This window comes from Salvelinus alpinus, chromosome 14, assembly GCF_045679555.1.
Source record: "Salvelinus alpinus chromosome 14, SLU_Salpinus.1, whole genome shotgun sequence".
NCBI lineage: Eukaryota > Metazoa > Chordata > Actinopteri > Salmoniformes > Salmonidae > Salvelinus > Salvelinus alpinus.
This window is the reverse complement of record NC_092099.1, coordinates 29,234,452-29,490,657: the sequence shown is the minus strand read 5'-3', so window position 1 is coordinate 29,490,657 and position 256,206 is coordinate 29,234,452. Positions and strand designations below refer to the sequence as shown.

Genomic DNA, 256,206 nt, shown 5'->3' with positions numbered 1-256,206 from the left:
ATATTTCCGTTAATTCCCATATTCCTATTCATTCGCACAGAAAGTTTCCACCTCTGAATATTCCCCAAAATATGCAACCCTAGACATGACTCCAACAGGGTCACTAGGAAGGATAAGCCAAAGAAGTTGGAAGTCCCACCCAGTTGACTACACTAAAATGGTGGAAGTCCTCAATGCACCACATTGAGCCCATGCTAAATACACTTTTGGCCACTAGAGGGGTCTATCATTCTCCATGGTGTGTCTACTGTGTGCGTGTGTCTGTGTGGGGGGATGTGTGTGTCTAATGAAATTATTTGGATTGGGAAGCGTTCAGCTTTGACATGCAGGGAATAAAGTCAATTAGCAACGCGTCAGTCTTTTCTCCCCTAGAGGAAATGTCGCCTGGGTGTCCCGTTGCCATGTTGTGTCTCCATGGTGATGTGGTGTAGGTCTGTCTGTCTCTCTTATTGTAATTCTCTTTCTCTCATTCTGATTCTCTTTTTGACATTCTTTTTGGATGTGCTTAATGTGCTGCCAAGGACATTATGGTGTTGGGATAGGTGTGTGATCGTGCATGCATGCATGCATGTGTGATTGAGCCAGCTTTGTAGATGTCAGGCCTCTGATATATGTCTTACAGTAATACATGCCCTTGATTATGGTCACCCTAATCATGCTCTCCCTATCTCTCTCTATCCCCCTCTCTCTCTCATGTTAATGAATGAATGTGTGCTACAGTCTCAGACTCCTTTGGCATGTTCACCAGCACACACACCTAGAGGAGAGTTCCAGCTACATTAAACACAGAGTAGAGCAGGATGGCGAGCAAACCTGGCCCTGCCTGGCCTAGCGTGTCCTCCCTCTGTATGGAAGGCTGGAGTACGGGTTAAATGCTGAATATACATTTTGGTTGAATTAATTCAGTTGTGCAACTGATTAGGCATCCCCTTTCCCACACACACACTCATTTACAAATAGGACTCCATACTACTTTAAAGTTCTGTGATCACTGAGAACATAGATATGAGTACACACACAAACAAAACCTGCTGTGAGTCCCATTTGGTGTTGGTGTTGGTGTGAGCCTGTGGTGCAGACCCAGACCGACTGCTCTGCTCAGTTTCTTTATCTCTGAATCTGCCTCTCACTCCTCTAATGGAGACCTGCAAAGAAAAAAGAGATTAAACAAAACATTGATCATAGAGAACAACACGGCAATTACATAACATGACATAAGTTATATTGATATGTGTGTGTATGGCGATAGGATGTGGAGTGTGTGTCAGCCTGACGGAACCACCCCTTTTGAACAAACTGTATAAAATGATGGGTTAAGAATTAACATACCAGACCAGAGAGACGTAGAGCTGCAGCTTTACGTTTAAAGTGGTTTGACCTCTGAATCTCAACACGAGGTAGAGATGATAAACTCACCTCCTATAAACTCACCTCCTGAACAATCACTGGTACGGCTGATTAGCTGTCCTAAGTATCTAGAAAAGTGAATTGAAGTAGGACCATTCTACTACCCTGCTCAAACCATCGTATTACGCTACTCTCATCACACTACTGGGAACCATTGACACGGCTGGCTAGCATATCTTCAAAGAGGCAGCTTCAGGAGCAAATGGAAGGAAAATCAACTCTGTAGTTCTGTTCAGGACTACACAAGTCAAGGGATACCAGACAACTACAGAAAAGAACAACAGTAGAAGACTTGTTGGAACCATTTTGGGACAATTAGAGCCTTACAAGCGTTCCCGCAAAAAGCCCCAACCCCCTTTCCAAGGCCCTGTCCACTGAGAGAAACCAAGGCATTTCACGTAAATACATTCATTATTTCTTACTTCAAGTGTGTGGCGATTCATGTGCAAAGTATAAGAGTACTATAAGTGAGAGTAGTTTCTATATGTGCCAACGTTAATTGTCTCTATCCCTCTCTCTCTGGCCATCTCCATGTCTTTTGTAACAAGCAGCCGTTTTGTTGTCAGTCCGCTAGGGACTGTGTATGTTTATCCTGTGTTACCATTTAATTAGCAAGTAAATAAATAATTAAACCAATTTGTGTTATACTGAATCATAAATAAGGCTCGGGTTTTTGCAGATGCAAGTAGGTTACGACTGTTCAGAATGATGATATGATACGAGGTTATGATAAATAAATTGACTGTTTATAGATGTGATAGAGTTAATTCGGGAGATGGTAACTCTTTAAAGAACCGCTCTCGTGGTGCCCCAGATCCCAATGAGTTAATTGTTACATGATTCATTTAAATCAGGTAACAACTAAACATATTTAGGTAATTAAATAAATACATCTTCAGATTAATGTTAAAGTCAAGTCATGACAAAAGGTCAGAGTGTGTAGGATGAATCATTAAGTTTCCGGAGCTACGACATAAGGGTCAGCCGATTTAAAGAAATTTGAGAAGATATATTCGTTTGGCTGAAGCAAAGTATTATCTCTCTTGCGCGCTTCAGGAGCATGAGTAGACACGGCGAGTATTTATTTATGTTAAGGTGTATTCCTGTAACATTATAGCAAGAAACACCCATACACCCATACTCCACCACTAAGAACATATCTACAGGACTAAATCCAAGTGTATGTATAGTGCGTATGTTATAGTGTGTGTGTGCGTGTGTATGCATGTGTCTGTGCCAATGTTTATGTTGCTTCGCAGTCCCCGCTGTTCCATAAGGTGTTTTTAAATCTGTTTTTTTTAATCTAATTTTACTGCTTGCGTCAGTTACTTGATGTGGAATAGAGTTCCATGTAGTCATGGCTCTATGTAAAAGAAACGTCCTTTTTTCAGGACCCTATCTTTCAAAGAAAATTCGTAAAAATCCAAATAACTTCAACAGATCTTCATTGTAAAGGGTTTAAACACTGTTTCCCATGCTTGTTCGATGAGCCGTAAACAATTAATGAACATGCACCTGCGGAACGGTCGTTAAGGTAAACAAATATTGATGCAGTAGTAGCTAAGATGGGGAGAAGTCTGTCTATAATAAAGCGATGCTCTGCCGTCTAAACAACACTATCAACTAGGCAGGTCCTACAGGCCCTAGTTTTGTCGCACCTTGACTACTGTTCAGTCGTGTGGTCAGGTGCCACTAGAAAGGACTTAGGAAAATTGCAATTGGCTTAGAACAGGGCAGCACGGCTGGCCCTTGGATGTACACAGAGAGCTAATATTAATAATATGCATGTCAATCTCTCCTGGCTGAAAGTGGAGAGATTGACTTCATCACTACTTTTATTTATGAGAGGTAGCTGTCTGTCTCAACTACTGGCACACAGCTCGGATACACATGCATACTCCACAAGACATGCCACAAGAGGTCTCTGCACAGTCCCCAAGTCCAGAAAAGACTATGGGAGGCACACAGTACTAAACTCAGCAAAAAAAAGAAACGTCCTCTCACTGTCAACTGCGTTTATTTTCAGCAAACTTAACAAGTGAAAATATTTGGATGACCATAACAAGATTCAACAATTGAGACATAAACTGAACAAGTTCCACAGACATGTGACTAACAGAAATTGAATAATGTGTCCCTGAACAAAAGGGGTGTCAAAATCACAAGTAACAGTCAGTATTTGGTGTGGCCACCAGCTGCATTAAGTACTGCAGTGTATCTCCTCCTCGTGGACTGCACCAGATTTGCCAGTTCTTGCTGTGAGATGTTACCCCACTCTTCCACCAAGGCTCCTGCAAGTTCCCGGACAATTCTGGAGGGGATGGCCTTAGCCCTCACCCTCCGATCCAACAGGTCCCAGACGTGCTCAATGGGATTGAGATCCGGGCTCTTCGCTGGCCATGGCAGAACACTGACATTCCTGTCTTGCAGCAAATCCTGCACAGAACGAGCAGTATTGTCATGCTGGAGGGTCATGTCAGGATGAGCACCAGGGTACCACATGAGGGAGGAGGATCTCTTCCCTGTAATGCACAGCATTGAGATTGCCTGCAATGACAACAAGCTCAGTCCAATGATGCTGTGACACACCGCCCCAGACCATGACGGACCCTCCACCTCCAAATCGATCCCGCTCCAGAGTACAGGCCTCGGTGTAACACTCATTCCTTCGACGATAAACGCAGATCCGACCATCACCCCTGGTGAGACAAAACCGCGACTCATCAGTGAAGAGCACTTTTTGCCAGTCCTGTCTGGTCCAGCGACAGTGGGTTTGTGCCCATAGGCGACGTTGTTGCCAGTGATGTCTGGTGAGGACCTGCCTTACAACAGGCCTACAAGCCCTCAGTCCAGCCTCTCTCAGCCTATTGCGGACAGTCTGAGCACTGATGGAGGGATTGTGCGTTCCTGGTGTAACTCGGGCAGTTGTTTTTGCCATCCTGTACCTGTCCCGCAGGTGTGATGTTCGGATGTACCGATCCTGTGCAGTTGTTGTTACACGTGGTCTGCCACTGCGAGGACGATCATCTGTCCGACCTGTCTCCCTGTAGCGCTGTCTTAGGCGTCTCACTGTATGGACATTGCAATTTATTGCCCTCACCACATCTGCAGTCCTCATGCCTCCTTGTAGCATGCCTAAGGCATGTTCACGCAGATGAGCAGGGACCCTGGGCATCTTTCCCTTGGTGTTTTTCCAGAGTCAGTAGAAAGGCCTGCATAGTGTCTTAAGTTTTCATAACTGTAACCTTATTTGCCTACCGTCTGTAAGCTGTTAGTGTCTTAAAAACTTCTTATGGATACGTGGGACGGTAGCGTCCCACCTGGCCAACATCCGGTGAAATGGCAGAGCGCCAAATTCAAATAAAATTTCTATAAATATTAAACTTTCATGAAATCACAAGTACAATACATCAAAATAAAGCTTAACTTGTTGTTAATCCAGCCAAGGTTTCAGATTTCAAAAAGGCTTTACGGCGAAAGCAAACCATACGATTATCTGAGGACGGCGTCCAACACACAAATGCATAACAAATCATTTTCAACCAGGGAGTTGCGACACGAAAGTCAGAAATAGCGATATAATATATGCCTTACCTTTGAAGATCTTCTTCTGTTGGCAGTCCAAAATGTCCCAGTTACATTACAAATGGTCCTTTTGTTCGATAAATTCCTTCTTTTTATCCATAAAAGCTCAGTTTAGCTGGCGCGCTTCAGTCAATAATCCACTCGGTTTCCCTCCTTCAAAATGCATACAAAATGAATCCCAAACGTTACCAATAAACTTATCCAAACAAGTCAATAAACGTTTATAATCAAACCTTAGCTACCCTAATATGCAAATAAACAATAACATTTAAGACGGAGAATCGTTATTGTCTTTACCGGAGATAAACAAAAAGAACGTGCTCTCTCGGCCATGCGCTTGGAAACACTACAGCCAAAATGGGAGCCACTTAGAAAAACTACAACTTCTCCCTCATTTATCCAAAAACCAGCCTGAAACTCTTTCTAAAGACTGTTGACATCTAGTGGAAGCCATAGGAACTCCAATCGGGGACGATTTCACCCTATTATAAAAGTGCCAGGCATTAAAATCAGTGGTATGCTGAATTTTCTTTCTTTTAATGGTTTGTCCTTCGGGGTTTCGCCTGCCAATTCAGTTCTGTTATACTCACAGACATTATTTTAACAGTTTTAGAAACTTTAGAGTGTTTTCTATCCAAATCTACCAATCATATGCATATCCTAGCTTCTGGGCCTGGGTAGCAGGCAGTTTACTTTGGGCATGCTTTTCATCCGGACATCAAAATACCGCCCCCTATCCCAAAGAAGATAACGGTTTACAATCTAGTGTTACTCCAAGCAGTTTAGTCATCTCAACTTGCTTAATTTCCATATAATTTATTACAATATTTAATTGAGGTTTAGGGTTTAGTGAGTGTTTTGCTACAAATACAGTGCTTTAATTTTAGAAATATTTAGGGCTAACATTCCTTGCCACACACTCTGAAATTGAATGCAGCTCTTTGTTGAGTGTTGCAGTCATTTCAGTCTGTCACATTCGTTGTATGGAGGAAGAGAGGAGGACCAAGGCGCAGCGTGATACGAATACATTCTTCTATTTATTTAACACGAAACGAAGAACACTTAAACAAACTAATCAAAACAACAAAACGAACGTGAAGCTACATATATAGAGTGCAGACACAAGCAACCAATACATAGACAATAACCCACGAAATACCCAACGGAATATGGCTGCCTAAATATGGTTCCCAATCAGAGACAACGATAAACAGCTGCCTCTAAATGAGAACCAATCTAGGCAACCATAGACATTCAAACACCTAGACTAGTAAACACCCCATAAACATACAAAACCCCTAGAGAAGACGAAACACATACATCCCCCATGTCACACCCTGACCTAACCAAAATAATAAAGAAAACAAAGATAACTAAGGCCAGGGCGTGACAGTACCCCCCCCCCCCCAAAGGTGCGGACTCCGGCCGCAAAACCTAACACAGAAGGGGAGGGTCCGGGTGGACCTTCTTACGGCGGTGGCTCGGGTGCGGGACGTGGACCCTCGCAGCAGGTCCCGGACTGAAGACCATCGTAGAGAGCGCCACTGGACGGAGGGGCGCCTCTGGACTGAGGGGCAGCTCCAGACTAAGGGGCAGCTCCGGACTGAGGGGCAGCTCCGGACTGAGGGGCAGCTCCGGACTGAGGGGCAACTCCGGACTGAGGGGTAGCTCCGGACTGAGGGGCAGCTCCGGACTGAGGGGTAGCTCCGGACTGAGGGGCAGCTCAGGACTGAGGGGCAGCTCCGGACTGACGGGCAGCTCCGGACTGGCGGGCGGCTCTGGCGGCTCCTGACTGGCGGGCGGCTCTGGCGGCTCCTGACTGGCGGGCGGCTCTGGCGGCTCCTGACTGGCGGGCGGCTCTGGCGGCTCCTGACCGGGGGGCGGCTCTGGCGGCTCCTGACTGACGGACGGCTCTAGCGGCTCAGGACAGACGGGTGGCTCTGACGGCTCAGGACAGACGGGCGGCTCAGGCGGCGCTGGACAGATGGGCAGCTCAGGCGGCGCTGGACAGACGGGCAGCTCAAGCGGCGCTGGACAGACAGGCAGCTCAGGCTTGCCGAGGTGCCGGAACTGGTGGTACCGGGCTGGAGACACGCACCTCAAGGCGAGTGCGGGGAGAAGGAACAGGGCATACTGGACTGCCGAGGCGCACTATAAGCCTGGTGCATGGTGCCGGCACTGCTGGTACCGGGCTGGGGGCACGCACCTCAGGGCGAGTGTGAGGAGCAGTAACAGGGAGTACTGGACCCTGGAGACGCACAGTAGGCCTGGTACGTGGTGCCGGAACTGGTGGTACCGGGCTGGGGACACGCACCTCACGGCTAGTGCGGGGAGCAGGAACAGGGCATACTGGACCCTGGAGGCGCACAGGAAGCCTGGTGCGTGGTGCCGGAACTGGTGGTACCGGGCTGGGAACACGCACCTCAGGGCTAGTGCGGGGAGGAGGAACAGGGCGTACAGGACTCTGGAGACGCACAGGAAGCCTGGTGCGTGGTGTTGGCACTGGTGGTACTGGGCTGGGGACACGTACCTCAAGGCGAGTGCGGGGTGCTGGACCTGGAGGCCTGGTTCGTGGCGCCGGCACCGGAGCACTGGTCAGAGGGGCTGCCACAGGAGAGCTGGTGCGTGGGGCTGCCACAGGAGAGCTAGTACGTGGGGCTGCCACAGGAGGTGCAGGACTAGGGAGGCGCACAGGAGGCCTGGTGCGTAGAACTGGCACTGTCATTACCAGACGGTTAGCACGCACCTCAGGACGAGTATGTAGAGCTGACTCAGGCAACAGCAAATCCCGGACACGTTCCGTCGGGCGGATGTCGTGTCTCATGCACCAACACAGCAACTCCCTCATTTCACTCTCCTCCAATTTCCCCATTAATTCCTTCACAGTCTCTGTTTCACTCCCCTTGCTCACCTCCAATTCCACCCCGACTGGCTCTGGTTCCATCTTCGGCTCCTCACGGTAAGCACGGAAGTTGGCGCAGGTCTCCTACCTGAACTCCCCGTGTTCCCCCCCAAGACATTTTTGGGGCTGCCTCTCAGGCTTCCAGCCGCGCTGCCGAGCTAGCTCCTCATAATGCCGCCTCTCGGGTTTCGCTGCCTCCAGCTCTGCCTTGGGGCGGCGATATTCACCCGGCTGTTCCCATGGTCCCTTGCCGTCTAATATTTCCTCCCAAGTCCATTTCTCCACAAAGCGCTATTCCTTCCTTTTCATAAGGAAAATACAGACAGAATAACACCTACACGAACCACTAAGACACCAACAATCACAGACAGAACAGAAAGGTATGCCAGAGGGTTAAATAAGGAACATGATATGGGAATTGAAACCAGGTGTGTGTAATACAGACAAAACTAAACTAAAATGAAACATGGATCGGTGGTGACTAGAAAGCCGGTGACGTCGACCGCCGAACACCACCCGAACAAGGAGAGGGGCCGACTTCAGCGGAAGTCGTGACACAGGGGGTGTAAAGCCATAACACATACGTTTTTCCCGCAGCAGACTGTGATCAATAATGTCAAAAGCTGCACTGAAGTCTAACAAGACAACCCCCACAATAATTTTATCATCAGTTTCTCTCAGCCAATCATCAGTCATTTATTTGTGTAAGTGCTGTGCTTGTTGAGTGTCCTTCCCTATAAGCATGCTGAAATTCTGTGTCAATTTGTTTACTGTAAAATAGCATTGTATCTGGTCAAACACAATTTTTTCCAGAAGTTTACTAAGGGTTGATAACAGGCTGATTGGTCGGCTATTTGAGCCAGTAAAGGAGGCTTTACTATTCTTGGGTAGCGGAATGACTTTAACTTCCCTCCAGGCTTGAGGGCACACGCTCTCTAGTAGGCTTAAATTGAAGATGTGGCAAATAGGAATGGCAATATTGTCTGCTATTATCCTCAGTAATTTTCCATCTAGATTGTCAGACCCTGGTTGCTTGTCATTGTTGATAGACAACAATAATTTTTTCACCTCTTCCACACTGACTTTACGGAATTCAAAAGTACAATTCTTGTCTTTCATAATTTGGTCCGATATACTTGGATGTGTAGAGTCAGCTTTTGTTGCTGGCATGTCATCCCTAAGTTTGCTTATCTTGCCAATGAAAAAGTCATTAAAGTAGTTTGCAATATCAGTGGGCTTCGTGATGAATGAGCCATCTGATTCAATAAATGAAGGAGCCGAGTTGGCTTTATGTAATTTATCTTTGTTTCATAGTGTAGTTTATTTTTATTTTTATTTATTTTAATTTTTAATTTAGTTTAGTCACATGATTTCTTAATTTGAAGTACGTTTGCCAATCATTTGGGCTGCCAGACTTAATTGCCTTACCTTTTGCCTCATCCCTCTCAACCATACAATTTCCAATTCCTCATCAATTTAACAGTTTTTACAGTCATTTTCTTAATGGGTGCGTGCTTATTAGTAACTGGAATAAGTAGTTTCATAAATGCGTCAAGTGCAGCGGCTGGTTGCTCCTCATTACACACCACAGACCAGCAAATATTCTTTACATCATCAACGTATAAATCACAACAAAACTTATTGTATGACCTCTTATACACTATATTAGGCCCAGTCTTTGGAACTTTGGTTTTCCTAGATATGGCTATTATATTGTGATCACTACATCCTATGGATTTGGATACTGCTTTAAAGCAAATATCTGCAGCATTAGTAAAAATGTGCTCAATACATGTTGATAATTTAATTCCTGTGCTGTTTGTAACTACCCTGGTAGGTTGACTGACATCCTGATCCAGGTTGCAGGCACTGGTTACAGTTTGAAGTATTTTCCTGAGTGGGCAGAATGATGATAGCCAGTCAATATTTAAATCACCAAGAAAATATACTTCTCTGTTAGTATCACATACATTATCAAGCATTTCACACACATTATCCAGATACTGACTCTTAGCACTTGGTGGTCTATAGCAGCTTCCCACAAGAATGGGCTTTAGGTGAGGCAGATGAACCTGTAGCCATATTACTTCAACAGTATTTAACATTAGATCATCTCTAAGCTTTACAGGAATGTGGTTCTGAAAATAGAGCGCAACACCGCCTTCGTTGGCATTTCTGTCTTTTCGGGAGATGCTATAACCATGTATTGCTACCACTGTATCATCAAAGGTGTTATCTAAGTGAGTTTCAGAGATTTCAGAATGAGTGTCATCTGTTACTAGCAAGTTATTGACTTCATGGACCTTGTTTCTTAGGCTCCATATGTTAATATGTGCTTTTTTTAGCACTTTTCTGGGTTGCTTGATTGTTTTTAATGCTTTACTGGGAAGCGTATCAGAGGTAGACTTGCTCATGTTATTTACATTGGAGCTAATAGTGCAGGGTGAGCAGCATAAAGTGGTCTTCTTACTATTGCACACCGCCTCAGTGCTAACAGTGCAACTCCGGTTTATAGGCTCATGATTACTGCTTACAATAGCTGTAGGATAAACAAACGTATTCCGTGCATTTAGGGGTACATAAATTAATGACTTACATTGTGTTTGCCGATGTCCCTAAGCTCATGTACATTTGATGCAGCATTATGACGACTCATTGTCACAATGGTAGGGATTAACTGAGCTGGTCTTGGATCATTTACCAGTCATTGTTTCAACGCAGCCTTGAAGTGTGTGGACAGAGTCCAGGAGCCAAGATGATTTGGATGGATTCCGTCATTCCTGTAGAGTATCTTCTGTTTCCAGAAGGTGTCAAAGTTATCAATAAAAGTGACTCCAGCAGAGCTAGAGTAGTCTTTTAGCCAGATATGCAATGCCAGCAGTCTTTCACACCCGCGGCCCAACGCAGGTACTGGACCTGAAATTATTGGCTGTTTTTTGGAGTCTTTTAATGCTAAATGCTTCTTTAAAATCAATTTTCAAATGTTCCGAGCTAGCCCTCCTGATGTCGTTGACCCCACATGGACTAAGACAGTGTCAGTTCCCGGCATCTTTGGTAGATCAGTCGGAAGCAGACTTGTTATGTCCTCTACTTATGCTCCTGGGTAGCACAGGGTTTTTGCCTTGGGGACTGAGATGTTTCTCACCATAGAGCTGCCTATGATGACAGCTGGTGATGTTGAATGGGACGGTCTTTCAGGCAGCCTCACAGTCTGGTTAGGCTGGGAGCTCTAAGGATCTGAACCCGAGGTAGAAGCCACCAGAGAGGGAGACAGAGACGAGGACGAAGATGCAGGTACCTCCGGATACGATCTTGATTGGGAAGCCACTACGGACGAAGACGCCGGAACCTTTGGATCCAAGGCGGCAAAGCTGTTTCTGGTCTGTCAGATCTGGGCTCAACATCTCCATGGAGACCCCCATTGCCAGAGAACGCCTTCTTCGACTTCCACGGCGAGTGACGTACCTCCATGGCTGTTTGGTTGGGTCGAGATCAGCTCCGTTCTCCTGGGAAGGGGGAGACCCCTTCAGGGATGGAACCCTGCCTAGCACCGGCCAGTCGGCTGTGGAGAGCCGACACGGCGGTGAAACTTCCACCAGACCAGAGCGCCGTCCGGCTACTGGGGTGGAAGAAAAATAAAAAGTAGGTGGGTGTCTGTTCCCCAGTAGCTTATGTAGGTTTGCTACTTGCTTGCTAAGAGTAGCTACTTCGCTCCTGTACTCCCCCGCAAGCAAGCAGTTGCTACATTGAAAGTCAACGCGGTCCACATTGTCCCGGAACAAAGCAAAGTTAACACAGCTCCTGCAACGTTGGAAACGTTCAATAGTGGCCTCCAATTGAGGCCGCTGAGCCAGCTAGGCTAGTTGGTCTTTCGCGTCTCTCCCCCTATATTTGGAATCTGGCAGGATCCCGGGACAGATGACAGCGCTTACAGCAATTTAGCCCAACAGAGCCACAGGATTCAAAATAAAATAAAAGTATATAAAACACTGTCAGCTTTTAAACCGAGGTCTTTAGTCTGGGTTTCAGCGTTCGACAGGTTTCAGTTTCGGCGTTCGACAGCGTTCAACAACAACAAACATACGTTGCGCTCTAATGACGTCGAAATCGCTGTTTCAACTTTCAGGGGTAAGTGACCCCTTGTGGCGAAGAATCACCCCTGAAATGTTTTTGAAAAACATCATGTCCAATGTGAGGGCAAAACGACTTCTCACATCTGTAACAACTGGTTACACTTATAATATCCTACCAATCTCATCTGATTGGATATCTTTAATCGTTCGATTTAACAAGGACGTTAAATTGCCAAACAAACATCTTTACCAGGTTGATAATTCAGATAAGGACCAAATTAATTTGTTCCAACCAATGAGACATTTTAAACTTTTCCATGCAGCGACGCTTTCAGGTTATTTGAAGTTTAATTCCCAGATAGCCTACATAGTTATGATTAATCATTAACATTGCTAAATCAATTAAATTTGCTTTTGCAAGTTCATTGAAGTCCAACTCCCACATTATTGATCCAGTATTGATGATTCATTAACGCCTATATATTTATTAAAATCTTTTTTCAGCTCCTAACGAGTCAAAATCCAAGCTTAAATAATAAATATAATAATGAGCAAGCTATCAGAGGGGGTGGCCCCCATTCCCCCGCTAATAAGTGAACCCTCACCGACAGACAGATTGATCGTTGACCTCAGCAGCGATATAAACGCAAACCATGCCAAAGGGCTGAGAATGTTAGATCACAATGCCATAAGCGAAAGAACTGCAGAAATGGTGAAAAACACCCTCCAAAATAAACCATCAGGCCCAGGCATTGTAAAGGTTCTCTTCAGTTTAGCACAGAAGTATGGCCGCCAGCAAAGATTGGTCCAGTACCGCAGTGCCCAGCTGAAGCACGATCAAGAAAAGGAAACGGAGGAAATCACGAACAAGAAACGGAGGAAATCTCATTACTGAATCTCTCGCTCCGCACTCAAGACCTCTACCTGCAAACCATGACAGATAAGTATGAGGCCAAACGGAGCAAGTGCCACACTCACGTGTCTAAAATAAGTACTCTAAGCGCCCAAGTGGACTGTGCTATGCAGCAGAATACCACCCTTAGGTACCATCTGGAGGAACTCCAGAAAAGTCACGAGCCACAGCGTGACTACCCAACAAAGCAACCAAGCTCACAACCGGAGCTCGGTACACAAAGGAGTGAAGATGACAAAAGGTTTCAGACGTTGCCTCTCTCAGGTGTCCCTCAGTCTTTTCCTCTTGGCCATTCAGCACAGAGTAATATGGCCGCTCCTCGCCACCAATGCTTGGCTTCTCCTCTTTGCATTTCGGCCCAAAATTCCCCACAGGATGAAGCCAACCTTCTCCGCGCACTTGGCACAGAACGCCTTGACAAAATCATCAAGAATTTCCGCACATTTGACCCCAATCCAGGGAAGCCATACGACACTGAGACGTTCTTAGCAGACATCGAGGACACCTTGGATGGCTACCTGACCGCTACGGGTACTGACAGGCTTTACCTGTTGAAGCGAACATCGAATAGACTCGTGACAAGGTTCATCCGTCTACAACAGCAACACGTGCAAAACAACTACGCAAAACTCTCCACGGCTTTGAAAATAGAATTCAGTGGTTCTGCATCTCACAAACACAACAGCTCGCTGGCTAACACTGTCAAACAAGCACAGAATGAACACCCACAAGCATACTTTTATAGGCATCGTTTAGCTTACTTTGGCCTACTCACTGAAACAGGAATGGAATTACCATTCAAACAAATGTTTCTTTCAAACATGTATCCCAACTTCATTATCTACTTGGGCCCTACAGCCCATGTTGGTTTGCCAATCTCAGAACTCAGAGAGCTTGCGAGCACAGCTTTTGAGGCATCAAGAGTGAGCCGCGCAAAGAGCCCTGACATCTCGGTTTTCAATACTTAACAGGAGCACTCACTCCAGTTAGAGGGTACATAATCAGAGATAGAGAGATGAGAGATGATGCTCAACAGCGGCATCTACCACAAAACCACGATACCAATAACCACCGCGGTCAAAATAACTGTAAAGAACGTTGCCAGCGAAACGACTACCGCTTACAATCAATCTGATCGCTACGTTCCTGCACCCAACCCACACAAAGGGTCAGGGCACAAGAGTGACAAAGGGTTCAATGACGACCGAAGCATAGACTGATGCTCTCTAGAAGTTCAGCTGAGAGAAGTACAAACGTGCCATATATTTGACAACGAGAAAAAAGACGAGTCGCCATGACTAGGCGTGGATTTTCCGGAGAACATGTCCGCCGAAATGAATACCATTAGCGAGGACGTAAACATTCAAATTACCCCCACTCTCACTCAAAACCCTATCCTGGCCTGCTCGATCAAGAAACAAGCCCACAGGCTTAGACTATAGACTCAGATACAAATGTTGTGAGGCGGAAGGTAAACCACATCACAATAGCCAATTCCACTCAAACTCCGACAAAGTCGATCTGTTTTCACCATGAACACAAATGACTATCACATTATTGCGAACAACCACTCCACTTTGTGGGGAATATGGACCACAAAACGCAAAGTCGCTATCTGGAAACAATCCTGGAGGACTGCTTAAACCGTGATGCACTAATTGATTCAGGCTCGACAATATCGCTCATCTCTCAAACATTGTTTAATGATCTCAAAAGGGTTGTGAACCCAGCTAAACATTGGCTAAAAACAGAACGATGCAAGACTAAACTTTGAGATTTCACTCAGACTACCTCGCCTCTCATATTGAGACTCATGCTGAAACTACACTTCCAAAATGTTGTCCAAAATGCTGTCTCCACCGACCACACTGACTTCTCCTAACACTGGCTGCAACACAGTCATCCACAAGGCGTATCTGTCGACAGGGCCCCTTGGGATAAACACTTTTCGATACCTCTTCGTGCAGAATCTGACTCAAGCCGATATTACGATATCTCGGCACATACAATCAACAAACGTGGTAGACTATTCTTTTCATGATTTTGAGTCCACAGTCTCTGTGAGTGAGCAACTTCCTCCTCCTTGGAGTCATGCAATACTGTAGCTAAGGTTAACTTATCTTGTCCTTCAGACACTTCCACTAGCACCGCGGCCATATCACGAAACAAAGCATCAACTCTCAGAGTGGACTCTGCCTCTGATGATACATTTTCCGCTTTAAGGGGGACTGAAACACCTTGAAATAAAACTAATGGAGTCAGTCCCGCCACTGACCCGGTGACTCCAACTGGTGAAACACTGTGCGATATCGCCGAAAGATATCCTCGTCTCAGTTTGCAAGTACAGGAACGGTTGCCACACGCGCACGCTGTGGTGAATGGCAGGCGTTTTGAAGCACGTACAACTTTAGATTTGTTTGAAAGGTTACAACCAATCTACAGACAACACGGCTGCTGACAACTCGTACAAAGGGCACAATCTTTTAGTTTGTGCCTCGGACACCAACATCAACCACGCTGGGAGGGGGGTCCCGAGACACAAAGGTGGGTAATACTAGCCGAGACCCATGATTAGCTTCGTCGAGGCCAGTGCGGGGGTCGAGGCTACGTGCAACACTGTATGAGGCCGCCCGATCAGGAAACAAATCAAATTGTAAACCTCCCCACGAGAACAGAGAGGAGCGGACGAGCCCCTCGATGGGGATAACCTTAGAATACATCTTGAGGTGTCCCACACTGGTCGTAAAAGATGTCCAGTGGACTTTCCACCTACCCCCCCAAAAATAGTAACAATAATTATTATGTGTAGTCTCAAATACACTACAACTAGTAAAATGCTCTAATCATGTGTTCCAGTAGGATAACATTTCGGCATAAATTGGTAGGGTAGCTGGTCCCCTTGGGTAAACAGTACCAATGCCAGCAACTGTCAGTCCAGCGACAGTCAGCAAGAAGGTTAGAGACCTAACAAGTCAAATTGCCATTGATAACAGCGACAGAGGAAATAGTAGTCACTCAGATTGCAACACGTGGAAGGGAATCTCCAAAACACTCTTCTGATGGTTAACACACATGCCACTAATAAATAGAACCCTCCATTCAGGAGTAAAGTTATTAGAAGTCATGAACCATGATCATACCGCATACGACTGGTTCAGTGCTTATAGAGTACTTCCGTCGTGAGGTTAGCTCCTCCGTGGATAACATAGCTATGAAATAGACTTCTTCATACCTATTGCCACTACAATGGTACTAAAACCACTACAGGTCCCCTTGGCATATGGCTTGAGGTCAGCACCCATTCTTCCTGACACACGGTCATTGACATGGAAGTTATCTGATGACGTCAGACTCATTCTGCCCAGGTTGCAGCCTACCAGGATACTTGATTTTCTTGCCCTTGGCATGTACGCTGTGCAAGCATAAACGCACATGCACAATGAAACATTTAATGAGGATTTATACTAGGATCAGTGCAAAATACAAAGTGTCAGAGCAAAATACCAGTCTTGGTAAAGTTGAAAATAAACCCAGAAGCCCCTTTGACTCTACAGCTACATTAATCACCAGTTTCTCCCAAGAGGTCCATAGGTCATCCCTGTAGACTGTTCAAAGCCTTACAGCTGTAGACTCATCATGTAGTTATCAACTTAGAACCTAAGCAACACACCGCTACAACCACCAGTTAGGGCCACAATGCCGTTAATTTGAGGAAGAAATGTAATTATGTATTGCATGAGTGTTGTGCGTTATTAACGTCTGTCTAAGTTACTGCCTAGATCCACCAGCCTGGACAACCGGACGACGGGTCTGGATTGACGATCCACAACCATGTCCATTCTTGTGGGGGTCTGCAGCTTGCAGAAATACTACCAGGTTTACCATCAGAGGGGGACTGCCATAATGATTCACAAACCAGGACACCCTGTGGTCATTCACGTGGTGGGTTGCAACTTGCAGAATCCTTTCAAGATTGAAACCACCAGAGGGGGACTGTCGTGAGTGTCCTGTGAGGACCCAAATAGGTCAGATCAGATTTGCAATGAATGACTTCAACCAGACCCCCTCTCACCTGCAGAGGGGGGAGGAGGGAACTGGTGGGGGTTAATAACTCACACCCTGTTGTAAATGAAGGACAGAACATTCAGCTCTCCCTTTCCAAACTCACCCAACGAATGTGCTTTGTTTCAAGAATACTTTTTTCCGAGGGGTTCACGTGACCCCTGAACAAGTAGTTTCCCATTCCTAATCTTACCTCCACTTCAAGTTTAAACTCCTTTAGCTTTAGTCAAAAAGTCATGGCGGCTACAAAAGGCGACACTACAGGTGACATTTTTAACCGGACTCGAGCAATAGCGATGGAAAAAGCCTCCGAGAAGCAGCTAGCTTCAGAAAAAGCTAGCGCCATTAGCCAGGAGCAAGAGGACCCATTTCCCCCCGAGGCCCAACGAATGCCAACCTCGCACTCTGTCGAAGACATCCTTTCTGAGTTGAGATCCCAATGTACAGAACTCAACATTAAACTAGATGCCATTAACTCTCAGCTCAGTGTGATAGGGGGCAAGGTGACAATCCTGGAAAATGCTTTGCCTGACATCAACAACAAGATAACCATAAACGCGGGGCGCCTGGACGAGGCAGAGGGGCGAATCCTATCCACGGAAAACTTATTGACAGATGCCATGGAAACAATAGCATATGCTAAAAAAAAATAGAGCCGCTGGAAGAGAAAACAGAGGACCTGGAAAACAGGGGGCGAAAGAATAATTGTGTTCTATTAAATCTGGGAAAAAAAGAAGAGGGAAACATGCCACTGATCCGCTACCTGCAAGACAAACTTCCCGAGTGGCTCCACCTGTCCACCGACAGGCCCATAGAAGAGAGAGAGCTCACCGAGCACTGAGGCCCCCACCAGCAGCCAGACAACCACCGCGCCCAATCACCATACGTTTCCTGAGATTCACCGACAAGGAACGAGTCCTACAGGCGGCGAAAACCAACACCATTACAGTGGGAAACGCCAAACTCACCTTACACCAGGACCTGTCAGCTGGAATACGCCGAAAGCGCTGAGAGTTTGAAGAGGTGAAGAAATACTCCATTGACCGAGGCATCTTTAGGGGATTCAAATACCCAACCGAGCTCAGGATTCTTCACCAAGGAGCCCTGCGACACTTCAAAAACTCCCGAAGAGGCAAAACGTTTTTTGAAAGACAATCCCGGTCAATGAGAAATGGACCAATGACTAAATGCGATTACTGTTATTACTAAAGGAGGTAAGACAACATATAGCCGATATCCAAAGACCCACCCGCCCCTCTAAATGTCATTATAGCCATCTAATCTATATTTATGTTCCTTTGGCTGAGAGGGATAGGCCTACTATATGTAGGCTGGGCTATTGATTTTATTTTCTCCCTCTTTTAAAACTTCTTCGGGATAGGGGGCAGCATTTTCACTTTTGAATAAATAGCGTGCCCAATTTCAACTTCCTTCTACTCATCCCCAGAATATAAGATATGCATATTATTAGTAGATTTGGATAGAAAACACTCTGAAGTGTCTAAAACTGTTTGAATCATGTCTGTGAGTATAACAGAACTTATGTAGCAGGCAAAACCCCGAGGACTAACCATTCAGATTTTTTTTTTTGAGGTCACTGTCTGTTCAATGAGGTTTCATTGGGATACTAGATTTCTAAGGGACTTGTTTGCAGTTCTTACCGCTTCCACTGGATGTCACCAGTCTTTGGAAATTGGTTGAGGTTATTCCTTTGTGAAATAAAGAAGTACGGCCATCTTGAATCAGAGTAACGTTATGTGTACTGTTTGAGAGTTGCGCAAGACTAGAAAAGTAGCATTAGTTTGTTGTCCTCCTGTATTGAAAACAGATAGACCCGTTTTCAATTTGATCGATTATTAACGTTTAAAAATACCTAAAGTTGTATTACAAAAGTAGTTTGAAATGTTTTGGGAAAGTTTACAGGTAATTTTTGAGATATTTTGTAGTGCCGTTGCGCAAATTGGAAGCTGTTTTTTTCTGGATCGAACGCGCCAAATAAATGGACATTTTGGATATATATGGACTTAATTAATCGAACAAAAGGACCATTTGTGATGTTTATCGAACATATTGGAGTGCCAACAAAAGAAGCTCGTCAAAGGTAAGGCATGATTTATATTTTATTTCTGCGTTTTGTGTTGCGCCTGCAGGGTTGAAATATGCTACACTCTCTTTGTTTACTGTTGTGCTATCATCAGATAATAGCATCTTATGCTTTCGCCGAAAAGCCTTTTTGAAATCTGACATGTTGGCTGGATTCACAATGAGTGTAGCTTTAATTTGGTATCTTACATGTGTGATTTAATGAAAGTTAGATTTTTATATAAGCGTCCCACATATCCCAGGGAAGTTAATGTGGTCTGGACGGGGGCTACGTTGCCATTTACTCAATGCGGGGCGGAGAGGATGAGGCATTTCTTTGGTGTGGAGGGGGAGACGTTGTGCGTTGCTAACTGTTCCCGTTTTTTTTTTGGAACACAGAATTGTGACTGAGCGGGGAGGGGTAATAGATCCAACGGGATATGTCGAGTTGTTTGGGAACTCGGCTGGGGTGTTCAGAGATTGTTATTTTATGTAAACCATTTATTTTCCTTTTATGTGAACGCAGCTGTAACTACTATCCACCTTTACCCAGAGATGACTTGCACTAAAGTTACTAAAGTTATTACTGTTCGATGACGATGACTAGTACCTTAAATCTATTGACATGGAACTGCCATGGTCTAGGTCATGCAATAAAACGGAAAAGGATACTATGTGCTCTAAAAAAGGAAAAAGCAGACATCGCGCTATTCCAAGAGACCCCTCTGTGATGCCGAACATGCCAAACTCCGCAGAGCTTGGGTGGGACAGGTGTATTTCTCATCTTTCAAATCCAACCGTAGAGGTACAGCCATACTTATCCAAAAGAATGTTCCATTCATAATTGACAAAAACATATCTGATCCAGAGGGGAGATTTATTTTGATAACTGGGTCACTGTATGGACAACCAATTACTATCTTAAACATATACGCCCCTAACACAGATACTCCTGCTTTCATGTCGAAAATGATAACCCTGTTCAATGAGCATTGTGTTTCCTTTGGAGTGCTGGCTGGAGATTTCAATTGTACCCTTAACCCAACCCTAGACAAATCACCTCAAGTCCCCACCACAAATCCTAGATCTGCAAAGATGTTGAACTCTCTTACTAAAGAGATGGGACTGATAGATATCTGGAGAGAGACCAAAAGCTCATCTATAGACTATACATACTACTCTAATGTCCATAACAGCTACTCCCGTATAGATTACATTTTTATCCCAAAGAGTTTCATAAATTCAGCAACGTGTACAATCGGACCCATAGCACTTTCAGATCACGCCTTTGTCCACCTCCACTTTGACCTCTGCAAAACCATCCCGAGGTCAAAGAGCTGGAAATTCAACACCTCCATGTTATCAAACGAAGCGTTCCATACATTGGTAACTACATGGATAGACAACTACACACAAGACAACAAAGAATCTCCTGTTTCTCCGGCCACAATGTGGGACGCTGCCAAAGCCACACTAAGAGGTCATCTAATTGCATATGCTTCCTCTAAGAAAAAAGCAATGGAAGCACACAGGCTATATCTTGAGAGGGAGCTGGAACGCTGTGAAAAAGAACATAAACAATCCCCAGACAGCACCTCCTGGAGTCAACTTAAAGCAGCCAAAGCCAAACTGAATTTGGACTATACTCGGGAGATTTAAAAAATAAAGTTTTCTTTACTAAACAGAAATACCATGAGTATAGCAATAGGCCTAGTAGATTGCTTGCTTATCAATTAAAAAAAGAGCAGTCAGAGCGTACAATTATGGCTATCCGAACAGCAGAGGACGAGGTCACATATGACCCAAAAAATATAAATTTAACTTTTCATGATTTTTATGATTTTTACTGCAAACTATATACCTCTGAGAGAAAACACATGGAATCTCGCTACCTAAACTATCAGAGACCGACCAAGAAGATCTCAACTCCCCCTTCACTCCTGAGGAGATCCTGGAGGCAATTACCTTCATGCCACCTAACAAGTCCCCAGGCCCAGATGGATTCCCCAGAGAGTTCTACAAAGCTTTTTGGCCCCAGCTTAGCCCTATTTTCATGCCAATACTGGAGGATTTTTGCAAAAACTGAGTTCTCCCAGACTCAATGCACACAGCTCGCATTACAGTGTTGCTCAAAAAAGACAAGGACCCTCTATCCTGCTCGTCCTTCCGGCCCATAAGCTTGTTGGATTTCGACTACAAAATAATTACCAAATTGCTCACCAAAAGACTAAACACTCTTCTTCCCAAAATAATAAAAGCGGACCAAACTGGATTTATTAGAGACAGATACTCTTCTGATAACATTCGCCGTCTTTTAGATATTATTGATCAAGTAAACGCACAGAAGACCCCCGTCCTCCTGGCTTCACTGGATGCTGAGAAGGCGTTCGACAGGATGGAGTGGAGCTTTCTCTTCTCAATCTTAGAAAAGTTCAATATGGGCCCAAACTTTATTAAATGGATCAAATCACTATACTCTCATCCAAATGCCATGGTCTACTAACGGACTGAACTCTGACAGATTCCCTTTGGGACGGGGCACAAGACAAGGGTGCTCGCTGTCCCCCCTGCTCTACTTGTTGGGGGCGGAGCCTCTGGCAGAGTTGATAAGGAGCAATCCAAGTATTATAGGTTTTTCTGCAGGCGGCCTGCAGCACAAGATTTCGCTTTACGTGGATGATGTCTTGCTCTACATATCCAACCCTGAGAAATCCCTTCCTCCCATTTTAGACACAATTGCTCAGTATGGCACGTTTTCAGGTTATAAGATCAATTTTAACAAATCCACTGTCTGCCCTCTCAATATTACCCTCACCAGCTCTATGAAGACACTATGTCCATTCCAATGGAAGACACAGGGGTTTCAATACCTTGGGATATTCATAACACCAGATCTGAATAGCCTTTTCAAGGAGAATTATCTTCCACTCCTGGATCGAATCAAGAACAATCTCCAAACCTGGATCTACCTCCCAATTAACTTAGTAGGAAGAATTAATGTAATCCGTATGAACATCCTCCCTAGACTGAACTATTTATTTCAGATGCTCCCATGCTATCTCCCAGCTTCCTTTTTCAAAATAACTAACCAAAGCATCACCAAATTTATATGGGGCAAAACCTATAATCAAGTTCTCCACTCTATCAAAACCTGAATCTAAGGCGGGTCTTGGCCTTCCCTCCCTTCAATTGTACTACTGGTCTGCCCAAATCCGCAACATGTTAACATGGATCAAAAACAGAAAAGAGTCAATGTGGATTCAGATAGAAGCCCAATCCTGTGGTTCATTGCCACTAAGCTCAATTATATTCATTAATAACTTTAGTGAAGTGGGCAACATAGTCAAAACCTTTGTGATTTACAGCACCCTACTAGCGTGGAGGGACTGTAAGAAATACCTGGGCATTTCCTCCCAAATATGTTCTCACTCGCCTATAGTAGGCAACCCAGACTTGCCAAAAGCCCTGAGGGATGCCAACTTTAATCTTTGGCATACTCTAGGAATCAGGACCTTTTCAGACCTATTTCATCAGAAGACCACTACACTGAAATCCTTTCAAGAGCTCTGCAGTGAATTCAATGTGCCAAGATCCCATTTTTTAAAAAATATCTTCAAATTAGACATGTCATTTCCTCATTTACTTCCAAGAGGAGGTTTAGAACTCAGTTGAATGAAGTTGAAACCCTTCTTGTCACAGCACAATCCATTAAAGGCAAAATATCTTATATCTATAGACTCCTTTCTGAGAAAGGAGGCTCCTCCTTTACTCCTTTGAAAATAATCTGGGAAAAGAACCTTGGTCTGACTATCAGTGATAAGTTATGGGCGGAGGTTTGCGACAGGGTATACTGCTTCTCTACTAATGTAAAAATGAAAGAATCTAATTACACATTTTTTTACAAATTTTATTACACTCCCTTGAGACTCCATAGAATGAAAACAGACATTTCTCCTTAACTGTAAAAGATGTACCTCTGAAAGTGGAACCTATATGCATGTATTTTGGAGCTGTAGAGAGATTGACAGATTTTGGCAATCTATACATACTGCTGCACAGAAAATACTAGATATACAGTTTGATATGACCCCGTGTATCTATCTTCTTAATGCCCAGCAGGACTTTGTTCTTGATCCTGACAGAGAAAATTTGCTTATGACCATTACATACTTTGCTAAGAAATGTATTGTTCTATTGTGGGCCTCTAATACTTCTCCTACATTTAAAATGTGGATTGACCAGATTGTTGACTTTCTCCCTCTTGAAAAGCTCACTTATGACCTCCGCAAGAGACAGCCCAAGTTTGATAGACTCTGGTCTCCACTACTCAACTATATTTCAAATTGGACAGAGTGAATGGGGTGATTAGGGAGATAAGGTGCTGTAAAATCTAAAAACGAATTATTTGCTCGTTGTCTCAGCTAAGGCTGGAAATAGCTAATAAGAACCTTGATAGTGCTGCTGCAAGTTCTATATTTTAAATTGTGTAATAATTATTCTTTCTGTGTATGTATATATATATATATATAAAAAATATTTAAAAAAATTGTATTATTATTATATATTTTTTTTAAGTCTGTCATATCTGTGAATGTGGAATGTGTTTTGTTGGTTGATTGAAAAACAAGAAAACGTAATAAAACTTTAAATTGAAAAAAAATAATACTTTTTCCCTCTGAAACTCTAACACTTTCAAAAGCAACTACTGGAACAATATTTCTAACATAGAATGTGTGGAATGGTCAGAGGTGATCTATAGAACACTAATCTCATGTTGTGTGTTATTTTGTTATGTCATGAAAGAGTTAATTGTTACATGATTAATTTAATCGGGTAACAATTTAAAATATTTAGGTAATTAGATAAATAACAGTCTTCAGATTAATGTTAAAGTCAACAATGATCCAAATTGATATTCTTTCATGATGATACCATCTATCTTTCCATATTTGTGCAAATCTTTCTAAAACAGAAAATAGATACAATTCAATGGATATCAATCAACAAAGAGGTAAGAATATGTAGGCTAAGAATGTGTTGAAAGCTTGGGTGCAGAAGACTGAGCTGCTCACGTGTGTGTCTGTGTCTGCCGATATACAGACAAGGAGGCATTCAAAGGTATGTCAGTTGGTATTGGTGTGCAGATCACATTTACCATCCTCTATCCTTGTCAATGAATATCCCATAGGCCTCTACATTATGGACAAGGTATGTGTATGAAAACCATTATCAACATTTTTTATATTTCTCAATCACCACAAAAACCAAGGTATGAATACTGGCATGTGCATGTTTTGTTAATCATATGTATAATAACATTCACAGACCTCACCTTCCCTACACCTGATGAATATAACAGGAAACCTGTTCAATCACCATCACTGCAAAATCATTCTGGCTGTGGATACGGAGAACATCAACACATTAACATCAACACACTAGAGGATATACCCAATGGACTTGGGGTTCTGCTGGGAGTTTACCTCATATTTACATTTTTGTATTCTGCTTTGCCACTAAAACCATAATAAACACAAAGAACTAAAATATAGTGTTATTGTTGTTATTGTTATGCATATTAGTATCATTAATATTAAAAACAGGATAGGGGGGTAGTTAAATGTTCCACAAAAGGTTATTCTGAAGGTTATTTGAGGATCCATTAAAAGGGGTTATTTGAAGAACCCTTTCGTTGAAGAACTTATAGGGTTCCCCCACAGTTTCAATTTGAAGAACCCCTAAATGATACTCTAGGAACCTTTTTAGAGTGTAGATATAAGACCGACACTTCAAAACCTTTTTCCTTGTGATTTATTATTTTACTTTTTTTTTTTTTTTCTTTGGGCCATTTATGAATTGTACAAAAGGCCAAATTCAATATTTTATCAAATTATATATTTTTTAGATATATTTATTTTATACCTAAAGGGGTCCTAAAATTAAAAATCAAACAGCTAAATGATCCATTGTTTGACCATCTTAAAACAGTTCCATATGTCAGCCTAGACACCCCAACGACTTCGACTTACAAGGGTAGTTTAAATGGACACTAAAATATTGTCAAGCACCAATGGGGAGAACATTGGATTATTGGTACTTTCATTCCCACAAGGTAGGTTACATTCTCTATAATTCCAGATGCAGATTGGAGCCCGGGTTGTGTTGCAGCCAGCCGCGACCAGGAGACCCATGAGGCGGTGCACAATTGGCCCAGCGTCGTACGGGTTAGGGGAGGGTTTGGCCAGCTGGGATGTTTTTGTCCCATTTTGCTCTAGCGACTGTTTACCCTCCTTAGTTTCACTCCAGTGTTTTGCAGACAGTGCTCATATTAAATTCACAGTGACACTCCAAGGGCCGTCTCCAGGCATAAGAAACATAAGCGGTCGCTTAGAGCCCCCGGCCGCTAGGTTGGCCCCAACCAAAAATAAATAATAATAATAATATATTTTTAGGAACTCAGTCAGAGTCTCAACTTACTGTTGAGTGTTAGAATAGTGCTTCCCGAGTGGCGCAGAGCTCTAAGGCACTGCATCGCAGTGGGGAGAAAAAGGGGAGAGTAAAAAAAAGAATAGTGGGGAGAAAAAAATAAAGAATAGTAGAATAAGTTTTAAATTTGGTTGTGCATTAGCAGTTGTTCTCTTGTTTTGTCAGTCACTGACAGTCACTCAATTAGCCATGTCAGCCAACAATTTTTAGATTGGTAGTTATTAGTCTAGGCAGTTATCTAAACTTGTAGTAATCATGGCCGAATACCGATCGGGCACATACCCACATGCCCAGGGGTCCAGACCTCCAGGGGGCCCCCATTGATTTTGTTAGTCACTCTCGCTCAGATACAGTATCATAAAAATGGCATAAGTCATGGCCAAATGTGTAGAATTGCAGTAAATTGGCTTTAAAATGGCAAAAATGTATCTCTGTCCAATGGCAGAAAGAGTAGAATCGCATGTAATTTGTTATAAAATTGCACATTTTTCACTCTACCCCATTGCAAAATGTGTAGAACTGCAGAAAACAACCTTTAAAACTGCATGCTCAAAATACACACACGGTATGCAAAAAGAATGAGCAAGCCTTTCCCTGGTTGTGCTGTTACTTTATATCCTCTAGTGTGCATGCATGCATGTGTGTAATTCAATGTTGCTCAGATCATGGCATGTCTATGGTCCTGTCGGACACTGATGGTTGTTTGTGAATATTTGAGATGTTTTCCTAGTGAACCACTGGCTCAACACAACACCACACAGAGGAAAGTAATACCGCTGCTGCTCTCCTCTACAATCTGAACACTGCATGGGGAGCTCCCAGGAATAATAAAAGCGATAAAAGCGTCTGCAAAAGGAACTAAATATAAATGCAAATGTACAAATTAACAATTGCAAAGTATGCTGAGTATTATTCTAATGAGCTCCACCCCGAAACAATACCCAGTGTGCAGTTAATTTTGGCATGTTAATTTTCAAATATTCATTTACATTTTGGTAATTTAGCAGACACACTTATCCAGAGTGACTTGCTTAACTAAGGAAGTTAAATAACAACATATCACACTCAATTAAATACATTACAAAATACACGTTTTTTGTCGTTTATTTTGATACATTGATCTTTATGGTATTTTGTATCTGTATTTTGTCATTCTAGTTTGTCATTTTTGCCCATCCCTGCCTGATGTGTGGTTTTCAATCAATATAAGAAAAGATTGCTTTACATTGACAGCTTGGAGATAAACAGTATTCCACATGTTCACATATATCAAGCCAAGCAGAGAGTCTTTATGTAGCACGAACCTCAAAGAGAGAATACACACAGATCTGATAACGTATCTTGCTCCTGTTAGCATGTATTTTCATGCTTGAATAGAATGTGGTGTAAATTAGTTAACACACAACACATAAAGTACGTAAACATAATATCATATTTTCTCATTAGAGACATGTTTCTTATTTCTCTCCAGTATAGACCGTAACAGGCAGCAATCCTGTATATACAGTTGAAGTTGGAAGTTTACATACACTTAGGTTGGAGTCATTAAAACTTGTTTTTCAACCACTCCACAAAGTTCTTGTTAACAAACTATAGTTTTGGCAAGTCGGTTAGGACATCTACTTCGTGCATAACATAAGTCATTTTTCAAACAATTGTTTACAGACAGATTTTTTCACTTATAATTCACTGTATGACAATTCCACTGGGTCCGAAGTTTACATACACTAAGTTGACTGTGCCTTTAAACAGCTTGGACAATTCCAGAAAATGATGTCATGGCTTTAGAAGCTTCTGATAGGCTAATTGACATCATTTGAGTCAATTGGAGGTGTACCTGTGCATTTATTTCAAGGCCTACCTTCAAATTCAGTGCCTCTTTGCTTGACATCATGGGAAAATCAAAAGAAATCAGCCAAGACATCAGAGAAAAAATTGTAGACCTCCACAAGTCTGGTTCATCCTTGGGAGCAATTTCCAAATGCCTGAAGGTACCACGTTCATCTGTACAAACAATAGTACGCAAGTATATATACCATGGGACCACGCAGCCATCATACCGCTCAGGAAGGAGACACATTCTGTCTCCTAGAGATGAATGTACTTTGGTGCAAAAAGTGCAGTAAAGGGTCCAGGCCAATTGGCAAAAGAGGTATTGTAGCCCAAGAAACCAATCCCAGAACAACAGCAAAGGAAGACGTGAAGATGCTGGAGGAAACAGGTACAAAAGTATTTATATCCACAGTAAAACGAGTCCTATATTGACATAACCTGAAAGGCCACTCAGCAAGGAAGAAGCCACTGCCCCAAAACCACCATAAAACAGCCAGACTACAGTTTGCAACTGCACATGGGGACAAAGATCATACCTTTTGGAGAAATGTCCTCTGGTCTGATGAAACAAAAATAGAACTGTTTGGCCATAATGACCATTGTTATGTTTGGAGGAAAAAGGGGGAGGCTTGTAACCGGAATAACACCATCCCAACCATGAAGCACGGGGGTGGCAACATCATGTTGTGGGGGTGCTTTCCTGCAGGAAGGACTGGTGCGCTTAACAAAATAGATGGCATCATGAAGATGGAAAATTATGTGGATATATTGAAGCAACATCTCAAGACATCAGTCAGGAAGTTAAAGCTTGGTCAAAAATGGGTCTTCCAAATGGACAATGACACCAAGCATACTTCCAAAGTTGTGGCAAAATGACTTAAGGACAGCAAGGTCAAGGTATTGGTATGGCCATCACAAAGCCCTGACCTCAATCCTATCGCAAATTGGTGGGCAGAATTGAAAAGCGTGTGCGAGCAAGGAGGCCTATACACCTGACTCAGTTACACCAGCTCTGTCAGGAGGAATGGGCCAAAATTCACCCAACTTATTGTGGGAAGCTTGTGGGGGGCTACCTGAAACATTTGACCCAAGTTAAATAATTTAAAGGCAATGCTACCAAATACTAATTGAGTGTATGTAAACTTCTGACCCACTGGGAATGTGATGAAATAAATAAATGCTGAAATAAATAATTCTCTCTACTATTATTCTGACATTTCACATTCTTGAAAAAGAAAGTGGTGATCCTAACTGACCTAAGTCAGGGAATTTTTACTATGATTAAATGTCAGGAATTGTGAAAAACTGAGTTTAAATGTATTTGGCTAAGGTGTATGTCAACTTCCGACTTCAACTGTATGTAGCATCACCCTTTTGCAGGAGAACTTTCCTGCAATGTTTGACATTTTAAACTTTGTATTTGAGGTTTAAAAAGGCTTCTGAAGTTTGCAATTTCCACTTAGAAATTTCAGACTTCATTTTCCCAAGTGAAAAATGTTTCACGCCCTACAAAAATGTCCATTAATTATAATCTACATAGTAATTTACATTTCCTTTTGCTGCAGGATTGTTTTCCTACTGTAGCAAACTGTCTCAAATTAAGATCCTACATCTGTAAATGTAATCAGATATTCTCTGCTGCCACTGTCAACCTGGCAGGTTATATCTGCCAGACTGTCACCCACTCTGACAGAGCAGATCGGAAAGGTGTTGATGATGATTCTGTATCATATCAGCTTTTTATTGATATGGTCTTCTTACACACACCTCACAGGAGAAAAGCAGACACCCTGTCAAACAAGCTCTCTTCCTCTCGTCTCCCCACCTTTCTTCTCTCTCTCTCTCTCTCTCTCTCTCTCTCTCTCTCTCTCTCTCTCTCTCTCTCTCTCTCTCTCTCTCTCTCTCTCTCTCTCTCTCTCTCTCTCTCTCTCTCTCTCTCTCTCTCTCTCTCTCTCTCTCTCACAAGCACACATACACACACACTCTCTCGCTTTTGCTCCCTCTCACTCTGTCTATCTTTCTTTCTTCATTTATCAATGGAATAAAAACATACAAACAGGCATGCTTGTTTAACATTTCTGTCCCTGGTTGTTAGGTGAGTGGAACTGCAGGTACTGTTTAAACAATGATGAAGGGGAATGAGAACTTCTGCCCATCTGTCCTGCTCCTCTACCCCAGGTCCCTCACCTCATACTGGGTAGAGAGAGGACCAAATCCCCTTATGGTGAATACAAATGTAGGTTACCTTTTCTGTGTGTAAGGGAGTGAGTGTGTGTGTGTGTGTGGGGCCGGCTCAAGTCTTTTGGAGGCTCTAAGTGAGATTTGGTTGGGGGGGGTCCCCTACCTCGCAGCAAAACATTCTATTGCACAGCAAAATGGCCAGTGTTGATTTTTCAGTGTTGCATTTCCAGTGTTGATTCAGGAGTTAAATTCACCCTGTAAGAATGAAATGAACACTCAGTGGTGTAAAATAACCAGTCCCATCAAACAGTCCCATCAAAACCATGCCTATCATTATCATATTTCCCAGCTCTACTGAAGGTGAATTTGTTAGGATTGTTATTAAAATCTGTGTTTTTGCATTTGTCATGGTGCTGGAATGTTGCATGATAACTGTTACTTTTTCTTACATTTGCTGTGGACTGTGTGCATGATCACTTAATTTTGGCATGAAGACATTATGATTTGCAGTGGAATTGAAAGACTGACCTTCTTAAAGAGTATTTATTCCTTACATTTGTTTTAGACAATTTTAGTATTCTATCACGTTTGTATTTTTGCATGCTTCTTTTGTTGGGATACTCCCATGCAGATGACGACCTCTGAATTTATTACCTGGGCTTCCCACTGGATTATCGACTCTGATGAACTAGACCCTGCGTGAATCTGAACTGTGGGTGCTGCCCGCGTGTTTCCCACAGGATACAGTGCATTCGGAAAGTATTCCAGGTTACATTCTTATTCTAAAATGTATTAAATATTTTTTTTACCCACATCAATCTATACACTATAACCCATAATGACAAAGAAAAAACAGGTTTTTAAATTTTTTGTACATTTATTCAGACCCTTTACTCAGTAATTTACTCATTTATTATCCTTATCACTGCTACACATTATGGTGTAGCAGTCGGACGTGTGGTTTGTCGTGTCCTGTAATGTCCCGTTTAAATATAGTTTTCCTCGTTTTTTTTTGTGTATATATTTTGTATGTATTTTAATCTCACTTTCCATCTACGGACTGAATATACTCTCCTGCAACCCGCCTCACCCAATGTGGTACGGATCTGCTATTTTTATACTTTAGAAACGGATCCCCCATCAGAAGCTAGCCAGCTAACTAGCTACTAGCTAGTAGTCAGTTAGCCACTGCTAGCGGTCTTCACCGTTAACTCGGACACCAGCCAGCCTCAGCTCGGTCAATACCTGCCAGTCTACACAGCGCAATATCAACCCAGAGCATATCGGACTGCTTTTTCTCTGCCACATCTCCAGATTTCTTCCGCAAGCTCTGAACCTTTACACCGGATCATCATAGCTAGCTAGCTGCAATCCGAGTGGCTACTCCTGGCTAACGTCTCTGGCCCGAAGCAAGCATCAGTTAGCCTTGAGCTAGCCTCGACCTAGGCCCATCTCCCGGCTAGCCGAAGAGGTCCACCAGCTAATTTCTTGGGCTACAATACCTCTTTTGCCAATTGGCCTGGACCCTTTACTGCTGATTCGGAGCCCCTCCGATCCATCACGACTGATCTGCCGACGTAATTGTCCGAGGTGGTTTCAACAGGCTTTTCCGTTGCGACGTCGCCGAAGGCCCATCTGCTGGCCCCGGCCCACTAGCTGTCTGAATCGCTGTGTATCCAGCTTGCCTAGCATAGTAGAAACTACTGAATCGGCTCCCTGACTCACCTATTGCTACTCATTGGACCCTATGATCACTCGGCTACACATGCATCTCCCTAATGTCAATATGCCTTGTCTATTGCGGTTTTGGTGATTTATTGTTTTATTTCACTGTAGAGGCCCCAGCCCTGCCCAATATACCTTAGATAGCCCTTTTGTCCTACCTCCCACACATGCGGTGACTTCACCTAGCTTAACTGGTGCCTCTAGAGACAAAACATCTCTCATCGTCACTCAATGCCTAGGTTTACCTCCACTGTACTCACATCCTACCATACCCTTTTCTGTACATTATGCCCTGAATCTATTCTTCCACGCCCAGAAATCTGCTCCTTTTACTCTCTGTTCCGAACGCACTAGACGACCAGTTCTTATAGCCTTTGGCCGTACCCTTATTCTTCTCCTCCTCTGTTTTTTTGGTGATGTAGAGTTTAACCCAGGCCCTGCAGCTCCCAGCACCACTCCTATTCCCCAGGCGCTCTCATTTGTTGACTTCTGCAACTGTAAAAGCCTTGGTTTCATGCATGTTAACATTAGAAGCCTCCTTCCTAAGTTTGTTTTATTCACTGCTATAGCACACTCCGCCAACCCTGATGTCCTAGCCGTGTCTGAATCCTGGCTTAGGAAGGCTACCAAAAATCATGACATTTCCATCCACAACTACATTATTTTCCGACAAGATAGAACTGCCAAAGGGGGCGGAGTTGCAATCTACTGCAGCGATAGCCTGCAGAGTTATGTCATACTATCCAGGTCTGTGCCCAAACAATTCAAGCTTCTACTTTTAAAAATCCACCTTTCCAGAAACAAGTCTCCCACCGTTGCCGCTTTTTATAGATCCCCCTCAGCCCCCAGCTGTGCCCTGGACACCATATGTGAATTGTTGCCCCCCAGCTATCTTCACAGTTTGTACTGTTAGGTGACCTAAACTGGGATATGCTTAACACCCCGGCCGTCCTACAATCTAAGCTGGATGCCCTCAATCTCACTCACTCAAATGATCAATGAACCTACCAGACAACACTAAATCCATAACCATGGGCACCCTCTTAAATATCATCCTGACCAACTTGCCCTCTAAATACACCTCTGCTGTCTTCAACCAGGATCTGCGTGATCACTGCCTCATTGCCTGCATCCGTAATGGGTCCGCGGTCAAATGACCACCCCTCATCACTGTCAAACGCTCCCTAAAACACTTCAGCGATCAGGCCTTTCTAATCAATCTGGCCTGGGTATCCTGGAAGGATATTGACCTCATCCTGTTAGTAGAGGATGCCTGGTTGCTCTTTAAAAGTGCTTTCTTCACCATCTTAAATAAGCATGTAGAACTAAGAACAGGTATAGCCCTTGGTTCACCCCAGACTTGACTGCCCTTGACCAGCACAAAGACATCCTGTGGCGTTCTGCATTATCATCGAATAGCCCCCATGATATGCAACTTTTCAGGGAAGTCAGGAACCAATATACACAGTCAGTTAGGAAAGCTAAGGATAGCTTTTTCAAACAGATATTTGCATCCTGTAGCACTAATTCCAAAAAGTTTTGGGACACTGTAAAGTCCATGGAGAATAAGAGCACCTCCTCCCAGTTGCCCACTGCACTGAGGCTAGGAAACACTGTTACCACCGATAAATCTACACTAATCGATAATTTCAATAAGCATTTTTCTACGGCTTGCCATGCTTTCCACCTGGCTACCCCTACCCCGGCCAACAACTCTGCACCCCCTGCAGCAAGCCCCCCCCCCCCTTGCACAAGCCCCCCCGCTTCTCCTTCACCCAAATCCAGACAGTTGATGTTCTGAAAATGCTGCAAAATCTGGATCCCTACAAATCAGTTGGGCTAGACAATCTGTACCCTCTCTTTCTAAAATTATCAGCCAAAATTGTTGCAATCCCTATTACTAGCCTGTTCAACCTCTCTTTCTTATCGTCTGAGATCCCCAAAGATTGGAAAGCTGCCGTGGTCAAGCTCCTCTTCAAAGTGGGAGACCCTCTAGACCCAAACTGTTATAGACCTATATCCATCCTGCCCTGCCTTTCTAAAATCTTTCAAAGCCAAGTTAATAAACAGATCACCGACCATTTTGAATCCCACCGTACCTTCTCCACTGTGCAATCTGGTTTCTGAGCTGGTCATGGGTGCACCTCAGCCACGCTCAAGGTCCTAAACGATAAAAGACAGTACTGTGCAGCCGTCTTCATCGACCTGGCCAAGGCTTTCGACTCTGTCATCCACCGCATTCTTATCGGCAGACTCAATAGCCTTGGTTTCTCAAATGACTGCCTCGCCTGGTTCATCAACTACTTTTCAGATAGAGTTCAGTGTGTCAAATCGGAGGGTCTGTTGTTCGGATCTATGGCTGTCTCCATGGGGTTGCCACAGGGTTCAATTCTCGGCCAACTCTTTTCTCTGTATATATAAATGATATCGCTCTTGCTGCTGGTGATTCTCTGAGCCACCTCTACGCAGACGACACCATTCTGTATACATCTGGCCCTTCTTTGGAGACTGTGTTAACAAACTTCCAAACGAGCTTCAATGCCATACAACACTCCTTCCGTGGCCTCCAACTGCTTTTAAATGCTAGTAAAACTAAATGCATGCTCTTCAACCGATTGCTGCCCGCACCCTCCCGCCCGACTAGCATCACTACTCTGGACGGTTCTGACTTAGAATATGTGGACAACTACAAATCCCTAGGTGTCTGGTTAGACTGTAAACTCTCCTTCCAGACTCACAATAAGCATCTATTTCGCAACAAAGACTCCTTCACTCATGCTGCCAAACATACCCTTCTAAAACTGACTATCCTACCGATCCTTGACTTCGGCGATGTCATTTACAAAATAGCCTCCAACAGTCTACTCAGCAAATTGGATGCAGTCTATCACAGTGCCATCCGTTTTGTTACCAAAGCCCCATATACTACCCACCACTGTGAACTGTAAGCTCTCGTTGGCTGGCCCTCGCTACATATTCGTCGCCAAACCCACTGGCTCCAGGTCATCTATAAGTCTTTGCTAGGTAAAGCCCTGTCTGAAACACAAGCTTCTAGCGAGGGCAATTTTGGGGCTTCACCATGTTTCATTGAAATGTACAGCTGTTTGTCATCCGCATAACAGTGAAAGTTAACATTATGTTTTCGAATGACATCCCCAAGAAGTAAAATGGATGGCTGCAAACGTTCTACTTTTAAACTCGGACAAAACAGAGATGCTTGTTCTTTCTAGGTCGCAAGAAACAAAGAGATCTTCTGTTGAATCTGACAATTAATCTTGATGGTTGTACAGTCGTCTCAAATAAAACTGTAAAGGACCTCGGCGTTACTCTGGACCCTGATCTCTCTTTTGACGAACATATCAAGACTGTTTCAGGGACAGCTTTTTTCCAACGTAACATTGCAAAATTCAGGAACTTTCTGTCCCAAAATTTTGGCTTTTGTTACCTCTAGGTTAGACAACTGCAATGCTCTACTTTCCGGCTACCCGGATAAAGCACTAAATAAACTTCAATTAGTGCTAAATACGGCTGCAAGAATCCTGACTAGAACCCCAAGATTTGATCATATTACTCCAGTGCTAGCCTCCCTACACTGGCTTCCTGTTAAGGCAAGGGCTGATTTCAAGGTTTTACTGCTAACCTACAAAGCATTACATGGGCTTGCTCCTACCCATCTTTACGATTTGGTCCTCCCGTACATACCTACACGTACGCTACGGTCACAAGACGCAGGCCTCCTAATTGTCCCTAGAATTTCTAAGCAAACAGCTGGAGGCAGGGCTTTCTCCTATAGAGCTCCATTTTTATGGAATGGTCTGCCTACCCATGTGAGAGACGCAGACTCAGTCTCAACCTTTAAGTCTTTACTGAAGACTCATCTCTTCAGTAGGTCATATGATTGAGTGTAGTCTGGCCCAGGAGTGTGAAGGTGAACGGAAAGGTTCTGGAGCAACGAACCGCCCTTGCTGCCTCTGCCTGGCCGGTTCCCCTCTCTCCACTGGGATTCTCTGTCTCTAACCCTATTACAGGGGCTGAGTCACTGGCTTACTGGTGCTCTTCCATGCCGTCCCTAGGAGGGGTGTGTCACTTGAGTGGGTTGAGTCACTGACGTGATCTTCCTGTCTGGGTTGGCACCGTGGGTGCCGTGGCGGAGATCTTTGTGGGCTATACTCGGCCTTGTCTCAGGATGGTAAGTTGGTGGTTGAAGATATCCCTCTAGTGGTGTGGGGGCTGTGCTTTGGCAAAGGGGGTGGGGTTATATCCTGCCTGTTTGGCCCTGTCCAGGGGTATCATCGGATGGGGCCACAGTGTCTCCTGACCCCTCCTGTCTCAGCCTCCAGTATTTATGCTGCAGTAGTTTATGTGTCGGGGGGCTAGGGTCAGTCTGTTATATCTGGAGTACTTCTCCTGTCTTATCCGGTGTCCTGTGTGAATTTAAGTATGCTCTCTCTAATTCTCTCTTTCTCTCTTTCTCTCTCGAAGGACTTGAGCCCTAGGACCATGCCTCAGGACTACCTGGCATGATGACTCCTTGCTGTCCCCAGTCCACCTGGCCGTGCTGCTACTCCAGTTTCAACTGTTCTGCCTGCGGCTATGGAACCCTGACCTGTTCACCGGACGCGCTACCTGTCCCAGACCTGCTGTTTTCAACTCTCTAGAGACAGCAGGAGCGGTAGAGATACTCGGCTATGAAAAGCCAACTGACATTTACTCCTGAGGTGCTGACTTGTTGCACCCTCGACAACTACTGTGATTATTATTATTTGACCATGCTGGTCATTTATGAACATTTGAACATCTTGGCCATGTTCAGTTATAATCTCCACCCGGCACAGCCAGAAGAGGACTGGCCACCCCTCATAGCCTGGTTCCTCTCTAGGTTTGTTCCTAGGTTTTGGCCTTTCTAGGGAGTTTTTCCTAGCCACCGTGCTTCTACACCTGCTTTGCTTGCTGTTTGGGGCTTTAGGCTGGGTTTCTGTACAGCACTTTGAGATATCAGCTGATGTAAGAAGGGCTATATAAATAAATGTGATTTGATTTGTTTGTATGGTGGAGGTCCACATGAGGCCGGCTGTGGGTCTATGTGGACTACTTACTCGGTGGCAAGTTAGAGACACACAAAGAGTTATGTGGAGTGTTTTGTTTAGCATTGTTTGCACAGTTATCCTTTTCAACATTTGTGATTATTTTTAGTCCAGTTGTAGTTTTAAAACACGGCCAAGCTATACGATAGAGAGAATGTTTTCTGAGTGTATGTTTGGAGTGCTGTGCGGAACGAGGCACTGACTCTATATTCTCTTGTGTTTAGATCGCTAATCCGGCTCTGTGAATTTGGACTCGACTGTGCCGCCATCTGGTGGAGTAAAACTCTTTTGAAAGTTACTATTTTTCTTGTGGAATTGTTTTTCACATTTTTCTATATTCTTTTCTGTAGACAGTGTTTTTAAGGGCACGTAATTTTTTTTAAATAAAAGTTATAATTCTGTACTCTACTTCAGCCTCTGCCTCCTGGGTAATTTTTCCACTGCCCCATCCCAAACCAATAACCTGTTATTCTATAGTTATTCCATTGAGAATAACTATATAAAAAAAGATACATTTCTCAGATATAGGACAGACACTTTAACACAAACTTCCTTTTGATACATTTTTTTAGAATCTGTTTTTCCATGTATGAATCTCTTATTCAATGCGTTTCTTTGGGCTAATAGCTGTCACTTATGCTCCCTCTCTGTCACGAACGTCATGGGAAGAAGTGGACCAAAGCGCAGCGTAGTACATGTTCTTTCTATTTATTTATTAACTGAACACCGACAACAACAAAACAAAATACGAACGTGACTTTCTGCAGGGCAAAATAACAACCAGTGCAAACTTAAGAACCCACAAATGAAAGAGGGAAAAAGGACTGCTTAAGTATGATTCCCAATCAGAGACAACGATAGACAGCTGCCTCTGATTGGTAACCACACTCGGCCAAAAACAAAGAAATAGAAAACATAGAAATAAAGAAACTAGAATGCCCACCCTAGTCACACCCTGGCCTAACCAAAATAAAGAATAAAAACCTCTCTATGGCCAGGGTGTGACACTCTCTGTCGCTCAAGTTCATCAGGCTGCTCATTATTACGCACACCCCTCATCATTGTTACGCACATCAGCACCTCATCAGACTCACCTGGACTCAATCACCTGCCTGATTACCTTCCCTATATATGTCATTCCCTTTGGTTGTTTCGCTAGGTGTTATTGACTCGGTTTGTGTTCCATGTCTGTATGCTACCTGTGTTTCTTGTTTTGTTCTATGTTTATTTATTTATTCTACACATTTTGCCATGACTTAAGCCATCTTCATATAATATCTGAGTGAGAATGACTAACAAAATCAATGTGGGCCCCTTGGAGGTCAGGGCCCCTGGGCACGTGCCATACGTGCCCGGTCGGTATACGGCCATGATTAATTTAAGTTTAGATAGCTGGCTAGACTAACTACCAATCTAAAAATGTACATGGCTAATTGTCAGCTAATTGAGTGACTGACATAACAAGGGAAAAACTGATGATGCACAACAAAATTTCTAAATTGCACCTGGTATGTTCTACTATTCCTACTCTCAATAGTAAGTCAAATAAAATGTTACCCGACCGCTTATGTCGCTTATGCCTGGAGATGGCCATGTGTGTATGTGTGTGCATATTTACTGTTCTCTTCCCCACTGTAGCTGGAGGGAGGTCCTCACCTTGTGGCAGGCTCAGTGGAGTGGAGCATTAATTAATTGCTGAATTGCATGCTGGATCTGTTCCGTTTGCCTACATTTTACAGTTGTTCCTTTTCAAGCTGCTCATTAAAATTATATCTCACCACCAGCCCCTGGTGAGTAAAAGGCTTAAAGTAAGGGAAAATCAATGTTTGTGACTACAAGCCAGCCATCTCTCAGTCATTAGACCTATCCAACAAAACAAGCATTGTTGTGTACTAGCTAGCAGGGTACATTGTTGATTCATTTCACAGTTGCATTTTCCAATGGTTTGTCACTGTTTGTGTATCCCTCCTGGATACCAAGACATTCTAAGCCGTTATGTGCTGTAAGTCTACATCTGATTCTAATCTCACATCCATTTGGATGGAAAAGCTCTCCCTTGTTTTGATTTCATATCCCTGCAAGCCAGTGAAAGGTCACTCTCTGAGTACAGGAGATGGGGGGAAAATGAAAAACAAATACACACATCCCGTTGGGGGAGTGCGATTTAGTAACGGTGAAAAATGGAAATGGTACTAAGAAAAGGTGAAAATGATTTGATTTTGTCTGATAATACGGTGCTTGTGGTCATGAAGATGTGCAAGAGGGGCTTCTTTGCACTTCAATGAGTAGATAGATCCATGGGGGTTGGCACTGTATGGTCTTTGCATCTATTTAAACAGGTATAGCTATCCGTAGAGAGATAGGATCGTCTATAATGTATAACATACACTGGAAAGATGAATCCTTCATCTAATTTAAATTCAGATTTTAAGGGTGTGTAATCTTTTGTTGCTAAGCCAGGCAGAGAAGACCATCCTTTCTTATCACTATTTAACCCAATGAGTACCATTGGTAGCAGGTGCGAATTGGACAGCTAACCCCCTTTAAACACCCCTTTGAAACATTGACTTCTGGCTTGTACCATTGGATTTGTCTATTTCTTCTGCATCCGTAGATACCATACATTAGTCTGTGTGATTAACGGGGGCAGAGCTAGAGCGGTCTTTGTGAGACAAAGTGTCACGACCGTTTAAAGGAGTGGACCATGGTGCAGCGCGATTGGAATACATATTTTAATTCAACAAAGAACACTTAACAAACTAACAAAATAACGAAACGTGAAGCCAACGTAGTGCTCACAGGCAACTAAACATGGACAACTACCCACAAAACCAACTTGGAAAATGGCAACCTAAATAGGCTCCCCAATCAGAGACAACGATAAACAGCTGTCTCTGATTGGGAACCCATCCAGGCCACCATCAACCTAATTACCCCTAGACAATACAAAATCCCCATAGATAACAAAAACCCTAGACAAGGCAAAAACCCATAGACAATACAAAAACAAAAAAAAACACCCTTGTCACACCCTGACCTAACCAAATAATAAAGAAACCAAATATAACTAAACTCAGGGCGTGACAGTACCCCCCCCAAAGGTGTGGACTCCCGGCCGCAAACCTAAACCTATATGGGAGGGTCTGGGTGGGCATCTCCCAGCGGTGGCGGCTCTGGTGAGGGACGCAGACCCTCGCCGCGGGCCCCACGCAGGAGGGAGACTCTGGCAGCTCCGGGCAGGAGGGAGACTCTGGCGGCTCCGGGCAGGAGGGAGACTCTGGCGGCTCCGGGCAGGAGGGAGACTCTGGCGGCTCCGGGCAGGAGGGAGACTCTGGCGGCTCCGGGCAGGAGGGAGACTCTGGCGGCTCCGGGCAGGAGGGAGACTCTGGCGGCTCCGGGCAGGAAGGAGACTGGCAGCTCCGGGCTGGCGGGCGGCTCTGGCAGCTCCGGGCTGGCGGGCGGCTCTGGCAGCTCCTGACTGGCGGGCGGCTCTGGCAGCTCCTGACAGACGGGCGGCTCTTGCAGCTCAGGACAGACGGGCGGCTCAGGAAAACCACCCTTGTCACACCCTGACCTAACCAAATAATAAAGAAACCAAATATAACTAAAGTCAGGGCGTGACACAAAGACGGATCCCAAAATGTCTTTTTACAAAAATGTGACAGACCACCTAGATTCGGTCTTATGTAGCAACATTTGAATTATTATTATTTTTTTTACATTGGATAAAAGCAGAGACACAGAGCGACAAAATAGTATATCACTTTTGAGAAAATGGCCTTTGAATGTTTTGGTACCTACTGAAGAGCTCTTCTTTGTCGACACCCATTCAGCATCGTTCACACACTCTTAAGCTTTAGCCCCACCCATTTCTTTAAGGTTTGTTCCAAACATTCTGCCCTAACAACTGCAGTCAAGCACCCAAGCTAACTGGCTAACGTTGTCTAGCTTGCTAGCTACTTCCAGACACAAATGAGAGAACAGCTCACTGACCATTTTACTCGCCCTAGCAGAGCTGGTTAGGCTGTTTTAATGTTATCCAGAGCGTTGGTGACTGCAACTGTGCTGCTGGCAACAATTTACGTTTTTTTGGCAAATTTTACTGACACTTGACATATTCAACAGGTGTTGAGTGTTCGTAAATTCGTCAGTTATTCTGTGCTCTGGCACACTCAGACGAGAGTGTTCTGAAGTCGGAGTAGATAGCCAGAGCGAATTTACCAGCTACGTCTATCAACAGTTGTCGCAGTGACATTCTATTGAAATGGATACTACCATAGTGGAGTCTTTTGTTAAGACATGTAGCTAGCTAGCTAAACAATGAACCATAATCCTAACTCATGACATTACTACCCTGCATGAATCTGCAGGTAGCTAACCAACCTGGTTCAATGTTAGCTAGATAACATTAGGCTATAACTAGCAAAGCAAATGGCTCTGAGATACGAATAATAAGATTGTTATTACGGCACATGAAAGTTCACATGTTCCAGAAGGCATTTCTGCCCCAAAACTAATTTTGATTAAAATTGCTCTCCTGTGAAGTAGTGACCCGCGACATACGCCTAGTTTCCTGAAACAAGTCACAAATGTCTGTAGTCTGAATGGTTTGAGCTATTTATGAAAAGCTGAGACTCTCACGAACATATACCTGTTTTGCTCTATGATGCCCACAAGCTACACAAGAGTTGTTAGAACGTAAGGAGTTCTTCTACATAGATCATAGGAAATCCTATGATACTGTAACAGTTGTCACTGACTAGTTTGAAATTAATTTCCCAGTGAGCAAACCATTTCTGTACGTCCAGCATTCATATATATTCATTTTTAACATTTGTCAATTAAAACTCATGAATACAACTATTTATGTCAAGTTGTCGGTTCTACTTTTAGCCCTGGTTGTCCTGAAAAGAAAATGGTGAAACACTTAATTGGGAACCTAAATATAAGGGCTTGACATGCAGATGAATGAAAGTCAGATAAATGAAAAGCCAATTATTGCTGGGGTATCGGGACTGATAGGGTTAATTAGTTTAAGCATGTGGGACACATTGAGGCTTAGTTATCTTGGAATATTTGAAAAACATGTGGGCTAACTAGCTAGCTCTCGACTCTAACTAGCTAATGTTAGCTAGCTAACTTGAATAGCTAATTCTGTGAGACACAATAATAGCTAGCTACATCCAAATCAAATAACATTTTTGTCACGTGATTGATACAACAGACTTTACTGTGATATGCTTACTTATGAGCACTTACCCAACAATGCAGAGTTAAAAACTAAGAAAAATTTGCTAAAAATAAAAAAGGAAAGTTTAACACAAAATAACAATAACGAGACTATATATATACTGAAAAAAATATAAACGCAACAATTTTACTGAGTTACGGTTCATATATGGAAATCAGTCAATTGAAATACATTCATTAGGCCCTAATCTATGGATTTCACATGACTGGGCAGGGGCACAGTCATGGGGGAGCCTGGGAGGGCACCCATGGGAGACTGGCCCACCCACTGGGGAGCAAAGCCCAGCCCAAAATAATTAGTTTTTCCCCACAAAAGGGCTTTATTACACACAGAAATACTCCTCAGCTTAAAACTTCTTTGGGATAGGTGGTACGGTAGCGTCCCACCTGGCCAACATCCGGTGAAATGGCAGAGCGCCAAATTCAAATAAAATTTCTATAAATATTAAACTTTCATGAAATTACAAGTACAATATATCAAAATAAAGCTTAACTTGTTCTTAATCCAGCCACGGTGTCAGATTTCAAAAAGGCTTTATGGTGAAAGCAAACCATGCGATTATCTGAGGACAGCGTCCAGCACACAAATGCATAACAAATAATTTTCAACCAGGGAGTTGCGACACGAAAGTCAGAAATAGCGATATAATATATGCCTTACCTTTGAAGATCTTCTTCTGTTGGCACTCCAAAAGGTCCCAGTTACATTACAAATGGTCCTTTTGTTCGATAATGTTATTCTTTATATCCATAAAAACTCAGTTTAGCTGGCGCGCTTCAGTCAATAATCCACTCGTTTTCCCTCCGTCAAAATGCATACAAAATGAATCCCAAACGTTCCCAACAAACTTATTCAAACAAGTCAATCACTGTTTAGAATCAAACCTTAGGTACCCTAATACGCAAATAAACAATACAATTTAAGACGGAGAATCGTTATTGTCTTTACCGGAAATAAACAAAAAGAAGGCACTCTCGGCCATGCACTTGGAAACACTACAGCAAAAATGGGAGCCCTTAGAAAAATGACTTCTTCCCCCTCATTTATCCAAAAACCAGCCTGAAACTCTTTCTAAAGACTGTTGACATCTAGTGGAAACCCTAGGAACTGCAATTGGGGACGATTTCGCCCTATTATAAAATTGCCAGCCATTGAAATCAGTGGTATGCTGAATTACATATATTGGTTGATGGTTTGTCCTCGGGTTTTCGCCTGCCATTTCAGTTATGTTATACTCACAGACATCATTATAACAGTTTTAGAAACTTCAGAGAGTTTTCTATCCAAACCTACCAATTATATGCATATCCTAGGCCTGAGTAGCAAGCAGTTTACTTTGGGCACACTTTTCATCCGGACGTCAAAATACCGCCCCCTATCCCAAAGAAGTTATTAATCAGCTGTCCGTGTGGCTGGTCTCAGAGGATCCCACAGGTGAAGAAGCTGGATGTGGAGGTCCTGGGCTGGCGTGGTTACACGTGGTCTGCGGTTGTGAGGGCGGTTGGACGTACTGCCAAATTCTCTAAAATGACATTGGAGGTGGCTTATGGTAGAGAAATTAACATTACATTTTCTGGCAACAGCTCTGGTGGACATTCCTGCAGTCCGCATGCCAATTGCAACTCAAAACTTGAGACATCTGTGTGTCACGACTTCCACTGAAGTCGGTCCCTCTCCTTGTTCGGGTGGCGTTCGGCGGTCGACGTCCCCGGTCTTCTAGCCATCGCCGCTCCACCTTACATTTTCCATTTGTTTTGTCTTGTTTTCCCGCACACCTGGTTCACATTCCTTCATCAGACTAAATTTATTTTACCCTCTGTTTCCCCCATGTCTGTGTGTGGAATTGTTCTTTGTGTAGGGTGTTACACTACAGGCTGGCTTGCGCTAGGTTTGTTTCAAACCTAGGTTTGTTTGTTTTGTTTAATCCGGTTCATGTTACCGTGGTTGTGCTTTGTGCTGCCTAAGCTGTGCTTTTGGGCCAGGGTGTATTAAAGTTCTCCTGTTATCACCCATCCCTGCTCTCCTGCGCCTGACTTCCCGACAACCAGTCACTCACCCCGTTACACTGTGGCATTGTGTTGTGTGACAAAACTGCACATTTTAGAGGGGATTTTTATTGTCCCCAGCACAAGGTGCACCTGTGTAATGATCATGCTGTTTAATCAGCTTCTTGATATGCCACATCTGGATGCATTCTCTTGGCAAAGGAGAAACGCTCACTAACAAGGATATAAACAAATTTGTGCACAACATTTGAGAGAAATTTGCTTTTTGTGCGTATCTTTTATTTCAGCTCCTGAAACATGGGAACAACAAGTTACATGTAGACCAACACTTTACATGTTGCGTTTATGTTTTTGTTCAGTATACAAGGAGTGCCAGTAACGAGTCAATGTGCAGGGGTACGAGGTAATTGAGGTAATATGTACATGTAGGTAGGGGTAAAAGTGACTAGGCAATCAGGATAGATAATAAATAGAGTATCAGCAACATGTGTGTGTGTGTGTGTGTGTGTGTGTGTGTGTGTGTGTGCGTGTGTGTGTGCGTGTGTGCGTGCGTGCGTGCGTGCGTGCGTGCGTGCGTGCGTGCGTGTGCGTGTGTGTGTGTGTGTGTGTGTGTGTGTGTGTGTGGGGCATCAATTTGTGTGTGTGTGTGAGCATATGTATTGTGTGTGTTGGAGTGTCAGTGTAGTATGTGTGAGTGTGTGGGTAGTATCCAGTGAATGTGCATAGAAACGGTGCAAGAGAGTCAGAGCTAATAAAAAAGGGGTCAATGCAAATAACCAGGGTAGACATTTGATTAACTTTTCAGTAGTCTTATGGTTTGTGGGTAGAAGCTGTTCAAGAGCCTTTTGGTTCCAGAGTTGGCGCCTTGCCGTGCGGTAGCAGAGAGAACAGTCTATGACGTGGGTGGCTGGAGTCTTTTAACATTTTTAGGGCCTTCCTCTGACCCCACTTGGTATAGAGGCCCTAGGTGTCAGGGAGCTTTGCCCCAGTGATGTACTGGACCATACACACTACTTTCTGCCGCGTCTTACGGTCGCATGCCAAGCAATTGCCGTACCAAGCGGTTATGCAGCCAGTCAAGATGCTCTCAATGGTGTAGCTGTAGAACCTTTTGAGGATCTGAGGGCCAATGCAAAATGTTTTCAGGCTCCTGAGGGGGAAGAGGAGTTGCAGTGCCCTCTTCATGACAGCCCTGTCGATGTGAATGGGGGCGTAATCGACCTTCTGTTTCCTGTAGTCCATGATCAGCTCCTTTGTCTGCTGACATTGAGGGAGAAGTTGTTAGCATGGCACCACACTGCCAGGCCTCTGACCTCCCTATAGGCTGTCTCAAAGCCATGTTATAACCTATGTGTTATGATAATTGCGTTGTTTGCGATATAACCTGTTAGTTCATATGCCTTGACACTGTGATATACTGTATAGGCCTAAGGTCGAGACAATAAGAAGACACAGTGGCAGAATAAATTCAACCACACCTTTGTTTCATCACCAAAGAGCAACCTCGGTGAAGTCCACAAAACATATTGGATGTAACAAACAGTTACATGACCTACAGCATGGTCTATCTAGCAAGTTAATGTTTCCGAAATGTTTTGGACTACTAAACAACTATTGATGTAGAGCCACCGAGAGTTACCACAAGTTGCAAAGAAAACAGGTGCTGCCTCCACTATTCCAGCACCATTTAAACTTCCAGCACCATTTAAACTTCAACATAATCTAATACTAATCACCTATGCTTAGTCTAATATAGTGACAGCTAAAAGAGAAACACCAATGGCAGCTTTCTCTTTCATGTTGTCTAAACGGTCTATGATTTTGTCATGATACAATACGTGCTTTTAGTTTTTGTTGTCCTAGGCTAATTGGCTAAAATTAACATTAGCCTACTACATCTAGCCTAATCTTGAACGTCCATACTTTCAGGCCAGGGGCACAATGTATGAATTTATGGTTGGATCAGAATCACTGTTCTAATCATTGGCCAGTACGGAGAATTACTTAAAACCGCAAGTCCAAATCCCTATCTCCATCCATGGCTAATAAAGGAAAGGGCCCAATAATCAAAGTGAAATGTGTCCCATGAACATTGTGCTGATATATTAAAACAAATGCCTGTGCAGGGAAGTCTAATGTATTATCCTTTTTTTCCAGACAATAAAGCTCAATGGCAGACATATTTTTCCTGAAGTATACTACATGCGGAGCCAGCTTGTGTTGTAAGGGCTGTCTATCCCTCTCTCAATGCACAATATGCTGTATAAAGACGTTGATGACTCCAAAGAGGAATTTCACATTTACTGAAATATCATATTTACAGTACCAGTCAAAGGTTTGGACACACCTACTCAGTCAAGAGTTTTTCTTTATTTTTACTATTTTCTACATTGTAGAATAATAGTGAAGGCATGAAAACGATGAAATAACACATATGGAATCATGTAGTAACCAAAAAAGTGTTAAACAAGTCAAACTATATTTTATGGTTTAGATTCTTCAAAGTAGCCACCCGTTGCCTTGATATGTTCTTGTTTTTATACCTTAGTTTAGTGAACTGACTGTACGTCACTCAGGATAAGATTGTCTGCTAAATAACCAACATGTAAATGTAAAAATTAACACTTGCAAAGCACACTGCTGGGTATTATTCTAATGAGCTCCACCCCCAAACAAGACCAAATTTGATCAAAATATGAATTGTTTTTGAAGGTGGATCTCATTAGAATAATAGTCGGTAGTGTGCTTTGCAAGTGTTCATTTTTACATTTACATTTTGGTAATTTACCATACGCTTTTGACCAGAGTGATGTACAGTCAGTGCATTAAACTAAGGTTGATGAAAAGAAACACCACAGTCATATCAGGTAAAACGTTTCTGTAACTGTTCCTGAGCATGTTGTTGTAGTTAAAGAAACACTGATCTTCAAGGTATATTGTATTTGTTAGAAGACACTTTTTGATGTATCTATGCCCATCTCTGGTTTGTTCCAAGTACATTACTGTAATATTCAGTAACTTGCTACCAGTTTCCTGTAAGTTACTGTAATATCAGAGCAATGATACAGCACAATACTGTAAAATGTACCTACTATACTGTGAGAAAGTAAATGCTACTGTCATTTAAATATTGGCATTTCACTGTACGTACATGTGATTGGTGCAAGCAGGTTGGCTGCTAGTTATTTGTATGTTGCAGTACTACAAATATTGTATTTGGTGTTTATTTAATGTAGTAAATATAGTCACAATAAAGGCACACCTCTAAATATATTAATGAGCCAGCGATTATTTCCCAGCCCAGCCCACAACAAAGGCTTCTCAACTGGCAGTGGCTAAAGGGCAAAACAGTTCAAAAGGACATGGTTGAACACTCAACCATTAAAGGTTTGAGACTAGCTGCCACTCTGATCAGTCCCCTAAACACATTCAATTGTTTGGGAACTACTTCCATATTTCAGTTACGGATGCAACAAATATAACCTCTTACAAGGCATGCCTCAAAATATATAAATGAGACAGAAACAACACTACCATGGACCCATTAGTGTTCAAAAGTTTTTTGGCACTCCAAAAAAACCAGTATGTTACTGTATTCTGTGGGGTTGGAATGGAATTCCAGTGAAGTACTGGCAGCACAGTAGCTAGTAAATTACTGTAGATTTACAGGAAAATGTTTTTAGATTCCAAAAATACAGTATGTTATTGCATTACAGTAAATTACTGGCTGCACAGTAGTCAGTAAGTTACTTTAGTTTTACAGGACAAGGTTTTTAGATTCCAAACTTACGGTATGATGCTATTTTCTTTGGGGTACAGCATTCTCACTAACGGGTGCAACAAATATAGCCTCTTACACGGCACGCCTCAAAATGTGTTAATGAGCTACAGATTTGTTCCTCGCCCATTTCCCACAATGCAACATTTCCCACAATGCAATCATATTATGCTGCCATAAATATACAGCAAAACAGGTAATACAATGTCTTATTGTAAAATTACATAGTGAAATTACAGAAATTGCAATTTTACAGCATTGTAGAGGAATTGTAGCGGAATACCATTTAGCCCTGATAATGCATTCCTCTTCACAGTACTGTACGATAATATAGAATTATAAGAGCAAAGGTAAGTGTTTTGCTGTAAATGTACAGCAATTTGTTTCAGTGTGGGTACAGTAAGCCATGAGACCATAACCTGCTTTGGTGCGCTCTGCCAGCTGTTGTTTGTCAAGTGTGCTAAGCTGTATCATACAAACCCTGCTAAAAAATAACATTACTCCAATTTGTATAATGATTATATATATTTACGTCTATTAATTGAGTAGCATTTAGATAACTGTTCAGTAACAACTAGATATCAGCCGAAATAAGACAGGGGAAATAAAAATCATGTAAAATACATCTTAATCTGCTTGTGATCTGGTTATAAGAAGTCCCGACCATATTTCAACCAATAAATACGTCTTCGTCACGTTGTATGTCCACTGGGTACAACCATTTAGCAAGTAGGACATTTCTGAGTTTCGTAGTTCCGACTAATACATGAACGCTCCATAACGTTCCTGCGCTCCGGAGATTTTCATTGGTCACGCCATATCGGGGGCAAGACTCTAGACCAGGAATTCCTCAGCGCTCCTCAAATTTCCTGAAATCACAGACCTCTCGTTCGCCTCGGTTACCGATACATTCTGCGCCCACCTCCTCCTCGCTACAGACGTCTGAACAGAGCCGCTTTTCAAAATGGTAATTTTGTAATATTGCTCTTTATTTCTTTGACAATTTTACTTGACATTAACCAATAACATGCGTTTTTAAACTTTCGTATATTTTCATATTTTTCTCTTCCTTGCCTCTGTCTTCCCAGATGTTGCAAAGTGTCCCCTTCCTCCTATTGCTGGCCATAGCGCTCTGTCAAACCGAGGTAAGTTGGACTTCAGATTGTTTTGTTAAATGGTAATCAATGCAAAACCAAACAACATATTATGATTGACATAGGTTACTTCTATATTAAACGTGAAAGGCTCTGCTCCCTTTGCTGGCTTTATGGTTTTATATGGTGCATTTAGGCAGGGCCAGATTATTGCCGGGGTTTACAGGGGCTGAAGCCCCAGGGCCTAAGCCCGTAAGGGGGCCCTTGAGGCAGAGAAAACATTTTCACAGTTAAATTACGTGTTTAATATTAGGCTCATCAAAAAATATCTAAGCCCCTTTAAAATACCTATGATTTTTTAATCCAGCCCTGCTTCTCGTGGCACAGCTGGAGCGATTAGAATGTAGACTAGTCTAGTTATATTTGTGACAAACATAGGGCCTAATAATTAAAAGCCTGGATTTATTCTAGATTTTTATTTTTCATGATGGACGGAAAGTTTTATTTTCAAGGGTGAAACGATTAACATGGCATTATCCAAGGGACATTGCGCACTAGACTTCATTATGGAGACAATTAGAAAATTGCATTTTAATTGGAAGATCTTCTTCCAAATCCGTTTGTAGATTATGATGGGCACACAGCATATTATTTTATAATCATGGTTTGTAGGACTATCCTAGAAAAGCACAGATATTTATCTTTGATAATTTAGTTTAGCTATGTTCACAGGATGTGAATGTGTCCTCTATATCTCTGATGGAAATAGGGCAAGGATTGATATTTTTGACAGTGTTTTGGACCACACAGATGGAACAGAAAAACACTCAAACACACACACACAAACACACACACTATCCTGTGAATTTCCTCTTTCAGTGTTTGTTAAGGATACTCTTTATTATCTTTGCCTCCATGGGTATCAAACAGAGTTAACTCCTTACACTCGTGGGAATTGGCCTATATGGATAGGGCTAAATTTAAATGTATTTTGCAGAAGAAATATGGAAATGCATAACAATGGTAGCAATTACACTTAACAAAAATATAAACGCAACATGCAACAATTTCAAAGATTTTACTGAGTTATAGTTCATATAAGGAAATCAGTCAATTGAAATAAATTCATTAGACCCTAATCTATGGATTTCACATGACTGGGAATACAGATATGCATCTGTTTGTCACAGATACCTTAAAAAACGGTAGGGGGCGTCGATCATCTGGATGTGGAGGTCCTGGGCTGGCGTGGTTACATGTGGTCTGCGATTGTAAGGCCAGTTGGACGTACTGCCAAATTCTCTAAAACAACGTTGGAGGTGGCTTATGGTAGAGAAATTAACATTCAATTCTCTGGCAACAGCTTTGGTGGACAGTCCTGGAGTCTGCATGCCAAATGCACGCTCCTCAAAACATCTGTGGCATTGTGTTGTGTGACAATACTGCACATTTTAGAGTGGCCCAGCACTCAAGGTGCACCTGTGTAATGATCATGCTGTTTAATCAGCTTCTTGATGTGCCACACCTGTCAGGTGGATGGATTATCTTTTCAAAAGAGAAATGCTTACTAACAGGGATGTAAACAAATGTGTCCATAGAATATGAGAGAAATATGCTTTTTGTGAATATGGAACACTTCTGGGATCTTTTATTTCAGATCATGAAACATGGGACCAACAATTTACATGTCGTGTTTATATTTTTATTCAGTGTAAAGGGGAACAGTTTGGAGTAATGTTATGTGCATTTACATTGACTATACATTCAGTAACATGATATGAATATTCACAAGGCAATTCGGAGAAGCAGATGGTAATTTTGGTACGCATAGAATGGAGTCATGAGTGCATTCAGATGCGTGGTCCGTGGCAAATTTTCTTCACAATACAGGACAACCCAGCGTATGACGTCATGTCGTCTTGTAACTGAGTGATCATAAACGTTGACACTGTATATTACATGAGTTTTATGATATGGAAATGTGAAGTGCACTTTTGGACTCACGAGTGTTTGACTTGCTTGTATGACATCAAAGCGGTATTTATTATAATCCTCAATGTCTCATCTTTCAAAATACATCTAGTCCTCATAATTTACAGCAATTCCCTCACTCAGAAAACCAAAAAGTTGCACAATTATCGGGAGGGATGGTGCAACTTCTTGTCGCGTGAGGGGCTCAAGTTCAGAATGTCTATCAGTCAAAACTCATACAGACCAGTGAAGCGGAGACCCTGAGCTCTGTCGTCATTTTTAGCATGTTACTATACAGCCACTGCATTCCAATTTAGGCACTTATCAGTGTCCAAATCTGCAACTTTCAACCCGTATATGGGTATGAGTGTAAAGGGTTAATAGACAGCTGAGCTAACTATACAGGGATCAGGAAGACATTTTGCTGTGCTGGGGTTGTGTTTGGGTGGTCAGTGTGTGTGTGTGTGTGTGTGTGTGTGTGTGTGTGTGTGTGTGTGTGTGTGTGTGTGTGTGTGTGTGTGTGTGTGTGTGTGTGTGTGTGTGTGTGTGTGTGTGTGTGTGTGTGTGTGTGTGTGTGTGTGTGTGTGTGTGTGTGTGTGTGTGTGTGTGTCTCACACACTGTGGTGCTAAGTAATGCCTGAGTAAACACTGAACCTAAAGCGGTTGGAGATGAGGTCTCTTGAAACCACACACGGTTAGAACTGTCACACACACATACACACAGGTTGTCTATTTTCAATGACATCTCAATAAACTGAAAATATATTTATTTATGTAAAAAAGAAAGAAAAAAATCCTGAGTTGACACCAATTAGAATTGTCACCAACCCTGACACACACTTGTAGGCTTCGGGGTTAGATTGTGGAAAACACTTTGGAATTTCCAAATATGTTCAGGATTTACTGTGGAATTCCAAGGATTTTCAGGAATTAGGCTACTTAGGCTACAGGATTACCCTCATTTCTGGATTAAGATTATAGGTCAAGGTTTGGGAGAGGTTAGTTTTTGGGTTGAGGTTTAGCATGGTTGTAGTTCTGTCTCTAGACTTGCGGGAGATTGCAGGGTGAACTAAGTCAGCCTCTACTCATTGTCATTACATGTCCAGACAGTCATCACTATCAGTACCAACAGTACTACCTCCAGGCCCTCTGCTGACCTCTGAGTGCTGCCCCTGTCATTGCCTGCTGAAAAAAGGCCCTTTGTGTGGGTCTTTATTGGATCTGTGACCTCTCTCATTGGTGACATCTGGCACTGAGAAGACTGAGTACAGGCCAGAGTTTGTGGAATGTGGCTGTGGAATATGTGGGAGAGGCATTATAAAGACATATATAATTTAAGGGTAATTACCCTGCTAATATACAGCCTATTGACAGACCCAGTAGGAACGTTAAAGTGGCCTGCTAGTACACCGTCTTAAGGCGGTCTTGGGGATTGTTTAGTTATACAATGTGTTGGTATACAGTTTAAAGTTTACGACAGGCCAATTTATGCTTGATCCGAAAATGTGATCGGAGGCTCTGTATAGAGGGTGAGACACAATTGAGGCGCCTCCGGAGGCATGCAGAGGCCAAATTGAGCTCCGTACCGCATTGCCTTGCGCCTCCCAAATGTTTTAACAATGCAGAGGGCTCCGTATAGCTCCGCATTGACATGATTGGTTGTTGGTAGGTGGGGGCGGTTTGTATAAACACAAATTCATTTCCTTGACAACTTCCTTCACAACAGCTGTACGCTGCTCCGTGAAGCTCAATTAGTATGAATGCAGATGTCAGATTGACCATGCAGCGCCTTTAAGGCAGACTAAAATGTTGCACTGCATGGCGGTCTTCAGTGATTATTTCAAGTCTCAATCACTATTGTTTAGTTAGTTTAGCTGCGGATACTGTACCTCAGGTGTATGTGTTTTGTGTGTGTGTTGCTGTTTGATGGCTCTTTATATTGCTGACATATGAATGTTAAGTTATTAAAATGTGAAAGCTGGCTCCAGATTTATTATGAAGGAGAGGATGCCTGGGTACTTCCTGAGGCAAGACATTGCTGTGTTTGCAGGCAGTAGGGCTGGGCTCACGGCTATTCTGTCTGGCTGTGTGAAGACTGAGGAGAGAGATGCATCTGGTGAATAAGATGTGGACGTTTCCCACTTTTCGCTCACACTTTTCTGTTCTCCAGGCATCCTGTGTTATTGCATTACCCATGGTGGCCGGTGTAATAACACAGTAGATCATTCAGTTATTAGAACCACGGCTGGATCTGGCTTTGAAAATACAGGAAAGAAACCGAACAATGGCCCTCAACGCCACGCACAGTATACAACCTCTCTACTCACACACAGTGGATATACTACCTCCCTATACACACACAGTGGATAGACAACCTCCCTATACACACACAGTGGATAGACAACCTCCCTATACACACACACACAGTGGATATACTACCTCCCTATACACACAGTGGATAGACAACCTCCCTATACACACACAGTGGATAGACAACCTCCATATACACACACAGTGGATAGACAACCTCTCTACTCACACACAGTGGATATACTACCTCCCTATACACACAGTGGATAGACAACCTCCCTATACACACACAGTGGATAGACAACCTCCCTATACACACACAGTGGATAGACAACCTCTCTACTCACACACAGTGGATATACTACCTCCCTATACACACAGTGGATAGACAACCTCCCTATACACACACAGTGGATAGACAACCTCCCTATACACACACAGTGGATAGACAACCTCTCTACTCACACACAGTGGATAGACAACCTCTGTACTCACACACAGTCGATATACAGTGCATTCGCAAAAGTATTCAGACCCCTTGACTTTTTCCACATTACAGCCTTTTTCTAAAATGTATGAAATAAAGTTTTCCTCATCAATCCACACACAATAACCCATAATGACAAAGCGAAAACAAGTGTTTAGAAATGTTTGTAAATTTACTTAAAAAAACAAACAGATATAACTTATTTCCATACGTATTCAAACCCTTTGCTATAAGACTCGAAATTGAGCTCAAGTGCATCCTGTTTCCATTGATCATCCTTGAGATGTTTCGATAACTTGATTGGAGTCCACCTGTGGTAAATTCAATTGATTGGAAATGATTTGGAAAGGCACACACCTGTCTATATAAGGTCTCTGTCACGCCCTGACCTTAGTTATCTCTGTTTTCTTTATTATTTTGGTTAGGTCAGGGTGTGACGAGGGTGGGTATGCTTGTTTTGTATTGTCTAGGGTTTTTGTAAGTCTAGGGGTTTAGTAGGTCTAGGTATTTGTATGTCTATGGTGGCCTTATTATGGTTCCCAATCAGAGGCAGCTGTTTATCGTTGTCTCTGATTGGGGACCATATTTAGATTGCCATTTTCCCTTGGGTATTGGTGGGTTTTTGTCTATGTGTAGTTGCCTGTTCAGCACTCATTTGTATAGCTTCACGGTTAGTTTTGTTATCTTCTTATGGCTGCAGGGGCAGTATTGAGTAGCTTGGATGAAAGGTGCCCAGAGGTGCCCATAGTAAACTGCCTGCTCCTCAGTCGCAGTTGCTAATATATGCATATTATTATTAGTATTAGAAAACACTCTGAAGATTCTAAAACTGTTTGAATGATGTCTGTGAGTATAACAGAACTCATATGGCAGGCAAAAACCTGAGAAGAAATCCAAACAGGAAGTGGGAAATCTGAGGTTGGTCGATTTTCAACCCAGGCCCTATTGAATACACAGTGGGATATGGATCTGTTTGCACTTCCTACGGCTTCCACTAGATGGCAACAGTCTGTAGAACCTTGTCTGATGCCTCTACTGTGAAGTGGGGCCGAAGGAGACAGAAATTAGTCAGGTCTGCCATGAGGTGACCATGCTCTGACCAAGCGCGTTCACATGAGAGGGAGCTCTGTTCCATCCCACATCTGAAGTCAATGGTATTCTCCGGTTGAAACGTTATTCAAGATTTATGTTAAAAACATTTTAAAGATTGATTCAGTACATCATTTGACATGTTTCTACTAAATGTTACTAAACTTTTTGACATTTCGTCTGCTTTTAGTGAACGCGCTTCCTGACTTTGGATTTGTTTACCAAACACGCTAACAAAAATATCTATTTGGACATAAATGATGGACATTACCAAACAAAACAAACATTTCTTGTGGGAGTCCTGGGAGTGCATTCTGACGAAGATCATCAAAGGTAAGTGAAGATTTATAATACTATTTATGAGTTTTGTTGACTGCACAATTTGGCGGGTAAGTGTAGAGAGATCCTTGATGAAAACCTGCTCCAGAGTGCTCAGAACCTCAGACTGGGGCGAAGCTTCACCTTCCAACAGGACAATGACCCTAAGCACACAGACAAGACAACGCAGGAGTGGCTTCGGGACAAGTTTCTGAATGTCCTTGAGTGGCCCAGCCAGAGTCCGGACTTGAACCTGATCGAACATCTCTGTAGAGACCTGAAAACAGTTGTGCAACAATGCTCCCCATCCAACCTGACAGAGCTTGAAAGGATCTGCAGAGAAGATTGGAAGAAACTCCCCAGATACTGGTGTGCCAAGCTTGTAGTGTTATCCTCTACCACTTCTCTCTCCCGGATCCGGGATCCTCCTCATCAAAAAGCTGACTAGCATAGCCTAGCCTAACGGGACAGGGATATCATATAATATAATTTCATGAAATCACAAGTCCAATACAGCAAATGAAAGATAAACATCTTGTGAATCCAGCCACAATTTCCGATTTTTAAAATGTTTTACAGCGAAAACACAATATGTATTTCTATTAGCTAACCACAATAGCCAAAGACTCAACCGCATATTTTCACCATGTTTCTACCGCATAGGTAGCTATCACAAAACCGACCAAATAGAGATATAATTAGTCACTAACCAAGAAACAACTTCATCAGATGACAGTCTTATAACATGTTATACAATACATTTATGTTTTGTTCGAAAAATGTGCATATTTGAGGTATAAATCATAGTTTTACATTGCAGCTACCATCACAAATAGCACCAAAGCAGCCAGAATAATTACAGAGAGCAACGTGAAATACATAAATACTCATCATAAAACATTTATGAAAAATACATGGTGTACAGCAAATGAAAGATAAAGATAAAGATCCAGCCAATATTTCCGATTTTTTTAAGTGTTTTACAGCGAAAACACAATATATATTTCTATTAGCTCACTACAGTAGCCAAACACACAACGCAATTTACTCCCCGCCAAAATAGCTTGCACAAAACCGACAGAATAGAGATAAAATTAATCACTAACCTTGAACAACTTCATCAGATGACAGTCTTATAACATCAGGTTATACAATACACTTATGTTTTGTTCGAAAATGTGCATATTTAGAGCTACAAATCCTGATTATACATTGTGAATACGTAGCATCGATTCACCAGAATCTCCAGAGATATTTTGGACACTCACCTAATCTGACCAAAGAACTCATCATAAACTTTACATAAAAATACTTGTTGTATGGCAAATGAAAGAGACACTGGTTCTTAATGCAACCGCCGTGTTAGATTTTTAAAAATAACTTTACCATAAACCCCAAAATACTCGAGGCTGTAATCGCTGCCAAAGGTGCTCCAACTGAGGAAAGGGTCTGAATACTTATGTAACTGTGATATTTCAGTTTTTTTCTTTATATACATTTGCAAACATTTCAAAAAAGTTTTTGCTTTGTCATTATGGGGTATTGTGTTTAGATTGAGGGGGGAAAACAATTTCATCCATTTTTAGATTAAGGTTGTAATGTAACAAAGTGGAAAAAGTCAAGGGATCTGAATACTTTCCGAATGCACTGAATATTCACAAAAAACAAATGGTTCTGTATAATGCCAAATAAGGGCTATTTGACTTGTAACCACAGTGAATCCCTTTTTGGTGCTATATATATATAACATGTTTTTGAAGGTTCTATAAAGAACCATGCTCATAAGGTTCTAAATGGAACAGGTATGGTGCTATAAAGAACCATTAAAAAAGGTTCTAAACTCAGCAAGAAAATGAAACGTCCTCTCACTGTCAACTGAGTTTATTTTCAGCAAACTTAGCATGTGTAAATATTTGTATGAACATAACAAGATTCAACAACTGAGACATAAACTGAACAAGTTCCACAGACATGTGACTAACAGAAATGGAATAATGTGTTCCTGAACAAATGGGGGGTCAAAATCAAAAGTAACAGTCAGTATCTGGTGTGGCCACCAGCTGCATTAAGTACTGCAGTGCATCTCCTCCTCATGGACTGCGCCAGATTTGCCATTTCTTGCTGTGAGATGTTACCCCACTCTTCCACCAAGGCACCTGCAAGTTCCCGGACATTTCTGAATGGCCCTAGCCCTCACCCTCCGATTCAACAGGTCCCAGACGTGCTCAATGGGATTGAGATCCGGGCTCTTCGCTGGCCATGGCAGAACACTGACATTCTTGTCTTGCAGTAAATCACGCACAGAACGAGCAGTATGGCTGGTGGCATTGTCATGCTGGAGGGTCATGTCAGGATGAGCCTGCAGGAAGGGTACCACATGAGGGAGGAGGATGTCTTCTCTGTAACGCACAGCATTGAGATTGCCTGCAATGACGACAAGCTCAGTCCGATGATGCTGTGACGCACCTCCCCAGACCATGATGGGCCCTCCCGCTCCAGAGTACAGGCCTCGGTGTAACGCTCATTCCTTCGACGATAAACGCGAATCCGACCATCACCCCTGGTGAGACAAAACTGCGACTCGTCAGTGAAGAGCACTTTTTGCCAATCCTGTCTGGTCCAGTGACGGTGTGTTTTTGCCGGTGATGTCTGGTGAGGACCTGCCTTACAACAGGCCTACAAGCCCTCATTCCAGCCTCTCTCAGCCTATTGTGGACAGTCTGAGCACTGATGGAGGGATTGTGCTTTCCTGGTGTAACTCGGGCAGTTGTTGTTGCCATCCTGTACCTGTCCCGCAGGTGTGATGTTCGGATGTACCGATCCTGTGCAGGTGTTGTTACACGTGGTCTGCCACTGCGAGGATGATCAGCTGTCCGTCCTGTCTCCCTTTAGCGCCTAAGGCACATTCACGCAGATGATCAGGTACCCTGGGCATCTTTCTTTTGGTGTTTTTCAGAGTCAGTAGAAAGGCCTCTTTAGTGTCCTAAGTGTTCATAACTGTGACCGTAATTGCCTACCGTTTGTAAGCTGTTAGTGTCTTAACGACCGTTCCACAGGTGCATGTTCATTAATTGTTTATGGTTCATTGAACAAGCATGGAAAACAGTGTTTAAACCCTTTACAATGAAGAGCTGTGAAGTTATTTGGATTTTTACGAATTATCTTTGAAAGACAGGGTCCTGAAAAAGGGTGAGTGTTGCTGAGTTTATATAGCACCAATAAGGGTTCCGCCTTTTAGGGTTCTTTAGCAAGAAAAGTTCTTTATAGAACCATTCTCAATACCAAAGGTTCTTTATAGATCCTTTTGAAGATCCCACATTTTTTTGGTCTGGTTATCCATATTATGTTGTCAAAATTCCATAGGTATTGTTATGTCAATGTACAAGTTCAATCAGGTGTGCTAAATCTTGAACTGCTGGAGATCCCCAAGGAGATAATTGAGAACCATTGATATTGTCAACCATTCTCAATTAACACAAGGCCATACATGAGTATTACCCAAGACACCATCACTATATATTGTCATATATAACATGCAATCACATAACATAACAGATTAGTTCAACTGGAATGATACTCGCAATTACGGTTGCACAAAAAGCTTTTTTAGCTTTGTGCTAAACACGGCTCAAATTATTCTAATGAGCAGCCGTCCCTATATTTTAATTATCACTAAAAGAGCAAAGAACCCTTTTGTGAACTGCAAAGAACCATTGAAGGGCTGAAATTCCCAAAGAACCCTTGAGGAATCCTCTTTTCTTAGTGTGTACTCTCAAAGCTGAAGGACATGATGTAGGACATAGGATCAAAATGTTAGAATACTGATTGTTTGCAATGAGTTTTTCACTTGATCTACTGTATAAACAAATACATGTTCTTGTGTTTATTGGTCATAGAATCACATAACTAATGTTAGCGACTAGCAATGCACAAAACTACATTTAGCAGGCTACTTTAGAGTTGTAGTAGAGGAACTACCTCCCAAGCTGATGTGTAATATCCTAACTAGAGCTGACAGTGACAGAGTCGCTGCCTCCAAGTCACCATGCTGTGTAGCTGTTGATGACTGTTCTCTCATTGGAAGGTGCTGCCTGGGCTATAAATACCATGCCAAGGAGGAGTGAACAGAGCTGGAACATGGGGTACAGTACAGCCTGTCCTCTGTCATTTTTACTCAGGAATGCTCTAATTGTTCTAGTTCTACATTCACACGCGCACACACACACACACACACACACACACACACACACACACACACACACACACACACACACACACACACACACACACACACACACACACACACACACACACACACACACACACACACACACACACACACACACACACACACACACACACACGCAGGCAGGCAGGCAGGCACGCAAAGACACACACATGGAGAGAGAGAGCTGCACTTCCTAACCTCCTGCCAAATCAAATCAAATGTATTGGTCACATACACATGTTTAGCAGATGTTATTGCGGGTGTAGCGAAATGCTTGTGCTTCAAGCTCCGACAGTGCAGTAATATCTAACAAGTAATATCTAACAGTTTCACAACATATACCCAAAATACACGTAAATCTAAGTAAGGAATGGATTAAGAATATATACATATGGCAGAGCGGCATTGGACTAAGATACAGGGGCATAGTATAGAGTACAGTATATTCAGTTGAAGTCAGAAGTTTACATACACCTTAGCCAAATTCATTTAAACTCAGTTTTTCACAATTCCTGACATTTAATCCTGGTAAAAATTCCCTGTCTTAGGTCAGTTAGGATCACCACTTTATTTTAAGCATGTGAAATGTCAGAATAATAGTAGAGAATTATTTATTTCAGCTTTTGTTTCTTTCATCACATTCCCAGTGGTTCAGAAGTTTACATACACTCAATTAGTATTTGGTATCATTTGGAAGTATGCTTGAGGTCATTGTCCATTTGGAAGACCCATTTGCGACCAAGCTTTAACTTCCTGACTGATGTCTTGAGATGTTTCTTCAATATATCCACATAATTTCCCCTCATTATGCCATCTATTTTGTGAAGTGCACCAGTCCCTCCTGCAGCAAAGCACCCCCCACAACATGATGCTGCCACCCCCGTGCTTCACGGTTGGGATGGTGTTCTTCAGCTTGCAAGCGTCCCCCTTTTTCCTCCAAACAAAACGATGGTCAATATGGCCAAACAGTTATATTTTTCTATTTTGTCATCAGACCAGAGGACATTTCTCCAAAAAGTACGATCTTTGTCCCCATGTGCTGTTACAAACCGAAGTCTGGCTTTTTTATGGTGGTTTTGGAGCAGTGGCTTCTTTCTTGCTTAGCGGCCTTTCAGGTTATGTCGATATAGGACTCGTTTTACTGTGGATATAGATACTTTTGTACCTGTTTCCTCCAGCATCTTCACACGGTCCTTTGCTGTTGTTCTGGGATTGATTTGCACCAAAGTACATTCATCTCTAGGAGACAGAACGCATCTTCTTCCTGAGCGGTATGACGGCTGCGTGGTCTCATAGTGTTTATACTTGCATACTATTGTTTGTACAGATGAATGTGGTACCTTCAGGCGTTTGGAAATTGATCCCAAGGATGAACCAGACTTGTGGAGGTCTACAATTTTTGTTGATAGAATTTCAGGAGCCTTTTCCTCCAATTTGCTTTGTTTAAATCCCCAGGTACAATAAATGCAGCCTCAGGATATGTGGTTTCCAATTTGCAAAAAGTCCAGTGAAGATCTTTGAGGGCCGTTGTGGTATTGGCTTGAGGGGAGATATAGACCACTGTGGCTATTTTTGACAAATTTAGGCTGTTACGGTATGTTATCCAGAGCGTTGGTACCTGCAACTGTGCTGTCAGATTGTCCGTTCGTAAATTCAGAGCGTTTCGCGTTCAGAGCGCACGCTGGACGCTCTGGCCAATAAGTAGGGTTGTTCCGAAAGCTCTGACCTCACAACCACAGTCAAGGACCCAAGCTAACTGGCTAACATTGGCTAGCTACTTCCAGACACATAATGAGAGAACACCCCACTCTGACCATTTTACTCACCCTAGCAGAGCTGGTTAAGCAGTTTGGTGACTGCTTAAGAGCATTGGTGACTGTAACAGTGCTGCTGGCAACAATTGAATTATGCTTTGTTGCCGACGTTTACTGACACCGGACATATTCAACGGGTGTTGAGAGTTCAAAAATGCATGGAGTCTTTTGTTAAGACATGTAGCTAGCTAGCTAAACAATGGACCATAATCTCAACTCATGACGTTACTACCCTACCTGAATCTGCAGGTAGGTTCTATGGCTATAACTAGTCAAGCAAATGTGTCTGAGATACGAAGAATAAGATCATACACAGCGTTACCTAGCGACCCAGCCAGCTAACGTTAGCTAGCTAACAGTACACTTGAAATGAAACCACGTTCTGTCAAAATTAGAAATGTGTAATATCTGAAACTAAACAAACTAGGCTCGTAGTTTAACAATTGTATTTGTATTTACAGATGGAATACAAGTTTGATATTAAGGCACATGAACTTCACATGTTCGAGAAGGCATTTCTGCCAAGAAACACATTTTGATAAAAATAAATGTTTTACGTTCAAACAGTCGTGACTTGCGACATACGCCTAGTTTCCTGAATCGTGTCACATTAGCACATCGTTACAACACTGTATATAGACATAATATGACATTTGAAATGTCTCTATTCCTTTGAAACTTTTGTGAGTGTAATGTTTACTGTTCATTTTTTATTGTTTATTTCCCTTTTGTTTGTTATCTATTTCACTTGCTTTGGCAATGTAAACGTATGTTTCCCATGCCAATAAAGCCCTTTGAATTGAGACAGACAGAGTGTGTGCCAGTGTTTTATGGCCATGTTGTGTGATCTCCTCACTCTTGTCTAGTCATGAAAGGAATCCTCATTAACCAGCTGTACTGCTCTCTTATCCTCATCAGAGACACAGAGACACGGAAACACACGCACACGCGGACACACAGTACAAAGACGTCATGCCTCACTGCCTTCTATGGTTGCTTTATAACACCATCCTCTCTCTCTCTAGCCTCTCTTTTCTGTAGGTAGCTCCATCTCTCTTCATCTCGTGTGTGTGTGTGTGTGTGTGTCATGGGATAGGACCAGGCACAAAGATAGCACTTGGCAGCATGCCCAAACATCGGGTCCAAATTGGCGGGCAATTAATACCAAGCAGAGCCTTGGGAGACACACAAAATACACACACACACACAGCCTAATTTCAGTGCAGCTTCAATATGAAATGGTTTATGACACAATACTTCAATGTAGAAAATGGACACGGACCTATCCGACTCGGCGGAACACTTGAATTGACACAGTGTATTGAACTTTGATGATAACAGTGGTCTCCAACATGCATCTGAACATTCCAGTCCACAAAATGTCTGTCCATTCTACATATCCCATCCTATACTGTAGAGGTCTGCAAACAGGCCCACTTCCTTTGCCAAACACACTTTCAGCCATTAGCCCTGACTATGGCCCCATGGAGGGAGTAGTGTCTGGGGCAGGGAAACTACCAATTCCTCTGGTCTGGGCCTGGGTCTGAGCCCTCCCACCCAGACAGACTGGAGGGCTGCCAAGAACAGGCAGGGAGAGAAGTGGGGTGGAGAGAGAGGGAGAGAGAGAGAGGGATTGAGAAGGTAGGATAAGGGAGAGAGGGGCAGGGTGGTGAGCTGGGAAGGAGAGAAAGGATCATTTACAACAGAAAGAAGAGATTTTCACATAAAGAGGGATACAGGAAAGAAGGAAAGGTGAGGGTATGGATAATGAAAGTGGAACACAAAATCAGCACGAGAGAGATGGACAGAGAAAGAAAGAGAAGCCTTCTCCTTGGATTTAGCAATGGAAATGGAGGCAACAGGACAGAGGTGTCATTGTCCTGAGTGTGTCATGTGCCAACTGGGTTAGGTAGGGCGGTGGTGGCACTCTGGTTTTGTTTTTCTGCCCAATTTCGTGGTATCCAATTGGTAGTTACAGTCTTGTCTCATCGCTGCAACTCCTGTACGGACTCGGGAGAGGTGAAGTTCGAGAGCCTTGCATCCTCCGAAACACAACCCAACCAAGCCACACTGCTTCTTGACACAATGCCCACTTAACCCGGAAGCCAGCCGCACCAATGTGTCGAAGGAAACGCTGTACAGCTGGCAACCGTGTCAGCATGCACTGCGCCTGGCCTGCCACAGGAGTCGCTAGTGCGAGATGGGACAAGAACATCCCTGCCGGCCAAACCCTCCCCTAACCAGGACGACGCTGGGCCAATTGGTGGCACTCTGTTTTAGGGACTTTATTTTCTTGGTGACATTGTAACAGCCAGCAGATGTGCCTATAAGCTCAGGCCATGACAACTTCCTGACTAACACTCTTCTCACTATTTCCTTTGCTATTTCTTTTTCTCTATCCCTTTCTACAGCTCTCTCCCCCTGCTTTTATCTCTCTCGCATTCTCTCTCCCTCCCTCTTTCTCTCGCTCTCTCACCCTACCTCTCTCTCTCTCTCCCTACCCCTTTCTCACCCTTTCTCTCTTTCACCCTTGCTCTCTTTCTCTCTTTCCCCCTTCTCACCCTCTCTCTCCATTTGTCTTTGTTTTCCGTTCCTTTTTGACATGATCTTGAATCTCATGGACTTACGGGATATGGAATGTGCAGCTTTATAATGACATCACAAAGGATTCCATTCCAGATACGTATATAAGAAAACGACATCTCCAAGAAATAAATACAGATCAATACAAGATGGTATTTTCTCTCCCTCCGTTTGGCTAGTGTCACGTTCCTGACCTGTTTTCCTTTGTTTTGTATTCATTTTAGTTGGTCAGGGAGTGAGTTGGGTGGGTTTGTCTATGTTTGTATTTCTATGTTGGGAGTTTGTGTTCGGCCTGGTATGATTCTCAATCAGAGACAGCTGTCAATCGTTGTCCCTGATTGAGAGTCATACTTAGGCAGCCTGGGTTTCACCTGTGTTTTGTGGGTGTTTGTTTCCTGTGTCAGTGTTTGGACCACACAGGACTGTTTAAGGTTAGTCACGTTTGTTATTTTGTAGGTTTAAGTGTTTTCTTGTTGTTTCATTAAATCATGAACACTTACCTCTCCGCATCTTGGTCTGATCCATGCTCCTCCTCGTCTGAGGAGGAGAACGACATTGACAGCCTTAACAGCTAGAGAACCAGACTCAAACACCGGTCTGTGGCCTTGTCCGAAGTCTGTCTTGCCTACTACTTCCTAAAATGACATACTATGTACTAATCGTACTACATACTATTTAGAACGTATTGTTTAGTAAAAATGAATGCAGTAAGCAAAACAATTCAACATACTGTCTCATACATACTGAGATGTGTAGTCTAATGTGCAATTGCGTTGATTCCCGGCATTCTGTTTAAAAAAGGAAAAATTACAGCTTGTCACCTCTGATAATCAGCTGTTGTCAAACATGTGGGTCTGGAAAGACAATTATTTTCCTCAATAATGTCCAGTGAATTCTACTAGCTGAAAAGCCTAAATGAGTATGACATCCTGGTATTTAAAGCATATTGTAATGAAGACGCTAAGAGTCGAGAAGCAGGTGGCACATTTAATAAACCAACAAACATGGACCAAAACAACATAGTAGTGGCGTCTTAACCTAGACACAGACACAATACTGAATGGGGAAAGAACATAAGGGTGTGCCAGATATAGGGAAGGTAATAAGTGAGGTAATGGAGTCCAGGTGTGCCTCATGATGACGTGCAGGTGCGCGTAATGATGGATGCCAGTACTGATGGTTAGTATACCGGCGACATCTACTGCCAGCGGGGAGGAGCGGGAGTAGACGTGACACATACTGAAAAAAATATATTTCATTTAAAATGTTTTATTTCATATACCCAAAATGCCTACTATTTAGAACGCAAGTACAAATATTCGGACACGGCCAATGTGTATGGAACAAAGACTACCAGAGAGCCTGTGTGTATGGATGTCGTTTTTCTCTGTAACTGTTCCTTATATCATCCTGTTTCCTCATCACAGCTACATACTGGTCACTCCTCTCTCACTCCAATATAAATGCATGGAATAGGAACCAGGCGTTTAATCTCAGAGGAGGATGAGAAATTCCTGTCATGCTGTAGTGTGGTGTCTAATACACTGCAGGTCATTTCAGTTCACTACTGGTTGCTCAGCAGGGGTTCCCTCCATAACTCCCATAACTCCTTTAAATTGAACTCAGTGGAGTAAAGGGATGATGGAAGCCTGATTAGTTGGAACTTAGGCTGAAAAGTGTGAAGATCCATATGCAGTCTTTGTAGGATACAGGTCTGTTTCAGGATAATTAAAAGTAGACATTTAGAAATTAAGGAGCTGGCATTGGAAAAAAAATATTCCTCCAAATTATTATAAAACGTTCTAATTAAAACTGCTGTAAAGTATTTTTTCCTCTGGGCTATCCTCCAATGTGTCCCTTAGCCGAGGAGAGAGGTGCTCTGCTCTCTTCTCTCTCTCTTTCTCTCTGGCCTGGTTTGGACTGGCCTTTGGACTGTGTCTGAGTTGTGTGCATAGGCTAGGACAACCCTGGGGAGGCTGGGAGTTGTGTAGAGAAGCAGGGAGGGGAGGGATATAGGAAACGGGGATAGAGGAGGGAGTTTGGGGGAACGTCCCTCTTACCCAGATACCCTCTTACCCAGATATTTATGAGATTTTGGCTCCGGAGAAACCCCAGTAGACCTTGACAGAGGCACAGTTGAGCACCCAACCAATCTCTACTTGTTATCTCTTCCCCTATTGGTCTGACTCTTTTCCTCCCTCCCTTCCTCTTTCTCCCTCTCTCTTCAGATTATTTTGTCACGCTCCCTTTTATTCATATTCTTACCCTCTCTTGTTCCCTACAGTATGTACAGTACCTTTCCTTCATGCTCTTTTTTCCCTCGCTCTCCTTTTTCCACCCCTTCCCTGTTGGAGTTTAATAAGAAACATGTGTCTGAGAGCTATGAATGTTTCATTGGGAGGGGTGTATAGGCATGATGTCATCCATGGTGAGTTGCAGAGAGTCTGTGAGCCATTACGTTTAAACTCCCCTTACACATTTCTGTAAAGGGGTGTATGTGTATGGGCATTGGTTTGTTAATTCAAATTATAAACTGGGTGGTTCGAGCACTGAATGCTGATTTGGCTGACATCCGTGGTATATCAGACCGTATACCACGGGTATGACAAAACATTTATTTTTACTGCTCTAATTACGATGGTAACCAGTTTATAATAGCAATAAGGCACCTTGGGGGTTTGTGGTATATGGCCAATATACAGTACCACGACTAACGGCTGTATCCAGGCACTCCGCGTTGCATTGTTCGTAAGAACAGCCTTTAGCCCTGGTATATTGGCCATATATACCACACCCCGTCATGCCTTATTGCTTAAGTATAGCATTGATTATTAACACTAATCTCACTGACCTTTTACTGTGGTTGCTGTTAGCAATACTGTTGTTTAAAAGGTAGTTACAGATTCTGTTGCAGGTGAAAAGAGAGGGAGCAGAGAAGGAGTCGGGGGATGGGTTTTATCCTTGCTTTAAACTGGCTATCAATGTTCTGTATGCTAATGAGTGCAGTGGTGCATCCTGGGATGGGACTAATGGAGGTTGTAAAGTGACCCCACAACAGGAAGCATCAATCCAACTGCTGACTCAGTGGATCATTACACACAAATACGCACACGTGGACGCACATGCATCTTTACACGCAACGAGAAAGTAAACCAGTCGCAGAAGTAATCCCATTTTATGAAATTAAACCCCCACTTTGAAGTGTGGGTGTACACTGGTTTCTTCTTACTACGTCACCTCCCATTCCATATGCAGTGCTTTTATGGTGCTACATTATATCATACTTCCTGCTCTAATGATCTGGGTTTGCATGCGCGCAGGCTACCAGGGTTTCCGTTAGCCGGCAATTGCTGATTTTAGAGATTTTTTTTTTAAGCCGATAAATAAAACTGTTGCCGGCCAAAAAATGACCGGGTGAAAAATAAATCCCATTGCAAAATAATGCTTTTTATTCATTGTTGTAAATACCAGTCGATGTAAATACATTTGACCATCATGCTTATCGATCTATAGGTCAATTTGCATAATTTAGTGGAATAAAATTGGCCTGTGTGTATTTTCATCATGTATCATTTATCCAACACAACTATCACACAGGTGCAGCATACAGAGCCTATTTTGAGCTGGATTTCTCCTGCAGCTCCTCAGCTTGTTGCTGCTGGAATAGAACATGTGCTTTTAGTGCTTCACCCACCACTTTACAATGTGAGCTTGAGGCAAAATGCATTTTGAAAACACACTTAATTGTTTGAAATCTGAATGGTTGTTTTTTTCATATTATTTTTAAATAGCTTACTGTGAGGAACTTTAATTATAATATATTATAATTCGCAATGGATGTTAAAAAAACACTTTGCTACATTTCCGAGCAGTTGGCCAGGTACTGCTATGCGTGCTAAGGAGCGCGCTCCCTCAACATTATCAGGACAGAGAAACCAGACACATGCTCAGGAGCGCGCTCCCTCAACATTATCAGGACAGAGAAACCAGACACATGCTCAGGAGCACGCTCCCTCAACATTATCAGGACAGAGAAACCAGACACATGCTCAGGAGTGCGCTCTCTCAACATTATCAGGACAGAGAAACCAGACACATGCTCAGGAGCGCGCTCCCTCAACATTATCAGGACAGAGAAACCAGACAGTCTCATTGCTCACACTGAGCACTCCAAATATAAGACAATGAAAAAATGATGGTTATTTATTAAATAAACCAAAACTTGTTTCTCACAAGTGTAGTAGGTTGTGAACTATGCAAAAAAAGAAAGGAAATCCACTCCTGGAGTGAGAACGGTAAATGTTCATATTAATCATTAATTCATACTTGCATTAACATTACTACAGAGATCACCTCTTCACACATCACGTTTCGTCAATGAACATTATTATGAAGACTGATGCCCCACAAAGCGTGGCTCCTTTGAAGAATCTCAAATATAAAATATATTTAGATTTGTTTAACATTTTTTGGGTTACTACATGATTCCATATGTGTTATTTCATAGTTTTGATGTATTCACTATTATTCTACAATGTAGAAAATAGTAAAAATAAAGAAAAACTCTGGAATGAGTAGGTGTTTCCAAACTTTGACTGGTACTGTATGTATATTACTTATATATTTTATATGGGCATACGGTGCCTTCAGAAAGTATTCATACCCCTCGACTTATTCCACATTTTATTACATGACAACCTGAATTCAAAATGTATTCAATCTTTTTTTTCTCACACATCTACACACAATAACCCATAATGACGAAGTGAAAACATGTTTTTAGACATTTCTGCAATTGTATTGAAAATTAAATACAGCAATATCTAATTTACATAAGTATTCACACCCCTGAGTCCTTACATGTTAGAATCCCCTTTGGCAGTGAATACAGCTGTGAGTCTTTCTGGATAAGTCTCTAAGAGCTTTCCACACCTGTATTGTACAATATTTGCATATTATTATTTTTAAGATTCTTCAAGATCTGTCAAGTTGATTGTTGATCATTGCTAGACAGCCATTTTCAAGTCTTGCATTGGGTTTCAGTATAAGTCCAAACTGTAACTAGGCCACTTAGGAACATTCAATGTCGTCTTGGTAAGCAACTCCAGTGTATATTTAGCCTTGTGTTTTAAGTTATTGTTTTTGTCCTGCTGAAAGGTGAATTTGTCTCCCAATGTCTGTTGAAAAGCCGACTGTACCAGGTTTTCCTCTAGGATTTTACCTGTGCTTAGCTCTATTCTGTATATTTTTATCCTAAAAAACTCCCCATTCCTTGCCGATGACAAGCATGGGGTGGCAGGTAGCCTAGTGGTTAGAGTGTTGGACTAGTAACCCAAAGGTTGCAAGATCAAATCCCTGAGTTGACAAGGTAAAAATCTGTCATTCTGCCCCTGAACAAGGCAGTTAACCCACTGTTCCTAGGCTGTCATTGAAAATAAGAATTTATTCTTAACAGACTTGCCTAGTTAAATTTTAAAAAGATCCATAATATGATGCAGCCACCACCATGCTTGAAAATATGAAGAGTGGTACTCTGTGACATGTTGTATTGGATTTCCCCCAAACATAACTCTTTGTGTTCAGGACATAAAGTAAAGTTCAGACCTCTCACCCATCCCTACTTTTTCTTCCAGTTTCTGACTCTTTTTCTGCTGCTCAATTCCTATCACTTCTCCCTCTCTGTCCCCTCCTCCCATCACTCTTTTTCTTCCTATGAAGAGTGGCACTCAGTGATGTGTTGTGTTGGATTTGTCCTAAACATAACACTTTGTATTTTGTATTCAAGACATAAAGTACATTTCTTTGCCACATTGTTTTATAGTTTTACTTTGGTGTTTATTGCAAACAGGATGCATGTTTTGGAATATTCTTATTCTGTACAGGTGTCATTTTTTTCACTCTGTCAATTAGGTTAGTATTGTGAAGTAACTACAATGTTGTTGATCCATCCTCAGTTTTCTCCTATCACAGGCATTATATTTTTAAGTCACCATTGGCCTCATGGTGAAATCCCTGAGAGGTATTCTTCCTCTCCAGCAACTGAGTTAGGAAGGATGCCTGTATCTTTGTAGTGACTGGGTGTATTGGTACACCATGCAAGGTGTAATTAATAACTTCAACATGTTCAAAGGAATATTCAATGTCTGATTTATTTTTTATTTTTACCCATCTACCACTAGGTGCCCTTCTTTGCGAGGCATTGGAAAACCTCCAGGGTCTTCGTGGTTGAAACTGTGTCCGATCCCGGGCAGTGTCACAATCGGTCATGACCGAGAGTCCCATAGGGCGGCACACAATTGGCCCAGCGCCGTCCGGGTTAGGGTTTGGCTGTGGGGACTTTACTTGGCTCATCGCGCTCTAGCGACTCCTTGTGGCGGGCCGGCGCCTGCAGGCTGATATCGGTCGTCAGTTGAACAGTGTTTCCTCCGACACATTGGTGCGGCTGGCTTCCGGGTTAAGCGAGCGGGTGTTAAAAAGAGCGGTTTGGTGTTTTGAGGGATGCTTGACTCGACCTTCGCCTCTCCTGAGCCCATTGGGGAGTTGCAGCAATGAGACAAGATCGTAATTGGATATCACGAAATTGGGGAGAAAAATATTTAAAAATCCACTGCTCGACTGAGGGACCTTACACATAAATGTACATGTTGGGTACAAAGATGAGATAGTCATTCAAAAATCAGGATAGGTAGGTGTGAGTTATTATTTGACTTGTTAAGCAAATATTTAGTCCTGAATTTATTTAGGCTTGCCATAACAAAGGGGTTGAATACTTACTGACTCCAGACATTTCATCTTTTCATTTTTAATAAAAATGTATTACATGGCTCATAGAGTGACAGAGAATGGTAGAGAAGAGCTGTGATGTCTGAATACACTTCCCTCACCTGGAGATAGAGAGAGATATGAAGGAAGGGATTAGTGAGATTGTAGTGCCTCAAAATGTTTAAAGGCTGATCAATACACATTCATAAGCAAATCATTAATCACACTCAGACAGCTCTGGTTTCCGATTGGCTCAGTTGGGGTTTAATATTGGCCAATCATTAATCCCACCCAGACAGCTCTTGGCTGCTATTGGCTCAGATTGGACAGATTATGTTTTACGTTATCAGTTCAAATAAACAAAGGCCATTACTTAACCCAATATTTTAAGAGCCTCAGTGTGTGTGTGCATGCTTGCATGTGTATGCTAGTTGTGTACATGAATGTATATCTTTCTGGTATGACTGTAATCCTAGGTGATGCTTGACCTTCTCCCTGTCAATAGTACAGTAAGACATGCGTCTCTCTGAACCTCGCATCCCCAGTCACCATAGAAACTCCCCATTCAGAGCTGGTAGAACAAAAACTGTTCTCTCTTAGCTAAAATGAAAGGTGGTCCTGCAGGTGATATTTGGAGAGGTGTAGCTGGAGCTAGATTAAACTAAGCAACAGCAGCACATCCATTACTCTGCTAGGGTTATCAGAGAGAGAGACTGCAGGTTTCAACAGGCTCCTCTCTCTGGTCTCTGGCCATCTGTAGCTAACTGTTTGAATGGACCACTACTCCACCAACCCTCAGGGAGGCATTTTAAGAAGTATTATAGTATGACCTCAGCTGTGGTTTGTGTGGAAGGGGGATGTGTGAGTGTGTTTTAACTTTTACACCAAACAGGGGGGTGTGTGTGTGTGTGTGTGTGTGTGTGTGCCTTTCCACCAAACGAACAGACTGGTTGTCTCTCAGGTAAGGGTCAGTAGTTGGTACACTACAATAGGCTGTTTAGCCCCCTCTCTCTCTCAGGTAAGGGTCAGTAGTTGGTACACTACAATAGGCTGTTTAGCCCCCTCCTCTCTCTCTCAGGTAAGGGTCAGTAGTTGGTACACTACAATAGGCTGTTTAGCCCCCTCCTCTCTCTCTCAGGTAAGGGTCAGTAGTTGGTACACTACAATAGGCTGTTTAGCCCCCTCCTCTCTCTCTCAGGTAAGGGTCAGTAGTTGGTACACTACAATAGGCTGTTTAGCCCCCTCTCTCTCTCAGGTAAGGGTCAGTAGTTGGTACACTACAATAGGCTGTTTAGCCCCCTCCTCTCTCTCTCAGGTAAGGGTCAGTAGTTGGTACACTACAACAGGCTGTATTGCCCCCATATGACCTCCATGTTAGCCTGTCATTAGCTTCCTGAAAGCTGATTGGAGAGATGGCAGGTCACAGGAGCCTTCAGGGATTTCTCCCACATTCCATGACTCACTCACACACACGCGCTAACACAACACACAGGGGAGGGAGGAGAGCGAAGAACAGGGGACCCGAGGAAGGGGTGGGGTAAGAATTACATAGACCATGGGAACGGGCCCAAAGGAAAACACAGCTCAGACTCCAGATGTGGATACACCCTGTTTTAAACACACACACACACTCACACACACACAGTGAAAATGAGGAGGGAGGGGGTAGTTGGGAGGGCTGTAAAGCTACTCCCAGAGCTGTGCTTGGCAGCTGGTGATTGGCTGGCCTGTTGCTCATGTGAACTGGACTTGGCAAGTATACTGCCGTTGTTTCAGGAGAGACAAAGGCACAGAAATAGAGAAACAACGGAAAGAAAGAGCAAGAGAAACATTTAAAAGTATAAAGAGAATGAACAAAACCAAAGACTGTTAGTGTGTGTTCTGTATGAGGTCATATCTTTTCCACAGAATACATATACAGTTAGTATTTTCCTACTATTCACACACACACACACAGCTCTTCTATCCTTGTGGTGACCTAGAATGTATTTACATTAAGGATCATATTGTCCCTAACCCCTAACCCTTAACTTAACCCTAACTGTAACCCAAACCTAACCACTAACCCCTTACCCGTATGTTATTTCTAACCCTAATTGTAAACCTAAGCCTAACCCATCAGCTTAAAATTGCCTTTGTCCTCATGGGGATGTGGGAAATGTCCCCACAAGGGAGACATTTTCCTTGTTTAACTATCCATGTGGGGACTTTTGGAGATTTTCGGTCCCCACAGGGATAGAAGAACCACACACACTCAAGTTTCCGAGTAGCGCAGCGGTCTAAGGCACTGCATCTCAGTGTTAGAGGTGTCACTACAGACACCCTGGTTCAAATCCAGGATGTATCACAACCGGCTGTGATTGGGAGTCCCATAGGGTGGCACACAATTGGTCCAGGTTTGGCTGTTGTAGGCTGTCATTGTAAATAAGAATTTGTTCTTAACTGACTTATTACTAATATAAGAATTGTCCCTATCGCCACATTGTGTTGGCTAAGGTTTTTACAGCAGGCCACTTCCTGTTTACACTATGTCGTTTCTTGAGGTGAGCATGACGTAGTTGACATGGTAACTAACAGCTGCCACAAACACGAATAATGTGAGAGACTTTCACTCAGGTAGAGTTGGAGAGAACCTGTCTGTGCTCTGTTGGAAGGGAACTGCCTTGGCCCCATTTAAGGACAATTACCCGTTGTCATGGCAATGAGATAGCCACCGTGTCTTCTGGGAGTTTGTAACAAAAACTGTGCCCCTCTAGTAAGGCAGTCATCAGCATGCATGTTTGTATATTTGTTTGCCCCTATTAGGCCAGTAATACCACATATCAGTTAAATTAGTACAGTATTCTCACTAACAGGTGCAACAAATATAGCCCCTTACAAGGCACGGCTCTATATATGTTAAGGAGCCAGCGATTCTTTCCCTTCCCACAACATTTTACCATAATGCACCATAATTCACAGTATGTTGCTGTGAATATACAGCAGAACAGGTAATACAGTGCTTTACTGTAAAATTGTACAGCAGTGTCGTGGAATGCCGTTGAGCCCCCATAATGCGTTGCTCTTTACAGTACTGTACGTTAATATATAATTCCAGTAGATGGCTGTACATTTTTAGCTATAAATTCACAAGCAATTTGTTACAGTGTGTGTGTGTGTGTGTGTGTGCTGAATGTTTTGTTGTGGTTCCTGAGGGGTTCTGAGTTATGCTGTCTCTTTCATGTGATTGCGTCAGCGAAACTGATAGTATCCTGATAGGGAGTGTGATAGGAGCCCACTGAACCTCACCCTACATGTGAAACCACTAATTCTATTCTGAAGAACACTGGCTCTTCTGAGAATGGGGCAACAGTGGCGCCTTGTGTCTGAGACATGTAAATGCTGCATTTTGTCCTGTGTGTGCATATATTACAAAATACAACTGCAAATGACCCTAAAGACCAATGTATCAAAATAAAATATAATATACTTTTGCAAAGTATTGTACTTAATTACTATACATGTATTTTGTAGAACAGCAACAACATTCTCATTAACGGTTTCAGAAACTTCTTACTTTCTATGACTGTGATAGGTTGTTGTTTATATACCTTGGTTGAATGAGTTTTCACTCTGGATAAGAGCATCTGCTAAATTACCAAAATGTATATGTGAAAATGAACAACTACAAAGCACACTGGGTATTGTCATTGGCCTTGTTTCGAGGTGGAGATCGTTCGAGTAATACACAGCATTCTTTGAAATTATACATTTTTACATTTATACATTTATATTTAGTTAGCTATAAAGAAATAGGATACAAATTACAGCTTTCCAAGGTATCTTCTTACAAAATACATTGGAATGTAGTTCAGCCCAGTGCAATACAACATACAGAATACTCAGAAGTAATTATAATACCTTTTTAAATACATGTAACAGAAATACTACCCATCTGTGTGTGTGTTTGTGCTGACAGTGTGCTCATGTGCCAAAGCTGTGTGTTTGTTTTCAGCACTAACAATGTGTGTTTTCTCTTTCCTCAGGAGGTGCAGAGTAAGAGTAAAGTGTGTGCCAATGTGTTTTGTGGAGCAGGAAGAGAGTGTGTCGTCACTGAGAAGGGAGAGCCCAGCTGCTTGTGTATAGAGGTGAGGCGTGTGTGTGTGTGTTCATTATCAGGACCACAAGTCACCAGAATGTCCTGACAAGGTCGGAAACCAAGAACATTTTTGAAAAGTCAGGACCTTTTTCATGTGACTCGCATCAACAGTGGCGCTCAGCTCAGCATTTTTTTAAAAGGGTTAGATCAGCTTTAATATTGCAGATAGATTGTGGCTTCTATCAGTGTAATTGTCTGCATATTTTCCAATCCCCCATATATTATGTTAAATATAAACAGTACCAGTGGGGCCTCCCGGGTGGCGCAGTGGTCTAGGGTTCGCGCCCAGGCTCTGTCGCAGCCGGCCGCGACCGGGAGGTCCGTGGGGCGACGCACAATTGGCATAGCGTCGTCCGGGTTAGGGAGGGTTTGGCCGGTAGGGATATCCTTGTCTCATCGCGCTCCAGCGACTCCTGTGGCGGGCCGGGCGCAGTGCGCGCTAACCAAGGGGGCCAGGTACACGGTGTTTCCTCCGACACATTGGTGCGGCTGGCTACCGGGTTGGAGGCGCGCTGTGTTAAAGAAGCAGTGCGGCTTGGTTGGGTTGTGCTTCGGAGGACGCATAGCTTTCGACCTTCGTCTCTCCCGAGCCCGTACGGGAGTTGTAGCGATGAGACAAGATAGTAATTACTAGCGATTGGATACCACGAAAATTGGGGAGAAAATGGGATAAAATTTTAAAAAATTAAATAAAAAAATAAACAGTACCAGTAAAAAGTTTGGACACACCTACTCATTCAAGGGTTTTTCTTTATTTTACTATTTTCTACATTGTATCATAATAGTGAAGACATCAAAACTATGAAATAACACATATGGAATCATGTAGTAACCAAAAAAGTGTTAAACAAATCAAACTATATTTTATATTTGAGATTCTTCAAAGTAGCCACCCTTTGCCTTGATGACAGCTTTGCACACTCTTGGCATTCTCTCAACCAGTTTCATGTGGTATTCACCTGGAATGCATTTCAATTAACAGTAATTAACAGCCTTCTTAAAAGTTAATTTGTGGAATTTTTTTCTTTCTTAATGCGTTTGAGCCAATCAGTTGTGTTGTGACAAGGTAGGGATGGTATACAGAAGATAGCCCTATTATGGCAAGAACAGCTCAAATAAGCAAAGAGAAACGACAGTCCATCATTATTTTAAGACATGAAGGTCAGTCAATCCAGAAAATTTCAAGAACTTTTAAAGTTTCTACAAGTGCAGTGGCAAATACCATCAAGCGCTGTTATGAAACTGGCTCTCATGAGGACCGCCACAGGAAAGGAAGACCCAGAGTTACCTCTGCTTCAGAGGATAAGTTCATTAGAGTTACCAGCCTCAGAAATTGCAGCCCAAATAAATGCTTCACAGAGTTCAAGTAACAGACACATCTCAACATCAACTGTTCAGAGGAGACTGCGTGAATCAGGCCTTATTACTGAAAAGAAACAAAAGGCAAGATGGCGGTGACAGAGAGGGCCTCCTCACTTCTAATCGTTCGGAAACTTTGCAGTATTTTTTTTTTTTTATGTATTATTTCTTACATTGTTAGCCCATAAAATCTTAAGTGTTATTACATATAGCCGGGAAGAACTATTGGATATCAAAGCGATGCCAACTTACCAGCACTACGACCAGGAATACGACATTCCCGAAGCGGATCCTTTGTCCGAACCACCCAGGGCATTTGAACTGATTCCAGAGGCTGACCCAAAACAACGTCGCCGCAGAAGAGGAAAATGGAGTGGCCTTCTTTGTTTATTTATTTTTTATTTCCCCTTTATTTTACCAGGTAGACTAGTTGAGAACAAGTTCTCATTTGCAACTGCGACCTGGCCAAGATAAAGCAAAGCAGTTCGACACATACAACAACACAGAGTTACACATGGAATAAACAAACATACAATCAATAATACAGTAGAAAAGTCTATATACAGCATGTGCAAATGAGGTAGGATAAGAGAGGTAAGGCAATAAATAGGCTATGGTGGCAAATTAATTACAATATAGCAATTAAACACTGGAATGGTAGGATGTGCAGAAGATGAATGTGCAAGTTGAGATACTGGGGTGCAAAGGAACAAGATAAATAAATAAATACAGTATGGGGATGAGGTAGATTGGATGGGCTGTTTACAGATGAGCTATGTACAGGTGCAGTGATCTTCTGGTCAGACTTCGGAGGCGCGCACACCACCCACTGCTTAGGAGTATATTACTCGCTAATGTCCAGTCTCTAGATAACAAGGTAAACGAAATTAGGGCAAGGGTTGCTTTCCAGAGAGACATCAGGGATTTTAACATACTCTGTTTCACGTAAACATGGCTCTCTCGGGATATGCTGTCGGAGTCAGTACAGACCTGTGATTTTTTGTGCGTCTCGCCGACAGAAATAAACATATCTCCGGGAAGAAGAAGGGCGGAGATGTATGTTTCATGATTAACTCATGGTGTAATTGTAACAACAAAAAAGGAACTCTAAGTTTTTTTGTTCACCTGACCTAGAATTCCTCACAATCAAATGCCGACCGTATTATCTCGAGAATTCTCGTTGGTTATTGTCACAGCCGTGTATATCCCACCTCAAGCCGATACCACAATGGCCCTCAAGGAATTTCACTGCACTTTATGCAAACTGGAAACCATATATCCTGAGGCTGCATTTATTGTAGCTGGGGATTTTAACAAAGCAAATTTGAGAACAAGGCTACCTAAATTCTATCAGCATATTGATTGGAGCACTCGCGCTGGCAAAACACTGGATCACTGCTACTCTGCTACTTCCACGATGCATACAAGGCCCTCCCTTGCTCTCCTTTCAGCAAATCTGACCACGACTCCATTTTGCTTCTCCCTTCCTATTGGCAGAAACTTAAACAGGATGTACCCATGATGAGGACTATTCAACGCTGGTCTGACCAATCGGAATCCACGCTTCAAGATTATTTTGATCACGCAGACTGGGACATGTTCCGAGTAACCTCAGAGAATAATATTGATTTATACGCTGATTCGGTGAGTGAGTTTATAAGGAAGTTCATAGGAGATGTACCGACTGTGACTATTAAAACCTGCCCTAACCAGAAACTGTGGAAAGATGGCGGCATTCGAGCAAAACTGAAATTGCGAACCACCGCATTTAACCATGGAAAGGTGACTGGGAATATGACCGAATACAAACAGTGTAGTTATTCCCTCCGCAAGGCAATCAAAAAAGCAAAATGTCAGTATAGAGACAAAGTGGAGTCGCAATTCAACGGCTCAGACACAAGACATATGTGGTAGAGTCTACAGACAATCACGGACTACAAAAAGAAAACCAGCCATGTCACGGACACCGACGTCTTGCTTCCAGACAAACTAAACACCTTCTTTGCCCTCTTTAAGGATAATACAGTGCCACCGACGCGGCCCGCTACCAAGGACTGTGGGCTCTCCTTCTCCGTGGCCGACGTGAGTAAGACGCTTAAACGTGTTAACCCTCGCAAGGCTGCCGGCCCAGACGGCATTCCTAGCCGCGTCCTCAGAGCATGTGCAGACCAGCTGGCTGGTGTGTTTACAGACGTATTCAATCTCTCCCTATCCCAGTCTGCTGTCCCCACATGCTTCATGATTGCCACCATTGTTGCTGTACCCAAGAAGGCAAAGGTAACTGAACTAAATGACTATCGCCCCATAGCACTCACTTCTGTCATCATGAAGTACTTTGAGAGACTAGTCAAGGATCATATCACCTCCACCTTACCTGTCACCCTAAACCCACTTCAATTTGCATACCGCCCCAATGGGTCCACAGATCATGCAATCGCCTTCACAATGCACACTGCCCTATCCCATCTGGACAAGAGAAATACTTATGTAAGAATGCTGTTCATTGACGACAGATCAGCATTCAACACCATAGTACCCTCTAAGCTCATCATTATGCTTGAGGCCCTGGGTCTCAACCTCGACCTGTGCAATTGGGTCCTGGACTTCCTGACGGGCCGCCCCAAGGTGGTGAAGGTAGGAAACAACATCTCCACTTTGCTGAACCTCAACACAGGGGCCCCACAAGGGTGCGTTCTCAGCCCCCTCCTGTACTCCCTGTTCACCCATGCTGCGTGGCCAACTCGATCATCAAGTTTGCAGACAACACAACAGTAGTATGCTTCATTACCAACAACGATGAGACAGCCTACAGGGAGGAGGTGAGGGCTCTGGGAGTGTGGTGCAGGAAATAACCTCTCACTCAAAGTCAACAAAACTAAGGCGATGATCGTGGACTTCAGGAAACAGCAGAGGGAGCACCCCCTATCCACATTGATGGGACCGCAGTGGAGGTGGAAAGTGTTAAGTTCCTCTGCGTACACATCACGGGACAAACTGAAATGGTCCAACCACTCAGACAGCGTTGTGAAGAAAACGCAAAAGTGCTCTTCAACCTCAAAATGCAGAAGAAATGTGGCTTGTCACCTAAAACCCTCACAAACTTTTACAGATGCACAATTGAGAGCATCCTGTCAGGATGTATCACTGCCTGGAACGGCAACTGCACCACCCACAACCACAGGGCTCTCCAGAGGGTGGTGCGGTCTGCACAACGCATCACCGGGGGCAAACTACCTGCCACTCCTTTGTTGTCTCCACAGAGGAACTCTAGAGCCCTGTCTGAGTCTTGGTGGTTCCAAACTTATTCCATTTAAGACTGATGGAAGCCACTGTGTTCTTGGGGACCATCAATGCTGCAGAAGTGTTTTGGTACCCCTCCCCAGATCTGTGCCTCGACACAATCCTGTATCAGAGCTCCACGGACAATTTCTTCGACCTCATGGCTTGGTTTTTGCTCTGACATGCACTGTCAACTGTGGAACCTTATATACAGTTGAAGTCGGAAGTTTACATACACTTAGGTTGGAGTCATTAAAACTAGTTTTTCAACCACTCCACAAATGCCTTGTTAATTTGGCAAGTTTGTTAGGACATCTACTTTGTGCATGACACACGTAATTTTTCCAACAATTGTTTACAGACAGATTATTTAACTTACAATTCACTGTATCACAATTCCAGTTGGTCAGAGGTTTAGATACAATAAATTGACTGTGCCTTTAATCAACTTGGACAATTCCAGAAAATGATGTCATGGCTTTAGAAGCTTCTGTTAGGCTAATTTACATCATTTGAGTACATTGGAGGTGTACCTGGGGATGTATTTCAAGGCCTACCTTCAAACTCAGTGCCTCTTTGCTTGACATCATGGGAAAATCAGCCAAGACCTCAGAAAAAAAAGTAGACTTCCACAAGTCTGGTTCATCCTTGGGAGCAATTTCCAAATGCCTGAAGATACCATGTTCATCTGTACAAACAATAGTACACAAGTATAAACACCATGTGACCACGCAGCCGTCAACCACACCGCAAGGAGATGCGTTTTGTCTCCTAGAGATGAACGTACTTTGGTGCGAAAAGTGCAAATCAATCCCAGAACAACAGCAAAGGACCCTGTGAAGATGCTGGGGGAAACAGGTACAAAAGTATCTATATCCACAGTAAAACGAGTCCTATATCAACATAACCTGAAAGGCCGCTCAGCAAGGAAGAAGCTACTGCTCCAAAATCGCCATAAAAAAAGCAAGACTAGGGTTTGCAACTGCACATGGGGAAAATATTGTACTTTTTGGAGAAATGTCCCCTGGTCTGATGAAACAAAAATAGAACTGTTTGGCCATAATGACCATCGTTATGTTTGGAGGAAAAAAGGGGGAGGGAGGCTTGCAAGCTGAAGAACACCGTCCCAACCGTTAAGCACGAGGGTGACAGCATCATGTTGTGGGGGTGTTTTGCTGCAGGAGGGACTGGTGCACTTCACAAAATAGATGGCCTCATGAGGCTGGAAAATTATGTGGCTATATTGAAGCAACATCTCAAGACATCAGTCAGGAAGTTAAAAAATGGGTCTTCCAAATGGACAATGACCCCAAGCATACTTCCAAAGTTGTGGCAGAATGGCTTAAGGACAACCAAGTCAAGGTATTGGAGTGGCCATCACAAATCCCTGACCTCAGTCCTATAGAAAATGTGTGGGCAGAACTGAAAAAGCGTGTACGAGTAAGGAGGCCTACAAACCTGACTCATTTACACCAGCTCTGTCAGGAGGAATGGGCCAAAATTCACCCAACTTATTGAGGGAAGCTTGTGGAAGGCTACCCGAAACGTTTGACCCAAGTTAAACAATTTAAAGGCAATGCTACCAAATACTAATTGAGTGAATGTAAACATCTGACCCACTGGGAATGTGATGAAAGAAATAAAAGCTGAAATAAATCGTTCTCTTTACTATTATTCTGATATTTTATATTCCTAAAATATAGTGGTGATCCTAACTGACCTAAGACAGGGATTTTTAACTATGATTAAATGTCCGGAATTGTGAATAACTGAGTTTAAATGTATTTGGCTAAGGTGTATGTCAACTTCCGACTTCAACTGTAGACAGGTGTGTGCCTTTCCAAGTCATGTCCAATCAATTGAATTTAGTTTCAATCAAGTTGTAGAAACATCTCAAGGATGATCAATGGAAACAGGATGCACCTGAGATCAATTTCGAGTCTCATAGCAAAGGGTCTGAATACTTATGTAAATAAGGTATTTCTGTTTTTTATTTCTAATAAATTGGCAAACATTTATAAAAACCTGTTTTCGCTTTGTCATTATGGGGTAGATTGCTGAGGATTATTTTGTTTTTTAAATCCATTTCAGAATAAGGCTGTAAGGTAGCAAAATGTGGAAAAAGTCAAGGGGTCTGAATACTTTCCAAACACACTGTTCATATGGGCGGTACCAAAACAAGTGATCTAATGAATGTCTCTTTGCAGCAAAATCTGCAGAGCTGGGATGGCTGTATCCTCTACATACAGTATATAACATTCTATTTTGCGAAACGCACACCTCACAAGACCTCAACTGGCAGCTTCATTAAATAGTACCCGCAAAACAACAGTCTCAATGTCAACAGTGAAGAGGCAACTCCGGGATGCTGACCTTCTAGGCAGAGTTCCTCTGTCCAGTGTCTGTGTTCTTTTACCCATCTTAATATTTTATTTTTATTGGCCAGTCTGAGACATGGCTTTTTCTTTGCAGCCCTGCCTAAAAGGACAGCATCCCGTAGTCGCCTCTTCACAGTTGTCGTGTCTTTGGCATCATTAAATTGAAGACTGTTATTTTATCAAATCAATTCTCTGTAATTATTATTACGTGATTAAACTAACCATGTAAATGTAATTAACTAGGATGTCGGGGCACCAAGGAAAATCTTCAGATTACAAAGTTATAATGTTCCTAATATAACTCTTCAGATATTTTAATATCTGATCAATTAGTATTCTAATTAATGAATTATTCTTTACCTCACGTTAGTCTCATTCCAAACGTCGTAAGTTGTTGGTTATTTGCACGAACCCAGCCTTCACTATCAATCATCCATACCCATTGATTCTTGAAGAATACAATTTATGCCTCATGAGCTTATTTCAATTGCCATACCTAATCGAAACCCAAAATATAAGTTTGTTTTACTCCAATGTTTGTAAACAAAGTAAATGTAAACAAACACTATATAGCCTCAAACATGGTTAAAATTATAATTTTTATATCATGGATGCTCAGTCCTTGCATCCATAGCTCTGTCTATGAATTTTAGAGTGGTACTTCTCCAGCCCCAACACTCAGATTTTTACAGAACAAGGGCGGGGAAAGTACTTTGTTATTGTTTCTATTGCTGATTGCTGCTTTAAGAGAGTCAAGATCATATATTTATGTAGCTATAACATCTCTCCCTCTCCTTTTCCAGAGCTGTAAGCCCCACAAGCGTTCAGTGTGTGGCAGTAACAGTAAGACGTACCGCAACCACTGTGAGCTCCACCGAGATGCCTGTCTCACCGGCCTCAAGATCCAGGTGGCTCATGATGGACACTGCCAGGGTGTGGAAAACACACACACACACGTTCTTGTTTACATTTACATTTTTTGTTTACTTTGTGTGTGTATAGCAGACCTGGGCAGAAAATAGTTGTATTTTGTCGTTTATTTGAAAATACCAACTTTTCAAATACTCAAGGTAGTCGAATATAGAGAATACAGTAAAGGAAACTATTGGCAACTACACTGAACAAAAATATAAAAGCAACATGTAAAGTGTTTTCCATACACACGAAAAGCTTGTTTCTCAAATGTTGTGAACGAATCTGTTTACATCCCTGTTAGTGAGCATTTCACCTTTGCCAAGATAATCCATCCACCTGACAGGTGTGGCATATGAAGAAGTTGATTAAACAGCATGATCATTACACAGGTTCACCTTGTAATGAGAACAATAAAAGGCCACTCTAAAATGTGAAGATTTGTCATACAAGGCCACATATGTCTCAAGTTTTTAGGGAGCGTGCAATTGGCATACTGACTGCAGGAATGTCCACCAGAGCTGTTGCCAGATAATTGAATGTTCATTTCTCTACCATAAGCCGCCTCAACGTCGTTTTAGAGAATTTGGCAGTATGTCCAACCAGCCTCACAACCGCAGACCACGTGTAACTACGCCAGCCCAGGTCCTCCACATCCGGCTTCTTCACCTCGTCTGAGACCACACATCCAGACAGCTGACAACCGAAGAATTTCTGCACAAACTGCTAGAAACTGTCTCAGGGAAGCTCATCTGCGTGCTTGTCGTCCTCACCAGGGTCTAGACCTGACTGCAGTTTGGCATCGTAACCCACTTCAGCGACAAATGATCACCTTGCTTATGTCAACGTTGTGAATAAAGTGCTCCATGATGGCAGTGGGGTTATGATATGGGAAGGCATAAGCTACAGACAATGAACACAATTGCATTTTATCGATTGCAATTTGAATGCACAGAGATACCGTGACGAGATCCTGAGGCCGATTGTCGTGCCATTCATCCGCCGCCATCACCTCATGTTTCAGCATGATAATGCACGGCTCATGTCGCAAGGATCTGTACACAATTCCTGGAGGCTGAAAATGTCCCAGTTCTTCCATGGCCTGCATACTCACCAGACATGTCACCCATTGAGCATGTTTGGGATGCTCTGGATCGACGTGTACAACGGCGTGTTCTAGTTCCCGCCAATATCCAGCAAATTTGCACAGCCATTGAAGGGGAGTGGGACAACATTCCACAGGCCACAATCAACAGCCTGATCAACTCTATGCAAAGGAGATATGTCAGGCTGCATGAGGCAAATGGTGGTCACACCAAATACTGACTGGTTTTCTGATCCAATCCCCTAACTTTTTTTAAAGGTGTCTGCTACTAACAGATTCATATCTGTATTCCCAATCATGTGAAATCCATAAATTAGGGCCTAATTTATTTATTTTAATTGACTGATTTCCTTATATGAACAGTAACTCAGGAAAACTTTGAAATTCTTGCATACTGTGTTTATATTTTTGTTCAGTGTATTTCTTTTAATATTCAAATACAGGTCTCAGAAAAACTAATAATATTTTAAATTTATTTTGAATACCTCTCAGAAAAACAAATAATATTTGAAGCTATTTGAATATATGCAAGTTATTTGAAACCAAAAAAATATATTTATTTGATGGCTGCCAAATATTTCATGGGCCTTATGAAATACTGCATGTCTGGTATTTTGTTAATAATTTAAAAAAAGAATGATAAAATATTTGCTTAGGATCTCACTTGGTGAAGTCCATTGGACCAAAAATGGATGAATGCAACAGCCATTCCTCTGTCCTTAACAAATACAGTCATTGGTGGTAACTCTACAATATACTCGAAAGGCACTCTCTAAAATATTGGAATAAGGCTTTACACTAAGCAGTGTGTTAATGTAACACTATTCCAGTGTTTATATGGGTCCACAGACTCAACACTGTCAGTGTTAATAATTGTTTTTAAATTACACTGGAGACTATGCTGTGCAGTATGTTGTCACAACGTATTTATACTTATCTGTACACAATATCATTGGTTGATTGGTTTGACTTGATTATCTACACCTGGGACCTGTTCAGGAGAATGGACATTTACAGAATGTTCAGATAGAAGTGTATTGTGTAGATCAAATGTGACTGTCAGATAGATTGGAATAGTATAAGACATAATGTGTGCTTTATTCATCACATTTCTATCTGCAACATGCTGTTCCAGATACAGGCCTGCCGATAGTTGAAGGCAGCAAATCCAATAGTTTCTGAAATGTAGTCACTTCCTGAGATCTATATTCAAATATGTTTTTAATGTAGTCGCTTTCTGAGATCTGTATTCAAATATGTCTTTTTTTAAGTAGTAGCTTTTCAGATCTGTATTCAAATAGTTGTAGTCACCTCCAACGTAACTATTTGCTACTTTCCAAAAAGCATATTTCAAACTATAGTTAACCCAGGTCTGGTGTATAGCACACGACTGACCTCTATTTCTATCTGATGCCTATATACTCTGGTTGGCATGACAGTAAGTCTATGTGCGAACCGACAGGCGACACATATGGTCCCATACTCATCTTTAATTTACCTGACTGATTATCTCCTAGTGTTGAACTTTGAACCTGTACACCCAATGACCTCTTTGTGTCTGTCTGTTGGCTTGGACATTGATCAGGTTGATGATAAATCGGTTACTCCTCTGTTGTTGTACGAGTGTCACAGAAAGGCCATCATGTCACGGTGTCCATGGGCATTAATGGTTATTGTGGCAATGTGACAATGACGGTGAAAAACACTAGATAGGGAGAAACGCTAGATACTGAAAAGCACAATGAATTAAAGTTGCTCTCTCTCTTTGTCATCTGCAGAGAAGAAAGCAGAGCAAGCAGCTGCCAGCCCAGGTGAGTGATTGTGACACAGTGAATCTGTGGGCTTTGGTCCAATCAGAGCTCTGTATCTCTCCGCTCTTATCTCCTCTAGTCCTAATGGGGCTTTATCAGACAGAGTACACCTCTCGTAGTGCCCTATCAGTGCTCTACTGATCTCTCAGTGCTCTAGTAACAAGCACACTTATTTAATGGTGCCTGTCCACTCCCTATCACTAGACTTAACTGAAAGGGAGTGCCAGGTGTTAGGTGTTAGGACAGTACATTTGACCTCATACTGAGCGGGGAGGTACTGGTGTGCTCTGGGCAGAACAGGGATTATGTGGATTCTCTTGATCATCCTAGAGATTGTCAGAAAGGCTAGAGTACCTGCTAGATTGTGGGTTTTGACTGTGTCACATTCTCTCTCTCGCTCTCCCTCTCTGTCTCGCTCACTCACACCCACTGTCTCTCTCACTCATTCCTCTCTCCAGTGGTGTGTTACGTAGCAGACCGTAATGAGTTGAGGCATCGTGTGATCCAGTGGCTGCAGACTGAGGTGGTCCCAGACGGCTGGTTTGTCAAGGGCTCCAACTTTACCGACATCCTGCTCAAATACTTCAAGGTGTGTCTGTGTGTGTCTCTGTGTGTGTGTATGTTCCAGTTGCGATATTGGTTCTATGAAGTCCAAAACTATGGACCACATGTAAAAAAAAAAAATTAAGCAGTTTTTACCCCTCACATACAGTGCATTCAGAAAGTACCCCTTGACTTTTTCCACATTTTGTTACGTTACAGCCTTATTCTGAAATTGATTAAATAAAAACAATTTCCTCATCAATCTACACACAATACACCATAATACACCATAAAACAGAAATACCTAATTTACATAAGTATTCAGACCCTTTGCTATGAGACTCGAATATGAGCTCAGGTGAGTCCTGTTTCCATTGATCATCCTTGAGATGTTTCTACAACTTGATTGGAGTCCACCTGTGGTAAATTAAATTGATTGAACATGATTTGGAAAGGCACACCTGTCTATATAAGGTTCCACAGTTTGACAGTGCATGTCAAAGCAAAAACCAAGCCATGAGGTCGAAGGAATTGTCCGTAGAGTGCTGAGACAGGATTGTGTTGAGGCACAGATCTGGGGAAGGGTACCAAAACATTTCTGCTGCATTGAATGTTCCCAAGAACACAGTGGCCTCCATCATTCTTAAATGGAAGAAGTTTGGAACAACCAAGACTCTTCCTAGCGCTGGCCGCCCGGCCAAACTAAGCAATTGAGGGAGAAGGGTCTTAGTCAGGGAGGTGACCAAGAACTCGATGGTCACTCTGACAGAGCTCCAGAGTTCCTCTGTGGAGATGGGAGAACCTTCCAGAAGGACAACCATCTCTACAGCACTCCACCAATCAGGCCTTTATGGTAGAGTAACCAGACGGAAGCCACTCCTCAGTAAAAGGCACATGACAGCCCGCTTGGAGTTTGCCAAAAGGCACCTAAAGGACTCTCAGACCATGAGAAACGAGATTCTCTGGTCTGATGAAACCAAGGTTGAATCCTTTGGCCTAAATGCCAAGCGTCACGTCAGGAGGAAACCTGGCACCATCCCTACGGTGAAGCATGGTGGTGGCAGCATCATGCTGTAGAGATGTTTTTCAGCGACAGGGACTGAGCGTTGTATGGAGGACTTTACGGCCCAGAAGTCTGTTTTAGCATGGGCAACGCCATTGAGGACTTTTTCTTAAAGTAGTCAACTTGATGGGACTTTCTATGGGTTAAGGAAGGATCACATAGGAGGAATTAGCCAATTAATTATACTCATGAGTAAACATTCCACAACTCCACGTGGCAGTAAATCACCAACCTTGGCTTTATACCTGTTCAAACAACACACTCCAGGTGGCAGTATGTACCCTTACAATTTGTTTACCAACCAGAAGTAGTAGAATAAGAATATGGAGATGGCCTCAATGGCGCTGTCCGTGCTCTCACAAACGCCATAATGGGACAGATTAAACGTTGCAATCTCTATATAACTCTGTGATTTTATCCCCATTGGTTACAGTTTCTTCCACACACATGAAAACATGAGAGAGATTCATTTGAAATCAAAAGACCATTGTTCTCATGTCTCTTCCAGTCTCCTCTATGTGCCTTGTGTCTGAGAGTTTCATTATTAACTCTCCACAGAGACAGAGCACAGTGATATAATGGAGGCTTTAGTATAGTCCCACATACCACCACATCTACGCACTAAAGATATAATGGAGAATTTAAGTATCCCTCCACCCCAATATAGAGGTTCACACTGGGGGCCCCCGTGGGGGAAGGGATTAAAGACCATATCTATTTCCAAGGCAATAGGTCCCTGCATCCAAACCCCTCAATCCCCTTATCTGGCAGGGCCATCGCACCCATCCCCCCTCTCTTTCTGGAGACTGTCTCACTTTCTCTCCCTATTCCCCATGTCTGTCTGTCAATCTCTCTCTTTATAGAATAGAACTCTATGGCTGTTATAGAGTTCCATTTCCATTTGTCCCCCCCCTCTCTGGATTAGCAAACTAGAAGCAGGTGTATTATCAGTTAATGGGAGATATTGTTAGAAAGTGATTGATAGAGAAACTCTTCTCTACTCCTACTAACTCTGTGTGTGTGTGTGTGTGTGTGTGTGTGTGTGTGTGTGTGTGTGTGTGTGTGTGTGTGTGTGTGTGTGTGTGTGTGTGTGTGTGTGTGTGTGTGTGTGTGTGTGTGTGTGTGTGTGTGTGTGCGCGTGTGTACACAGAACTACGACAATGGTGACTCCACGCTGGACTCCTCAGAGCTCCTCAAGTTCATCCAACATAATGACTCCAACGTGGACATGCAGTCATATGCAGACCAGGAGAGCAACAAGCTGCTCAGGTCAGTGTGCGTGTGTGAGTGCGTGCTTGTGTGCTATTTCATCTTTAAAAAGCTTATCTATTTCTGGTGTAGTGTTTATGAATACCTCTACAGTATATATATCTTATCCTCAGCTGTACAGTAGCGGGCTTCTGAGGAGCTGGTGCTATATTAAGCCCTACTTTCCCTCTCTCTGAGCCTTAAACCCTGTGTGACCCAGTCTAAACTGCACCGGGGGCCTCCTGTGGCTATTACCCTCACAGACATCTGTTCTGTGCATTATCAGAGCCTGGTGTTCAACTGTGCTGCTCACTGGAGCAGTGCTGCAATGCTTCTTCAGGTTTGGAGAAAATAAACTGATTAAATCAGCCGCTTATATTGCCCACACATGAGTAGGGCCCTGAGTAATTCCTGGCCATGTGACTTGACCAGGGAAACTCTTGGCCCTGCAAATGAAGGATGGATACACTGTAAAAACAAATGTATTTGTTTCAACTAATTATTGTTAAGTAACTGGTGTCACAGACTTTTTTTAGTTTACTCAACTTTTTTGGTCCAAATGCTACCTGGAAGAAAAATAATAGTTGGCCCAAACTTAGCTCCAACTTGAGAAAACGTAGGCAAAATTCTGTCAATTTAAAATTATGTGTTTGTTCAAGTTGTCTCATATGTTCATTCAACTATAAATTATTATTTTTCTAACTAAAAAAGTTTGTGCAACTGGTTACACACACAAACAATGCTTTTAACTTACGTATTTGACATTCGTAATTACATTGTGCATTGATACAGTCATTATTATTCAACATGTCTTTACATGGGATTTGAATTCGCAACATCTTGGTTCATGGCATTCTGATCTTCCTGCTATGTCTCCACGTCTGGGTCATTTATAAGTTCATCTGACTATTCTCTCATCATTGGTTTGATTGACTTATTTCAGCAATATTAAAGTTTTCTGTCTAGTTGTCTAATGTTGGTGGGGCATATTATTCTGTTTTAATGTTACTCCTGAATCACTATGATAAATATAATAGTTTTTATTGAGTGTATTTTTAACAAAGCTGAGATTTACTTTGAAGTGCAAAGTGTAGGACTACAAGTGAAAACAGTTATTGACACAGACATGGTGGCCTACCAGGAAGATTGGAATTCCATGAAACCAAGAGGTTGTGAGTTCAAATCTCAGGTGAGGACATGTTGAATCGTAATTACTGTATAAGAGAATATGCACAATGTATGTTATTGTGTGTCAAATATTGTATGTTAAAAGCATTGTGTGTGTGATCAGTTGCACAGCCTTTTTTAGTTAAGATGCCCAAATAATAATTTATAGTTGAATGAACATAAATTATGAGACCATTTCTGAGCAAACACATCATTTTAAGTCGATTTTTTTTATTTTAAGTTGGAGCTAAATTTGAGGCCACTTTCTGAGCGGGTTCAGGGAACACTTGGACTGAAAATTTGAGTAAACCCCCAAAAAAGTTGTGGAATCAGTTAATTAATAATAATTAGTTGAAACAACAGATTGGTTTTACAGTGTAGGAAGATTCTCTATGCAAAATCATCCACTAACTTTTTTATCAGTCAGAAACTATGCCCAATAACCATCTCAACAGCTATACATAACTATGAGTACAGGCAGTGAATGTGAACTTGTGTGTGTGTTTCTTTGTCCTGTTCCCAGAAGCCTGTGTGTGGACGCCCTGATCGAGCTGTCAGATGAGAACGCTGACTGGAAGCTTAGCTTCGATGAGTTCCTCAACTGCCTGAAGCCCGGCTTCAACCCACCTGAGAAGAGTGAGCTCACAGACACATGACCCTTGACCCCATGACTCTATGATGACAACATTGCACACTACTGCTGACATCACACGTTTTTTTCTCAGTTCATTACACAAATACCTCTATATCAACCTCTCCGATACATGCAGTAAACTGCAGTATGTGTTTAAAGTGCATTGAATTTACATTATGTTAATCAAAATATTAAACTTATTCACCACAACCACAAGCATATCTACTGTAACTCACCCTAACATACTTGAAATTCATTGAAGCAAAAACAGCTAAATATGATTTATTTACAGACAATAGTTTTTTTCCTCAGTCTGTTGTACTGTACTGAGTTGAGCAGAGGCCGTGCAACCTGTTATAACACCCTGTCCCGCAGGGACAATCAAATATAATTTTTCATAATTTTCATAAATATTTTAGCTAGCTAGCTATAGCTACTAGAAAGGAAGCTAGCATAACCCATAATAGCGACCTGCACACTGTTCACCAAAAGTAATGTAAATGTTTTTTATTATTCATCCAATCATGAACATATTTGGTGGTGTTGGGCCTCCCTGACACTTTGTTGATCTATTGACGAACGAGAAAGAATAGCTCGGTTTGAAATTAATTTGGATGTCTATGAAGGAAACATTAATTTTGCCTTGCAATTATATATTTCCTTTTTTCTATGTATAAATTGTACATTATTTTGTGTGTAGGATGGACCTAAGAAAGTTTGAAAGACATATTTAATCTAACATGTACAGTGCATTTGGAAAGTATTCAGACCCTTTGACTTATTCCACATTTTGTTACGTTAAAGCCTTAAAAAATGTATTTAAAAAAATCTCATCAATCTACAAACAATATCCCTTAATGACATTTTGGCAAATTGATAAAAAATATATAACAGAAATAACTTATTTATGTAAGTATTCAGAGCCTTTGCTATAAGACTCGAAATTGAGCTCAGGTGCATCCTGTTTCCATTGATCATCCTTGAGATGTTTCTACAACTTGATTGGACTCCACCTGTGGTAAATTAAATTGATTGGACATGATTTGGAAAGGCACACACCTGTCTATGTAAGGTTCCACAGTTGACAGTGCATGTCAGAGCAAAAACCAAGCCATGAGGTTGAAGGAATTGTCCGTAGAGCGAGACAGGATTGTGTCGAGGCACAGATCTGGGGAAGGGTACCAAAACATTTCTGCAGCATTGAAGGTCCCCAAGAACACAGTGGCCTCCATAATTCTTAAATGGAAGAAGTTTGGAACCACCAAGACTCTTCCTAGAGCTGGCCGCTCGGCCAAAATGAGCATTCAGGGGAGAAGGGCCTTGGTCAGGGAGGTGACCAAGAACCCGATGGTCAATCTGACAGAGCTCCAGAGTTCCTCTGTGGAGATGGGAGAACCTTCCAGAAGGACAACCATCTTTACAGCACTCCACCAATCAGGCCTTTATGGTAGAGTGGCCAGACGGAAGCCATTCTTCAGTAAAAGGCACACAACAGTCCGCTTGGAACTTGACAAAAGGCACCTAAAGACTCTCAGACCATGAGAAATAATATTCTCTGGTCTGGTGAAACCAAGATTGAACTCTTTGGCCTGAATGCCAAGCGTTATGTCTGGAGGAAACCTGGCACCATCCCTACGGTGAAGCATGGTGGTGGCAGCATCATGCCTTGGGGATGTTTTTCAGCGGCAGGGACTGGGAGACTAGTCAGGATCGAGGGAAAGATGAACGGAGCAAAGTACAGAGATCCTTGATGAAACCTGCTCCAGAGCGCTCAGGACCTCAGACTGGGACGAAGGTTCACCTTCCAACAGGACAACGACCCTGAGCACACAAGACAACGCAGGAGTGGCTTCGGGACAAGTCTCTGAATGTTCTTGAGTGGCCCAGCCAGAGCCCGGACTTGAACCCGATCTAACCTCTCTGGAGAGACCTGAAAATAGCTGTGCAGCGACGCTCTCCATCCAACCTGACCGCTTGAGAGGATCTGCAGAGAAGAATGGAAGAAACTCCTCAAATACAGGTGTGCCAAGCTTGTAGCGTCATAACCAAGGAGACTCGAGGCTTTACTGAGTAAAGGGTGTCTGAATACTTATGTAAATCTGATATTTCCATTTTTATTTTTAATACATTTGCAAAAAAATCTAAAAAACGTTTTTTTCTTTGTCATTATTGGGTATGGTGAGTAGATTGATGAGGGGGGGAAACTATTTTATCAATTTTAGAAAAGGCTGTAACGTAACATAATGTCGAAAAAGTTAAGGGGTCTGAATACTTTCCAAATCCACTGTATGCTATTTCAAATGGCCCAGTACAGTGTTTTAACAGAGGGCATCACCCCTTTGTCCACTCACAATGTTTGTATTTGGTGTAAAAAAAATATTTCTGTACAAAATTCATTACAAAAATTATGAATATTACACTAAGCGGAATTGCCCGGAATTACCCGAAATGCTGGGGTTATAACAGGTTAATGATGTAGGGGAAAGTTCAGTATGTGACCTCACCAGAGCCAGGGACACAGATACTGTAGTAGAGTGCTCTAACATACTATGCAAACACACTCACACTATCTATGGATCTGTTGCTCTTTCTGCTGCGGACTATGCATAAACTCATCACTACTCAACTGCATTGACAATGTTTTATTTAGACAGAATAAATTGATTTAACTTAAAAACACAGAATTGTATATCTCTTTGTTAGATGTGGGGTGTATGAGAGGCACCATAACTGCTGTACTCAATCTATTTTTAATCTGAATTCTATGTGCCCCCCCTGCAGAGTGTGCCCTGGAGGATGAGACCTATGAAGATGGGGCCGAGACACAGGTGGAGTGTAACCGCTGTGTGTGTGCCTGTGGTAACTGGGTCTGCACCGCCATGACCTGCACTGGTGAGGAAAGACACACCAGCACACCTGCATAGACACACTGACTCATCTACAAGTCAACTGAACCACATATAGCACAACAGATAAGGACTCAACAACTGTCCTTCTCTCTCTCCAATTGTTCCTGTAATTCTTTCATCCTTTGCACCTCTTTCTCAGACAAGACAGCGGTTGTCAAGGAGACCGGGGAGGCGGGGCAGGAGATGACAGAGGAGGAATGGAGTCTCCGTGTGACCGAGCTTAACAAGCACCAGGTCAGCCTGTCACCAAAGGAAACAGTTGGTCAAAGTTCAACGGACAGACCAGGCCGCTCTCCAATCTCCCCAGACAGATGGGTAGCTCTGGAATTTGTCTAGACAGAGTTATCAACTAGCTGCAATATTATTGAAAGTTTAGAACAAATTAGTTTATTACACCCGTTTCACCCCTTGAAAGATGTGTACTACAGCCCATGAGTAATTATTCTGCATATCTCACAACATTAAGGGTGGTTTGAACAGTCATGACTATGCAAATAGTGTACCTAGACCAGGGCTCTCCAAACCTGTTCTTGGAGAGCTACCCTCCAGTAGGTTTTTGCTCCATTTTCAGTTGTAACTAATCTAATTTAGCTTATCAACCAGTTAATTATTAGAATCAGGTGCGCTAGATTAGGGTTGGAACCCTGACCTAGACCATCAGGAGTGGGAGATATGCTTTGTCATGCCAATACAGCATGTTTAGTTGTCCTGAGAAAGAAACAGTGGTAGAGTTGTTCTTTATTGATGACTAACCTTGTACAGACCATACGACCCATTATCGGCTGCCAAGGCAGCAACTACTTTTCCTGGGGTCCAGCAACATTAAGGCAGTTATAGAATTTAAAAAACATTACAGTATATTTAACAATAGATTTCACAGCACATTAAGTGTGTGCCCTCAGGCCACTACTCTACTACCACATATCTACAACACTGGGTAGAAGAATTTTGGGTATTGAGTCTGTTACTATTTATTTAATCAGAGCTACATGGCATACAGTATATTGCTCTTCTCATGACAATATATAACATTCTCCTCTCACACCATCTCTCTCTCTCCCTCTACCCCCCTCCCTCTTTCAAATACAGGAAACAGTGGAGAAGATGAAGGCCAGCACAAAGGAGGCCTAAGAGGCCCAAAGAAGAAGGGCTTGAGAGAGAGAGTCACTCTTCCTCTATACTTGATGTACCTTGAGGCCCTGTGCTGTTGCTGAATTTACTCATATGTTAATTATAATAGCTTTTTTACTGTCTTTTTGTTGATGTTTGTTAGATGCAGGGGCAGTCTAGAGTATTATTTTAGGAGTTCCTTGTGTTAAGTACTGTCTTTATTTGTGATTGTATTACTGCACCCTGCACTAGGAATGGGGCCATTTTTTACTGTTACATTTTTCTTCTTCTTCCTATGTATACAATATAGATACAGTATTCATTGGTATGGCTCTTGTTAGTAAAATAGCAAGCAGTAATTGTTTGGAATGAGAAAGATGAGAGATATTAGGAGTGAGCTGTCGGGACACCTTTCTTCATCAAGGAAACAAAATCATCTTGAAAGTCCTTCAAAATGTGTTAGAGAAGTGTAGAGCAATTCCTATTGTAGGGGAGGGTAGTGGGATGTCATACACTTGACTTTAAGCTTATTTGCTTACAGAACTGCCATGATACTACTTGACCAATGCACTTCCCCCTCCGTGACTAGCAGCGTAGTTTCAGGCCTTAGTGAGTCATCCCATTTAGTTAGTATGCCCTGCTTTTTGACAAATACACTTGCTCCTATGTACAATTTCTTATATGCTTGAGTTGGAGATCATATGTGGTCACAATGGCTCCTGTGCTGTATTCAATCAGCGCTCTCTGGTGCTTGTTTCAGAAACATCGAAGCAATAGTCATCTAGATGTGAAACCCCAAGTAGAATGAAAGCAACAAGCACCAAGCACAGAGCTGAACTGAGTACAGCAGGGAGAGAACTGAAACCAAAGCCTGATGATGACTATGATGATGAAATGATGTACGAACCCCTCCAGGTAAAGCATTACTCTGGACCCAGCAACAACACTATACCTGTGCTTATCAAAGATCAGTTATAAGGATTAGCCTTGCTGTCAGCTAACATAACTTAGATGCATCTCTAACTCAGAGTGAATGCGTCTGTCAGATAATGTGTGTGTGTGTGTGATTAGGGAGTGTTTTTTGAGAGAGTGTGAGGCGGTGAGTGTCATATTTGTTTTATGTTTTATTTGTCAAAATCCCACTCATCCTGAGAATTATTTGTGGTTAAATCAGTGCCTTTAACACCCAAACATAGGCCTGCAGACACACTGTCGAGGTCTTGTGTCCAGCAAGCTTTAAACCACAATTGGATTGGGCAAGACTATAATTGGCAGAATTTTTATAGTAACCTTAGAGCTATGTGGTTTAGTTCTTGTTAAATGTTTGTGTAAAAGTTCCATAACTAGTTTGGTTAATAACTTTTTATTCTCAAAGGAATGCAGAGTGTATAAGGAGTATATATGCCAATAAAAGACAACCCATACAGTACTACAAATGTCTCAACCTGTGTGTTTGTGTGTTTATCTTTTATGTTCAAACAGTAATAAATAAAAATCTTAAGACACAAAAAATATAAAATAATCACATTTTTGCATCAGAGCTGTCTATCTGAGAAATGTTGCTGGTGTGGTTTTCTACAGAAAATCTAGCCTACATTCCATTTGTATTGGTCCAAGAGGCAGTGTTCCAATGCCATCTGGTTCATATTGTGGCTGTAATATGATAATCCTTTTTAAAAGTCACTAAACATTGCAAACAGTGTGTTTTTTTTATTCTGCTATGAGGCATTGTGGTTTAAGTAGGATGTGGGTGAATTGATGTTGCTTTTTAAACCTACATCAGGTTATACACGTTTTGTATATATATAATTCTATTCTCTCGTATGATGTCTTACATAATGTAGGCTACTAGTGGATGAATGCATAATATCCAGGGGTTCATCACCACCTTCAACTTTCTCCCAGTTTTAGTTTATTATTGACTCATTAGAAATTGAAGCACGACAAACCTGTTTTACCAGCGAACGGGAGACAAAAACGTCGTGATGTTACTCTAACAGATCAGATCCAACTGATATAAATGCATGTAGGCCAATGAACGGCTTCAACGGTTAGGGCGGAGCTACTGGAACAAGCCAACCCCGAAACATGTACTACAAATACTCACTGCTGAATAGTTGCTTTGTCTGTACCAGCCAGGTTCTGGCAATTTACAGTGATCTCTCTCTATTCTACACAATAATCTTGCCAAATGTAAATGACCGACCCATATTACTTTCCTTAAAATACAGTGTGTCGTGTTGCAACCTGGTCTCAGAGCATTTCGTCAACTGCAACTTTGCATGAACAACATTAGCTTGAGTGCGTGAGCAACAATAGTGGACTCGACGTTTCCCCTTCAAAATAAAGGTCTCAATTGAAACTGATGCGAACAGATAAAAGCTCTAATATTTGTGTGAACTCTACAGTGGTGTTCTGTGGGTCTCACCGAGTAGGCTGATACGCCATTTCAAGGGTGCACAATCCATAGGTTTGGCTGTAGAGTGCAATTATAAGGTCTAATACATCCACAGTTTGTATTTTTGTAAAATTAACTAACACTTGTCTTTATATAACATTACAACCTTGTTTGGCATGATCTAGTGTAATTGTGGCGTGATTCCACTTTTTTCCTCCGTTTGAATCAGTTTCAATTGGGACTTTTATTTTGAAGGCAATTCCACTATTGCTGCTCACCGTAATGTTGTTCATGACACCCACATGCAACTCGGGCCATTGGCATTGGACTCCTCTCTTTATTTGGAGAACCACAAAGAGTGCAATCACCAGTTTGTCCAGAATATTGAAGAGTAGCCTACGCTGCGAAATGGATTTGCATGAAGGAGCCGCACACGGACATGGTGAGGGTGTTTTAGACTTGTCGCGTCTGAATTTGAACACTTTGAGCTTAGTCAACATCAGCGAGGAGCGAAAGATGGGCACCAAGCAGTTGTATCTAAGCTTCAACCGACTGCCCTCGCTTCCCGGATCGGTTTGCATGTTCTCCAACCTCGAGTTTCTTGACATTAGCAACAACGGACTATCGGTCATCTGTGAAGGCATTACTTGGTTAACGAAGCTCAGAACACTAATAGCCAAGAACAACCGTCTGGACGAATTCTCGCTTCCCAAGGAGTTCGGGTCTTTGCCGTTGGAGGTGTTGAATCTAAGTGGCAATAGGTTTGAGGAAATTCCAGCGCAGTTCCTGAAGTTGCAGCGACTACAATCACTTTCCCTGGGGGGAAACATACTCCAAAGTATTCCTGCAGAAATTGAGAATTTAACCAGGTATGTAGAATACATAACTATGCCCGCGGCCTCACCAGCTGCTAACCACAGTAACTAGCTTGTTGCAGTCACCAGTGATTACATCACAAACGTTCACATAATTTGCAACAAACGGCCTGTCACAATGACTAGTTTAGGCCAACTGTAGTCAGTTTCCTGGGCGAACAGCGAGTTCAGCCAATAGCATTTAACTGCAGCCTGCAATTCTGGGTGTTCCAGCATGTGGGCATTCCAATTGGAACGTCCCCTCCATCCCATCCCAATGGTTCCTTTATGACCCCCCCCTCTCGCATTACATTGGTTCCTACATGAACGCCGCCTCCCCCCGAACATGACATCTTAATGCTTGTGACACTTTTGAATGGTGGTCAAAGGGAAATCAAAATATTATCTGAGTTTTTTTTATGCCCCTGCCTCATGGAGTCGTTCTTGCTAGCTAGCGGGAGCAACACCGGTAGACGGTGTCCCTCACTCCCGCTTGCTGAACACCTGCCTCACCGTCATTGCCGAAAAACAGTGCCTGACGGGTGGGGCGAAGGACGCTGTCTACCGGTCGTCCCGGCCTCCCGCTAGCACAACAGGCGGGAGGCTGGGACGACACCATGTACTAGCTTACTATCTACAGTAGCTTGTTAGTGACACTGCATGCTAGCTTGCTAGTTAGCTTGCACACTATGTCGCTCCCCTGTGCCGGAGAAAACCGTGCCCGACAGGCAGGGGCTAGGGACACTCCCCAGCTAGAAATGAGGAATCTGCCCGGAAGTGGCCCTCCGGGGGGGCGGAACTGATTGAATCGGCCCGGTGTCGTACTCAGCCCGGAATCAAAATGAATGATTGCCCATAATCGGCCCAAGTACATCAGGCCGTTTCCGTCTACCCCGATGCAAATCTAAATAAATGTATACAAAATTACTCAATTTAGTAATTTTAAATATTACTATTATACATACAAATTATACTCATCTGACACGAGATGTTTTTTTGTGGAGGAAACCCCATACACCTGGTGACCATGTCAGCGTGCATGCCCCTGGCCTGCCACAGGAGTCGCTACAGTGAGATGGGACAAGGACATCCCGGCACTGGTCTTGAATCAGCTTCTGTAGCAATGCAGTTTGCACTGCGGTGCAGTGTCTTAGACCGCTGCGCCACTCGGGAGGCTCCACCCATAACGCTTTTAAATCGTATAAATTGCCTTGCACAAAGTATCAAAATACTACACAGGACTCTTTAAAGAATTTCAAACAATGAGAAAATATGGAAAAATAAATCATGAAATGTTAATTCCATAAAGCAGCCAGTATAATCTTCTGCCAGAGAGTAGCCCCAATCGGCCCGAGCCCCAAGTAATACATTTGGGCCAGATAACTCCCCCGGAATCGGCCCGAGCTCAATCCCCGCATCCTAGCCATAAGTAATACCGCCAAAGACGGCCCAGACTCAGGCCACATGACGTCGGCCGAGTGCCCCGACTCTCAGCCGGAATCAGCCCAAATCCACTGTGGTAGCTGGGTCTACCGGTCACCCCCTCCTCCCGCTAGAACAGCAGGCGGGAGGCTGGGGAAACACCATGTGTTGGCTAGCATGCGAGTTAGGATGCTAGCTAGCAAACATTTCCGCCCCCGTCTCCAAACTGCTGTGTACCGGACTAGCTGGCTAAGCTAGCACACTGTGTCCTTAACTCCCGCCTGCCAAACACCTGCCCTCGCCATCGTTAACAGAACTGCAGGAAAACAGTGCCCGACAGGCAGGGATGGACACTGTCTACCGGTGTGAGACTAGCTAGCTACCATTGTCACACCTGCCCCTTCTTCTGTGGGGTTTATCGGTGGCTGGCATCCAATGTTATTGTGTGTTAATGCCTTCTATTGTACTGGAGTACACCTACTGTACTGGAATCCCGCCTGCCCTAGCTTAAATTGACCAACAGAAGTATAAAGAGATGCAGGAATGCCCCGACTTGCAGGCCGCAATTGCACCTTTCTCAGTTCAGCGGGTACAGAATAGTTCAACTGCCAATGCTGCTTAGGGTTGTAAAGGATGAACTGATGCCCTTACATCAGTGACTTGTCAGGCAGAGATGAGGGAGCAAGCTATACAACTACAACTACTGTGATTATTATTATTATTATTATTATTATTTGACCCTGCTGGTCATCTATGAACGTTTGAACATCTTGGCCATGGACTGTTTTAATCTCCAGCCGGCACAGCCAGAAGAGGACTGGCCACCGCTCAGAGCCTGGTTCCTCTCTAGGTTCCTGCCTTTCTAGGGAGTTTTTCCTAGCCACCGTGCTTCTACGTCTGCATTGCTTGCTGTTTGGGGTTTTAGGCTGGGTTTCTGTATAGCACGTTGTGACATCGGCTGATTGTAAAATGGGCTTTATAAATACATTTGATTGATACTATGCTGTCTTGTAGCCCACTACCATGGTAGCTTGCCTTTACAAACATAATGCACTTATTTGATTGCCAGGACTATGGTTAAATGGATTTCAACAGATCCTCACTCCCTGAGCCTAAACTAAAGCAGACTTTATATCGAAACCTAACCTGTGTTTTTCAGGAAATTAAAACTTTATACTATCACAACATCCAGCTAATCAGGCCTTTAGCAACCCTGACTGGTGTGTGAGATATCCAGGAATCTTATATGTTCTTGGGCAGGTGCATGACAGACTGCCATTGCCACACTCAGAGCAGAAAATGTGTGGTTCATATGGTGGGGTACACACTGCGCAGTATACATGTAAACAACCTTTGGGATGACTAACTAGTATTCATAAATGACACACACAAACACTCACTTGCACATGGTCAAGACACACACGTACGCATACACACTTGTACATAGTCATCACACACACACACGAGCACATAGAGAAATTCAAGCCTCTTGTGGTCAATATGTGAAGGATGCCAAGTTTGTATAAAGTGCAGGGACAGTGTGTTCCGATGGTACTAAAAAACAAGGTCATCTTGATTTTTTATTTATTTCTCTCCTTATATCATGTTTACACTGTGCCAGTGGTAGGTTAATATCAGTGGGAACAGTTTAGGATCCTCCTCAGGGTAGGTTCCTCAGTGAATTTCAAAAATAGTGAAACAAAGTTATTCTTTTTAGATAAAACTGTACTAAATATATTCAAATGTCCCCAAATAATTGATTAAAATGCACTGTTCTGAAATTAAGATCTACAGTAGCCTCAGCAGCACTCTGTAGGATAGCACCATGGTGTAGCCGGAGGACAGCTAGCTTCTGTCCTCCTTTGGGTACATTGACTTCAAGACAACCTAGGAGGCTCATGGTTCTCACCCCCTTCAATAGACTTACACAGTAATTATGACAACCTCCGGAGGACGTCCACCAGCCTATCAGAGGCTATCACCCAATCAAAGGATCAGATAATGAATCTAGTACTGAAAGCATAAGCTACAGCTATCTGGCACTGCATTGCATCAAATGTGGTGAGTAGGTGACTCAAAGGGAGAGAAAGACAATAGTTTACTTTCCACTTAGCTAGTTTAGCCTACTCAAACACCTGGCTCAAACAGAAAATAATGCAATTTTAGCTAGCTGGCTATGGCTATCCAACACTGGAACTCTTCCAAGTCAAGGTAAGCTTTTGGTTTTATTGACGTATTAGTTCTAGTAGCTATATTAACTATGAGGTGACAACGATGTAGGCTATGTGTAGCGGTTAGTGTTCATGAAATGAAGGTTCGCCTGGTCATAGACCGCTGATGTGTTGTGCACTGAAGTCCACAAGCGAAGGGAAAAGGTGTGAGACTGAGAGCGTGTAGATTCAGTTGAAGTCGGAAGTTTACATACACCTTAGGCAAATACATTTAAACTCAGTTTTTCACAATTCCTGACATTTAATCATAGTAAAAGATCCCTGTCTTAGGTCAGTTTAGGATCACCACTTTATTTTAGGAATGGGAAATGTCAGAATAATAGTAGAGAATAATTTATTTCAGCTTTTATTTCTTTCATCACATTCCCAGTGGGTCAGAAGTTTACATACACTCAATTGGTATTTGGTAGCATTGCCTTTAAATTGTTTAACTTGGTCAAACGTTTCGGGTAGCCTTCCACAAGCTTCCCACAATACGTTTGGTGAATTTTGGCCCATTCCTCCTGACAGAGCTGGTGTAACTGAGTCAGGTTTGTAGGCCTCCTTGCTCGCACACGCTTTTTCAGTTCTGTCCAAAAATGTTCTATAGGATTGAGGTCAGGGCTTTGTGATGGCCACTCCAATACCTTGACTTTGTTGTCCTTAAGCCATTTTGACTCACCACTTTGGAAGTATGCTTAGGGTCATTGTCCATTTGGAAGACCCATTTGCGATCAAGCTTTAACTTACTAACTGATGTCTTGATGTTGCTTCAATATATCCACATAATTTTCCATCCTCATGATGCCATCTATTTTGTGAAGTGCACCAGACCCTCCTGCAGCAAAGTACCCCCACAACATGATGCTGCCACTCCCTTTCTTCACGGTTGGGATGGAGTTCTTTGGCTTGCAAGCCCTTTTTCTCCAAACATAACAATGGTCACTATGGCAAACAGATCTATTTTTGTTTCATCAGACCAGAGGACATTTCTCCAAAAAGTGCAATCTTTGGCCCCATGTACAGTTGCAAACCGTAGTCTGGCTTTTTTATGGAGGTTTTGGAGCAGTGGCTTCTTCCTTGCTTAGCGGTCTTTCAGGTTATGTCGATTATAGGACTCGTTTTACTGTGGATATAGATACTTTTGTACCTTTTTCCTCCAGCATCTTCACAAGGTCCTTTGCTGTTCTGGGATTGATTTGAACTTTTCGCACCAAAGTAAGTTCATCTCTAGGAGACAGAACACATCTCCTTCCTGAGCGGTATGACGGCTGCGTGGTCCCATGGTGTTTATACTTGCATACTATTGTTTGTACAGATGAACGTGGTACCTTCAGGCATTTGGAAATTGCTCCCAAGGATGAACCAGAATTTTTTTTCCTGGGGTCTTGGCTAATTTATTTTGATTTTCCCATGATGTCAAGCAAAGAGGCACTGAGTTTGAAGGTAGGCCTTGAAATACATCCACAGGTACACCTCCAATTGACTCAAATGATGTAAATTAGCCTAACAGAAGCTTCTAAAGCCATGACATAATTTTCCAAGCTGTTTAAATGCACTTAGTGTATGTAAACATCTGACCCACTGGAATTGTGATTAAGTGAAATCTGTCTGTAAACAATTGTTGTAAAAATTACTTGTCATGCACAAAGTAGATGTCCTAACTGACTTGCCAAAACTATAGTTTGTTAACAATAAATTTGTGGTGGTTGAAAAACGAGTTTTAATGACTCCAACCTAAGTGTATGTAAACTTCCGACTTCAACTGTAGTTGCAAAAAGGAATTATTTATATATACACAGCGAGCAAAGTGATCATGCTGTTTTTATGTGGCTGCTATGAAAGTAAACTGTGTTTACGTGCGATCAGGGGTATATTCCGCTGATTCTTTCCTTAAACGGAAACAAATGGAATGAAACGGGGATTAACATACATGAATTGGTATGTAGAAACTCTTAATTTGCAACTGCACTAATGATTAAACCCTAGATGCAGGCTCCCGAAGGGCGCAGCGGTCTAAGGCACTGCTATAGGCATCACTACAGACACCCTGGTTCGAATCCAGGCTGTATCACAACAGGCCGTGATTGCGAGTCCCATTAGGCTGCGCACAATTGGCCCAGCGTCGTCCGGGTTTGGCCGGTGTAGGCCGTCATTTTCAATAAGAATTTGTTCTTAATTGAATTGCCTAGTTAAATAAGGGTTATATATTTATATTTTTTATATCAGCTAGATGCAGGCAAGTGTGTGCAAGCAGTATTGAATGTATCACTGTCTGTCACCTTGATTACAAAAAATTTGCTTGACGTGTGCACCTACATTATAAACTTTCATTCATAGGCTAAATTGTAGCAACCTCATGAAGGGTACAGGGAAAATTTGAGTGTTGTGTAGTAGCCTAAACTATTCAATGTTACATTGAGCTGGGTGAAATGGAATATGAATGACAGTCATCCAACATGCTGTAATAGAAATACCTTAAGGTCATGCTCCATCTTAAACGGCACCGACCGCCACTGATCTGACTATATAGTTAACATCATAAAAGAGAGAACTCATAAAGTCACAGAGATCAGTGCGTGCAACTGGGATGTGGGTCATGTCATGAGGTTAAACAGTAGCCCATTTATATGCTTACCAAAGATAAGTGTGTAAATACTTTTAACTTCATCAGGAAGAGACCCACATTGGCTTTAATAGTTGTTGTTCCACCCATTCTGTGCCATTTGAGGTGAGTAACTTGGTGGGGGGGATACATTTTTTTTGATTTCACCTAATTTTAACATTCTCTCATATGTGAAGTTTAAGTAACAGGGTTGATCGTAACAGGGGACATTTTTAATGCAAGCTTCATTTAATTATATATATATATTTAAATAATTGTTAACATTTCTATGGGTAACAGGGTTGACGTTATGCTCGTTTTCCACCACAAAACAGCAAAAAGGAGTAGAACCAGCTCACCTGCGTTTACACTATGATTTGACTATTAGATGTTCAATGTTTCTTTAAAAAAAAAATCATAGTTTAGCCATGTTAAAGTGAGAATTCCTTTTTCTTTTCTCACATGAAATAAATATTCTTCAGAAATTACTTTGGGGAAATTCCAAGTTAAGTGACACAGACTCAGGTTTTTCACTTAAATGTATTTCAAACAAAAACCAATGATTGCAAAGGTGAACAGACCATATAACTATGTACAATGACTACTTTTTAACAATTTCCACAAACATTTTATAGAAAAGCATGGTAACAGAATTATGGTTTGTGTTTGTTCCGTCATTCTGTTACCAAACTTTGCATCTGCACTGTTCTTCAACAAAATAACTAGGGATTATTATTATTATAACTAGGGATCCTCTAGGATTTTGCCCGTGTTTAGCTCCATTCTATTTATTTAAAAAAAATCCTAAACTCCCCAGTCCTTAACGATTACAAGCATACCCATAACATGATGCCCCTATTCTTGAAAATATGGACAGTGGTACTCAGTAATGTTTGGGGCAAATCCAATGCAACACAACACTTTGTATTCAGGACAAAAAGATAAATGCTTTGCTACATTCTTTGCAGTATTACTTTAGTGCCCTGTTGCAAACAGGATGCATGATTTGGAATATTTGTATTCTGTACAGGCTTCCTTTTCCTCTGTCAATTAGGTTAGTATTGTGGAGTAATTATAATGTTGTTAAAGACCTCTTAAGGATCGGACCCTTTTTCCAATTTTCGCCTAAAATGAAAAATAAATCTGACTGCCTGTAGCTCAGGACTTGAAGCAAGGATATGCATATTCTTGATACTATTTGAAAGGAAACACTTTAAAGTTTGTGTTAATGTGAAATGAATGTATATAGATATAGATATTTATAGATATATATCTATATATTTATATATATATATATATTTATATATATATTATTGCCTTTGACAATCAACCGTTCTCTGTCGTGGGTGATGTTGGCTTTCGCAACTGGTCGAGCACCGGTACACACTAACGTTACCAAGTGCGCTATTCTTCAGATGTTGCCCTGCCGGAGTTACAATAATAGCGTCACTGCTATTAGCTTCACGACATACTATGGAACTCAGTTTGGGTCTTTGCGTGTCAAAAAAGGTGCACGTCAAATAGTACTATTTGACCGTCAAATTACACAGTTCTATTATATAATGTTGTGTGTTCTGAATTTGCTCGTGCAAGCCAAGCGTCACCACTACTATCAGTAGCACTGTCAAAGCTGTACAAAAAAGTCTGCAAATACCAGCCACTAACGATGTGTTTACAATACCGCGTTGGTAATAAAGCATGATTTGTACGACCGCAACTTCTAGGGTAGCTAGCTTTAGCTTGGTACTTAGCTAGCACCAGAAGAAACTGCAGTCATTTTCACTATTCTTAGCAATGATTTCGGAATCCTTGTGAATAAGTGTTAGCCAGCTACTTAACCCTGTTGCCCAAAGCTAACGTTTTAAGCAGCCAGCTAGCTTCATCTGGCTAGTGAGACTCGACTTGACCGGGTTATGTGTTGTGAAGCTAGCCACAAAAAGGATTTGGCACAATAGTGGAGTTTGTGGTTTCCCTTCAAAATACAAGTACCTCTTTGAAGGTGATGTAGAAGGTTACAATTGGTGGAATCATGCCATATTTAGACTAGATAATGTTAAACAAGAGTGGAATGTGAAGCAATGAAGTTGCCTATCAGTCTAATCGGTGACACCCACAGAACACAACTGTGAAGAGTTTACGCAAATATTAGCGTTGTAGCTCTTATCGTGGACTGTGACTGTGTGAAATCACCTCTCCAGTCAGCCTATTGTGTTTGTTGACATTCATATTGCAATGTACAGCTTTACCCAAGGATTCGGGATCAATGAAATAGGGTAATAGTCTACTCAATACCCAATATATTTTCCCCCCAATGTCCTCCTCAGTTATCAGACTCCAAAACATCCACACAGTATTGTTTTTCCTCGGGAATAGTGTTCAATACACATAGGCTGACGATAAATGTGGCTCAATTCAGTTGTTTGAGTCCCACAATAAGAGCTACGATGCTAATGTTTTCTGAGTGTCACTGAGTAGACTGATACCCCATGTCATTGAGCCACAATCCGTAGGTAAGGCTGTACAGTAAAACAATTATGTCCCCAATGCAATTCTAAGGTATAATACATCCAGTGTGATTTAAACAGATTTTTGTCAAATTAACAAATTGTCTTTTGTTGATTTGATATAACAACATTCCAACCTCGTTTAGCAGGATCTATTCAATTATGGCATAATTATACTATTTGTATTCATTTGCATCACTGTCAATGACATCATTTTATTTTGAAAGCTAACTGCAAAGTCAACTATTGTGGCTAATCCTTATTCTGGCTAGCTTCACAGATGGTTCCGACCACCATTAATCAAATAAGAACTTATAAATTAGGGTTATTTTAGATGACACCTAGCTATATCAATTCGGCATAAAAAGAAACGTCCTCTCACTGTCAACTGCGTTTATTTTCAGCAAACTTAACATGTGTAAATATTTGTATGAACATAACAAGATTCAACAACTGAGACATAAACTGAAAGTTCCGCAGACATGTGACTAACAGAAATGGAATAATGTGTCCCTGAACAAAGGGCATGTCAAAATCTAAAATAACTGGTGTGGCCACCAGCTGCATTAAGTACTGCAGTGCATCTCCTCATGGACTGCATCAGATTTGCCAGTTCTTGCTGTGAGCTGTTATAAAAAAAAATGTAACCTTTATTTAACTAGGTAATTCAGTTAAGACCAAACCCGGACCAAACCCGGACGATGCTGGGCCAATTGTGCGCCGCCCTACGAGACTCCCAATCACGGCCGGATGTGATACAGCCTGGATTCAAACCAGAGACTGTAGTGACGCCTCTTGCACTGAGATGTAGTGCCTTAGACCGCTGCGTCCATGTGTGTGTGTTAACTATTTTACTGTACTAGAATGCTTAAGAACGCACAAATGTTCAATATCGGTATCGGGTTTTTTGGCAAGGAAAATATTGGATATCGGTATCGGCCAAAACTATATATCACACATTTAGATCTGGTAAAATAAAAATGCGTTTTCTATTTATTTTTTTGTTCCATCATCTTTGAAATGCAAGCGAAAGACCGTAAAGTAATTTTGCAGTTTAGGCACAATTTATATTTTGGCCGCTAGGTAATAGCAGTAAGTTTCAGATTGATCCAGTGAAGCATTGCAGTACTGGACAATATTTTGTATCAAATCTGCCCAAATGTGCCAAATTGGTCAATTGATACATTTTCAAGTACATAACTATAGAGAACATACAATAAGTATATGGTAATACAAAATGTAAGTTTACACACTCCCAGGAATATAATGCATGATGGATCATTAGCTTATACACTAACTTTCACACATCTGCGAGGTGGAAGATCGCGGGTGTTCAAACTGTAGAACCCAGTTCCTACATTTGAATATAAACGTTTATTTTATATAACAAAACTATGCTACATTTTATGTCTGGGACCCTAGGACAGGGTCCCAGAGACAAATCAGGACAAATCAGGACAGGGTCCCCTAGGACAAATCAGAGCAAGTTTACTGAATGTAAGTACATTGTTTACCTTCAGAGGTGAATGTATCAAACCAGTTGCTGTGATTTTTAAATGTTTTTGTTGTTGTGTACTCTCCTCAAACAATAGCATGATATTTTTTCATTCTAATAGCTACTGTAAATTGGACAGTTAACAATGAGCTAGCTAGTTTTATATGGGATTTAACAACAATAGTGCAGTTAGATTAACAATAATTTAACATTTATGCCCATATAAGACATGTTTATGTCCTGGAAAGTTTGCTGTTACTTACGTCATACTAATCACATTAGCACAAGTTAGCTCAACCGTCCCAATAACGCAAAGCCAGCGTAAAATTCAAAGATAGGGTTACAGTCACTCACTCACTGTAACCTTGTCTTGTAAACATACTAACCAACACAAACTACATGTAAAGAGAGCCTCTCACTGACAACTTCAGAGCAGCTGAACATATACATTATCTCAGATCTACAGTTATGAATGATGGAGGTTGTATGGGACTAGGCCTCTGTGTGTTAGTGGTGTAACTGTAGAGTGAGTTGTTGAGATGGCCCTGAATGGCTTCTTTAGACCCTCGGGGACAGAGGCGCTGGCTCAGGGCTCATGCCCCAAGGACACATAATGACCTCTCCCAGTCGCTGCTGTGTCATCAGTTCCACAGGCAGACCAGATCATGGGGCAGATGGGCTGACTGCTCACTTTTAGTGTCAGGCCATTACATCTCCCTTTCTCTCCCTGTCTCTCTGTCCCTGCTGCTCCCTCTGTTCTTCTCTCTTTCTCTCCATTTCCCCAGTGTTCCTGTCTTTTCACTTTTTCATCTGTTCAGAGGGATTGGGATTAAGCAGAATGCTTGTGTATGCGTACATTTCCATTGGCGATTTGTGGACATTGGACAATAGTAATCTTTTTCTCTCTGCCTCAGTCAGTTTTGTAAATTGAACAAAAATATAAACGCAACATGTAAAGTGTTGTTCCAATGTTTCATGATCTGAAATAAAAGATCACGTGTAACCACGCCAGCCGAGGACCTCCACATCCGGCTTCTTCACCTGCAGGAACGTCCGAGACCAGCCACCCGGACAGCCGATGAAACTGTGGGTTTGCACAACCAAAGAATTTCTGCACAAACTGTCAAACCATTTCCGAGACGCTCATCTGCATGCTCTTTGTCCTCACCAGGATCTCGACCTAACTGCAGTTTGGCGTCGTAACCAAATTCAGTGGGAAAATGTGCACCTTCAATGGCCATTAGCATGCTGGAGAAGTGTGCTCTTCACAGATGAATCCCGGTTTTAACTGTACCGGGCAGACGGTTTCCGTGTGGGCGAGCAGTTTGCCGACGTCAATGTTTTGTACAGAGTGCCCCATGGTTATGGTATGGGCAGGCATAAGCTACAGACAACGAACACAATTGCATTTTATCGTTACCGTGCTTTTACACCTGCATTGCTTGCTGTTTGGGGTTTTAGGCTAGGTTTCTGTACAGCACTTTGAGATATCAGCTGATGTAAGAAGGGCTATATAAATAAATTTTATTTGATCGATGGCAATTTGAATGCACAGAGATACCATGACGAGATCGTGAGGCCCATTTTCATACCATTGATCTGCTGCCATCACCTCATGTTTCAACATGATAATGCACGGCCCCGTGTTGCAAGGATCTGTACACAATTCCTGGAAGCCGAAAAATTCCCAGTTCTCCCATGGCCTTCCATACTCCCCAGACATGTCACGCATTGAGCATGTTTGGGATGCTCTGGGTCGACGTGTTCCTGACAATATCTAGCAACTTTGCACAGCCGTTGAAGAGGAGTGGGACAACATTCCACGGGCCACAATCAACAGCCTGGTCAAGGATATGTGTCGTGCTGCATGAGGCAAATGGTGGTTATACCAGATACTGACTGGTTTTCTGATCCACGCCCCAACAGTGTATATGACTACCCCACATTGTCTGCTGCTTAGAACTGTGTATTTAGCCTACACTGCATTTGATTGCTCCAAACCTAAACGCCAGTCTTCACTAGATCTAAACTTCTGTCTGAAAAATAAATAATTGGGACTCTCTAGCAATGCCTCTCTACCTCTGGTGGCCCTTGAACAAAGTCAGAGTGAACCCACACAAACACACACACACAGGCAGGTAGGCAAAAAATCTATTGAAATTCCACCACCTCTTTGTGCATAGTGTGTGTCTCCTCTTTGAAACAGTTTGTTTAGCAGTTCCATTGCTCCAGCCCATTCCTCATAGTCACATCTACACACACCTGTTATACTCCTTTTTACTATGGACCCGGCTGCTCAATCTTTGATGCCTTGCGCTCACTCTGGTAATGCATTGCTGTCACATACAGCATCAATGTCAACATGTGGGAACCCCATTGTGGTACTGATGTGTCAACATGGCTAGTCATGTGTCCACTTGGAACTGTCCTGTATACAGTATGTTATGGTGTTTTTAAAGTCCTAAACCCCTTCAGACATGCTTTACTTGTTACCGTAATGTTAATTACCACTCGATATGATGCTAAACATATTAAACCTCTCTCTGTCAGTCTTGAGATGCTGTATTTGGGTGGTAACCTGATCACCTCTATTCCTCCTGAGCTGGCCAACCTGCCCTACCTCAGCTATCTGGTCCTGTGTGACAACCGCATACAAGGTGTACCCCCGCAGCTCACCAGGTAACCACAACACAATCATAACACAGCCTCAACCCCATCTAGAGCATACTGCCACAGCTCACCAGGTAACCACAACGCAATCATAACACAGCCTCAACCCCATCTAGAGCATACTGCCACAGCTCACCAGGTAAGCACAACACACCCATAATATAACCACAGGAAACTGCAAGTAAGCATTTCATTAGGCAATGTATACCTTGCGTATCCCTTACATACTAATAAAACTAAACTTAATACAACTACAACTCAATAATAAAAATAATAATAATACTGCTAAGACAGTCATAACCCACCAGCACCACAGCTCAACTGGTTACTACAATACATCCATAGTGGACTACTACAACTTAACCATAACCTAACCACGGTCTAGATTTCTGTTCATAATACTCAAAACGATAACCATGACCATGTCAATCGCTCTCTCCCCCCTCAGGCTCCACTCCCTGCGCTCCCTGAGTCTCCATAACAACCTGCTGACCTACCTGCCCCGGGAGATCCTCAGCCTGGTGCGCCTGCAGGAGCTCAGTCTCCGCGGCAACCCCCTAGTGGTGCGCTTTGTCAAGGAGATGACCTACGACCCCCCATCACTGCTGGAGCTGGCGGGTCGTACCATCAAGAGCCGGAACGTTCCATACTCGTCCTGCGACATGCCCTCTCACCTGTTGCACTACCTAGACCTGGCTAGCAAGTGTCCCAATCCTAAGTGTGCCGGTACGTCTACTACACATTCATTTCTCATTGGACTGTGTCTGTATTGCTGTCCCTTTTTGCTTGTCTGTATATAGTTGATTATGTATAATTATGTGTCAATTTATTTAAGTGTGCTTATTCTGTCTGTTTCTCTGCTCTCTCACCAGGCGTGTACTTTGACTCGTGCGTGCGCCACATCAAGTTTGTGGACTTCTGTGGGAAGTACCGGCTGCCCCTCATGCACTACCTGTGCTCCCCAGAGTGCACCTCACCCTGCAGCTCCAACCCCCAGAGTGACGCAGAGTCAGAGGATGAGATCAGCGTGCCCGCCTACCGCCTGCAGAGGGTGCTGCTGGGATAGCAGGAAGTGGAAGGGCCTTGAGTCCTAAACATATCAATAGCCTCAGAACCCGTCTTTCTCTCTGTGACTGGACGGTACTGTAGGGATGACATCTGACCCCTCTGGTCTCGTGTGTGTTTGATGCAAGACTAGATGCACAAAGACATACCCTCACACACAAACACACTCACACGTGAGAGATATCCGGTTGTCAATGTGGACCTAAACCAGGACAAATGTCTTTAGGTGGGTATGTCCCCTGGAACCCATTGACTCAGTCACTTTAGCCATCTAAAACTGGGGGACAAATGATGGGAGGGATCTTACCTCTTTTTCTCAGTAACACTACAGATCACTGATGCCTTCAGACTTTGAGCAGTGCCTTTAACAGATGAAGCATTTCACTCCATTCCTGATGGTTTCATGGGTAAACATAGGAGGCAGTAGAAACCATAACTTTGCCAACTCGCTATGTGAGCTATTGAAAGGTTTTTCATGATTTTAGAACACTATCACACCATTCCTTAGAGTCAGGATATGAACAATTTAAGATTTCTAATTGCCTGAAAACAGGAAGTTTGTGACCCGGTTCTTTGTAAAAGCTTTGTTTTTCTCTCACACACAGGAAGTCGATCTAGGCCAGGCAGAGTGTGAATGGACGCCTGAAAGGAGAAAATCAAACGTATCTGACAAGATGCAATGAATGTTTGTATTTCCAGCTCTTGGTTTTCTCTAAATTTGACAGATATAGATATATGTATTAACACTTTGTATGTGGGAACATTTAGACAACTTCTACAGAAGGTACATGTTTAAGGTAACCGGAAGAATAATACAGTAGCTGGCCTTTCAATAATGCTGGTCTATTGTTACAGTGCCATGTAGAAGTGCTTTTGAATGTATATGTATATGCCTTATTGAAGAGAGAAGGAATTCTGTTTTCTTTATAAAGTGAGAAAAGAACAAAACAAACATTATTTTTCTTGTACCCTGAAAAATGTAACAATTAACTTTTTTTAAATGTTCTATTTATGATCTGTTAACACTTTACTTGACACCTAGTGCCATAACTTGTTATGAATGTTTCATAAACAGCTGACATAACCTGTCGTAACACTGTCATGACACATATTTAGACCTCTTGTGACCTATTGTGTTATTTTATTGCTGGTTATGAACCCTACATAAAATCTACCGCAAAACCATTACACCATAACCTACATCAACAGTATTTTTATGTTTATATAACATTTTCTGAAATGTACCCTATTAAATTATCATTGTAATTGTGCACACATTGATGTCAGACATGCAGCTACCACAATGTTCTGTTGCTGATGACTAGGATCAGATTTCAGGAGCAGGACAAGACCCCCTCTTTTTGACTGATGACTAACATAGGCCTATCATGCACATGCCCTTATCTGGCATATATGATTATGATGGTCATAATGCTTCTTGACAGTGTCAAAGTGTATTTTCTTAGTCCAAGTAAAGTGACACAGTATAGTCATAATGCTTCTTGACAGTGTCAAAGTGTATTGTCTTTTGTCCATGTAAAGTGACATAGGATGGTCATAGTGCTTCTTGACCGTCATAAAGTGTATTTTCTACATGTTTTTATATGATACGGGGGAGAACATGATTCTTTAGAATCAATTTAAACAAAGAATTTAAGTAACTAACTTTCCAACGAAATCAAACTTGGCAGGGAAAAAAAAACATTTGAATAAATTAGGGTTTTGAGCTTATGTAGGTGTCATAACCAGCCATAAAATAATGCAATAGGTGTAAATATATGGTTCATGACAGTGTTATGTCAGTTATTATGACGTAGTTATGACGTTAGGTGTCAAGTAGTGTTACCCATGATCTTAACCACAATGTTGTGAAATTGAAGCAATTTTTCTAACGTACTGCTTTTATACCAATCCAACGTTCTACTGTCAATGACACTCAATGGTTCACACACTAATACAGTGCTTTCATTGAATATGACTTACTGAATATAATATAGTACTCATACAGGTCGACGATCTGTACTAAAGTATGTGCACTTTTCCCCTATAATATAGACTGTACACAGTATATAACAACATCCCTAATAAAGTTAATTTGAGTGTCTACAAAATGTGTGTGATATCTGTGAAACTTGTTATCCACGATAGTGCAACATTAGCAGACTGCACTACCATTTCCTATCTGTCTAGTTAGCTCCGAGTTCATAGTCAACATCTCATATCTGCTGAAGCTATGATGACATCTTAGCTTCTGTCGTCATTGTTTGCTATGTAGACTATGAGGAAGAATCAGTGGGCCTGTCACCAAACAGTGTCCATTTGTTTGTTTGCCTGCCTGTTGTGAAAATGACTACAATGCATTTCCACTGTATCTTTCTCCAGGACTAACTGCCAAACGGTTGACAGTTGGAACTATGCTAGATTGCTAGGCCGTCTGTGAGTGTGCATGAGCGTGACTGACTGTTTTGTTTTGAGTCATTGGTAGCTTGAATGAGTTGCGTTCAGGACCGGTCTGCTTCATTTGCATATGAACATGATTGCATTACTGAGGGAAATGCGGAGGGACCTCTTCTTTAACCCAGCACTAAGAGATGCCAGGGGAATGCCATTCTGCCTCCTCTCAATCAAAAGATCCCTTTATTTACCCTGCCAAGACCTAGTGATGTAAACATCTCCTACTCTCTCTCAGCCTCTCCTCTTTCATTCTCTTTCTCTCCTCTGAGCAGGCTGACTGGTTCTTTGATGGCTTTGAGGGACAGATGTTTTGTGTCATGTTTGCCCACGTTTTAAACAGTCTCTTAATAGAGCTCAAAGTTCTGTCTCTGTCTGTCTGTCTGGCTCACCAACAGACAGGCTCTGTCCAGCCCTCCTCATTCAGGCCTGGGGTGGCTTACATCAGACACCTCACTGGCCTTTTTTCCCCTCCTTTATCCCCTCTTCCATCTTTCTCTTTGACACACGACACAAACTCATCACTGTGAGAAGCTGATATGCTTACAGGGTTGTGCTCTCACTATCTTCTGGATAGTAGTATGATATGTATTTGAGTTGAATGTTTATTGATATTTTCCACTGCCATGATGATTCCTTCTCCCAACAGCAGGTGTCTGAGCCCCCTACTCTGTTACATAAGCCAGGTGTGTGTGCGCTGCAACCCGAGACCGAGACACACGCTGAGGCGGCCATGATGAAACTGAGCCAGAGTGAATTAAACAGACCGTTGAGGAGAGGAGCCCTCTGTCACCAGTCAACACAGCTCAGGAGTTCACAGATCACAATTCAGACATTTGGAATATAGAACAGGAAGTCAAAATATTGTACTCGAGAATTCGAGTAACTTACTTCTTGACTGTCAACAGTGAATGGAAGAGAAAGACCCAAGGATACTGGGGCCAACAGAACTGCCTGCTATAGGTAAAGACTATAGTGTGTGTGTGTGGTATATGTATGCAGGCTAATTCCATCTGATTAATGTCTGGCATTAGGTTTTTGCGCTGCCCTATAGATCCTAGTATAGAGTACAATGCACAGTATAGGGGATCAGTTGCTAAAAGAACAGAGTTGTTTGAAATGGGGGATTTTGATACTATAAGCCTCTTATCACCTTCACTGGACCCTTAACTCAAATCAGCTCCCCTCAACACTATTACTTGGCTGCGTGTGCCTTCACTGATGTACATTCCAGACCTCACACATGATGAACTCCACACATACTCACACACACGCATCGTTCAACACACGAGAGTCACACACTCCGGACCCTGACAATCGGACCTTGTCCTGGGATTAGGGGAGGGGGGACTACTAATCTGCCTACTTACTGCCGCCTATATGGTTTCTCTGGGGGAAGGGAGGTGGTGATGGAGGCACAGCGGGAACAAGAGGGGAGGGGCATGATTGTCTACTGTTATGTAACCATGTTAGATCGCCATGGTGAAGAACAAATCATAGAACAAAAACTCTGATCACACCCCTCTCTCTCCTCAACCCCTTTCATCTTACTTATCTCTGCGACATGATCCTCAACTCTTTCTCTCTTGCTGCTTCTGCCTGCAAACTTCTTGTTCTACTCCTCTCACCCATCTTTTCTTCTAACATCTATTCCATTACCTCTCAAACCTGCTGTCCTCATTTCTCAAAACCTTTCTGCCATCACCTCTGGCTCCATTCTCCTCTATTTGTATGAGATCGGTAACCTTGGGAATTCTGTGAATACTAGATCTCTCTCAGAATCTGTGTGACTGTTAAACCGCTTTCCTCATGTGGTCAGCAGCACACGGCGAGGGAGGCCTTAATTGCCCCTTTAGTAGAGACAATTCGGTTGCAGCATCAAATAAAAATATAATATAGGTAATCCAGGACCCTGGGAAATCATGGAAGGGTTTCAGTGTTCCAGAGCTGGATTTGCAGCACAGGAAATGGTTTCTGCTATGGCAGGAAATGGGCCTCAGGCATTCTAATCACAAAAACAAAAGATTTAGCCCCTTTTTTGGTCTTTGTTCCACTCATATACAGAACTTCACTGCTGGTTTACATTCACTGTAAGAAGTTATTGTGCCTTTGTTAGTTACAGAGACAGCCCAATCACAGGGTGAACAAAGTGTCTTGAACAATGATGGTGCCCGTTAGACATAACAATTAGCTGTTTTTTTCATTATGTATTTCGTAAAGTTTCATATCTCCAACCTTATCCTGAGGAATATGCGTCCCTCTCCTCCCCGCCCTCCCCCTACCCACTCCCATCTACCCTCTCCTCCCCTCCCTCCTACCCACTCCCATCTACCCTCTCCTCCCCTCCCTCCTACCCACTCCCATCTACCCTCTCCTCCCCTCCCTCCTACCCACTCCCATCTACCCTCTCCTCCCCTCCCTCCTACCCACTCCCATCCACCCTCTCCTCCTTAACTCAAGCTGTTCCAAATGCTGTTATTATTATTATTTCTCAATCAAATATTTAAGCTCCTGGTAACCCAAGTTTGCGCAATCCACCTGCTTTTATGGCCAACCCACTTTGAACCTGATCTTGGGGGAATCCGTAAGTGATCTCCACACAGTGACTGAAACCGAGACTACAATTCCATGGCTTTAGAGCTTCATTAGGGACTAACGTTGTGACAGTTGATCTGAGCGTTGAGGTCAAGACGTTCTGTTTGTGCTAGGATTCGTCTACCGCATGCCTACATTTCATAATTTTGTGTCCAAATGAGGAATTGTCCACCCTTAGAAATATGTTGGATAACTTGGCAATGCATTACAGTAATGCAGTGAGTTGTTGAGATCATGTTGCAGATTATATGTTAAGTGCATCATAACCTGCAACCATATGACCCTCCATCATTAGCGGTGTTACTCTGAGATAGTACTGGTCCACTGGCATTAAAGGGATCTAAACAGTCTACGGAAACGGAGCCGATGGAGGAACGTCGCTCTCTCTACTTAGTTATATGTACTTTTGGGCGGCTGAAATTTTTAAGCGCGACGCATAGGGACCTTAGTCAGCTCCGTTTGTGTAGACTGTGTAAACCCCTTAAGAGTGCCATGTCATATGACCGATGGCTAGGTCAGCATGTACAGTATAAAGACATTTCCCTGAAAACAGAGGCGGCAGTAAGTAGTCATTGATGTCAGGGAACAGCGCCACCTGCTGTCCCTTCAGTGGAGAGACACAGGATGATAGGAACACAGGATGTTCTGACCAGATGTCACCGGTACCTCCTCCTCTTAGAGCTGGCAGGGGCAGACTTTGTGATTTGTAGGCCCCATGCAGAGGCTTTTATAGTAAAGATGCAATTTAACTGTAAAAATGTGTTACCTTCTAATGTGCCATGACAACAACCAGGCATTATGTTTTCAAACAAATCACTTCAAAAAGTAGGTTACCTTCGCACCCACGTTCATCCAAAATAATTCCAGAATACGAAAAGTACACTGTGCACCCGTCAACTTTCCTTCAATTCGCAGGTGGCTGAAACTGTATCACCAGAGAAAGCATTCAAGCTAGCAATACAGCTCCCCTCTATCTTACTATACGTAGCCCATGTATCTGATGCTGTCTGGCTAAAATCTTTCTTGCCAGACTCTGGCCTTTGCTCTGATGAGGCCAAATGTGACATTTTTGGTTCCAACCTCCGTGTCTTTGTGAGACACAGAGTAGGTGAACTGATGTTCTCCACATGTGTGGTTCCCACTGTGAAGCATGGAGGAGGTGTGATGGTGTGGAGATGCTTTGCTGGTGACACTGTCAGTGATATATTTAGAATTCAAGGCACCATTAAGCAGCATGGCTACCACAGCATTCTACAGCAAAATGCCATCCCACCTGGTTAGTGGGACTTTCATTTGTTTTTCAACAGGACAATGACTCAAAACACACCTCCAGGCTGTGTAAGGGCTATTTGACCAAGAATTAGAGTGATGGTGCTGCTTCAGATGACCTGGCTTCCACAATCACCTGACCTCAACCCAATTGAGATGGTTTGAGATGATTTGGTCTGCAGAGTGAAGGAAAAGCAGCCAACAAGTGCTCAGCATATGTGGGAACTCCTTCAAGACTGTTGGAAAAGCATTCCTCATGAAGCTGGTTGAGAGAATGCCAAGAGTGTGCAAAGCTGTTATCAAGGCAAAGGGTGCCTACTTTCAAGAATCAAAAATATAAAATATATTTTGATTTGTTTAACACTTTTTTGGTTAATACATGATTCCATATGTGTTATTTCATAGTTTTGATAGCTCTACAATGTAGAAAATAGTACAACAAATTTAAGAAAACCCTGGAAGGAGTAGGTGTGTTATCTTTTGACTGGTACTGTATATATATATTTTTTTTATTTGGCCTTATTTCTATTACCCCATAAAAATTTATTGAATAACAGATTCATACATGGAAAAACTAAAATGTAATCAAATGGAAGTATGTTTTGAAGTGTCTGTTCTATATCTGAGAGATATAAGAAAGCTCAGAAAAAAGGTATCATGTTTTTTTTCTGTGGAATTAATTACCTGTAGACCTTTTTTTGGACTGGTACCTTCAGACGAGTCCCGTGACACTCGTAGAGCAATTTCCTCTTCTGCCTAATGGTAAGTCCACCAGTGAGAGCCGGGTTCACACACACACACACACGCACACACATACTATCAGTTTGAATAGGCCCGATGCTCCCTCAGATAGCTGGGATCAGCCCTAGACTAGCAATAGTTTCCAGACCTCCTGATAACGACCACAACAGCCACTGGGAAAACAATCTATGTGATGACTCAATGTGGAAAATGGATTGGATTTACAAAAAGTCCTCAATTTAAGGGCATTTAGTACACTGCTCAAAAAAATAAAGGGAACACTTAAACAACACAATGTAACTCCAAGTCAATCACACTTCTATGAAATCAAACTGTCCACTTAGGAAGCAACACTGATTGACAATAAATTTCACATGCTGTTGTGCAAATGGAATAGACAAAAGGTGGAAATTATAGGCAATTAGCAAGACACCCCCAAAAAAGGAGTGATTCTGCAGGTGGTGACCACAGACCACTTCTCAGTTCCTATGCTTCCTGGCTGATGTTTGGTCACTTTTGAATGCTGGCGGTGCTCTCACTCTAGTGGTAGCATGAGACGGAGTCTACAACCCACACAAGTGGCTCAGGTAGTGCAGTTCATCCAGGATGGCACATCAATGCGAGCTGTGGCAAAAAGGTTTGCTGTGTCTGTCAGCGTAGTGTCCAGAGCATGGAGGCGCTACCAGGAGACAGGCCAGTACATCAGGAGACGTGGAGGAGGCCGTAGGAGGGCAACAACCCAGCAGCAGGACCGATACCTCCGCCTTTGTGCAAGGAGGTGCACTGCCAGAGCCCTGCAAAATGACCTCCAGCAGGCCACAAATCTGGATGAACTGCACTACCTGAGCCACTTGTGTGTTTCTGTATTGAGAAAAACTTAAACTTTGTGACACTCATCTTTTCCCATTGACTGCAATATACTGAAGAAAATGTCATCACTCTGACACTCATTTTTTCACATTGACTGCAATGTGTTGAGAAAAACATCAACCATGTGACACTTATCTTTTCCCATTGACTGCAATGTATCGGCTACTGTGACATTTGACCTTTTTTTGCAAAAATGTGCCTGCATGATGTTTTCAGGCTGATAATGGGCTGGCCACAAGTGTTGAATTGGGTGGAGATGTGGTGACTGAGAGGCCATGGCGTATGTTTTACATTGTTTTCATGCTCATCAAACCATTCAGTGACCACTTGTGCCCGATGGATGTGGGCATTGTCATTCTATGGAGGCATAGCCATGGTAGCCAAAATAGTGCTAATAGGGTTACGTGATAAATTAACTCAGGAACCACACCTGTGTGGAAGTACCTGCTTTCAATATACTTTGTATCCCTCATTTTCTCAAGTGTTCCCATTATTTAGGCAGTTACATGTACCTGTACACCTTATATGAATCTACCCTCTCTCAACTCTGTTTCTCCCCCTAAACATAGCTGTCACTAATTTACCTGTGACACTCCCTTGTCAGGAATGAACTCGCGTGCAGGCTCACACCGTAAATCCCCGTGACGTTATAATAACACCTTTACGCCTCGCGAGGCTGATTGAACAAGCGCTGAAATATTTACATGGGGTCCGGCTGCAGAGCGAGCTGGAGAGGAGAGAAACGTTTTACTGGAGCGTTGATCTCTCTGTTTTATCTTTTACAGTCATTTGCAAATGTGTCATCCCTTTACAGTAGGTCTAGGCCTACAAGCAAAATCGCCATCCCCCCTCTTCATATATTTCAAGCTCGCGCGTAATGGAGTGATATTGTTGAAAACACTTCTGTTTCTTTCCACTGTACTATGGGGTATACCAATATTATTTATTTGCACAGTAAGAGGACGCGCCCGAGCCTCTCTCCTGTGCAACCCTGTCCCACGCGCCACCCAGTCCCCTGTGACTGTTCAATGTCACCTGCTGCCCAAAGCGCAACAATGGTAAGCTCATATGTTTGAACAAATAGCGTGAGGCGCAGTGGTTATACCATGGAACTCCCAATCAGATGGTAGAGAAAATAATGTATGGTCATTGGACACATGAAAGCAAACTGTAAAGGCAACACAGCAATAATCATCCATTTTCTTAAAGAACCATTCATAACCACCCTGTCACGTTCCTGACCTATTTTCTGTTGTTTTGTATGTGTTAGTCGGTCAGGGCGTGAGTGTGGGTGGGCATTTCTATGTTGTGTTTCTATGTTTAGGTCTGGTAATCAGCCTTATATGGTTCTCAATCAGAGACAGGTGTTTTACGTTTTCCTCTGATTGAGAACCATATATAGGTTGGCTGTTCACACTGTTTGTTTGTGGGTGGTTGTCTCCTGTGTCTGTGTATATGTTTGCACCATACGGGACTGTTTCGTTCGTTCGTTCGTTCGTTCGTTCGTTCGTTCGTTCGTTTGTTTTGTAGTAAGTACTTGTTCGTTCGTTCTTCGTGTTTCATGTAAGTTCGTCGTTCTAAGTCTGTCTACTTTCGTTTTGTTATTTTGTATCATTTCAAGTATAGTTCGTTTTGTTCTTGTTGAAATAAACTTCAGTATGTCATTTCAACGCGCTGCACCTTGGTTTAATCCTTGCTCCTCCTCTTCGTATGAAGAGAGAGAGGAACGCCGTTACACACCCACTTTGATAATGTCAATAGGAGACTGGCTATTTCTATATCTGTTAATTGGTGTATTGACTGGGAATTTTTTCTTCAAATGTTGATATTTGGTTGTGTTGACAACCAAACATAATTCAACATCACTAAATATCATTACATTTGAAATCAACCAGAGCTTGAAAACCTAGGCCTATTTTTTGTTTAATTCTGTGTTGAATTGAAACAATAGCTGATGACTTTGCAAATGCTATATTTACATTTAAGTCATTTAGCAGACACTCTTATCCAGAGCAACTAGGGTTAAGAGCCTTACTGAAGGGCACATTGTACATATTCAACATATGTTATACAAGGTTTGTCTATTTAGACATTTGGTTACCATGATGACATAATCCTGTGATTGAAATTTCAAATCAAAATATGTTGACAAATTACGCTAAAACAACATTGATTCAACCAGTTGTGCCCACTGGGATGTTCTCTCTCTGCAAAACAATATGCGCCCGGAAGCACAGGAAGGCCAGAAAAAATGTTAAAGACTCCAGCCACCTAAGCCATAGACTGTTTTCTCTGCTTCCGCAAGGCAAGCGGTACTGGAGCAAGTCTGACATCAACAGGCTCCTGAACAGCTTCTATCCCCAATCCTGAACAGCTTCTATCCCCAATCCTGAACAGCTTCTATCCCCTAGCCATAAGACTGCTAAATAGCTAATAAAATGGCTACACGGAATATCTGCATTGACCCTTCTATATGAATTTTTACACTGTCTCTATGCACACTTACACACTCACTCTATTCACACTCCCCTTACAGAAAAAACACATTTCACATGTGTAGTTTCATGTTATCACATGTTGCTTTACATGTTCTCACATGTTATCACATTAACTTCAAATAAGATCACATGTGATCACATGACAACATGTGTTTTTGGAACACTACATGCGATCACGTTATATTCATGTGTTTTTTTTTATAAGGGTCTACACACTCACTCACACTTACAGTCAAACACACACACACAATCATCATATAAGCTGCTGCTGCTCCGTTTATTATATCCTGATGCCAAGTCACTTTAGCCCTATACATATTTAATCCTATCATTCCAGTATCCCAGCATATTGTAAATATGGTATTGGCACTGACCCTGTATATACTGTACTTTACTTATTGTACTTTTTCTTGTTCTTATTTCTATTTCTCGTGTACTTTTGTTCTACTTTACTTTTTATAAAATGTTTATGATGATTTTGATTACTGCATTGTTACGAAAGAGCAAGCAAGAAAGGCATTTCACTGTATTTGTGCACCTGACAATAAAAGCCTGAAACTTCCGCAGCGCGCTACCCGCTAATTAATTACAGCGAAACACACACACACACACACACACATTTCCCTCAATCTCCCACTCTATCTACCCTGCTCATGAAAACAACTTGTTGCAGACTATACTTTTTCTCCCTGACACCAGGAAACATTTTGGGATAGGCCTACTTTGGAGAGTTCTCAGTTGTCATAAAAAGGATTATTTTTCTTCTGGTTGGATTTTTGGAAGGGCTTTACTATAGGTCCCAGTCGTGGAGTTAACTTTCCGGGACAGTTTGTTTCACTTCGTGAGACTCCAGCGATGGTGCGAGGACAGCGGCTAGACGGAGGGACTCTCCACGCACCCCTCTGACATCCCTCACCGGTTATTTAGGGACTCCGTCAGGTTGGTCTGCTGTTGTGTTAAGTCGCTTCTCAGAGACCTCTGTTCATATGATTGATGCGGTATTATCGTGAGGATGAATCATAGCCCTTTGACGCCGAAATTAGCTTCTATTCTGTGGGATCGTGCTATTGCAATTTCAAAATACCGACACAGATGTGTTAATACAATAACGATTGATGTGCGTTAAAATGACATATTTTGAAAATTACAAGTGATTTTAAATGTTTTTCATGACAACCTATGATAAACCAGTGCATGTGAAATAAAGTAGACTGCCATTCATTGAGTTAGTAGGCTTTTGAGAGTGAAAGTTAGCACTTAGTCAAATTCAATTTGTTCTTTTGATTCATTGTTTTTAGCTGAGATTTAAATATGTTTTGGCAAGAAAGACAAAGAAGTCAGTTTGAAAACATGCTTATGTTCAAGCAGTTTAAACTACAACACATTTAGGCTTTTATTTAAAGTTTAATAGGGGAGACAAGGGATGAATGTAACACAAGACAGCTGTAACACTTTCAATATCTCCAAGCAGAAACAAGCTAGAGTGATGTAACTCACTTTGCACATGCATATCAAGATGGAAAGTTATAAACCAAAGTAGGAAAAATAATAATTGGCAAAAATCTCATAGAAGATAAAGTTATAGGGATAATTCTTAAGAGCCTCATATGGAGTGTGCACCATATGGCTAGTATACTATGTCTAGCCACTGGCTTGAGGCAAGGGCAAGCTATGCCAATAACTGCATTCTTACACTTGATTTGATCATCTTAGAATAAATTGCTAAACGGATTACAGTGTGAGGTGGAATGTTTCAATATTGCTCCTGCAGAACACTGGCCGCGCTTTGTCCAGCGTTGCTAACCGCATGCAGTTCACCCGCTGCTCCCCGCGCCACCCCTCTAATCTTAAAAGGGAAAGAGGGGATTGGGCCAGGCAAACTGACGGTGACAATGAATGGATTAAAAACAATTGAAAGTGGTGCTGGGTGGACAACAGGAGGGTCAAAGCCACAGGGTTACACCTATCCATGACAATCCTACTGGTAATTGGTCCCTGACTGATCTTGATACCACATAATCTCTCAGGTGAACGGAGTAGATAGTGAGGCCTAGTGAGGCCAAAAGTGAAAGTTGTCAGAAAATAGAAACTATAAGATTTTACAGTAAAGTTGTCTTCTCCGCCTAAGGCTACAGGTAGCTCAGGAATTACTTGTGATTAAGGCCACATGAGTTTAAAGGACACATGTAGAGACAAACACACATTATAACCATCATGCACTGTCAAAACATGTCCGTCAACCTGCTGCCGGGGTCGGGAACAGGCCTCATACTCGGTGCTCACGCTGACCCCTGTGGCACACGTTTCAATGTGGTTGAAACCGGTGGAGAGGATTTTGAAAAAACTGCGTAAAAGCCTCTCTAGTCCGGATGTGCCTGCAGGAATCCGTAAAGCTGTGATCTAAACTGGGACAATTACGAAAGGATACGAGAAAGGAAACTACAGACATTTCCCAGACCCCCAGAAAAGAAACGGAAGAAGTCCATTGTTCATTTTGACAAGACAATTACAACTTGTGTCATCCTAACAGGCCTACGTACGACTTAATTAAATATCTATTACTGAAGATTTTCTCCAGAAAAGATACATATGATATAAGGTATGGGTGTTTGTAGGCCTGCAGGCTTTAGTAGCATTATAGTAACTTGTGTCTTAAACTGGTAGCTTCTCAGAGTTGTTGACTAGCGAGGAAGCATCTAAATGCTGATCATCCTTGTTTTACTCAATAACTTATTTAACCACTGAGATTGAAAAACAAAGACCTAGGATTAAGACCAATCAAAGGCACACCGTAGTGAAAGTGCTCTGTCATCAGCCTGCGACTACTGATACTGTGAGATGGTTACAGCCCTGGGGATATCTTAGTCAGCCCACAGACAGTGACATGGTGTGACACGCACACGCACACACACACACACACACACACACACACACACACACACACACACACACACACACACACACACACACACACACACACACACACACACACACACACACACACACACACACACACACGTAAGCTCTCTATACACAAAATATGACAGACAGATAGACGTACATATACATGTAGCTCATGAGTCAGTGTGGTTGTTAAAATGGTAACGTAGAAGACAGATCGAAACATTGTATGATGTCATGGTCGATTGTACATAATTATATCCGCGACATGTCAGTGCAACTCATTGCCTAACGACTCAAACAGAACTTTTCCACTCCTCTATCGTTCGCTACATACTTCAGTCTGAGACTGCCATCATTGAAGTCGTTTGTGGTGATGTCAAAATGAGGGGTGTTGTACAAAACAAAGTCATCAGCGATTGGATCATCTCTAACCAATCAAGAGTATCAAAGCCAATGACACATTTTCAAAAAACGTTGTGTTCTGGCTCGGCCCAACCCACAGGTTTATGGGACCAATCAGACGGTCTAAAATGGATTTTCGTTCTAGTAATTGTCAGGGAGGTACTCAGATCCAGACTCATTGCGGAGAAGAAACTAACGGACGTGTGTCTGTTGCGTAGCGTTTGGCCGGAGCAAGGCGTTTGGGTAGCCAGGCAATGCAACCCAGATGCAACCTCATAAAAATGTACAATATAAACCTATAGTGCTTCTAGGTGCTGTATATTGTGATTTATGAATGTATTTGTTGTTTATTTGTCAGGGACTAGACAGCTCACTTATATGCAGAACCACTGGCTTACACTGTAAATTACCTGTCAAGCTCATTAACATTTGTGGTTTCCAGGCAGGTCACAAAAGCTCTGATCAACTCAACATTCTATGCAATACCTATAATCTCACTCAGATTGTCAACAGTGTAACTAGGTTGAATATAAAATATCCTCTGAAATCCTCTTTGATTGATTTGATCTTAACCAATACTCCCCATTGATTTGATCTTAACCAATACTCCTCATCATTTTAATGCTTCTGGTATTTTTGCAAATGACATAAGTGATCACTGTGCTATTGCCTGTGTGAGAGATGGTAAAATTCCTAAGAAATCTCCACGTGTCATTACGAAAAGAAACTGGAAGCGGTTTGATATTCAAGGTTTTTTACATGATGTATCTAGCATTGAATGGAATAGAATGGAATTAATCCCTGATGTTGAACTAGCCTTTTCTTACTTCCACAACGCATTCCAGGATGTATGCAATAGGCCCCTTTAAAAAAAAATCAGGATTAAGGGCAGAGAGAACCCTTGGTTTACTGAGGAACTTACAAAAATCATAAGGGAACGAAATGCTATGTGGGCTAAAGCAAGAGGGACTGGCTTGGCAGATGATTGGATGGCTTTTAAACGTCTTCGAAATATGGGTGTGGCTATGATCCGTAAATTGAAAGCAGACCACTGCCTGAAATCTACTTCACATATTTTAAATATTCCACCCAAATTCTGGCAAGTAGTGAAAGGTTTGGAGTGCAAAAAAGATACACAGCTTCCTAAACAATAGTTGGTAGACACACAGATTGTAACTGAGAGAACCTTCATTCTGAAAGCCTTGAATCAGCATTTTTTAGATGCAGGCAGTTTATTTGAAAAGGTCAAAGGTATAATTGAGCCCCCTATGAATTTACCTGACACCCGTGTGCACTCCTTCACCAGGTTCTCCTTTTCATCCTTCTCTGTTTCAGAAGTGTGTAAAGCCCTGAAAGAAATTGATGGAAAAAAATCCTCTGGCCCTAATGAACTAGACCCCGCTTCCTACACCTAGCTGCAGACATTATTGCTCCCCCTTAACATGTATTTTTAACCTCACGCTTGATGTTAAGGAAATCCCCAAGTTATGGAAATCTGCTTTTGTACTGCCTCTCCTGAAAGGTGGAGATCCTTCGCTACTTGACAACTATCGACCCATATCAAAAATGTCTGTACTGTCTAAGGTACTGGAGTCCTTAGTTAGTAGGCAGCTAAAGGCCTACTTCCAAGGAAACAACATCTTAAATGGAATGCAATCAGGTTTTAGGTCTGGCCACAGCACTGTTTCAGCAACATTGAAGGTTTTAAATGACATCCACTGTGCTCTAGATAAGAAGTTACATTGTGTGTCTGTCTTTATTGATTTGTCGAAGGCTTTTGACACCGTGGACCATGCTGTGTTAGTGCAAAGGTTAAAATGTTGTGGAATTACTGGTCATGCTCTAGATTGGTTTATAAATTACCTATCAAATCGTACACAATGTGTAATGGTGGATGGTTGTAAATCTGAGTCTATAGAGGTGTGCTCAGGTGTTCCGCAAGGTTCTATTTTGAGTCCACTGTTGTTCATTTTGTATATCAACAACATTGGGTATCTTATTGAAACAGTGGATGTTCATTTTATTCAGATTATACTGTTCTTTATTCAAGTGGTAGTAGTTTATCTTTAGCTTTTGAAAATGCCCAAAGAGCATTTAACATCATACAACAGAATCTGTATGATTTAAAGCTGGTTCTAAATTTGGGTAAATTCAAATGCCAGGCATGTTACTAATCATGTCATTGCTACATTGGCTGGACATACTATAGAGCAAGTTAAAGTGTACAAATATTTGGGTGTGTGGGTTGATGCAAATTAATTACTTAAAAATCATACAATGTGATTTTCTGGAGTTTTACAGACCTCTACATGCTTTGTAAGTAGGAAAACCTGCAAAATCGGCAGTGTATCAAATACTTGTTCTCCCCACTGTATATGCAGGCCTCAGGCACTACCCTGAGAGCACTTGATTCAGTGTATCATGCAGCCCTCAGGTTCATTACAAATCAAAAACGTCTAACACATCATTGTGATCTCTACAGCGCTGTTGGCTGGTCGTCATTGACCTTGCGTAGGCTTAAACACTGGTATACACTGATTTATAAGGCCATATTGAGTAAAATTTTATCTCTGTTCTTTTTTAATCAGGTCGGTAAATAAATATCAGTTACGGTCCCATTCTCATTTGCTTCTAACAGTACCAGGAATGAGAACAGGTCATGGTAGAAATGGTTTTAGTTACTCAGCTCCGTGGTCCTGGAATTCTGTCCTGAACATTTTAAAATGTGATGATCTAATTTCGTTGGTGGAGTTTAAACACTTGATCGATGTATATATCATAGAAGAGTGTAATTGTCTTTAGGACAGCTGTTTTTAGTCAAGACTTTCGTGTTTTTTACGTAAAATGTTTTTGTTGTACTGTATGTGTGTTTATAGTTTTGTTTAAGGTTGTGTTAGTGTATGTAAGTTGTTTTGTCTGAAACGTTGTTCCCCCTGCTGCTATTGGACCAGGTCTCTCTTGGAAAAGAGATGTTATCTCAAAGAGAAAAACCTGTATAAATAAAGGTAAAATAAAAAAAGTAAAAAAGAACATTATGATATTACAGTGAAACTAGTACACAATAAATACACTCAATATACTCCCTAACCTTAATAATAACCCTGAACCTAAACCTAACCTCTTACCCTAACCCTAATTCCAACCCCAAATTTAAAATATTCTTTGTGTCTCATGGAGACTTTTCCTTGTTTTACTATCTTTGTGGGGACTTGGTGGATTTTAGGTTCCCACAAGCATAGAAGAACCAACCAACCAACCAACCAACCAACCAACCAACCAACCAACTAACCAACCCCCCCCCCCCCACACACACACACACACACACACACACACACACACACACACACACACACACACACACACACACACACACACACACACACACACACACACACACACACACACACACACACACACACACACACACACACACACACACACACAAAATCTAGATGATTTGGTCTGAAGTGTGGTCATGTATTGTGTTGTTCAGCTCTGTGCTGTCTTGTGGAGACTGAGGACAAGCAGAAGCTTGCAAGCTTACTCTCAAATTGGCCAGATCCTGTGCTCTTTTGGGTTTGGTCAGACCTCGCTGTAGCCTTCTAAGCATTGTCTTTCCCTGTAGCTTTCTTGCAGTTTCTGTGGGAATTGTTTGTCCAATCTGCCCTTATTAACCTTAATCACGAGACTGGAATAGTTGTGTAATTTTTCTGTCACACTGATATATGAATCTTATGCTTTTATATTTTCCCCACTCCAAGTTCACTGTCTGTTTTCCATGAGCAGTGTCACAGGCCCCTGCTAAAACCACTTCTGTTCACTGGAAATATTCATAATGGCGCCACCCTGTGGTGAGTGCTGAGCAGTGATCCTGTACTCTGTGAAATGAATAGGAGAGACTTGGGTATAGTTGTTCTATCTAGACTTCTGCATTCCTGTATATTAAAACAATGTGGTGTTGGTGGGAGAATGGGAATGGAGAAAGAGAGTTTGTGTGTAATAATACACATGTAAGCGTGGTATTAAAGACATGTCTGTATTTCTCCCCTCAGTGTATGTATAAGTATCTGTATGCAGTATTGTAGTGTGCTGAGATAGTTCATGACAACTGTATCTTATTCTTCAGGATGTGTGTGTGAGGGCTGACGGTGTGGGTCCAGCCATGGAGCCAGAGTTGAACTGCAGCTCTCAGTGTGACTCCGGACTCTGCCTCACCCACCCTGGAGTCAATACACAGGAGGACCTGGAGATACTGCAGAGACTATGTACCCTCAGCACGGTAAAGTAAACATGCACACACATGCACACAGGTTCAGGGTTCAGAGTCAGGTTTTGCATCGTTCCCGTAACGAGCCATTGTTTACAGACAGATGGCTCGTTGCAGAAGCTTCCGTAGCCTGGCGTCCTTTATCAACTTGGGGGACCGAGTGGCACAACGGTCTAAGGCCGTGACCGGGAGTCCCATAGGGCGGAGCACAATTGGCCCAGCGTCGTCCCGGTTAGGAGAGGGTTTGGCCGGGGTAGGCCGTCATTGTAAATAATAATTTCATCTTAAATGACTTGCCTAGTTAAATAAAGGTTAAAAAAATAAAATAAACCTAAACTATTTGGTTTCAACAAAATAAAATTTCCTGCCACCAGAGGTATATCCATTACCTCTAGAAACAATACTTACTATTCGTCGGGTTGAACGTGTCCTGAAAACATGTTTTTATCCAGGGTCTGCTATTTTCTACCTGTGGGCTGCAATTGTAGTCCATTCTAGACCACGCAGTTACGAGAGTAAGCTACCACGTAATCTCTCGTATCAATCAGTAACTTTCCACACACCTAGTTCCTCTTTACCCTTCCTTGACCCCGAACATACACATTCCTTATACATGTAAAGTAATCAATAACAGTCCCTCCTTTTTGAATAGTAACTCCATACTGTTCAACATTACACAAACTTATAAAAAATGACTTATAAATGAACTGAAGAGAAAACATGATTAATATTCTCAATTGATTTGTATGTTTACACCTCCAAGACTTATGGCCTCTGACTATGTAATCTTCTTCCATGGCTTAAGGCCCTGGTCTCAAACTTATAATCACACTATACACACTCTTACCCCCACCCCCCTATCTGCCATTACCCTTCCTGTTGTACAACTGATAATGAATTTCAGCTGGAGCTTGTGACTTTCTCTTCCTCCTTTGGGATCCTAAGGGAGTGATAGCAAAAGTCTTGAAATGAACAAGAAAACACAAAATATAACAAGTATTAGTAATGCGTTAAGCTATGCAGAATAATTTATGGCAATAACCAAAGTTTGATAACATGACGATTTCCACTCTCCCTTAGCCTGACTCTAGACCTTTGGGATACTATTCTGCTGGGGTCCACAAAAATGAAGGCTCTATACACCTCCTCATGCTTATAGGCAGACTTCCCCTGTCAGGCTGCAGGTTTACAGGAGGTGTTCCCACGCGATGTCATCCTCACTTCTCCCTCTGTTTTCCCAGACAAGTCCTAGCCCCTCCTGAGTCTAGGATGTACAATGAATCTCTGTGGCTAGGCAGGTAGTGTTATCGTCCCATCCCGAGTCCTGAACCTTTGGTACTCCTCCACACATCTCCCGGTCTTCTTATCAGTAGGGAGTATACATTCTTGCACCTAGCCTCAGTCCATTGTAAATTTTCCGGACTCATACACAAAGAGTTATTTGAGAATAAGCAACCAATTCATACTCAAGTGAATATCATGATGCAAAACATAGAGAGAATACAATAATATAAAACAGGGAAGCTATAAGACCTGTTATAAGGCAATAGTTCACAATCTATAGTATTAGCTCTATCATATGACTCCTATCTCACCCTTATGGAAACATTCTGTCTCAGAGACAGGCACCCTTTGTACTTTGCCTCCGGCCACAAATACATTTGCACATAAATCATTCCATCTAACCCATAACACGTTGATCACTACTGCTAGGCCACTTATATAGTTATCAAATCAAATTTAATCAAATCAAATTCATTTATATAGCCCTTCTTACATCAGCTGATATCTCAAAGTGCTGTACAGAAACCCAGCCTAAAACCCCAAACAGCAAGCAATGCAGGTGTAGAAGCACGGTGGCTAGGAAAAACTCCCTAGAAAGGCCAAAACCTAGGAAGAAACCTAGAGAGGAACCAGGCTATGAGGGGTGGCCAGTCCTCTTCTGGCTGTGCCGGGTGGAGATTATAACAGAACATGGCCAAGATGTTCAAATGTTCATAAAGGACCAGCATGGTCAAATAATAATAATCACAGTAGTTGTCGAGGGTGCAGCAAGTCAGCACCTCAGGAGTAAATGTCAGTTGGCTTTTCATAGCCGATCATTAAGAGTATCTCTACAGGCAGGCAGAACAGTTGAAACTGGAGCAGCAGCACGGCCAGGTGGACTGGGGACAGCAAGGAGTCATCATGCCAGGTTGTCCTGAGGCATGGTCCTAGGGCTCAGGTCCTCCGAGAGAGAGAAAGCCAGAGAGAAAGAGAGAATTAGAGATAGCATACTTAAATTCACACAGGACACCGGATAAGACAGGAAAAGTACTCCAGATATAACAAACTGACCCTAGCCCCCCGACACATAAACTACTGCAGCATAAATACTGGAGGCTGAGACAGGAGGGGTCAGGAGACACTGTGGCCCCATCCGATGACACCCCCGGACAGGGCCAAACAGGAAGGATATAATCCCACCCACTTTGCCAAAGCACAGCCCCCACACCACTAGAGGGATATCTTCAACCACCTACCATCCTGAGACAAGGCCGAGTATAGCCCACAAAGATCTCCGCCACGGCACAACCCAAGGGGGGGCGCCAACCCAGACAGGAAAGTCACGTCAGTGACTCAACCCACTCAAGTGACGCACCCCTCCTAGGGACGGCATGAAAGAGCACCAGTAAGCCAGTGACTCAGCCCCTGTAATAGGGTTAGAGGCAGAGAATCCCAGTGGAGAGAGGGGAACCGGCCAGGCAGAGACAGCAAGGGCGGTTCGTTGCTCCAGAGCCTTTCCGTTCACCTTCACACTCCTGGGCCAGACTACACTCAATCATATGACCCACTGAAGAGATGAGTCTTCAGTAAAGACTTAAAGGTTGAGACCGAGTCTGCGTCTCTCACATGGGTAGGCAGATCATTCCATAAAAATGGAGCTCTATAGGAGAAAGCCATGTCTCCAGCTGTTTGCTTAGAAATTCTAGGGACAATTAGGAGGCCTGCGTCTTGTGACCGTAGCGTACGTGTAGGTATGTACGGCAGGACCAAATCGGAAAGATTATAAACATACTAAAACGTGCTCAAGTCAATTAGTCAGTTTCCAACAGTCCCTCATCTGGAACAGTGATCACCCCCCTCTCTCCCGGCTCTCATTCGTCTGGCGTATCTTCATTTTCTTCTTTGGATAGCTTTACAGTTCATCCTCCCAATGGCACACATGTAACTCATGCATGTCAAAGTGAATGGCCCTTGATAATGTCCCCGATTTCAATATCTGGGGAATAATCTGATTTTCCCAAGCAGACAAAGCACACAAATGTCTCACCACCAACCTTTACGGTCCATTTCTGTATTGTCCATTTTACAACCAGTACACCAGCAGCATGAGATAAGTTTGGACATGATCTCTCTCCATGCCCACTCCACGTGGACGGTCTCAGGACTCATGCTGCGCTCCTGAAAGAAATGCCATTGATAGCTTCGACTGGATGCTGTACACCGTTTGCTGGCTCGGACTCATGTCTCTGGTAGAAGTGGTGGAGGACAGGGTCATAGTGAACACCATTGTCGCAATTTCTTCAGCCGGTTAGAGGGGGTAAGGCTCACACTGTTCTTGGTCGAATAATCCCTTCCATGCATCTAGATACAGTCTGGGGTCGCTATCGCCATAACCTTGAGAGAGGACAGACCAAAACAACAGTTTAGGGCATTTCTGATTCAGGAAATCCAGACAAACTATTCACTGTATGACTAATTATTACATTCCCAATATCGTTAATACAAATGTCTAAGACAAATGTCAATGAGAATAACAACACACTGTTGAAACCATTTTGCAAATTGGCTTATACTCCCCTATCATATTGGCGATCTCACAGCAGAGTTACAGGGTCAGGGAGTTAGAGGGGTAACCTTTTGAGAGAATTCCTGACCATACAGCAGACTCAATCTGGTGAGATTTGTATTGAAGCAAAGACAAAAACAATACAAACAAAACAACAACAGCAATACACTTCTTCATATTTACCAGCATTTACATATTATACTTAAATCTCAGGGTGATCACGCCTCACCAGAAAGTCAGAACAGACGTCACCATTAAGTGAGTCTGTTCTTTCCCTTTTCTTTCCCTGTATTTCAGACTAATTATTTAAAGAAAGTTCAAACATTCTGTGTACCAGGTTTGCATTGGGTTTTTCAGTACATTTCAGTACATGTTGCCCTTTGCCTCCCTCCTTAGGACATTCATATTCAACAGTAACATATACGAACAGAATATGAACTTTATGCACTTCCCCTTTTCTCACCCAGTAACTTCCCACATCACTCAGTAACTTTCCACATACCTAGTTCCTGTTTACCCTTCCATGACCCCTAACATACACATTCCTTACACGTGTAAAGTAATCAATACATTCTAGTATGGTAACATGAATAAGTATATTTCAAGCTAGAATCCAACAGAATGTTCTTAATGTCTTATACACCCAGTGTAGGAAGATCTGCTCCTTTAAGAGATGGAGAAGAAAGCTCAAAGTCTTTCAATATGGTGTTGGGAGGAGCCTGTTGCTGAAATGAAACTAAACAGCAGAGCTGAATGTTGAGGACCTGAAGACACTTCCTCCTTATACATTTCTCTGAACACTTGCCAGTCCCCTGAACTCAGTCTTACTTTGGGATTCAAGAGAAAAAGAAGATCATTCAACAATACACATCATCTCAGGTAAGAAGAGACAGAGAAAATCTTAGAATTTTTGTATTTTATCGTAGCTTCTCTTGTATGTAGTGTGTTTGAAGTTTATTTTTGTTAAAGAGTATGTTTAGAAATGATAGCATTCAAGAATAGAAAAGAAAATACATAAGCATAATTCTGGTGTGAATGCCAAGATAACACAGATTGTTGATTCATTCAGGAAAGTTGATTTCACTTTCTGTTTGTTCCCAGGCATGGCGTCAGCTAACAATCCACAGTCTGAAATGCAGTTAATATGCAGTATCTGTGAGGAGGTGCTCAAGAAACCAGTCACAACCCCATGTGGGCACAACTTCTGCATGGATTGTATCAGAGAATACTGGAAAAACAATGTCCTGTGCCAGTGTCCACAGTGCAAGGAGAAATTCCCTAACATATCTGAGCTAAAAGTCAATACTCAATTATCTAAAATGGTTGATGAGTTCTGGAATCCATTTGTGGTAAATACCACAAGCCCCCAGGACCAATGCCTGGACCATCCTAGAGAGGTGTCCCATGATATCTGTGTTGGGAGGGAGGTCAAGGCTGTGAATTCTTCTTTTGAGGCCTCTTACTGTGAGACTCCCCTGGAGCCCAATCAGAGAGTCGCAACCTTGAGGAGACAACAGCATGTAGAGAATCCTGAAGAACATATGTGTGAGAGGCATGGGAGATGTCTGGAGTTCAAGACCGACTACAATATCCACAACACTGTCGCTCTTGAAGTGGAAACCAGAAAGAATAATGTACAGTTAGGAAAGGCTGAAGTGCAGCAGATGATTAAGGGCAGACAGCAGAAAATGATTGAGATCAGAAATAGAATACAATCTAGCGGAATAAATGCAGAGCAAGAGGTAGAGAACAGTTGTCAGACCTTTAGAGCTTTAATGCGCTCCATTGAAAGAAGCCAGGCTGAACTCAATGAGGTGATTTCAGAAAAGCAAAAGGAAACCAAAAGGCTGGCTGAAGGGCTCATTAAAGAGCTGGAGCAGGAAATCACTGACCTAAAACTCCTCCAGAGCTCACCATCCCTGTGCACCTCTCCACCCACCAAGGACTGGTCTGAGATCAGGGTTCAGTGTTGAGAATGTCGGCATGGTGAGGAAAGCTGTGAAGAGAGCTGGCTCTCAGTTTGAAGATGCACTGAAGAGTGAATTGAAGAGGTTGTGTGAGGCTGAGCTCAAGGTTATTCAGCAGTGGTCAGTGGATGTAACTCTGAACCCTGATACAGCTCATCCCAATCTCACTCTCTCTGAAGATGTGAAACAACTTAGACATCCCGGTAGACGACAGAACTACCCTGGCAATCCAGAGAGGTTCTTCTATATTGCCAGCGTCCTGGGAAAGGAGGGCTTCTCCTCAGGAAGATTCTACTATGAGGTGCAGGTGAAGGGAAATAGTCTCTGGAGTGTAGGAGTGGCCAGAGCGTCCATTAAAAGAACGATTCATGCAGCAAAGCCTGAGAATGGACTCTGGACTATCCAGCTGGGGAAAGGGAATGTCTACAGGGCCTGCACCACTGACCCTACCCCCCTCTCCCTGAGTGAGAAGCCCCAGAAGGTGGGGGTCTATGTGGACTATGAAGATGGTGAGGTCTCCTTTTACAATGCCCAGGCCAGGTCTCATATCTACTCGTTTACCGATTGTTCCTTCACTGAGAAACTTTACCCGTACTTCAACCTTGGGGTTTGTGGCATTGACAAAATGTCAGCACCGTTGATCATCTCTCATGTGAGCCAATCAGATTGAGATTTAACTCGTATCGATTACATTCTAAAGAAAACTGAACATTCCATGCATTGATTTATATTGAATATTTAGAGAGGTATATATTGTATCTTACCAGGAAATCTAGAATCACATTTGCTGGGCTTTATTGTGATGTCCTTTACGATTGTATGATGACATACTGAAAATGCAGCTCATTACTAATCCTGCCCCAATATGTCTCTGTATCTAATTTATGTGGAAATATTAAATTGAATCCTCTTTGCATTGAACTGATCTGAAATGTGCATACTTTTTTCAATGGTTTTGTTATTTGGGCAGGTCCTCAGTAAATCTTCTGGGCTACAGCACAATAAAAGCTTTGTGAACTCCTACATAATATGAACAGGAAGTGTGAATGTATTAGATACATGGCAACCATAATACATGGTTCAGCTGAGAGAGTCCTGTCATGTTACGGGTTAATTCAGCCATGTACTGTACCTTTAAGAGCAGCTGCATTTCAGCTTAGCAGTAAGGGACCGGGACAAGCCATGGTAATGTCACCTTCTAAAATGAGACTAAACTAGAGAACTTTGTGCTTTAGCATGACCAAATTCCCTCACAAATCTCTCTACACAGCCTAGTAGAGTACAAAATATATCGTCTTTGACATTGCTGTTCTTCTGAATACAGAGGTGAGTGGAGGTTCTTTCATTTGTGCTGTGTTGTCTGTTGTGTTAGGTTGTTTATTCAAGTTTCAACACCTGTCCCTCCCAGCCCAGTTATAAATATAATCAAGGGGAAGAATACAGTTATATATATATATTTTAAAATTGTATTACATTACATTTAATGTGTATACAGTAGGCTGGATTTAGAGACAGATTGAATTTGACAGGTGAGGATGTCATCACTGTCCCTTTTAATTTCTTTATCTGTTAGGCTGTATTAGACTTCTCAGCACATGTTAATAAATGCACATTTCTGAATGAAATATAAAATCATAAGATTGGTACCATTGGTTGTATTGAGAAAGCTATTTGGGTGTGCTGTAACTGCGCAGAGCGTGGTGGTCTACTGTAAGCTAGAAAAAAACATTCCAGTAAAAGAATTCCAAGGTCGAGAGCCAACTGATTCCATGAAGTCCCATGTGGTTTATTTTTGGATCTCTTCCCAGACATGGCTTCCGTCAGCAGCCTGCTGTCCGAGGAGCAGTTCCTGTGCCCCATCTGTCTAGATGTGTTCACCAGCCCAATCACCACCCCGTGTGGACACAACTTCTGCAAGGACTGCATACATGGCTACTGGCATATCACCAGCCCGTGCCAGTGTCCCATGTGTAAGCAGAAATTCAGCAGAAGACCTGAGCTCAAAGTCAATACTTTCATAGCTGAGATGGCTGATCAGTTCAGAAGGTCAGTTGAAATTAGGGCTACTGCTACTAGTACACAGGACCAAACCCAAGCAGCCCAACCTGGAGAAGTGCCCTGTGACGTCTGCACTGGGAGGAAAATCAAGGCCTTGAAGTCCTGCCTGGAGTGTCTGGCCTCTTACTGTGAGACTCACCTAGATCCTCACCATATACTGGCCACCTTCAAGAAACACAATCTGATTGAGCCTGTGATTAACATAGAGGACAGAGTGTGTAAGCGGCACCAGAAAATTCTGGAGCTGTTCTGTAGAAGTGACCAGACGTACATGTGTCAGGTTTGCACTGAGAAAAGACATAAGAAACACAATGTTGTCCCTTTGGAGGAAGAAAGCAGAGAGAGGAGGGCTCAGCTGGGGAATATGGAAGATGTAATGCAGCAGATGATTCAGGGTCGACTGCAGAAAGTGAAGGAGATCAAACACACAGTACAATCAGGCAAAATAAATGCAGAGAGAGAGATTAGGGAGAGCTTGCAGATCTTCACTGCTCTGGTGCGCTCCATTCAGAGAAGCCAGGCTGAGCTCATTGAGGTGATTGAAGAGAAGCAGAAAGCAGCAGAGAGGCGAGCTGAAGGGCTCATTAAAGAGCTGGAGCAGGAAATCACAGAGCTAAAGAGGAGAAGCACTGGGGTGAAGCAGCTCTCACTCACTGAGGACCACCTCCACCTCATCCATAGCTTCCCATCCCTGTGCACCCCTCCACCCGCCAAGGACTGGTCCGAAATCAGAGTTCAAAGTGTTGTGTACGTAGGAACAGTGAGGAGAGCTGTGAGGAGAGCTGGATCCCAGTTTGAGGAGACACTGAAGAATGAAGTGAAAAGATTATGTGAAACAGAACTTACAAGAACTCAGCAGTGTGCTGTGGATGTGACGCTTGACCCTGATACAGCTCACCCTAAACTTATCCTCTCTGACAACGGTAAACAAGTGGCCCACGGCAATACAGCGCTGAATCTCCCTGACAACCCCGAGAGGTTTTACCCTGGTATCAGTGTCCTGGGTAGGGAGAGCTTCTCCTCAGGGAGGTTCTACTACGAGGTGCAGGTGAAGGGGAAGACAGAGTGGGACATAGGAGTGGGAAGAGAGTCTGTCAACAAGAAAGGAGGGAATACCCTAAACCCTGTACATGGCTACTGGACAGTAGGCCTGAGGAACAGGACTGAGTACTGGGCTCTGACGACCCCTCCTGTCCCCCTGCCACTGGTCGATAAGCCCCAGAGGGTGGGGGTGTACGTGGACTGGGAAGGGGGGCAGGTGTCCTTTTACGATGTGGATTCCAGATCTCATATCTACTCGTTCACCGGTTACATATTCGCAGAGAGACTCTATGCATACTTCAACCCCCGAAAGAATAACGGTGGGGTTAACTCAGCTCCATTGGTGATCTCGCCTGTCAGTGACGTTACCTCCTCACCTTAACCTTTCACCTATCACCTCTTCTTAGAATAGGACACTGAGTGTTGTGTCAGCTTTATTTGTTAAAGAAGCTTGTGACAAAATATATTTTCTCTATCTCTTGTATTGTGTGGTTGATTTAATAAAGATATAATTAATATTAATAAAGGTTCTGAAAAGTTGTCTGTTTTCTGTGCCTTGGGCTTGCAAATTTGTATGCAATATATTTATGAGGCGATACAAAAAAAACACCAGGTTGAAGGTTTTGGGCATACTCCAATCATTCCAGAATGCAAATGGTAGTAACTAAAACACATACAATACTCTTAACATGATCAACACATACACAAACACACAAACACAAAGTTACTGTATTTACTCAAGTGTTTCCCATTAGTGTAGATATTCTAATTGAAATGTGATTGACATCTACTGTAGATGGGAGTGGAGCTGCAGAGGCAGTCTCTCTCCCCAGTGCTCTGTGCAGTGGTCTGGACTATTCTCTCCTGTGGCATCCTGCTGGCATTCTGCTTCCTGCTCTTTACCCTGCGCTTCAAGAACAACAGGTATACATATACCCACACTACAGTGCCTTCAGAAAGTATTCAACTCCCTTGACTTTCTCCACATTTTGTTGCGTTACAAAGTGTGATTATAATGGATTTAATTTGATTTAACAACTAAAACTATAAAAAAATATATATATATATATATATTTAAATAAAAATAAGTTTTTGCTCAAAACTTTGGGGGCAAAATAAAATCACCTGAGGGCCGAATTTGGCTTTGGGCCGCCTATTGGGAACCCTGCTGAACAGGCTTCCTTCTTTTCACTCTGTCATTCAGCTTCATGTTTAATAAAAAAAAATTTTTTTTTTTTTTTTTTAAGAATTCCACTTTGACATTATGGGATATTGTGTGTAGATTAGTGACCCAAAAAAATCGGAATTTAATACATTTTAAATTCAGGCTGTAACACAACAAAATGTGGAAAAAGTCAATACTTTGAATACTTTCTGAATGTACTATAAAAGCATATATAAATGCTCAAATCGATACACAGATGTGAACATTCTAACTTTTGTGTTTGTTCCTCTCTCTGTCTCAGGATAGTGAAGATGTCTAGTCCTAACCTCAATGTGCTGACTCTGTGTGGGAGTGTCCTCACCTACAGCAGTGGATTCCTATTCGCTTTTGAGGAACGCACCCACCTACAAGGGGGAGGAGTGAGAGCTATACTACAGGTAAGAACACACACACACACACATTGCTCTAATGGTGCCGTGCTGTGTGATATTATGGGATGTCTTGATGTTATTGTGGTGTATCCTAGGCCAGGATCTGGATGTTTTGTATCGGCAGCACTCTGGTATTTGGGCCCATCCTGGGGAAAACATGGCGGCTGTACAGAGTATTCACCCAACGCGTGCCTGACAAGAGAGTGGTAAGCAGGCTGCTGCTCTCACTGTCTCTCTGGTTCAAGTGTGTAGTAGAGTGGATGTGTTGCACGGTGTATTACTGAACTCTATGTGCGTGTTTCAGATCATCAGAGACATCCAGTTGATGGGCTTGGTAGCTTTGTTGATTATGCTGGACCTGCTGGTTCTGACTGCCTGGAGTCTAACCGACCCGGTCAAATGTGCACTGTCCATTGGGGCTATGGTCAAGGTGGTGGAGAGGGAATTGTCCTACTCTCTGTCTCAGCTGGACTCCTGTTCCTCTCTCTATTCAGACCTGTGGTTTATCCTCCTCGCTGTGATGAAGGTAAAGCATACAACTGGAAGAAAGGCTCAGATAAACATGAGAGCACATTATAGCTGTTTCCTCTGAGTTTGTGTTGGTTTGTCATAGTAAACATGTCATGAACGTTATGTGGTTATGTTGCGTTCTCTCCAGGGTGGCCTGCTCCTGTATGGGACCTACCTGGCCGGTCTGACCAGCAACGTCAGCCTCCCTCCGGTCAACCAGTCCCCCACCATCATGACCGCGGTCAGCCTGGTCACCCTGTCCACGGCGGTTGCAGTCCCAGTGTCACGGTTCCTGCAGGCCTGGCCTAACGTGGTCTATAGCGTGGTAGCTGGAGCCATCTTCATCTGTACCCTCGCCACCAACTGTATGCTGTTTGTACCTCAGGTGAGAGAGACAGTTACCACACATCACAAAAAGACGGACAGAGCAGAAACCCCTGTCATTTATGACAGGCCCAATTCGAGTGTCTACATGAGTGTTTCCCATACCTCACCGTAGTGTGTGTGTTAACAATGCTGTGTGACTCAAACAAACACACACATTGATCCATGAGTCAACACGCTACAGCCTCCGCCAACAAGTTAATGACTCCCCATAAGTAACTGGTGGTGAGCTGATGTTATGATACAGGAATGCATCCTGGACGGAAAGAAAGGAAGTACAATGAGCAACACACACACCTGGAGATTCAATGGTATGCTCAAAGACTGGCACATTTGTCTGACAGTTATCTGACTATCCATCACAATCCCCCTCTTCCTCTCCCCTCTTTCCACCCCTCTTGGTCCCCTCTTCCCAGTTAACCCAGTGGCGTCGGTTTGAGGAGGAGCACAACAACCTTAGCCAGATGGCGAAGTACTTTAGCAGCCCCAGTAAGAGTGTCCACTCTGTCTACAGCCAGGATGAAGTCTACTATCTACTGGGGGAGAACAACTCTATGAAGAGGCTCCTCAATGAGGTAGTCAGTGTGTAGGCTATGTATTCTTTTAACCCTCACTCGCCCCCTAACGGTTATAAAAGGTAGTGAAATACTCTCCTTACTGACTAAAATGGTCCCTACATGGTCCTGTATTCAGAATAATCTCTGTGACCCCTCAACACTATAGTATATACCTAAACTTGTTTACTTTGTATTCTGAATACCCTTCTACTCATCACTAACTTCACCTATAACCTTTAACCCGACACCAATCTTTAGGTTAACCTTTAACCTGACTCTTGTTGTTGATCTTTTTTGTTTTGAGGGGGATTTAAAAGTTTGTTGTTGTCATTTGGCAGAAGAATGCTGTAATTGACAGTCTGCAGGAGCAGGTGAACAACGCCAAAGACAAGCTATTGCGCCTCATGTCCAATACCCACCCTCACGAGGACCAGGAAATGGACTCTTCCACCACCAACCTCCACTCCTCCTCCACCCAGACCACAGTGGTGCCGTCCGACTGCTCTCCAACTCCCCTGCCACAGAGGGACGTAGCAGAACCTACCCCCTCTTCTCCTCCCTTCTCTCCACCTGCTCAGTCTGCTCCTCCCACTACTTCTGCTCTCTGTACACCTCCTTCTGAATCGACCTCTGCTCCTCTCTCTTCTTCTCCCCCTTCTGCCCTCTCTTTTCCCCCAGGGGATTGTGTGAGTGTTAAACCGTGTAGTGTAGAGTTTGGCTCATACATCCAGGGTGCAGGGATGGAGACAGAGGCAGGGGGGTGTAAGGTTGAGGGGACTGTGTCCCAGCAGCAGTGTGGAGCGGAAAGGTCTCACCTCCCAGTCTCCCCTCAGCCCTCTGTTTCTTCCAAGATAGGAGTCAGAACACCAGGGGAGATGGGAGGGACACAAACCACACCCTCCTGTCAGTCAAACTATGTCACTTCCTCATCCACTCTCCCCCCGGTGGGTTTGGCCCCTGCTCAGTCGGAACCGTCAGGTTGCCATGGCGATACCACATCACCATGGATGGCAGGTGTCAGGCAGGCAGGGTTTGTGAGCAGTGAGCAGCTGCAGGAGATACTCCAGGAACTGAGCGTGGACGCTGTCATGGAAACGGCCCTCCGCTCACCAAATCACAGCAGGGGGTTCAGGAGACCCTCTCAACCCTCCTCGACCAATCCCTCTGTTCTCTCTCCTCTCTCCTTCTGCACTCCTCATTCCCCCAATCCCCCTCTCCTCTTCCGCTACCCTAGGATCTCCCCCTACGTAATGAGGAAACGCAGACCTCCATTCCATTCCCCAAGAGGGGGGCCTCCACCCTGTTACTACCCAGGCTCCGAGCCTCCTGGTTGGGGAAGGAGGAGCGACACGGGGCTCTCACAACCAGACAAGCACCCCTCAAAAACACAACCTCTGCTCAATCCTGTCGCCACAGAGACTAATCATCTCCACCTCGACGACAGTGATGGAGAAGAAGGACTAGAGGCGTGGCACAGGGTAACAAACAGGTGCGGGAGGCGCGGCTCAAGGCGGGAGCACCGGTCACCACCCCTTCGAAAATGCCCTCCAGATGGTGACGGGGGTGGTGAGGGAGGGCCAGACAGAGACCGTGGCAGGGACTCATATGGTTACTGGGACTCAGACTCCAGCAGCTTGGCTGACTACTCCTACTATCATCGTCCCTACTGCGACGCCTGCCTGCAACACGGCTCCTACCCCTCCAGCGACAGCTCCTCCTCAGACTCCTCGGACAGTGAGTATGGCGGCTTCACCAGCCTCTGCCGCTCCACACATCCGGTGGTCAACTTCAAGGAGGACCTCAAACCGACCTTCGTATGAGCCTGTCTGGAACCTAGACTGAACCGGTGCTGCGGAAGAATCATTCAAGTCAAACTGTGTTGTAATTTACTTTCAATGGCCAGTTCACGGCAGAACAATTGAGTTTACACACTGTTGTAACACTATTTAGAAGTGGTAAATTGAGCAGGAACTAATGCTAGAAAAGCTTGCCTTGTACCCATCTAAGATGGCTAATTTGAAGGCAAAACATCTGATTTTGAATTCAACAATGAATCTTCCTTATCTATGTGTGGAGTACGAGTACCCTAGCAACACATTACCTCACAGCAATCACATTACAGGCTTTTTAATTGGTTGCAAGTGCTTTAGAAATGGGACCAAGATGGAGTGTGTTGTTCAATGGGTCGAGTTTGTTGTATGATGATTGGGATCTGATTTTAATTTATTGACTTTGTCTTTAACTTATTGCACTGACTGCCATTGTCTCTAGGTCATGTTAAAGAAAATTTATATTTGTAGCTAAATAAGATACAATATTTAGATCATATAGATTGTTGCATGTTACAAAAAAACACTGGATTTTATTGATCTGTTATCATCTCTTTTAATCCCCCCTACCTTGAATAGAGCCCACCAGGGATGGAGTGCAGGGTCACCATTGTAAAGAATACTATTATATACATTTTGTCTGAGTTTTTATGATCTTTATGCTTTTGTTTACCTTTTTATACATCAAAATCCCTCAATGCACTACGATGGTAATGTTATTGATTTGAGTGTTATGTGTGTGTGAGTGCGTGCGTGCGTGCATGTGTGTGGCGTGCATGTGTGTGTGCACAATGTACTGAAATCATTGCATTTTAATTGGAAGCTCTGCCTCCAATTCTATCAATTGTAATTCTCTGTGAGCTGATTGATTATTAAATTACCTGTTGGCATTTGTCCTCCGGTCCCCTCTGGTCCCAATTCACCCAGTCTGCCTGTAGATTACTTCTGTCTCCCTCTTCTGGCTCTCAATGCTTCTCATAAGAGGATGCAACTCTATTCATTTTCAGAATGAATGCGTTTAGGTAATTCGATTTTTTTCTCTGGTGTTAATGATACAGTATGTACCGAAGACGCAGGGAGTCAGGAAGCAGGTGCAGTCGGTGAGTTTAATAGGAACGAACATAGAGTGAATACAAAAACAGGAGTAGCGTCTGAACATGAAAACAAACAATACTGCCTGATGGGTGATACAACGGGGGAGCGGGAGTAAACGTGACACAGTAACTGCATAGTATAAAAGCTGATGACCTTATAGACTTTTGTAAGCGCTCTAAACTCATAAATCCAATGCTAAACAGTGAAAATGCCACCATAAGACTGTTCGCTGTTGGATTATTTGGCACTGAACTAGCTCATAAGACCATTAAGAATGAATAAATAACATTCTTTATGTTGCATAATTCCCTTATAGCACCAACCTGAGATAGACAAAAGAAGAGCAAAACATTTAGAGAGGTAGTGCTTTTTTCTCTCGCATTCAATCATCTCTCTCCTTTCATTCCTTAAGGCTCTTTCATCCCAGTTTGTCTTTAATACACTGATTTGTGTGTGTGTGTGTGTGTGTGTGCGCTCCCACGCCCCGGGAAGTGTTTGCTTAAAGAGAAAGCAGCATCTCCCATACTTTCTGTACTACTGCCTCTGTTTCTGATGCTGGTCTTCTTTTTCCTGCATCATCACTGCTGAAAGACCACACCGGGAAAAAAACTCCCTTTGATACAGCATCCTCAGATGAACATAAAATACATAAAAGAGTACACATAAACAGCACATAAGCCCCTTTAACTTCTTAGACAGCAGATGACTTGAGTAGGGTTCTCCTGTGGAGCAACCATCAAGGATGACTCATTTCTATCCTTCAAGATGGTTTTATGTTCAAGATCACATATTGTGTATAATAGTGTACCAATCACGGTGACCTGGGCTCTACAGCCTTAATGAGGATAAGCATAATGTGTGTGTGTGTGTGGCTTCACATACTGTAGGCCTACTAATGTAATGACATTGTAATGACATAATAATAGCCAATGATCCCTTACCCTCCGACTACACACACACACACACACACACACACACACACACACACACACACACACACACACACACACACACACACACACACACACACACACACACACGCACACGCACACGCACACACAATGACAAACATTATGTGTGGAAATCAATACCCACAGCTGGAAAATCTGCACACCCAGTCAGAGAGAGATGCAGAAAGGGTAGGAGATACAGTGTGTGTGTGTGTGTGTGTGTGTGTGTGTGTGTGTGTGTGTGTGTGTGTGTGTGTGTGTGTGTGTGTGTGTGTGTTTCTGCAGGTGGCCCAGTCAGACCCAGAGCAGGTCTAATTGCTGTGTGTGAGTGTTGTCTTTTATTGGCATAATTACTGCTGTTTAATCTTTCCTCTGGCTGGCACACACACGCGCTCGCACACACACACACATATTAGAGAAATGTTTTAGTATCAACTGAGAGTAAAATGGAACCACTCTCCTTTGACTGTCATGGGTTGTGTTTAAAAGTATCAGTTGTCGCCTGCCTCATGCAATTGGGTAGATTGCAAGAGTTGACATAGCAACAGTGAGGGAGATCTTTTACGTTGGCCCAACCCGTCACGTCATCGTGACAAAACGGGGAGGAAGGAGCGCCCTTCTCAAATCCAACAGTAATCTGCACCTGCTCGGTCATTTTGTCAACAATGCAGCATGGTGGATCCTCCAGAAACATAAAACATATGTTTTCCATCAAATAATGTTCGCATTTTCTATCTAGTTTTCATTGGGGAAGGAAGATAAAGCGCATTTATCGAAAGCATTAACTTTTGCATGGGAAAACACAAAATCATACTCATTACTTTGCTTGTGCTTCAGCACTTCTGTTTTGACCCGACTTCCCTGTTCGCTCAAGCCGGGAGGCTGCCCGGTTTTAAATCAAATGCAGTCAACTTTTAACGGTGCACGCGTCCTTGGGCGTCTGGGTGAGATTAATTGAATCCCCGCATTGCAACTTTGCTACCGGTGCACGGTCGGTAGCAGCTGTTTAGCCATTGGTGCAAGTAGTGTGTCCCTCAGTTGGATTGGCTGAGACTGCTATCAATCTCTCTGAATACCCCGCCCATTTTCCCAGTGCCCATAACGCACGGACACGAGCCTCTGAACACCAGGGGCGGTGTCAGGAACATTATGCCATGTGTTTTACAAGAACAGCGTCCTTATTGGTGTACAGTACGGGCTATCTGCCCATCGCCAAGGGATACGTTTCGGATTGGCTGAATCGGCTACCTCAGATTCACCCTTGCGCGTGCACAATTCTCAGATTCTCTACAGTGGTTTATTTGCGTAACCCTGTCGCCACGCGCATCTACACATAAAACCAAGGCTCACAATTTACGCAAATAACGTTACAAAGGTCCGTAGTGACAAAGACAGCGAGCTGAGGAGGAAGGAATAAAGAAGAATTTCAGGCTTGGACTGCCACTTCCCGAAGAACGAAACGCACAGGGTTTCCTCAATACCCGATACTAGAAGAACCGTATTTGGACGTCGCCGTGTATGTAGTTGGGACAAATTTGAAGGGCCGTAGAAATCGTTCACATATTGATTGGGCAACTGGCAGATTTTTCCGTTTGAATTGTCTGTAGGGTAGGAGAGCGAGCAGCCATGGCGGTCGGGTCATTGAGTCTTCACATCGGAATATAAAGAGGAACTGCATGGCCCTGCATCTATAGGAATATACAGCAACCATTCCCCATGTCTGATCGTCTCACTTTTGTCGTTTTGTGTTCAACTGTGACCACGTAAGATAAATCAAACCAGCAGTGCAGTGGGTTTATTGCGGAGGCCAGCTTCATGATTATTTTAGTTGGAAGACGTCTCTCCAAGGCCTAGCAACTGAAGGAAAACGAGGGCTCAAAGGGAAATAGGATGCTTTGAATTACTGTTAGTGTACGAAAAAGGGTGATTGATAGACTAAATAACGGCTGTCAAGGCTCGTGGACAGAGGAGTTGATTTAAATATCATATTGTGAATAATCAAACATTCAGATTAAGGAACTGTTATTCTTTGGATGCAAAGGTTTAGAAAGATAAACCTACCAAGACATCTACACTCACGTAGTCTACAGTATTTGATTCGGGGATTGCCATGTCTGGTCGGCCCAGAACCACCTCCTTCGCAGAGAGCTGCAAACCAGTGCCGCAGCCCTCGGCGTTTGGCTCTATGAAAGTCAGCAGTAAGTCTACCATTTTTAATCATCTAACTAACTTGCCAGCCTTTTGAATAAAACCAATTTTAAACTAACCTAGCATTCTCATTGTTAAGCACATTGACTCGATGCTAGGTCTGAAAGGACAGGCAGGCTTTTCCTTCTGTGTCCTTGCTGAGATTCTCAGGCATAGAGTGACACCCTGGTTTCTGTGGGGAGGGACCACATGTCTAGTCCATCAGATCACCAGATTTATGCTAACCGATTTCTGATCTCTCCAGATCGACCCAGCGCCAGGATAAAGTCACTAAGGGGGCAGTTGAAATTGCAAATGTGTTTCTAGGATTTGAAGATATTTGGTGCTTAGCCCAAAGCCGGTAGGGGGGTCCGGGGGCAATCTCCCCCGTCAAAAAAGAAACGGGAATTTCATCAGTAAAATGCATGAATGTGGTGCACTTTGAGATTAACATTGGGAAGAGAAATTACAACAATGAGAGAGTTTATATTTTTCAGGTAACTTGCACCTTCCCACCTGCCACAGCAGACACTGCCAGTACTCAGTTATAATAGCTACTGTGGGTCTCTCTTCTCTGGAACACATACATATACAGTGTATTGCCAAAAACCACTCAACAACTTCAGATAGACTCTGACCTGTCCATCTGAGCCAAACTGATTAAATAATCCCACCGTACCCAAACACCCTTTCTCACACACTGTGCAGTAATTAGAATCCATAGAGCAGATTTAAGTTATGGTCTACTGTGTGCTCACCCCTCTGCCTCTCTCCATCACTTTCTCTTTGTTGTCTGTTGCTGTCTCTTGTCTACCCTCCTCTCTCGTCTTGACCTTGTAAAAGTAAACAATTGTTTTAATAGTAATTTCACAGGCCTTTTCACCTCACCTTCAAATTCTTTGTAATCCATGTTTTATATTTTCACAGGCTGTATTTCACCTGTTATAAATTGTATAAATAAATACAACTAATTTAGAATATATAGAGCAGCTTGAAGTGATAGTCTACTATGTGTTCTGTTCACTCTCCATCTGTCCCCCACTTTTTCTGTGTCTTGTCTGTTGCTGTTTCAGGTTCTTGTTTGCTACTGTCTCCTTTGTCTATCCTCTTTTGTTTGTTATGGCCTATTCTGTTCTTCTGGTGTGCCTCCATCATATTCTATTCATCTGTTGCGGTCTCTGTCTTGTCTGGTATGTCTTTTTAGTTTTGCAATCCTAAACGTTCAAGGGGATACTGGGGTAGCTTAACTTGTTTTGGGCCGGTGTCTGGGTCACCTAAATCATCCTCTACCCTACCAGTTGCCCCTGGCTGATTACATTTTTTAAATAATTTAATTTCACCTTTATTTAACCAGGTAGGCCAGTTGAGAACAAGTTCTCATTTACAACTGCGACCTGGTCAAGATAAAGCAAAGCAGTGCGACACAAACAACAACACAGAGTTACACATATAGAAAAAGTCCATACACAGTGTGTGCAAATGACGTGAGGATGTAAGGCAATAAATAGGCTATAGTAGCCAAGTAATTACAATTTAGCAAATGAACACTGGAGTGATAGATGAGCAGATGATGATGTGCAAGCAGAAGTACTGGTGTGTAAAAGAGCAAAAAAGTAAATACAAATAATATGGGGATGAGGTAGGTAGATTGGATAGGCTATTTACAGATGGCCTGTGTACAGCTGCAGCGATCGGTAAGCTGGTCAGATAACTGATGCTTAAAGTTAGTGAGGGAGATATAAGTCTCCAACTTCAGCGATTTTTGCAGTTCGTTCCAGTCATTGGCAGCAGAGAACTGGAAGGAAAAGCGGCCAAAGCAGGTGTTGGCTTTGGGGATGACCAGTGAGATACCTGCTGGAGTGTGTGCTACGGGTGGGTGTTGTTATGGTGACCAGTGAGCTGAGATAAGGCGAGTAGTTAGTGAACCAGGCGAGGCAGTCATTTGAGAAGCCAAGGCAGTTGAGACTGCCGATAAGAATATGGTGATTGACAGAGTCGAAGGCCTTGGCCAGGTCGATGAAGACGGCTGCACAGTACTGTCTTTTATCGATGGTGGTTATGATATCGTTTAGTACCTTGAGCATGGCTGAGGTGCACCCATGACCAGCTCTGAAACCGGATTGCACAGCAGAGAAGGTACGGTGGGATTTGAAACGGTCAGTGATCTGTTTTTTAACTTGGCTTTCGAAGACTTTAGAAAGTTAGGGCAGGATAGATATAGGTCTGTAACAGTTTGGGTCTAGAGTGTCACCCCCTTTGAAGCGGGGGATGACCGCTGCAGCTTTCCAATCTTTAGGGATCTCGGACGATACGAAAGAGAGGTTGAACAGGCTAGTAATAGGGGTTGCAACAATGGAGGCGGTTAATTTTGGAAAGAGAGGGTCCAGATTGTCTAGCCCAGCTGATTTGTACGGGTCCAGGTTTTGCAGCTCTTTCAGAACATCTGCTATCTGGATTTGGACGAAGGAGAAGCTGGGGAGGCTTGGGCAAGTACTGGCGGGGGGTAAGGAGCTGTTGGCCGGGGTTTGGGGTAGCCAGGAGGAAAGCATGGCCAGCCGTAGAGAAAGGCTTATTGAAATTCTTGATTATCGTGGATTTATCGGTGGTGACCGTGTTTCCTAGCCTCAGTGCAGTGGGCAGCTGGGAGGAGGTGCTCTTATTCTCTATGGACTTTAGTGCCTCAACTTTTTGGAGTTAGAGCTACAGGATGAAAATTTCTGTTTGACAAAGCTAGCCTTTGCTTTCCTAACTGACTGCGTGTATTGGTTCCTGACTTCCCTGAAAAGTTGAATATCGCGGGGACTATTCGATGCTAGTGCAGTCCGCCACAGGATGTTTTTGTGCTGGTCGAGGGCAGTCATGTCTGAAGTGAACCAAGGGCTATATCTGTTCTTCGTTCTACATTTTTTGAAAGAAGCATGCTTATTTAAGATGGTGAGGAAATTATTTTTAAAGAACGACAAGGCATCCTTTACTGACGGGATGAGGTCAATATCCTTCCAGGATAACCGGGCCAGGTCGATTAGAAAGGCCTGCTCGCAGAAGTGTTTTAGAGAGCGTTAGACAGTGATGAGGAATGTTTGTATAACCACGGATCCATAGCGGATGCAGGCAATGAGGCAGTGATCGCTGAGAGCCTGATTGAAAACAGCAGAGGTGTATTTGGAGGGCAAGTTGGTCAGGATAATATCTGAGGGTGCCCATGTTTACGGATTTAGGGTTGTACCTGGTGGGTTCCTTGATAATTTGTGTGAGATTGAGGGCATCTAGTTTAGATTGTTGGACTGCCGGGTTGTTAACCATATCCCAGTTTAGGTCACCTAACAGAACCAACTCTGAAGATAGATGGGGGAAAATCAATTCACATATTGTGTACAGGGCTCAAACTGTTTGGGCATAGACCTGGAAAATATGACAGAACTTTGCAGGCTAACTCCTCCCCCTTTGGCAGTTCTATCTTGACGGAAAATGTTGTAGTTGGGGATGGAAATCTCAGAATTTTTGGTGGCCTTTCCAAGCCAGGATTCAGACACGGCAAGGACTTCAGAGTTGGCGGAGTGTGCTAAAGCAGTGAGTAAAATAAACTTAGGGAGGAGGCTTCTGATGTTAACATGCATGAAACCAAGGCTTTTACGGTTACAGAAGTCAACAAATGAGAGTGCCTGGGGACACGCAGGGCCTGGGTTAATCTACCCATCGTGTCCGATTTAAAAAAAAAAAATATTTTACAGCGAAAACACAACATATTTATTTATGTTAGATCACCGCCAAGTCCAAAAAACACAGCCATTTTTCCCAGCCAAAGATATGAGTCACAAAAAGCAGAAATAGAGATATACAATTAATCACTAACCTTTGATCTTCATCAGATGACACTCATAGGACATCATGTTACACAATACATGTATGTTTTGTTGATAATGTGCATATTTATATCCAAAAATCTCAGTTTATATTGGCGCCATGTTTAGAAATGCCTCCAAAATATCCGGAGAAATTGCAGAGCGCCACATCAAATAACGGGAAATACTCATCATAAACTTTGATGAAAGATACATGTTTTACTTAGAATTAAAGATACACTTGTTCTTAATGCAACCGCTGTGTCAGATTTAAAAAAAATAAAAAATAAAAAACTTTACGGAAAAAGCACACCATGCAATAATCTGAGACGGCGCTCAGATATACACAACATTTCTTCGCCATGTTGGAGTCAACAGAAATACGAAATTACATCATAAATATTCCCTTTGATGATCTCCATCAGAATGCACTCCCAGGAATCCTAGTTCCACAATAAATTGTTGTTTTGTTCGATAATGTCAAATATTTATGTCCAAGTAGCTACTTTTGCTAGCACGTTTAGTTCACATGTCCAAACGCTGGCGCCGGTCCAGGCGAACTCGGACGAAAACTTCAAAAAGTTATATTACAGGTCGAATAAACTGGTCAAACTAAGTAGAGAATCAATCTTCAGGATGTTGTTATCATATATATCCAATAACGTTCCAACCGGAGCATTCCTTTGTGTCTACAGAAGCAATGGAACGCAAGGCGATATCATGAGGAATGCGCGTGACCAGGAACTGGCATTCTGCCAGACCACTGACTCAATAAGTTGCCATCCGGCCCCACATCACACTAGAGGCTTCATTCAACGTTCTACATACTGTTGACATCTAGTGGAAGGTGTAGGAAGTGCGAACAGATCCATATCTTACTGGGATGTGAATAGGCAATGAGTTGAAAATCAACCAGCCTCAGAATTTCCACTTCCTGTTTGGAAGTTTGCCTGCCATATGAGTTCTGTTATACTCACAGACATAATTCAAACAGTTTTAGAAACTTCAGAGTGTTTTATATCCAATAGTAATAATAATATGCATATATTAGCATCTGGGACAGAGTAGGAGGCAGTTCACTATGGGCACGCTATTCATCCAAAGTGAAAATGCTGCCCCCTATCCCTAAAAAGTTTTAACCTCCACTTCACCCGAGGAACAGAGTAGGATGAGGGTATGGCTAAAGGCTATCAAAACAGGTTGTCTAGTACGTTGGGGACAGAGATTTCTGGCCGTGGTAGGATAGATTCAGGGCTTAATGTACAGACAGGGGTGTGGTAGGGTGCGGGTACAGTGGAGGTAAACCTAGGCATTGAGTGACGATAAGAGAGATTGCATCTCTGGATGCACTAGTTATGCTGGGTGAGGTCACCGCATGTGTGGGAGGTGGGATAAAAGGGGTATCTGAGGCATGTTGAGTGGGACTAGGGGCTCCGCAGTAAACTAAAACAATGATAACTATCCTAAACAACAGTATACAAGGCATATTGACAATAGAGAGAGACAAAGCGAGGCATAAAGCAATCACAGGTGTTGATTGGGAGAGCTAGCTAAGACAATAACGGGTAAGACAACAACAGCTAATCAGCTAAGACAACAACAACAGGTAAAATGGCGATGAATGGGCAGAGAGGGTCAGTTAACTACACACAGGGCCTGAGTTCGAGGCTACGGACGACAGATAAACAAAATAAACAAAATGCTGTACAGTGATTAATGAACAGTCCAGCAGGCATCAGCTATGTAGCCAAGTGATCATAGAGTCCAGTGAACAGCAGTAGATGAAACAGGGAAGCCGCTAGGTAGTCGTTACTACGCTAGCAAGCGGGAGACACGGCGTTCAGAAATTGCTGTTGTAAGTGCACCATTGACCTGCTGTTCTCATGTGGCCTCCTCCTGGCTCTTTTAAAGGTAGCACGTTGGAGGTGCAACATGTCATTAGTTTGTTTTTAAAGGGCAACTGCACTTCCTGATATGGCCTCGTTTTAGGTTTGGTTCATTACGAAATGCTAGCGGCCATGACTGACGTGAGTTGGTTTTGGGGTGTGGTTTGATGTGCGTGTCTCGTCTGTGTTCGCAGGTGGGAAGTGTTAGCCAAATTATTTAGCCAATTTCCTTCAGCCTGCTGGCGTGCGACCTGACATTGACTATGGATAGCCTATCTCCGGGCCTAGTTAGGGACCGTCAATAAATTACACAATGTAAATGAGACAATATTTTCATGTTGCATGCTTTCAATATTTGTATATGATGTCTACAGTTTATATTTGGTTTGGAGCGATAGTATTTTAACATATTGTCCCATGTACATTGTGTAATTTACAGATGGTCCCTATCCACAGGGATATCCAAAGTCAACACAAATTTACGATACACATTGCGATCAGGTCGTATGCAGCTGCACTCCGAATTGATGATTACTTGTGTTTTGTGGGCAGGATTGAAACAAACACAGCCTTCATTTACATTGTGATGCACATGGGGATAAAGATCGTACTTTTTGGAGAATTGTCCTCTGGTCTGATGAAACAAAAATAGAACTGTTTGGCCATAATGACCATTGTTATGTTTGGAGTCAGTCAGGAAGTTAAAGCTTGGTCGCAAATGGGTCTTCCAAATGGACAGTGACCCCAAGCATACTTCCAAAGTTGTGAGTCAAAATGTCTTAAGGATAACAAAGTCAAGGTATTGGAGTGGCCATCACAAAGCCCTGACCTCAATCCTATAGAACATTTGTGGGCAGAACTGAAAAAGCGTGTGCGAGCAAGTAGGCCTACAAACCTGACTCAGTTACACAAGCTCTGTCAGGAGGAATGGGCCAAAATTCACCCAACTTATTGTGGGAAGGTTGTGGAAGGCTACCCGAAACGTTTGGCCCAAGTTAAACAATTTAAAGGCAATGCTACCAAATACTAATTGAGTGTATGTAAACTTCTGACCCACTGGGAATGTGATGAAAGAAATAAAAGCTGATATAAATTATTCTCTACTATTATTCTGACATTTCACATTCTTAAAAAAGAGTGGTGATCCTAACTGACCTAAGACAGGGATTTTTTACAAGGATTAAATCAGGAGTTGTGAAAAACTGAGTTTAAATGTATTTGGCTAAGGTGTATGTAAATTTCCGACTTCAACTGTATTGACCAACATGTTATGTCCATTTGGTGAATATATAGATTGGCGGAGAAAATAAAGGAACATCATAGCAGTTTCCCCGAGGCAGATGAACACTTTGCCCCTAAACACTGTCCACTAACCTTTTGGCGATGCAGGGGCACAAACTTCCCCGCAGGGGCCTTTGTTGAAGCAGGTAGGGGAGCATTCTCTCCCCCGAACAATGCAGTGGACACTGGGGTTGTATCCTGACCCCCCAGCAGTGACACAACTTCTGTGCCACATCCAGGAACATTTAGCTGTGCAGTCATTTTTTCTCCAAGTCCGGGGAAAGTGTCAGAGCACATCCTCTCCAGGCTCTGGAGAAAGCTCGGTCATAATCAATTCAGTGTCAGTCAATGTCAGGATGAAAACCTCACACACCTCATCATAGGGCAGACACTCCTGCAGAGCACCCACAATAGCAACAGCAGACGAGTAGTAAGGAGGCCTCTAACACAGCGTCCTCACCAGGGCCCGACTGGTAAACTTGACCCTAATAAATCAAATATTACAGGCGAAGACGTATCACGTTATTCACTCACGTAAAAAAATATGTCTCCCTCTTGTTATGGGAAACCCAAAGGAGTCGTACTTAACCGCCTCAGTGGCTTTCCATAGCCCCCCCTAGACACACTGCGGCACGCTCTTGTCAATTGTGCTGACGCAGCGTAGACACAGATTTTATCTTGCGCCAACCTGTCACTCAATCATTTGAACTTTTTTGCTATTTTTATATAGGGACATAAAACCGAGGCATTCTGCCTTATCCCAAAGGGTTCTCAGCTATAAGCACCGCTTACTGGTGGGACAATATGGACTACAATCCTGAGTTTTAATGTTGAGAAACGTCAATCACCGCTTGCAATACGGTTTTCGAAACATACGGGACTTATCTTTCATATCAGCGAGAAATAATCTGTCAAATAAAACATATTCTTACTGTAGGAGGTTTGCACAGATGCGTACGGCCTTGAGCCTCCAGCCGACGAGCTACACTTCCTCTACACTTCCTCCCCAGTTACACTAACACACAGGTGTTGGAGCATGCTAGATTGAGGCGACCACCTGTGCTAATTAGCTGTCTTCCATCACAAACGATGCGTGTTACGAGCGTTGGGGCACTAAACAAAACTCCCACGGCCAGAAGATACCTTCATGAATAGACACTAAAGGTAGTTTGCGTCTATGAATGGGCTCAATTGGAGTAGGCCTATGTGTCACAATGTATAAGACTGAAGATGCTGCAATACATAGTTCAACCCCAGCCTAGCTCTACATACAGTACCATTAGGCCTGTCACCTTCTGCACTTCTGTAAGTCTGTGTGTGGGCTACTCAGAGAGAGGTGGGGGGCTCATGCTGTGGCAGTGGTGACGGATCTCAGATACTGTTTCACGATGCAAGTTTCCCTTTCACTGGATGATGTATGGAAAGTGTATGGTTGAGTGTATGGTTGAGAGCGTGCAGATGGGAGTTGGGATTAGAAAGCATTATTTAGCACTTACAGCGTTGCAGAAGAATGCCTTTCCCTCCCCTCTCCCCATCTCACGCTCCCTCTTTGTGCTCACACACCTGTGTTATAAATAGTGATGTGTGTTATTGGGGCGAGGCTGCAGGCTGAGACTCCTTTTAAGTCTCATCACAGAAAATTACCCACCGGACCATCAAGATTACACACAGCCAGACACCAGGCCTCTCTCTCTCTCTTTCTCCCCCCCAGGCACGTGCGCCAGTGTGTGTGACTAACTTGGCCGATGTTCTGAAGCAGCTGTAGCCAGAGTGTATGGTCCTAGAGTGAACGTTGCCGCCCCCCCCCCCCCCCAGCAGCTGGCCAGGAAAAATTAGCAGCTTGTTTAGCATTTCAAAGCTCTTTCTTTTTCTCTTTCTCTTTCTCATTCTCTCTTACTCTATTTCCTTCGGTCTCAATGAAGACCTGAACAAATTGAACATGATGTTCAATTTAAGCTGCCGGTTAATGTGCAAAAAAGGGCAGAGCGTGTTAAACCAACTGAAGAACAAACAGAAAGAAACAGACAGACTGAGCATCAGAGAACTGAGAAGAAAGAGCGAAAGGGAGAGAGGGATGTTAAATATTGTTATTACTCTAATGTAATAGTTATTACCTACACACTGACAACCCTTCTACTCCTCCCATTAAGGGCTGTGTTGATATCTAGGGTTGGGCCAATATATGATTAAATCGAATATTGTGATATTTGACATTGATGAAATTTCATTACGTTCAAGATGATATATCGTGAAGACTACTCTATTTTAACCTTTACAAATCAAAACGATTCAGTTTTATCAGTTAGGCTGTATCAGTATGTTGAAAATTAAGTCAATGTATTAACTAAACCTTATTTTTTTCTCCATAATAAGATTTTTTAAAGTGAATGTGACTATAATATCGTAAATAAGCACAAAAGTTGCACAGGCTGGATTTATCTAGTCGATAACAGCGCAAAATGATTATTTGGGATATCGTGATATTTGGAGTAGCATATCGTAGAAGAGGCCCAAATATTGCCCAACCCTAGTGATATCCAGATGTCAGATGTCTCTGCCTTAGGCCACACCCATTAGATAGTACTGCTCCACGGGTCTTCTTTAGGGGAGAGAGAGATTTGGATTAATTCAGAAAGTCTGCCTGCTTCCCAGACAGCCATACATACACTGGAGACTGTTGACCCGCTCCCACACCACCACACAGTGTATGCTGTGTGTGTTTCAGGATTTTCATTAGGAAAATGTGACGCCGGAGAACATTGTTAACTCGAAATGACACAACGACAAGGTTCCAGTTTAACAAAGTTTACTATACTATATGAACACACTACAAGTAGTCATTACACTCAAGGCCAGGTCCATCAACCACAAGACTTCCTGCGCATGCTCACTCTTGACTGAGTGATAGCCCCGTAATAACAGAAATATAGGGATACTTAAAACATGAACTTAACAATCTCCCCCTTTTCTTTAAAGACAAATAAAACATCAACAACATAATTAAATGTCCAAGTATTATTCAAGATCCCCATTACAAATGGGTTGTGTGACAGTTTTTATTTGTATTACTCAAGCTGCCACTTTCCATTACTGAGAGCCTGTAGGAGCGAGAGCGTGTAGGAGCACAAGACCGGATGCTCCTTTTTTAGTCAGACAGTCAGCAAGCTGTTCCTTTGTGGTCGACCACAGAATCCGCTGGATTCTCTGTGCTTGAATAAGTTCCTTGATGCTGCTAATCTCGAAGTCTTTTCTCTGTGACAGACTTGGTTGACTTCACAGCATCAACTAATGAGTAGTTGTCAGTGACACAAACTACAGGTAGAAAGTGCCATTTTGTCCCACCAGTGTTAACCTAGCGAAGCATCACTGAAGACAACTAGTTTCAAAGAGTCATCTTTTCCAACATGCTGAAACTTTAAAGTCACTTGTTGTGATTTCAGTTTACGAACAACTTTGTTTGCCTCATGAATGGTTTGTTCAGTGTTTTGTGTTAGATGCCAAGTTGCAACCATCAAACCAGGTCTACTCTGTCTCGCAGCCCATAAAATTTGTCCTATCTTTGACCTCAATTGACCAGCTTCAATTCCACATAGAGGGGAATTCCTTTGTACGGCTCTTGAAGAATCCATGTGGATGGGTTGAAGATTCTTGATATAGCTCTCCTGTTGCATCAGTATTTTTCTATCAACTGCAATAAACTCTATGCCAACATAACAAAAATGATCATGCTCCTCACGGCCAACCTAGAAAACAGCTTTGAGGTGTGGAATCACAGTTGAAGCAAAGGTTTGTGAGCCACCCAAGATAAAGTCATCAACATGACAGGCAAGTACTCCAGTCACATTGCAGTCTTGATCAAGCCAATAGAAGACTGCAGGATCCACTTGTGACATTTTTCCACCTCTACTCAGCATTGTTGCCTTGACTTTGTTGTACCAGTAGAGTGATGCATCTGCCAGTCCATACACACACTCTTTTAGTTTCCAGTGTTCCTTCGCTTTTAGCTTCAGGCGGAGGTCGGATGTGAATGTCCCTTGACAGCTCTGTTCCCTGCAAAAATCCAGATTTGATGTCTATGGAATTAAGTTTCCATTTTTTCTGGCAGATCACTGACATCAGCAATCTGAGTGACTCTGAGGCGCATGTCGGTGAGTCTTTTGGGAGTTCTTTAGCAGCCAGCTCCTCAAAACCTCTAGGGTACACACCCACCTTGTTGAGAAGCATTTTTGGCCAATGTCTTTGACTTCCTCAAACACTCCATTTTTCCTCCAATTACTGAGCTCATCTAGCTTAGCTGAGTCAAATGACACGTCCTTTGTTTCAAGTACATCATCATTTTGAATGTCATTCTGTTTTTCTCGATTTTCCATTGGTTCAATTCTGATATTATCTACAAGTGACAGGTCAGCTGACCCTGTTGTACCAGAAAGTGTAGCTGGTTCAGAGTACTGCAAGTTGTACCAGTTCTTGTGTTTTGCTTTTCCTGCTCGTCCAATGACGGTTGCTGTATGTGAAATACCCCTTTCTCTGTCCATGTATTTAACAGTTTGTCCAGTTTTCAGATTGGAACAACCATGTTCTCTTAACACGTGGCTGTTGTTGAATGTTTTCCTCATTTGAACACTCAATAGTATTACCTGTGGCATGGTTGAAGGTCTCTGCTCCATTTCCTGTGTCAGTTTCAGTGTCCATATCATTGGATGCGACATCTGGTAGGTTTGTGTCTGTTACTGTGTCCTTTTTGTCATTTTCATTAGGAGACTGATTCTCAGCAACAGCCCCTCTATCTTGTTGATCATTTACTTTCCGCAATCTTGAGTGATGCACCCTGACAATGATGCCTCCGTGCATCACAAATATCACCACACCATCTTGACCAATGACTACTCCCGGTCCTTTCCACTCTTGACAGTCAACTCGTTTGTAGTACACTTTGTATCCAGTTTCGTACTTCTCATCATCATTATTCCCTGAACTGCTGAGTAACTTCTGAAGTCTGTTAACTGTATCATGTCCAAACTGTTTGTAAAGCTTTAACAATACTTTGTGTTTTTCTTTAGTGCTCATGTTCTCTGTGACTGTCAGAATTTCCATGTGCTCTGTGTCCGTCAGAATCTCATTTTTGCATGGACTCTGTGTGATGTCTTTGTCTAAAATGTTTACACAATAGTGGCCTGAGGTAGTAAGTTCAAGAGTCACTGGTTGTTTAAACATCACTGCCTTGTCATTTTTTATGTCTAGTACAGCCTCTGCCTTCTTGAGGGAGGCTTTGCTTAATAGTAAGGGGATATCTGTAGGGACCACCTCTGTTTCAATGTGACACTTAGTCTGACCAACTTTTGCTGGTATCTTAACTCTCTTGGTAGAATGGACAATTCTCCCATCTCCAAATTTGAAAGCTCTGTTGCTTGGTGTATCAATCATATTTTGTACTTCTTTCATATTTAGTTCACTGACATAGCTATCAAGCCATTTTGCACCACACACTGTCCGTGTACATGCAGTATCAATCACAGCAGATCCTAAGGATTCAACTATAAAAATCTCAGTATCAGAAGCAGATTCATTTGAAAACAGTGTAATGTTACACTGCTCTATCTCTGTTTACATTTTCCTCTGTTAGTTTAACTTGTTTATTTTTATGAGGACAGTCTTTAACCCAATGGTAAGTGCTTTGACAGATAGCACATTTCGATCTCCTTCCATATTTGTCCAGTGGATTTGTGCCGTGAAATGGCGCCCTCTTCTGGTTGTCTTGAGAACGTGACTTGTTGGCGCCTTTTCTGTGCTGCTCGGTGTAATATGCTGCGTCACTCACTTGCATTCCATCTGTTATTGGCGCGACAGACGTCTTTTCACCAAATATTATTTTTAGTGCCGACTTCATAGATGCAAAAGTCAGCACAGTCAAAGCAGTCAAAGCCAACTGTTTCTCCCTACCATCTAGACAGGCAGTGTCTAGCAACTTGAACGCTAACACTGCATCTGGGAGAACCATGTCGTACTTGCGCATTCTATTGTACCTCTGTTCGAAATCAATGATGTAGTCCGTCATTGCAACCAAAATATCTCTCGTAACACTGTCAAAGTTTGAATATGCCTCGTAGGCACGGTCTTTCTCTTCTTTAAGAAATACAGAATCCAGTGCTGTGATCAAAGTTCCCATACCGTCATCCTTGTTCAAATCCTCAACGGATATTTCCAGTGCTGTATCTCTCGCTCTTCCCTCGAGCGATAATACCACCGCAAGTGCTTGCTTTTTCGCGTCCAGATTAGTAACGCGTGTCCAGATTCCCAGTTCATTTTTCCAACTTTCGTACGACCTCTTCTCGTCGAAGCGAGGTGGCACATTGTAGTTAGAAGCCATCCTCTGCTACCAATGTTAACTCGAAATGACACAACGACAAGGTTCCAGTTTAACAAAGTTTACTATACTATATGAACACACTACAAGTAGCCATTACACTCAAGGCCAGGTCCATCAACCACAAGACTTCCTGCGCATGCGCACTCTTGACTGAGTGATAGCCCCGTAATAACAGAAATATAGGGATACTTAAAACATGAACTTAACAAACATGACCGGGAAGATTAACATTTACCGTCCATTTGAGAAATTTACCACACCCATATGCATTGGGTGCGTAACCCAATGATTGTCTGATTGTCTTAACTCACCACATCCACCACTAATAAGCTTAGCTTCTGTCATTTCTTTTCTTCACCTCACACAGTAAGTCAACAAAGTCCGTTTTTTTAACGGTCATTGTGAATGATAATTTCCAACAATCTCTGCCTCTAATTACCAAGTCTTAGTGTGAAAGAATAAAATATCATGATCTGATGATCCCATATATCCAGTGGAAACATAAAATAACTGAACATTTTTCCTTCGTGCAAAAACAGCTTGTCTGTCCCGAGCTCACTGATGCAGGAAACTCTGAGGCCCCAGAATAGGCTAGTTGATACAATGTTACAAGTACACTAGTGACAGCTTCTGGCCGGACCCACACTGAAAAAATATAAATTCAATTTAATATTGTGTTTTAATTAACTACATTTTAATAATATCTATTGTGGATAATTCAACACTTTCTGCTACTTTTACACAACATTATCTGCAAGTATATTTATATGTTAGTATTAAGTAGTTTGTTGTGCTATGAGGTATAATGGATCTTAATGAACGTATATCAAAACTGTCGTTCAACGATGAGACCACCAATTCCCACCATCAACAAGGTCACGTGCACAACTGCTCGCAACCCTTAATGCTAGAGGCACATACAGCATCATACAATGCTTGCAGTTCTACCTCCACTGACTGCTAGTGAAATGAGCACTGTGTTCAGCAATGCCTGCTAAAGTGGGTTAAAATGGCAAAGAATAGAAGACAATTTTTTGGGGGGAACATTAAGACATGCTCACCCAAAGTAACTGATCAAGAGTATTATAATAACAGTTTTGGGTTTGACACAATTCAGTTGGATCTAAGCCGTCTTTTAGATTTTGGACCTAGTATATTAGTACAGTGCTCCAACCCTGTTCCTGGAGACCTCCCGTCCTGTAGGTTTTGGAGTGAAAACCTTCAGGAGGGTAGCTTTCCAGGATCAGGGTTGGAGAGCCCTGTATTACTGTTTGTGAAACACAAGGTATACCTCTTAAGGATCCACCCCCTTTTTAAGATTTTTGCCTAAAATGACCCAAATCTAACTGCCTGTAGCTCAGTCCCTGAAGCAAGGATATGTATATTCTTGGTACCATTTGAAAGGAAACACTTTGAAGTTGGTTAAAATGTGAATGGAATGTAGGAGAATATAACATGCTGCCTATGAAGTCTTTATGAAAGAATTGCCTCCACGTTTCAATAGTCTGATTTTGACTAGGCTACTTTGAAGCAAGGTAAGACATGCTTCATAATATGTTTTCAAACAATTAGGCCTAAGTATGTTTTCAAAATGCATAGCTCACATTGTAAAGTGATGGGTGATGTGCTGACAGCCTGCCTATCGTTGCCTTCACTTGAATGGGAGGCGTGCTTCAATTACCAAATAAAAATAGTAGCTCTTTTTAATCGTGGCCATCAAAACAGTTTTTAACACTTGATTGCATTTAGAATTGTTGCGCAATGACATGTGCGACATGTGCGCAAAGCACATGTTTCACCCAGCAGCAACCAGCTGAGGAGCTGCAGCAGAAATCCCGCTCAAAATAGTCTCTGTAGGCCTATGCTGTGTGCGTGTGATAGTTGTATTGGATAAATGATACATGACGACTAACAAAAATACACATGCCAATTTAATTCCATAAAATTATGCAAATGACCCAGTAGACCGATAAGCATGATGGTCAAACGTATGTGTGATTTGTGTCTCGTCTGTCTGTTTGTCTGTGTGAATGAACAGTGTGAAAGACTACTCTGTGTAGTCTGTCATTTCCTGCTCTTGAATGTATGTGTGTGTGTGTGTGTGTGTGTGTGTGTGTGTTTGTGTTTGTGTGTGTGTGCTGCACTGTGATGATATTCCTACTTGGCACTAACTGCATTGATGGAAGTAGTGTGCTGAGTCGTACATTGTCCAAGTGAAAGTTGGGTCAACATGGCATCCCTCTTAGCAGAAATGTAGAAATAGGAGATGTGGGGGAAAGGGGGATACCTAGTCAGTTGTACAACTGAATGCATTCAACTCAAATGTGTCTTCCGCATTTAACCCAACCCCTCTGAATCAGATAGGTGCGTGCGGGGGCTACCTTAATCAACATCCATGTCATCGGTTGCTGGCCCAACGCTCCTACCCGCCAGGCTACCTACCCGCCCCTAAGGGCTAAGGTCATGTGTTTGTGTGTGTGGCTGATGTGTACGTTTCTCACGGTTTCAGGAAGTGAAGAGGCGTTCATGAAACGATCCTGCTGGATTGTGTAGACAGTTCTATTCTCTCTCTCTCTCTGAGGGAGGGCGATACAGCGTGCATTAGTGTGTGTGTTTCTGCAGGTCTAGTTGCTAAGTGTGTGAGACTGCATCAAGGCTGCTGGAATAATTACTGCTGTTTAACCTTTCCTCTGACACACAAACAATTGACCAAGTGAGTGTACTCCTTTTTCAGCATAACATTCATCCACTGTCTCATTTTGACAGGTTCAGAACCAGCAGGCGTTTGGTATAGAGAGTCTGTCTGTTAGTGTTGGCTCAGCAGCATTAACACACCACAGACTCATCCAGCTGATGTTTTCATTGCCCGCCTGCCTTTCAGCACTGCAGCTACACTCACCACAGAAGCAGCTGACAGTAGTCCATGTCTTGCAGTAGAGTGAATTCTGCTTTGATAGTTAGAACAACTCTGTCATGTACTGTCTCCCAAGCAGGATGGACAATGATCCAGACTAATATGGAAGTGTTATTTTATTTTTAATTTGATTTAATCTTTATTTAAGATTAAGGCAAGTCAGTTAAGAACAAATTCTTATTTACAATGACGGCCTACCCCGGACGACGCTGGGGCAATTGTGCACCGCCCTATGGGACTCCCAATCATGGCCATTTGTGATACAGCCTGGAATCAAACCAGTTTACACATTTAGCAAATGTGTAACCTCGTTTCCCTGGGTCTTGTGTAAGGGATGGGTCATGTTAATGGCATGTGACTGTCTGTGAGGGAACTATAGGCTATAGGAACCAAGGGTTTAGGTGGCTAGGGAGAGTCAATCGGTTTATGGATGTGAGTGGGATCGAGATTGAGTATCTATGTCATTGTAAGTGTGAGTGAGAGTCAGGAAATATGGACTGATTTTGGATTTTTTACTTTAATTTATTATCTTGGTTTTGACACCCATGGATGATAATAATATGAACAGATTTCACTCCTAGCTAAATGTGTGTTTGGTAGCAGGGGCTGAGGGTGGTGGTATGACTACGACATGCACCATGGCACGCGACACCCACCACGGCACGCGACACCCACCACGGCACGCGACACCCACCACGGCACGCGACACCCACCACGGCACGCGACACCCACCACGGCACGCGACACCCACCACGGCACGCGACACCCACGGCACGCTAGGCAGGTCTGGTTATCCTTTAACAAGGAGTTAACACAGACTTTAACCCTGACACAGACACACACACACACACACTCCAGCGCACTTCAGTTTAAACCCACTTAAACAGGAGTAGGCCTCCCAATAATCCCAAGGGAATGGGCTGCTGTGCAATTTACTGTAGAGGAAGGAAAGTGAGGAGAGGGGGAAGGGCAGAGGAGGAGAGTTATATGTGAATCTGTCTCTATTCCAGTTTATGGATCCTGACTGTACCAATCGTCTTGAATAATCTAATTCATGCAAGTCACTGGCTGAGATTCAAACCCAGTCCCACTGATGTTTAGTAATGTATGACTGTTATGTGTGTATCATATCTTAGTAATATGATCGTGTAATAACGTGTGTGTCAGGCTTAGTAAAATGACCCTAACAGTGTGATCATCTGAGTGTGTCGTATCTAGTCTCACTTACTGATTTCCCCTACGGTCACTGAACTATCTCCCCTCCTCCTCTCTTTGTCCTCCCTCCAGGGGACAAGGATGGCAGTAAGGTGACGACGGTGGTGGCCACCCCAGGCCAAGGGCCCGACAGGCCCCAAGAGGTCAGCTATACAGACACCAAGGTGATTGGGAACGGCTCCTTCGGAGTGGTCTACCAGGCCAAGCTGTGTGACTCTGGAGAACTGCTGGCCATCAAGAAGGTTCTGCAGGACAAGCGGTTTAAGGTGAGCGAAACTGCAGTCACAGACACACACACACAGTTTCTCTGATCTCTCATGAAACTGTAACATCCTTCAATCATCTTTCAATCTTTTTCTTCTACCTTTTCTTTGTAACGGATGACTTTCATTCAGAGAGTGTGTGAGTGTGTTCATCTGTGAAGCATGACTCCATCTGTTCACACTATTGTTGTCTTGCCTTTTGTGAATGGATCACAGGCACCACGTTAGTAGAGCAGAGCGAGACAAACACACACACTAAGTGTCAGTCAGTTCACCACCACTCCCACTGACTACTACAGAAACAAACCCCTAAATCCAAATCTGTTCATATCTGCTCAGTTGTATCAGTGAATGCAATGATGGCTGCTCTGCGTAGCATTGTGTGGTGTGTGTGTGTGTGTGTGTGTGTGTGTGTGTGTGTGTGTGTGTGTGTGTGTGTGTCAAGTTCAGGATTGTCGCCATAGTAACCGAATTTCTCCTAGGCCTCAGGATACCATCACTATCCCCATGTAGGTCTGTGTATAGGATTGACTGATGTGTTGTTGTTCCTTAGTGGAGGGAACATGTCCCAGCTCCTTGTTGTTGTTGACAGCCAGGCCTGTTGGTGATGTCACCATTAGAATGGTGGCACTGGCCAGTGTCCTGCTGAGAGCCTGAGGACAAAGACACAGACAGACAGTCCTAGAGAGAGTCTGCTTTTGTCTGTTTACATTAGCATTAGTTACTAGCTTGGGATTTTCATTAAAGTCACTAGCTTTGGAGTGTCATTGTCAGGTCATTAGCTTTGGCTTTGGTGCAGTAGATGTACTGAACAGTTGGACAGAAGTGATATGTTGGTTTGAGGTATTGTCTTTTTCAGAGTTCAACATAGGCTAAGATTAGCAGCCTAGCTAGCAGTCTCTGCCAGACAGGCTCGTAAGGCAATAGCAGACTTAGCTTCTAACACATTTTTCTCACTCTTTAGGTGTTCTGTTTTCCCTTTATAGCAGCCAACCCCCATCTTTTTCTCTCTCTCCCTATGTAGAGGCTGTTAGGAAGAGTGAACTCGATGACTGTTGAGCGCTAAGTCTCCTCACATGACTGCTACACACACACACACACACACACACACACACACACACACACACAGTTAATTTGGAAAGTATTCAGATGCCTTAACTTTTTCCACATTTTGTTACGTTACAGCCTTATTCTAAAATTGATTAAGAACATTTCTATTTAATCAATCTACACACAATACCCCATAATGACAAAGCAAAAACAGTTGTTTTTAAATGTTTGCTAACTTATTAAAAATAAAAAACAGGAATACCTTAATTACATAACTATTCAGACCCTTTGCTATGAGACTTGAAATTTAGCTCAGGCGCATCCGGTTTCCATTGATCATCCTTGATGTTTCTACAACTTGATATGAGTCCACCTGTGGTAAATTCAATTGATTGGACATGATTTGGAACAGCGCACACTTGTCTATATTAGGTTCCACAGTTGACAGTACATGTCAGAGCAAAAACCAAGCCATGAGGTCGAAGAAATTGTCCTTAGAGCTCCGAGACAGGATTGTGTCGAGGCACAGATCTGGGGAAAGTTACCAAAAAATGTCTGCAGCATTGAAGGTCTCCAAGAACACAGTGGCCTCCATCATTCTTAAATGGAAGAACTTTGGAACCACCAAGACTCTTCCTAGCGCTGGCCGCCCGGCCAAACTGAGCAATCGGGGGAGAAGGGCCTTGGTCAGGGAGGTGACCAAGAACCCACTCTGACAGAGCTCCGGAATTCCTTTGTGGAGATGGGCGATCCTTCCAGAAGAACAACCATCTCTGCAGCACTCTACCAATCAGGCCTTTATGGTAGAGTGGCCACTCCTAAATAAAATGCACATGACAGCCCGCTTGAAGTTTGCAAAAAGGCTCCTAAAGGACTATCAGACCATGAGAAACAAGATTCTTTGGTCTGATGAAACCAAGATTGAACTCTTTAGCCTGAATGCCAAGCGTCACGTCTGGAGGAAACCAGGCATCGCTCATCACCTGGCCAATACCATCCCTACGATGAAGCATGGTGGTGGCAGCATCATGCTTTGGGGATGTTTTTCAGCAGCAGGGACTGGGAGACTAGTAAGGATCAAGGGAAAGATAAACGGAGCAAAGTACAAAGAGATCCTTGATGAAAACCTGCTCCAGAGCGCTCAGGACCTCAGACTGGGGCGAAGGTTCACCTTCCAACAGGACAACAATCCAAAGCACACAGCCAAGACAATGTAGGAGTGGCTTTCGTACCATAATTTTCACTTGTCTGACCGCTTGCATGATGATGAATTTCTCACACGACTGGCCTATCTGGGTGATGTTTTTTCTCGCCTGAATGATCTGAATCTAGGATTACAGGGACTCTCCACAACTATATTCAATGTGCGGGACAAAATTGAGGCTATGATTAAGAAGTTGGAGCTCTTCTCTGTCTGCATTAACAAGGCCAGCACACAGGTCTTTCCATCATTGTATGATTTTTTTGTGTGCAAATGAACTCAAGAATATGGACAATGTGATATAGCGAAGTACCTGAGTGAATTGGGTGCGAAATTATGCAGGTACTTTCCCAAAACAAACGACACAAACAACTGGATTCGTTATCCCTTTCATGCCCTGTTTCCAGTCCACTTACCAATATCTGAACACGAGAGCCTCATCGAAATTGCAACAAGCAGTTCTGTGAAAATTTTATTTAATCAGAAGCCACTGCCAGATTTCTCGATTGGGCTGCGCTCAGAGTATCCTGCCTTGGCAAATCGCGCTGTTAAGACACTGATGCCCTTTGCAACCACGTACCTATGTGAGAGTGGATTCTCGGCCCTCACTAGCATGAAAACTAAATACAGGCACAGACTGTGTGTGAAATTATTTAAGACTGAGACTCTCTCCAATAAAACCTATCATTGCAGAGTTATGTGCATCCTTTCAAGCACACCCTTCTCATTAACCTGTGGTGAGTTATTCACAATTTTCGATGAACAAATAAGGTTTTATATGTAAGATGGCTAAATAAAGAGCAAAATTATTGATTATTATTATTTGTGCCCTGGTCTTATAAGAGTTCTTTGTCACTTCCCACAAGCCGGGTTGTGACAAAAACTTACACACACTATTCGATACACTCATTCTTATGTTTAATAAATGTATGGCAGGCTTACAATGATGGCAAAAAACAACATTTGAGAGTGCGCTGACCCTGGTGCTAGAGGGGGTACGCAGCTGGAGGTTGAATGTTTGAGGGGGTACGGGACTATAAAACGTTTGGGAACCACTGATCTACACTGATGTGGATTTAACAAGTGACATCAATAAGGGGTCATAGCTTTCAACTGTATTCACCTGGTCAGTCTATGTCATGGAAAGAGCTTAATTCTTCATTTTTTGTTCACTGAATGTATTCTGTCAATAAAAAAGCAAGTGCCATTTAAGATACAGTTTTTGAAACCATAATATCAACTGGTTATACACTGCTCAAAAAAATAAAGGGAACACTTAAACAACACAATGTAACTCCAAGTCATTCACACTTCTGTGAAATCAAACTGTCCACTTAGGAAGCAACACTGATTGACAATAAATTTCACATGCTGTTGTGCAAATGGAATAGACAAAAGGTGGAAATTATAGGCAATTAGCAAGACACCCCCAATAAAGGAGTGATTCTGCAGGTGGTGACCACAGACCACTTCTCAGTTCCTATGCTTCCTGGCTGATGTTTTGGTCACTTTTGAATGCTGGCGGTGCTCTCACTCTAGTGGTAGCATGAGACGGAGTCTACAACCTACACAAGTGGCTCAGGTAGTGCAGCTCATCCAGGATGACACATCAATGCGAGCTGTGGCAAGAAGGTTTGCTGTGTCTGTCAGCGTAGTGTCCAGAGCATGGAGGCGCTACCAGGAGACAGGCCAGTACATCAGGAGACGTGGAGGAGGCCGTAGGAGGGCAACAACCCAGCAGCAGGACCGCTACCTCCGCCTTTGTGCAAGGAGGAGCACTGCCAGAGCCCTGCAAAATGACCTCCAGCAGGCCACAAATGTGCATGTGTCTGCTCAAACGGTCAGAAACAGACTCCGTGAGGGTGGTATGAGGGCCCGACGTCCACAGGTGGGGGTTGTGCTTACAGCCCAACACCGTGCAGGATGTTTGGCATTTGCCAGAGAACACCAAGATTGGCAAATTCGCCACTGGCGCCCTGTGCTCTTCACAGATGAAAGCAGGTTCACACTGAGCACATGTGACAGACGTGACAGAGTCTGGAGATGCCGTGGAGAATGTTCTGCTGCCTGCAACATCCTCCAGCATGACCGGTTTGGCGGTGGGTCAGTCATGGTGTGGGGTGGCATTTCTTTGGGGGGCCGCACAGCCCTCCATGTGCTCGCCAGAGGTAGCCTGACTGCCATTAGGTACCGAGATGAGATCCTCAGAGCCCTTGTGAGACCATATGCTGACACATGCACATTTGTGGCCTGCTGGAGGTCATTTTGCAGGGCTCTGGCAGTGCTCCTCCTGCTCAAAGGCGGAGGTAGCGGTCCTGCTGCTGGGTTGTTGCCCTCCTACGGCCTCCTCCACGTCTCCTGATGTACTGGCCTGTCTCCTGGTAGCGCCTCCATGCTCTGGACACTACGCTGACAGACACCACAAACCTTCTTGCCACAGCTCGCATTGATGTGCCATCCTGGATGAGCTGCACTACCTGAGCCACTTGTATGGGTTGTAGACTCCGTCTCATGCTACCACTAGAGTGAGAGCACCGCCAGCATTCAAAAGTAACCAAAACATCAGCCAGGAAGGATAGGAACTGAGAAGTGGTCTGTGGTCACCACCTGCAGAATCACTCCTTTATTGGGGGTGTCTTGCTAATTGCCTATAATTTCCACCTTTTGTCTATTCCATTTGCACAACAGCATGTGAAATTTATTGTCAATCAGTGTTGCTTCCTAAGTGGACAGTTTGATTTCACAGAAGTGTGATTGACTTGGAGTTACATTGTGTTGTTTAAGTGTTCCCTTTATTTTCTTGAGCAGTGTATTACACCGTGGAACACAATCTTCGAAAGGCAGTAACCTCAGCAGTGATGCTTGTTTGTCGAAGCCTTAGGTTGTGCAATGGCATAGCCTTGTTATGTTAATTTAGCAGACAAGAGGCTCTAATTTTCCGAGCCCTTATCACAGTCAAGACACACCTATTTTATCTTTGTATATATTAAAAAACATGACCTATTATAACAGAATAAAATGGAACAAAATATTTTTCCAAATGAAAAGAGTTATCACTGCGAAGTGATGCGCATCTAGCGTCTGGAACGCTAGAAAAGTGATAATCAAAAAGTGATCATTTAAAACAGGGCTCTGTTAGGCGAGTTGAAAGACAATTTCTTCAGGGTTACAAACCAAAATATTTTTTCTTTTTGACATACAGTCGTGCAATTTAGTTTATTCTGCCTGTTCTTTGGAATTTTAAACATAGATTAACAATTCCACATTGAAAACTGTATGTTGATGAATTATTGTGACGACATCTGTCTGAGTAGGCTTAATGATTCTGATGAAAATACGCTCTTTGTCTTTATCAAACTAATGTTGTAGCATATTTTCAGTGTGGAACCTGTCTATAGCCTAGGCCAGGGGTCACCAAACTTTTCCCAAATTATGTTTTCTCCGTTTTATTTTGTCTGGGTTTAGATTATATATTGGTTACAATGGTTCATAGAGGTTCTTTGGTCTGGAAGAAAACTTTTTGTGTAATTCCCCTTTAATTGTAGTACTGGCCCTTTTTAATTGCGCATTTAGTGAGTGAAGAATATGCCATCTAATCTGCTGGTCTAGCAATGGTTCTGTACTGATTCTGCTCATTTCATGGCAAAGTTAGCGAATAAAAGATACAAATATACGTACTCAAGTTATACTTCTGTCAGGTAAGCCTACTTTGCAGTTAACATTTGATTGAGAAGGTTACGGGGAAAGTATTTCTGTCAACCCACAAGACGGTTGTCACACCAACTGGCTACACATGGAGCGATAGAGAAATGTGCACACCACACAGACAGGGGCAATGTTACTAGAAATTAATTGACAGATATTGTTAGGTTTGGTTTAAGCCAATAATGGCTAACCAGGGGTGGGATAATGTCAATGTTGCTTACATTAGATCATAGCCGGGAGCTTGCGGTGTCTGATACTGTGAAATGTGTTTATGACAGTTTGTGGTGGAACACGTGAACATTTCATGTACTTTCAGAGTTGTTTGGTGAGCTACTCATAGGTGGGCTGCGAGCTACTGGTAGATCGCGAACGACCTGTTGGAGACCCCTGGCACTAGCAGTTGGCAAAGTAGCTTAAAGGGATACTTTGCCAATTTTGGCAGTGAGGCCATTTATCTACTTCCCCAGGGTCAGGTGAACTCGTGGATACCATTTTTATGTCTCTGCATCCAGTATGAAGGAAGTTAGAGGTAGTTTCGCGAGCTAATGCTAACTAGCTTGCAGATACCCATAGACTTCCAGTCATTGCGCCAATGCTAGTTAGCAATTGTGTTAGCGCTAGTTAGCAACTTCCTTCAAAATGAACGCAAAGACATAAAAATGTTATCCACGAGTTCATCTGACTCTGGGGAAGTAGATAAAGGGCCTCATTGCCAAAATCCCGAAGTATCCCTTTAAGCGGAAATTAATTTAATTTAATTTAATTTAATTTAAAATAGACAGGATGCAATTATTCCAAAACTGCAGCTCGTTGTTAGAACACATTATTTCCTACTTCAATCAACCAGTCCATTTTGAATGTGTGATAAAACTGTTTTTATTTGTAGCTTGTGTGTCACATCAGTTAGATACGTTTTTTTAATAGGCGTTTATTTCTGTAGGCCTATGGGAGCTTGCGTGCAGACTCAGCAGCACGAGTGTATAGAGGGAGTGGTCTGAACACAAATAAGTGAGACATGGAGGGGAAAGGGAATTTAGGTAGAAGAACTGTGTGATGCTTGGCTTGGTTTCTTTTTTGGTTGTGCCCTGCCAATGCACATGTACAAATGGAACACTCGAGTCAAAACAAATTAATGTTGTCTTCAAGACATTTCAGTTGGCCGTTCGGGCAGGCACAAAGCACATTCCACAAAATAGTTTTACACTATTTAGAAAATGTTTTTATCTCTGGATAAAGATAGAGTTTTGACGTCCGTTCGAGTACTTGATTACTCATGCCCATCCCTAGTGCGTGTGTTTGTAGGATGTTCTGATGTGTGTGTACTCTGCTTTACCATCCTGTTAGTGTCACTGTCTGTATGACAACTTCCATGTTGGTTGTGTGTCATGATGTCACTGTGGTTTACCAGTCTCTGTCCCAGTGCAGTATATGACAGGTCAGCAGTAATGACTGCAGTGCCATCTTCTGCTCTGCTCCATAGAGCACTACCGCCTCTCCCTGGCGCTGGGAAAGAGGGCGTTGACTGTTTGCAATGCATGCTTGTCTGTCTCTGTCTGTGAGAAACAGGAAACCACATTGGAGGATGGTGATGATGTCACTGGCTAGTGAGGGGGTGTCTCAATGGTAGATGAGATTAAAGTAGTAGGCTAACATTGCTCATATGTGTCCATCCATACAGTACCCTATGCATGTAGTTTGTGTTTGTCAGAATATAAGATGGTTTTGTCTCTGTCAGTGTACTGCCCGCTCAGTGGTCCTGTTCTTCCTTAGTTACAGGATTACATCCGAGTCATTCCCAACCTCCACTCCCAGTCACCCTCAAATGGCTGCGTATCCCAGGGACATTTCTGTAGTTCTGTTGAACACTCCTGGCTTTCCCGCTTTCTCTCTCTGCATTCCAATGTGGATCAGAGCTGTGAGCTGTGGCTACTTATCCTCTGTGGGTGGCTACTCCTTCTTTTGGCCTGTTTGACCTGGAGTTCTCCAGATTGAGGGCCAATAATTATCGTATATTGATGGGAGTCAAATCTCTGCTGTGTTTCTGTAGTCTAACCTGACTCTCTATCTGCTGTAGACCTCGATGTTGTACTTCTCATGCTGTGTATCCTGTTGAAACAGTAAGTAGTATTGACTGACATCTGTCTGTCTCTCTCCCCGTCAGAACCGCGAGCTGCAGATCATGAGGAAGCTGGACCACTGCAACATCGTTCGCCTGCGCTACTTCTTCTACTCCAGCGGAGACAAGGTCCCTCTGTCTGTCTGTGTCCCTCTGTGTCCGTCTGTATCACTGTCTGTTTATCCGTATGGCTGTTTGTCTGAATGTCCTGTTCCGTCAGAGTATTCCTTCTCGGAGTATTCATAACCCATGAATGGTTGAGTTCGTATAAGCTGTCATTCACATGGTGATAGGGAGAGCACAGACAAATATAGACCACACTTGTGTGTCCAATCTGTCAGAGTGCACGTATGCAGCACTCACAGAATCAGGTCCATGACAATGCAGTAATGGATCTTCCCACCTAGTCTGGACTGGGGTTGGGGTGCTCATGCGTGAGGATTAGGGAGAGATGCTGGGGGAGAGGGGGGAGTGCACGGAGCAGGGGGGTTGCCTGACTAAAGGCCACCTGCTAATTTTAGGAAACACCAGCTGCTAGGGGCCCTCTTGTGAGCCTCACTCTTCTCATCTCTCTTCTCCATCTCCTCATTTCCTCCTACCCCCTTATTTCTCTCTGTTCTAATTGTGAATAGCTGGCATAGGGTGATTCGGCTGGGTATTGCAGCTTTCAGCAGTTGTGTTAGCAGTAGCAAAAGTGTTAGCAGTAGCAGTAGCGTAGCAGTAGAAATAGTGTTAGTAACAGCAGTAGCGTTAGCTGTTAGCAGTAGTATTAGTATCAGCAGTAGCGCTAGCTGTAGCAAAAGTATTAGTAGTAGCAGTAACGTTAGCTGTTAGCAGTAGTATTAGTAGCAGCAGTATTTTTTTATTTAACATTTATTTATCTAGGCAAGTCAGTTAAGAACAAATTCTTATTTACAATGACGGTCTACTGGGGAACAGTGGGTTAACTGCCTTGTTCAGGGGCAAAACAACATATTTTTACCTTGTCAGCTCAAGAATTCAATCCAGCAACCTTTAGGTTACTGGCCCAACACTCTAACCACTAGGCTACCTGCCACCCCAGTAGTGCTAGCTGTAGCAATAGTATTAGTAGCAGCGGTAGTGTTAGTAGAAGCAGTAGTAGGAACAGTAGAGTTAGCTGTTAGCAGTAGCTTTAGTAGTAGCAGTAGCACTAGCTTTAGCAATAGTAATTAGTAGCAGCAGTAGTGTTAGTAGCAGCAGTAGTGCTAGCTGTAGCACTAGTATATTAGTAGCTGAACTAGTGTTAGGAGCAGTAGTATTAATAGCAGCAGTAAAATTACTAGTATTAGTAGTATTAATAGCAGCAGTAGTATTAATAGCAGCAGTACTGCTAGCTGTAGCACTAGTATTAGTAGCTGAACTAGTGTTAGGAGCAGTAGTATTAATAGCAGCAGTAAAATTAATAGTATTAATAGCAGCAGTAGTATTAATAGCAGCAGTACTGCTAGCTGTAGCACTAGTATTAGTAGCTGAACTCATGTTAGGAGCAGTAGTATTAATAGCAGCAGTAAAATTAATAGTATTAATAGCAGCAGTAGTATTAATAGCAGCAGTACTGCTAGCTGTAGCACTAGTATTAGTAGCTGAACTCGTGTTAGGAGCAGTAGTATTAATAGCAGCAGTAAAATTACTAGTATTAATAGCAGCAGTAGTATTAGTAGCAGCAGTAGCACTAGATGTAGCAGTAGTGTTAAAGCAGCAGTAGCATTTGCTGTTAGCAGTAGCACTGTTAGCAGTAGTGTTAGGATTATGTGGAGTTATGCAAGGTCTGGAATCTGGACTGATTGAACACTTCTCTGGTTCACTCTTAACTCACGTACACAACACACCTCAAACACAGTTCAAGGGCTCTATTTTTGGCTGGCGTTAAGGTGGCGCTAGTGTCAAACCCATATGCGCATGGAACAATATGTGGTTTCGGTGCCTGTGTACTTCATGAAACACTTAATGTTTTTTCCCCATTTTGCTTTATTTGATTAAAAACCAAGCATAGCCTTGTCTGCTTGGGGATTTGATCCGGTAACCTTTCGGTTACTGGCCCAACGCTCTAACCACTAGCGTGTTTGGCTTGTGAGACCGCTTGGAAATAATTCTGAATCACCAAAGCTGAATTAAAAGATCACGTTTGAGAGGAGCAAAACAGTGAGCTGACGTTCCCCTTTTTATGTATTGTAGGCAGGCCTGCATTATTTTAGCCATGCCTTGTACGTACATAAATCCCCCATTATGTAGGTTACATCTGTCCATGCCCATCATGAAATGAGAGATGAGAACCTTGGTGAACCTCGCATTTAGAAGTTATTTTCCTGTAATAAATGTTTGTTTTCCGTTTCATATTTTTAAAACCCAAGCCTCTTGTAGGCTACTCTTACACTAGGCCTACTATAACGGAGGTTGATTCAACAGCAATGCCTCATGTTTTTTATTTTATTCCGGCGATTTTATGATATCATTACATTTTACATGTATTTATTGTTGTTGGAAATACTTAGTAGAATAATTCACTGGTTTTATGGTGAGAACGGCTGTGTTGCGCATGCAATGACAGTGTGGATGCGATCTGTAGATGGTTCCAATATGCCTATAAAACATTCTATTTGAGAGCAGTATAAGGGTGAGTAGACATTCTCCCTTTATCTTTATATTGGTTCTTTGTCCAGCTACTGTGAAAAGTTTGGATGTGTGTAAAACCCTCCATAGTCTGCGTTGTTTTAATATGATATGCCCACGGGAAGCAATTATGGTGCATGTACGTGTATTTAGACATATAGCCTGATCAGAATTATTCACTCTCTTTTTAGGCCTTATCAATAATGAATTGAATCTTGCTTATTGACAACGTTTGGGATGTCCATGCTCAGCCATAATGCAATTTACAGTAGGCCTAGCCACTACATCAGTGTTAATGCTATGTACATATGTCCACATTGTTCTAAGTAATTTCATGGCTTCAATGTGGACTGCAAACAGGTTCATGTTAACATTAGCAAAGATGGGATAGGTCTACATTTAGTTATTTTGTGTCTGTAAGCTGTTTAACAAACTATAATGGACTAACATCGGAGTTGATTCCAAGGCAGTACATAAAAGACTGTAAATACACAACTTGAAGCAACCACATATTTAGCCACGTTCTGATTGACCAGTGAGGGGCCAAGCCTTGACACACTCACAGCTTGTTTGTTCATCTACACTACCAGTCAAAAGTTTTAGAACCCCTACTCATTCAAGGGTTTTTATTTATTTTACTATTTTCTACATTGTAGAATAATAGTGAAGACATCAAAACGATGAAATAACACATTGAATCATGTAGTAACCAAAAAAGTGTTACACACATCAAAATATACTTTATATTTGTCACGTCTGCTCCTCATCATTACGCGCACCTGTTAGTCATTATGATTCACACCGGGACTCCATTACCGTAATAATTTCCTCACTCACCAGTTGGTATTGTTCTTGTGTATCGGGGTACTGCCTTATGTTAGTGTCGTGGTCTTGGTTTTGTTGTTATATTAAAACGTTTCCCCTGCACCTGCTTCCTACTCACCGTCACACCATTACAATATTTGAGATTCTTCATAGTAGCCACTTTTGCCTTGATTTACATTTACATTTAAGTCATTTAGCAGACGCTCTTATCCAGAGCGACTTACAATTGATGACAGCTTTGCACAACCTTGGCATTCTCTCAACCAGCATTCTCTCAACCAGGAGTTCCCACATATGCTGAGCACTTGTTGGCTGCTTTTCCCTCGCTCTGCAATCCGATTCATCCCACCACACCATCTCAATTTGGTTGAGGTCAGGGGATTGTGGAGGCCAGGTCATCTGATGCAGCACTCCATCACCCTTGGTCAAATAGCCCTTACACAGCCTGGAGGTGTGTTGGGTCATTGTCCTGTTGAAAACAAATTATAGTCCCACTAAGCCCAAACCAGATGGCAGTGCTAATATCTTTATATGTCTTTGACAGGATGCCAGGCTCATGCTTTTTAACAGCGCTCTAGTCTTCCTAGTTGAATATGTACAGACTTGTAGTGTGAATTATTCTGAAATGAGTGCTAGTGCTCCCTCTCTCTCTCTGGGCTCTCTCTGTGATATCTCTTTCACTCTTTCTCTGGGCTCTCTCTGTGCTATCTCTTTCACTCTCTCTCTTTCTCTGGGCTCTCTCTGTGATATCTCTTTCACTCTTTCTCTGGGCTCTCTCTGTGCTATCTCTTTCTCTCTGGGCTCTCTCTGTGATATCTCTTTCACTCTTTCTCTGGGCTCTCTCTGTGCTATCGCTTTCACTCTCTCTTTCTCTGGGCTCTCTCTGTGCTATCTCTTTCTCTCTGGGCTCTCTCTGTGCTATCTCTTTCACTCTTTCTCTCTGGGCTCTCTCTGTGCTATCGCTTTCACTCTATCTCTTTCTCTCTGGGCTCTCTCTGTGCTATCTCTTTCACTCTTTCTCTCTCTGGGCTCTCTCTGTGCTATCTCTTTCACTCTCTCTTTCTCTCTGGGCTCTCTCTGTGCTATCTCTTTAACTCTCTCTCTTTCTCTCTGGGCTCTCTCTGTGCTATCTCTTTAACTCTCTCTCTCTCTCTGGGCTCTCTCTGTGCTATCTCTTTCACTCTGTAAATCCTACTGTTATCAATAAATTATGTTGAGGTGTGAGCACCATCTTAACCTGTAAAAAACATTTATTGTCAGACTGGATGCCATGTCTTGGTGTGTGTGTGTGTGTGTGTGTGTGTGTGTGTGTGTGTGTGTGTGTGTGTGTGTGTGTGTGTGTGTGTGTGTGTGTGTGTGTGTGTGTGTGTGTGTGTGTGTGTGTGTGTGTGTGTGTGTGTGTGTGCGACTGTATGTGTGTGTGTGTGTGTGCGACTGTATGTGTGTCTACGGTATGTGTGAGAAAGAGAAAAGGGTCAGTCCAGACAGATCTATTCTAGTAGACAGAATTGTGTCAGATTGGCAGTCTCTTCAGACTCCATGATAACACTAGCTCACATGAACAGCCAGCTAGCTTCTCACGCTACAATCTGTCTCCTCTGGTTAGTTTGCTGACTGGCTCTGCTAACAGATGGAACAGGGAGAGGAGTCTAGTAGGTGAGAGAGAGAGGGAGAAAGTAGTAGAGGAGCGGAAGATGAGTGAAGTAGAAAGGAAAAGTTGAGTTGGGTTACATGGTACTCATAGACCTGCCGCTTCGCTCCGTCCTCCTTTGGGCACCTTCAAGGGCAGTATGGATGATGTCTGAGCTCAGAGAGGAGGAACGGCTGGCATGTGACCTCACGGCAGACTGTTGACCTCCACCAATCAGATCCGAGGAAGAGGGATTGAGTGGTAGGCTTGCTATAGGGGTGGGGTGCAGCGCCCAGCCCCCTGGTGCCCTCGGCAGGAAATAACATCACTGTCTGCGGCAGTGAGCGAGAAAGAGTCACTGATAGTCAAACAATAGTTACATTGTGCGTGTGTGTTGCCTAACCCCCCTCCCTCTCTGTTTCTGTGTAACAGAAGGATGAGGTGTATCTGAACCTGGTACTGGACTATGTTCCTGAGACGGTCTACAGAGTGGCCAGACACTACAGCCGAGCCAAACAGACCCTACCCATGGTCTATGTCAAGGTTTGTGTGTGTGTGTGTGTGTGTGTGTGTGTGTGTGTGTGTGTGTGTGTGTGTGTGTGTGTGTGTGTGTGTGTGTGTGTGTGTGTGTGTGTGTGTGTGTGTGTGTGTGTGTGTGTGTGTGTGTGTGTGTGTGCGCGCACACTGTTTCCATCAAGTGTGTCCTTGTCCTCTGCTCTCCATTTCTAATGTGTGCATGTTCTCCTGTGTGTGTGTGTTGTAGTTATATATGTACCAGTTGTTCAGGAGTCTGGCCTACATCCACTCGTTTGGGATCTGCCATCGGGACATCAAACCCCAGAACCTGCTGCTGGACCCCGAGACGGCCGTGCTCAAACTCTGTGACTTTGGCAGGTCAGTTTAAACTATGTGAAAGAATCTGCAGTTCTCATTAGCTTTGATTGGTTTTGATGATGATTATGACAGTGATGTTATTGATAATGATGATGATGATATGACTGATGACGAGGATGTTGAACATGGTGATGATATTGATGACTATGATGATGAAGAGTGACTGACAGTGTGTGGTGGTGATGTTGTGTCCACAGTGCTAAGCAGCTGGTACGCGGAGAGCCCAACGTGTCCTACATCTGCTCTCGCTACTACAGAGCCCCCGAGCTTATCTTTGGTGCCACCGACTACACCTCTAGCATAGGTAGGCTAACTGCTAAACCCCAATTTAAATTAATATACACCCTAGCATGGATAGGCTATCTCTAGAGGAAGTATGCAAATCACAACATCTTCCTGTTTATGCTCCGCCCCCTCTACAGATGTGTGGTCAGCTGGTTGTGTGCTAGCAGAGCTGTTGCTAGGGCAACCAATCTTCCCCGGCGACAGTGGAGTGGATCAGCTGGTGGAGATCATCAAGGTACTGATACCTGCCTGTCAGTTCTGGTGTTTGCCACCCAATTCTCTCTTTCATCGAATGAAAGTTGTCTCTCGCTCTCTCTCTCTTTCCCTGTTGTTCGCAATTGACCCTCTCTTCACGGCTCACGCTCTCTGTCATCTTCTCTCCCTCCCTTGTCTCTTCTTCCCCCTGTCTCCCCCTCACCCTCTTCTCGTCTGCTGTCTCTGTGCTGTAGGTTCTGGGGACACCTACACGGGAGCAGATCCGAGAGATGAACCCCAACTACACTGAGTTCAAGTTCCCTCAGATTAAGGCACACGCATGGACTAAGGTGAGTCAACAGGTACAGGAACTATTTTACTACTCTACAATCCACCCCCTCCCCTAGCATCATTTCTCTGTGCTCGCCTCGTCAGCCTGCCAGGCATTCATCTCTGCCATCTCATTTAATCTGTATCCCCCAATTATGAAAATCAATTCACCTAGGAACTTCATGATGGGCCCCACCTAGATCTGTAAGGACTGGATAGGTGTAAGCAATATGGTAACAACTCCATCTATCCAGTAGGCTAGCTGGGGTTTCTACCTAATTGCTTACAACCATCAGGTTCTTTCTAATCTGCAAGGGCACATGAAGTCATCAGGGCCCGGTTTCCCAAAAGAATCTTAATGCTAAGTTCATCGTTAGAACCTTCGTAGGAGCATCGTTAAATCTCAGAGCTGTTTACCAAAACCATCGTTATTAACGTTGCACTTGAAAACGCTCGTAATCTAACGCCTGCCTCAAATCACTCGTAGAACAGCTAAGTGCGTTGTTAGATGCTTTTTGCCCTCCCGCATCACTTTATACACAGAAGATCTCTGCTAAACATAGAATCACATGGTTTATCGTCTCTCTGCGGCCACCATAACTGCAGAACAAAGTTGATTACAAATACAAAGTTACCAGTGTCTTTACAATTGATACAAACAAGCAACGTATAAAAAGATGCTTCAGATGAATGACTGCATTCAAATATAAACAGTAGGCTATAGCCCTATTTCAATCATATTGAAATAATGTACATTTCATGCTCAATTGATTGCTATTTCTAGGTTACGGTCTGTAATTTATCTTAATATATTTCATGATGTGTAGCCTAAGGTGTGCAATGATGTGCCGAATTGGTGCATTTCTATTGGGTAAGCATTAGAATAAGCTGTCTTCGATTTGCAGCCGTAGGTTTTAATATCTCTCTATGAGCTGATTCGTCATCAGTATTGTGAAATATTTATAATGTTAAGGAATGATTTAAATGTAAAAAGCTGATCCGAGCGCAGCGCCCCCTTTCTTTCGATCCTACAGTATCGATACATGCTCCAACAATGTACTTAGCGATGGTTCTCTATGCGTGGTGTTTTGGGAAACGCATGTTACATCTTCATCTGTTGTAGGAAAGATGCATCGTTAAAACTTCTTGTGAATAGGGGGCGCTGTTTTCACTTTGGGAAAAAATCGTGCCCAAATTAAACGGCCTCGTACTCTGTTCTAGATCATACAATGTGCATATTATTATTACTATTGGATAGAAAACACTCTGAAGTTTCTAAAACTGTTTGAATTATATCTGTGAGTAAAACAGAACTCATTTGGCAGCAAACTTCCATACAGGAAGTGAAAATTCTGAAAATGAGGCTCTGTGTCAGGGCCTGCCTATTCAACTGGCTTATATTTATGGATCTGTATGCACTTCATACGCCTTCCACTAGATGTCAACAGGCAGTAGAAGGTTGAATGGGGTGTCTAGCTTGATGTGAGGCCGAATGAGAGCTTTTGGAGTGACAGGTCCGCTCTTTTGTCAGTAGTCAGCTGCGCACAAGGGAACCTAACATTGTCTTCTGAAATGCGTTCGGTTTACACGACGAAATGCTCCGGCTCTGATTTTATTGGATACATATGAGAAAAACATCATAAAGTAGGATTTTTCAACCGAGTTTGACCAGTTTATTCAACGTTTATTGGGACTTTTGGAATTTTTCGTTCCATGCGCAAACATTTATTGGACACGTGAGCTCCACATGGCTAGCCAAAGTTGCTAATTCGACAGAAGAAATGGACATTCTAAAACCAAACAACGATTTATTCTGGAACTAGGACTCCTTGCACAACATTCTGATGGAAGATCAACAAAGGTAAGAGAATATTTATGATGTTCGTATTTTTGTGGTAAATGTTGGCTCCAACAAGGCGGAGAATATGTGAGCGCTGTCTCAATACTGCATGCTGTATGTTGTACTAAAGTTATTTTTTTTTATCTAACACAGCGGTTGCATTAAGAACCAGTGTATCTTTCATTTGCTGTACAACATGTATTTTTTAGTAAAGTTTATGATGAGTTCTTTGGTTAGATTAGGTGACTGTCCAAAATATCTCCGGAGAATTTTGTGCATTATGGCTACGTATTCACAATGTAAAACCAGGATTTGTAGCTCTAAATATGCACATTTTCGAACAAAACATAAATGTATTGTATAACATTTATAAGACTCATCTGATGAAGTTGTCCAAAGGTTAGTGATTAATTTTATCTCTATTTGTCGGTTTTGTGAAAGCTATCTTTACGGTGAATACATGGCGTTGTGTGTTTGGCTATTGTGGTGAGCTAATAGAAATATATATTGTGTTTTCGCTGTAAAACACTTAAAAAATCGGAAATATTGGCTCGATTCACAAGATGTTTATCTTTCATTTGCTGTACACCATGTATTTTTCATAAATGTTTTATGATGAGTATTTATGTATTTCATGTTGCTCTCTGTAATTATTCTGGCTGTTTTGGTGCTATTTGTGATGGTGGCTGCAATGTAAAACTACGATTTATACCTCAAATATGCACATTTTCGAACAAAACATAAATGTATTGTATAACATGATGTTATAAGACTGTCATCTGATGAAGTTGTTCAAGGTTAGTGATGAATTTTATCTCTATTTGTGGGTTTTGTGAAAGCTACCTATGCGGTGGAAACATGGTGAAAACATGGCGTTGTGTGTTTGGCTATTGTGGTGAGCTAATATAAATACATATTGTGTTTTCGCTGTAAAACATTTTAAAAATCGGAAATGATGGCTGGATTCACAAGATGTTTATCTTTCATTTGCTGTATTGGACTTGTGATTTCATGAAATTATATTATATAATATCCCTGTCCCGTTAGGCTAGGCTATGCTAGTCAGCTTTTTTGATGAGGAGGATCCCGGATCCGGGAGGGAGACTCGTTAGAGGTTAAAACACTTGTAAGCCTAAGTTCCATCACTATTGGGAAAATGGGCCCTGGTCAGGTCAGTGATAAATTCAACGAAGGGAGTTAGGGAAAAGGACATTGTCCAGTATTTGAACAGGGCCCAGCCCTGCCCATTGCTCCAGCATTGGATAACCCCTTTAGCCAATAAGCAGGCAGTGTTGTAGAGCAGGTCCTCATGGTGGCGTTCCAGACTCCACCTTGTGGTTGTTCTGTAGTACTGCAGCCCCATAGCCACCCAGTCTCAAATCAAATTGTATTAGTCACATGTGCCGAATACAACAGGTGTAGACCTTACAGTGAAATGCTTACTTACAAGCCCTTAAGCATGAATGCAGTTTTAAGAAAGTACCTAAAAAAAGTAAGAAATAAAAATAACAAATAATTAAAGAGCAGCAGTAAAATAACAAAAGCGGGGCTATATACATGGGGTACACAGTCAATGTGCGGGGGCACTGGTGTCGAGGTAATTGAGGTAATATGTACATGTAGGCAGAGTTATTAAAGTGACTATGCATAGATAATAACAGAGAGTAGCAGCAATGTAGAAGAGGGGGGCAACGGAAATAGTCTAGGTAGCCATTTGATTAGACGTTCAGGAGTCTTATGGCTTCGGGGTAGAAGCTGTCTCTGTGCTGATCTAGAGTCTCCTACCCTGCCGATGTAGGGCTGGGCCCTTTACACTTGAACTGAAAAAATATAAAGGGCAATTTATGGACAAACTATTTTAATATAATGTATCCAAGCGTACTAACCCCAATAGTTAAGTTTATACTATATTTATGTATACCACCCTCACCTTTGTGATGACCTCAGTCTGTTAAGATAATATCTGTAACATAGGAAGTAATAATGACATTCTCCATTTCATATCAATAAGCAGAAACGGATAAATTGATAACCGAAATCCATAGTCTTTACACCCCTCTCACACCTGCTATCATGACAACATACATCTTTGTGTGCATGATACTAGCTTTCAATTGATTGGTTAACTGATTCCAGTCTAGTCTTTGTGATTTAGCTCCTTGACTCTTGTCCTTGCGTGTGATTGGCTGCTAGGTGTTCCGGCCCCGTACGCCGCCGGAGGCCATCGCCCTGTGTTCTCGGCTGCTGGAGTACACGCCCACCTCGCGCTTCACCCCCCTGGAGGCGTGTGCACACTCCTTCTTCGACGAGCTGAGGGACCCCAACGTCAAGCTGCCCAACGGGCGAGAAAAACCCTCCCTCTTCAACTTCACCACGCAGGGTACTGCACTCTGTCTGTTCTTTTACCTTTCTTTCATCCCAGTTTCATTGGTAGTACAGAGAGACTTATTTCAGTGTTTGAGTTGACTGAAAGACAGTTACTTCTCCTTTATGTATAATGATGTCTCTGTACTAATGCTACCTGCTGTCATCTGTGTGTGTGTGTCACCTGTGCTTGAGGTGTGTTTTGATGTGTTTACCTGTGGTGGGTGTAATCTGCTGTGATCTGGTGTATCCTGTCTCTCTCACAGAGCTGTCCAGTAATCCCTCGCTGGCCAACATCCTAATCCCCGCCCACGCCCGCACTCAGGCCGCCGCCTCCACCCCAACCAACGCCACCGCCACCACAGGTCAGACCCACATTCCTCCATCCCTCTCCATCTTCCCTTTATTTTCTCTCTCTCAGGAAAATGTCTTATTAAAACACCTGTTTTATCATTGATAAACATATGAATGGATGTGTAAATTAGTGAACAATCTTTGTCTCTCCTGTCCTCTTCCCTAGATGGTAACAGCACAGATCGCAGCCCTAACACCATTACTGCCTCGGCCTCCGCCTCCAACTCCACCTCCTGAACCCCCCCGCCCCAGCCAGGGGTGATGCCAGTGGAGGGATGATGACATGGCAGGGTTTAAAGCAGATGACAACTACAACAACAACATCTAGGTGTTTGATTTCTGCAACCTACTCCACTGTGGACATCTTTATTGTCTGTTAGAAGGAAGGAGTGGTGGGGGACAGGGGGAGGCTGATGAAATATAAGAGTATTCATATATAAACGTACCCTATATACACAATACTAGCCTGCTAATGTTTCCAAGAGGACAATCCTACGTATCAAAGTAGTTAGCTGACCCCACACCCTCCTCTTCCCTGTCCACAATGAAGCCCCCCCCCCCCCACACACACACACACATTCACATGAGGGATCAGTCCCTTCCTCATGCCCTCTCCATACCCCACCCCTTCATGTTCTCATCACTTCCCCTCTGACCCCTTACCTCTGACCCCCTGCTTGGGATGTCTACCCTAGCTCCTCTTCCTGTAGTGCATGGCTTGAGTAAGGTTAGGAGTGCCTAGAGTGACCTTTCACCTTTTACCGCTGCATTGACCTCCACACTTCTGCTAATTAGGCATAAGACACACACACACACACACACACACACACACACACACACACACACACACACACTTAACATTCTTACAAAGACACCCCATGCATGAAGGTCCTGATATATGTGGACACGGATGTCAGAGGTTTGCTCTGGGTTATTTTTAAACGGTTAGCGAACAGTTCTATTATGTTTTTATTTTTGTTTTATATTCTCTGGGCTCGGGTTGGGTGGGATCATTTAGATTGATATGTGTGACATGTCTCTGGTTCTGTGTGCTTGTGTTATATATATATATATATATATATACACACAGTTTATATATTATGTTGCATTATGTACAAAAATATATATAGATATATGAAACTTCAATGGTTCAGAATCCATAACGGTAAGTTGTTGGCTCACAGAGCAGGGGCAATATTTGCTGCTGCCTAAAGACATGAAGAGGCAAGGTGGTGTGATCTCTATGGCTGGAAAAGCCTTTTTTTCAGCAGTCACTTTACTATTTCCCTGTGTGTCATCATTTGTATGTTAAGGCTGTAGACCGGACTACATATTGTTCTATTACTGAACTTTCTCTCTCCATTGATCATGTCACTGTGTAGTAGTGCTGTCAGTGTCTAGGGGATGTCTCCCCCACACCTGCTCTGTCTTTAGATGAAGACATTTTAAAGTCATGCATACTTTTTCTTCAACTCATGTGCCAAATTCCAAATCAACAGCTAGCGTCTACCCACTAGGCACTTGATTTGGAATTTCAGACATGGTTTCTGGCTAGATTGCGAGAAGTGTTCTTATCTAGGCCTCTGTCACTCCTGGCTCTCTCTTATTGTGACCACTGACTCAGTGTTTGTCTAATATTAATCTGTTGGTCCAACGTTAATTTAACGTTAGTCTAGCGTTCTTCTCTTTCTCTGTATCTCTCCACCTGGACCACACAACCACCTCACTGGTACAGGCTCTGAGTCGAGCGTCTTACTTACCCAGACATATATGAAAACACAACTACACAATGTGTATATGTACAGTTCATATGCTCCTCACCAAATCCTGACTTATGTATGTTGTATTTTATGTTGTGATCGTAGTATGTGTGTATATGCAGACCCATGTACTGTTTATGAGCAAAAACAAAGATATGGGGGAGAAAATAAATGAAAATAAGAAAAGATCAGGGCAATATGTTGGAGATTGTAGATGATGATGATGCTATATGCAGCCATATAGTTCAACCTTTACCTGTACAGTACAGTAGATAACAAGTGTATTGTAACAATAACTAGTCATGTATAGTGTATCTATAGTTTGGAGTGCCTTTGCTTTCATACACCTTCGCTTTGCCCCCTCACCTCCTACCCCCTTCCACAACATAACCTTGCATCCCTCTTAGGTGCCGTTGAATGACTTGCTGCCCCCCTCTCAGAGCTCAGTTTCAGTCTAGCGTTGTACCAATGTTAGATCAACTTTAGCATTTTTCTCTTTCTCTGTATGTACACATTCTCCTTGGTGTCAACATGTCTTCTTCATCCTCTGTTTTCTCTATGTTAAGGTTATGACAAATCTGTAAAAACATACATATATTGTTTGAGATTATTGACCTGATTTGAAGCAAAGTTTGCTTGAGTTCAATGTTTTTTTTTATGATTTCACTAGGATGCACAAATATTTTACACACACACGCACACTGTATCCAGTGTTTAAGTAGGGGTATGGGGATTGCCTTTTAGGTCAACAGTGTCATATACACATACATTAGAGTACAGTATGTATTCAGTCAAAATGTTGCTTCTGGTATCAAAGCCATTAAGCCAATTGATGATATTGATTTTGTGACAAGCCATTCTCAGAGGAAATGCTGTACATTCTCTTTTCTTTACCTCCTTCCCTCCCTCCCTCCATCTGAGGGATATTCAGTATCACCCAAGGGGTTTGTCATGCCTCACACCAATCCTGTCCCGCTTGCTGTAATATTTGCTTTCATTGACATGTTGCTATCTATCCCATCACCAGGTCTGTGACCACTCCCCCAACTCCAGTTCAACCAGAGTGAACCATGTCAAATCACATCAAAACCGTTTCAAACAGTTACCAAAAAAAGAACAAGGATAGTGGACTATAAAATATACAGACTATGGCTTCGCGCACACTCTCGTGGCAGAAGAATATGCTATCTGGATTTAAAGAAAAAATAATAAAAGATAAAAACCCTGTATAACAATACTACTACTAGTACTACTTGAATGCCTCTGTTTGTGACTGACATTTTTATTTCATTTTGAAATGTTTGTTTTTATTCTGTGAAGGTATGCTAAATGTCCACCCCTGTAAATACTTTCCCTTGCGTGCCCTGAGGAATAGTTCCCTGGTACTGTCATTTGCATTAAATAAAGAGTAGGATAGCCTGGAAATGAACTAGTCTTTGCCTCTGTCCGTTTGTTCTCTCACTCTGTGTGTGTGTGTGTGTTGTTTGATCCAGTGGCAATGCCCTGTTGTGATGTCTGGTGTAGAACCAAGTATGTTCAGTAGAACAGCAGGCTATAATGACCAACAGCCCAATACATGACTTCCCATCCACTTGATCCAGCCACACATTCTACACTTCTGTGATAGTCAAACTTGCTCTTTATTTGAGGGTTAGATACAATAGAGCACTTCAGGTTGATATGACACTTTAAATATAGAATTCATTTTTGGTCACATGTGTTTTACATATAACAGCTTTCCAACAAAAGAGCTAAGGCTAAGGCCACACAGACATTCAAACGCATTTTGCATTTTTGTCGGTCAAAAGTTCTACTCATCTCAACTGTTTTCCAGACATCTTGTGTGTTTTTTGACAGACACTCATCTGGGTTGTCAATCATCCACTAACGGATGACTTTCATTGAAAAATTGTCACAATCAGTAAATTTCAGACAGAGTAAAATCTCTGTGTGGCTATACCCTAAATTCAACACACCTGGTCTTCCACGTTGGTTAAATCAAAAACATGAAGTGTATGCAGCACTCCAGGACCAGCGTTGCCTACCCCTGGATTAGATTGATGATTTTATCTCACATTTAACGCTGGAATCCATAGTGGTGAAACTGCCACGTCCATTTCGCAATATTACAACAACAAAGACGTTACTTCAAACAACAATGTTTTTTTCCCCCATGTTATATATTTTTATTACTATGATGCTGGATGCTCATTTCTTCAAAACAAAAATACTAGTGCCACTGGGGCGGCCAGTGGCGATGTTTCGCCTATCGCGGATCTCATCTTTAAGGAGGCACTTGACCAGATTTATTAAGGAACGAGATTACAGCAGCCAATTAGTGTTTTTCACAGTAAACAAAATCACTCCTTAAATTCTGTAGGAACAATAGGGCACAGATAAATCCCTTTGAATACACATCATGTACTGAACAATGTCCTTTGTGCATTCCTGTATAAAAGGATTTTGGATTAGTGCTTTAAAAACAAGTCTGAGTCTTTGAATTTTTTTTTGAATTGGCAAGATGCCTACCGGTAATTGAATTACGGCTAATAGAAAAATAGAAAAAAACATACAAGCATGCACACAATGAATATGAAACGCATAGCTCTTTTTTTCGAGCATTTTCACAAACAGTCATATATTTTAATTAAATAAAAGCTTAATTCTTGCCACATAGGCAGTTTTACAGATCTTTGGATCCATGGTTTAGATGTCTCTGTTGATCCCTGTTACATTTTTTGGGCATCCATCCTATATCAGTCTGAAGATGGATGATTTAGCTAGCTGTCAAAGTGATTTTGGTGTCCTTGTTGAAACCTGTCTGTGTGCGGCTGTCTCAGGGGTCCTTGCTGACCACCTGCAGGATGAGTGGGTCAAATGAGTTGTCTGGCTGGATGTCCAGAATCTGCAGGACCTGTTTGGTATACTCCTCATTCACAGTCCTCATATCTGTCAGACACACCAGAATGTTAGGGTACAGCAGGCTAGGGGGACAGGAGGTCACTATGAAGACATAGCATCACTACCCACTGGTCACAGACGTCAATTCAACGCCTATACCATCTTGGTTCAACATCATTTTATTGAAATGAAGTGGAAACAACGTTGATTCAACCAGTGTGTGCCCAGTGGGGAGGCGCATTATCCAACGGAATACTTTACGACACATGACTCTGTCTCATGTCTCAATGAAATCCAATATTTCAAATGAGACTCACTGTTTCTCAGGCTTGGGCCTCTTAGAGTCGACGTGGACCTTCAGCACGATAGCCAGCTTCTCCTGCAGTCAGTCAATCACATTGTGACCGATCACACCCAGGCGATCTGCCAATCAGGACACAGCATTTTCAACCACATAAGCATTTAGGGAGCAAACTACTACTGTCTCTGAAAGTCCTTTATAATTTAAACTAAGTTCACTGTCTTTCTTCACTAGTTTGGATGTACTTAAATGTATTGAAAGCAGGAAGAACGAAGCAAAGTCAGAGCATAGTAATGAGTGTGTGTGTGTGGCCTAATGTTTCCTGGAGAGAAGAGGGAGATGAGAACACTCCTGCAGCTGTAGGTTCCTCAGGGTGTAGTGGAACCGCATTAGAAGGTCCAGCAGGTGGCGCTGAAACCCAACTACTACAGAGAAAGGGGGACGAGGGGAGGAAGAGAGCAAGAGAGGGAGGGAGAGAAGGGGGAGGAGAGGAAGAGGGAGATTTAGAAAGGGGTGGGAGTGAGGAGGGTGAGAGAGGGGGAGACGGAGTGTGGGGGGGAGAAAGAAAGAGAAAAAGGGTTCAGAGGGAAGCGGTACAGAGAATTGAGAGGATGGGGTGTGTAAGGTGATGGAGAAAATGGAAATCATAGACAAGAAAGAGAAAGTGTGGGAATGGGGTAAAAAAGAGAGACATGCAAGAGACAGGGTATTAATGATCTACAGTCATGTGATGTGATAAAGAAACTACATCAATCTAATAACCCTCACTATGGGCTAGATTCAATCTGCGCTATAGCGTGATTGACATTTAAAGTCAACGTTTCTACGTTCACGTAGACTGCACTCACAGTGAATGAATGTAGGTCTATTATCATTTCTACACAATTTCGAAACTCATCCATGCCTTCATCTTCTCTCAGATCGGCTATGGCAATGCACTGTTTGATGGCCTCCCAGCCACAGCACCATATAGGCTCCAACTTATCCAGAACAGTGCTGTCAGGTTCCTGGCCAGGACCAAGAAGTCAGACCACATCACCCCGATCCTGGCCCAACTCAACTGGCTACAAGATCGGCTACAAAATCCTCCTGCTTGTATTTAAAGCCTTGAATGGATTGAGCTCCATCTACATCAGCAACCTCATCTCAATCAGCAAGCAACCTAGCACTCTCCGCTCAAGCCACTCTCTACTGCTTCAAGACCCCAAAATAAGCCTTCCGAATATGGAGGACCGAGCCTTGTGCTCCTTGCCACTCACCTATTGAATGCTCTCCCTGACCATCTGAGAGCTCACTCTGAACTTTTAAAACGGGCCTTAAAACCCACTTCTACAGAATGTATTTTTTATAGTGCTAGTCCCAATATAAAATGTATTTAGCACCTAGCCCACTACTGCTATTTTATCTGCCTTGATTCTAAATGTGTTGTTTTTATTGCCAGTGGCAACGGTAACCAGGAGGCTGTTGTCCTCATCAGAGCCATCTATAACCTCATGAGGGGCAGCCCAATTCTGATCGTTTGCCACTAATTGGTCTTTTGACCGATCAGATCAAATCTTATGCCAATAATTGGGCAAAATATCAGAATTGAGGCTGCCTGTGTAAACGCAGTCATGGAGACGTAAACAGATTGCCTGTTGGAAGGGGAGGGGATCATTAAACAGGAACCTTCCCACTAGCCATGATTGGCTGAGATAATGGTTGGGCTGGACATGCCAGTAAATGAGTTTGGATTGGTCTCCCATATAGTGTGCTTCTGTCTATAACGTGAGCTGCTCAGTATGTGTTGATAGTCCTTTCTACCTAACTTTAGCCATCAAGAACTACAACATTTCTGCTACTTTTCTCAACAACATTGATGCCCTGAATTTAGCAGGTGCTATCGACAGATCAGTTGGAGAAAGTGATGGGCTACTTTCTGCACACGCCATGGTCAGTGTGAACCAGAGTGACTTGACACAATGCTGTCCAAACAAGATGTGGCTACAAACAAAACTGAGTTAGTTCCAGTTTTTTGGTCTTGATTTACGGCTAGGCATAAGCTTAAGGGTAAGGTTAGGTTTAGGTTTCACATTTTAAGGAGATAAATTGTAGAAATAAGTGGGGTTTATGACAACCACAGCCTCCCCCACACTATACTCATGGGACGACATGTTTCGTAGACAGTAGCCTGTAGTAAGAGCCTTTAGTAACATGACCCATACAATACATATATTTGATCTAGTCAACTTCTGACCCAATGACCCATGAAAAAATATCTTAGACTCAGCTTTTTCAAAATTCTTATCAACTCACTTTATCAAGCACAGCACGTAAGAACAAGCCAAACACAATGATAATGAAATACAGTTTTATTTTAGCAAAAGCATGACACTGAACTCTTTGGAGATGCATTGCTTGAAGAAACACTAAGTGTTTTCTCTACTGTTGAGAAATGAATCTATTCTCAGCTGGTTCTTTTCTGCTGTGCCTCTCCCACCTCCCTGCGTTCCTCCTCTCCCCTGCCTGCTCCCTCCAGCTCCTGCTCCACATGGATTAGCATCTCCTCCAGGAGCTGGCTGGAGGCCCTGTCCGAGGGCGAGGGGGGGCGCTGGGCCCCAGGGGAGCCAGGAGGAGGGGCCACGGAGCTCTCTTCATCCCCGTGGATGATCTGGTGAGCCGCCTGGAGGTGCCTGCGCTGGCTCTGACGCACTGGAGGAAGGAAGGGGAGGGAGAGAGAGAGAAAGAGAGAGAGGAAAGGAAGGAGAGACAGAGAGAAAGGTAGATGAAGAGATAGAGAGAAAGACAGAAGAGACTAAAGGATTATTATGTAATTATTATTGTGTTACTACGCTATCATGTATTATCAGCATGTGATGGTATTGGGTGCTTTGGGAATAAACGGCCTACCTCTGTCTCTGACGTTGATCTTCTGCACCTCAGGGATCAGGAAGCTGTACACCAGCTCTGCTACGATCTCCTCTGACTGCAGGCTGCTCCGACTACACACACACACACACACACACACACACACACACACACACACACACACACACACACACACACACACACACACACACACACACACACACACACACACACACACACACACACACACACACACACACACACACACACACACGGGGACAGCTTTTACATTGTGCAATACAAAGATACAGAGATACAGTGTGTATGGATGGTATGTTAGATGGCGTGTGTGTCAGATAGGAAAATATGGTGCCGGACAATTGAGAAATCTGCCGGACCCATATGCAGTGGGTGCATAACCTGATTAGGGTGTCCACCCACAGCACTCAGAATGACAGAAATCACATTTAGATTATAGTAATTCATATTAACAGAACATGCAAGTCGAGGATGCAACGATGTGCGTCCTTCTTACTGAATTCTGATGTGCACTTTGAAGATGTTAGAATAACTGTCCACATTTACTTTTCCTCATCAACAAGACCAGTAACCAACAGCAAAATCACCAGCCTGTCAATCTAATATCCCCAGAATAGAAAGGTTTACATATTCTATTGGTCAGCTTGTGGAGAAAGAAATAGCCTATTCAAACAGACTACAATAAAAAGCAATGAGCCTAATGCAACAGATCAGAATGTTTAGCTTAAAATGTTGATCAACTATTATTTCTTCATATTATAAGCGATGTGCACAAAGCAGTAGGCTACGTGTGAATGTTCATTCCATAATGCAATTAGCTGGAGAACACTGTTGTCTAAAGAGCACCGCACATGCGAGTTGTTTCATGTGACAGAGACGAAAATATCCGTTAGAAATGTAGAAAGAGAGATCTAACAGGCTACTTTGAAGCTAGGTAAGGTAAGGTAAGACATGCCTCATAATATCTATTAAAATGTTCATGTTTCAAACAATTAAGTACATTTCCAAAATGCATAGCTCACTGCAAGGTGGTGTGTGAAGCGCTGATGAAGCTTGCCTTCCGTTGTCATTTGAGATGCTGACACAGCAGCTCTCGCGCTGTCTGACAGATTTTCAGCTCAAAGGCTCTGTATGTGTACGCTGTATTCGTATGATAAATAAGATACACAACAAATATACTGTAGCCTATACACGCCAATTTAATTCCACTAAATTACGCAAATTGACCTATAGACCGCTAAGTATGACCAGTCAAATGTATTTACATTGACTGGTATTTCCATCAATGAATAGGCTAAAAAGCATTATATCACAATGGTATTTTTTATTATTCTTCTGGACAATTGGCTAGGGACAATTTTAGTTATCAGCTTTTCTATGTTTTTATAGGCCAAAAGCCAGCTATTACCGGCTAACGGAAACCCTGGTGTGTGTGTGTGTGTGTGTGTGTGTGTGTCGTACGTCTCCTCCATGGCGTAGGCGATGTTGTTGACCTCCTCTGCCACTCTGCGTATCTCCTGTCTGGCCTGTTGGTCTGCTGTCTGGTCCAGAGTCCCCAGGATGATGTCCTCCAGGTACAGATCTACTGTCTCCTGATGAACCCTCATCACCTACAGGACAGTACAGACATTACACACGGGCGTGCGCATGCAGGCAGACACATGCACACATACACGCAGACAGACAGACACCTGTTTGAAGATCTCATCCTCCTCTCTACGTCTCCTCTCTTCCATCTGTCTCCGCCCACTCTCCTCGGCCTCTCGGAGGCGCCTGTCTCTCTCGGCCAATAAGGTGAAGGCATGGATCCTGCGTTCCTCCTGTAGGCGAATCAGCTCCTTCGATAGGAAGTCCAGCATGTCCACAAGCTCCGCCCCTGCCACACCTGCATGGTAACCCTCCACTAAGGATGCCTGGGACAGAAAGATGGGAGAGTGAGGGATGGGGGAGGAAGAGGTGTCTGTACCTGTCTGTGTGTGTGTTTTCTCTCTCACCTTGTGTGTGTGTTGCTCTCTCTGTCTCTGCAGAGCCAGTGTGAGCTGTGTGTCTGCTCTCTGGAGCTCCTGCTCCTCTCTCTGCAGGGCATGAGTGGTTCTCAGCTCCTGGATCAGCTCTAGACGCTTCTCCTTCCCCTCAAACATCTGACACACACACATACAGATAGACAGCAGCGCACAGAGATGGCATCCCATAACATCAGACAGACACAGAGAAAGGTTGGTTTATCATAGAGCTTATCATTCTCTTCATAAAAACACACCTGGTTCTGAATGCTTCTTCCCCTCAGCAGCTTCTGCAAGTAGATGACAGCCAACTCTCTCTCCTCGTCCCCCTGGAAAAACACCGGAATGACAGGGTGAAGAGAGAATGAAGAGATGTGCTACAGACCACATAGTGAGTGAGGGGGGATAGTGTACATCTCCAGACGGTGTGTTGAGACAGACTGTACTGTACCTCAGGGGGCTCGTCCACCACTGGGGTCTGTGGTCGAGGAACAGATTTCTCTGTCTTAAAGAGGAAGCGCAGTGTCTTCTTCTCCTCCACACGAGTCTTCTCCTCCTTCAGAGCCTGCAAATGGAGGGACAAAAATAGTATTATACATCTTTTGAGTGTGTGTGTGTGTGTGTGTGTGTGTGTGTGTGTGTGTGTGTGTGTGTGTGTGTGTGTGTGTGTGTGTGTGTGTGTGTGTTTGTGTTTGTGACCTGGTGTGTCTTCATGAGCTCCATCTCTCTGCGTGCAGAGCGTTTGACGAAGCCCTTGCTGACTTTGGGTACGGGGGCTTTGATACATGGCTCTGTCACTGAGACCGGAAGTCCCGCCTCCAGCTCCAGCAGACCTGTGATTGACAGATAGGAAGAGAGCTCACTACCTTCTATCTTAGCCATTTTGATGATCTGGCATTATTAAAACACCATCACGTTGAGATTCAGGGCCTGTATTCATTTTTCTCAGAGTAGGAGTGCTGACCTAAGATCAGGTCCCCCATGTCCATGTAATCTTATTCATAATGATCTTGAAATATCAAACTGATCCTAGATCAGCACACTCAAACCTTTGTAGGTATCAAGGTAGCGGCTCTTGACCATGTTGCATTGGGAGTGGCGGTCAGGGAACAGGCCGATGCGGGACAGAGGGGCGTACGTCTGAGATGAGTAGTTGGAGTAGTCCTTGATGATGTCACGGCGCTTTAGCTTTCCCTCCACATTCTTTCTTTTTGCCGTCAGCTTCCTCATTGCTGAAAGAGGAGAGAGAGGGAGGGAAAAGAGAGAGAGAAAGGGGGAAGGAGAGAGGGAGAAAGAGTGGAATAGAAGGAGAACGATAGAGAGACAGTTAATCTTTAAGCCCTACTGTTCTCATCGTATTAAATCAAAGTTAAAGGGAAGGTTAGAGGCGTTTGAACACTTATCAGAGTATATCACAGTGATTTATGACATGCAAAATGTAAATACGCAGAATTTCTATGCATCATTGCCTTAGACAAAAGTCAGACATTGGGTGTTCCTCAAAATGCATTCTACCGTCCTCCGGGCACACAAATTGGACCAAGAGAGGGTTGGAATATGAGTCCAAATCAAAGTATGCTAAACGGAGCAGGGAGGGCACTTGTCGAATGCGTACTCCGTTTGTACATATTTTTAAGCATGCAACGATGCAGGCTTCAAAGGAAAGTATACAAAGAAATATGACACAACCACGTAAAAAATTACGCAAAATGTATTGAAAACACTGGTAGCCATTATTTGAGCTGAAGCGAGAGAAAATACACTTCAACTTCAGAATGAAATGTTGCCTATTCACATCTCATATGTTGCCTGACTACAATATTTTATCTTGATATGTTAATAAATACATGCTGTGTAAATTTTGGCATGTTTACCTGCCTACGTACCGTAGATTACAAGCCCATAATAAGTCAATAGGGCTAACTGGCTAGCTACTACTCTTTGAGTATATCTTGTTTTGTCTCCATTGCCATTGTCCTAGCTGGAAGACGGTTAAGTGAATGAGTAAGTCCCAAGTCCATATTAAGTCAATAGGGCTAACTGGATAGCTAACTAGCCACGAAGAATTGGTAGCTACCCACATAACATTAGTTTTAGGTTCTTTTTGCCTGTTTAACTAGCTGGCTAGCTAGATTATTACGATGTACATATCTAGCTGATAATTACGAAGTAAAACGTTTGCTCTGTGTATATCTTGCTTTGTCTATTGTTGCCATTGTCGTGGCTGGAAGAAGGTTCAGTGAATGGGGAGGTGCAGCGTGAGTTAATACAGTAGGGGGAGTGCGTGTGCTCCTTAAATGTAATGTTTTATACATTCTCCACACTCTCATCCTCACAAGAACGTACTCAAAAGAAAGTCGTCGGAGAATGCACTAGGAGCACGAAAGTGTGGAGCACGGTAGAACGCATATTGAGAAACACCCATTGTCTTACAGATGATGTAGTCATTGCGTATCTTGCTCAGCTTGCTCTCCTTGTCTCTCTGGTGCTGGGAGTACTTGAGGTCCAGCCTGTCCACCGTGGCCTCTTGCTGAACCTCCTCCCTCTGCCTCAGTAGACCCATCAGCAGGGCCAGGCGAGCCTCCTGCAGCCTGGGGTAGAATGACAGTGGGGCAAGGGGAGGGAGAGCAGAGATGGGTGGACAAGGGCAGGAGGGAAAGAATAAAAAAAAGATGGTAGAGTAGTTGAAGCTGCTTGTGTGGTGCATTCCTTCCTTTATTCTCTCATTCCCTCACTTCTGGATCTCGTCCTCCCTGAAGGCCCACTCCTTCCTCTCCATCTCATCCATCATCCTCTTCCTCTTGTCCAGTTGACTCAGGTCGTCCATGGGGGGCAGGGTGGCCTCCCATGCCCGCTTCACCCTGGTTCGCTCAATCATCTCCACCTCCGCCAGTCCCGCCGGAAGACCACGACCTGTGGGGGTAGAGGGAGAGAGATAGGGTCAGAGGAGTCAAGGTGATGAGGCTATGGTAAAGGGAGTTGTGTAGTGTTGGAACATGTGTGAGGATGGGTCAGAATGGCCTGTCCTGCAGTATAAGTATTGTAGAGGTGCAACAGGAGGTGAAGCGGTAGGGTCTCTGAAGCTCGTATGTACCCCATGTCAGTGTGGCCAGTGTCAACAGCTCTGGGGGGGCCGTCCCGGGCCGTACCACGTATTCGGGGGTGTAGGGGTCCGTCTGGGCCTCACTGTCCCTGTAGTCAGTCTGCACTCCCATGGTGCGCTGGAATGGAGTGGGCAGCTGCTCACTACCCCCCTCCACTGTAGAGTATGGGTTAGCTCTGAGTGGAGGGAGGAAGGGAGAGAGAGTGATAGAGAAGAGAGGGGTTCCTAATATGTTTACAGCATTTTTCAGGGGACTTTGGCAGCATGACTTACTTGGGCAATGCAAAGACCACATCGGGGGGAACCTGCTGTGCAAAGGGGATCAGGGGGCTGAGGGAGGGAAAGGAATACAAAAAACATAATCAGAAACAATCAATGTTTTACTTTATTATGGGATAAGGCTTCAACACTACACACTCAAACAGTCAAATCCATCTGAACTGATACAAAAATCATAACTACTGGTTTTAATTGGTTCTATTTTTTACAGAGAAAGATAACACGTTGGTCTGCTGACATTCTATCCAGTGACCATGCCGCTGGTGCTACAGTGAGGATAATGACGGTTGTGTGATTTGACTCTCATGATACAAATGACCTCTGATGCTGTCATGACTTGATGCCTGAGTCTTCCTTCAGGCCCTGGTGTCCTCTCTGACACCATTCATTATTTAACCCTTGATCCCACAATGTCCTGCTGCCGCATTACGGGTATGTGCTCTCTCTCACCACTTGAAAAACTTCCAACGATCAATGCCTGAAACGCTGCTGTCTTTGCGCCCTCTGACCTGAAACTGAGCACCAGGAATGACCCTAACAAAGAACAAAAAGACAAACATATGCCATAATAATCAAGTAAATCAAGTATATGAAATACAGTACATTACCAAAAGTATGTGGACACCTGCTCTTAAACATCTAATTCAAAAATCATGGGCATTAATATGGAGTTGATCCCTTCTTTGCTGCTATAACAGTTGTTGGAACATTGCTGCAGTGACTTGCTTTCATTCAGCCACGAGAGCATTAGTGAGGTTGGGTACTGATGTTGGGCGATTAGGCCTGGCTCGCAGTCGGCATTCCAATTCATCCCAAAGGTGTTTGATGGGGTTGAGGTCAGAGCTCTGTGCAGGCCAGTCAAGTTCTTCCACACCGATCTCAACAAACCATTTCTGTATGGACGACGCTTTTTGCACGGGGGCATTGTCATGCTGAAACAGGAAAGGGCCTTCCCCAAACTGTTGCCGCAAAGTTGGAAGCACAGAATTGTCTAGAATATCATTGTATGCTGCAGTGTTTAGGTTTCCCTTCACTGGAACTAAGGTGCCTAGCCCAAACCATGAAAAACAGCCCGCAACGATTATTAGTCCTCCACCAAACTTTACAGTTGCCACTATGCATTGGGGCAGGTAGCGTTCTCCTGGCATCCGCCAAACCCAGATTCGTCTGTTGGACTGCCAGATGGTGAAGCGTGATTCATCACTCCAGAGAATGCGTTTCTACTGCTCCATAGTCCAACGGCAGCAAGATTTACACCACTCCAGCTGATGCTTGGCATTGTGTATGGTGACCTAAGGCTTGTGTGCGGCTGCTCGGCCATGGAAACCTATTTCATGAAGCTCCCGACGAAAAGTTATTGTGCTGACGTTGCTTCCAGAGGCAGTTTGGAACTCGGTAGTGAGTGTTGCAGCCGAGGCGATTTTACGCGCTACGCGCTTCAGTACTCGGCAGTCCCATTCTGTGAGTTTGTGTGGCCTACCACTTCGCGGCTGAGCTGTTGTTGTTCCTACACATTTACAATTCACAATAACAACACTTACAGTTGACCGGGGCAGCTCTAGCAGGGCAGACATTTCACGAACAGACTTTTTGGAAAGGTGGCATCCTATGACGGTGCCACGTTAAAAGTCACTGAGCTCTTCAGTAAGGCCATTCTACTGCCAATGTTTGTCAATGGAGATTGCATGGCTGTGTGCTCAATTTTATACACCTGTCAGCAACGGGTGTGGCTGAAATAGCCGAATCCACTAATATGAAGGGGTGTCCACATACATTTGTATATATAGTGTATGAATTTAACTTGAATCTATCTACTTCAGTATCCAAAGATTTATTTACTGTAGGGATAGCATGTGTGTGTCTGTGTGTGTGTTACCTTGCCAGCTGCTGAACTGCCTCTCTGCGCTGCTCTGTGTACCCTCGCCAGCGGCGGTCAATAAAAGTGGGCACAGGGTCAGTGGTGTCCAGACGCAAGGCGTAACGAGGGTGGTGAGGTAGGTGACTGAACATGGACCCATACTCTGGAACCTTCCTCTGAGCAGGGGGACATGGAGAGAGGTCTTTCACAGGGTTAGGGCTGTTACGGTGACCGTATTTGGGTTACAGGGTTACTGTCAAATTATTGGGTTAATAATATTAACATTATTTCACCAGGTGTGAATTGAATTTCTTCTCAAAATAAATCCTTGCAGTTATGCACGATATGAAAAACTGTCATGGGAACCAGAGGTCAGGAAAAGTCCTATTAGGTATTGCATTAGAGTCATGGACACATGTGACATTACTGACGAATGAAGAGAGCGATAAGCATTGATTGTGAATCTGTAATCACATGAAAGGTCATTTGAAAGTAAGGGTTTAGGTCAAGGTTGCTATGCTAGCTAGCTAACGTTGATTAACTTACCACCCGGTCCACGGATGCATGTGCCTTGAAGCTGGCCCTTGCATGGTCCATTTCCCCGGACACAGTATATACGGGGTCTGTAATGCAACATCCACAACAAAAACAGTTCATGTTCGGTTGCAAACTGTCTAGATAATTATTGCAAACCAGCTAACTTACCTAGCTAACGTTAGCTAACTCACCATATAGATAGTCGTGTACCCGCTGTTGTGTAAAACCTTTGTTGGTTTCATTTTGCTTATTAAATGTTCGAGTTACTGATATACTCATTTTTGCACCGATTTAAAACCACTTCATCAACAAACAAAAAAATAGTAAGAGGATAGATAGAAAGCTATCAAGCAAAGTAGCTAGCTACTGTAGGCAGCTGTCAAACTTCAAGATCTGAGCCACATCGTAACCATGGAGATTGTAAACTGCCCTTCCTCGAGACGCTAATAATTTTTGCCTGCTTGGGGGCAGTATTACACATAATTGCAGGCTTGTGTTTTGGCCACCATTTCATCACTCTTGGTTAATCATCTTAATTTAAAATCAGATGCGGGGGAATTGTATATATTTTTTAAATTATATTATATTATTGAATAGGCTTCTCTTCGAACTTTCATTCCTGTACATCTGATGTCAGAAGTTGTATTTGTGTATTTGGGTCAGTGATGCCTTTGTCTTTCCCACAGTTTGGCTAAAGTAATCAGGAAAGAAAAGCTGTCAGTGCAAAGAAAAAGGAGGCAGAGTGGCAACCAAATGGAAAACATGACTAATTAGGGTTTATGCATCTCTGCAACACCACATATGGCCTTTGTGGTTCATGTGTTTGAAAAGAACAACACACACAACCACCTACTCACCCACCCACACAAAGACACACCATATGTTCTACTATCCTTCTGGGGACCTACAATTGATTTCTACTTACAACTCTTACCCTAATTCTAACCCTAAGCCTAAACCTAACCCCTAAGCTTAAAACAGCTTGTGGGGGTGTGGGAAATGTCCCCACGAAGGAACATTTTCAATATTTTACTATCCTTGTGGGGACTTTTGGGAATTTCTGGTACGAGGATAGTAATACAAGCCGACACACACACACACACATTTTTCCACTAACACTTTACCAACAAACGCTATGCAATTACTGTAAATGACAACACATAGCGGTGATCGCAATCAGGGACATCAGGGTAGAATTAGCATAGCCTGTCCACAAGGCCGCGGTCGGAAGTCATCGTTTTGACAGTTTGCTCCGTCTTATTTTCTTTTTCAGAAGTTATAGGTGCTTGTGATAGCTGATTTCAGTCCACCGTTTATGTTAGCTCCTTGGGGACTCTCCCCATGTCCATGCAGTTGTATTGTCACTATGGCTTTTGTGATTGTCACGGCAGACTCCACTCAAGGCACTGTGTCAGTTCTGGGAATGGACTGTGACTCTGCCTAACTGACAGGAAACTGCCAAGCTCTATCAGAGAAGAGCAGAGAGCATCCACACACACGCATGCACACATGTACCCAAATGAATGCGAGCAGTGATCATCGTTAATGAGAATGTGTTTACAGCACTGTTAGGTCCAGACTGATCTATACAGGACCAGTCTCAACACAGACTTGAAACCCTAAAAGAGAACTGAGCGTCAATACATACGAAAAATGATGTTTGAAACCTGCTGATTCTAAGACATTGGTTTGAAAAGTGGTCAGCAAGAACAAAAATGACAGCCAAGTTTACTCTAATGAAATGAATATCTTCATCTGGTTCAGTTGGTCAATGCCTGTATGCATAGAGGATCAAACGATACCAAAAGTACAGCCAAGGAAAGGGCTTAGGACTATATAGTAATGGTCTGATGTGTTGGTGGGTATGTGTGCGGTCTACTACAGAAACATTTCCACAGGCCAAATTACATTGAACAGTTCAGCCACAACAACATTAACACCACAAAATCAAACCACAAGGTCAGGAGAGTCATCTCTGTAATCACATGGACACACACCAACCGGACAAACAGTTTATGTGAGTGAATGACGTGTGTGTCTGTGTGTGTGTGTGTGTGTGTGTGTGTGTGTGTGTGTGCCATGAGTCAATCAGAGGAAGCTGGGGGAGGAGCTATAGGAGGACGGGTTCAATGTAATGGCTGGAATGGAATCGATGGAACGGAGCCCAACATGTGGTTTCCATATGTTCGATGTGTTTGATACCGTTCCATTAATTCCATTCCAGCCATTACAATGAGCCAGTCCTCCTATAGCTCCTCCCACCAGTATCCTCTGGAGTCAATATACCATATAACACAATACATTACATGGAATTGTAGTGATATCAGTGTAAGGATAATGCCTGTATTGTTTTGATTTGATATGCCTATCTAATTTATTTTCAAGCTACTGTACTGCAGATAATAGCCTTCAACATCACTAAGACTATGCACAGCAAATTCTTGTGTAAAAAAAATTATAAGTGTGTTAGACAGAGTGTTAAATCAACACTGAAAGTGTTGAGTCTGTGGACCCACACCGGAACAGTGTTAAACTAACACACTGCTTAGTCGCAGAGCTCTCCGACCCTGTTCCTGGAGAGCTAACATCCTGTACATTTTCACTCCAACCCTAATCTAGCACACCTTATTCTAATACTTAGCTGCCTATAAAACAGACTATAGAACAGCAGTCTTTGAAGATGTCAGAGGATTCACCAGCAATTTTAGTGGACACAGACTGTCCACTATCTGAAGCTCTTTTCCATCACACCTTGATCACACCGCTACTTTTTAAACCTGGTCGTGAGACTTCTCAATTTCAGGGCAATGGCAACATACTATAACCAAACACAGGGAATCAATTATTTAACATTGTGTCAGTATAAAGTGTCGATAGTAAGGGGACTTTTTATTTACTTTTACCCCTCAGAACTACAGCTGTGGATCTCTAGGTCCGTATCCACAAAGCATATCCGAGTGGGAATGCTGATCTAGAATCAGTTTTGCCTTTTTTAAATCATAGTGAATAAGATTATGTGGACAGATCCTGGATCAGCACTCCTACTCTGATGTTTTGTGGATACGGGCCCTGATCTCCACAGGTTAGCATTGCGTTGAAGAACTGATTGATTAGTTGGTCTGGCCTGTTATGATGAACTGTATAAACCTCAGATTTGTTCTAGGCCTATTTCTAATGATATTACATGTTAAATGTATTTTACTGGTATTTCAAGATGGGCAATATAAACCAGTGACTTGTCACTGCCTCGGGTTTCTACATGTGTAAATATGTATTCTAAAGGATATGTGTTTTCTTATTGTCAAGAAATATAATTTGGAAGTTTGATGTAAGTGTTTGTAGTAAATTCAAAAATGGGAAAACGTTTGTGATTAGTTTTACTCAAGTCAATTGCCAGCAGCATACCACCCTTGCCCTGTGTAGAGTGCAGTTTTGGATGTTAAATGGTTGTCCTGACTCCCTGGTCATTTAAAAATGGCACTTATCTTACGAGTAGAGGTGTTAACCCTGGTGTCCTGGTTAAATTCCCAACCTAGCCCCATTCCATCAAGGCCACCTAATCATCCCCCTCATTTCTAATTGGCATATCACTGTGGTGGTGAGCGTTGCGGCATAAAAATGGTCGCTATGCATCACCCAGGGGCATCACCCAGGTGGATGGTGCACGTTGGAGGTGGGCGAGGTGATTGTTTTTTTCCTCGTACTATATGAAGTGCTCAGTTGGTAGAAAAGAGTTATATAAATCGAATTCAAATATCTCCCAGAGTGCCTTGCCTTTTGAGTAAACAGTACAGTTTCCACCCATGAGTGTAGCTGTTAGTGACAGAGACATTCTTATTGCATTCATCCAATTCCAGTTCTATTGACTTCACCAAGTGAGATTCTAAGTGAATATGTTATGAATAATAATAGAACAATATTTCACACAATACCATATCTACGTCATAAGGCCTTATTTAAGGGCCTAGTTTTACCCTAATACAGGGTCCTGAAACTGATACACATCACTTTGAACCAAAACTATTCCCATCATTACCATATTTTCCAGCATGCAACCCTTACTTAAATGTTTGTTACAGTTTAAATGACTTAGATAGTCTAAATCTTCTCACAATGTCACGCATTCTGAATGCAGGTTGCAGATGAACTGTTGGATAGCCTAACTTCGGCTAGATTCTAATAGGAATTTCACATCACCAGAGAGGATCAGGCTAGGGATGGGAAGTTCGGCTCATTTTACTGACTCTGTTGGTATTGACTCGTTCAGTCCAAATAATGTATCTTCACTCATTTTTGTTAATTTGAGTCAGTAATGCACAAAGCAGGCAGGACCCTCTAACGGTGAACAAGAAACTGAAAACTCTAAATATATACGATTCTACAAGCCTCTCGTTCACGTCGTTCACCATAGGAGGCTTATTGGAGCTGTCACTTGAGATCGAGACTTGTAAATGTGTGCTTTAAACAGCGTAAGCCTATATGTATTGATTGCTATGCATACAAATAAGATTATTTATTGATACATTTGAAACGAGGTCTAGTTGTGGCCGCAACCTGACTAGATTGTGAACGACTTTTGGTAGAATGCATTGCTTGACTGCCGTGAGGGTGATAAACACAATGTAGTTCGTGAACTGCAGCCCCCCCAAACACTGCGTTTTCGAGTGTCACGTCCTGACCATAGTTCTTATGTGTGTTGCTTGTTTTAGTGTTGGTCAGGACGTGAGCTGGGTGGGCATTCTATGTTGTGTGTCTAGTTTGTCTGTTTCTGTGTTCAGCCTAATATGGTTCTCAATCAGAGGCAGCTGTCAATCGTTGTCCCTGATTGAGAATCATATATAGGTGGCTTGTTTTGTGTTGGGGATTGTGGGTGGTTGTCTTCTGTCTTTGTGTTCTGCACCAGATAGGACTGTTTCGGTTTTCACATGTCTTGTTTTGTTGTTTGTAGTGTTCTAATATATTCTTTATTAAATCATGTTGAACACTAGCCGCGCTGCGTTTTGGTCCTCTCCTTCATCCCAGGAAGAAAACCGTTACATCGAGTTTGAGTTTGTTGAGCAGAAGCAGTATATGTTTTGGTTCTACCAAGCTGTGTCCACCATAACATTCAATAATCAATTAATTTAATTTACTATTGCACCATGCAATCAATTATCAGTTCTAAACGTATTTTCATCTCTATGCTCATGATCTATTTCCCTGCCCGCATATAACCGCATATAACAGATGGTGGTCAGAGGCTGGGCGCATGTCTCTGGAGCCGCTGAGCCAGTAGTGGCTTGTATTCGTGGATGACAAGGGAAGCCAGACTTCCCTCAAAAAATGAGCAAGAAAAAAATATACAAAATCATTTTTTGTCTCTCTGTGTTTCTGAATTTATCTCATCGGAGCAAGCATTCAAGCGAACGAAACAGCACCCCTCTGTCTCTGTATGTCTATGCAGTCTGGTCTAAAACAGTATAACATTGTTGCCACCAAACTGAACTTAGCTCAGCTGGAAACTAAAACAACAAGCTCCCGCGCTCAGGTCTGTTCAACGCTGGTCCGACCAATCTGATTCCACGCTTCAAGACTGCTTCGATCACGCGGATTGGAATATGTTCCGCATTGCGTCCAACAACAACATGGACGAATATGCTGATTCGGTGAGCGAGTTCATTAGGAAGTGCATTGATGATGTCGTACCCACAGCAACGATTAAAACATTCCCAAACCAGAAACCGTGGATTGACGGCAGCATTCGCGTGAAACTGAAAGCGCGAACCACTGCTTTTAACCAGGGCAAGGTGACCGGAAACATGACCGAATACAAACAGTGTAGCTATTCTCTCCGCAAGGCAATCAAACAGGCTAAGTCCCAGTACAGAGAAAAAATAGAGTCGCAATTCAACAGCTCAGACACAAGAGGTATGTGGCAGGGTCTACAGTCTATCACGGATTACAAAAAGAAAACCAGCCCCGTCACGGACCAGGATGTCTTGCTCCCAGACAGGCTAAATAACTTTTTTGCCCGCTTTGAGGACAATACAGTGCCACTGACACGGCCCGCTACCAAAACCTGCGGGCTCTCCTTCACTGCAGCCGAGGTGAGTAAAACATTTAAACGTGTTAACCCTCGCAAGGCTGCGGGCCCAGACGGCATTCCCAGCCGCGTCCTCAGAGCATGCGCAGACCAGCTGGCTGGTGTGTTTACGGACATATTCAATCAATCCTTATCCCAGTCTGCTGTTCCCACATGCTTCAAGAAAGCCACGATAGTTCCTGTTCCCAAGAAAGCTAAGGTAACTGAGCTAAACGACTACCGCCCCGTAGCACTCACTTCCGTCATCATGAAGTGCTTTGAGAGACTAGTCAAGGACCATATCACCTCCACCCTACCGGACACCCTAGACCCACTCCAATTTGCTTACCGACCCAATAGGTCCACAGACGACGCAATCGCAACCACACTGCACACTGCCCTAACCCATCTGGACAAGAGGAATACCTATGTGAGAATGCTGTTCATCGATTACAGCTCAGCATTTAACACCATAGTACCCTCCAAACTCGTCATCAAGCTCAAGACCCTGGGTCTCGACCCCGCCCTGTGCAACTGGGTCCTGGACTTCCTGACGGGCCGCCCCCAGGTGGTGAGGGTAGGTAACAACATCTCCACCCCGCTGATCCTCAACACTGGGGCCCCACAAGGGTGCGTTCTGAGCCCTCTCCTGTACTCCCTGTTCACCCACGACTGCGTGGCCATGCACGCCTCCAACTCAATCATCAAGTTTGCGGATGACACTACAGTGGTAGGCTTGATTACCAACAACGACGAGACGGCCTACAGGGAGGAGGTGAGGGCCCTCGGAGTGTGGTGTCAGGAAAATAACCTCACACTCAACGTCAACAAAACAAAGGAGATGATTGTGGACTTCAGGAAACAGCAGAGGGAGCACCCCCCTATCCACATCGACGGGTCAGTAGTGGAGAAGGTGGAAAGTTTTAAGTTCCTCGGTGTACACATCACGGACAAACTGAATTGGTCCACCCACACAGACAGCGTTGTGAAGAAGGCGCAGCAGCGCCTCTTCAACCTCAGGAGGCTGAAGAAATTCGGCTTGTCACCAAAAGCACTCACAAACTTCTACAGATGCACAATCGAGAGCATCCTGTCGGGCTGTATCACCGCCTGGTACGGCAACTGCTCCGCCCACAACCGTAAGGCTCTCCAGAGGGTAGTGAGGTCTGCAGAACGCATCACCGGGGGCAAACTACCGGCCCTCCAGGACACCTACACCACCCGATGTCACAGGAAGGCCATAAAGATCATCAAGGACAACAACCACCCAAGCCACTGCCTGTTCACCCCGCTATCATCCAGAAGGCGAGGTCAGTACAGGTGCATCAAAGCAGGGACCGAGAGACTGAAAAACAGCTTCTATCTCAAGGCCATCAGACTGTTAAACAGCCACCACTAACATTTAGCGGCCGCTGCCAACATACTGACTCAACTCCAGCCACTTTAAAAATGGGAATTGATGGAAATTATGTAAAAATGTACCACTAGCCACTTTAAACAATGCCACTTAATATAATGTTTACATACCCTACATTACCCATCTCATATGTATATGTATATACTGTACTCTATATCATCTACTGCATCTTGCCATCTTTATGTAATACATGTACCACTAGCCACTTTAAACTATGCCACTTTATGTTTACATACCCTACAGTACTCATCTCATATGTATATACCGTACTCTATACCATCTACTGCATCTTGCCTATGCCGTTCTGTACCATCACTCATTCATATATCTTTATGTACATATTCTTTATCCCTTTACACTTGTGTGTATAAGGTAGTAGTTGTGGAATTGTTAGGTTAGATTACTTGTTGTTATTACTGCATTGTCGGAACTAGAAGCACAAGCATTTCGCTACACTCGCATTAACATCTGCTAACCATGTGTATGTGACTAATAACATTTGATTTGATTTGATTTGAATGGTCCTGGCGCACCAAAAAAAGGTTAAAGGGAAGCCAGTTTGGATTTGGCAACACACCAATCCCCTCACATTAGAAACCAAACGTCACTGACAGAAAACATTAATTGTTGCATCTCGTTGTGTGTCCTCCGGTGGCTAGCTAGAAGTGTCCCTTTCCTAAATTAGCCATGGATGGAGATAGGGATTTGGACTTCTGGTTTTACTTAAATCTCCGTACTGCCAATGATTATAATGGCGATTCTGATCCAGCCATAAATTCATACATTTTGCCCTTGGCCTGAGAGGATGGAAGTTCAACATGTAGCTAGATGTAGTTGGCTGGCTAATGTTAACTAGCTGGCCGTTGTCCATGAAAGCAAGTTAGGCTAGTGAACTAGCATTTTAGTCATGTAGCCTAGGACAACAAAAATGTAATGCGTATGACAGAGTCAGTATGACAGAATCAGTAATTAAGCTAGTAATTCCTATTGAAATCCTGCCAGTGTGGGGATATCCAACTTTGGAATTTGAATCAACAACATCCTGTATTCAGAATGACTGCCAGGGTTGGGAAAACTATTGCTGCATTTACACAGGCAGCCCAATTCTGATATTTTTCCCACTAATTGTTTTTTTGCCTAATCACTTCAGATCTTTTTCAGATGTGATCTGAATTGGGCTGGCTGTGTAAATGTAGCCTTAGCTATGTGACTACCTAAAGCATCTAAACTGGAAAAAACATTTCAGTAACCGGTGCAATAAGTCCAAGTAACATATTGGATCAGTTTAGAAAATGTTTGTAATTTATATTTGAGTAGCATAAGATTAATTAATTAATCAATCAATGTACATGCACAAACATACAGTTGAAGTCGGAAGTTTACATACACCTTAGCCAAATACATTTAAACTACATTTTTCACAATTCCTGACATTTAATCCCAGTTAATATTCCCTGTCTTAGGTCAGTTAGTAGAGAGAAAGATTTATTTCAGGTTTTATTTCTTTCATCACATTCCCAGTGGGTCAGAAGTTCACATACACTCAATTAGTATTTGGTAGCATCACCTTTAAATTGTTTAACTTGGGTCAAGCATTTCGGGTAGCGTTCCACAAGCTTCCCACAATAAGTCATATGAATTTTGCCCATTCCTCCTGACAGAGCTGGTGTAACTCAGTCAGGTTTGTAGGCCTCCTTACTCACACACGCCTTTTCAGTTCTGCCCACACATTTTCTATGGGATTGAGGTCAGGGCTTTGTGATGGCCACTCCAATACCTTGACTTTGTTGTCCTTAAGCTATTTTGCCACAACTTTGGAAGTATGCATTTGGAAGACCCATTTGTGACCAAGCTTTAACTTCCTGACTGATGTCTTGAGATGTTGCTTCAGTATTTCCACATAATTTTCCATCCTCATGATGCCATCTATTTTGTGAATAGGCCCTAAACATATATATTTTGATAACATATTTGTTTAGGATCTCACTTGGTGAAGTCCATAGGACCAACAATGGATAAATGCAACAACCATGTCTCTGTCACTAACAATTACAGTCTTAGGCGGTAACTACAATTTAGTCACAAGGCACTCTGGGAAATATTTGAATAAGGCTTTACACTAAGCCTTGTGTTAAATTAACAATGTTCCTTCCAGTGTCTATATGGGTCCATAGACTGAACACTCTCAGTGTTCTGTTTATTTTTAATACTGGAGGATTTGCTGTGTGGGCAAAAAATGACTTCCTCTAGGTTGCCAGCTCACCCTCGTCTGATCTACAGCTATGACCAAATCTTGTCATAGCAAGACTCATTTTAATCCACTGAAGCAAACCAGGAAGATAAAAACAGACAATAGTTGGATTATTAGTTGCAGTAGCTCTTCACAATGTGGCTCTCATGTAGTAAAAACACAGGCAGGGGACATTTTGTGAAGTGCTTAAAACAAAATTCAGGGCTGCCAACTTTTCAAGAAAGCTTGGAGTGAGATTTGCTATGTGATATTCATTGCTACCTGGCAAAACCCCTAGAGGGGGGTCTGGGGTTCCTCCCCCAGGAAAATGTGTTTTAGAGCTATTTTCCTGCAATTCGACATATTTTGACGTGGCTTAGACCTATGACCAAGGTGGAATGTAAATGTAAACCACAAGTCAGGGCCCGGTTTCCCAAAAGCATCTTAATGCTACGTTTATCATTAAAACCATATCATTAAAATCTCAGAGCTTTTTCCCAAAACCATTGTTACTAAAGTTGCTCTTGAAATGCTTGTTATTTAACAACTGTCTCAGACCACTCATAGAACAGCTAAGTACGTCATTAGATGCTTTTTTGCCCTTCCGTATCACTTCATACACAGAAGCTCTCCGCTAAAAACAAAATAAAGATGTTTATCTGTCTTTCTGTGACTGGTGCTACCTTCAGAACAAATGTGACAGTGACTACAAATACAAAGTTTTCCATTTCTTTGCATAACAAGCGAAGGGTATAAAGACTCTTCAAATGGAAACCAAGATTACTGTATTACAAAATAAATAGTTTAGGCTACATAGACCTATATATGAATGATATTGAAATATATTTAATGTTAATTCAATTGAGTTTTATTTAGCTATTTGTACGTCACTGTCTGTACATTTTTCTTCTATATATTTCAAGAGGTGTAACGTGCGAAATTATGTGACAAATCTTGATTTAGTGCATTATTATAATGTTAAGGTAAGATGGAAAGGGATAACGCTGATCCGAGAGAAGTGTTTCCTTTCTTTCCATCCTATCAGTATCGACACATGCCTGAATGACGCACTTAACAAATATTTTCTCTGCGTGGTGTTTTGGGAAACACATGTTACATCTTCGGCCGTTGTAAGAAAGATGCATCGTTAAAACACTCGAAAGCCCTAAGTTCCATCGCTGTCGGGAAGCTGGGCCCAACTGTATTCCTGATGCTTTGAACGTTAAATGAACACTCAAAATTCAATGACTTTGTTACTTTTAGATTTTGGGGGGGATTACATTTTAAGTATGCTAATATTTTTTAGGTGGTTTGACACTTTATTCAGACAGTAATGAAATGGGGAAACAGGCAAATGGGAGAAACAGTGGAAAGGTTGGAAGCAGAGTTTGATCCCTGTTCTCAGGTGGAAAGTTGTATGTGACACATGTTACCACTACACCAAGGCTCCGCACAGGAAATACTAATACTAATGGTGTATGGCAGTGGGTAGCCAAATCATAGATTGCAGTCCATAGACTGCTTATAAGGTAAGGACACAAACATTTTGTATTTTGTAATTTGGGTAAACTATCTCTTTAAAATATGGCTGGAAGAAAATCCTGTTTCCTCTCCGGGAGTGTTGGCCACCCCTGATCTATGTTTCCCAAGTGCTGGGTGTTTGAAATGTTTTTGTTATAACAATTAATTTCTCAAATCACCCAACCATCAAGAAACATCTAATTAATCAACATTCAGGTGGTTTATGCCTACAAGTCCTTACCATCAACTTACTCTACATAGACAAATTAGGATGCATTTATGTGATGTGAGTCCACTTACCATCTCTGCCTAGCATGTGTACAAAGCTAAAATGTCAAAACTTGTATTTGAGGGCTGGAGCATTTCCTATCCAATGCATAACTGTCAATGAATGGCTGCAAAAATACATAACCTCATATAATTCATTTTCAAAGACCCAAGTAGGCATATCAGACTTCAACTATGTGATTACACTGGAAAAATTGGGAAGAAGTGGAATAATACATTAAGCATGGGGAATAACAGTAGTGTTCTTGCTGACAAGCACAGCAATTACCCTGTATTTTAACACCCATTGGTAATAATGAATATTGTTCCACTGATCAGACTAATTAAAGTAAATAGATAATAAAATCTCCTGAAGACAAGATTACATAAATCTGCCCCTGGACACTACCCAAATTAATTTTCGATGTATTGTCCCCCCTCTAGAATCAAGTTTACACTTTTTGGTTTACAATCTCTTTGGCAAAATTATTTTCATTGTTAAAAATCAGTTTACCCTACCAAACATCCCTGCTTAAACATCTGCTGCCTTTGAGTTGTCACAGACTAAATGCCAATCACCAAACGATGAAACTAATGCATTTGTGGATTACATCGAACTTTATGCTGTCAAAGGCTGCATTCTGCAATACGGACGGGAGTTACAGCAACCTAAATTTGTTGACATCCTTGTACATAAGACAGCGCTACAGTGCTGCTGTTTTTACGGTTTAATAAACTCAGCAGAGAATGTTCTCTCTCCATTCAGCTCCACTCTTCTTGAGGAGCGTTTATTTAAAACGCGCATTCAATCCCCTTGATCTCTTACACAACTAGCCCAATCATATGCTTCAATGTGCCGCGATTCACAGTGCTTTGGCAAGACATGACAATGACAGAGGTTCCGCTCGTGATGTTAAATTGCAGGCGCAGATGCTCCGATTTCAAAACGATTTGGAGCACAGTTGAAAAGTTAACACTGACTATACAATGGACTAATTAGACAAATAAAAACAGTACTTTTCAATGCTTGAGGTATAAGCGGTGTGGCGTGTGAGCGTGAGAAGATGGTCTAATGCGTGTCTCACCGCCAAAGCGTGAGAGTTGGCAGCTCTGCTGCTTTGACATCTGTGACATCTGATCGATATGCACTATATTACTGTAATGTACTGAATCTTAAATCATGTCCGTGTATTTATTTATAAAACAGTTTTACATTAAGTATCCGTTTTGAACACAGTGCCACAAGGCATATTATTGATATCCAACTTTAATCCTACCTATAGCCATCCTTAGTTAGAACACAAGGCATTGTTGAACATTAGTTCACATACAATATAGTATTCGAGAGTGGCCATAGTGTTCAGCTTTTGATCAACTTTAGATTAATTCATCCATCAGCTTTTTTATTGTCCTTTTTTGCTAGCTTGCACATAATTAAGTTTCCAAAGAACATACAGATAAGTGGCACAGACAAAACCAATGCCCCCTTCTCCCCACATCCTCCTCATCTCTCTCCTCTGTGGTTCAGAAAAATGTAACTGATGTCAACAGGATTGCAAGGGGTAAAAGGTTGTTGTTCTGCTAGACTACATCATATCTGTTTGGGGGTATTTGTTCGACCACACCCTGAATGTGCTAAATGTTTGTTCATGTCAGTTAATCTCCCATTTGAAAAGCTCAATGTGATGAAGGAGTCATCAACATCTTCCCTGTTGAGTGTGATGGCATCTCTGCAGAGCGAGATCATTACAGTCATATGGAGAGGGTTTGTTCAACACAAACACGTATAGCACATAATACAGACCATCTAAACATCTATTAGCTGGTAATGAGTGCTCACTCTGAGCCGATTAGTAATTATAAAGCCGTACCAATAATTATGTATCAACATGAAACTAGGAACATTTTGACTTAAAGTAATGTAAGGACCTCAAAGACCTGTTGGCTATTATGCCACCCGCACAGCACATTATCCAGTGTTAAATCAACACTGAACGCTAGTCCAGTGTCCATACTAATCCATACTTTTCAATGTTACATTAACACACTGCTTATTTCCCACATTGCCTTACCTTTCGAGTAAATTGTAGAGTTACCACCCATGACTGTATTTCTTAGTGGCAGAGACATGGTTGTTACATTCATCCATTTTTAGTCCTGTGGCCTTCATCGAGTGAGTTCCTCAGCAAATAGGCTATCATTCAAATTCAATTCTTAAACACAATACAGGTTTTAAAAAGGTATTACTTTGAGGGCCTAGTTTTATCCTAATACAGTGGCATGAAACTGATGGTTTTCAGGCCTGCAAGTCACATTATGATGGCTTGCAAAGTGATGTGTAATTACTATTGGAATCCAACCAGCATGGGAATATGCAACATTTGGAATATTTACTCACCTGCATTCAGAATGACTGCCGGGTTGGGAAGAATAAGAAAGGACACTATCTAAACCATTTAAACTGGAACAACCATTTCAGTAACAGATTGGATTAGTTTATTGGACAAATTAAAATCCGTGACTTGGAACAGAATGACAGTAAGAAGTATGATAACCAGTGTTTTAAAGAGTTTTGGCAGGGCACCTGCAGTTATTGCTGTTTCAGAGACTTTAAAGGCTGTGTGGCACTCTGTGGTCATGTGACAGGCGGGAGAGGAAACATGCGTCTGAGTCAACAACCGTCACCGTGTGTGGGAGAATGAGAGCGAGAGAGCTGTACAGAGGAAGTAGGGGAAGAGAGAGGGAGGGATTATTTAGTTTATTTAGGGGCTTGTTACAGTAACATCAGTAAAGGAGTCAAATGAGTATATCAGGACAGAAACAGAGAGCAGATATCAACTAAGACTTAGAGTTTGCAGGAAAGAGAAGAGAGCATTGAGAGAGTTTAAACAGTACAGTTATAACACATTGAGACAAGAGGAAACAGAATGGAACAATAATACAGCCAGTTTTAGGGTTCAGGGATAACGGTATAGTGTCCAAGGGGGGAGTTTACGATTTTGTTTTTAGGGGGGGGACAGGTGGAACGAGCAGCAGTGTCTTGAGGAGTACAGGAGTATTGTCAGGAGCCATATAGAACAACCAGAGAGATGGGAAAGACATGGATTATAGGAGTCATCTCTCTCCTGGCTGTTTCTGCAACCTGGAGCTTAGAAACAGGTTTGAGAATCTCATCACTTCATTTTGATCTCATCACTTCATTTTGTTTATCCGGTTGGTTTTGGTTAATTTTGAGAACTGTGTAAAGCAGTGGTCACCAACCTTTTCTGAGTCAAGATCACTTTCTGAATCAAAATGCAAACCGCTCTGTTTAAAAAAAACATGACTTAATAAACGTAAGCCTATTCAACATTAACTAAATAAATACAGTTCTGTATCAACAAGGTTTGTGCAGTAGGCTATAGGCCCAATATATTACCACTGCATATTGGCTATGCTTGAAATGACCTGCCAATGTTGTTCTTCTCAGACCATTTTGAAATTATATAAAAAAATGTTAGGCATATGATCACTCTGGTAATATATTATTTGTTGTATTATTGTAAATATACTGTATATATTTTTTACTGAACTAATGGCCTGAATCTAATGGTCAGTCTGAGGGGAGGGAGGGAGCAGCAGTGAGGCTGCCTGTCACCCGACTCACCGTCCCTCTGCTCTCCCTCCGCTGAGATAAAAGGCATACAGTCTTCAAACTGATGTCAAAAATCAAGTCACATTGCATTATTTCTGAATCATGCACCAATTCATGTTGTTACTCATATGACCAGAGAAAGTGAAATATTGCTTGATATCAAACAAACACAAGCTGCTAATAATAACAATGCAAGCTTATTAGAACACTTTGTTATACTGTACTCCTTCATTGCAGCTGCAGTGCTGGTTGTAGCGTGAGTGAAGTAGGGAGAACATGCATGCTATGGCTTAAATTGTTGACAACGTAAACAGGAATAACAATAACAACGTAAACAGGAACTTACTCATAAAAACAGCAGTCTCTCTCTAGTCATGGTTTTAATCGTTTTTAAATCTCACAGTATCAACTTTGCTGTGCATCCAATGCTTCTTTTTACAATCTATGGCTCAAGGTAACTGTGCAGACACGGTGATCTGAGCTATCTGATTGGCCAGTGGTAGGCCTGTAGGTGCACTTAATATACTCTTCACCTACCGCCAACAGTGCAATAAAAAAAAAAACATAAATCGGAAGTCAATTAGTTGCTTTGGGTTTTTTACAAAAATGTTTGGTGATCGACTAGGAATGCTTTGGAGATCAGTTAGTGACCACTGGTGTAAAGGGTTAAATTATTCATACAACATTCAAAGCATTTATCCATAGATACCCTAAAATAGATATGATTATATCATACAGTCAAAATATTTATTTTATGACCAAAAAATACTGATCAAAATAGATGTTTTATATTTTCCTACTGCTCTGACTAAGGAGTCCCCCGTTCTAAATTGTAAACTCTGTCGGCTGCTGGTAGAATCCCCAAGGGCTCTAGATTTCTATGGCATGTGTATCGAGAGTTCTGTTCTGACTACTCTGTTGTGGTCAAACTGAAGACAAAGTCAGTGGAACAGATTTGGGTGATTATATAAAGATGTTTTAAACAAAAGGTTCCATTTTTTTCTACCACGGGAAGGAACATGCAGCGTATCACACGCTAGAGACTTGTGTGTGTTGGTGTGGCATGGTTTACAGATTACCTAACATATTTTCCCCTGTATTTGAGAGGAGATTGATTTGAGGAAAGTGACATTACTAATCAGGCAGTGTATGGGGGTCCTGTGGGTTTCTGTAACCACCACAGAAGTTATATACTTGTCTAAAGTAAACATCAACAAGAATGAAAGAGCAGTGTGTGACCCAGAAAACATCCCACTTCAGAAACTTCAGTAACCTAGCAGTCATCCTCCCATGATATCACATCTTATGTATAACATTGGGAGGTGTTTTAAGAGCGGAAAGTTTTATGTGCTGCAATTTTTTAAAAGTAAAACACTTAACTAACAAACTGAACTTTCTAATAATGACTATAAACCTCCAACTGTTCAACTATCACTTTTTTGTAAGACACATTTTATAAGACATTGGCTTTCAGATGACCAACAAGCCACTTTTCTTCCTCTAGACTGTTTTGCTGATCAACTAAGACATGCTTTTCTATTGATTGAACTTACACTTGATGAAATCATGTTTAACTGATGATGTTGAATGCTTAACATTTTGCTAACATGATCTGCCACTAACATGCACTTTGATCATTCTCTCAGGATATAACCACAACATTTCTGTGATCTCTCACACTTCCCCTTTCCTCACCTTCGCTGTGCCTCTAGGCCTACAACACAGAGTCATTGGTAAAACATTTTTTTTTTTTTACCAAACCTGTTTAATCGCCACTAGCATGTTGCCACATTTTTTGGTCAGAGAGAGATAGGGCTTTATGTTTCAGGAGAGGAGAAAGAGGAAATGATTCAAAAAAGTTTCCTGTTCCTTGGAATGAGGCCTGATAGTCTGCATGACTCAGAGATAGGTCTGAATATCCGACATAGCCACATCAAGCTCCTCTATATATTGTATGTATTGTAAAAAGATAATGATACATATACGTAGGCCTATAATAATACTCATACAACTGTATCACACATGCATTTAATATGAAACCATTTATTCATTCACCGTCCATTTATCCAAAAGTCATTTTTATTTAAATAAGTACAATTCTTTGAAGTAGTTATTTTAATAGTATTTCTTTAGCTGCCAGGAGTGAACATTTCCACCTGGGGAATAATGCCATCTTAAAGTGCAGCAATAAGACTTGGAGTGAGATGATCTACACCATCTGGAAAATAAAACTGGATGGAATAACGTGTCAAATATCATCTAGTAATGATAACCAAAATCTGAACACATGCAATGATGGAAAAGCCATGCTCAACACATCCAGGGGTGAATCCTACCTACAGATTCCAGAGTTCTCAAAGAGAGATGAGGGAATCTACCAGTGTGAGTCGGTGTACAAAGCAGGAAGCTACGCCTCAAACATTGATGTATCACTAATAGGTAAGAAACCTTCATAGATCTGTAATGTTTAGCATGACTTCTGTGTGCTTTCATTTCTCTATATTGCAAAATACAAAATACATGTGTTGTTCTCAATATGCCTATTTCCCCCCTCTTCCCCCTGTGTGCAGCCCCTCCCAGTGTTTCTGCCTGGCTAGAGTGGGAGGGCAGTAGGCAGGTGGCTGTGTGTTTGGCTGAAGGGGGGAAACCAGCTGCCTCCATCTGCTGGAGTGAAACATGGAACTCTACTTCAACCACCACATTGAACCTAGATGGCTTCAACACAGTAGAGAGTCGATTGGTCCTGCCCGAGGGGATTGCTATGGGCAACCTGACTTGTGCTGTCATACATCCCTCCTGGGAGGAGGTGCATATGGTGACACCAGGTATAGACTGACTGTTTAGAATTTAGAAGGACACTGTATTTAGAAGGACACTGTATGACTAATATCTCACTCTTTTAGAATAGGAGTGAACATCGTAGCTTTTTTAGTCAATAAAATCTTTCAGAGTCTATTGACAGAGTTTACTAGATTGAGTGTAAATGAAATAGGATGGGATGATGGTAACCCACTGGGCACAAGCTGGTTGAATCAACGTTGTTTCAGAGTCATTTGTCAACGTATTGTGACGTGGAATCTACATGGAAAATACATTGGATTTGAAAAAAGTAATCAACTTGTTTTGAGGGTGGAATTTCAACCATAGAATCCCCAAGTGCTCTAGTCATCATTGTAACCAATTTTCAGCATAAACAAACCTTGTATTAAAATATGTTGAATATGTACCTTTGAAACAATGTCAGATCTTCAACGTTATGTCCACTATCAGAAAAAAAACTAAAGGCTGGGCAGCACCTACTGCAGAGTTGATCCATCTAACATCTATTAATTTTGTCTCCCATCCAGGGTTTTAACCAAACCCAGGCTTGCTTAAGCTTTGATATTTGCCATTGACTACTACCAATGTGCTACTGTGAGAATGATTATAAGGAGATCTCTTCATAACTAAATATTTTCATTGTTGATATCAGTCATTCCAAAGGATAGGCGTGACAGAGCAAATGAAATGTAACCATACTTTATACGTTATACACTGTATCATAAAAAAATAGATTTAGGCATATACAGTGGGGAGAACAAGTATTTGATACACTGCCGATTTTGCAGGTTTTCCTACTTACAAAGCATGTAGAGGTCTGTAATTTTTATCATAGGTACACTTCAACTGTGAGAGACGGAATCTAAAACAAAAATCCAGAAAATCACATTGTATGATTTTTAAGTAATTCATTTGCATTTTATTGCATGACATAAGTATTTGATCACCTACCAACCAGTAAGAATTCCGGCTCTCACAGACCTGTTAGTTTTTCTTTAAGAAGCCCTCCTGTTCTCCACTCATTACCTGTATTAACTGCACCTGTTTGAACTCGTTACCTGTATAAAAGACACCTGTCCACACACTCAATCAAACAGACTCCAACCTCTCCACAATGGCCAAGACCAGAGAGCTGTGTAAGGACATCAGGGATAAAATTGTAGACCTGCACAAGGCTGGGATGGGCTACAGGACAATAGGCAAGCAGCTTGGTGAGAAGGCAACAACTGTTGGCGCAATTATTAGAAAATAGAAGAAAATAGAAGAAGTTCAAGATGATGGTCAATCACCCTCGGTCTGGGGCTCCATGCAAGATCTCACCTCGTGGGGCATCAATGATCATGAGGAAGGTGAGGGATCAGCCCAGAACTACACGGCAGGACCTGGTCAATGACCTGAAGAGAGCTGGGACCACAGTCTCAAAGAAAACCATTAGTAACACACTACGCCGTCATGGATTAAAATCCTGCAGCGCACACAAGGTCCCCCTGCTCAAGCAGGCGCATGTCCAGGCCCGTCTGAAGTTTGCCAATGACCATCTGGATGATCCAGAGGAGGAATGGGAGAAGGTCATGTGGTCTGATGATTCAAAACTAGAGCTTTTTGGTCTAAACTCCACTCGCCGTGTTTGGAGGAAGAAGAAGGATGAGTACAACCCCAAGAACACCATCCCAACCGTGAAGCATGGAGGTGGAAACATCATTCTTTGGGGATGCTTTTCTGCAAAGGGGACAGGACGACTGCACCGTATTGAGGGGAGGATGGATGGGGCCATGTATTGCGAGATCTTAGCCAACAACCTCCTTCCCTCAGTAAGAGCATTGATGATGGGTCGTGGCTGGGTCTTCCAGCATGACAACGACCCGAAACACACAGCCAGGGCAACTAAGGAGTGGCTCCGTAAGAAGTATCTCAAGGTCCTGGAGTGGCCTAGCCAGTCTCCAGACCTGAACCCAATAGAAAATCTTTGGAGGGAGCTGAAAGTCCGTATTGCCCAGAGACAGCCCCGAAACCTGAAGGATCTGGAGAAGGTCTGTATGGAGGAGTGGGCCAAAATCCCTGCTGCAGTGTGTGCAAACCTGGTCAAGAACTACAGGAAACGTATGATCTCTGTAATTGCAAACAAAGGATTCTGTACCAAATATTAAGTTCTGCTTTTCTGATGTATCAAATACTTATGTCATGCAATAAAATGCTAATTAATTACTTAAAAATAATCATACAATGTGATTTTCGGGATTTTTGTTTTAGGTTCCGTCTCTCACAGTTGAAGTGTACCTATGATAAAAATTACAGACCTCTACATGCTTTGTAAGTAGGAAAATCGGCAAAATCGGCAGTGTATCAAATACTTGTTCTCCCCACTGTATATATTGTATAGCATTTGCAAAGTCATCAACAGCTATTGTTTCAATGCAACCCAGCGTTAAACAAAAAATAGACAATACATATAGGCCTAGGGTTTCAATCTTGGTTTGATTTCAAATTGAATCATTAATGTGTTGGATTCACGTCTCCATCTCAACCAAAAATCAAAGTTAAAGAATTTGACTATATCAAATTAAACTTTAAATGCACTTTAAATAAAGTTTGATTAGATTTAGTCCTTTTCTTTAACTTCGATTCCTGTTTGAGATGGAGACATGGACCCAACATATCAATTATACCTTTGTAGACCTACTGGAATTAAAGACAGACCTTGGGCATTATTCAATTTGTAAAGCTGAAGCGTTATCCACTCTGCACTATAATTTTTTATGTAATTTCCGATTGAGCCAACATATGCAGTGCTTCCTTTGCAATCTCAGCTAAAGTGGGAACATTGCCTCTAAATTTCAATCGCGCTGTAAAGCTGAACTTCCACAATGCGGATTGAATAGAGCCCTAAGTCAGTGGCACAAAATATACACTGCCTTTGGTAAGTATTCAGACCCCTTGACTTTTTCCACATTTTGTTACGTTACAGACTTTTCCTAAAATAGATTAAATAAAAGAAAATCCTCTGCAATACCCCATAATGATGTTGCTAAAACAGAAATGTATTAAAAATAAAAAGTATTCAGACCTTTTGCTATGAGACTCGAAATTGAGCTCAGGCGAATCCTGTCTCCATTGATCATCCTTGAGATGTTTCTACTACTTGATTGGAGTCCACCTGTGGTAAATTCAATTGTTTGGACATAATTTGGAAAGGCACACACCTGTCTATATGAGGTTTCACAGTTGACAGTGAATGTCAGACAAAAACCAAGCCATGAGGTCAAAGAATTGCCCGTAGACCTCCAAGAAAGGATCGTGTCGAGGCACAGATCTGGGGAAGGGTACCAAAACATTTCTGAAGCATTGAAAGTCCCCAAGAAGACAGTGGCCTCCATCATTCTTAAATGGAAGATGTTTGGAACCACTAAGACTTCCTAGAGCTGGCCGCTCGGCCAAACTGAGCAATCGGGGGAGGGAGGGCCTTAGGTGAACAAGATCCCAATGGTCACTCTGACAGAGCTCTAGAGTTCCTTTGTGGAGATGAGAGAACTTTCCAGAAGGACAACCATCTCTGCAGCACTCAACCAATCAGGCCTTTATGGTAGAGTGGCCAGACAGAAGCCACTTCTCAGTTAAAGGCACATGACAGCCCGCTTGGAGTTTGCCAAAAGGCACCTAAAGACTCTCAGACCATGAGAAACAAGATTATCTCGTCTGATGAAAGCAAGATTGAACTCTTTGGCCTGAATGCCAAGAGTCACTTCTGGAGGAAACCTGGCACTATCCCTACGGTGAAGCATGGTGGTGGCAGCATCATGCTGTGGGGATGTTTGTCAGTGGCAGAGACTGGGAGACTAGTCAAGATCGAGGCAAAGATGAACAGAGCAAAGCACAGAGAGAGATCCTTAATGAAAATCTGCTCCAGAGCGCTCAGGACCTCAGACTAGGGCGAAGTTTCACCTTCCAACAGGACAAAGACCCTAAGCACACAGCCAAGACAAAGCAGGAATGGCTATGGGACAAGTCTCTGAATGTCCTTGAGTGGCCCAGCCAGAGCCCGAACTTGAACCCGATCGAATATCTATGGAAAGATCTGAAAATAGCTATGCAGCAACACCTCCCATCCAACTTGACAGAGCTTGAGAGGATCTGCAGAGAAGAATGGGAAAAACTCCCCAATTACAGGTGTGCCAATTTTGTAGCGTCATACGTAAGAAGACTTGAGGCTGTAATCGTTGCCAAAGGAGCTTCAACAAAGTACTGAATATGTCATTTTTTTTAATTTTAGAAATTAGCAAAAAAATTACATTTTTGCTTTGTCTTTATGGTGTATTGGGTGTACAGTAGATGTATGAGAGGAAAAACAAGTTAATCAATTGTAGAATAAGGCTGTAACCTAACAAAATGTATAAAAAAGTCAAGGGGTCTGAATACCCCTCAAATGTTGCGTTGACAACCAAACACAATTCACTTTTGCAATACAGTAAATAGCCTATTAAATTGTTGACAGGTTAACAAATTATATGTTGGATTTACGTCCCCAAATAAACCAAAAATAATAGTTAAAGAATAGAATTAAGCCAGTTGCTCAGATGAAACTATCCATTCTTTAGATTTTCTTTAAATCAAATCAAATGTTATTTGTCACATGCGCCGAATACAACAGGTGTAGACCTTACAGTGACATGCTTATTTACAAGCCCTTAACCAACAATGCAGTTTTAAGAAAAATACCACCCCCCACAAGAAAAAAAAAAAAGTTACAAATAATTAAAGAGCAGCAGTAAAATAACAATAGCGAGGCTACATACTGTATTGGGGGTACCGGTACAGAGTCAATGTGCGGGGGGCACCGGTAAGTCGAGGTAATTGAGGTAGTATGTACATGTAGGTAGAGTTATTAAAATTACTATGCATAGATAATAACAGAGAGTAGCAGCGTAAAAGAGGGTGGCAATGCAAATAGCAGAGAGAACAGTCTATGACTAGGGTGACTGGAGTCTTTGACAATTTTTAGGGCCTTCCTCTGACACCGCCTGGTATAGAGGTCCTGGATGGCAGAAAGCTTGGTCCCAAATCAAATCAAATCAAATCAAATGTTATTTGTCACATACACATGGTTAGCATATGTTAATGTGAGTGTAGCAAAATGCTTGTGCTTCTAGTTCCGACCATGCAGTAATATCGAACAGGTAATCTAACCTAACAATTTCACAACAACTACCTTATACACACAAGTGTAAAGGAATGAATAAGAATATGTACATAAAAATATATGAATGAGTGATGGCTGAACGGCATAGGCAAGATGCAGTAGATGATAGAGTACAGTATATACATATGAGATGAGTAATGTAGGGTTTGAAAACATTATGTAAAGTGACATTGTTTAAAGTGGCTAGTGATACATTTATTACATACATTTTTTCATTATTAAAGTGGCTAGAGATGAGTCAGTATGTTGACAGCAGCCACTCAATGTTAGTGATGGCTGTTTAACAGTCTGATGGCCTTGAGATAGAAGCTGTTTTTCAGTCTCTCGGTCCCCGCTTTGATGCACCTGTACTGACCTCGCCTTCTGGATGATAGTGTGGTGAACAGGCAGTGGCTCGGGTGGTAGTTGTCCTTGATGATCTTTTTGGCCTTCCTGTGACATCGGGTGGTGTAGGTGTCCTGGAGGGCCGGTAGTTTGCCCCCGGTGATGCGTTGTGCAGACCTCACTACCCTCTGGAGAGCCTTACGGTTGTGGGCGGAGCAGTTGCCGTACCAGGCAATGATACAACCCGACAGGATGCTCTCGATTGTGCATCTGTAAAAGTTTGTAAGTGTTTTTGGTGACAAGCCGAATTTCTTCAGCCTCCTGGGGTTGAAGAGGCGCTGCTGCGCCTTCTTCACCACGCTGTCTGTGTGGGTGGACCATTTCAGTTTGTCAGTGATGTGTATGCCGAGGAACTTTCCACCTTCTCCACTACTGTCCCGTCGATGTGGATAGGGGGCTGCTCCTTCTGCTGTTTCCTGAAGTCCATGATCATCTCCTTTGTTTTGTTGACATTGAGTGTGAGGTTATTTTCCTGACACCACACTCCGAGGGCCCTCACCTCCTCCCTGTAGGCCGTCTCGTTGTTGTTGGAAATCAAGAGGGCCACCATTGTTCCTGTTCCCAAGAAAGTGAAGGTAACTGAGCTAAATGACTATGTACTGGGCTGTGCTCTCTACCATCTGTAGTGCCTTAAGTTCGGAGACTGAGCAGGTGCCATACCAGGCAGTGATGAAACCAGTCAGGATGCTCTCGATGGTGCAGTTGTAGAACCTTTTGAAGATCTGAGGACCCATGCCAAAACTTTTCAGTCTCTTGAGGTTTTGTCATGCCCTCTTCACAACTGTCTTGGTGTGCTTGGACCATGTTAGTTTGTTGGTGATGTGGATGCCAAGGAACTTGAAGCTTTCAACCTGCTCCACTACAGCCCCGTCGATGACAATGGGAGCGTGCTCGGTCCTCCTTTTCCTGTAGTCCACAATCATCATCGTCCACAAGGCACCCCGATCTCTTTCTGCGAAACCTCCGTCTCTTTCTCCTGAGAATGACGGGGGTGAGGGCCTGTTCGGGTGTCTGGAGTAAATCTCTCCCGTCCGCCTCATTAACCTTTCTAGGGTAGGGGGCAGTGTTTAGACGCCCGGATGAAAAGCGTGCCCAAAGTAAACTGAGATAGGATATGCATGGTAGTATTGGATAGAAAACACTCTAAAGTTTCCAAAACTGTTAAAATAATGTCTGAGTATAACAGAACTGATATGGCAGGCGAAAACCTGAGGAGAATCCATCCAGGAAGTGGCATTCTTTTGAATTTAGTGTTTTTCCATTGAAAGCCTATCCACCATATAAATGGATGGGACCTAGATTGCAGTTCCTATGTCTTCCACTAGATGTCAAGAGTCTTTAGACATTGTTTCAGGCTTTTATTCTGAAAAATGAGTAAGAATGAGACCATTTTCTGAGTGGTCGCTTGAATGAACAAGAGCTTTTTGAGCGCACGACCGGGGGCGTGCGACCGGGAGCACGCCCCCCGTTATTTTTCCTTTGTATTGAATACGCCATTGTCCAGTTAAAATATTATTGATTATAAAGACAATAGACACCCTGATGATTAATAAAAAACATTGTTAGACATGTTTCGACGAACTTTACCAGTACTATTTGGATCTATTCGTCTGCCTGTTGTGACCGCCATTGAGCCAGTGGATTACTGAACAAAACGCACCAACAGAACTGAGTTGTTTTGGATATAAAGAGGTACTTTACCGAACAAACAAACATTCATTGTGTAACATGGAGTCTTGTGAGTGCAAACATATGAAGATCATCAAAGGTAAGTGGTTAATTTGATTGATATTTCAAACTTTTGTGACTAATCTACTTGGCTGGAAAATGTTTGTATGCTTTTGTAAGCAGGGCGCTGTCCTCAGATAATCGCATGGTATGCTTTCGCCGTAAAGCCTTTTTGAAATCTGACACAGCGGCTGGATTAACAGGAAGTTCATCTTTAAGCCGATGTATAACACTTGTATATTTTATGAATGTTTATTATGAGTATTTCTGTATTTTGAATTTGGCACTCTGCAATTTCACCGGATGTTGGCCAGGTGGGACTCTAGCGTCGCACCTACCCTAGAGATGCGACTTTTTAATTTAATTATTCGTCCAGTTCAAGGTGAGTAATCGCTGTTCTGATATCCAGAAGCTATTTTCGGTCATAAGAGACGGTAGCAGCAACATTATGTACCAAATATGTTACAAACAATGCGAAAAAACAAACAAAATAGCAAGGTTGGTGAAGAGCCCATAAAATGGAAGCCCTCCCCTGGTTGCGTTGGCAATCAAACACTATTCAATATAACTATACAGTAAATACATAGCATACAGTTAAGGCTGTCTTACAAACTAATGTAGGCCTAACAGTATTTATTCAACCTTAAAATGAGTAGTACATCCATTGCCTACTGTAGCCTAACTATAAATATATTCTTACGTAATCATAGAAAGCGTGCATGATCGAGATAGCATGCAAAGATCACAGGTCTGTGGAGATCTTCACAATTGCTATAATAATCTGGGCAGAATCTCACACAGCAATAATCACTTGCACTGTGTACTTTTGTATAAATACAAAATATCTGACATTGTATTCCCATTTAAATGGTTGAAAGCGCAGTGATAACACATTTAGATGACAACGAAACCAAAAATCAGATACAGTGGGGCAAAAAAGTATTTAGTCAGCCACCAATTGTGCAAGTTCTCCCACTTAAAAAGATGAGAGAGGCCTGTAATTTTCATCATAGGTACACTTCAACTATGACAGACAAAATGAGAAAGGAAAATCCAGAAAATCACATTGTAGGATTTTTTATGAATTTATTTGCAAATTATGGTGGAAAATAAGTATTTGGTCACCTACAAACAAGCAAGATTTCTGGCTCTCACAGACCTGTAACTTCTTCTTTAAGATGCTCCTCTGTCCTCCACTCGTTACCTGTATTAATGGCACCTGTTTGAACTTGTTACCAGTATAAAAGCCCCCTGTCCACAACCTCAAACAGTCACACTCCAAACTCCACTATGGCCAAGACCAAAGAGCTGTCAAAGGACACCAGAAACAAAATTGTAGACCTGCACCAGGCTGGGAAGACTGAATCTGCAATAGGTAAGCAGCTTGGTTTGAAGAAATCAACTGTGGGAGCAATTATTAGGAAATGGAAGACATACAAGACCACTGCTAATCTCCCTCGATCTGGGGCTCCACGCAAGATCTCACCCCGTGGGGTCAAAATGATCACAAGAACGGTGAGCAAAAATCCCAGAACCACACGGGGGGACCTAGTGAATGACCTGCAGAGAGCTGGGACCAAAGTAACAAAGCCTACCATCAGTAACACACTACGCCGCCAGTGACTCAAATCCTGCAGTGCCAGACGTGTCCCCCTGCTTAAGCCAGTACATGTCCAGGCCCGTCTGAAGTTTGCTAGAGAGCATTTGGATGATCCAGAAGAAGATTGGGAGAATGTCAGATGAAACCCAAAAATATATTTTTTGGTAAAAACTCAACTCGTTGTGTTTGGAGGACAAAGAATGCTGAGTTGCATCCAAAGAACACCATACCTACTGTGAAGCATGGGGGTGGAAACATCATGCTTTGGGGCTGTTTTTCTGCAAAGGGACCAGGACGACTCATCCGTGTAAAGGAAAGAATGAATGGGGCCATGTATCGTGAGATTTTGAGTGAAAACCTCCTTCCATCAGCAAGGGCATTGAAGATGAAACATGGCTGGGTCTTTCAGCATGACAATGATCCCAAACACACCGCCCGGGCAACGAAGGAGTGGCTTCGTAAGAAGCATTTCAAGGTCCTGGAGTGGCCTAGCCAGTCTCCAGATCTCAACCCCATAGAAAATCTTTGGAGGGAGTTGAAAGTCCGTGTTGCCCAGCAACAGCCCCAAAACATCACTGCTCTAGAGGAGATCTGCATGGAGGAATGGGCCAAAATACCAGCAACACTGTGTGAAAACCTTGTGAAGACTTACAGAAAACGTTTGACGTCTGTCATTGCCAACAAAGGGTATATAACAAAGTATTGAGATAAACTTTTGTTATTGACCAAATACTTATTTTCCACCATCATTTGCAAATAAATTCATAAAAAATCCTACAATGTGATTTTCTGGATTTTATTTTCTCATTTTGTCTGTCATAGTTGAAGTGTACCTATGATGAAAATTACAGGCCTCTCTCATCTTTTTAAGTGGGAGAACTTGCACAATTGGTGGCTGACTAAATACTTTTTTGCCCCACTGTATTGTTTTCCATTGGAATTTGGTTGTGCTTTTAGATGGTTAAAAGCATAGTGATAACACATTGGGTATTCATCAAACTAATCGCTGTCTTTTTGAGTAGGTGAATAATCGTTGAAATCTCATTGATCAACATCTCAACCAAATATTACCCAAATTTCCATGTTGAAATTACGTGGTGTGCCCAGTGGGAAATGTATTCTGATTCTGATTATTTATCATTTTCTCTCCCTGTCAGGAGTCGTCATACCCTGGCGATTAGTCATAATCTCCATGGGAACTATAAGCTTCATCATGGCTATTCTGGGGGGTTTATACTTCACACGAAAACACCCCTGCAGAATTAGGTATGAATATTCATTATTCTAATGATTTTGATATTTTATGATAAAAATGATTTGGTTCAATGTTATTGCTTGTATAATAAAGAGCTTTATCTGTGTATTCACAGTCCCGAGGCTCCTCCGGTATGTATGAGCTATATCCTACATTGTGTTACGCTACATTACCTTAATACCTGTATGTTTTGCGTAGATAGCAGTTTACTGTAAATAGTGATGAGTATGTTTCTCTCTCAGTCACAGGACTATGTGGAGGAAGTAGAACCCTACGCCATCTATACACAAAGTGTCAATTTAATCTACAACTCCTCTGCAGACCTGTTCACATAACACACACACACACCTCTGCACGCCACTCTGAGAACATTGAGGTTGAAGAAACTGATCCAGTAAACAGGGGAATGATGGAGGACATGACACAGGGCTTCTGTTACAAAAGGAAAACCTCACAGATCTGATCACTCCTGACTGACGTGAGAAAATGGCCAAAAACAGACTTTTCTACAACCAAAGAGATGTGGGCAGATGAGAGATGCTCTTTCCAGTTTAGCATTTTCATAACGAGAACTATGACTTGCTGTGTAGTCAGCACAACTGTATACCACTGCTCTCATAACACACGTTTGACTGTTCCCACACTCCTGTCATCTGCAAATCATGGGGAAGAGTGCAATATTGAGATGTTTAATCAAAATCTCAATTTATATAATACTGATGTGTAATTACAGAGTTTTTGTTGAGTGTGTATTTATGATTGAATTTAGATATCAAGTTTATTATATAATAAAAACAGATTCTTTACATTTGAAACCTACATCCAGAGTTAATGGGGAAAGGATTTGAAGTACACACAACATTCTCTGTGGTTACATTCATGAGACAAAAGTTTGACTCTGAGAACTAAGATAACAACTAAACTTTTGAATTTAATCAATTGCTTTTGAGTTGGAAAACGTGTGTTTGCAGTGGTGGAAAAAGTACTCAAATGTCATACTTGAGTAAAACTAAAGATACCTTAATAGAAAACGACTCAAGTAAAAGTGAAAGCCACCCAGTAAAATACTACTTGAGTAAAAGTCTAAAAGTTTTTGGTTTTAAATAGACTTAAGTATCAAAATTAAAAGTAAAAGTATTAATAATTTCAAATTGCTTATATTATGCAAACCAGGGGCACACTCCAACAATCAGGCATTAATTTACAAACAAAGCATTTTTGTTTAGCGAGTTCCGCTAGATCAGAGGCAGTAGGGTGTCAGGGAAAATGTATGGAGTAAAAAGTGCATTATTTTCTTTAGGAATCTAGTGAAGTAAAGGTTGTCAAAAATATAAATAGTAAAGTAAAGTACAGATACCCCCCAAAACTACTTAATTAAGCAGTACTTTAAAGTATTTTTACTTAAGTACTTTACACTACTGTATGTTTGTTTGTATTGGTCAATTTCATAGGATGTGACATGATACAGTATACTCACAGACAGAATGGGGTACCCCAGAAACAACACAGGGGCTATAAAGCTGAAACATCTGTCTAGAAAGTTTTCTCATCATCAAATATGGGAGTGAGAGAAAGTCCAGTCACGGATTGTGTGGGAGGTTGGAACTAGCTGAAACTGGACCGACATTCTGCAAATGTTCTCATTGATGAAACATTTTTCTGTTCTTAAAACTAGAATATGTTATGAACACAGTGCCAAAAGTTTTATAGACTTGACGTTTTGTCAAAGTTTTTTTTTAAATTGCGTTGTTTTAAAAGAGTGCAAGGTCGAATTGGGTTTGCACACATGCACTGAAGTGTGCATGTGTGCAAACCCAATTCGACCTTGCACTCTTTTAAAACAACGCAATTTAAAAAAAACTTTGACAAAACGTCAAGTCTATAAAAAGAACAAATTCTTATTTACAATGACGGCCTACCAAAAGTCCTCCTGCGGGGACGGGGGCCAGGGATAAAATAAAAAATAAAAATACAATATTAATATAGGACAAAACACACATCACAACAAGAGAGACAACACAACACTACATATAGAGACAACAACAATAGCAAGGCAGCAACACATGACAACACAGCATGTTATCAACACAACATAACAACATGTGACTACAGTTATCATTAAAAGGTCATAGCAACCCCACAAGTGATCGAAGTTCTTCCCTCGCTACCTCAAGCTAAATCGAGGGCAGAGGGGGCAACGTTAGTGAATTGAACCTCCACTTAAGATGGCAATCAAACTGCATCCGGATTCCCCAAAGCGAAAGTAGCTAGCACAAGGGCTGAGGGGTTAAAAATGACGTGCTTGGACTGCAGCTTAGATCTCCTTTCCATGAAGACGTTTTCTATGAGTTCACCTCTTTCCTAACCATAAATCTCAAAGAAGGACAGGGGAATACAATAATGTGAAAACTCATGGTGAACTTGCCTCCATCTTGCTTTCACAAATTTAGTGATGTTAGAAACCCAGTTATGACTCCTCCCAGCTGCCCACTGCACTGAGGATAGGAAACACTGTTACCACCGATAAATCCACTATAATTGAGAATTTCAATAAGCATTTTTCTACGGCTGGCCATGATTTCCGCCTGGCTACCCCTACCCCGGTCAACAGCACTGCACCCCCCACAGTAACTCGCCCAAGCCTTCCCCATTTCTCCTTCTCCCAAATCCAGTCAGCTGATGTTCTGAAAGAGCTGCAAAATCTGGACCCCTACAAATCAGCAGGGCTAGACAATCTGGACCCTTTCTTTCTAAAATGATCTGCCAAAATTGTTGCAACCCCTATTACTAGCCTGTTCAACCTCTCTTTCGTGTTGTCTGAGATTCTCAAAGATTGGAAAGCAGCTGCGGTCATCCCCCTCTTCAAAGGGGGATACACTCTTGACCCAAACTGCTACAAACCTATATCTATCCTACCCTGCCTTTCTAAGGTCTTCAAAAGCCAAGTCAACAAACAGATTACCGACCGTTTCGAATCCCACCATACCTTCTCCGCTATGCAATCTGGTTTCAGAGCTGGTCATGGGTGCACCTCAGCCACGCTCAAGGTCCTAAACGATATCTTAACCGCCATCGATAAGAAACAATACTGTGCAGCCGTATTCATTGACCTGGCCAAGGCTTTCGACTCTGTCAATCACCACATCCTCATCGGCAGACTCGATAGTCTTGGTTTCTCAAATGATTGCCTCGCCTGGTTCACCAACTACTTCTCTGATAGAGTTCAGTGTGTCAAATCGGAGGGCTTGTTGTCCGGGCCTCTGGCAGTCTCTATGGGGGTGCCACAGGGTTCAATTCTTGGACCGACTCTCTTCTCTGTATACATCAATGATGTCGCTCTTGCTGCTGGTGAGTTTCTGATCCACCTCTACGCAGACGACACCATTCTGTATACTTCTGGCCCTTCTTTGGACACTGTGTTAACATCCCTCCAGACGAGCTTCAATGCCATACAACTCTCCTTCCGTGGCCTCCAATTGCTCTTAAATACAAGTAAAACTAAATGCATGCTCTTCAACCGTTCGCTGCCTGCACCTGCCCGCCCGTCCAACATCACTACTCTGGCCGGTTCTGACTTAGAATATGTGGACAACTACAAATACCTAGGTGTCTGGTTAGACTGTAAACTCTCCTTCCAGACTCACATCAAACATCTCCAATCCAAAGGTAAATCTAGAATTGGCTCCCTATTTCGCAACAAAGCATCCTTCACTCATGCTGCCCAACATACCCTTGTAAAACTGACCATCCACCGATCCTCGACTTCGGAGATGTCATTTCCAAAATAGCTTCCAATACCCTACTCAATAAATTGGATGCAGTCTATCACAGTGCCATCCGTTTTGTCACCAAAGCCCCATATACTACCCACCACTGCGACCTGTACGCTCTCACATACTTGTCGCCAAACCCACTGGCTCCATCTACAAGACCCTGCTAGGTAAAGTCCCCCCTTATCTCAGCTCACTGGTCACCATAGCAGCACCCACCTGTAGCACGCGCTCCAGCAGGTATATCTCTCTGGTCACCCCCAAAACCAATTCTTCCTTTGGCCGCCTCTCCTTCCAGTTCTCTGCTGCCAATGACTGGAACGAACTACAAAAATCTCTGAAACTGGAAACACTTATCTCCCTCACTAGCTTTAACCTCTACTTCATCACCCTCCCGGATCCGGGATCCTCCTCATCAGAAAAGCTGACTAGCATAGCCTTGCGCCACAAGTAAATAATAGCATATAAATATCATGAAATCACAAGTCCAATACAGCAAATGAAAGATAAACATCTTGTGAATCCAGCCATCATTTCCGATTTTTAAAATGTTTTACAGCGAAAACACAATATGTATTTCTATTAGCTAACCACAATAGCCAAACACAAAACCGCATATTTTCACCATGTTTCCACCGCATAGGTAGCTTTCACAAAACCGACAAAATAGAGATACAATTAGTCACTAACCAAGAAACAACTTCATCAGATGACAGTCTTATAACATGTTATACAATACATTTATGTTTTGTTCGAAAATGTGCATATTTGAGGTATAAATCATAGTTTTAGATTGCAGCCACCATCAAAAATAGCACCAAAGCAGCCAGAATAATTACAGAGAGCAACGTGAAATACATAAATACTCATCATAAAACATTTATGAAAACTACATGGTGTACAGCAAATGAAAGATAAACATCTTGTGAATCCAGCCAATATTTCCGATTTTTTAAGTGTTTTACAGCGAAAACACAATATAGATTTATATTAGTTTACCACAATAGCCAAACACACAAAAGCATTTATTCACCGCAAAAGGTAGCTTTCGCAAAAACCAGCAATATATATAAAATGAATCACTAACCTTTGGACAACTTCATCAGATGACAGTCTTATAACATCATGTTATACAATACTTTTATGTTTTGTTCGAAAATGTGCATATTTAGAGCTGCAAATCGTGGTTATACATTGTGAATACGTAGCAACATTTCCCCAGAATGTCCGGAGATATTTTGGACACTCACCTAATCTGACCAAAGAACTCATCATAAACTTTACATAAAAATACTTGTTGTATGGCAAATGAAAGATACACTGGTTCTTAATGCAACCGCTGTGTTAAATTTTTTAAAATAACTTTACCACAACATACAGCTTGGGTTATTGTGAGACAGCGCTCACCAACACGGCGGAGAATAGGCATCAACATATTACACAGAAATACGAAATAACATCATAAATGTTTTCTTACTTTTGCTGAGCTTCCATCAGAATGTTGTACACGGAGTCCTATTCCCAGAATAAATCGTTGTTTGGTTTTAGAATGTCCATTTCTTCTGTCGAATTCGCGCCACAATGCTAGCCAAGGTTGCTAACATTCCCATCCTCTCTTGGCGCAAAGAACGGAAAACTCCAAAAGTCCCAATAAACGTTGAATAATCTGATAAAACTCGGTTGAAAAAACCTACTTTATGATGTTTTTATCATATGTATCAAATAAAATCAGAGCCGGAGATATTCGCCGTGTATACCGAACGCTTTTCAGAAGACAATGTCGAGGTCCCTCGCGCGCCGTGGAAGACAAAGAAAATACCGGACCTGTCACTCCAAAAGCTCTTATTCGGCCTCAGATCAAGCTAGACACCCCATTCCACCTTCCACTGCCTGTTGACATCTAGTGGAAGGCGTATGAAGTGCATACATATCGATAAATAAAATCTAGTTGAATAGGCAGGCCCTGAAACAGAGCCTCGTTTTCAGATTTTTCACTTCCTGTATGGAAGTTTGCTGCCAAATGAGTTCTATTTTACTCACAGATATAATTCAAACAGTTTTAGAAACTTGAGAGTGTTTTCTATCCAATAGTAATAATAATATGCATATTGTATGATCTAGAACAGAGTACGAGGCCGTTTCATTTGGGCACGATTTTTTCCAAAGTGAAAACAGCGCCTCCGTACTGATAAGAAGTTTTAAGCACCAGCTGTCAGAGCAGCTCGCATATTACTGCATCTGTACATAGCCCATCTATAATTTAGCCCAAACAACTACCTCTATCCCTACTGTATTTATTTATTTTGTACCCCATTATTTAAATCTCTACTTTGCACATTCTTCCACTGCAAATCTACCATTCCAATGTTTTACTTGCTATATTGTATTTACTTCGTCACCATGGCCTTTTTTTTTGCCTCTACCTCCCTTATCTCACCTCATTTGCTCACATTGTATATAGACTTATTTTTCTACTGTATTATTGACTGTATGTTTGTTTTACTCCATGTGTAACTCTGTGTTGTTGTATGTGTCGAACTGCTTTGCTTTAACTTGGCCAGGTCACAATTGTAAATGAGAACTTGTTCTCAACTTGCCTACCTGGTTAAATAAAGGTGAAATAGAAGAAAAAAAATGACAGATCAAGGGAGTAGTGTAGGAGACTAGTAAAGGAAGTCCAGTATAAGTAGGCCTAGTGATACAGAGTGACAAAGCAACATACAGGTTGAATCTATAGTGTGGCTCACCTAGGATTTGAAACAATCACCTGCTGATTATCAGTCCATATGATCCATTTTGATGAGCATGGACCTTGAATTGAAACTTGTTTTGGTTAACATACTTAAGCTGTAGGCTATTATGTGATTTGTGAATAATGCTGACTAAAGAGGAAGCTAAATTGATCTATTTTGACAGAGGTTCTATTTTTTACCTGCTAAGGCTCCACATTATTGGCCATTTAAGTCTTTGACAGTAACTCTTGTCTTCCACTCTTTAGTTTTAAAGAAGCCCCAAAATATTAATTGATTCAATCTTGAAGTTGCAGAAAATTGTCTGCCGTTGATTGTTGCCATTGATGTTATAAACGTAAGGATACAAAAGTGGCATGTTCTAACAATGTTGATTTAATCCATCTTTGCATCCATCATTGATAGGATACAATTTACGATCGGACAGATCCTGGTGATTGAGAAACAACTAAGACCGGTTCACAAAACAACAGTATCTCCAATCCCGCTCTCTCCTTACTGTATCTCATTCAAATAGATTTGTGCAAAGAAAATATTTCGCATTAAAATTCAAACACGTATTTCTATCACAAACCATAAACATCTCATCTCTCTCTTTTGCGGTACTAAACATTATCTTAGGCACGAGCCCAGGGTGTGTGTGTGGTGTGGTTGGTAGTTGTATCTCAAGGGTCAGTATGATAGCTATAGCATTTTTTTGCATTGTTCCCTCTGTCAAGAGGCCAAATAAACCACATAGAAAGTCTGAACTAAAGCATCCGTTTCTCTTAGGAAAAAAAACATATACATTAACATAAGCATAATGTGACTGTAAAACATAATTAAACACAACTATAGAAGCACATAATTCCTGCAACCACACTGCATCAAGAAAAGCTCCATTTGTGGGCGCTATCATAGTCATATCTAGGGTCCTTTGGTTCAGAAAGGTGCTGTCCAGCTTGCCCCAGGCCTGTGTCCACCTTGCATCTACATTGTCCCCCTTCAAAACGTCCCCCTCACACACACACACACACACACACACACACACACACACACACACACACACACACACACACACACACACACACACACACACACACACACACACACACACACACACACACACACACACACACACACACACACACACACACACGAGGTCAGCCCATGAGGACATAGTCATCTGCACAGTCTTCTTTAATTAACAACTGGTGGGCGGGGCAAGTTGGAAGTTTAACAATGGCGTAGTCACAGTCGTTAGCGTAAGAATCTACGATGACTCCTGTTGTCTTGATGTTGCTATGGTCAATGGTGGCGTATGTCACATCCTCTTCCTGTCACAAAATGGAAACAATGGGGTGAAACAAATGTTATGTTGTAATTGTCCTAAATAAGCTTCCTTTCCTTGTATCTTTTCCTTTATGATAAGGGCCAGGAATTATCCCTGACCATGTGACCTGATCAGGAAAAACTTGTTGGCTAAAATAGAATATACTTTAAAAAAATATATAATTCCTCTCCCCCATGACCGCTGATCTAGTGAGAATGTATCACAGGTGAATTGGAGAATTTTAGACTCATAAGGAAGCTTCTGTACTTGTTGAATATGTAGCACACAGACACACATTATCTGTGTATATCAGACAGCGGTTTTGACTATGATCTACTTCTGTGCACACTTTTTGAACCATGAATACAGCCTTTTATACTTCAGAATCCACCTCTCACCTGACAAGCAAAACAAACATGCTGTGAACTTTATCTAACATACTTATTATTAATCATCCATATCCCTTACAACTTTCGCTACTTGTTTGAAGAGCCCCAAAAAGTTATTTTCTAACTGTGATCCAGCGAGAGACAGAATTATACACACACACACACATGCATGTATTATTGAAAAGCATTGAAAATAATTGGAATTTCACTGTACTTCTTGAATTTAAATGAAATTGACCCTAACCCTGTACTCAACTCAGTGTCATATCATCCATGTGTTTGGACATACCAAATATTGTTTGTACTTCATACCTTCTTTTCTGTGTCTGGGCTGCTATGATCATCACTGTCATCTCCTGAAGAGAACCATACACGTAGCCATGTTTTTATTTAATTTTAACAAATACTTTAAAGCATAACAAGAAAATGTGACATACTTTTATAAAAGAAATAGAAGTATTACCATCTTTATTTTTCTTCTTCCTGAAAAAAGGAAACAGAGGACAAAGTTTATACATGTAATTCACTACTCACACTCTAACAACAGAGAAGAGTGTAAATTGAATTGGTCATCCAACAGAAATGGGAGAGAGCTGTTACAATGTGTGCACTTCAAATGACAACATATTGCTATTAAAGAGTTTTAATGAGTATTCACTGCAAAGTTATTGTTAAAAATAACTTCCTGGAAGATGCTGCTAGACAGGCCCTACTCAACACTATTGCTGCAACAGGAAGCTCTGTACACATGCTTGTATATGTATTCAGACAGAGGCCATATGCCCTGTCAGCTACAGGCCATCATCTCTCTGAGACCAACAAGAAAGTCATGCACACTTACAGCCACTTTTTCAAAATAGATCAACTACTGCAAGACAGTTTTGAAAGAAGCAGAACACACTAACAAGAACAAACCAAATGTGTGCGTGTTTGGTGTGTGTGTGTGCATGTTCCTCAGGGTGTGCTCACCTCAGTGTACCACATATATAGTTTCCCATGGTGAGTCAGCTGATCCGGGGTGCCCAGGTTGGAGGGAGCTCAGAACGTGCCAGGTGTCGAGGTCGTGGTGCCACGACAACTCTGCTCTGTCGCCGTTAACTATTAACTGACACAAGATAGAGTGTGGAAGAACACGTCAGTCAGAGAGAGAGAAGGAGAGAGACAACGGTATGTTTGATATACTGATTTCCTGTGCTCTGTGGTTTACAGCAGCACTACACACACACACACCCACACACACGGTAAGATAGCATGTTTTTTATTTAACTAGGCAAGTCAGTTAAGAAAAAAGTCTTATTTACAATGACGGCCTAGGAACAGGGGTGTTAACTGCCTTGTTCAGGGGCAGAATGACAGATTTTTACCTTGTCAGCTCGGGGATTCAATCTAGCAACATTTCGGTTACTGACGTTATCAGGCTCTAACCACTAGGCTAGCTTCCGCCCCAGATAGCGTATCTGTACAGCATGCAAATACAATTATCCTTGATGATATTTGATGGGAGCTCATCTCAACAAATATCCAGTCATTCATATAAAAGTGGGAAAAAACCCAATTACAGATGTAGGATCTTAATTTGAGCCAGTTTTCTAAACCTGGAAAATAATCCTGCAGCAACAGGAAATGGGAATTATTATGTGGATTATAATTAATCAGGTTTTTGTAGGGGTTGATACATTTTTCGTAAGGGAAAATCAAGTCTAAAATGTCAAATTTTGCAGGAAAGTTATCCTGCAACAGGCCGATCAAAGTAAGATCTGACATCTGTGAGTAGAGACCATACTGCAAATGGAGGTCAATTAGAAATAATAGGTTGAATAATATCATAGTCCTTTGGTATCAGTAACAGCATGTATAGCTATTATACAGTAGCTGTCATATAATTCACATTTTACTGTATGTGTAGTGCCATGAAAAAAACTCACCATGAATGTTACTGTAGTGTCAATATATCAAATAAAATCAAATTGTATTTGTCACATGGGTCGAATACAACAGGTGTAAACCTTACAGTGAAATGCTTACTTACAAGACCTTAACCAACAATGCAGTTAAGAAAAGTTAAGAAAGTATTTACTAAATTAAACTGATGTAGAAAATAAAATATGTATTTCAAAGCATATCAACAGTTCTGTGGGCGTATGTGCAATACTCACATGCAAACTTCAACTGAACCAACAATGTCATAGTTTGTGATGGTGTCATCATGTTCATTCACACACACGTGCACACACACACGAACCTCACCACTTCTGACTAAGGCAAAACAGTAAATGATCATTCATATCACAGTAAGACACTGTATACAAGCAATACATTGCAATCTATGTACAGTAAATAGTCACTTTGGAGAAATATATTTCACTCAGTTGCCAGTACAATACTCACATGCAAACTTTAAATGAACCAACAATGTCATAGTTTGAGATGGTGTCATGATCCATGTTCCAAAAAGTCTTAGTTCTTTGCAACTGGGTGTGTGCACCATGCAAACTACAAACCGTAGCTGTCACAGTTATAAATCAAAATGTATTGGTCGTGTAAATAGTTTAGCAGATGTTATAGCGCGTGCAGCGAAATGCTTGTACTAGCTCCTAACGGTGCAGTAAAAATGACAAACAAGTACACAATCAAAAACTAGAAACAAGAAATCATGAATGTCACAATTAATATATATAGCCCCCTCTCCTGGCAATTCAAGGAATGATGTATTTATCACACTCAAAATATTTGTGTGTGCATGTGTGTGTGTGTGTGTGTGTGTGTGTAGCTATCAGTCTTATAGGAAGGGTTACAGTTATGTAAAATATCACTGGATTGCATGAAGTCAAAGAGGAAACAAAGGAAAAGCACAACTTTCGGTTCTCTCTTTGTCTCAGTCTGGTTCAGTCTCAGGTGAATGGACATCAGAGAGCTCAGACAATGAACATCAAAGCTTTGTTTGTAGTAATTATTCCACACATTCATGTTCAGGTGTGAGACTGAAAGACATTCAAATGAAAGGAGACGACATGTACAGTGCCTTCAGAAATGATTCACGCTCCTTGACTTATTCTACATTTTGTTGTGTTACAGCCTGAATACAAAATTGATTAAACAGATTCATTTTCTCACCATCTTTGGCAGCGATTTACAGCTGTGAGACATTACGGGGTAAGTCTCTATGAGCTTTGCACACCTGGATTGTCACCATTTGCACATGATTATTAAAAAAAATTCTTCAAGAGCTATCAAGTTGGTTGTTGATCATGGCTAGACCTCCATTTTCAAGTCTTGCCATAGATTGCCAAGCCAATTTAAGTCCAAACTGTAACTAGGCCACTCAGGAACATTCAATGTCGTCTTGGTAAGCAACTCCAGTGTATATTTGGCCTTGTGTTTTAGGCTATTGTCCTGCTAAAAAGTACATTTGTCTCCCAGTGTCTGTTGGAAAGCAGACTGAACCAGGTTTTCCTGTGGATCTTGCCTGCGCTTAGGTCTATTCCATTTATTTTTATCCTAAAAAAACTTTTCTGATGACAAGCATATCCATAACATGATACAGCCACCACTTTAGATTCTACAAAACAATAAAAGAAAGTTGATAGCGAAAGCCAGGATAATCATTTGTCAATTGTATGTAACTGGCGCGTTCTCGTTTTTCTCAACTTCCTGTCACACGGCATTCTGGTACTTGCAATCAATAGCGTAATCCAATACTAACCAAAACAAGAGAAATATGTACATAGTTCTCTCAATCTCCATCACATGAATTCTAATGAATTAACTGTAAACATTAACTCTGTAACCCATTAACGTTACAATGGGTTACCGAGTATATCAACTGAATAGGCCTTCTCAACAAAGTCCTTGAGGCAGTACGAACTGAACATTACCTAATCAGGCCACCTCGGCCTGGAAACAGTTCCTAAATCTTCCTAGTTTCCAAGTTTGTCTGGGTGTGGGCTGTGGTGTGTCACAGCAGTGTGCTGACTTTAGATCCAGCAAGTAGTCTCTTCGCCAGCTGTTCCAGAAGCTGGTCACAAGTCTCTGCCTGTACTTCCATCTGAGTTTAATTTCCTCGCTGTTGAGCGTTGGGTGCTGAGCGTCAGCCGGAAATGGCTTGGGCGGCAAAGAGGTTAGTCTTTTACCCACTAGGAAGCGTGCTGGTGTCAGGGGTTGTGGTTTATCCACTTCATTGTGCACGAAGGTCAGAGGCCTAGAATTTAGGATAGCTTCACCCTCAGTCAGGACTGTGCACATCTCTTCAAAGTTTAACGAAGCTCTCCCGAGAACCTTTCTCAGGCATGTTTTCACTGACCTGACGAGTCTTTCCCAGAATCTGCCCCACCAGGCTGCTCGCTCGGCAATGAACCTCCAGGTGATGCCCCTTTCCGAGAAGAACGGCAAAAGTTGGGGCTCTTTGATTGCCTTCCACAGCTCTTTCAAGTCCTGATCAGCTCTCTTGAATGTTTTTGCATTGTCCGAATAGATTACATTGTATAATGCTCTCGTTGAGATTAATCTTTTCAGAGCTAACAGGAATATCTATGTTAACTGATCTGAGGCTAGTTCCAACTGCAATGCTCTGGTTACAGCACTAGTGAACAGCACAACTTATGACTTCTTCACAGAACCATTTTCTTTCACGTAGAGTGGTCCTGCAAAATCCACACCTGTGACATCGAATGGTGGTGATTCAGTTCTGTCTTTTGGTGAAGGCGCATTGACCTGCTGTCCGCCCCTTGCCTTGAATCTCTTGCAGACTATACATCTTGCCACTGTGCTCTTGACTAGCTGCCTACCATGCAAGATCCAGTATCGCTCTCTGATTTGTACTAGAGTGTCTCTTACTCCAGAATGCATCACATTTTTCATGATGGTACTGTATTAGCATTTCTGAGTATCTGTACTTGTTGTGCAGAACCCATGGGTGCTGCTCTCTGAATGTGAAGTTGGACTGTTGCAGTCTTCCTCCTAATCTGAGTAGTTTGTGTTCATCCAGGAACAGTTTCAGTTCTCTGATTTTACAGTCATCGTTTAGTCTTTTTCCTGCCTTCAGTAGTTTGATCTTCTGACTAAAACTCTGTTTTCTGTTACCTTGATCCAGTATTCAGTATTCAGCAGTCAGTTCATGGTAGTCAGCTATGAATATCTTTATCCAGGCGATCACTCTGAGAGATGGGTTCAGTGATGTCTGTGCTGTTTGCTGTAAGCTGTACAGTGACCTGACGACTGGACTCGAGGGCAGGCAGAGGTTGGTAATCGAAGACAGCGTCAAACAGGGACAGAACGGCAGGCAGGCAGAATGGTCAGAACAGGGAGGACAAGAAAACAGAAACTAGAGATACTGGAAAACGGGAGAACACACTGGTAAGACTTGACAAGACAAACTGGCAGCAGACCAACAGAAAATGCCGGTATAAGTACACACAGTATAATGGGGGGAAATGGGAGACACCTGGTGGGGGGTGGAGACAAGCACATGACAGGTGAAACAGATCAGGGTGTGACCGTACCCCTACCCCCTCTAGGGGCGCCACCTGGCGTCCTACCTGGGCACATATCTGGTTGACCGCGGTGCCGGCAGCAGAACTCAGTGATGAGGGCTGGGTCCAGGATGTTCTTAGCGGGGACCCAGCACCTCTCCTCTGGGCCATAACCTTACCAGTCAACCAGGTACTGGAATCCCTGAGGTCGAACACTCAGGAGGCGCCTCACCTGGTACGCCAGATTGCCGTCGATGAGATGGGGAAGATGCGTGGGCCTGGAAACAGGAGACAAAGGGCTGTTAGACAGAGGTTTGATCCTAGACACATGAAAAGTGGGATGTATAGAGTGTCACGAACCGGCTCGTAGCCCGTAACAAAAAGGGAGACAACGCAGCGATCAAGGAATAACAAAAATATATTTATTAACTAAATTAAACTATATACAATTAACAATGGTGTGTGTAGTGTAATCAGTAGTGTAAATGAGTGGTTGCGTGCATACAGTCAGGTCCATAAATATTTGTACATTGACCGAGTTATTATCATTTTGGCTCTGAACGCACTCACAATGGATTTGAAAGGAAACAGACTTTCAGCTGTAATTTTAGGGTATTTACATCCAAATCAGGTGAACAGTGTAGGAATTGCAGCACTTTTTATATGTCCCCCCCCCCCCAATTTTAGGGGCTCAAAAGTAATTGGACAATCAACCAACAAAAAAGATATACCATCAAGGAGGAGTGTAAACAAAACTCCTTAAAAATTTGGCAAGATAAGAAGTTGGGGTATGGGGGAGACAAAATACTGATACCAACATATAAAAACATTTTGGTTTACTTCACAGATGTGACAGACTTTAGAATTAAAATAAATAAATATATATATATATATACTGTATAAAAAAAAAAAAATAATAATAAAAAAATAAAATAATAATAATAATAAATAAATATATATATAAAACTTGCAGTAGCACTATCAAGGTTCTTATTAGATATTTCCAGCCTTAGCTGAGATGACGAGCAAATAATTAGTTTTTACATTTTACAGCACCTTACACAACATGTACTGTATCTGCTCATTTCCCTAATCACCCCATTCACTCTGTCCAATTTGAAATATAGTTGAGTAGTGGAGACCAGAGTCTATCAAACTTGGGCTGTCTCTTGCGGAGGTCATAAGTGAGCTTTTCAAGAGGGAGAAAGTCAACAATCTGGTCAATCCACATTTTAAATGTAGGAGAGGTATTAGAGGCCCACAATAGAAGAATACATTTCTTAGAAAAGTGTGTAATAGTCATAAGCAAATTTTCTCTGTCAGGATCAAGAACAAAGTCCTGCTGGGCGTTAAAGGCAAAATATCTTATATCTATAGACTCCTTTCTGAGAAAGGAGGCTCCTCCTTTACTCCTTTGAAAATAATCTGGGGAAAGGACCTTGGTCTAACTATCAGTGATGAGTTATGGGCGGAGGTTTGCGACAGGGGTATACTGCTCCTCTACTAATGTAAAAATGAAAGAATCTAATCACAATAAAAAAAAATATGTATTACACTCCCTTGAGACTCAATAGAATGAAAACAGACATTTCTCCTAACTGCAAAAAATGTACCTCTGAAAGTGGAACCTATATGCATGTATTTTGGAGCTGTAGAGAGATTGCCAGATTTTGGCAATCTATACATACTGCTGCACAGAAAATACTAGATGTACAGTTTGATATGACCCCGTGTATCTATCTTCTTAAACTTTTACTTGGTACTCATCCCGGATCCGGGAGCACCCCCCACAGTAAAAAAGCTGACTAGCATAGCCTAGCATAGCGTCACAAGTAAATACAAGCATCTAAATATCATTAAATCACAAGTCCAAGACACCAGATGAAAGATACAGATCTTGTGAATCCAGCCATCATTTCTGATTTTTAAAATGTTTTACAGGGAAGACACAATATGTAAATCTATTAGCTAACCACGTTGGCAAAAGACACCACTTTTTTTACTCCACCAGTTTTTTACTCCATCAGTAGCTATCACTAATTCGACTAAATAAAGATATATATAGCCACTAACCAAGAAACAACTTCATAAGATGACAGTCTGATAACATATTTATGGTATAGGATATGTTTTTTTAGAAAAATGTGCATTTTTCAGGTATAAATCACAGTTCTACATTGCAGCTGCAATCTGAAATAGCGTTGGAAGCAGCCGGAATAATTACAGAGACCGACGTCAATTACCAAAATACTCATCCTAAAACATTTCTGAAAATACACAGCCTACAGCAATTGAAAGACAAAGATCTTGTGAATCCAGACAATATTTCAGATTTTCTAAGTGTTTTACAGGGAAGACACAATATGTAAATCTATTAGCTAACCACGATAGCAAAAGACACAACTTTTTTTCTCCACCATTTTTTTCCTGCATCAGTAGCTATCACTAATTCGACTAAATAAAGATATATATAGCCACTAACCAAGAAACAACTTCATAAGATGACAGTCTGATAACATATTTATGGTATAGGATATGTTTTTTTAGAAAAATGTGCATATTTCAGGTATAAATCACAGTTCTACATTGCAGCTGCAATCTGAAATAGCGTTGGAAGCAGCCGGAATAATTACAGAGACCGACGTCAATTACCAAAATACTCATTCTAAAACATTTCTGAAAAATACACAGCCTACAGCAATCGAAAGACACAGATCTTGTGAATCCAGACAATATTTCAGATTTTCTAAGTGTTTTACAGCGAAAACACAATATATCGTTATATTAGCATACCACATGAGCTAACATCACACCAGCATTGAATCAAGGCAAAAGGGGCGATAACGTTATCGCCACCAAAATATATTAATTTTTTCACTAACCTTCTCAGAATTCTTCAGATGACAGTCCTGTAACATCATATTACACAATGCATATAGAGTTTGTTCGAAAATGTGCATATTTAGCATCACAAATCGTGGTTATGCAATGTAATCTGTCAAAACATGGCATGCATTCTGGCCCGCCCCATCTTGGAAAGGCACCTAAGTTTACGATTATTTATTGATTAGATTGACAAAAAAAATACAGGTTGGACAGCTAATGAAAGATGCATTGGTTATTAATGCAACCGCTGATTTAGATTTTAAAAATTTACGTTACTAGACATACATTGTGAGTTACAGCCAGACTAGTGCCGCAAAAAATGGCTGACAACTGCGTTTACATTTTTCCACATAAATACGGAATAAAATCATAAATAACTCTTACTTTTGGACGAGCTTCCATCAGTATCTTGGGCAATGTGTCCTTTGTCCAAAAGAATCGTTGCTTTGTTGTAAAACGACCTCCTCAACTTCGGAACTAGCAGCTAACGATAGCTACACGGCACACACATGCCCAAATCCTCAAATGCAATACTAAGGAAATTCAGAAAAATAGCAATATACTCGCATAAACTGATATAAATCGGTTTCAAATAACTTCGTTATGATGTTTCTAACACCTATATCGAATTAAATCACAGACGGATATATCTTTGATCAATAACGAGAGCTTTTGAGCATGCGATTCTGATGTCCTCCCTTGCGTCCTGGCGAGCGTCGAAAAGAAGGGACATCTCACTCCATTCCCTTTTATAAACTCTGAGAAACACCTAGAGACACCATTCCACTTCTCATTGGTTACTGACATCCAGGGGAAGGCGGGTGCAGTTCATGTCAAGCCATCGGACACACACAGAGTTTTAAACTGATCCGAGATCAGAGACTATTTTTCAGAGCTTCGCATGTCCTGTCATGAGTTTCGCTGTAGAAAGAGTTCTGGTTCACCCACAGACATAATTCAAACGGTTTTAGAAACTAGAGATTGTTTTCTATCCAATAATAATAATATGCATATTGTACGAGCAAGAATTGAGTACGAGGCAGTTTAATTTGGAAATGTAAAAAAATAAATAATGCTAACAGCTCCCCCTATTGACAAAAGGTTAATGGATTGTGCTGTGACAAGAAGGTTTTCAACTTCATTCAACTGAGTTCTAAACCTCCTCTTGGAAGTAAATGAGGAAATGACATGTCTAATTTGAAGATATAAAAAAAAAAAAAAGGGATCTTGGCACATTGAATTCCCTGCAGAGCTCTTGAAAGGATTTCAGTGTAGTGGTTTTATAGGTCTGAAAAGGTCCTGATTCCTAGAGTATGCCAAAGATTAAAGTTGGCATCCCTCAGGGCTTTTGGCAAGACTGGGTTGCCTACTATAGGCGAGTGAGAACATATTTGGGAGGAAATGCCCAGGTATTTCTTACACTCCCTCCACGCTAGTAGGGTGCTGTAAATCACAAAGGTTTTGGCTATGTTGCCCACTTCACTAAAGTTATTAATGAATATAATTGAGCTTAGTGGCAGTGAACCACAGGATTAGGCTTCTATCTGAATCCACGTTGACTCTTGTCTGTTTGTGATCCATGTTAGCATGTTGCGGATTTGGGCAGACCAGTAGTACAATTGAAGGGAGGGAAGAGCAAGACCACCCTTAGATTCAGGTTTCGATAGAGTGGAGAACTTGATCCTAGGTTTTTTATTGCCCCATATAAATTTGGTGATGCTTTGGTTAGTTGTTTTGAAAAAGGAAGCTGGAAGATAGCATGGGAGCATCTGAAATAAATAGTTCAGTCTAGGGAGGATGTTCATACGGATTACATTAATTCTTCCTACTAAGCTAATTGGGAGGGAGATCCAGGTTTGGAGATCGTTCTTGATTCGGTCCAGGAGTGGAAGATAATTTTCCTTGAAAAGGCTATTCAGATCTGGTGTTATGAAGATCCCAAGGTATTGAAACCCCTGTGTCTTCCATTGGAATGGACATAGTGTCTTCATAGAGCTGGTGTAATATTGAGAGGGCAGACAGTGGATTTGTTAAAATTGATCTTATAACCTGAAAACGTGCCATACTGAGCAATTGTGTCTAAAATGGGAGGGAGGGATTTCTCAGGGTTGGATATGTAGAGCAAGACATCATTCGCGTAAAGCGAAATCTTGTGCTGCAGGCCGCCTGCAGAAACACCCATAATACTTGGATTGCTCCTTATCAACTCTGCCAGAGGCTCCGCCCCCAACAAGTAGAGTAGGGGGGACAGCGAGCACCCTTGTCTTGTGCCCCGTCCCAAGGGGAATCTGTCAGAGTTCAGTCCGTTAGTAGTCACCATGGCATTTGGATGAGAGTATAGTGATTTGATCCATTTAATAAAGTTTGGGCCCATATTGAACTTTTATAAGACTGAGAACAGAAAGCTCCACTCCATCCTGTCGAACGCCTTCTCAGCATCCAGTGAAGCCAGCAGGACAGTGGTCTTCTGTGCGTTTACTTGATCAATAATATCTAAAAGACGGCGAATGTTATCAGAAGAGTATCTGTCTCTAATAAATTCAGTTTGGTCCGCTTTTATTATTTTGGGAAGAAGAGTATTTAGTCTTTTGGCGAGCAATTTGGTAATTATTTTGTAGTCAAAATCCAACAAGCTTATGGACCGGAAGGACGAGCAGGATAGAGGGTCCTTGTCTTTTTTGAGCAACACTCCAATGTGAGCTGTGTGCATTGAGTCTGGGAGAACTCCATTTTTGCAAAAATCCTCCAGCATTGGCATGAAAATAGGGCTAAGCTGGGGCCAAAAAGCTTTTTAGAACTCTCTGGGGAATCCATCTGGGCCTGGGGACTTGTTAGGTGGCATGGAGGTAATTGCCTCCAGGATCTCCTCAGGAGTGAAGGGGGAGTTGAGATCTTCTTGGTCTGTCTCTGATAGTTTAGGTAGCGAGATTCCCTCTAGGAAGGAGTGGAGTTCTGCCTCCGTGTGTTTTCTCTCAGAGGTATATACTGTAGTTTTCAGTAAAAATCATGAAAAGTTAAATTGATCTTTTTTGGGTCATATGTGACCTCGTCCGAATAGCCATGATTGTACACTCTGACTGCTCTTTTTTAAATTGATAAGCAAACAATCTACTCGGCCTATTGCTATACTCATGGTATTTCTGTTTAGTAAAGAAACGTTTTTTTTATTCTACCGAGTATAGTCCAAATTCAGTTTGGCTTTGGCTGCTTTAAGTTGACTCCAGGAGGTGCTGTCTGGGGATTGTTTATGTACTTTTTCACAGCATTCCAGCTCCCTCTCAAGATCTAGCCTGTGTGCTTCCATTGCTTTTTTCTTAGAGGAAGCATATGCAATTAGATGACCTCTTAGTGTGGCTTTGGCAGCGTCCCACATTGTGGCCGGAGAAACAGGAGAATCTTTGTTGTCTTGTGTGTAGTTGTCTATCCATGTAGTTACCAATGTATGGAACGCTTCGTTTGATAACATGGAGGTGTTGAATTTCCAGCTCTTTGACCTCGGGATGGTTTTGCAGAGGTCAAAGTGGAGGTGGACAAAGGCATGATCTGAAAGTGCTATGGGTCCGATTGTACACGTGGCGGAATTTATGAAACTCTTTGGGATAAAAATGTAATCTATACGGGAGTAGGTGTTATGGACATTAGAGTAGTATGTATAGTCCATAGATGAGCTATTGGTCTCTCTCCAGATATCTATCAGTCCCATCTCTTTAGTAAGAGAGTTCAACATCTTTGCAGATCTGGGATTTGTGGTGGGGACTTGAGATTATTTGTCTAGGGTTGGGTTAAGGGTACAATTAAAATCTCCGGCCACCACGCCAAAGGAAACACAATGCTCATTGAACAGGGTTATAATTTTTTACATGAAAGCAGGAGTATCTGTGTTAGGGGCGTATATGTTTAAGATAGTAATTGGTTGTCCATACAGTGACCCAGTTATCAAAATAAATCTCCCCTCCGGATCAGATATGTTTTGTCAATTATGAATGGAACATTCTTATGGATAAGTATGGCTGTACCTCTACTGTTTGATTATTACTCTTGGAATTACGCGATGTCTGCTTTTTCCTTTTTTAGAGCACATAGTATCTTTTTCCGTTTTATTGCATGACCTAGACCATGGCAGTTCCATGTCAATAGATTTAAGGTACTAGTCATCAACATCGAACAGTAATCGAACTTTAGTGCAAGTCATCTCTGGGTAAAGGTGGATAGTAGTTACAGCTGCGTTCACATAAAAGGAAAATAAATGCTGTACATAAAATAACAATCTCTGAACACCCCAGCCGAGTTCCCAAACAACTCGACATATCCCGATGGATCTATTACACCCCCCACTCAGTCTCAATTCTGTGTTCCGAAAAAGAAAGAAAAACGGGAACAGTTAGCAACGCACAACGTCTCCCCCTCCCCACCAAAGAAATGCCTCATCCTCTCCTCTCCGCCCCGCATTGAGTAAATGACAACGTTAAAAGAGGGAGAAAATAAAATCAATAGCCCAGCCTACATATACCTCCCCCAAGGGACATAGGGAACCACAAGTAATAATAGCAACAAAAAAAGGGAAATAAAAGTAGGCTGAAACGTTAGTAGGCCTAGGTTAGGCTATAGAGCCTATCCCTCTCAGCTAAAGGAAAATAAATATAGATTAGACGGCTATAATGACATTTAGCGGGGCGGGTGGGTCTTTGGATATCGGCTATATGTTGTCTTACCTCCTTTAGTAATAACAGTAATCGCATTTAGTCATTGGTCCATTTCTCATTGACCGGGATTGTCTTTCAAAAAACGTTTTGCCTCTTTGGGAGTTTTGAAGCTCCTTGGTGAAGAATCCTGAGCTCGTTTGGGTATTTGAATCCCCTAAAGATGCCTCGGTCAATGGAGTATTTCTTCACCTCGTCAAACTCTCAGCGCTTTCGGCGTATTCCAGCTGACAGGTCCTGGTGTAAAGTGAGTTTGGCGTTTCCCACTGTAATGGTGTTGGTTTTCGCCGCCTGTACGACTCGTTCCTTGTCGGTGAATCTCAGGAAACGTATGGTGATTGGGCGCGGTGGTTGTCTGGCTGCTGGTGGGGGCCTCAGTGCTCGGTGAGCTCTCTCGAGTTCTATGGGCCTGTCCGTGGACAGGTGGAGCCTGTCAGGGAAGTTTGTCTTGCAGGTAGCGGATCAGTGGCATGTTTCCCCCTTCTTTTTCGCCCAGATTTAATAGAACACAATTATTCCTTCGCCCCCTGTTTTCCAGGTCCTCTGTTTTCTCTTCCAGATGCTCTATTTCCCTTTTAGCATATGCTATTGTTTCCATGGTGTCTGTCAATAAGTTTTCCATGGATAGGATTCGCCCCTCTGCCTCGTCCAGGCGCCCCGCGTTTATGGTTATCTTGTTGTTGATATCAGGCAAAGCATTTTCCAGGATTGTCACCTTGCCCCCTATCGCACTGAGCTGAGAGTTAATGGCATCCAATTTAATGTTGAGTTCTGTACGTTGGGATCTCAACTCAGAAAGGATGTCTTCGACAGAGTGCGAGGTTGGCATTCGTTGGGCCTCGGGGGGGGGAACGGGTCCTCTTGCTCCTGGCTAATAGCGCTAGCTTTTTCTGAAGCTAGCTGCTTCTTGGAGGCTTTTTCCGTCGCTAATGCTCGAGTCCGGGTAAAAATGTCACCTGTAATGTCGCCTTTGTAGCCGCCATGACTTTTTGACTAAAGCTAAAGGAGTTAAAAACTTGAAGTGGAGGTAAGATTAGGAATTGGAAACTACTTATGCGGAGCTCTTAGTTCATGCGGCCATCTCGTTCAGGGGTCACGTGATCCCTCCGCTTCCGTAGGTTTCTGACACTACACCCAGTGAGTCCAAGCTTCAAATCTGAATTTCATATAGCTGCCTTAATACATTTATGTCAGAGGATTTCTTCACAGGAGTGGGATTCGGCAGCTTTGACATGTGAACACTAATGACAAGATGTTTCCTTCCAAATCTGCTATTGAGCAGACTGTTAACATCAGTCCTGCTACTGCATTTGCAGCTGTTCCAGTGAGATACGTTTTCAGGTAGGTAAACTTCTCTTTATTGCACAGTAAATCTTTGTTGTGAATAGTAGTCTCATACTGGCTCCAAAACTCCTGCCACATATTGACATCTCCATCGAATTTCTCATGAATCAACTTTGGTAGCCTTACTGATTGTCTCTGATCTGTTTGAGCTAGCATCACTCACCCGTGCTGGTAGTGGATTGAGGTCCTGTTTTTTCTTTATCACCCGTTGTGCATGGCTGTTCAGCATGATAACGCGTTCTTTGTAATCCTCTGTGCATGCAATATCCACCTCCAATATGTCCTAGAGAGTTAACTGTTCAATTCCATGATCAAGTTCAAACAAGCTGTCCTCCTTAGCTGACAGCAATTCCAACAATGTACTCAAGTGATCGGTATCCGGATATGACTGGTTTTTTCCCAGTTCAATCCAGTTCTGTATTGTGGCAACTCGGATGGTACTCCGCTTTCATCTCATTCTTTCTGCTTGATGCCAAAATTTCAGTCAGTCATCCCTCTGATCTTCGTTGCAGCTCATACTCCCGAGTTTCAGCACCAAAAATATAGAATAACTATCTTCAAAGTAATGACTCAGGACATTGGTTGTAAGATTAAACTTATTTTTAGTAATAATACTTTTTCACGTTACATTTTTACCACTTTAGATTTTACAAAACAATAAAAGAAAGTTGCTAGCGAAAGCCAGGATAATCTCTTGTCACTTGTACATAACTGGCGGGATCTCGTTTTTCTTACTTCCTGTCGCAAGGCAATCTGGCACTTGCAGTCACTAGCTGTCACTCCCTGATCTGTTTCACCTGTCCTTGTGCTTGTCTCCACCCCCCTCTAGGTGTCGCCCATCTTCCCCATTATCCCCCACAGATGTTATTGTGGGTGTAGCGAAATGCTTTATGTTCCAACCTACAAAGGGTGACGTGCTGATGTCATCTTAGTCCCATAACACATAATCTTGTTCCCAGACAGTTCCGGCCAAATGCGCATAAATCTTGACCTTCATTAGTTAGGGTTAGGTTTAAAATCACATTTTAAGAAGATACATTGTGGAAATGGGCAGGGTTTAGCAATAATTATGACTTTTTGACTGTGCTAAGTAGTGAAGATAACAAATATTTTACTCAGTAAGTTCACTCCTATAGAATTCTATGGTCACTCCAACTAAGGCCAGGTTTGAATGATTGATATCCAAGGCTTATATGTGCTATGATTGCAATAGCCTGGGGATGATGTTAGACCAAGAAACACTTACCTTGATAATAGCCCCGAGCCTAAAGAAATTAAAAGTGTCTTTCTTTTGGAACCAAGTTACATGCTCCTCAGTACACAAATACGTACACAACAAAAACAAGCCATACCTCGCGGTGCTGGGCCCAGTCAGGTCTTTGACACATTCACCCACTCAACCACTGAAAGATCAGCCACAAAATATTGGCACCATTGTAACAGGTTGCATGTAGGGTATGTGGGACGGTAGCGTCTCACCTCGTCAACAGCCAGTGAAACTGCAGGGCGCCAAATTCAAAACAACCGAAATCCCATAATTAAAATTCCTCAAACATACATGTATTTTACACCATTTTAAAGATACACTTGTTGTAAATCCAGCCACAGTGTCTGATTTTCAAAAAGGCTTTACGACGAAAGCAAACTAAACGATTATGTTAGGTCAGAGCCAAGTCACAGAAAAATACAGCCATTTTTCCAGCCAAAGAGAGGAGTCACAAAAAGCAGAAATATAGATAAAATTAATCACTAACCTTTGATGATCTTCATCAAATGACACTCATAGGACTTCATGTTACACAATACATGTATGTTTTGTTCGGTAAAGTTCATATTTATATCCAAAAATCTGAGTTTACATTGGCGCGTTATGTTCAGTAGTTCCAAAACATCCGGTGATTTTGCAGAGAGCCACATCAATTTACAGAAATAGTAATCATAAATGTTGATGAAAAGACAAGTGTTATACATGGAATTTTAGATCCACTTCTCCTTAATGCAATCGCTGTGTCAGATTTCAAAAAAGCTTTACGGAAAAAGCAAACCATGCAATAATCTGAGTACTGCGCTCAGACGACAAATCAACCCAAAGAGATATCCGCCATGTTGGAGTCAACAGAAGTCAGAAATGGCATTATAAATATTCACTTACCCGTGATGTTCTTCATCAGAATGCACTCCCAGGAATCCCAGTTCCACAATAAATGTTTGTTTTGTTCGATAATTGTCACGTTCCTGACCTGTTTTCCTTGTTTTTGTATGTGTTTAGTTGGTCAGGGCGTGAGTTGGGGTGGGCATTCTATGTTATGTGTTTCTATGTTGGGTTAAATGTGTTGCCTGATATGGTTCTCAATTAGAGGCAGGTGTTTGACGTTTCCTCTGATTGAGAACCATATTAAGGTAGGCTGTTCTCACTGTTTGTTGGTGGGTGATTCTGTAACGGCTGTCATATTCGTTCTCCTCCTCAGACGAGGAGGAGCATGGATCGGACCAACACGCAGCGAGGTATGTAGACATAATGATTTATTAAATGAAGACAAAACACGAAGAACACTTGAATAAACTACAAAACAACAAACAACGTTAAACAGACCTGAACTTGTGAACATAAAAAACAATGGGAAAGAACGAGACGAGACAGTACCGTGTGGTGCAACAAACACAGACACAGCAACAATCACCCACCAACAAACAGTGAGAACAGCCTACCTTAATATCAGCCTACCTAAATAACATAAATACTCACCGTAAACTTTGATGAAAGATACATGTTTTACATATAATTAAAGATACACTTGTTCTTAACCTTTCACGAGCCTCTACCCCGGGTCCGGGATCACCCCCCACCCCCCCCACACACTGATTAGCATAGCTAGCATAGCTTCACAAGTAGATAGTAGCATCTAAATATCATTAAATCACAAGTCCAAGACACCAGATGAAAGATACAGATCTTGTGAATAAAGCCACCATTTCAGATTTTTAAAATGTTTTACAGGGAAGACACAATATGTAAATCTATTAGCTAAACACGTTAGCAAAATACACCACTTTTCTAACTCCATCAGTTTCTTACTCCTTCAGGTGCTATCACCAATTCGGCTAAACTAAGATATTGATAGCCAATAACCTATAAAAAACCTCTTCAGATGACAGTCTGATAACATATTTATGGTATAGGATAGGTGTTGTTAGAAAAAAGTGCATATTTCAGGTAGAAATCACAGTTTACAATTGCACCGACCATCACAAATCGACTAGAATTACTAGATAGAGCAACGTGTATGACCAATTTACTCATCATAAAACATTTCATAAAAATAGACAAAGCATAGCAATGGAAAGACCCAGTTCTTGTGATTTCAGACCATATTTCAGATTTTCTAAGCGTTTTTCAGCGAAAACACAATAAATCGATAAGTTAGCATACCACATGTGCAAACGTTACCAGAGCATCGATTCCAGCCAAAGAGCGCTATAACGTAATCACCGCCAAAATATATTAATTTTTTCACTAACCTTCTCAGAATTCTTCCGATGACACTCCTGTAACATCATTTTACAACATACATATACAGTTTGTTCGAAAAGGTGCATATTTAGCCATACAAAACCGTGGTTACACAATAAAAATACTAGGAAATCAAGCCTCAATATGTCTGACGTCATCTATCAGAGTGATCTAGTTTAATTGAAAGCTAATCATATACTTGACTAAAAAATACAGGGTTGACAGGAATCGAAAGACAAATTAGTTCTTAATGCAATCGCTGATTTACATTTTTTTAATTATCCTTACTTTTCAATACAGGTTGCGCCAAGCGAAGCTATAGCAAACAAGATGGCGACATAAACGTTTAACATTTATCGACAGAAACACGATTTATCATCATAAATTGTTCTTACTGTGAGCTGTTCTTCCATCAGAATCTTGGGCAAAGAATCCTTTCTTGGGTCTAATCGTCTTTTGGTCGAAAGCTGTCCTCTTGCCATGTGGAAATGCCCACTGCGTTCGGCATGAACTGGAAACGTGCCCAGCTGTTCAAAGTGCGTCAGAAATAAATGGGTCAAAATCGCACTAAACGGATATAAATTGCTATAAAACGGTTTAAATTAACTACCTTATGATGTTTTTAACACCTCTAACGAGTAAAAACATGACCGGAGAAATATTACTGGCTAAACAAACGCTTGGAAGGAGGCGAGTCCGACGTCCTCCGTGCGCAAGAGGCAGGCAGCAAAGGGATGCTACTTCCGGTATTTGCTCTTTTATGCAGCCCCTGATTGCGCAATCGATACCATTCAAAGCGTCATCACGTACTGACATCCAGGGGAAGACGTAAGCAGTGTCCGTATCCTCATAGCAATAACAGTGGCCTTTAAACTGACTCCAGATCAGGGGCCAAAATGTGTGAAATCTGACTCCATGTCAGGGAAATTGCTCTAGAATTTGTTCTGTTCCACTCAGAGACAAAATTCCAACGCCTATAGAAACTGGAGACTGTTTTCTATCCAATAATAGTAATAATATGCATATTGTACGAGCAAGAATTTAGTAGGAAGCCGTTTAATCTGTAATGCAATTATGCTAATGAGAAAACAGCACCCCCTGTAGTCGCAAGAAGTTTTAAAGCAACCGCTGTGTCAGATTTCAAAAAGCTTTACGGCAAAAGCACAATATTCAATAATCTGAAAACAGCGTTCAGCCACAAACGCAAGCCATACAGTTACCCGCCAAATTGTGCAGTCAACAAAACTCCTAAAAAGCATTATAAATCTTCACTTACCTTTGCTGATTTTCGTCAGAATGCACTCCCAGGACTCCCACTTCCACATGAAATGTTTGTTTTGTTCGGTAATGTCCATCATTTATGTCCAAATAGCTATTTTTGTTAGCGTGTTTGGTAAACAAATCCAACGTCAGGAAGTGCGTTCACTAAAAGCAGACGAAATGTCCAAAAGTCCTGTAACAGTCAGTAGAAACATGTCAAACGATGTATTGAATCAATCTTAAGAATGTTTTTAACATAAATCTTGAATAACGTTCCAACCGGAGAATTACATTGACTTCAGATGTGCGATGGAACATAGCTCCCTCTCATGTGAATGCGCATGGTCAGAGCATGGTCAGGTCATGATAGACCTGACTAATTTCTGTCTTCTTCGGCCCCACTTCACAGTAAAGGCATCAGACAAGGTTCTACAGACTGGTGACATCTAGTGGAAGCCGTAGGAAGTGCAAACTCATCCATATCTCACTGTGAATTCAATAGGGTCTTGGTTGAAAATCGACCAGCCTCAGAATTCCCACTTCCTTTTTAGATTTTTTTCCCAGGTTTTTGCCTGCCATATGAGTTCTGTTATACTCACAGACATCATTCAAACAGTTTTAAAAACTTCTGAGTGTTTTCTATCAAATACGAATAATAATATGCATATATTAGCAACTGGGACTGAGGAGCAGATAGTTTACTATGGGCACCTCTGGGCACCTTTCATCCAAGCTACTCAATACTGCCCCTGCAGCCATAAGAAGTTAATGAAGGAAACTCCAATTCCCTTTGGAGTTTAACTAAATCAGAGGACGCCCCCTGAGCACAGGCAGGACCCGGCGTCATGGGACAGCCTTTTTCTATGTTCCGAATAAAACCCCCACCTGGGTTTTCCCACTTCAGACCAGCTTACCTCGATTACCACGAGAGGGCTAAGGTTTGAAGAGAGACCATAAACCTGAGTATAAGCTAAGGTTTGAGT

At 42.4% G+C, this 256,206-nt stretch overlaps 7 protein-coding genes across 9 annotated transcripts; 6 read left to right on the top strand and 1 right to left on the bottom strand.

Moving 5' to 3' along the window:
* The first annotated feature begins 48,036 nt into the window (after window positions 1-48,036).
* LOC139538724 (follistatin-related protein 1-like) lies at window positions 48,037-95,116 on the top strand. The gene is made up of 11 exons (XM_071341108.1): window positions 48,037-48,335; window positions 48,457-48,513; window positions 74,050-74,151; window positions 81,982-82,111; window positions 84,974-85,006; window positions 85,465-85,595; window positions 87,763-87,881; window positions 89,551-89,663; window positions 92,443-92,553; window positions 92,710-92,804; window positions 93,660-95,116. Exons 1-11 carry the CDS (start codon window positions 48,333-48,335, stop codon window positions 93,699-93,701), a joined length of 936 nt encoding a protein of 311 aa, XP_071197209.1. The 5' UTR covers window positions 48,037-48,332; the 3' UTR covers window positions 93,702-95,116.
* A 1,169-nt stretch (window positions 95,117-96,285) lies between these two features.
* Window positions 96,286-113,014, top strand: LOC139538723 (leucine-rich repeat-containing protein 58-like). The gene is made up of 4 exons (XM_071341107.1): window positions 96,286-96,947; window positions 109,719-109,847; window positions 110,287-110,564; window positions 110,711-113,014. Exons 1-4 carry the CDS (start codon window positions 96,361-96,363, stop codon window positions 110,902-110,904), a joined length of 1,188 nt encoding a protein of 395 aa, XP_071197208.1. The 5' UTR covers window positions 96,286-96,360; the 3' UTR covers window positions 110,905-113,014.
* An 8,918-nt stretch (window positions 113,015-121,932) lies between these two features.
* LOC139538720 (probable G-protein coupled receptor 156) lies at window positions 121,933-143,564 on the top strand. Its single transcript, XM_071341105.1, has 9 exons — window positions 121,933-122,266; window positions 128,760-128,912; window positions 138,595-138,722; window positions 139,265-139,400; window positions 139,490-139,600; window positions 139,699-139,920; window positions 140,053-140,289; window positions 140,705-140,863; window positions 141,184-143,564. The coding sequence occupies exons 2-9, from the start codon at window positions 128,796-128,798 to the stop codon at window positions 142,663-142,665; spliced, it is 2,592 nt and encodes an 863-aa protein (XP_071197206.1). The 5' UTR covers window positions 121,933-122,266; window positions 128,760-128,795; the 3' UTR covers window positions 142,666-143,564.
* Window positions 133,466-138,324, top strand: LOC139538721 (E3 ubiquitin-protein ligase TRIM39-like). The gene is made up of 3 exons (XM_071341106.1): window positions 133,466-133,611; window positions 133,834-136,025; window positions 136,508-138,324. The coding sequence occupies exon 3, from the start codon at window positions 136,510-136,512 to the stop codon at window positions 138,178-138,180; it is 1,671 nt and encodes a 556-aa protein (XP_071197207.1). The 5' UTR covers window positions 133,466-133,611; window positions 133,834-136,025; window positions 136,508-136,509; the 3' UTR covers window positions 138,181-138,324.
* A 2,487-nt stretch (window positions 143,565-146,051) lies between the features above and the next one.
* LOC139538719 (glycogen synthase kinase-3 beta) lies at window positions 146,052-187,283 on the top strand. Of its 2 annotated transcripts, none has more exons than XM_071341103.1 (11): window positions 146,052-146,917; window positions 164,484-164,677; window positions 172,792-172,875; window positions 178,265-178,375; window positions 178,596-178,726; window positions 178,924-179,030; window positions 179,149-179,246; window positions 179,461-179,568; window positions 183,570-183,756; window positions 184,007-184,105; window positions 184,261-187,283. In XM_071341103.1, exons 1-11 carry the CDS (start codon window positions 146,830-146,832, stop codon window positions 184,329-184,331), a joined length of 1,278 nt encoding a protein of 425 aa, XP_071197204.1. In that variant the 5' UTR covers window positions 146,052-146,829; the 3' UTR covers window positions 184,332-187,283. The 2 variants fall into 2 exon arrangements, with proteins under 2 accessions (XP_071197204.1, XP_071197205.1); XM_071341104.1 differs by having other exon boundaries at window positions 146,053-146,917; window positions 179,461-179,556.
* Window positions 187,284-191,392: 4,109 nt separating this feature from the next.
* cfap91 (cilia and flagella associated protein 91) lies at window positions 191,393-200,114 on the bottom strand. The gene is made up of 17 exons (XM_071341102.1): window positions 199,914-200,114; window positions 199,732-199,808; window positions 199,204-199,361; window positions 197,778-197,861; window positions 197,322-197,378; window positions 197,040-197,224; window positions 196,681-196,858; window positions 196,379-196,536; window positions 194,995-195,177; window positions 194,645-194,778; window positions 194,397-194,510; window positions 194,203-194,274; window positions 193,937-194,083; window positions 193,634-193,855; window positions 193,404-193,552; window positions 191,946-192,037; window positions 191,393-191,747 (listed from the first exon to the last, which is right to left on the bottom strand). The coding sequence occupies exons 1-17, from the start codon at window positions 199,999-200,001 to the stop codon at window positions 191,503-191,505; spliced, it is 2,343 nt and encodes a 780-aa protein (XP_071197203.1). The 5' UTR covers window positions 200,002-200,114; the 3' UTR covers window positions 191,393-191,502.
* A 13,835-nt stretch (window positions 200,115-213,949) lies between these two features.
* LOC139538717 (cell surface glycoprotein CD200 receptor 1-A-like) lies at window positions 213,950-229,123 on the top strand. 2 transcript variants are annotated; one of them, XM_071341100.1, is made up of 7 exons: window positions 213,950-214,377; window positions 216,499-216,585; window positions 216,986-217,291; window positions 217,423-217,677; window positions 227,736-227,844; window positions 227,949-227,964; window positions 228,076-229,123. In XM_071341100.1, the coding sequence occupies exons 1-7, from the start codon at window positions 214,308-214,310 to the stop codon at window positions 228,166-228,168; spliced, it is 936 nt and encodes a 311-aa protein (XP_071197201.1). In that variant the 5' UTR covers window positions 213,950-214,307; the 3' UTR covers window positions 228,169-229,123. The 2 variants fall into 2 exon arrangements, with proteins under 2 accessions (XP_071197201.1, XP_071197202.1); XM_071341101.1 differs by lacking the exon at window positions 216,499-216,585 and having other exon boundaries at window positions 213,981-214,377; window positions 228,076-229,117.
* The last annotated feature ends 27,083 nt before the right edge of the window (window positions 229,124-256,206 follow it).

Excerpts from the sequence above, each read along its gene's own strand:
- LOC139538724 (XM_071341108.1), top strand. Across the intron at positions 89,664-92,442 it reads CTTCAACCCACCTGAGAAGA|AGTGTGCCCTGGAGGATGAG; the intron begins GTGAGCTCACAG and ends CCCCCCCTGCAG. Across the intron at positions 92,805-93,659 it reads CCGAGCTTAACAAGCACCAG|GAAACAGTGGAGAAGATGAA; the intron begins GTCAGCCTGTCA and ends TTTCAAATACAG.
- LOC139538723 (XM_071341107.1), top strand. The coding sequence starts at position 96,361 with ATGTTGTTCATGACACCCACATGCAACTCGGGCCATTGGCATTGGACT. Across the intron at positions 109,848-110,286 it reads GTACCCCCGCAGCTCACCAG|GCTCCACTCCCTGCGCTCCC; the intron begins GTAACCACAACA and ends CTCCCCCCTCAG. Across the intron at positions 110,565-110,710 it reads TCCCAATCCTAAGTGTGCCG|GCGTGTACTTTGACTCGTGC; the intron begins GTACGTCTACTA and ends CTCTCTCACCAG.
- LOC139538720 (XM_071341105.1), top strand. The coding sequence starts at position 128,796 with ATGGAGCCAGAGTTGAACTGCAGCTCTCAGTGTGACTCCGGACTCTGC. Across the intron at positions 138,723-139,264 it reads CTGCGCTTCAAGAACAACAG|GATAGTGAAGATGTCTAGTC; the intron begins GTATACATATAC and ends TCTCTGTCTCAG. Across the intron at positions 139,921-140,052 it reads TCCTCCTCGCTGTGATGAAG|GGTGGCCTGCTCCTGTATGG; the intron begins GTAAAGCATACA and ends CGTTCTCTCCAG.
- LOC139538721 (XM_071341106.1), top strand. The coding sequence starts at position 136,510 with ATGGCTTCCGTCAGCAGCCTGCTGTCCGAGGAGCAGTTCCTGTGCCCC.
- LOC139538719 (XM_071341103.1), top strand. The coding sequence starts at position 146,830 with ATGTCTGGTCGGCCCAGAACCACCTCCTTCGCAGAGAGCTGCAAACCA. Across the intron at positions 146,918-164,483 it reads TGGCTCTATGAAAGTCAGCA|GGGACAAGGATGGCAGTAAG; the intron begins GTAAGTCTACCA and ends TCCTCCCTCCAG. Across the intron at positions 183,757-184,006 it reads CTTCAACTTCACCACGCAGG|AGCTGTCCAGTAATCCCTCG; the intron begins GTACTGCACTCT and ends TCTCTCTCACAG.
- cfap91 (XM_071341102.1), bottom strand. The coding sequence starts at position 200,001 with ATGAGTATATCAGTAACTCGAACATTTAATAAGCAAAATGAAACCAAC. Across the intron at positions 197,379-197,777 it reads CGTTGGAAGTTTTTCAAGTG|CCCCCTGATCCCCTTTGCAC; the intron begins GTGAGAGAGAGC and ends TCCCTCCCTCAG. Across the intron at positions 194,275-194,396 it reads TGGTGGACGAGCCCCCTGAG|GGGGACGAGGAGAGAGAGTT; the intron begins GTACAGTACAGT and ends GTGTTTTTCCAG.
- LOC139538717 (XM_071341100.1), top strand. The coding sequence starts at position 214,308 with ATGGGAAAGACATGGATTATAGGAGTCATCTCTCTCCTGGCTGTTTCT. Across the intron at positions 214,378-216,498 it reads AACCTGGAGCTTAGAAACAG|GATATAACCACAACATTTCT; the intron begins GTTTGAGAATCT and ends TCATTCTCTCAG. Across the intron at positions 216,586-216,985 it reads CCTACAACACAGAGTCATTG|CTGCCAGGAGTGAACATTTC; the intron begins GTAAAACATTTT and ends GTATTTCTTTAG.